This window comes from Heloderma suspectum, chromosome 1, assembly GCF_057233095.1.
Source record: "Heloderma suspectum isolate Gila_16-S chromosome 1, 16-S_ref, whole genome shotgun sequence".
NCBI lineage: Eukaryota > Metazoa > Chordata > Lepidosauria > Squamata > Helodermatidae > Heloderma > Heloderma suspectum.
Window position 1 is genome coordinate 50905165 of NC_139458.1, and position 246399 is coordinate 51151563.

The 246399-nt window shown below is 43.3% G+C and overlaps 8 protein-coding genes across 47 annotated transcripts; 4 read left to right on the forward strand and 4 right to left on the reverse strand.

Moving 5' to 3' along the window:
• Positions 1–5483: 5483 nt before the first annotated feature.
• LIN52 (lin-52 DREAM MuvB core complex component) lies at positions 5484–97218 on the reverse strand. Of its 26 annotated transcripts, XR_014788973.1 has the most exons (11): positions 97182–97218; positions 92430–92504; positions 90252–90289; positions 89075–89141; positions 81908–81991; positions 59452–59566; positions 58113–58189; positions 53323–53413; positions 47776–47885; positions 16760–16864; positions 14157–14269 (listed from the first exon to the last, which is right to left on the reverse strand). XR_014788973.1 is itself a non-coding variant. In XM_084842601.1 (8 exons), exons 1-7 carry the CDS (start codon positions 97198–97200, stop codon positions 10331–10333), a joined length of 474 nt encoding a protein of 157 aa, XP_084698727.1. In that variant the 5' UTR covers positions 97201–97218; the 3' UTR covers positions 6902–9256; positions 10301–10330. The 26 variants fall into 26 exon arrangements, 16 of the variants coding, with proteins under 16 accessions (XP_084698793.1, XP_084698706.1, XP_084698662.1 ...); XR_014788972.1 differs by lacking the exons at positions 14157–14269; positions 47776–47885; positions 53323–53413; positions 58113–58189 and adding exons at positions 6902–9256; positions 10301–10374; XR_014788975.1 differs by lacking the exons at positions 14157–14269; positions 53323–53413 and having other exon boundaries at positions 47776–47831.
• A 311-nt stretch (positions 97219–97529) lies between these two features.
• Positions 97530–124248, forward strand: ALDH6A1 (aldehyde dehydrogenase 6 family member A1). The gene is made up of 12 exons (XM_084842741.1): positions 97530–97647; positions 103735–103794; positions 106501–106575; positions 109431–109592; positions 112464–112542; positions 114001–114303; positions 114871–114992; positions 116154–116343; positions 118967–119148; positions 120924–121103; positions 122560–122658; positions 122930–124248. Exons 1-12 carry the CDS (start codon positions 97591–97593, stop codon positions 123032–123034), a joined length of 1614 nt encoding a protein of 537 aa, XP_084698867.1. The 5' UTR covers positions 97530–97590; the 3' UTR covers positions 123035–124248.
• A 501-nt stretch (positions 124249–124749) lies between these two features.
• Positions 124750–136303, reverse strand: BBOF1 (basal body orientation factor 1). The gene is made up of 11 exons (XM_084842727.1): positions 135854–136303; positions 135455–135719; positions 134525–134590; positions 133608–133751; positions 132890–132970; positions 132221–132291; positions 131823–131967; positions 130630–131123; positions 128925–129029; positions 128120–128188; positions 124750–125208 (listed from the first exon to the last, which is right to left on the reverse strand). The coding sequence occupies exons 1-11, from the start codon at positions 136228–136230 to the stop codon at positions 125085–125087; spliced, it is 1941 nt and encodes a 646-aa protein (XP_084698853.1). The 5' UTR covers positions 136231–136303; the 3' UTR covers positions 124750–125084.
• ENTPD5 (ectonucleoside triphosphate diphosphohydrolase 5 (inactive)) lies at positions 136031–163589 on the forward strand. Of its 6 annotated transcripts, XR_014788993.1 has the most exons (15): positions 136031–136079; positions 139739–140016; positions 143263–143342; positions 144142–144285; positions 144668–144743; positions 148722–148757; positions 148976–149064; positions 150605–150684; positions 151067–151128; positions 155474–155572; positions 156279–156419; positions 159267–159323; positions 160099–160214; positions 160861–162605; positions 162995–163372. XR_014788993.1 is itself a non-coding variant. In XM_084842804.1 (14 exons), exons 2-14 carry the CDS (start codon positions 139800–139802, stop codon positions 160945–160947), a joined length of 1284 nt encoding a protein of 427 aa, XP_084698930.1. In that variant the 5' UTR covers positions 136031–136373; positions 139739–139799; the 3' UTR covers positions 160948–163372. The 6 variants fall into 6 exon arrangements, 4 of the variants coding, with proteins under 4 accessions (XP_084698930.1, XP_084698920.1, XP_084698946.1 ...); XR_014788994.1 differs by lacking the exon at positions 148722–148757; XM_084842804.1 differs by having other exon boundaries at positions 136031–136373; positions 160861–163372.
• COQ6 (coenzyme Q6, monooxygenase) lies at positions 151535–176737 on the reverse strand. Of its 4 annotated transcripts, XM_084842750.1 has the most exons (13): positions 176516–176737; positions 174815–174949; positions 171761–171819; positions 169989–170112; positions 169635–169765; positions 168951–169058; positions 168781–168843; positions 168458–168565; positions 167177–167379; positions 166776–166891; positions 164791–164957; positions 163848–163869; positions 151535–151781 (listed from the first exon to the last, which is right to left on the reverse strand). In XM_084842750.1, exons 1-13 carry the CDS (start codon positions 176706–176708, stop codon positions 151630–151632), a joined length of 1581 nt encoding a protein of 526 aa, XP_084698876.1. In that variant the 5' UTR covers positions 176709–176737; the 3' UTR covers positions 151535–151629. The 4 variants fall into 4 exon arrangements, with proteins under 4 accessions (XP_084698876.1, XP_084698905.1, XP_084698886.1 ...); XM_084842760.1 differs by lacking the exon at positions 151535–151781 and having other exon boundaries at positions 163616–163869; XM_084842769.1 differs by lacking the exons at positions 151535–151781; positions 163848–163869; positions 164791–164957 and adding an exon at positions 165950–166619.
• Positions 176738–176963: 226 nt separating this feature from the next.
• Positions 176964–188698, forward strand: FAM161B (FAM161 centrosomal protein B). 3 transcript variants are annotated; one of them, XR_014789002.1, is made up of 9 exons: positions 176964–177055; positions 178030–178352; positions 178742–179277; positions 180638–180972; positions 182840–182967; positions 183468–183635; positions 184251–184346; positions 185126–185262; positions 186006–186234. XR_014789002.1 is itself a non-coding variant. In XM_084842854.1 (9 exons), the coding sequence occupies exons 1-9, from the start codon at positions 176984–176986 to the stop codon at positions 186088–186090; spliced, it is 1884 nt and encodes a 627-aa protein (XP_084698980.1). In that variant the 5' UTR covers positions 176964–176983; the 3' UTR covers positions 186091–188698. The 3 variants fall into 3 exon arrangements, 2 of the variants coding, with proteins under 2 accessions (XP_084698980.1, XP_084698970.1); XM_084842854.1 differs by having other exon boundaries at positions 184247–184346; positions 186006–188698; XM_084842844.1 differs by lacking the exon at positions 186006–186234 and having other exon boundaries at positions 184247–184346; positions 185126–185455.
• On the reverse strand, positions 188281–213605 carry ZNF410 (zinc finger protein 410). Of its 5 annotated transcripts, none has more exons than XM_084842903.1 (13): positions 213565–213605; positions 212807–213041; positions 211187–211376; positions 210831–210966; positions 210206–210424; positions 209768–209959; positions 207434–207593; positions 206650–206831; positions 204549–204638; positions 203497–203622; positions 202787–202924; positions 191677–191806; positions 188281–189387 (listed from the first exon to the last, which is right to left on the reverse strand). In XM_084842903.1, exons 3-12 carry the CDS (start codon positions 211217–211219, stop codon positions 191685–191687), a joined length of 1398 nt encoding a protein of 465 aa, XP_084699029.1. In that variant the 5' UTR covers positions 211220–211376; positions 212807–213041; positions 213565–213605; the 3' UTR covers positions 188281–189387; positions 191677–191684. The 5 variants fall into 5 exon arrangements, with proteins under 5 accessions (XP_084699029.1, XP_084699022.1, XP_084699005.1 ...); XM_084842896.1 differs by having other exon boundaries at positions 213481–213589; XM_084842879.1 differs by lacking the exon at positions 212807–213041.
• A 4598-nt stretch (positions 213606–218203) lies between these two features.
• Positions 218204–237835, forward strand: FBXO33 (F-box protein 33). Its single transcript, XM_084842916.1, has 4 exons — positions 218204–218971; positions 232145–232255; positions 234463–235148; positions 235872–237835. The coding sequence occupies exons 1-4, from the start codon at positions 218337–218339 to the stop codon at positions 236141–236143; spliced, it is 1704 nt and encodes a 567-aa protein (XP_084699042.1). The 5' UTR covers positions 218204–218336; the 3' UTR covers positions 236144–237835.
• The last annotated feature ends 8564 nt before the right edge of the window (positions 237836–246399 follow it).

Below are 246399 nucleotides of genomic sequence, written 5' to 3' on the forward strand. Positions count from 1 at the left end.
ATATGCCAGGAAGTGATGGGGCCAGATGACATGATCCTAGTTTTTTTAATGTTGAGTTTCAAACCAGCTTTTGCACTCTCCTTTCACCCTCAACAAGAGGCTCTTGAGATCCTCTTCGCTTTCTGCCATTAGGGTGGTATCGTCTGCGTATCTGAGGTTGTTGATAATTCTCCCAGCAATCTTAATTCCGACCTGTGATTCATCCAACCCAGCGTTTCTCGTGATGTACTCTGCATATAAATTAAATAAGCAGGGCAACAATATGCAGCCTTGTCGTACTCCTTTCCCAATTTTGAACCAATCGGTTGTTCCATGTCTGGTTCTTACTGTTGCTTCTTGACCCTCATACAGGTTTCTCAGGAGACAGGTAAGGTGGTCTGGACTCCATCTCTTTAAGAATTTGCCAGAGTTTGTTGTGATCCACACAATCAAAGGCTTTAGCGTAGTCAATGAAGCAGAAATAGACGTTTTTCTGGAATTCTCTTGCTTTCTCCATGATCCAGCGAATGTAGGCAATTTGATCTCTAGTTCCTCTGCCTCTTCGAAAACCAGCTTGTACTTCCGGTAGTTCTCGGTTCACATACTGCTGAAGCCTAGCTTGTAGGATTTTGAGCATCACCTTGCTGGCATGTGAAATGAGCGCAGTTGTGCGGTAGTTTGAACACTCTTTGGCATTGCCCTTCTTTGGAATTGGAATGTAAACTGACCTTTTCCAGTCTTGTGGCCACTGTTGAGTGTTCCAAATGTGTTGGCATATTGAGTGCAGCACTTTAACAGCATCATCTTTTAGGATTTTAAATAGCTCAGCTGGAATACTGTCATCTCCGCTAGCTTTGTTGTTACTAATGCTTCCTAAGGCCCACTTGACTTCACTCTTGAGGATGTCCGGCTCAAGTTCAGTGACCGCACTATCATGGCTATCAGGGACATTCAGATCTTTCCTGTATAGTTCTTCTGTGTATTCTTTCCACCTCTTCTAAATCTCATCTGCTTCTGTTAGGTCCCTGCCTTCTTTGTCCTTTATCATGCCCGTCTTTGCACAAAACGTTCCCTTGAGATCTCCGATTTTCTTGAAGAGATCTCTAGTCTTTCCCATTCTATTGTTTTCCTTGATTTCTTTGCATTGTTCATTTAAGAAGGCCTTCTTGTCTCTCCTTGCTATTTTCTGGAACTCTGCATTCAGTTGGATATATCTTCCCCTTTCTCCCTTGCTTTTCGCTTCCCTTCTTTCCTCAGCTATTTGTAAATCTATTCCTCACCTCCACTGTATATTCCACTGTATATACGCAAGCCCATTTGCCACAACAAGGCATGAAGTCTTCCCCATGAAGGGGAAGTCGAAAGTAGTGGGATACAAATTCCAAAATAAAGTAAGTCTCAAGTTCAATATTTTGATCACTAGCAAAGTTAAATTCCTTTCTGCTGAGAAACAGGTGAACTAGTTACATTTGACATACGACTTTTCATTTTCTCTGGCACTTCACAAGCTTCCACTTTTCTCCACAGCCTAAATGGATCACCACTGATTTTCAGATGACAAATATTCTGAAAATTGCTGAAAACATAGAAGTTTTACAATAGTGGAGGATCTGAATGGATAGAACTGTCTGTGGTCCCAGCCTACAAACATTTCAGTATTATATATGGTTAAATATAACCTATTTTAAACAGTGGCCCAGTTCATAGCTTCATTTGCTTGTCTCTGGATGCTCACTTTACTTCCACCCTCATGGTCTGGCCACAGGAACAGCATCAAGAATGGGCATGGTTGGGCACTTGTTCACCTGCCTCTCACTCTGGCCTGGTCAATAGTGGTGGTGAGTGTTGGATAGTAGGAACAACTCCACATGCTTCCAGACATATCCTGTGTAATTCTAGCTGGTTTGCATCTGTGCTGGCTGCACATAGTTGTAAAGACAATTGTTTGATGCCCACCAAATGTATGTCTGTGCAGTGATGGTTCCACATGTTGTATATCATTTTGGGCTGACAGAAATACAGTAAGTTTATCAAAAGGATTTCTTAGAAGTCCAAGCACAAGTTTTCTCTTTGTTCATATTTACTTCAGTTTATAGACCCAGTCTGTTGTGGAGCTTTAGGGCCTGCATCAAGTGGTAATCCAAATAAAAAGGTATTGCGCTGTTTCCAGGGAACGAGCAGGCTTTGTGAACCTCCACAGAAAGGATTTTCCCTAACAGAGAAGGTAATACTTCTCTAAACTGTAATTCCAATTTGATCAACAGAAATAGTTTTCTACATTCCCTTGAAATTTCAGTTTGACACACAGTAGTTCTCTACATTCCCTTGTAATTCTAATTTGATGCACACACAATGTTACAAGGGCCTTCTAATAAGAACATAAAAAGATACATGCTGGATCCTATCGAAGGTGGATCTAGCCCAGGATTCTGTTCCCACAGTGGCCAACCAGATGCCTACAGGAAGCCTACAAGGAGGACATGAGAAGAATAGCTTGTGTTTCCCAGCAACCTCAGATACTGGAGGTAATACAGACCCATCATGTCTAGTACCCATTGATATCCCCCCATAAGAAAGCTTGAATTAAAAAATAATTCTCTCAACTTTCTCTTGAGGAACAGGGCACAGTTCCACAAATCTTATTAGACCTGTGCAAAGGGTTTGTGCTAGCCCAGCAATTCATTTTCTTTGAAGAGCAGTCTAGGGCTGTTCCAGTCTTGTTTCAAATCTGGATTTGGGATGGAATCAGCCTTGGTCACCCTGGTGGATGACATATGCCAGAAAATGGATTTGGGGACAGGGAGAGCAACCCTGTTGGTTGTTCTAGACCTCTGGGTAGATTTTGATACCATTGACCATGGGATCCTTCTGGACCATCTGTATGGGCTACACAGTGTTATGATGGTTTCAGTACTTTCTGGATTGGTCCCAGAAGGTGCTGCTGCAGGACTATTGCTCTACTCCATGACCATTGGTTTATTAGTTGTCGCAGGGTTCTATCTTGTCCCCTCTACTTTTTCATATCTACATGAAACTGCTATGGAAAGTCATCAGGAAGTTGGGCTGAGGTGTCATCAATAAGTGGATAACGCTCAACTCTTTCATTTCCATATGTTCATCTCAGGAAGGCTATGGAACTCTGAACCATTGTCTAGAGATGATTTTGGGATGGATGAGGGCAAACAACCTGAAATGTGAGCCAGACAAGACGGAGTAGGAAAACTAACTACTTCGGTTGGATACTTGCAACTGGTCCTAGATGGGATTGGACTCCCCTGAATGACCAAGTACATAGTCCTCCTGAACTCAGCACTAACTGGAAAAGCTCAGGTTGTGGCAGAAACCAGGAGTGCTTAGCTAGTACGCCAACTGCAACCCTATCTGGAGAGGATGGACCTTGCTTTGGTTATCCATGCTCTAGTGATATTCAGGATGGAGTATTGTAATATGATCTACTTAGGCTGCCTTTAAAGACTGTTCAGAAAATTCAACTGGTACAAAATGCAGCTGCTCAAGTACTGGTAGGCAATAGGGAGTTGGATCATATGACAACTATACTGTATCAGCTGCCAGTGTGTTTCTGTGCCCAATTCAAAGTGCTGATATTAACCTGTAAAGCCTTGCATGGTTTGGATCCAGGTTACACAAAGGGCTGCCTTCCCCCATATGAGCCTGCCCACACTCTGAGATCAACATCCTTGTGTCTCCACCTATCAAAAGAATTAGGCTGGCGGGTATGATGGATAGGTCCTTCTTGATTGCGGACCCTGCTTGTGAAACTCTGTTCCATTTGATGCCTGCTACATCCCACCATCAGAAGCCTTCAAGAGGGCCCTAAAGACTTCCCCGTTTGCCTTATCCTATAATTGAGTCAGTACTTTACTGGGTGCCATTGGGAATACAGTGTTATCTGCTTTAAATTATTAATTTTGATTTTATTGGTTTTTTATCAGTGTTTCATTGTGCTTTGTAGCTTTAAATGTTGTACACCACCTTGGGAGGGTTTTCTCTAAAAGGCAGCTGATAAGTATTTTAAATAAACAAACAAATGCTCATCAGCTCCAGCCAGCCTAGCCAGTGGGCAGGGTGATGGGAGTTGGAGTCCAAAGAGCATCTGGAGGGTCATGAGCTCCCCACTCCACAGAATGCCCTCCCCTGTCCATTTGCTCAGCATCTTTAATGGATTTTAATATCTATTGAAAATATTTGCTATTGCTTAGGAACTTTTAAATGTATTTTACTGGTTTCTGACACGTTTTCAATTTTGCCCATTGTATTTCTTTGCTGTCTACTGCTTTTATTGCATTTACTGTCTTTATGGCATTTACTGTTACTACTGGTGGTGATGTGTTTTAGTTTTAAATTTTGGCAATAATTTTACATACTAAAAAAAAGATTGAGAGGTAGATGAAAAACTTTTGAATAAATATTCAAAAGAATGGTTGCTAGATGACTTGAACCTGAAAGAAGTGGTCAAAGAGCCTTCCCCCTAGAAAAGTCATGCAAATTGACCCCTAAATGCCGTTATAAGCTAGTGGTCCAGTATTGTTTCACACATTCCTTTTCATCGCTAGATGACTCCTATATCATGTGATTACTTAAACATGACTAAGATCTAGCACCATAGGTAGAACTTTCATATAGTTCAATGTAATCTTAATATTTTTCATGATGAGAGTTCACAAATTGAGTTGCAAGTCCTTAAATGTCCACTAATCAAATCATACACATGTAATGAGAAACTGGCCTCAGTTTCCATGGAGTGGTGAGGCCTAATCCCAGCAACAAAAGGAATCACTGAGTTGCCAGCTCTCATTACCCTTAAGTCTTGTTTGGGTTCAAAGTCGTTTTGATCACTTATATCCAGTCCCCTCCATAACTAGACACTTCAGGTCCACGTCAAGATCAGATGAGGACAGAATTGGTTGTCATCAATTTACAAATAGCTTAAGAACATCAAAGCAGGCCTGCTGGATCACACCAAAAGCCTATGTAGTCTAACATTCTTTCTTCCACAGTGGCCAACCAGATACTTATGGGAAGCCCTCAAGTAATACACGAGAGAAATAGCCCTTTCCCACTGTTCCCCAGCAAATGGTAAGAACATAAGAGCCATGTTGGATCAGACCAAGGCCCATCTAGTCCAGCTTTCTGTTCACACAGCAGCTAACCAGCTGCCTGTGGGAAACCCACAAGCAGGACATGAGTGCAGTGGCACCCTCCAGGATATATCCTGGATGTAGCATATAGCCATGGTGACTAACAGCCATTAGTAAAAGTGGAGGGATGAAGCCTCATTTAGCATCTCTGCATGAACTTGCAAGAGGAGCTTATATGCATGTCAGTTTAGGGACAACATATAATGGTATGGAACAGGGCACAAAGAAATTACTAGCATTCAGTTGTCACCCTGCTGGGAAGAAGAGACCCACTGAAAAAACAGTCATGCAAATGCCTGTCATGTTCTGCATTTGCAACACCAACACCTAGTGGTTATCAATATTGTATCACCAATATAAAAGGTTTAATAGGATCAACCGGGTACACCTGAGTGTAATACATTTCTCTTGTTGAATGTCTGTTCTCCAAGCTTGTTCAGGTATGGAAATGCATGGCTAAAGCTTTCAATTACCTCTGTCCTTTAGTGATACCATACTGCTATGATTACTGAATATTTAATATTATATTTGACTAAATTAATTGTTAAATTAATTAATTGCTAAATTAATTAATTAATACGTTTCTTCCTTAATGTGTTATTACAAAGCTATACTTTCATTGTGGACCATAGCAGAGAGATGTCCCCTGAAGGAGGAGGATTCTCTGTGTAACTATCTAATGAAACTGAACAACTGCCAGCCAGGCTTTGAAAAAAATATTTGTATGAATAACATTGGCAAAGGTGGCAATTAATACAAAATAAATATTCTCTAGATATATGAAAACCAGTGAATCATGTGTACTGAAAGATGGAAACCACCTTATTCTCTTGTTTATCATTTGAGTGATACAAAAGAGGCTTGAGATTGCATGCTAAATTTCACAGGGCGATTGCAGAGGATATTAAATGGTGTAGTTTTAAAGACAACAGATGTTGTTCTTTATACATTAACTAAACTCTGATTTCAAGTCTCAAACTCAGTTGAGCCTTAAATATGGTATTTTAAATCAGACTCCTTCCTTAGAATATTGTGGAGATACTTCCAAAGATTAAGCTTTGGGGCAAAATACATAGGATATGAACTGGGCCACACCTAAACTAAAGTAATTATTTTAACTGTTTGAAACACGGATTTCTACACAGGATTTCTGGGCTACTGAACTAATACAATCCTAGTAAACTGTTTTCTTGGAAGAAATTGTCTGTGTGGCCTGACCCTATATATGTTTACTTGGAACTATGATTTACTGAGTTCAGTGGAGCTTCCTCCCAAGTAAGTGCGCACAGGATGGTAGCCTAGAAGTATAAATACACATGAAGTTCTGTGAACAACCATCCCAAGAGCAACAGAACTGAGCTTTGCCCTTTTGTTTCACTTCCATGTTTTACACGTTCCATATTTTTAAAAAAAGAATATTGAATCATAAAAAATATACTTAATACAGGCTTTGCTACTGTTCCATTTGCACCTCAAGGCAGATAAAGACATCAGTGAACCATTTTCTTTTGAGACATCAAACACAATTTTAAAATTTTCCAGTTAAGAGGATGAAGACAGTAACAGACCAATGCCATGCAACTTTACTCAAAAGCAAGTCTCACTGAATCCAATGGGACTTACTCCTATTGTGGTTTATGCAAACTTACTTGGGAGCAAGTCCAAAACTCAATGGGACATGTCCAAATAAACATGCATGATGAAGCTTGACAGTTAGTTAAAAGCCTTTGATAAAATATACTATATTTTAAAGGATCGCTTTTGAAAATGTACATTGTTTTACCTTTATTTAGGAGACCACAGAACCATAATACAGACTACTTGTTCAGGGCAATACAACAAGTAATAATACTACCTATAAAAATAAATCCCCAACATATCTATGGATGTAAATATAAATATATAAATATCCTAACTCTGAAGCATATACAGCTAACTCCTCTGTCTATGGCAGATGAGTTTCCAGAATAAAAAAACGCTTTAAAATTTAGAAGAATTAGCAACTAACCAAATGTGTGTGATTCATGACTGGGTTGGCAACATGGACCTCCCCCATGTGATGGTTAAACTTTTCAGTTTGTCAAACTCCAAACATGTTTCAAGGACTTCAAAAATACAAACCAAACATACAGAGCATGATGCAGCTGAAGCCAAACACTTTCATGTCTCATTGTTTTCAATGTGAGTGTTGGCAACACACCAAAATCTGTTCCACTGAAATCAAGGAGATGTAAAAATGTTCAGTTTGGGCTGATGTAGGTACCCATACAATTCCGGGTTGGTGAGTTGCTACATACATTTGCTCCCTCATCAGCCTAGATGTGGCTTTCTCATATCTGAACCACAATCCTGCAAATAAGCAATGAAGTAGATGAGGGATTTTTTCACATCATCAGGGCAAAGACTTCATTGTTCGACCATCTGAACGATGTATGCATAAAAATGAGAGAAGCCCCCACTGTGCTCAGATAAATACACAAAGCTTTAAAGTTGAAACTAATAATTTGGCTGGCCTGCCCTGCAATAGAGATCGTTCACTGATGTACTGTATAAAGTGCTTCAACACAGAATTGCTTACAGAATACATGTGAAGTGCAAGGATAATCTGTTGATTATGTTTTACTCTTACATCCCCAAACCTATGTCATGGATCCTGTAAACTGAACAAGACTATGTAAGGTCTAACTGCTGGTCATTCAAGAGCTGTTACTAAAACAGAGGTCACAACCCAACCAAAGTTAGTCTCTTTTGAATCCCACAGGTTTCATAATAAGAGAGATGTAAGCAGGTGCTGTACTGTTCCACTGAGATCAATGGGACATAAAAGTGCTGAACTTTGGCTGGATTGTCCTCAAAGGTGTTACTAGTATCTTATTCTAGAGAAACAATCTTGAATGCAAAGCCCAGACTATGCTCCTTGTGAATAATTTTAAATAATTCCTGAAAAAAAAGGTAACTTAAACTACAAAATCAAAGTTTCTCTCTAACATTATTTTTGTTAGAGAAACCGACTTTGGAGAACTATCTTCTAGAGTGGTAAATACAAATACAATGCAGAGGCAGTCTACGAAGACAAGACAAATTCCATTTTGGGTAGCTCTGTCATGAAAAAGATGTTATTGTGCCTTTAAACATTTATTTTTCAATTGATAAGACTCTCTAGCTGAGTCAAACTGCATATAAAGCAGGACAAATGGATACAAGTGTATGGCACAGGTTTCTTTCTTATAGGAGTGTTTTCTATCATAATTTAGTGACACCCCCTTCACATTCCACACCTCACTCTATCCATACAATGGCAGTCTAAAACTAACCAGGAAAAAAAATCTTCCTTGGTATGTAGCTCCCCATCACATCTAGCACCTGAGGCTATGTGAGCCATGAGAGAAAAAAGAATGACAACCTACACCTTATTTTCTGTAATATATATGGCTAATAAGAATCTATACATAATCCTAACCTGTAAGAAAATAAAAAATAATACCCAGTCCAAGGATTAGCCAAGATTAAAAAACAAACACCACTGGTCAATTTTTATCCAGGACAATACTTGTGCCCAGCAGTAGTAGTGCCTTTCACCATGGTAGCTATAAATATAAAGTTCTTGTCCCAAAGGCGAGAGGGGGTCTCTCTCTCTCTCTCTCTCTCACACACACACACACATGCGCGCGTGCATCATGTGACACATTGTTCTGGGACACAGGCCTATATAATAATGATCACCATTACAGAAAAACCTGCTTTTAATTTTAAATCTATGCTTCTACCAACTGCAGAGGAGATCATTACTTTTGACTAGATCATGGCATAAAATTCTGTTGCATCAAATTCTTCTGGCAAAATGTGCAGGAGCAACTAAAGGCAGGAGAGTCAAACTGCTGAGGGAACAAATGGTAGTCCTTGCCAAAATCATCTGGAATGCTTCTCTTCAGATGAGAGATGAGACATGGGAGCATTTCTGTAAGCTTAAGGCAGGGCACTGGTCTTTCCATTTCAGTATATGTGGAAATTCAGGTAGTTTTCTAGTAGCAAGGTGAATTTCTTTCCAAACTCCATAACCAGCTACTTTCTGGGTTTTTCCAGGATGTTCAGGAATTTCCCTCGAGTCATTTCTCTTGCTGAAATTACAAGAAAAAACAAAAAGAAAAAAGAAGAAGCTTAACATAAAACCAAACAGAGCTAGATAATTTACAATATTTAACCCCACTTGTGAAATTAATTTAAAATGGCTTTCTGGTGCCAAGAGGTAACAAAAAAAAAGAGATATAAAGTGAAGAAATAAATTTGTGCTGCAGTTTAGAGCTCCTAGCAGCCTGGAATAGCAGCCAAGCACTGAAAACATCGACACTCAGTGTAATACCCACAAGCTGTCTCATTTCATACCATGCTCACTTCTTTAATTCCCACTGTAGTTAGCTTCAAGATCTCCCTTTCAGTTTTTCTACTATATCCATCTATGAATAGTATAATCTAGAGTGCCATTGCTCCTCCTCAGGGCATTTCTTCTTAGATGCTATAACGCTTCAGAGATTATGGACCTCTGTCTCTCTCCATTTCAAGATTACTTGTCCCTGGATGCTTATGATCTTAAACATAAATGAGACAGCATTTCCACTCTCCCTTGGCAGTGATAGTCCCTGGATGCTATAACATAATGGGGTTTATATTCCCTAAAAGTAGTTCATCTATGGATGGTGTGTTAAAGTAGAGTTTATAGAGAGAGCTCTGCTTGGCACCTTCACACAGTATTGTCATTCCCTGAATGCTTAATACAGCAAGGCAAAGTTTATATGTTTCCCTCTGCATCATCAATCTCTGGGAAGAGGACTGCAGAGTTTTTATGCAGCTACTTTCCTACAGAAACGTTTCCAAGATTTTAGTGCAGGCACCCTAAAGATGTACATTTCTACTTAAGACTAAAATTTGAAAGAAAACACTTGAGCACTTTCCCTTTAGTGCAGTCTCCTCTTCCTTACATTCTTAACATCCATAATTATGGTGGATGGGCTATAAGCAGAAGGAGTCCTAATATGTTGCAAAGACCCTTGGGTAAGCAATTCCCTGTGGGCTCCCTATCATGGACGGCCATACCACCCACTGTAAAGGGTAGGTTTTGCTGTAAATGGGCCCAGGCATGGTATGAAGGCACATGAGACAGCTACCTTGCTGAAGCTAAGCAGGTCTGGGTCTGGTCAGTGCTTGGAGGGGAGACCACCTGGGAACCACATGTAGCCACCTTGAGTTCCATGATGGAAGAAAGATGGGATATAAATGAATGAATGAATAAATAAATGTAAGTACTGTAATGCCTTTACACAAATCTATGGTGCAACCACTGTTGGAATACTACGTATAGTTCTGGTTACCACATCTTAAAAAGAATATTGTAGAGCTAGAGAAAAGACAACCAAAATTATGAGACTGCTGGGGCAAGTTCCCTATAAGAAAATATTACAATGTTTGGGGCTTTTCAGTTTTGAAAAAACACAAATTAAGAGATGGGGCACCAGTCCTGGCTCCAAATTTTTGAGAACCCGTAGGCAAGGTACCTTCAGTGGGCCCCCTCACTCAGTTATCACCACCACTGTCACCAGCTGCTGTTGTTGTTGTTCATCTTCTGACTCATCATTGCTACTACTTGCTTGCTTGACAGGCAGACAGCCAATAAGCAAGTAGGCAGTGGCATCTGCTCCTCCACCTTCTCATTGCTACCATTGTCTGGGCCAGAGTGAGAGGCAGGCGAACAAGCAGGTTGCAATAGTGAAGAGGAGGAGCAAGTCCAGGGGGAGTCTTGATAGTGGGCCCCTGATGGGGTATGGCCCCTTGGCAGGTGCCCCATGATGCCTACCTTTGACGCAGGCCCCGGGGGGCATGACAGAGGTGTATAAAATTATGCATTGCGTGAAGGAAGTGAATAGAGAGAACATATTCTCCCTCTCTCTGAATACTAGAATGCAGGATCATGCAATGAAGTCGAATGGTGGGAGACTCAGGACAGACAAAAGGAAGTACTTCTTCACACAGTAAACAGTTAAAACTGCTAACACAAAATGTAATGATGGCCACCAACTTAGATGGCTTTAAAGGGGGATTAGGAAGCTTCATGGAAGATAAAGCTATCAAAGGCAACTAGTCATAATGGCTATATGCTGCCTCTAGGGTGGGAGGCAGTAGCCTGCTCCATACCAGTTGCTGGGAAACAACAGGGGGATGCTGTTGCACTCAGGTCCTGCTTGTGGGCTTCTCATGGGCATCTGGTTAGCTACTTGGGAAACTGGGTGAGAGTTCTAGTTATATCTGATAATGTCAATGGTTATAGTAGTTGGGATGGGAGTTAAATCTGTGTTGTATCCCTGATGACCCATGCCATTCTTCATCAATGAAGAATTACGTTTAAGTCTGAAAAACACATGACATTTCATGGGCCTCAAAATGAAAGGCTTGAACTCCTTGTCTCATCCTTTTCCATTGCACCTCTTCACCTTACCCCAATGTATTCCAGCTTTCCTATCCCCTCTCCCTGGAAATATGCCTGGGGCTGTCTCTTGCCATCAGGTTCTGCTCTCTTTCCCCCACAACTACTGGCTCTCCCCCCCCTCCCCCCGACTCTCCCCCTCCATGTATTCCTCTGGGACTCCACTCACTCCTGCAAGTACAGTGCTTTCTTCCTCCCCGGAGGAATGAACAACAGCAATTCACTTACATAGAAGAAAGTGAGTGAGCAAGGCGATGCATTTGAAGTCATCTTTAGGGAGGAGCTAAAATGTATACCCTGATCCAGGGAATTCTTCCCTGTTAACAATCAAGCCTGCTATCTCCATAGCCCCAACCGGGCTGTTCCTTGGAAACATTGCACTGCAATGTTGGGAACTCGCTGTTCTAGACAGAAAAAAGGTGCAGTTCCACCTCCAGGTTCAGAGGCAATATGCCTCTGAATACCAGCTGCTGGGTATGCAGCAAACTTGCAAGCATTTCCAAGACAGCAAATTATAACTGAAGACTTGTTTAGTCCTAAGAGCATGCCATACGTTGTACCAACAATGGAAGCAGTGCAATCCATATAACAAAGGGCACATATTCTGCAAAAAAAAAAAAAAAAGGACAAATAGAAAAGGATGGTATTTCTAATGAACAGAAATGGATTTAAAATGGTTAAAAGCTGTCAAATATTCATTATAACACAGAGCGGTTTGGTGCTAACAAACTCCTTACTCCCACCAAGATTGCATATTCCTAGTTCCTTAGAATACCCCATCATCTCCTCTAGAGTAAATAGGATTTAATATAAACATCACCTGAACATTTTTTTCTGTAATAGTCAGCAATGAATTGCTAATGACAATATTTAGTTTAAATTACTTTTTTTATCACTAGAGTTCAGAATTAGCATATTCTTGGTGACCACTTCAAAAAGCATGGCATGGGGGAGGCAAAATGGGGGAGGCAGGCAGGGTTTGCTCTCATTCCTCCATGCTACATTTATACAAAAAAACATGCAAACATATAGTTTGGCCCTAAGTTTAGAAATATTTGTGAGAAAAGCAGGACCTGCAACAGCTGCTGTGTAGAGTATTCCTGTTCAGAGTCTTCCTCCTGGATACTCAATTGCGCTCCCGCTCCCTCTGATTTTCAACCCCCTCCCAATTATGCCACATTCTGTGGCTATCAAGCATGCTCAGTCCTCAGTCAGCTGTTTTTGAGATTTCCTCCCACACCTAGGTTTATTCCCCTAAACATTTTTTGAACTCTGTCATTCCTTGGGCTTCCCCAGAGCCTGATATCTCCCCCTGGGGAGGCATACTCCTGGCAGGCAATATACAGTCCATTGGACTATAAGGAAGGCTGAGCGCCGAAGAATTGATACTTTCAAACTGTGGTGCTGGAGAAGACTCTTACGAGTCCCCTGGACTGCAAAGAGGTCAAATCAGTCAATCCTAAAGGAAATCAACCCTGACTGCTCTTTGGAAGGACAGATACTGAAGCTGAAGCTCAAATATTTTGGCCACCTAATGCCAAAAGAAAACTCTCTGGAAAAGACCCTGATGCTGGGAAAGACTAAAGGCAAAAGGAGAAGGGGACGGCAGAGGATGAGATGGCTAGATCTGATGCAATGAATATGGACTTGAGCACGCTCCGGGAGAGAGCGCAGGACAGGAAGGCCTGGCGTGCTATGGTCCATGGGGTCATGAAGAGTCAGACACGACTGAGCGACTGAACAACAACAGAAACTGGACAGTGGTTCACCAATGGACCACAATATGCCTTCTGCCACCCCTGGTTTACAGGACTACATTTGGTAAAACTAATGAGCTGGGACAAAACCTGCTGTATGGTCTTGACACTTGATGAGGTTACTAGTGTCAAGGTGGTATCATCACCTTGACGCTAGTAACCTCATCAAGTGTCAAGACCATACAGCAGATTTTGTCCCAACCTCAACTGCATTCATAGCCATTTCCTTTGTTTCTCTCCAGGGGATCAATAGGAGCCATTCACTTTCTTATGGGAGAAAATAAGCAGCCTGTCATACCATTATAAGATTCTGGAGCACAAGTGATGAATTCCATGACAAGTTCTGTGAGTGAACAGACATGCAACCAAGCTTTACAAGAAAAATAACTGCATGTGCAAGAGTCCAAGACTAGGACTTGTGAGATCTAGAAGCTTGCCTTGTGTACTTCATAGGACTATTGTTCAGTAGGCAAGAGATACAGACTGAGGGAATGCAGCTCAAAGTGATTGTGTGATTGTTTCCCTGCATTCTGATTCCAACTTACTAAAGTTTCAAGGTAGTACAGTGAACAGGTTAAGCAGGGAGAGACATGGAAAAATGTAGTCAAATGGGGGGAGGGAGGGAAGAGAAAGGATCTGAAGCAGTGATATAACCACGGCACCCAGAAACTGAAAACGTCAAACTATATTCACTCAATCTACATTTCGCTGAATTAAAACAGTTGCATAAATTGGCCCTTGCTTTGTGAGTTGAAATGAAGCATTTACTAGTCGTGTACTGCAAACCTTCCTGTGATGGGCCGCATCTATTTGTGAAGTTGAGGCTATGAAGTGATTTGAAACTCTCCAGCAAAAAATGTAGGAGACACTCATGTTCTTACAATCATTTCTTTTTTTCTCTGTATAAAGGAAAAAAGGTAAACTTAATCACTGGAAGTCTGAGGTTCAAGAAATTTCACTTTAAATTAGATCCCACACCCTGTTCGTGCTCAAGTAATGTCAAACAGCAGCATTATCAGCTGATGGAGTGGAAGTTTTCCAGAGCACCAGTCCCATATAGGAGATATACGAATATGTGACAACTACGCGCCCCTGAAGAGGGCTGCACCCTATAAATCAGACTGCAAGCATTGACTAGTTCTGCGCTCCAAGTGAAATTACTGTGAGTTGGGGGCTGCTCCAGAGCACGTGCCCTCCTGTTCGCTTGTCATCAGAGATGTTAACATTTCTGATTAATTCACAGACCTCTCATTTTATTCTTCATTCCTTTATCCTTGCTATCCTGCTCTGCTGCAGCTTAAAGATTCTTACCAACCTGCTACAATAATCACCACCCGCTCGTCCCCCCCCCCCCACCTGGTGAAATTGTTTAGTGATGCCAACCGCGCTTTTAATTTGCAAGACATCAGACACAGAGGTAATTTATACCAACATCTGTTCATTTCTGACTTCTGAAACAAACTCGCACATGCTGCTACAAAATCCCATTAGGAGCAGGAGACAGCCTTCTGCTATTCTGTATTCCTCTTCTCAATACAGTCTAAGGAGGCAACTAGGCTTTAAATTTTGAAACATATGATACAAAACTGAGAGAAGGCCCTGAAAGCTACCAACCAAATAAACCTCCCATATTCATCAAGTGCCACCCAAATTGTGTATAGAACTTTCTGAATTTTTCTACCTACCTGTGTGTGTCTCTAGGCAGTTGCTGTCTTGCTGATCCACCCCTTTCCCCTATACGGTATACCATTGGTAACATGAGGCAAATTCAGATTGCATAGTCCCAATACCCCAGGCACTCAATTTTATTTAGTTCTTTCTCTCTGTAGTCCTGTTCCCCATCTCCCACCCCCCTCCCTCTGAATATGGGAGGAATACCAAAACTATCTCTAGTGGAACAGTTCTTCTTGTCTCCAGTTCTTTATACTCCATTAGAAATTTTAATTCCAGGCATCCCACAGTTGTTTTGATGGAAAACAAGCAAGGCAATAAGGAAATCCCTACGCAGTACATCCTAGATGCAATTACTATCAGGAAAACTTACTGGCTGCTCTCACTGACTTCTGGAAGCCAGTTACTTAGTACACAGAGGTGGGCCTTTAAATGAATGGCTAACGAAATTGTACTAGAAACCATAAGAATATTTTAAAATGTGCTTAATCCAAAGAATTTGCCTATTGGAGGTGAGGCCTCCTACAGATCTCATTGTACTAGGAAGCAACCACAGAATCAGTGTAACACAAAACTGAAACATGTATCACCATGCCAGGGCACAATTTACTATCTATCCTATGCAGTACATCTATCACTACAATAGAAAATCAACAATGGATACGACTGCAATAGCTCGGTTACAAATTAATCTCCTTGGTTAGATGGAGAAGTGGGGGCACTGAAGACCACAGAAAACACCAATTTAGGATGTAATCGGCCTAGCTTACAATAAAGCTGAGTATTTGAACAAATCCGCCCTTTCCTGGGACTACCTAGGAAACAGCCACTGGGATGCTATAAATAATAAGAGGAATTAAATTTCCAGCCTTAGAATAGATGGATCTCAAACCAGGTAGTGGACAGAAGAGGCAGAAGCCAAAAACGGAAGCTTAATTTTCCAGTTGCTAGGAGGGTGGAGCACAGTTTAATATAATCTCCTCTTTGGAACTTCAATCCCTCAATCCTGTGTTTAGCCTTGTTGCCTTGGTCTCCCTTCCCACAACAACTGTCCCCAAACTGCCTCCTGCAGTAAATTTTGTGGCTCCTGGTTGAAGAGATTCAGTAGTACAGATTGATTTCTTGCAAGTGAGGAGATGAGGGATTACCAAAAGCAGCCCTGGTTAACAAGATTGGGTGCAGAATCTCTTGCGAGAGCAGCCCACTCTGCCAGAGCTTTGCATCCTTTCACTATGACATATGGGTTTCATTACACAAAGATTTTCCTGATTTTAACTTTGAGGAGATTACATTAGAAACTCAGGGCTATCTTTACAGCTGTAGCAATTTAAAGGTTAAGTAACCCTTTTTAATCAAATGACAAAGACTCATAATGCTTGGCCTTCAGTCCAAAGTGGAAAATGCAGCTCCGGATGTTCCTTCCAATGGCAATTTAATTAGAAAAGAACATTCGACTAGAGATTGGGGGCTCCACTCTCATTGGTCCCCAACATCTCGTAAAGAGCCTTCTCACGCATATGGTAACACTGCGCCACACTGTGTCATAAGCTCTGGATGGTCAGGAAATAATGGAGGATTTACTGTGATAAAACCAGTAATGAAAGTAGTGACTTACACCCTGAAGGATTCCAAAAGGGGGCAGAGGGAGTTATTTATGCACAAAGATGCCCATCATATTAAGAAAATACAATTACATTTCCTTTAAGGGAAGCACCTACCTCGGTGTTAGAGTACATGCTTTGCAGGCAGAAGATCCCAGGTTCAATACATGGTATCTCCAGGTACAGCTGGGAAAAATCTCTGTCTGAAACCTTGAAGAGAAGCTGCCAGAATAGACAGTACTAAGCTAGATGGACCAATCGTCTGTCCCTGAATAAGGTGCTTCCTATGTTCTCTAAAGCACAATATAAACATACGCACTGTATACACGTGACTCATCCAATTCTAGATTTCCATGGAGTAGAACAAATGTCAGAGTATATTTCTGTGTCCATTATAACAACCTCCACATCTTCAAATGAGACTTGGAACACATCTAGGTTCAGTTAAATCTTCCAACTTTCAACATGATATCCTGTATTTCTAAACATTCATTATAGATGCTTCACCCAACTTTTCTTGTAGATCGAAAGATCACAAAAGGAAGTTTACACATTGTTAATGAGCCTTTCTATGCACCTTACACTGTCGCTGAGTTCTACTTAGTCTCAGGAAGTATTTACAAATGGCTAATCTAACTCTGCCTTCATGTAGTTTAGAATTACACATCCTATCCACAGACATGGCGAACACTTTCGTTTGCTTTACCTTGTGACATCCTTTTAAATATCTGAACGTTGTCAACATATCCCCCCCCCCCCCCCGGTTTATATTTTTTCTAAGCTAAACAGTTCCTTCACACCCATTTCTCACATGATTTGCCTTCTAGGTAATATAATTGCCATAGTTCTAACTCTGATTCTTCACAACTTGTCAACATCCTTCTAGAATTGTGGTGCCCAGATCAAATGCAGTATTCTTAAATAGTATTAGTGGTGAAGATTATTATTACTTACTGAATCTTAGAATCCATGCTTCTGTTAATTCAGTCTAAAGTGTCCCTTGCTTATCAACCACTGCACCATTGTGCTTCTTTATCCATTACACACCACAACCCTTAACTCTTTCTCTGAAGCTATGTTGTCATTTAACCATTTACCCCATTCCTATCTTAGGCATGCATATATTGTTCTTCCATATAGTGTTCTACATTTGTCCTTGCTGAATTTCATTTTGTTGCTATCTAGTCAGCTCTTTAGAATATGGAGACATGCGGAATTTGCAACCCCACCCATTTCTGTACAATATACAGTTGGCTAAGTATGCTGTCAACTCCTTCATCCAAGTCACAGATGAAGGTATTAAAAACCACCCAGTGTAGCATTGATCACTGGGGAAATCTTCTGGCTCTCTTTCCAATGTGAGGTTGACCCATTTGTTCTATATGCATTTTATTAAAAAAAAATCAAACAAACATAACTATCTTATGTTATTTACAATTCTAACCTGTAGTTCTCAAAATTTTGTTATAAGAATGCCATGAGAGGCTGGGCTCAAAAACATTTTTTTTACTGAAGTTCAGACAGAAAGGAAGTTGGTATAATCTCCTAAACCCTACCTTGTCAGGTAGGAAAATCTGAATATACCCTTCAATATTTCACAGATGAAACTAGGGCAGCATCCTGTGCATGAGTGGGTGGGCTATGCTCTAGCAGTGTAGTCCAGAGGACAATGGCAGGGTCAATAAAATCCAAACTCAAATATGCCACAAATCAAAGAGTAGGGACCTAGAGTGCATACAAGCAGTTTGCTCCAGATGACAAAAGTTGTGGGAGAAGTCAAAGAAACCTAAGACACATATATGTATCATCATGCATTTATCCCATTTAGATTACATTGGTCCTATTGAGCAGGTGAAGAAGAACATGGCAGAGCAAAAATTAATTAGCCCATGATCAGTAAGTGGATCCATGGCAGACAAATCTTAAGAAAAATAACATTGCCTCTGAGCATATGCAGGGGGCCTTTTAATTACCACTGAGCAACTGTAGCCTTTCCCCTCTGAACATGTTTAGAAGAAACAGGGTTTACACAGCAATAGCATATCACTGTATATTCATACAGATGAAAGTCCTAGCACCTTTCTGTTAGAAGCTAAGTACTAACTCTTACCTATGTTCCCAGAAGACTATAACCAGAGAGCACACACATTCTGAATCCACAAAATAATCCACTCTTAGTTTTCCACCTCAGTTTTCCTCCAGCAACTGTTTTTTTATGTGTGTGTTTTTTTGAGAAAAGCTCTTTTTCCTACAACCCCACTCCCTTCTCATTACGGGTTAGGTCTCCATCTTTCTCTTCCACCTACCTGGACTTAACTTGTACTACAACTCACTAGGCCTCAGTTCAGGAGTCTGTTTTCAATAGTAGCACTAAGTCCTTGAATATGGGAAGAAAAGTACTTTTCAGCATATGCAAAGTACTCCCCCTTCTCTGACTGTAGTTTCCCTCCTCCCCACACACCTAGAATTCAGAAAGTTGCTTCCCAGCACACACTTAGGTTGTTCTTTTCAGCCGCTACAAAAGAAATCAACTCCTGCCCCCTCCACAACTTCTGTCATTCACAAAAGACAAAACAAAACCCCCAACAACAATGACCAGCACAGTGGAAGAAAGCACTTTCATTTCTAATGTTCTCTGATGACAAAGTTTATCAATTAATTTAGGAGGTGGATGGAGGGCTAAATTTACCCAAACTCCTCTTGCCCTCCACCCCTACTCCCTGGGTGCTTCAGCTGCAGCTCTAGGTGGCTCCCCCCCCCCATTTCAATTGGCTGGGAGAAGCACACATAACTATAGTCAGTAGTAAAAACATCCAATTTGCATTCAGCACTAAGGCTTTGGAGAAGAAAGGTTTTTTTGAGGCGGGGGGGGGAATTGTGGCAGGGAATCATCAATTGCATTTAAATAAATACATTTTATGCATAGGGGGGCTTGTCTCAGTAAGAACTTTTAATTATGGGGTCAACAATTACTTTTTTTGGCATCATCATAGTAAAGTGTATAAAAATACAGGAGGTTTCTATACAACTTTGGTAGGCAGTCACTTCACAATGCTTCTTCCTTGGGCTTCAGTTACTAACAGCATATATAGTGCAAAATAAATAAAATCTTTCTTGGAGGCAACTGGAAGGTGAGCTTTTCCCTGGGACAGGGATTTGAAAATCATGGCTGTCCTGGGTGAATCAGGATAGTTGATTGATGAGCTAGACACCTTTTCCATACTATCATTTATTTGTTTTTTTGCAAAGTGGTTTTATTTCCCATTTGGTGCAGAGAACTCAGAAGTCTTCTGAACACTCAGAAGTACCATGTTTTATATCTGGAAAAACATTCCTCCTTCATCTCCAATAGTATACCCATTGTAATTTATTGCTATATAGAATATGGCTACATGAGTATCATGGGCAACCAATGGATATTTCCAGAGATGTAAATTAGTGCCAATCAATTCAAATATTGCCTATGCCATTTTATGAACCTTTTTATAGTAAAAGAAGTACTTTGAAGGCTAAGCGCCCTCCAGCTGCAAAAGGCTATCATGTAACACATAACTTATTTTATTTTAAAGTTGGTCTAATCCAACAAAATAATTCTTCAACTTGATTGTGGAACTATTTTTTAATCATCAGAGAGAAACAGATTTGTCTCTTTCTGAGTGTGATGCACAAACATACATGGCTGGTTTGCATGATCAAATCAAGCTTATTTAAATCACGGCACGTTCTAACACCCCATGTGCTGTTGTAGGATTATTGGAGGGTTGTTTCTCCTCCAACAAGCCATGCTGCCGGGCTTCAGACGACACAAGCCATGCCCAGGTTGGAAATTGTGCCCTGCATGTGCCGAGCATGAACCGTGATTTAAATAAGTCACGGTGGCTCATTTTGATTGGGCAAACCAGGTCACAGAGTCTGAAGCTGTAGGCAAGGGTAGTTCTATGAGTACTTACACTCCCACAGTTCAAATTATTAAAAACAAGACTCTGCATGTGCATTTGTGTGATGAGTACCATGCATATCTAAAGCCACAGACCACTGGTGTGGAAAATCCATATATAAAGACACCTAAAATGAAGGGTCTAAACTAAAGAACAGTGTTCATAGAATGTTTGCTTCATACATTTGCCAAGTCATACTGGTAACGTTTGTTCTGTTTCCATTTTTGATGATGAAGTACTTCGACTTGTGTCCAGTTGTAATGCCTAAGGCTGCAATCCTATATCCACTTATCCAAAAGAAAGCCCCATTGAACTCAGTGGAACTTACTTCTGAGTAGACATCTATAGGGTTGCACAATACATTTTCAATTGTTATCCTCACTGATCATGACAAAATTTCAGACTGTGGTATTTGATGATTACTACAGCTGAATATTTCAGGTAATTACTAAGCAAACATAACCTTTCCTACATATAGATGGATTAGGACTACTTGAAAAATATTCAAAATTTGAACTCAAAATTATCTATTTTTTGTAACTGAGCATCCTCTAGTTTTCCCTTTCTGTCCTCGTCACAAGAAACAATAGTAAATCCCATATGGTTACACCAAGATACAGAGTACAAAACAGACCAGTCTACCATGGGCTGCAGTGGATTGTGTAAAGATAGGCAGTGCCTCTTTTTTCTAACACACGCAACTCAGGTGAAGGCCAGGGACGAGGATCAAATTTACTAAGATCACAAGAATATGGCTATTTTGTTTCAACCGACATAAGTATTGAGATGAATGTGCTGGGGGCACCTCCCACTTCCAGAAACTGACAGCAGCCAGCTTGACCCCCTTGACCCATGATCTCTATGACACTTGGTGTGGGGAAAGAGTTACATCTCCTCTCCTTGAAGCCAATAAAACCCCTCTTGATTATAATTTAGATAAGAGCCCCTGGATTGAATAATAATGACTGAAACTCCCTTGGCCGTTTCACCTTGAGACGTCCATCACTGGGTTAAACATGATGCTAATTGCATTTGGATTGATTAATTTCTCTCACTCCTGTCTATTCGAATAATGCTTAACAAAATAATCACAGTACCCAGAGCCAAATCTTCTCCGTCAAAGGAATGAAGCCATCAGAACCAGCAGAGATGAAAGAAATGAAGATGACCCGTAATTACTGCTACGGTGATATCATTACCATATTATAGAAAATGAATGTGGTGAAGGGGGAGAGTGGGGGGCTGTGATTATTATTTATTTTTTAATGGAACCTTACATCCCAAGAATGCAGATCTGACACACTGGAGCATGTAGATATACAGGACTGGGGGGTGGGGGTGGTAATCTTATCTATTAAATTGCAAAATGCGGTGATCATTAAACCTTTAGATACATTACGTGCTATGAGGTGGCATTAGTCACTCCACCCTTTCCTTGCAGTAGCTCTTTGTATTTGAATGGCATAGAGATTTGAGATGCTCGGTTCCCTAGTGGAGTCTTAACACATCCACAATGCGGTGATCATTAAACCTTTAGATACATTACATGCTATGAGGTGGCATTAGTCACTCCACCCTTTCCTTGCAGTAGCTCTTTGTATTTGAATGGCATAGAGATTTGAGATGCTCGGTTCCCTAGTGGAGTCTTAACACATCCACGGCAGAAACTGTAGTTAACCCTGATGCTAAAAACTCCTTTATTATTTTAAAATTTGCTGATCATTAGTGGCCTTGTTCTGAAGCTCTGAGTGTTAAATCCAGCTGTGATCAAAGGAAAGCTCCTGTTCAGGGCACAATGGTCCCCAATACGCTAATCTAAATCAATAAATGAACTGCTAACTGAATCAGGTTACATATTCATTTCCCAGCAACAATGTAGGATTGCTTTAAATGGTTTATTGCTGTGGCTCCAAATGGGCATCAATATACATCATATTTGAAAGAATTTGGATTAGGATGAAAAGCAACATTTTCAGCTTAGTTCTTCCTTGAATACCCGCTCATTTGAGACAACAAAATAGCTCGGAAATTGTATTGAATCTTCAACCACCTGTGCTCTGCAATTCTAATTGTAGTTTATACAGTTCACTTCTCTCAGTGCTGGTTATGTCTGCCCCCTAGTTTCAGATTGAGGAGAAAAAGTAAGAAACAAATAGCTAAAATATTTATTCTGGCATAAAGTCAAGTGTGTGTGCCCCCCCATGCCAAACCACTGACTATCAAAGACCATGAGTTAAATTATGAGGGTAATTAACTATACAAATATTATTTACAGCTAGAAAAAAGAGCCTGCATCATATCAAAAAGTTGTGGTACCAAATCAGCAGCCATGACTGTAATGTTAGCATGCTGTCAACATTTCAATATGTAAGGAGATTGCTATAACAGATATATCACATGATGTCCCGTATTACCAATATCCATCCTTTCCATATAATTTTCAACATAAAGCAGCAAACCCTCAACTACCACATTTACTAATATAGATTTTTAAACATTTTTTTAATTAAAAAAATCATCTGTGAGGCTGGCATGCTGCAAAGTAAAGTGCCGGCCTCCAGCATAATCTTTATTTCCAAGAATGCCTCTGTGCCCCACTCAGGCCCCAGAGGCATTCTTAGAAAATAAAAATGTGGGTGGACGCAGTCCAGTGTGCCCTGATACCCAGACAAAAAAGACAAAATGTCAGTTGACTTTGCCCTGGGGTGCTAGAGAGGGTAAAGGGAGGGTATTTTGCCTATTCTCTGTGTTTTGCCTGTGTTCTGTGTGTGCGTTAGCTGGTTTATTCATTTTGGTATGGTGTGTTTTCTGCCTGGGTTTTTGTGTTTCTCCAGGTATCACCAGTTCTGTGAAATGGGTGTTGGAACCAAAAACTGTGGTTTCAAAGGAGTGGCTGTGTGGTTTGGAACTCAAACTCCACCTCTGCCTCGTACTTAAGATTCTTGGGCAAGTAACTTTTCTTTTAGTCTCATGGGTTTGCTTTCTGGGGAATGGTTGCCTACCATGGCAACCATCTTGTGAGTGGGCATGCCTGCTTCAGGGCCACTATTCTGTGAAAGCACCCACATCACAAAGTTCCAAACATGCCCACTGACCCAAAAAGGCTGGGGACCCTCTAGCTTCTCAAAGTAGTGACTACTGCAGCTACCACCTTACAAAACATTAAGAAGATAAAGCAGATAATCAGAGTGCTAACATCTAGGCATGGTAGGTTAGAGAGAAGAGAAAGTAGTATGAGTTCCCACTGGGGATTGAAATATGCTGAGCAAGTGGAGACAACTTCATCTTTGAGACAGGTATGTATTCACTAGAACAGTGGTCCCCAAAGTGGGATGCGTGCACCCCAGGGTGTGTGTGACATGATCCATGGGGGGGTGAGCTGCCTGATCACTGAGCAGCCTCCCGCTGCTCCTATGAGGTGGGCGGCGGTGGGCAGCAGGATGGGACAGGAGCCGAGAGCCAAGAGCTCTCAGCTCCTGTCCTATTGAGAGCAACTGCTCTGGGTCATGGTGCCTTCCTGCTGAAGGAAAGCGGGAAGGAGATTAACCCTGTCCACTCTCCTTTCGCAGAATGAAGCCAAGAAGGAAGTGGGCACTTTCCTCTCAGCTTCTATCCTGCCAAAGGACAGTGGGAAGGGTTAACAGCCCAGGAGGAGGTTAACACTTTCCACTCTCCTTTGGCAGACTAAAGCCAAGGCAAGGCCCAAGAAGAAAAGAAGAAAGTGTGTGCTTTCCTCTCAACTGCCATCCTACCTAAGGAGAGCGGGAAGGAGATGAACCCTTCCCACTCTCCCTTTGAAGCTGAGAAGGAAGCAGGCACTTCCTCTCAGCTTCCATCCTGCCAAAGGAGAGCGGGTAGGGTTAACAGCCCAGGCCAAGCCACCAGTCAGCCAAGGAGTGGGGACTCTGTGCAGGGTGCGTGTGGGGCTGGTGACCAGGATTCTCAGCTCCGGTGCAGCCGGCCAAGCACTCCTTTCCCCTCCTTGAAAGGAGACCTTTCCCCTCCTTGCAAGTTGACAGTGGTGCCCTCGTGGATTTACAGATGATCTAGTTTTAACTAAACTAACCCTCACAAAATGGACAGGTGGCTTAAAAGGAACTGAACTTAGAACCAGATTTTTGAATTGCTGTATCAGACAGTGTTAAACCAAGATTTTCAAAAATAATGCAGCATATTTGATTACACTGCTCTCACTAAAAATATTAATATTTTTTAAAGTGAGAGCAAAAAGGGGTTTTGTACCGTTAATAAATAAACAATATTTTTAAATAGTTTTTATTTTATTTTATTTCATCTTTATCTCATTCTGTTTAATTTTTATTTTTTGTGTATGTTTTATAATGTACATAATGTACTAGTACAGTATTACATGTATATAATTTATAAATTAAATATACACAGCGGTGTGGTGGTGGCAGGTTGGGGCGGGGCTTCACTCCAGCACGTTTTTTGAAGCCAGCCCCCAGCTGGGTCACAGTCTGCTAGGGAAGGCGGAGGGAGCGTGGGCAGCTGCCTCTTATCTACTACACAGAGCCGGCCAGACAAAGGGAGCAAGCGAGAGAGGGAGCCTCAGGGAGCTCTGCAGCCTCCTCTCACGCCCCCCCCTTCTCCTCCTTAGCTCTTGTCTTCTCCGCCTGTCCCTGCGAGCCTGGTACTGCCCTCTGCCCTCGTCTCCTGTAACTTCTGAGTAAACATGCATAGGATTGTGTGATAAATCCTAACCAGCCACCTGCCCTTCCCCATAAGTAAATAATGGTGGCAGCGCCACCGCCCACACTCTCCTGCTGCTGCTATGGCCAGCAGCAGCAGCCACCCGTTCAGGGCTGCTGCTGCTGGCCATGGCAGCAGCAGGAGAGTGGGGGCAGTGGCGCTGCCACCATTATTTACTTATGGGGAAGGGCAGGTGGCTGGTTAGGGTTTATCACACAATCCTATGCATGTTTACTCAGAAGTCAGTCCCACTATGTTCAATTGCCAATTGGGCTTTCTCCCAAGTAAGTGTACATAGGACTGCAGCCTTAGGGCCGATCTACATTGCACCCGCCATCGCAATGAATTCGGTGTCCTGTCGGGTTAAACGCTCTCGCATTAAATCGTGATTATTCATATTCACCCATTTTCCCCATTGCGGTGCTTCATCGAATGCGTGAGCTCGGTTCACACTCGAGCGCTGTGCTGTTTTCCTGCGCGCGCTTGTCTGATCTCGGATACTAAGTGGGGTCGGCCCCAGTCAGTAGTTGGATGGGCAACCACCTGGGAATCAGGCTTCCTGCACTGAGCAAGGGGTTGTTCTATCCCTTCAAATGAGACTAAGTTTTACCCCCTCCTATCCCCCACTCCGAATGTCTTTTTTTAAATTAAGGCATTATCCTTGCAGAATCGGGGCTTCTCCGCAATGTTTTTTTCCCTAATTCAGGCATGATCTTCGAAGCTTCGAAGATCATGCCTGAATTAGGAAAAAAAACATCACGGAGAAGCCCCGATTCTGCGAGGATAACGCTTTAATTAAAAAAAAAGACATCCGGAGCGGGGCATAGGAGGGGGTAAAACTTAGTCTCATTTTAAGGGAGAGAACAACCCCCTGCTCACTGCAGGAAGCCTGATTCTCAGGCGGTCGCCCAACTAACTACTGACAGGGGCCGACTCCACTTAGCTTCCGAGATCAGACAAGTGCGCGCACATCCAGCCCTTTGCTTGTTGCTGAGGAAACGGGGGCTGCTGAGGAAGCTATGTGATCAGTAGCTGAAAGAAGACATGGGGCTATCAAGAGCTGTGATTGGACAGGAGGGAAATACAAACACCGCTGTATATGGACAGGTGGGGCAGGGACTATGACCGGATGCGGTAGCGAAGGCGGAAAATCAGAGCACATTAAGGGGAAATACCAGGATATTAGGGTGTTGAAAGCGGGAGCACGGAAGTGGGAAATTCCGGTTCCAATTCGAGGCGGGTACTGTGTAGTGTGAAAAGCGGGTGGTGAAACCTCATTGGAAGTGAAAAAAGGCGGTAAGTGTAGATCCAGCCTTAGTTGCCTTCCCAAGATCTCTGTAAATTTAATTCAAAATAAAACACCCATTGCATTGCACTGTTAATTCTTGAACATTAATTTCTACAGTAAGCAGAATTGTCAAATGCAACCTGCTCTGTCAGCTACACTTCTTGGTACAAGGTTGGCATGTATCTGGGCAAACAAACCCTGGTGGAGGAAAGGGAAACAGAAAAAAATCAGTTGGGGGGAGAGGAGAAAGAAGGTGTGTGCATGTGTGTTTTTCAGTCCAGCTGGGTGTGTGGACATTTCTGTTGAGGGATGGGAGAAATATAATGAAGGAGCTTAGGAAAGGCTAATGGGTAATGTTGGGGCGCTAAGGGAGTGTGCAAGGGGGCTGTTTAAATGAGAAGGGATCTGTCCATGAGGGCTGAGTTGAGAGGGTGAAGCTTCCACAGAGTATCATATTTTGAAAATCTAAAATGTTTGTTTGAGTGAGTGAGTGAAAAAGATTAACACCCCTGCATTTTTTCTCAGACTTCCAACTGAAATACCCCTGCCTTACTCTAAGCTGCACTGTTTTTGGATCCCAGTTGAAGGCTGTATATCTTACAAGGTTGTACAATCTTAGAAGGGGCGAGGCTGTGACTGTCACGAAGGGACCCTGCACTTCTGAATTTGCCACTACACTACTGAATATACATATATTGGGGTGCGTGCTCAGAATTTTTTCACTGATAGCGGTGCATGATCAAAAAAGTTCAGAGATCACTGCACTAGAAGAATATGCATATATAAGCTAGGTGGAGTAATATTTCATGCAGGCAAAGAACAAGGGACATCTCTTCTCCTAGAATAAGAATTCTTTTAAGTGAGGGTCTCAAACCTTTTTCAGCCCAAAAGCCAAATCCCATTTCGGAGAAGCTCTTGGGGGGCACATTACAGTGGTGCGTGAGACCAAAAAATCCTCCCCAGAACCCAAAAGATCCCACTGCTACCAATTTATACCAAAAGCCACAATCAGGGGCACAATACTATGCATGTCTACTCAGAAGCAACACAGATAGGGAAGCACAGTACAATGTATGTCTACTCAGAAGCAAGCTACATTGAGAGATATAATACTATGCATACCTAATCAGAAGTAAGGCATTCCTACTCAGAACTCAGTCACATTCAGAACTACAAAGCTTAGGGACACAGCTTTTCCTCTTCAGGTCAGAAGGAAGCCTCTGCAACAGTTTAAAAATCTAAGACTTAAGTCTTAGAGAGCATTCCAACCCCACCCCGCTTTCCAGTTCTACCTACAAGTAGCACTTGAGAAAACAGCGCTGTCAAGGACCAAAGCAGCAAGCAAGCCTATGCATGTCTATTCATAAGAAAACCCAAAATACTCATAAGTAAGCCTTGGCAACAGCTTGAAAATCCAAACTGGCCATGAATGTTCCAGAAAGGGCAGATAGTGTGAAAAACGTGTTTGGCAGTCAAGGAAAAAAAAGGGGGGCTGGAAAGGGACAAAGCACTCCAGAGATTGCCAATCATGGCAGGAGTGTTCTGGAAGCAAGGAAAGGTCAGGGAAAGTGTAGAGGTCACCAAAATGCATGGGGAAAACTTTCTGGCAGCCCTGAAGAACTGTGACAACACCAGCACTGGAGAAAATAGATCAAAGGCAGGAGGGGGCATGTTGACCAGGAAAGGCTTTACAGACTGGATTACAGATCTCATTGGGCTGGGTTAAGTCTACAGGCCAGAGGTTTGATTCCCCTGCTTTTAGGAGTAGGCCTCAGTACATTTTATCAGAAAATTTTAAATGCAGAAAAATTAGACTAAAGAATGTAGAGACACACTGTTCCCCTTCGATCCCCTTCCTCTACCTCTCATGTGCCTGATAGCTCATTCACTGAGCCCTCCTGTCTTGTGGTGCTGCTATTTAATGCCAAGTCGGTCCGTAATAAGACCGCACTCATTCATGATTTAATCGTGGATGAGAAGGCTGACCTGGCGTGTATTACTGAGACTTGGGTGGGTGAGCTGGGTGGGGTTGACCTGACTCAGCTCTTCCCACCTGGGTACTCAGTGCAGTACCAATACGGGTTGGAGGGCCGGGGTGGGGGGAGAGTTGCTGTGGTTCATAAAACCTCCATATCCATCATCAGGAAACAACTCCATCTTGGAGCAGGCCTTGAGGGGTTGCTGAGCCATAGAGATAGATTGGGGATGCTGCTGGTGTACCACCTACCCTGCTGCCCAACATCCTCCCTGACTGAGCTGGCAGAAGCAGTCTCGAGTGTGGTGTTGGAGGAACCCAGAACAGTGGTTCTGGGGGACTTCAACTTCCATGCTGAGGCTGTTTCTGGAGTTCCAGCTCAGGACTTCATGGCCTCCATGACAACCATGGGGCTGTCTCAATTTGTCATTGGCTCAACACATGAAGCCAAGTAACCCCATTGTCATGGTCAGACCATTTCCAGGTGAGATTTAAACTCACGGTGCTACTTCCATCCTGCAGGGGTGGGGGATCCATTCGGATGGTCTGCCCCAGGAGACTGATGGAATCCAATGGATTTCTGAAAGCTCTTGGGGATTTTCCAGTGGAGAGAGCTGGTGATCCAGCCGAGGCGCTAGCCTCACTGTGGAACAGTGAGATGCGGAGGGCCATCGACTTGATTGCACCCGAGTGTCCTCTCCAGCGCTGTAGAGCCACTTCGCTCCTATATATATTGGGGGGCTGAGGTAAGTGAAACAGGCTGGACATCGGCTAGAGCGCAAATGGTGTAAGACTTGAAGTGAAGATGACCAAGCACGCTCTAGAACATATAAATGTACCTACTGTGTGGTGGTGTGGGCAGCAAAGAAGGCTTATTTTCCTGCCTCCATTGCGTTGAGTAGCCATCCAGTGGAACTCTTCTGGGTGGTCCGGGGGTTGTTAACATGCTCCCCAGCAAATAGGGCCCTGTCCCTGTCGAGGACCTGTTGTGACCTTTTTGCATTGCACTTTGAGGACAAAATCACTTGTCTCCACAGTGAACTTGATGCTGTTGTTATCACAGTTCCAGTTGAGGTGTTTGATGCCACCATGTGCCCAATTTTGTGGGGTCAGTTCCAGTTGCTGCAGCCTGATCATGTGGACAAGGTGCTTGTAGTAATGTGACGAACCACGTGCCTTCTCGATCCCTGCCCCTCTTGGCTAATAAAAGCTAGTTGAGGAAGTATGACTGGGTGAGTTCAGGGAGTGATAAATACTTATCTGAGGGAAGGGGTGGTCCGTCCTGTCCTTAAGGAGGTAGTAGTGCAGCCACCCCCTTCATGGATCACTGCCTTGTTGTGGCGAAGGGGCTTGCGTAACTCCGTGAAGCCATAAGCTCTGCCGTGCAGGGCCACCCAAGACGGACAGGTCATGGTGGAGAGTTCTGACAAAATGTGGTCCACTGCAGAAGGAAATGGCAACCCACTCCAGTATTCTTGCCAAGAAAACCCCATGGAACGTATCATAAGGCTAAAAGAGATGACGCCAGAAGATGAGCCCCTCAGGTCGGAAGGTGTCCAATATACTACTGGGGAAGAGCAGAGGGTATTTCCAAGTAGCGCCAGAAAGAGTGAAGCGGCTGGGCCAAAGCCAAAAGGACACTCAGCTGTGGATGTGTCTGGTGGTGAAAAGAAAATCCGATGCTGTAAAGAATATTGTTTAGGAACCTGGAATGTAAGATCAATGAATCAAGGTAAGCTGGAGGTGGTCAAACATGAGGTGGCAAGATTGAACATCGACATCTTGGGAATCAGCGAACTAAAATGGACAGGCAAGGGCGAATTTAATTCAGGTGACCATCATATCTACTACTGTGGGCAAGAATCCCTTAGAAGAAATGGAGTAGCACTCATAGTCAACAAAAGGGTGGGAAAAGCAGTACTGGGGTACGATCTTAAAAACGATAGAATGATCTCAGTACGAATCCAAGGCAAACCATTCAACATCACAGTAATTCAAGTCTATGCCCCAACCACTGAGGCCGAAGAAGCTGAGGTTGATCGGTTCTATGAAGACCTACAACACCTTCTAGAACTAACACCAAAAAAAGATGTCCTCTTCATCATAGGGGATTGGAATGCTAAAGCAGGAAGTCAAGAAATCACCGGGATAACAGGGAGGCATGGCCTTGGTGTACAAAATGAAGCAGGACAAAAGCTAATAGAGTTTTGCCAAGAGAACATGCTGATCATAGCAAACACTCTTTTCCAACAGCACAAGAGACGACTCTACACATGGACATCACCAGATGGTCAATATCGAAATCAGATTATGTCCTTTGCAGCCAAAGATGGAGAAGCTCTATACAGTCAGTAAAAACAAGACCTGGAGCTGTCTGTGGCTCAGATCATGAGCTGCTTCTTGCAAAATTTCAGCTTAAATTGAAGCACGTAGGGAAAACCACTAAACCGTTCAGGTATGACCTAAATCATATCCCTGATGAATATACAGTGGAGGTGACAAATAGATTTAAGGGATTAGACCTGATAGACAGAGTGCCTGAGGAACTATGGATGGAGGTCCGTAACATTGTTCAGGAGGCAGCAACTAAATCCATCCCAAAGAAAAAGAAATGCAAGAAAGCAAACTGGCTGTCTGATGAGGCTTTACAAGTAGCTGAGGAAAGAAGGGAAGCGAAAAGCAAGGGAGAAAGGGGAAGATATACCCAACTGAATGCAGAGTTCCAGAGAATAGCAAGGAGAGACAAGAAGGCCTTCTTAAACGAACAATGCAAAGAAATCTTCAAGAAAACTGGAGATCTCAAGGGAATGTTTTGTGCAAAGACGGGCATGATAAAGGACAAAGAAGGCAGGGACCTAACAGAAGTAGAGGAGATTAAGAAGAGGTGGCAAGAATACACAGAAGAACTATACAGGAAAGATCTTAATGTCCCTGATAGCCATGATAGTGCAGTCACTATCATGGTGACTTGAGCCGGACATCCTCGACAGTGAAGTCAAGTGGGCCTTAGGAAGCATTAGTAACAACAAAGCTAGCGGAGATGACAGTATTCCAGCTGAGCTATTTAAAATCCTAAAAGATGATGCTGTTAAAGTGCTGCATTCAATATGCCAACAAATTTGGAACACTCAACAATGGCCGCAAGACTGGAAAAGGTCAGTTTACATTCCAATTCCAAAGAAGGGCAATGCCAAAGAGTGTTCAAACTACCGCACAATTGCGCTCATTTCACATGCCAGCAAGGTGATGCTCAAAATCCTACAAGCTAGGCTTCAGCAGTATGTGAACCGAGAACTCCCGGAAGTACAAGCTGGTTTTCGAAGAGGCAGAGGAACTAGAGATCAAATTGCCAACATTCGCTGCATCATGGAGAAAGCAAGAGAATTCCAGAAAAACGTCTATTTCTGCTTCATTGACTACACTAAAGCCTTTGATTGTGTGGATCACAACAAACTGTGGCAAATTCTTAAAGTGATGGGAGTACCAGACCACCTTACCTGTCTCCTGAGAAATCTGTACGAGGGTCAAGAAGCAACAGTAAGAACCAGACATGGAACAACCAATTGGTTCAAAACTGGGAAAGGAGTACGACAAGGCTGCATATTGTCACCCTGCTTATTTAACTTATATACAGAGTACATCATGAGAAACGCCGGGTTGGATGAATCACAGGTCAGAATTAAGATTGCCGGGAGAATTATCAACAACCTCCGATATGCAGACGATACCACCCTAATGGCAGAAAGCGAAGAGGATCTAAAGAGCCTCTTGTTGAGGGTGAAAGAGGAGAGTGCAAAAGCTGGTTTGAAACTCAACATTAAAAAAACGAAGATCATGGCATCCGGCCCCATCACTTCCTGGCATATAGAAGGGGAAGAAATGGAAGCAGTGACAGATTTTACTTTCTTGGGCTCCAAGATCACCGCAGATGGTGACTGTAGCCATGAAATTAAAAGACGCTTGCTCCTTGGGAGGAAAGCTATGGCACACCTAGACAGCATAGTAAGAAGCAGAGACATCACCTTGCCGACAAAGGTCCGTCTAATCAAAGGTATGGTTTTCCCAGTAGAAATGTATGGCTGTGAGAGCTGGACTATAAGGAAGACTGAGCGCCGAAGAATTGATGCTTTCGAACTGTGGTGCTGGAGAAGACTCTTACGAGTCCCCTGGACTGCAAGGAGGTCAAATCAGTCCATCCTAAAGGAAATCAACCCTGAGTGCTCATTGGAAGGGCAGATACTGAAGCTGAAGCTCAAATATTTTGGCCACCTAATGCGAAGAGAAAACTCTCTGGAAAAGACCCTGATGCTGGGAAAGACTGAAGGCAAAAGGAGAAGGGGACGGCAGAGGATGAGATGGCTAGATAGCATCACCGATACAATGAATATGAACTGGAGCACACTCCGGGAGAGAGCGCAGGACAGGAAGGCCTGGCGTGTTATGGTCCATGGGGTCACGAAGAGTCGGACACGACTGAACGACTGAACAACAAAGTGCGGCCACTCCTGAAGAAGTCCACTCTGGACCCAACAGTATTAGACAACTACTGCCCAGTCACAAATATCCCTTCTTAGGGAAGGTACTTGAGAGGGTTGTGGCAGAGCAACTGCAGGCACTCTTGGAGGATACTGACTAACTAGACCCATTCCAGTCTGAGTTTCGATCTGGTTATGGGACAGAATCGGCCATGGTCACCCTGATGGATGACCTTTATTGAGAGAGGGACAGGGGGAGCGCAACCCTGTTAATTCTGCTTGACCTCTCATCGGCTTTTGATACCATCGACCATGGTATTCTCCTGGATTGACTCCGTAGGATGGGTATTAGAGGCACTGTGTTGCAGTGGTTCCGGTCCTACCTCAGGGCCAATTTCAGAGAGTAACATTGGGTAACTATTCCTCGGCCCCTCGGCAATTGAGCTATGGGGTGCCGCAGGGTACCATCTTGTCCTCAATGTTGTTTAACATCTATATGAAGCTGCTGGGAACAATCATTAGGAGATTTGGAGCCAAGAGCCATCAGTATGCTGATGACACACAGCTCTATCTCCCTGTGACATCTGGATCAAGAGAGGCTGTGCAAGTACTGGACCAGTGCTTGAACTCAGTAATGGGCTGGATGAGGGCCAATAAACAGAAACTGAATCCTGGCAAGACAGAAGCCCTGTGGGTGAGTGGCTCCTGATTCTGGGAGATAGGCTCATTGCCTGTTCTGCATGGGGTTGCGCTCCCTCTGAAAGATCAGGTATGTATTTTGGGGGTACTCCTAGATCCATCACTGTCGCTGGAAGTCCAAGTGGCCGTTGCGGCTCGGAGTGCTTTTTACCAGCTTCAGCTCGTTTGCCAACTACAGCCTCTCCTGGACAGGGATAGCTTGGCCACAGTGGTACAGGCATTAGTAACCTCCAGACTTGATTACTGCAATGCGCTCTATGTGGGGCTGCCCTTGAGGCTGGTCCGGAAGCTGGAGTTAGTGTAGAATGCAACAGGTTGTCTGTTGTTGGGAGCTGCCCCTTTTCAGCATGTAAATCCTTTGCTGAGGGAGCTGCACTGGCTGCCTATTCGCTACCGGGCCAGCTTTAAGGTATTAGTACTAGTGTACAAAGTCCTAAACAACTTGGGACCAGGATACCTGAGAGAGCGCCTTCTTCTTTACCAACCTGCCCGGTCACTGAGGTCATCGGAGGGCTTGCTCCTGGTGGTTCCATACGAACCTATGGCCCAGTTGGAGTCTACCAGGAAAACAGCCTTCAGTGTGGTGGCTCCCTTCCTGTGGAATTCCCTGCCTTTGGATGTCAGGCAGGTGCCAATGTTGTGTTGTTTTCGGCACCTCCTGAAGACATTGCTATTTCAAGAAGCCTTCCCTGAGTGATCAGCTGCAGTTTATTAAGTTCAGAATCTGTTCTTTTAAAATGTTTTAGCTGTTTTAATTATGGGGTTTTATTCTTTTATCTTGTTCTTCACTGCTCTGAAATCTTTGATGTGACGCAGTATATAAATATTGTAAATCAATAAAATAAATATGGAAGAACAGAGCAGTATGATTATAACTTGGAATACTAGAGAAACTTGGAACAGTGGCTGCACAATGCCTTTTTATTGGTAGCTCTAGAAGTCCTCCATCTGGAAGCACCCTATGTTACTGTAGTTATCTGCTGCTTGCACATTTTTTGCAAATCGAATTATATCCCTGTTGGTCCTGGTCTGTATCACAGTTGCAACTGGTTTACAAATTAGCACATGTGATACTCTTAATTTTTTGTGGCAATAGGAGTATCATTAATCCCAGCTGAAAATTAACAAACTTAAAGACATTTATTTTGTGAATGAAACTGATTTACTACCAGTACATTTTGCATTAAACTGGAGAGAAAAGTACCTTACCCCCAAGGGAATGCTTGCACTATAAGACAACTACTGTAACCATATTTTATAATACTTCCCTTCAACAATAGTTTGCATCAGGAATTGCCAACTGAAGGCTCACAGGACAACTTTATCTACAGGTAGCACTAGACTTTAATTCAGGTGCAAGGAATTCTTTTTTTGTGCAACGCATGTAACAAAATGGTTTTCAAAAAGCATATGTTCTGCGAAGTTTATTATACAGCATCTGTGCAGCAAAACAGTTTTTGGAGAACAGTGTTCCTTGGGAACACAGGAGGGGCTGTTCGTTCCATCCCCAACTTCCCTGTCCACTCTATCACTAACCTCCCTCTGTTGAGTGGGAAGGTTTGAGGTGGGCTTCTATGTGCCGTTAGTTGAACATCAGCAGAAATCTCTCCTCAACATCAAAAGTTCAGGGGTGGAGCAACTGGAGCTGGGAATGTTGAGGGTGGAGCCAGTGTGCATGGCACTATGCCCCCCTATATGCATTGTGGAGCCCTGTTCAGGCATGATGCCAGAACAGGGCTATAGATTTGGTTGCTCAGGATTTCAATTTCAATTTTCTGTAACCAAGGAGTTTCCACAAATAAGAAACAAGGGCTAATACCCTGTCCTTGCTTTAATACCCTTGACTGAGAATTCCCTCATCAAAAGCCAAGAGAAGAACAGCATTTTCTAATTATCTGACATTTTTCACTAACCAGACACCAATAATCAAGGCCAGAAAAATATTTCAAATAGCCATCAGCATCAACATATTGAAGCATATTAGAAATCTTTTCAAATTTTGTCAACTTCCTTTGCCAACTAAAAGTTTGCTTTTCTTCAGTCTCTCTTCCACCAGCAATCTTGCTATGTCTGTGCATCAGCCACTTCTCTCTTCTGTTCTGGACTGTGGGATATGCACCCAGAAGATGTCAGAGAAGATATCAGTTGTGCAATAAAGCTGCTAGAAGCTGTTTAGATATTTAAAACAGAGCAACCAAAAGGGTTCCTGTTTGTATAACCTGATCATAGAATACTTCAGGTCATCATTACAAATTTGTGTCGGAAGAAGAGTAGATTGAACCACAATCCAATTGCTGCCCAAAAGGCACCAACTATCCCACCACATGACAAGCTACATAACCCATGCTGTAGTAAAGTGATTACATATGAACTGTCACAAAATGATGTATGGGTGGGGTTGTATTTGGAGACAGAGGTGGGTGTGGATCTCACATTGAAATGCAACTGCACTACCAGTTTCGAGGGTCAATACTGGGTATCCTATCATTTCCCCCCCCCCGCCCCTTTCCTGCTGTTGTCATGATCTTGCTCACATTCCAGCCAGGAGAAAAAGGGAAAAAGGGGGGGGGAGAGAGAGAGAGAGAGAGGAATGCATAAGCAGAATCACTAGTACTCAACCATATTTTCCCACTAACTGCTCTGTGTGCACACTCTCTCCCTCTCCTGATGTAGGGCTCCAAGACTCTAAGCCATCATAGTACTGTTGTGTTTACTTAGAGAACACCACTGAGAACACTGATGAGCGCCAGCCTTGGTACACTCTGAGACCCTGTCCCCCTTTAAACACATATTTCTTAGGAGTGGTTTCGTGACCTCAGTCCTAAATATCTAGTTATCCCTACACATATGGTTTGGCTTCAACCACCTTATAAGCCACACACACAACCTCCCCAAGGGTCTGGATGTTGTTTGCATAATTTGTAAACTTACTCGGAAGTGAACCACATGGGCATAAGCAATGTGCAGAGTCCACAACTTCTTTTTCTTATCCAAGGAAGCATAGCACAGTGCTATGGCAGCTTCTAGTCTTGGGCTGAGTATGGCACAAATGGAAAGGTGGTGGTAGGAAGTATGGGCAGGCAAGCTTCTCTGACACCCAGTTGTCATCATCCTCAGAAAGGTAAGAGGCAAACTATGTGGTGTTATTTGAAGTGGTACAAAATTTGGGTTTTAATTTTATTTTTACTGTTTTGCACAGAAAATTGTAGCAGCAAAGGAAAGATAAAGGTCAAAACTACTAGAGATCACAAGGGAGAAAAAGGTAATTATGTAAGATGCAAAGTCTTGTGTACTGATTAACAGAGCCTTTTATAGTCATTGCCTGCAAGTTTTCAAATATCCCTACAGAACCATAAGGGATACAAACTTGCTTCTAAGTAAATGTGAAAATGGACAGAACCCAAATTCTGTTTCTGGTACCACAGGACCATTTGCCACGCTATGACTGAGCAAAGAAACCAATGGCCCATTCAGACCTACACATATTTTTATGTTGCAAGCATGTTGTTGTAAATGGTTATTAGAAAATTAGAAGGCTCAGTTTATTTTGTTAAATCCAAAAAGATAAGCTTCAAATTCTGTGGGACAACCAACAGACTATGTATTAAAAAGCCATATGACAGCTTGGCCTGCTACCCAGAAACATCCGTCACCCAGGCACTTTCAGCTGGGATTTGTGCTGAATGACGTTTACTGTAGGTTAATAATTAGTTTTTAGCATAGGAGTCCAGTGTGGTCGTTCTCTCCCCAGGAGAGGAAAACAGGCTGAGCGATTTTTAGATTATATGTTCTGATAAGACACAGGCTCCTGACTCCCCATATGCAATGCAGGCCACCTGCTCTATGGAGCTGCCACAAGGGACCGCCTTGAAAAGGTTTTATAATAGTACTCAAAGCCTGAACTGAATTTACATCGCATATCGCGAAGTAAAATCTTGTAGACAAAATCCCATCAAAAGATACAAACCAGAGCCAATCTCTATGAACAATTATGTATATGAATTGTCTTGTTACTAAAATACAATAAACTTCATATTAAGAGGAGTTCCAAATGTTAATAGCCAACTAAACACACACAAAAATGATTGGATTTATAGATTGTCAATAAAAACACACAAATACTTAAGAACTGGGGATTAGAAAAGGTCTACTGTCTACCACATTCACATGGCCCATCTGCAAGAAGAGGCCCAGTGCATGCCTTTTGCTATAGATATGGGCACTGAAAAAGAAAGCTGTGTTGGGAATACCTTTCCTGCTGCAACGCTGGCATCTTGCCTGGTGCTGCTTCCTTCACTCCCCTGCCTTGCTGAAGTTGTAGGGTTTCACAGCCAGTGGAATAGAGATGAAAAACTGGCATGAGGTAGGACCAGCTGAAGATACCATTCAGGATGTAGGGCTTAACAGTTAATTGAGGGGAGGGGGTGTTATGAGGGAGATGGGAAAATACTTATTCATGAGGGGTGTCAAAAGTAGTGACAAACTTTCTCATAATAGCTAAAATGCCACCTATTAGAAATTATTCTAAAATCCTGACAGGTGTTTATGCTCATAAGCACAAGAGAATATAGCAAGTTAGCCTGCTTGTTCGTATTCTACGACCCAAACTATTTAATTTTACCTTTTCAAACGTGCTTTTTTGAGATTTCAGCAAATGCTTTAAGTTTGTTCTAATTCAGGAAGAGCTAAATTCATTTCTCTAATTCATACGAAATGTACCATACGCATGGAATATTTTGGCCCAAAGATTTATAACGTTCTTGGTTCTAAAGCAGCTACACAATGTAATTCAAGTGGCAATTGCCCAGATGGTTTTAACTCTAGCACATTTCATCATGGATGTTATGGCTAAACCTTTTCCCAAAATCAGTTTATACCTAGGTATAAATCCCTTTGGTTAGCACACCTAGCATTAGAATTAGTTTCAGAGATGGATATACTCAGAAAATAATCCAAATTCTATGCTGGCGTAGTAAACAAATTCAACTGATTTCAGTATAGCTTAGCACAGCATGGACTCTTCCCTGGTTTTAAGATGATGACGATGATGATAATGATGATAATAAAAATAATATAATAATTTGACACATGTTTTTAAGCTTGCTTCTACAACCAAGGAAGTTAAGAAGATTGTAGATGGTCTAGAATCTGGGACCTTCAAAATTCTGAGACTTATGCAGAATTAAACAAGACTTATACATACAAGATTCACAGAGATCTGAATAATCCTTTTTTGTTGCTCTTCTAAGTTACCACTGAGTTTAAATGTTTGGACTATGATGACCAGAAATCTTAGAAATGCAACCACCAACTCACACAGAAGCAAACACTGTATGCATAGCTTTACATTCCTTTTACATTTCCAGTTCTTGAACATTTAAAAATTATTGTATTATTCATATAATATCTACACTCTACCCCCTGCATTCCAAATCAAGAAAAGTAGGAAGACCCTGCCCACAGGTTTAGAGTCTAAAAAGCTACCAAGGAGGGAGAGGAAAGCTCCATAAGAAAGGGCATCAGTTAAGAGAGAAAAAAAGAGGCAAAATACACATTTTTAGACACTTGACTTCACAGAGAAGCAGCACACAAACAGCAAGCAAAACAGAATTCCATAGAAGAAGGAGTACAAGAGGAAAAAAGGAGATGACGAGTAACAGAAGATGGGGTCTTTAGTTTAGAGAGATAGAACATAAGCACTGGAGCTGAGAAACTGAGTAGGAATGTAGAGGGCTGAACAGGACCAAAAGAGTGTAAACACATGTAAACAAAAGTTTAGATGGAGTGTTCTGGGGTCCGGGAAGAGAAACCAGAAGATGCAAGACGTGGTCAAAACAAAATGCAGAATAAACCAGGTGAAAAACAGCAGCAGAAATGAAAAACACAAATAAGAGGCTGGAGAAGGGAAATGGAGAGAGAGAACTGTACTGCAGTAAGTCAAGGTGGAAAAGAATCAAAGGACACAATTCAACATACAGTTAAGCACTGTTACGCTCATTTATTTCAGTGGGTTTAAACATGCTGGATTATGGACAAAGGTTTTAGAAGTAGAGGCCGAGAAAAGAGTGTGAAATTTGGAACTGTTTAGAAGATGTTACCTAGAGAGGCATCTCCAAATACAAGGTGTTTAGTAATATAATCTGGGAGGTTTCCAGAGTATGGATAACTGTGGCCAGGCTCTCTTTGTTCAGGAGGGGCTGCTGGTGAAAGGTGCTATGTGCCACTGACACCATGTGGGTCTCCAGGGATAAAGCTGGATTTTTATTTTTTAACAGCCCTGTCTTCAAATTTGATCTTTTCGGCTAGGGGGAGTGCAACCCAATCCAACAAACCCCATATGAGAAAACAAAGCCCAAGACAAAAATTGGTGTCCCCTCTTCTCTTGCCTACAACAACCTTTATACCTACACATAGGCAAGGATACTCTCAAACTTCAGTAGGGAGAGGAAGACCTACAACACCTTCTAGAACTAACACCAAAAAAAAGATGTCCTCTTCATCATAGGGGATTGGAATGCTAAAGTAGGAAGTCAAGAAATCACCGGGATAACAGGCAAGCATGGCCTTGGTGTACAAAATGAAGCAGGACAAAGGCTAATAGAGTTTTACCAAGAGAATATAGCAAACACTCTTTTCCAACTGCACAAGAGGTGACATCACCAGATGGTCAATATCGAAATCAGATTGATTATGTACTTTGCAGCCAAAGATGGAGAAGCTCTATTTGTTGTTTATTCGGTCAGTCGCTTCCGACTCTTCGTGACTTCATGGACCAGCCCACGCCAGAGCTTCCTGTCGGCCGTCGCCACCCCCAGCTCCCCCAAGGTTGAGTCTGTCACCTCCAGAATATCATCCATCCATCTTGCCCTTGGTCGGCCCCTCTTCCTTCTGCCTTCCACTTTCCCTAGCATCAGCATCTTCTCCAGGGTATCCTATCTTCTCATTATGTGGCCAAAGTACTTCGGTTTTGCCTTTAATATCCTTCCCTCAAGTGAGCAGTCTGGCTTTATTTCCTGGAGTATGGACTGGTTTGATCTTTTTGCAGTCTAAGGCGCTCTCAGAATTTTCCTCCAGCATCACAGTTCAAAAGCATCTATCTTCCTTCGCTCAGCCTTCCTTATGGTCCAGCTCTCGCAGCCATAGGTTACTACGGGGAAGACCATTGCTTGAACTATGCGGACCTTTGTTGTCAGTGTGATGTCTCTGCTCTTCACTATTTTATCAAGATTTGTCATTGCTGTCCTCCCAAGAAGTAAACGTCTTCTGATTTCCTGGCTGCAGTCAGCGTCTGCAGTAATCTTTGCGCCTAGAAAGACAAAGTCTGTCACTGCCTCCATGTTTTCTCTCTCTATTTGCTAGTTATCAATCAAGCTGGTTGCCATAATCTTGGTTTTTTGAGGTTTAACTGCAACCCAGCTTTTGCACTTTCTTCTTTCACCTTCGTCATGAGGTTCCTCAGCTCCTCCTCGCTTTCAGCCATCAAAGTGTTATCATCTGCATATCTGAGATTGTTAATGTTTCTTCCAGCGATTTTAACTCCAGCCTTGGCTTCATCAAGCCCAGCACGTCGCATGATGTATTGTGTGTACAGGTTGAATAGGTAGGGTGAGAGTATACATCCCTGCTACTCCTATCTCAATCTTAAACCAGTCCGTTGTTCCATGGTCTGTTCATACCGTTGCTACTTGGTCATTATACAGATTCCTCAGGAGGCAGACAAGATGACTTGGTATCCCCATCCCACCAAGAACTTGCCACAATTTGTGATGATCCACACAGTCAAAGGCTTTAGAATAGTCAATAAAACAGAAAGAGATGTTTTTCTGAAACTCCCTGGCTTTCTCCATTATCCAGAGGACATTGGCAATTTGGTCTCGAGTTCCTCTGTCTTTTCTAAACCCAGCTTGTACATCTGGCAATTCTCGTTCCATGAATTGCTGGAGTCTACCTTGCAAGATCTTGAGCATTACTTTACTGTCATGTGAAATAAGTGCCACTGTACGATAGTTTGAATATTCTTTGGTGCTTCTCTTTTTTGGTATGGGGATATAAGTTGATTTTTTCCAATCTGTTGGCCATTCTTGTGTTTTCCAAATTTGCTGGCATATGGCATGCATCACCTTGACAGCATCATCTTGCAAGATATTAAACAGTTCAGCTGGGATACCGTCATCTCCTGCTGCCTTGTTATTAGCAATGCTTCTTAAGGCCCATTCAACCTCACTCTTCAGGATGTCTATACAGTTCTATACAGTCAGTAAAAACAAGACCTGGAGCTGTCTGTGGCTCAGATCAGCTGCTTCTTGCAAAATTTCGGCTTAAATTGAAGCACGTAGGGAAAACCACTAAACCATTCAGATATGACCTAAATCATATCCCTTATGAATATACAGTGGAGATGACAAATAGATTTAAGGGATTAGACCTGATAGACAGAGTGCCTGAGGAACTATGGATGGAGGTCCGTAACATTGTTCAGGAGGCAGCAACTAAATCCATCCCAAAGAAAAAGAAATGCAAGAAAGCAAACTGGCTGTTGGATGAGGCTTTACAAGTAGCTGAGGAAAGAAGGGAAGCGAAAAGCAAGGGAGAAAGGGGAAGATATACCCAACTGAATGCAGAGTTCCAGAGAACAGCAAGGAGAGACCAGAAGGCCTTCTTAAACGAACAATGCAAAGAAATCGAGGAAAACAACAGAAAGGGAAAGACTAGAGATCTCTTCAAGAAAACTGGAGATCTCAAGGGAACGTTTTGTGCAAAGACGGGCATGATAAAGGACAAAGAAGGCAGGGACCTAACAGAAGCAGAGGAGATTAAGAAGAGGTGGCAAGAATACACAGAAGAACTATACAGGAAAGATCTTAATGTCCCTGATAGCCATGACAGTGCGGTAAATGAACTTGAGCTGGACATCCTAGAGAGTGAAGTCAAGTGGGCCTTATGAAGCATTACTAACAACAAAGCTAGCGGAGATTACAGTATTCCAGCTGAGCTATTTAAGATCCTAAAAGATGATGCTGTTAAAGTGCTGCACTCAATATGCCAACGAATTTGGAACATTCAACAATGGCCACAAGACTGGAAAAGGTCAGTTGACATTCCAATTCCAAAGAAGGGCAATGCCAAAGAGTGTTCAAACTACCGTACAATTGCGCTCATTTCACATGCCAGCAAGGTTATGCTCAAAATCCTACAAGCTAGGCTTCAGCAGTATGTGAACCGAGAACTACCGGAAGTACAAGCTGGTTTTCGAAGAGGCAGAGGAACTAGAGATCAAATTGCCTACATTCGCTGGATCATGGAGAAAGCAAGAGAATTCCAGACAAACGTCTATTTCTGCTTCATTGACTACGCTAAAGCCTTTTGTTTGTGTGGATCACAACAAACTGTGGCAAATTCTTAAAGAGTTGGGAGTACCAGACCACCTTACCTGTCTCCTGAGAAACCTGTACCAGGGTCAAGAAGCAACAGTAAGAACCGGACATGGAACAACCGAGTGGTTCAAAATTGGGAAAGGAGTATGACAAGGCCGTATCTTGTTGCCCTGCTTATTTAATTTATATGCAGAGTACATCATGAGAAACGTCAGGTTGGATGAATCACAGGTCGGAATTAAGGTTGCTGGGAGAATTATCCACAACCTCAGATACGCAGACGATACCACCCTAATGGCAGAAAGCGAAGTGGATCTAAAGAGCCTCTCGCTGAGGGTGAAAGAGGAGAGTGCAAAAGCTGTTTTGAAACTCAACATTACAAAAACTAAAATCATGGCATCTGGCCCCATTACTTCCTGGCATATAGAAGGGGAAGAAATGGAAGCAGTGACAGATTTTATTTTCTTGGGCTCCAAGATCACCGCAGGCGGTGACTGTAGCCATGAAATTAAAAGACGCTTGCTCCTTGGGAGGAAAGCTATGGCACACCTAGACAGCATAGTAAGAAGCAGAGACATCACCTTGCCAACAAAGGTTCGTATAATCAAAGCTATGGTTTTCCCAGTAGCAACGTATGGCTGTGAGAGCTGGACTATAAGGAAGGCTGAGCGCCGAGGAATTGATGCTTTCGAACTGTGGTGCTGGAGAAGACTCTTATGAGTCCCTTGGACTGCAAGGAGGTCAAATCAGTCCATCCTAAAGGAAATCAACCCTGAGTGCTCATTGGAAGGACAGATACTGAAGCTGAAGCTCAAATATTTTGGCCACCTAATGCGAAGAGAAAACTCCCTGGAAAAGACCCTGATGCTGGGAAAGATTGAAGGCAAAAGGAGAAGGGGACAGCAGAGGATGAGATGGCTAGATAGCATCACCGATGCAATGAATATGGACTTGAGCATACTCCGGGAGAGAGTGGAGGACAGGAAGGCCTGGCGTGCTATGGTCCATGGGGTCACGAAGAGTCGGACACAACTGAACGACTGAACAACAACAACAATGCACTTACTGAGGCTACAATCCTAAACATACTTACAAAGGAGTAAGCCCTATTTAACACAATGGGACTAACTGCTGGGTAAGCTGGCAACACATTGCACTGGTAGTGTGTTTAAATCTACGAATGATAGACCAGAGCTATTCTAGTTAAAAGAACATGAAGAAGGCCAACAAAGTCTGAAGTAGTTACCCCACTCCTGTTCCAGATGATACTTTCATACATTATGTAGTTCTCATGTAGATTGTTACAAAGTGTTAACTGGCTGTGGGTATAATTTGTGATTATGTTTATGATGGAGAAATACACAATTGCTTCCCCCCACCTCGAATATACTCCATTACTTTTTCAAATGTTCTCTCAGACACACCATGCCATTTGGGGGCATGTCATTTTAAGAAGTTGTTTAGAGGTTGTGAATTTCCTTGTTGCCCCATCCAAACATTCTAATGAAATCTCAATATTTTATGCAAGGTCGTGTACTCAAGTGCTCAATCACCTGAACTGCTCCACTTTCCAGGCATCTCGTCGACATGTTTCATAGTCTCCTCATATAAAGCTGTTTCTTTGGGTTTGGAAATCCACCCCACCAATTCTGTATTTCATCCTGAAGTCTGTGCTACAGAGTTCATACAAGGATTCTCATTTTGCAGGATTTAAAAACAAAAGGGGTGGGGCAGAGATAAATAGCCACTGTTTCTATACCAAATCCACAATTCACTTGATTTGGCTACATTAAATGATGCAAACAAGATAATATGCTGTTGTAAGAAAAAGGTCATTACTTTTGGACACAGGAGTGTGAGAACTGCGGAATAGACACAGTGTGACTGGGCAATGTTTTCAAAGATTGTGCGCATAAAGCACTTAGAAAAATGACATTCTACCACTAGGGGACAGTATGCCAGTATTAGAATCTATTGATGTGTTATTCTCTACCAGCCTTAGGAAGTAGGTGCAGTTTCAAAATCTCTATCCTTCCACATGCGATTTGCAATGAAAGGGGATAGGACATATAGGATACAAGATTGGAGAATATATAGTTGGCTTTAAGCAGAAAGGCGCAGATATAATTTGGAAGCCACATTTGATAAGTATAATACACAAGCCACTATGCTTTTGAGAAATCACCTTGCTGTACTACACAACATGCACTGGCAAAAATGCCAAAGATTTTAGATGATTACTTGTTAATCAAGCAGCCCTGAGAACTGTAATAGCCATAAAAGCCAAATCCCAGTGTAATTATTAAACACAGTACACATTTGTTGAATTAAATGCTAGTAACACAACAACAGTAACAGCTAGATTATAGCCATCATAAACAGTGTGGGCAGAATGGCCCTCCCCTCAGAGTTCTAGCTACACAGTGGGACCACCTACTGAGTAACGGGAGCAATTCAGGTTGATTAAGCAACCATTTCATTGAATTAAGGAGCAAACCTGCCTCACCATAAAAGGTTCTTCTGGAAAGTCAGATGCAGGGGTGCAGAAGTGGGACAGGGGGAGGGAATAGTTTCTGAACTGTCTGTGCTAAGCTGTGCTAACTGCTTTCCTACACTTAACAGCAGTGTGGAGGGGGGATCTTCATCAGGATCATGGGAGAAGGGAAGGGTTAAATCTCCCCTCTCCCACCCCCTCCACCGGTCAGCAGTCTTCTCTCCATGGTTGGTAGGGGCCCACGTCCTTCCCACCAGGAATACTCTGTGAAAGCATGGATCTGGCAAATCCTTTCAAAGTGCTCTTCCCTCCCAGCTAAGGTGGAGAAGAGGTGACTGGGTGGGGAAGGCTTGGGCGGAGCCTGCCAGAGGTGCATAGGGTGCATGAAATGCAGCAGAGGGCTGCATGCAGCCCCTAGGCTGCCTACCTCTGCTCTATTATTTCAATGAATGGATTCCAAAATTAAAGTTTAGTGCTAAAGCTAATCTGCCTGTAAACTGTGCTGGCAAAAAGGCTTTTGTGGGAGGGTGTGTGGGAGGGAGGGTGTGTGTGTGTGTGTGTGTAGTGTGGAAAAGCTTAAAAGGGAGAGATAATTTAGTCCGCTTCTTAGCTCACAAAGTGGCTAATCCAGTAGCCACTATGGTGCAAGCAGTAGTTTGCACCACAACAGCTGAAGAAGAGGACATGACCATTTGTCATTTTTTGTCTCACAGAACAATTCAGTAAGTGGTGTCAGAACTGCCTTCTTAAGAGTCAGATTTAACTTCTTACAACCCTGCAAAAACCAAAATCTAGGATTCAATATTTGTTTTTATTGATTTTTATTATAGTATCCAGCTTTTCTCTTAAAGGCAGCCTAAAAATAATTTTAAATAAAATAAGAGCCTTTGTATGCTTAAAACTGTCACTTTTGGACCTTTAACTGTTTAAGTACTTATGATGGATCCCAGGAACTGCAGAACCTCTCTCTAATATTTTAGATCCTTCTCCAAACTAAAGACAATGACAGATCTTGGGGAAACTACCGGGTTAGCCTGAACAAGTTACAGTTTCACTGCTTTAAGGAACCAAGTAAATAAATAAATAATCCAGTACAGAAAACAAGGGAAGCAATATAGGCAAACAAAAGCAAACCTGAAAGGTGAGCAAACCCCACAAGCCAGGCAACTATTATTAGCGTGTCGATAGCACACTTGTTAAAAATGTATATTTTAATTTTCTGTATTGCTAAAGGTCCCAATTTGCCCAGGGATCTAGCTAAGCTACCATTTTCTACCACGACAGAGTCTAATCTTTATTTAATGGATTTAGCATCTATCTTTACTAGAGTGGTCTCCAAGGGAAAGGGGAGGGAAGAATGAAGGGGCCTAGAAGAGACGATCCAAGCCCCCCTCCACTTCTCTTCATCCATCCGGCGCTCATGTTTGTGTTCAAAATTCAATTACCTCCTTATTGATACTTCACAGAGATATTTAAGCTGCAAACATGAAGCCCTGATTTCCCAGGAGGCCATGCCCCTCTCTATTTCACTGCTCTGCTTCCCCCTGGGTGAATTCCTGAGGCGTCCATATTAATAGGTAATCAGTCACAATTCATTTATTAAACAGCTAGCAAGGTTTATCAGCCTGTCCTGATTAGCCGAAAGAAGCCACTGAATTCCTAATTTATTTATGGAAATCTAAGTGTCTTTTTGAATTCCATTCAGGAGACAGGGTGCTAAGGGTATGGCATGCTGAATTCTAACAGGGAAGCAGCAGGCAGCCCATGGAGCATGTGGTTCATCCTGAGAAATGCACTGTAACAGTGACCCTCAGCAGCGTCAATGGATTAAGGGCTAAGGAACCTGTTTTCAATGGATTCATTAGATTGCTCATCACTAACAGGCATTATTACACTTATTAGAATTATAGGCCCAAGCACCTTGTACATGGATTGGCTGGCAACTGCTCCCTATATTGCATTAAGAAACTCAGCTCAATTCTAAGAATAAAGAATATATTTTAAAGGAAAAACATTAAAGCACACTTTAAAAAGGGAGCACAGAAGTACTTTGAAGGTTTTTTTTTAAATGCAGTTTGAGAATGTACAAGTGTTTTAAAAATGTTATATAAGACTCATTTATTTCTTAAAAAATACACACACAATCATGTTGCATTTTTTATCTGGTGCCATATACTTACTGGTACTTAAAAGGTTGCAGGAGACTGCCACCAACTCTGAATTGCTTGAACTTCAACTTGAGAGAAATAGTTCAGAAAACAAAGCCCCGATTTAGCCTGCTGAAGTCAACCTGTTTGCACATGGTAGGGTTTTAAGAATCGTTTGCGTTTATGAATTACCTGAAAAGGTATAGCTTCAGAAATGTTTACCCATGTCTGGTAACGCCCCCCCTCCGGTGGAATCCCCCCCCCCTTTATAAACAGAAAGCAATTCCTCTCTTTCATGGTGGTTGGGGGGAACAAACTTTCCTTCTAGCAGTAGCCCATTGTGCTTCATGGGGTGCCACACCAGAAAGCCCCTTGATCTTGGTGCAGAAAGGACCTTTTGTGAGATTGTCATTACATGTGGAGGAAGCATAAAAGCCCCCATGCAAAAGTAGAGCGCTTGCATACACTACTTTGTATCCCAGCCTACAAATGTAGGATTTGTTGACATATGTATAAATATTGAACTTGGGACCTGTGTAGAGTTGGTGAACAGATCCTTACTGTTATCATATAGATACGGTAGAGGGCTCTAAGGAAATAACTTAATAGATGTAATTTTGCCAAAATTAGTGCTTAAGCGTCCAATAAGAAGGGGGTTGCTGTGCACCCTAGCAGCTGTTTTGAAATATTTGTAAAACTTTTTTTGTGTGAGCAAATTTGAGTCACTTTTATAGTCCATGTACTCCTCAACAATTATGGGGTCAGTTTTTTCTTAATAATTCTTATTTTTTAGTTTCATAACACAAAAGAAATACATATCAAGAAATCAACCGTGTCTGCTAGTTGTACTGATTAAACATGAATAAATGTTCTCAAATCCTGGACATCGTTGCATGAAATGTTGTTTCTTTTTCTTACAGTCCTTTTTTCCTTACCAACACTCCCTCCCCCCATCCTCCAATAACACCTACCACCTGAGTGATTCCACCTCAGGACCAACTCAAGAAAAACAACAACCCCAAACCAACCAACCCCCCGACAGATAAATAATATTCAAAGGAAAGCAAAAGGGGAAAATAACTTAATAAAAGTGGTTAATCAAACAGTTCCACATATGGCCACCAAATCAGGAGGCCTCTGTCCTCTTTCATCAAAATTAATTCATGGGAGGCCAGAGATGACATGGCCTCACACCATGCTTCAATCCTGGGTGGGTGTTTTGCCTTCCATGCCTAGTGCACCAATATTTTAGCCACCAGAGTCGCCCTTAACAACCAGTCCATTAGTGGTGTGTCGCTCTTCCATATTGATGGCCTGAGTCCTAACACCACTGTATGGCCTAGTATGTCAAAATCTAATTGAAGAGTGGATTTGAACCTTTCAATCACATTCCCCCCAAAACGGTTTGAGCACTGGACAACTCCAGAGCATGGGCATTAGAGTCCCTTTCCCTTTTTGACGTCTCCAACAAAGGGGAGAGTCACTTAAATTCTTCTGGTACAGTCATTCAGGTGTCCAATAGGCTCTTATAATAAGTATTTGTTGGATTAATCTTAATTTCAGATCTAGGGTGTGTGTGTTTTTAAATTGTTCTCTTAGGGCCTGCCAAACCTATTCTGAAAGTTGGCACTTTTCAATAAATTTAGTGTTCCACACTTCCCTGATATGAGAAAGATTAAACCTCTGGAGTTTTTTTAATTGGGTAAATACCACTAGTGTTTGCTTAGGGAGAGAGGACGTTGACTGGAGGGCTGTACATAGTGAAGGGAATTCCGACGCCGAGAAGGCAACAGGCCCAAATTTAGCTCTGAGAGCATGTTGCAATTGTAGTAGCTGCCACCTAGCTATGGGGAGGGGAGCCATCATCGGTAGATGCTCAAAATTTACACAGTTTTGGTGCTCATCTATCAACTGGTTTAACAAAAAAATTCCCGCTCTAAGCCAATGTCTCTAACATATTTGTCTACCCCCCCACAGCTATGTTGGGATTGTTCCAAAACATGAGGCCCGCATGAGAGTGTGGGTCACATTTCAGTGTCAGTCTCAGTTGTGCCCAGACCTTCCTTGCCTCTGTGATGGTGCAGAATTGGCGATGACCAGGGCGCACACAGAAGGAGCCCAATGCCTGTAACGCAGTCATGGGTTCCAAAGCTTGCCCCTCCACCACCAAACAATTATGGGGTCAGTTGTCCTGTGACATTTCATCTCTCCCACCACTAGACATGTGAAGGCCTGGAAAAAAAACAGAAAACTCAGGACCCACCCCCCTTTTCCAAGGGCCAGGGTTTTTTTCCTGAAAAGTTGGAAAAATTGACTATTGGATTATGAAATATTTTCTTTTAGAATTTAAAGCGTTCTTTAAAACTTTAAAGTGTTTATATATTGTTACCAAGCCTTTTATTCCCCTGCCCCAAATGATTTCTAAAAGCTATGTAATAAGAAGACCTTTACAGAAAAGACTACAGATGTAAAATGTCTGGCAATAATGAAGCCATAGGAGAAAATATGCATAAATCCTGTCTCAGGATAATATGTATAAATCCTGTCAAGATTCTCAGCATAGTTAGTTCTTTTATTCCTTCTTAAAATTATTGATCCAATATATTTTTTACTGATAGACATTTTGGGATGCTCCAAGTCATGCTCAGTTTCCCAACGTGCAAATGGAGTCACCGTATTATAATATGGAAGAAAATACGCATGCTTGACAGTTTGGATTTTGTTCTACAGAGTCCTGTGTTTCTGGACTTGTCTTCCGCTGCGTTCAGTTCTTCCTGCTTCTTTTGGCTTCTAGGATGATTCAGATGTTTCAGGACTACTTGCTGAAGTTCTCTCTGGTCAGACATAAACTAGGAACCTAAAAGATGTTACATATAACTTGGTTTGCTCATAAAATTAATCATGTTTGGTATATTAAATTTTAAAAATATAGTTTATTCAAACAGTAATTACAAATTTACTGAATTCACTTTTTAAAGTTTTCAAATAAAATGATAATTTTATGAGCAAACCAAGTTATACATAATATAACTTTAGGAACATAAAGGCTGCTTTACATTCCTAAAGCAACCTTCCTCAGCCTGGTGCCCTACAGATTTGCTGATTTTGGCTGTCTAGCTTGGAAGAGTCAGAGTGGCGGGGGGAGGACAGACAGTGCATAGGAAGCATCATAACTGTGCTTCCGTGGTCTCCTTCCCTCCCCATCCCCAGAAACACCCCCCTTTTGCTGGCTCTGCACTGCTCTGTGAGTGTGGAGCCAGGGATGAACCACACTGCCTACGAACTGGGCCTTTTTCCGTGGCTTCAAAATTCCCGGAAATTTTACATCTCTACCCATCACCACCTTCAATCTTCAAAAAAGTTATGTATAACTTATGCTAAAGCTCTCTAGGATACGATTTATTTGCCCCGATTGAAATGAATGGGATAATGAAACTACCAGAGTTCTAAGCTAACTAGAGTCCATTCTATCCCACCAACTGCCTTTATCATAACTTCAATTTTACATGTGGTTAAACCACTTTAGGAGCACTGAACTCATTTTTTTCTGTTTCTGTAAAAAAAACCCCACTCTCCTACATGTACAGGAATAAGGGCTCCTTCACACGGAGCTTTTATCCTGCGATTGAGATTGCTTTCATGGAAGTTTGTGGGCTGTTTCCTTCACAGAAGTTTGCGGGCTCTTTACATGACAGTGTGACCCTGCCGTGACCCTCCTGCACTAAATGCCCTTTGTTCTGTTTTTAAATAGATCGCAGATAACATGCTATCAAATTACCCTGTTGTGTTCCGCTTCAGTTTCCTCTGTGAAAAGAGTTAAAGCGGCAAGAAGAGGAGTGAGATCAGTGAAAGATAATGGAAGATTCAGATACAGGAAGAAGTAGGGGGGAAGGGGAGGGGGGAAAGGAAGCGCATCTAAAGCGTGTCAGTTCTTATCCTGCATTTAAAATGGAAGCAGAAAGCCCCATTTTAAATGAAGGATTTTAGGCTGGTGTAAAAGTGCCCTAAATAAAGTCTACCCAGACATTACAAAGGATGGCAGGGATTCCTTGGATCCCAGCAGTAAACTTTACCCTATGGGATTAATTGTGTCCAAGTAGGCTCTCTCCTGACACAGGAGTTAACACATCCATAATGCAAAATAGCAATACTGACTTGTTTTTTGTTTTTTTGACAAAAGAGACACCCTATTCAGCTATTGGGGTACACTGGACCCCTTCCATTACTTACTATGGCCCAAAGCATTTTGGGTTTCTGTTTTGCTTTATCTTCTGTTACCATTGTGGGTTACAATGCACACCAATAGTTTTTGGGTTACACTAATATTTTTGGAATGCAATACCAATACACAAATCTATTTTTTCTGTTAAACAGCAGTCATTTTGAAATCAAATCATATATTTATTTCCAGCTATGACTCTAAAGGGGTCCATTGGACCCAATTAGCAGATTAGTACTATCAAAAAATAGTGACGGAGAATTAAGAAAGGAAAAATGAAACATTTTTGAAGTGGGAAAATAAAACGGTACATGTATAGAATCATAGAATAGTAGGGTTGGAAGGGGCCTATAAGACCATCGAGTCCAACCCCCTGCTCAGTGCAGGAATCCAAGTCAAAGCATCCCTGACAAGTGGCTGTTCAGCTTCATCTTGAATGCCTCCAGTGTGGGAGAGGCCACTACCTCCCTAGGTAATTGGTTCCACTGTCATATGGCTCTAATAGTCAGGAAGTTTTTCCTGATGTTTATTTATTTATTAAATTTATTAATCGCCCATCTGGCTGGTCACCCAGCCACTCTGGGTGATGTACAAAAATAGAAACAGTTTAAAACAATAAAATTCTACATTAAAAACATCATATTTCTAAAAATACCCTAACCCAAATGCCTGCCTGAACAACCATATTTTTAATTCGTGGTGGAAGCTCATTGAAGAGGGGGCATGGCAGAGTTCCCTAGGGAGGGAGTTCCACAGAGTGGGGGCCACCACAGAGAAGGCCCTCTCCCTCGTCCTCACCAGTCTAGCTGTCCTGGCTGATGGGACACAGAGAAGGCCATCCAAGGCTGATCTTGTTAAGCAGCCTGTCTGGTGTTGCTGGAGGCGCTTGTTAAGTAGGCTGGGCTGGAACTATATAGGGTTTTAAAGGTCAAAACCAACACCGTGAATTTGGCCTGGAAAACAACTGGTAACCAGTGCAACTCCTTCAGCACTGGAGTGATGTGATCTCGCCGGCAGCTGCCTGTAATCAGGCGAGCCGCCGCATTCTGCACCAGCTGCAGCTTCCGAACCGTCTTCAAGGGTAACCCCACGTACAGCGCATTACAGTAGTCTAGACGAGAGGAGACCAGGACATGTATTACTGACGGGAGCAGATGGTCGGGAAGGTAGGGGTGCAGCCGCCGTATCAGATGGAGTTGGTACAGCGCTGTCCGGCTCACAGCTGACATCTGAGCCTCCATGGACAGCTGGGAGTCTAAAATGACCCCCAAGCTGCAGACCTGGTCTTTCAAGGGTAGCTGTACCCCATTCAACACCAGGTCAACATCTCCCAACCTCCTCTTGTCTCCCACCAAAAGTACCTCGGTCTTGTCAGGGTTGAGCTTCAGCTTATTCCTCCCCATCCAGCCACTCACCGTCTCCAGACATTTGGACAGGGATTCTACGGCCAACCTTGGTGAAGATTTGAATGAGAGGTAGAGCTGCATGACATCTGCATATTGATACCGCACCCCAAACCTCCTGATGATAGCCCCTAGCAGCTTCACATAGATGTTAAATAGCATCGAGGAGAGGATGGAACCCTGTGGCACCCCACAAGTGAGCGGCCACGGGTCTGAAACCTCCTCTCCCAGTGCTACCCTCTGGTACCTGCCGGAGAGGAAAGACCAGAACCACCATAATACAGTGTCTCCAATGCCCAACCCCTATAGGCGGTCGAGTAGGATACCGTGGTCAACGGTATCAAAAGCCACTGAGAGGTCAAGGAGAACAAGGAAGGAGCATTCACCCCTATCCAGAGCCCTCCTCATATCATCCACCAAGGCAACCAAGGCCATTTCTGTCCCATGCCCAGGCCTGAAGCCCGACTGAAATGGATCTAGATAACTGGCTTCGTCCAAGTGTGCCTTTAACTGCATCGCCACCACCCGCTCAATCACCTTGTTCAGCCGGAATCTGACTTCCTGTAATCTGAGCCCATTATTCTGTGTCCTGCACTCTGGGATGGTCAAGAAAAGATGCTGGCCTTCCTCTCTGTGACAACCTTTCAAGTACTTGAAGAGTGCTATCATATCTCACCTCAGTCTTCTCTTCTCAAGGCTAAACATGCCCAGTTCTTTCAGTCTCTCCTCATAGGGCTTTGTTTCCAGTCCCCTGATCATCTTTGTTGCCCTCCTCTGAACCCTCTCCAGTTTGTCTGCATCCTTCTTAAAGTGTGGTGCCCAGAACTGGACACAGTATGTAAGATGAGCCTAACCAGTGCTGAGTAGAGGGGGATTAGGACTTCCCGGGATTTGGAAGCTATGCTTCTAGTAATGCAGCCCAAAATAGCATTTGCCTTTTTTGCAGCCACATCACATTGTTGGCTCATATTCACCTTGTGATCAACAACAATTCCAAGATCCTTCTCGCTTGTTGTATTGTTGAGCCAAGTATCCCCCATCTTGTAGCTGTGCATTTGGTTTCTTTTTCCTAGGTGCAGAACTTGGCATTTATCCATATTAAATTTCATTCTGTTGTTTTCTGCCCAGCACTACAGTCTATCAAGTTCACTTTGAATTCTGTTTCTGTCTTCCAGGGTATTAGCTATCCCCCCAATTTTGTGTCATCTGCAAATTTGATCAGCATTCCCTGCCCCTCCTCATCCAAGTCATTAATAAAAACGTTGAAGAGCACTGGGCCCAGGACTGAGCCCTGCGGTATCCCGCTTGTTACCTCTCCCCAGTTTGAGAAGATCCCATTGATAAGCACTCTTTGAGTCCATTTCTGTAGTCAACTGGGGATCCACCTGATGGTTGTTTCATCTAGCCCACTATGAGCTAGTTTGCTCATCAGGATATCATGGGGCACTTTGCCGAAAGCTTTGCTGAAGTCGAGGTATACGATGTCCACAGCATTCTCACAGTCTACAACAGAGGTTACCTGATCAAAAAATGAGAGCAGTCTGGCAGAATATGTTCTTGACAAATACATGTTGGCTTTGAGTCATCACTGCATTGTTTTCAAGGTGCTTCCAGATGGATTGCTTTATAATCTGCTCCAGAATTTTCCCAGGGATTGATGTCAGACTGACTGGTCTGTAGTTCCCAGGTTCCTCCTTTTTGAAGATAGGGACAACATTAGCTCTCCTCCAGTAATCTGGCACTTCACCCGTCCTCCATGATTTCTCAAAGATAACAGACAGTGGCTCTGAGAGTTCTTCTGCCAGTTCCTTTATTACTCTAGGATGCAGTTCATCTGGCCCTGGAGATTTGAACTCATTCAAAGTAATGAGGTGTTCCTTGACCATATGCCTATTGATCTCAAGCTGCAATCCTGCCCCTTCAGCCTGTACTTTGCTGGGGCGGGGGGATCATAGACCCTCTTTAGGGAGAAGACTGAGCCAAAGTAGGAATTGAGCACTTTTGCTGTTTCTTTGTCATCTGTTATCATTTTGCCATTCTTATTTAATAGTTGAACCACCATTTCTTTCCTCTGTCTTTTACTATGCACATATCTGAATAATGCCTTTTTGTTGCTTTTAGCCTGCCTCGCTAACCTCAGCTCATTCTCAGACTTGGCCTTCCTGATGCCATCCCTGCAATTCTGTTCTACCTGCCTGCACTCTTCCTTTGTTCCTTGGCCTTCCTTCCACTTCCTATGTGTGTGCTTCTTTGTTTTCAGGTCATCTCTAAGCTTTTTGTGAAGCCACATTGGCTTCTTCTGTTGTCTTCCACCTTTTCTTCTTGTTGGAATTGTTTGTGATTGTGCCTTTAGAATTTCCTTTTTCAAAAACTCCCTTCCATCTTGGACTCCTTTTCTCGTTAGAGTCGCTTGCCATGGGACCTTACTGATCATTGTTCTTTCTTTATTAAAATTGGCTTTCCTAAAATTGTTTATTAAAATTGGCTTTCCTAAAATTGTTTATTAAAATTGGTTTTCCTAAAATCCAGGGTACGTGTTTGGCTACACTCGGCTTTTGCTTCCTTTAGAACCAAGAACTCAAGTATAACATGGTCACTTTCCCCCAGAGTTCCTGTAACTGCTACTTTATCCACTAAGTCATCTCTGTTGGTTAGAATCCAGTCAAGGATAGCCGATCCTCTAGTTCCTTCCTCTACTTTCTGTAGGAGGAAGTTATCAGCAACACAAGCAACACAAGGAATCTCTTGGAGGGGCCATGTTTTGCAGAATTTGTCTCCCAACAAATATCAGGGAAATTGAAGGCCCCCATTATTACATCATGCTTCCTTGAAACATTGGCTATTGGCTTTTCAAAAGTTTCATCCTCGTCATCTCCTTGATTGGGTGGCCGGTAGTAGACTCCGACCACCAGGTTCCTTTTATTCTTTGCTCCATTTATTTTAACGCAGATGCTCTCCACGGGGCTACCAAGCTCAAGCTCCTGTATTTCTGTGCAGAGATATGTATTTAACATATAGTGCAACTCCACCTCCCTTTCTGTTCCTTCTGTTCTTTTTGAACAAGTTATATCCTTCAGTTGCTGTATTCCAGTCATGGGAGTCATCCCACCAAGTCTCAGTTACACCTATCAAGTCATATTTCCCTCCTGTATTAAGAGCTCAAGTTCGTTCTGTTTCCCATACTCTGGGCATGAGTATATAGACAGTGAAGACCATGTGCTTTATAGTCTGGCTTTCTTCCTACATGTTTCTGAAGGCTATTATTGGGTGCTATTAGAGCTGCTTCTCTCTGTTATGGTGCATGAGCCTTTGTCCATTGTTATCCCCAACTTTACGTCTCCCTTCCCTGTAGGATTCAGTTTAAAGCCCTCCTGATAAAGTTCTTCATGCCGTGGCCAAACACATTCTTCCCAGCCTTTGTGAGGTGCGACCCATCCCTTGCCAACAGTCCATCTTCCAGGAAGTATAGCCCATGGTCCCAGAATTACAGAAATTTAAATAACTTTGAGAATGTGTCTGCAATAGTTGCAGGATGCATCTTGTTTTGTGAAACGCTCCTCATTTTCAAAAGATTGTTATTTATGCCTGAATAATGTGGTCCTATAAAGTTCAACAGCTGTCTGTATTTTTACACATTACTCTTCAACAGACTATAATAAACACACAATATTTCAGATCCCTATTTTCCAAGTTTGCTGTGGCAACCCTAGTAAGTTAAGTGAAAGTTAAGTGGAACCAATCCAAAGCACTTTATCTTTAGATGTGCTTTAAGTGAAAACAGCATCAAAAGTCATTCAAGACAGGCACTCTGCTTAGAACAACCAAGCCTGAGGCTACCACATTAAGGTCTTATTTGTATAAGCAGTGCACTGGTTTAACAAAAATTGATTTAAAAATTAATTTAGTTAAACTAGAGCAAAATACTGAGAAAACATGTGCATATAAAACGAATTATAATGGTTGCATTTGATCTGAATATTTACTGAGGAGATATGACCATGCACATTTAAAATGGTTTAAAGGATACTCACAGAGATGTTTTCAGTTGTTTTTCAGTAACAAGGGCAGGAGTGTGTGTGTGCGTGTGCATGCACGCGTGCGTGCGTGAAAGAGAATATGCACTTGTAAGTAAAAGAGGAACAGTACAAGCCCAGATGAGACCTAGCTAAAGAAAACGTAGCTACCTAGGAAATATGGCAGCTATAGAAAACAACCTTGTATAGTGTACAGGTCACATAACGGAGGAAGGAAACATTTCCCCAATGCTACATTTGGATATATGTATTCTTGTTAACGTACTGGACCAACAGATTAAGCATCCCTTATCACCATCACTACCCATACAAGTAAACCTTGAATAAATGTACTCACACATCTGCTGATACAATACACTGGGGGGAACAAAATGCCATGAGCTTCCGGAGTAATGCAAGTAAATAACTGAGCATGCTCATTAATTTTATATTGCAATTAACAAAAATCCAAGTATTTCTATAATGCATTTACAATGAAAGATTATAACTACGAACAGTATGAAGAAAATTAGCAGAAAAGATTGAAAATGTCTTCTCCGTAATGTTTCTTAGTAATAATCTGGGGGGTAGATTGCTGTGATGTCAGGAAGGCCTTCACATACACACCTAATTAATAAGAAGCTCTGGACAAAATCAGTGTTCCTAGCAACTTGCTTAACTACAAATGTTATTCAGTTATGCTACCTCTTTCTAGACTCATGCTCTATACCTTACTTCAGCTAAGAATTCACTCTTGGTAGTGATAACATTCAGTATTCATCCTTGTACAAAAAGTCTCAGGCAGCCCAGAACTGTATTAAAAAAGAAAAAAAGAGCAAATCTGCTGAAATAGGCTGTTTCAGCAATATTTAAGCACAAAACATTTGTATCTTTGAAGTTGACTATATTCAGTGGTGAATACCAATAGGAACCAACATATGAAATGCACCATGGTATGTAGCAAGTTTCTCCACAGCCACAAAAATTCAATTAAAAACAGTATATCAAGTCAGATAATCCTTGTTGTTGTTGTTCAGTCATTCAGTCGTGTCCGACTCTTCGTGACCCCATGGACGATAGCACGCCAGGCCTTCCTGTCCTGCGCTCTCTCCCGGAGCATGCTCAAGTCCATATTCATTGCATCAGTGATGCTATCTAGCCATCTCATCCTCTGCCTAGATAATCCTACATCCCGTCAATAATAAAAGACACATCCAGATGCTTGTTGAGGTACTTAGGTACATTATTCAGGATAATGGCAGGAATTTTGACCTGCCAGTGGTGTAGAAGGGGCAAGACACGGAAGCTTCATTCACAAGCACCGTGGGAGGGAAGGGCCATAGCTCAATGGGAAAGCACCTGCTTTGTAGGCACAAGGTCTCAGGTTCACTCCCCCGCTTCTCCAGGTAAGGCTAAGAATGCCTGAAACCCTGGAGAGCCACTGCGGTGTAGACAATACTAGGCTAGATGGACCAATGGTCTGACTCAGTATAAGGCAGTTTCCTATCTTCCTATGTCGTAGCTGGGCCTGTACATCTGCTGGTCCAATCCCTTGACTATCACCCAGTTCTCAGTAGCAGCACAGATGCAGTGCTCCCACATCCCCATCATGTTGCCTCTAGAATTAGTGCTGGGGACAGATTTGGCCTAAGGTTTCAATAAGCTTGTTGGAAGAAAACATGACCCTGTGAAGATCCAGATCATTTTCCTCTCTCCCTGTGGGGAGCGGGGAGAAAACAGGACTTGAACCCATCTGTCTGTGTGTGAATGGCTTCTGAGAGTCACATTAAACAATGACTTAGACCCAATTCAGATGTAATACTAAAGCATGGTTTAGGCTTACTTGTATGAGACATGGAGATCCTCAGGCTTTTGTTCTCCCTCCCTCCCACATGAGATGAGATTTAATGCTTCCAATCGTAGTTCAGAACAAACAGCAGTTTCCTATTTTTCTCCAAATAAGGCGAAGTGTAGCTCGTACAAACCACAGTTAGTTAACACATCAGGTTTCTACAAACCACCATTTCCCATATTCAGTTTCAAATTTGCGATTAGAAGATTTAAATCTCCTTACCTTTTGAATGGAGGAAAGGGAGTGAGAGAGCCCAAAGCTTGCTGTGAGTCATGCATGTAATGACCATACCATGATTTGTCATTACATCGGAATTAGGCCAAAGTACACAGAATTCCTGGGGAAGCAAATAAAAGGGAGCCAGTGTGAAATAGCGGCTAGCATACTGGATTAGGAATAAGACGACTCAGGTTCAAATCCCCACTCAGCCATGAAGCTTCTTGGATGACCTTGGGCCAGTCACTACCTGTCAGGCAAACCTACCTAACAGAATTCTAGTGAGGATAGAATAGTGGGGCAGGGAGTGGGTGGTGGGACACTGTATGCTACCTTGAGCTCCTTGGAGAAAATGGTGGGATATAAAATGTCATTAAAAAATACACTGTTTTTTTTATTGACATTTTATATCCCACCATTTAAAGTTAAACCAATTTCACTGAATATCCTCCGTGCTGCATCTCAACAGAGAAAATGTTTACCAAGGAGTGAATAATCCATTCCGTTGAATAAGGTTGATATCTTAAGAGTATTTATCCTCAGAGGTATTTTGGAGAGAACTAAAGACCCTTTTGTCTCCTGGCTTTCTGCCACATAATAGTGTTTAAACCAAAGTATACATTTTATATACAGCATCAAGAGAACATTAGCTCTTTAAAAGTGTTTTGTAAGTGCAACGTTATTTATTTAAAATATTTATAGGCTGACTTTAAGGGCAGACACCCTCCCAAGGCGGTGTAGAACAATGAAATAATATAGTAAAATTAATTTAAAAACCCATGTGGTAATACAAACAGCAGAAGTTCCACAAAATAACAAACACAAGCTAAGACAGAACCCACAACACAATTGCAGCTATTACCCAGTCTGATAAAACATAATCAGGGGAAGGCTGGAATAAACAAGTCAGTCTTCTTAAAAGCCTGCAATGATGGGGCCTGGTGAACCCCTAATGGCAACTTATTCCAGAGGTGTGGGGCCACTGCAGAAAAGGCCCTATCTCATGTACTCGCCCACCTAACTGTCCTCACTGGTGGGCAAGTGAGAAGGGCCACCCTTGCTAATCTTAAAAGTGCAGGCAGTCTGATAGTGGTCCTTCAAGTAATTTGTTCCCAGACTGTTTAAGGCTTTAAAGGTCAAAACTAGCACTTAACATTGGGCTTGGAAACACCGGTAAACGGTGCAGCTGGTGCAGTATAGGCGTTATATGATCTAACTGCCTCACCCTCACCAACACTCAGGTAACTGCATTCTGCACCAGCTGAAGTTTCTGGACAGTTCAAAGGCAGCTCCACGTATACCCATTTCACTAGTTAGCCTAGATGACACTAGTAAATGGATAACTGAGGCAAGGCCCATCCTCTCCAGATAGGGCCATAGATGGCATATCAGCCTAAGCTGGTTAAACGTACTCCTGGACACTGGAGCCACCTGGGCTTCCTCATTTAGCGCAGAAACTCCCTCCCCTTAGAGGAATGTCAGACCAGTTTTCTCCATGTCTTGAGATGCCTGCTAAAGACTTTGCTGTTCAAAAAAGTATTTGCTGGTTTGTGGGAGGATTGACACTTTTACTGCCCCATCCTTTGTTACTTAGAACCAAGTCCTTGTGATTGGACTGCTTCTCAAGTAACTATGCACAATCTATTGCTGTACTGTTAACTTGGTGGAGAGGGGCAGGGGTTTCAAATAGATTGTTGTATTGTATTTCATTGGGTGTTTTTAAATGTTAACTCTGTATGCCGCTTTAAGGACTCTGACTATAAAATTTTAAAGTGTTCCACAGCCTCCCTGGGATGTGTAGATGGAAATGAGAGGTAGAGCTGAATATCATCTGCATATTGATGACACTTCAGCCAAAACCTCCAGATGACTCCCCCTAGCGGTTTCATGTCGACAAGCATAGGGGATAAGATGGAACCCTGCGGCACCCCATAGGCTAATGGCCATGGGGTGGAGCAGAAGTCCCCAAGCACCACCTTTGGAGAATGCTCCTCCAGGAATGAATGGAATCACTTTAATGCTGCCTCCTAAGCCCAACCCAGACAAACAATCCAGGAGGATATCATGGTCGATGGTCTCAAAAGCCCCTGAGAGGTCCTGAAGAACTGACATGGTTGTACCCTTCCCATCCATTCCCTGGCATAAGTCATCAACCATGAGACCAAGGCTGTTTCAACCCAATAACCACATCAGAAACCTGATTGGAATGAATCTAAATAATCAGTATCATCTAACATTGATTGGAGTTGTAAGGCTACCACCCAGTCCATCACCTTGTCCAAGAATGGCAAACTTGACAGGGTGGTAGTTATCCCAAACCACAGGATCTAAATTTGGTTTCTTCAACAAGGGCCTCACTGCTGGTTCTTTCAAAGCTATGGGAACCTCACTGTCCCTCAAGTAGGCATTGACCACCTTGGAGGTCCAGGTACCCAGCCCAGTTCTGGCAGATTTCACAAGCCAGGATGGACAAAAATCTAAAAAGCAAGTAGCAGTCCTCAGTCCTCCAAGCAGTTTGTCCACATCCTCAGTTTGCATAAGCCAAAAGGTATTCATAACATGATGCTGCGCTAGCCTTGACCATCTCAGACTCTGTCAAAACAATGGCATCCAAGTCTATCAGAATACGGGTGACTTTATCTGCAAAAAGTCTAGCGAACTGCTCACAGAGGGCCTTTATTAAAGTATAAAAAGTATAGGAACTGTCCAGTAACAGAATTTTCAGTAACACAGGCATTCGGAAATTGTACATAATGGGATTCTTTGCATCTTTGGAGATCCAGTATAACAATTAGTTGATTAGCTGAATTGCTGATTTGAGCTAGCTTGGTAATTCATGTATGTCAGTCTTTTGGGCAGTTAACAAAGCTTTAAAATAAAAAAATACAATAAAATAAAACCATGTACGTCCATAATCCTGCTATGTATTTCATTGCTTCTTACCTCAGGGTACTGTGAGGAACAGAGAAGAATATGGAAGCCAAAGATTTAAACAAAGAATATTATACCCTATTCCACCATCTCATATTTCCAAAGTCGTAAAAGGAGCTTGACAATTCTAAATTAGAAAGGTAACATGAAAAGTCATTTGACTCTGCAAAGAGAATCTAATCACCACTTTGGAACCAATCCATGGAAGCTACTCTTTCCCAAATCCAATCTGGCTTGGATTAAACATTTTCTTTTTAATATTCAGGTTTAAATAGTCCACTTCCTATCCCCAAATGCCTATGCCAATGAACAAGCTGACTGCATCCTTAAGCATGGGCTTCCTTCTTCGCACTAGAGATCCAATGAATTTAAAAAGGGCGGGGGGAACTGTATGCTACTATATACAGCTATGTACACTCAGGCAGTGGAAGACAAAAACATGTAGCAGAGATGCAAGGACATCAGAGTCTCACACTCCTTTCAGGGTAGAAACTCCAAGATAGTTTGGATGCAAGATAAATGCAAGGAAGTTTAGACCCCATGGACTCTAAGCGACAAAAATCCACTGGACCACTTCCAAAAACATACATACATATCCGTACGGGGAAAAATACTGAAAGTATAGTTATGGAAGTAGAGCAATTAAAAATCACTCCTGAGCCATATACAGGCTTGAACCAGCCACAAGTGCCTGATAGCATCAAGCATGGTGCGAGTCCCCAGAGAGCCATCACACTTCAATTACTATCACTAACATTAGTCATTATTGAGGCTGGCGAGAGTCCCCAGGGAAGGCAAGCTATGATGACAATACCCAGTTTCTCCCTGTAAAGCAATTCATTAGGCAAAGCAGAACAGCTGGGACAGGCACGTGCAGGTTTGAAGAGGGCCCGCCCCACTGGGACCTCTGGCTCAAGACTCTCTGGATGGTAAGGGAGGGGACCCACCCCAACCCCCATGACAGCTGTAGAGCCCTCAGGGGACCCTCCATGTTTAATCACTGCTCCTTAAGCTCAAGGAAGGCATTTGATTGAGAATTTAAACTAATGGCACTCCAGCTTGCAGCAGGTTATATCAGGCATCTGATAGGGGCTTGATGACATTTTTATCTTGTTCTAGCGTACAGGAGTTAATGAGGCACTTAGATACTGTCAAAGAGCTCTGGCCCAGCTATATTACATTCTCTATACAGGCCCTTCAAGGCTACGCTGACTGGGAATGCAAAAAAGGAAGCTGCAATTGATCTCTGCAAGGCCTCATATTCAGAAGATGTGGAATGGCTCAGTAAACTGAGAAAATAGTGAGAGGTTTTGTTCTAACAAGCCATAGGAATCTTGGCTTATGGAGATCTCTTTATTTGATAAAGAGAAAAGAAGTTTGTACAAGATGAACGTGCTTCAAGATCTCAAGGCAAACTCCTAGTTCAGACTCTCTTAAGGCTGCAATCCTATGTACATTTACACAGAAGTAAGCAGACTGAACACAGTGACCTGCTTCACACAACATGATAGCCCACCATGGGTTAATTTACCTGCAGGGGCTGTTGTGTTCTGCCAGGTGCCTGCAGGCACTATTTTTGCATGGTGCCTGCAGGCACCCGGCCTGTCCTGCGAACCCAGGCAGCAGGGATTTTCTGTGAGTTAAACAACCCTCAGATGCCCCTAAAATAAGTGGTCCTATATCTGTACTAACATCAATTTGTGAGATCATTAAATTTTAGTCATTGCCTCTGTCTGTCTGTCTCTCACACAGAGTTCTAATTTTGATGTCAGGTGTTTAGATGCAGAGTTCTAAGAAGATGTTAGATTGCCAGTAACTTTGAAGGTTATCAAGAGTACAAATCTCATGGTCCCCATTTTGATTTCCACTCAGACTAAGTCTTGTGATATATCTGCTGTTGAAAATACCGTCCACTCAACGATGAAATGATTTTTTAAAACTTCATTTCAGTCATACAGAATCTTCCTGGGGCAAACGGACAAATGGCTTTTTAATATGCTCATATTGGTCTTGGTAAACTACTTACCAAATCAGTTTTGAATTGGAACCTACTAGAAATGCAAAATTTCTGGAAATTTTGAAGCCATGGGAAAAATGTTTTTGCTGTTTTCGGGGGGGGGGGGATGGAAATTTTGAGAAAAATTTAAACATAAGCAATACTTTTTTTAGCACTCTTTACAGATCTAAAGCTTAGGACAGCTTTCCTCAACCTGGTGCCCTCTAGGTATTTTGGACTTCAGCTCCCATCAGCCTCAGGCAGCATGGCCAATAGTCAAGAATCCTGGGCACCGTAGTCCAAAACACCTGGAGGATACCTGGTTGGGGAGGGCTGCTTTAGGAACATAAAGCAGCCTTTATGTTCCTAAAGTTGTATTATGTACAGCTTGGTTTGCTCATAAAATCATCATTATGTCTTAAAACTTTTAAAATAAACTCAGTAATAATAAGGTTGTCAATCCCATGCCTACACCATAGGAACCAGGCTACTGAGTTTCTTTTAGGTAGAGAGGGTTTATTCTAATGGCAGCAGTTAAAAGGTTTTTTAGCTGAGGCAGCATTTCCAAGTAGTGAGTTCTAATCGAAAACATGAATAAAAGCTGTGGCAGTGAGTTCTATAGACCCAAGACTCAAAGTTAATTAAAAAGAGAAAAGAAACATAGTTGGGATAACCCACATTTGGTTACAGTGGCGGAATAACCTACAGTGTTTTTTTCCTTAGATTAGAACTACATTAACTGACTGCTACAGTATCTAACCAGAAAAAGCCCAGAAACACAGGATTCTGTAGAACAAAACCCAAACTGTCAAGCATGCTCATTTTCTTCCATATTATGATATGGTGACTCTACTCACGTGTTGAGACACTGAGCATAACTTGGAGCATCTCTAAACATCTAAAAGAACACTAATTTTAATAAGGAATGGAAGAAATAACTATGCTGGGAATCTTACAGAGAGGATTAAAAAACATTTTTCTCCATGGCTTCATTATTTAGAGACATTTTCCACCGTGTGTGAGTGGAAAGTGTATCAGTGCAGAGACTGTAGGGGATATTCTCTTCTGTTGGCTGCCGGTCATACCTCACAGGGCACCATTCTGAAGATCCCTGGCACTTTAAGGGTCTTTTGGAGGAGGGAGTTGAAAAGCCCCCATGTGCAAGTAGGATACTGCCCATGGCACTTTGAATCTTGGTCCAATGACACTATTTCAGTGTGCGCAAACACTACACAAATATCCCATCAGTTTATCAAACTGGGTTTGCAAAAGCCAAGCAATCTTAAATGTGCTCATCTCTAGTCTCTATTTAAGGTCAAGTAGGTGCATGTGTATATCAGTCTGATAGCTATTTAAATGTAACATGTGGGACTGCACTCACTATAAATTGAGAACCATGTCCCTGTTATTCCAGAAGATGCCATGCAAGTATCAATGCTAGGCTTCAAAGTTAGCATCCAAGTTCACATCCACGGACACAAACAAAAGGAAGTGAGCTGTCAAACAGTCCATAATACCCAAATGGGTATACAGCCAGATGGGGCTTTATTTTAAGTTTTCATTCTCCACACTCTGAATCTGTTTGGCAGGCAAATATATCAGAAGTGCTGGACCTGGCTCACATTCTGGGTATCTGACAATTGAAGTAGACGTTCTACAGAAACATCATGAATAATCTTCAAGTGTCAGAAATCCATTTTGCTACATCAAACACCTAATCGTCTGTATACTAGAGGACAAGCCACAAAGTCTCAGAAATGTCTTTGTCAAAAAAAATCAACTATTGCTATCAAGTAACATCACTTGAAGTAATAATAGTAAATACCGATCGCTTAGCTCATTTAAGGGACTTTTAAAGAATTCCCTGTTCTTTCCACTTTTCCAACAGGCAACAACAACAAATCATCAATGGTTGGAGTTTAAGATGCATTAACAGTCTCAACAAGAAACAGTCTAGAAATTCTGGTAAAGCAAGGCACTGTTTATTATAGTAAATGCAAGCAATTTGTACATATGCACAGCACCAAACTGTCAGTCAACCACACTGCATTTTAGCATGAAGCAGCTTTGTGTCTGCTTCCCTTTCCTTTGAAGCACATAATGTATAATTCAGTCACTCATTCATTAGCTAGAGGTAGGAAAAAGAAGAAAGAGCTAAGAGTGACCAATATCTAGGCTGAATTGCCATCCCAATCATTGCAACCTACTCTTAGCATGTTAATGTAAACCAAAGGGTGAACCCTACACTGCCACTAGTAGCAAAGTGTGTTCTTCCTCAAGAGAGGCCTGTAAAACAGGACAGTCACTGACAGCAGTACAATTACTGACACAGATACAGACTTTATGGACATGTTTATCTCTGCTGTAAATCCACACTCTCTCTCCACTCCGATTCACAAGTCATAAAGAAATTGCAGATAATGAAAAAGTTGGTGAAATTTACAGCATGTCGGAAACCTCAGACAGCCAGAAGAAATTAAAGAGCTGACTGGGAATAAATCACACAGGTACAATTAAAACTTCCCATACCTCCTTCACTTCTAAAACTGGCATACAATCCAATAGAGATGATAAAAAGTTGAGGTCATGATCCTCGGGCTGCAGATAGATAAGAACATTACTTGCCAAAATTAGCCAATTCAAGGGTGCATCTTAATTTCAAGCTGGTATTTGGATGGCTCACTCTTGCAGCAAAAATACTCAAAGAAATCCCGTGTGAGCAGCAAAAAGAAAGTTGAATGTCTTGTTCTTCTACAGTGAATAGTATCCACCACCATAACTAGTGTGCATTGAATTGAGATTTGGAGTGATCAAAACCAGATTGAGAAGGACAAAGTATGGAACAAGAAGGCTTAAAGTAGATATTACAGATGCTACTGTCATAGTGATGACAGTTATTTTAACTCAAGGGGCAGAAACTAACTAGTTTCCCATCACTGATTAAAGGGTTTTGTCAGCAGAACAGGGAGTGGCATGATTTTCAGCTATTCCCCTCCTTGCAGCCCCCTATATTCCCACAAATCTGCTTCAGAGTGTTGGTGGGGGGTGCAAGGAGGAGGAGGAATTTTAAACTCCTGCACTGCTGCTAGGTTTTATTGTGGTTGTATTGTTATATTGTGGTTTTAATGTTCTATATATTTTAAATTGTTTTATTGTGTGTTTGGTTTTAATTTTTGTGAACCGCCCAGAGAGCTTCGGCTATTGGGCGGTATAGAAATGAAATAAATAAATAAATAAATAAATAAATAAAATTGCCAGAAATCATGCCCCTGATGAAAGCCCTTTCTTAGTGGAAGGAATCTAGCTGGGTTTTAGTTTGGAAAAACTAGTTATATTTTTTACTATTGTGAGGTCTTTTAAATCTTTGTTGTATTTATCATGGGTGTTTTTAACCTGTTTTATTGTGTGAGCTGCCCAGAGAATGTTTTGTTACAGGGTGACATATAAACATAAAATAAACAAATAAGATTTTTCCCTGGGTTCCTTCCTCCTTGCTATAGCTGCACAATGTGGGTTCTTACACATTTCATAAGACTTCACAACTATCTAGCCTGAAAACTGCATTGGGATATCGCTGCCAACATCAGAAAAAGAACATACCCTAGGCAAAACACTGGGCTAGATGCCTGTGAGGTCTTGTAACATACATACATATTACCAGGAATACTAGAAACCTAAGTAATCTCTGTAGTTGACTTGCTTCTTAGGGGCCTATAGTGCTCTGTTTCCTTGTAGAGGCTCCTTCCATCTAGTAAGCTGTACTACATGGAAGGAGAAGCATGTTAACTTTGCTAAATCAGTCATGAGTGCTGAGAAGCACCAGAAGTACAAACAACCTTCTCTTTGTTAAATAAGAGGGCATTATTATTATTACTGAAAATACACAGAAGCAAATAGCGCATTAGAACATACATGGTAAGCGCATTAGAACATACATGGTATCAGTATTTAACACTATGTGAGCTCTGGACTCGGCAGCCAGAAGAATAAATCCAGTGCAGGGAAAGTTTAAAAACTCATTTAAATTTAGCCAATTTAATTTTTAGTACATTCCTCTCCACATTAACTGATGAGGATTCTCACTGTTATGGATACATGAGTACAAAGCTTCTCATCACAGGTAAGGGTACTCAGGTGTAAACACCACCATGTGACATACTTAGAAGCAGAGGCTTGATCATTTTCCAATAGTGGATTCCAATATTTAAAAATCACACACATATGACCTTCACACTTGATGAGAAGCTCATATGTTTTGTACTAGGAATGTGCATATTGGGGAATGTAAGAGGAGAATTGGTCCCGAATGGGTGATTTTCCACTCAAAGCAAGCCAGTAATGGTGACCACCAGCTGGATTAGAAACAACAATCCCTACATTCTGTATAGATAAAAGTGCTGAAGGGTTTCCTCTTAGAAGATCCCAAAGTATGCATGGACTGTAGCCTGCCCAGAAACTAGACTCATGCCTATTAGCTATTTATCTCATCATTAGATTCTGATAGCTATCAGCCCAGCATACATTTATATACACAAGAATAGGATTGAACAGTACATAATGGATTTCTCAAGACAATTTATGTTGGTTCTAGGAAACCAAGTCAACAGACCTTTAATTTTTACTCCATTTTATAATCAAAGTTCTTAAAGCAGCATAGAGTTAACATTTAGAAATACCCGATGAAATACAATACAACAATCTAATTGAACTCCCCCCACTCTGCCAAGTTAACAGTACAGCAATAGATTGTGCACAGTTACTTGAGAAGCAGTCCAATCACAAGGACTTGGTTCCAAATAAATAAACAAAGGATGGGTCAGTAAAAGTGTCAACCACATCCCTCCCACAAACCAGCAAATACTTTTCTGAACAGCAAAGTCTTTAGCAGGCATCTCAAGACATGGAGAAAACTGGTCTGACATTCCTCTATGGAGAGGGAGTTTCACAGGACAGGTGCCACCATTGAGAAGGCCCTGAAGCTTGTGTTCATCTGCCATACTTCAGATGACAGTGTGAAAACAATAGAGCAGCTAGTATTTGCCAAGAAAAATATATGTGTATTTGGTTATGTCTGGTACACCATCCAGTTACAGGAAGTTTCTTTTACTGAAATACACACTCCTTTCTGGGTCTTAAAGAGAGGAATAATCACATGCCAAAACAGTATATTCTCTCTTTTATCCTCGTCAAGGTTCTCACTGCCAAATTATTTTTGGATTTCCAGAGCTATAAATCAAGTCTAAGTCTGCATAGCCTGAATATCCTTCTAGCATCCCTCTGCTCTTATCTTCTCATCCCAAAAGCAACCCAGTGCACTGATCTTAAGCATACTTATTTGGAAATTTCTCCAAAATAAGTATGTGAGCCCAATGCATGGGTTTTAATGCTTCCAAGCCCCTGCCTGTTCTCATGTATTTTAAAGGGGGAAGCTGCAATGTCTACACTTGCACACTTACAAATGTTTACACTTTGAAACTGACAAATTACTCAAGCATTTTGTACTCAGATTCTGAATACCAGACATAAAATAGGAAGCAGTCTCTCCAAGCTGTAGATAATTTCACGCATATTTATTCCAACAGAAACGAGCATCTAGGCAGTAACACAATACAGAATCAAGTCCCTGTGTGTTTCTGGTGTTCTCTAACTTGGTATATTGGCAGACCAAAAGTTATAGCTTTGCATACATAACAAAAGGCCTACATAAATGCAATTATCAAGCCACAAGGAGAACTTCCAAGCATTCTATTTATAATGCAGCCCAGTCACCCTGAACCTAACAATGACTGAATACCGTATTGTTATTTTTCTTTGAGCTAAATATCAAGAAGCAGCAAGTTCCACAGGTTATGTAGTAGACGAATCCAGGTAATTTACACTGCAGCATTAGATAACAAGACCTTGAATTCTGATGCAATTTGAGATACTTTATTAAAGGTGCAATCCTATGCATATTTAGACAGAAAAAAGTCCTACATGGCTGGCTGGGGAATGCTAGGAGTTGTAGGACTTTTTCCTGTCTAAACATGCATAGGATTGCACCCTAAATTACTATTTTGTTCATGTGAGGAAATAGAAAATTACAGAGTATATTAAATTAATTTATGAAAATTAATTCATAAGTGAAAGAACATGGAAGAATAAAAAGAGAAACCTTACATGAATGTTCTCTACTAACGACTGTAAATATTTTTGGCTAAAGCAATTCTGACTATATTTAAGAACAGATCGCATCTTTGTATTTAATAAGCCAATTCTCTGAGGTGAAACTGGCTCTTTCTGAACTGTCGCTCTGCAAATCACAACTGTTATATTATTTAAAGTCCAGGTTTGGTTGCACTTTATGCTGTACTATAAAAGAAGCAATTATCATAGAAGGATATTTCTGATCAATACTGAAGCGCATCTTCCACGTGCAACACAATCAAACTCTTTCAAATAAATGTCAAATTGAACCACTTTATTTGCCATTAAATCCTCAATCGGGATGAAATAGGTGAAACAGAACATTGGGCTTGCTCTGGTCCTAAAGCACTTACTTTAGCTTGAGAGAACTACAACTCATCTCCCTTCAGTCTGAGCACTGGCTTCTGAACACAAATACTGATACATGGAAAATAAGTGGAAGTGTGAATAATGTCTTTCATAGGATGAGTGGCCTATACACTAAAAGTGAAACTAAATTACACCCAGCATCATACTGCATATTACAAGTATCCTCCTTAGATATCACCACATTTCACCAAGTGGTGGCGGTGAGGGTGGTACAGAATCACAACGTCCACCTGTAAGATTAACCACAAATAGAATAAATAGAAGGTGTTTGACCCAAGCTTTCTCCAGTAGCTGTAAAACTATAAGTTAAACAATGGCCTGGTTCGCATGACATGACAGCCCACTATGGCTCAACTATCCTGCAGCGGCTGCCATACTGTGCCAGGCACCATTTTTGCATGGTGCCCAGCTTCCCATGGCTCGTTGTGTCATGTAAACCCAGGAAGCAAGGGTTGTGTGAGGGTTAGACATTCCTCAAATAAACTGTCTAACCTTCAAACAACCCCTGCTGCCTTGGTTCGCATGACAAAAGGCACAGCATTCATTCATTCATTCATTTCATTTCTATACCACCCAATAGCCGAAGCTCTCTGGGCGGTTCACAAAATTAAAACCAAACAACACACAGTAAAACAATTTAAAATATATAGAACATTAAAACCACAATATAACAATACAACCACAATAAAACCTAGCAGCAGTGCAGGAGTTTAAAATACAGACTTAAAACAGCAAAGCTAAAAATTTAGAAAGCTAAAATGCTAAAATGCCTGGGAAAATAAAAAGGTCTTCACCTGGCGCCAGAAGGAATACAATGTAGGTGCCAGGCGAACCCCACTAGGGAGCTCATTCCAGAGCCAGGGTGCCACAGCAGAAAAAGCCCTCCTCCTAGTAGCCACCCGCCTCACTTCCTTTAGCAGGGGCTCATGGAGAAGGGCTGCTGACGATGATCTTAAGGTCCGGGCAGAAACATATGGGAGGAGGCGATCCTTCAGGTAACCTGGCCCCAAGCCGTTAAGAGCTTTGAATGTTAACACCAGCACTTTGAATCGGGCCCGGAAATGGACTGGCAGCCAGTGCAGCTGGAAAAGTACTGGCGTAATATGAGCTCGCAGGCCAGTCCCTGTTAACAGTCTTGCTGCCCTATTTTGGACCAGCTGAAGTTTCCGGACCGTTTTCAAAGGCAGCCCCACGTATAACGCATTGCAGTAATCCAGACGAGAAGTTATCAGAGCATGGATAACTGTAGCTAGGCTATCTCTGTCCAGATAAGGGCGTAGTTGTTATACCAGCCTAAGCTGATAAAAAGTGCTCTGTGCCACTGAGTTCACCTGTGCCTCAAGTGACAGTTCTGGATCCAAGAGCACCCCCAAACTACGAACCTGATCTTTTAGGGGGAGTGCAACCCCCTCCAGAACAGGTTGAATATCACCTAGCCGGGCAGACGAACCACCCACTAACAGTACCTCCATCTTGTCTGGTTTGAGTTTCAGTTTATTGGCCCTCATCCAGTCCATTACCATGCCCAGGCACTGATTCAGAACAGCCACTGCCTCACCTGGTTTTGATGAGAAAGAGAGGTAGAGCTGGGTGTCATCTGCATATTGATGGCACCTCAGCCCACACCTCCGGATAACCTCCCCCAGCGGTTTCATGTAGATGTTAAACAGCATGGGGGATAAAATAGAGCCCTGTGGAACCCCATGGCACAATTGCCATGGCACAGAGCAATAATCCCCCAGCACCACCTTCTGGAATCAGCCATCCAAGTAGGAGCGGAACCACTGTAGTGCAGTGCCTCCAACTCCTAACCCAGACAACCTATCCAGAAGGAGACCATGGTCGATGGTATCGAAAGCCGCTGAGAGGTCCAAGAGAATCAACAGGGTCGCACTCCCCCTGTCCCTCTCCCGGCAGAGGTCATCCCACAGGGCGACCAAGGCAGTTTCTGTTCCAAAACCAGGCCTGAAGCCCGAATGAAATGGATCTAGATAATCCGTTTCATTCGACAGTGCCTGGAGTTGTCCTACAACCACCCGCTCAAGCACCTTGCCCAGGAAGGGGATGTTGGCCACTGGCCTATAATTGTTAACATCCTCTAGGTCCAGGTTAGGCTTTTTCAGGAGTGGCCTAATTACCGCCTCTTTTGAAGCGGCAGGCACCACTCCCTCTCTCAAGGAGGAATTTACAACCTCCTGGACCCAGCCAGACATCCCCTCCTTGTTTGATTTAATAAGCCATGAAGAGCAAGGGTCAAGCACACAAGTGGTCGATCGGACTTGGCCAAGCACCTTGTCCGCATCCTCAGGCCTCAGTAACTGAAACTCATCCAATAAAACTGGACCAGACAGTGCTCTGAACGCCTCTACCAATGGAACTGCATTAATGGTGGTGTCCAATTCATGACGAATCTGAGCGACTTTATCCTCAAAGTGCCATGCAAACTTGTCACAGCGTGCTACCGAGGGTTCCAACGTTTCTCTCCCTGGCCCAGAATGTAACAGGCCGCGAACCACTCGGAAAAACTCCGCTGGACGACACTGAGAAGATGCAATGCTGGTGGAAAAGAACTGTCTCTTTGCCACCCTCACCGCCACAGAGTAGGCTTGATAGTGGGCTCTTACCTGTGTTCGGTCAGACTCAGCAAGAGTTTTCCTCCACCTGTGTTCTAGCCGTCTCCCCTCTTGCTTCATTGCCCTCAGCTCAGGTGTATACCAAGGAGCTGGCCGGGCTCTGCTCAGAGGGAGAAGGCGCTTGGGCGCGATCGTGTCAACCGCCTGCGTCATCTCTGCATTCCACAGAGCGACCTGGGCTTCGACAGGAGCACCAGCCATACCAGCAGGAAAATCCCCCAGAGCCCTCTGGAATCCATCGGAATCCATTAATCTCCGGGGGCGGACCATTTTAATAGGTCCCCCACCCTTGCAGAAGGGGAAGGCTGCCAGGAGTCTAAACCTCAGCAGGAAGTGATCTGTCCATGACAAAGGGACATGACAAAGCAAGCTGGGTGCCTGTGGACACCATGCAAAAATGGCACCCAGCATGACACACAACCCCACGGGTAAATTTAGCCATGGTGGGTTGTTATATTGTGCAAACCAGATCAATGAGAAAGGACAAAGGAACCTAGTCCCAGAAGACAATCACCATTAAATTTGTCATTATTATTTATTTAAAACATTTATATCCTGCCCTACACCATTAGGATCTCAGGGCGGCATACCTATAAAATCAATTTAGACAGTATAAAATAAATAATTTAGACTGTATAAAACAATAAATAATTTAAACAGCTAAAACATATTAAACCATTAAGCAAGCTAATACCAATTTAAAATCTAAAACAATAAAATAGCTAAAACAGCGTGCTACTTTAGGGAATGCATTTAGCCCTCAACGCTTAGATAAAAACTCATGTTTTAACTTGGCGCCAAAATGAAACCAACGTCTCCATCAATTGGGCCTCCAAGGGGAGGGCATTCCACAACCGGGGTGCCACAGCAGAAACTTGAAGCTACTGAAATCCATGGAAATTAGTCCAAGGGGAAAACAACTTCAGTCTCTTGACCTGGAATTTCTGCCAGCAATGAGCCCCTCAGAAGAAGCACAAAACACTACCTTTAGACAGATGATCATGGCTTGGATCCAAAGATCTTTCCACACATGCAGTGTGTGCATGCATGCATGCTGCAAATCCATCCATGCCCCCCCAAGGGCCACTCTGGAAGACTTCTTGGAGCCAGGTTTTTGGAGATAGGCAGGAGGCTGCAGAATTGGGGAGGGGGCAGAATCAGCAACTCCTGCTTAAATGGAAGTGCCTTCCTCTTGTGTGGTGGGATCTTTGCATGCATCCAACCCCCATTTATATTGGAGTAGAGAATAAAAAGCCATAGTGGAAATTTCTTTTTTTATTATCAACAGTTCAAACAATATAGAATATAATCAAATTAATCAACAAAACCAGCAAATATCACAAAGTTCCCAATAACACAAAAGGCTGTACATTCTCTTGATTTTTATTACACCAATTCATTACAAATAATGACCACTTTTCTATAAATCTATTATTTTGCTGTCTTCCCTCTCTAACCCTTACTATATTAGTTAACTTAACCATATATATTATTTCGCATACTTTAATAATCCAGTCATCAACTGTAGGGGCTTTCGTTTTTTTCCAGTTTGCCGATATCCGCATTCTCGCAGCTGTTAATAAATGCATTATCATCTCTATGTCATCAGATAGAACAAGTTCCTTGACATAACCAAAAAGAATAATTATTGGATCCAAAGGTAGTCTATATCCTGATATAATCTCAATTTCATCCATTATCTTTAGCCAATAGTCCTTAATGATTGGGCAAAACCAAAAAACATGGGCCATATCTGCATTAGGCATTTTACATCTCCAGCACCTGTTATCACCCTTATGATAAATGCGGTTAAGCCTTACAGATGTTAAATACCAGTGGAATATAAATTAAAAAAAAAAATTATTTCAGGTTTGTGCTAATAGTCTGCTGTGATATATTATTCGAGATCCATAGTGGAAATTTCTGCCATATTTCTTCAAGCTCGCATTTTTAAAAATGTGAAATCTGAAATTCATGGAGGCTGCATTAGAGGGCCTCAGAACCTATATGCATCCTATACTTATTCATGCACTAGGCTGTAGGTTATCAAGAAGTAGTCTTGATAAGGGTGAAGAACTGTCGAGGGCCACATTCCCTTGCAGGTTATCTGTCAGGGGCTACATGCTGGTAGCGGGTGGGGCCAAAGCCAGCAGTGGTTAGGGGCAAAGCCAAAAGAGGCCAAAGCGACCCTGTTCTTTTTCTCTCTGTTTTTGGCCCTCTTCCTCCCTGCCCTGTGGGCTGCCAGGAGAGGGACAGATCAATCTTGCCAGAGGTCTGAACTGTTTGCCAAGGGCCAAAGGTTGCCCAGTCTTGCCCAGGCTATACTTTGTCACCAGTTTTTGAGTGAGGAGGCTTTTCTAGTGTCTTAGAGACATCTAGCCTAGTCATTCATCCTTCTTCTAAATAGGAGTGGGAATGTGTCTCAGCTTCCTCTTCTGCCCTCAGATCCTCCTCCTCATACACCAAGCTTGGCAGGGCACTAGTAACAATAGCACTAGACAACTTATTGCTGTCCTGATGCTGCCTGTGGATTGCAACTGGCCACCCCAATGTAAAACAAGGCTCTGAGAAGTGTACAGTTGTATGCATATTACCAAGTGACTGAAAGCTGTCTCAATAGAGCATAACATACCTCCCAATAAGACATGGCAGAATTTTACCATACTTTCTCCATAAAGTCACAAACACTACAAGCAATCTCAAGGAGACTGGGACCTAAACCAGAAACGCTCCTAATTTTGTATTTACTTTTTCAGATAGTGGTCTGGGGGCCAGAACCATATTTCACTACACATGTCAACCACTCATGACTGGTTAGGTTTGACAGTAAAGTTGGCACTAGCAAGCAGTAAAAGTTCCCTAGTTATAGGACAGGTGCACTCAGGCACAATTCAAAGCATTACACATAAAACGCCAAGAGATATATGTACTGTTGAAGCTGGCAAGCAGGGTGTGCGGAAGGAGGCAGGATGTTGGTCACAGTCCACTGATGAACTACAGACTGCTTTTTGGCAGTCTGCTCTCGCACCATCAGAAAATCCCCTCCCCCTCACATGACAGTGATGTGCTTGCAATGTGATTGCTATCACTGCAGAACATTGATGCATACTGTATTTGGCGCTTTTTTAATATAGCTCTGTCCCATGCCTGTACAAGAATTATGCCAACACTGTATTTGCACCATGACTAAACAGATACCACTGGCACTGCATGTGCATTGCTACCATTTTTGTTGAGCAGTTTTCCAGCAGATGGACTGGTAGCAGTACAGATGGATTGCAAGGCTCTGCCATCCATCCTTGAGTATGGAACTTCTCTAATTCTTGAAACATTTTCTTTTTCTTACAAGTGAAACTTACTACCATACCTAAGTTAAAACATGATAGGTTACCAGAAGTTCAGCAGAATTGCTTCGGGGGCTGGATCGTGCCTGTGAGCAGCCAGCTGGCCAAAAAACATCATGGGTGTCTGGTTGCCACCTACAAGAAGCAAGGCCCTTAGTGTGGTGGCCTCAGTAAGGTCAATGCTCTCCCTCAGGAGGTTCATTTATCCCCTTATCTTGTTTCCTTTCTGCCAAGCTTTGGAAACTTTGCTGAAAGGCAGTAAGTAAATGATATAAAGTAATTAATGGTGCAATCCTATAAATGTTTGCTCAGAAGCAAGAACCACTGGGTACTGGATTTCAACCTAAGTTGTGTGGAAGATCATGAACAGGACAGTACTTTATTAAGGTATGAACTGTAGTACCAACAGGCAGAACACTCCAAAGAGAGTGGAGGTGGTAGAAACTATGGTGGAAGAACATCAGCTTAACCTAAAAGTGTGATAGCCTCACACTGGCAGGGTAGAAGGGGGGGGCAGCTAGAGGAGAAATAAGTATGTCAGCTCCAGGGCTGGTGTGCTTCTTTCATTGTTCTGGGTAGAGTTACAGGAACAGGAGAGCTTTGGATCCAGTGGATCTAAAACCTCCCTAGATCCACCCTGCAGTCCCTTTTTGCTGGCACCACTACACCACTATTGGAGCACTGATGGTGGAGTAGCAAGGGTGGTGATGGGTTTTATGCCTGCAAGGAGGCTTGCAAGGGCAGATTCCCCTCTTGGTAGGCAGAGAGGAAAATCTGATTCATCCTATGGCAACCCCATTAAACTCAGAATGACTTGCTTCTGAACAGACATGTATAAGGCTGCAATGTAATGTTATTTTCTTCGGCTTGCTATTAACAATCATATACAATGGGCAGAAACATTTTAAATGTCACAGCGCAGTGAAGAAAACACACTGACCTGGTCTGCACAAATGCCACAGCCACTGTGGCTTATTTAAGCCATGGTGGGTTGTGGTGTATGCCGACAGCCATTATGAATATTCAAACTGCTGCGGTGGTCGCCGTGGCTTATCATTAGGTCCAAAGCCGATGAGGGTGGGTTGTTGCCATGGTTAACAAACCACCCGCACCCAAGGAATATTTTTGGGTTGTGGGGGGTTTGTTAACTATGGCAACAACCCACCCTCGCCAGGTTTGGATGTCTTGATAAGCTACGGCGACCACCCACAGCAGCTTGAATATTAATACCACAGCAACTTGTGACCATTGTTTGAATCGGCATACTGACAGCTTTATAAAGGCAAGTATTAATAAGTGGAACTATAAATCCACAGGATAAAACTCGAGTGAAACCTAGAACTACTTGAAAAACTAGCCCCTCACCAACACTTCAAATCTAATTTCAGGAGAGAACAAAGAATCATCATAAGGAAGAAGTGCAATACCAAAATCTGCAAATTCCTAACAAAGGATCAAATATTAATTTAATAATTCTCAACAGGGATTCTACAAAAGAATTCATCGGAAGTGCACCATTTATAGGAAAACAAAAAACATTTATGGACCAATTTACCTAACGTATTTTACCTTACAACATGGAGCAATATACCTTGTATCATTTTGCAGAAACTTACATAGCAGAAAAAAACTATGAGAACTGCCTAACAAGAGAGTTGAATGGATTTGAACAAGAGAGTTCAAATCTAAAAATCTACAAATACACTACAAAAGCCCACATATCTATAAATACACTAGTGTCTACATAGTTCTAAGCAGCCTTCTGGTGCCATCTAGAGGCTCCTGAAAACTAGATCTTGCAATGATTCTATCAAGTCCTTTGAATAATTATTTCATTATCTTGCACACAGTAAGATAGTACTTAATACTGAATAAGCAACTTCATTTTCAAGTAATGTGCCCTAAGCTACTCTTGATCCATATTTCAGTTTCCTTATGCCGTCATAGTTGTAACATATTAGTGAGTTTCATGGCAGAGATGGGAGACACACACTTCCCACCCAAATGGATGAGACACACAACAGCTGTATACAGAAACTTACTTCTGCTGCTGCAGTCACTCCACTCTGCATTTTTTTCAAAAGACTAACACTAAGCACCATTGAATTCATTGGGACTCCCATGTGCATGTGTATAGTACTGCAGCCTAAGACAGTTTACAAGAAAGCACAGTGATGTAAAATCAGATACCTTTATGGAAAAACACTTCATAGCAACATAGAATCATAGAATAGTAGGGTTGGAAGGGGCCTATAAGACCATCAAGTCCAACCCCCTACTCAATGCAGGAACCTAGTTATGCCATCACTGCTAACTGTGTCCATGTACACTTGCCTTATTTTCTTCCAAAAATATATATGGTATTGAACTGCTAGAAATGAAGATCACACTGGCAGACAGAGATTGTTATAGTAGTTCTTCCCCATCCCAGACACCTTCCCAGTGCCAGAAAAGCAAAGACAGAGGGCTCAAACAGAGGGAAATTCCAGGAGATGCAGTGCAAGCCTGACCCTCTTAGAAAGATTTTTAAGGAGTAGAAACCAAATACAAAGAGGACTAAGAATCTACAGCAGAGCTCCCACAGAGTATTTCAGGAAGAAAAAATGGCACAGAAGTCTAGCATGCCGGTGTAAAGTTCTTGCTACCCATGTATGCATCCTACATAAGAATAGCAAAGTCATTCTTTGAGCGTAGACCAAGATGGCACCATCTTTGTACAAGAGAGATGTATCAGCAAACTTGGGAGAAGCCAACGGTCTGCTAAAGTACCAAAAAAAACCCGTTAGGGAAAGAGATCCCAAGCAGCTCAATGAGGACTGAGCATGCTCAGTGGGCACAGTATGCTGACTGACTGTGGAGGGTGGGAACATGGAAACCGGGGTGGGTGTGGGAGATGGAGTATCCTGAACGAGGGCATGGCTGGCTGGAACCCTGAGCAGGAGGACTTCTCAATACAACACCATATTGTTGCAAGTCCCGCTTGTAGAAGCCTGTACCTCAGCACAGGTCTTCTCAGCCTAGAAGAGGACAGCTCCATGGCTCTGCCTAGATAGTTCAGGGCCCAGCCCTTAACCTTCATGCCAGTTCCCAATGCCTGGCAAGCTCTTCCTGGCTCAATTATAGCTCCTGCAGCTTCTACTTCCAGCAAATGAGCCCACACTTGCCTGCATTTCCTGGCTGGTATCATCTCCTTTTCCGCAAACACATCCCCGAACCAATCGCCCCAGATGTCACCCTACCTTTTTGTGAACTTTTAGTTTTACTTAAAAAAAAAAAAACATTGAAGGCTGTCTCCCCAATCCATTTTGCTAGGATTTACTACTGAACTAATGTCACTAGATGAGGGTTTGCAAAAGTATTCTGCAAAGGATGAAATGTTGTTGGGCACTCTTTACCTAATCATATATAAATTTAGTTACTAGTTGTCAATGAGCAACATTTTCCCTCAGCCCATTTCTTTAAGGTGTTAGGTGGCTTGCGTTTGTGCTTTGATATGTGAGCTATCCCTATATTTTTTTTAAAAATGGTTGGTATGGAAGTTACTCATGCCAGAGGTTATCTTTTTTTCTACATTCCTGTCCACTGGCTCACTGCTTTTCTTTAGGGAAAGTCAAGCAATGGGGCATAAGGTTCATAAGCACCAAAACCTATACAGCTCAGTGAGAACCAAAAACTGAATTTAAGTAAGAGCATCAATGAGTAAAGGAAAGTGGCAGACTAGAAAGGCCTGTAGTCTTATCTATGTTTCCCCTCCTCAGTGTGCTATACTCCCTCTCCCCAATTTCTGTCTTTTATTTGATCAGTGGTCTTCAAATTTTTCTACCTTGTGGAAATCATTTCCATGTTGATTTGTCTGCCACAAAACCACTATACATTGCAGAAGACTGTGAGGAATACTCTAGGTTGCATGCTCAATTCAAACGAGCCTTCATCCAAGCCTGTTGGCCTCACTATTGCCCTGAATGTACTGAGATGTGCTCTTGAACGCACCCCAAATTCCCCTGAAACAGCATATTGCAGGGGAAGATCAGAAATGGATACATTTTAGAAGAATTTGATCATCATCATTGATCCTTACATTCAGGAAACCCTGATAACCTTCTTAATCCCCAGAACACAATTTCAAAACCACTGATCTTGCATGTGGGCTGTAGGGAGGGGCCTATCCTTTTTTGTCTTATGTAACGTATCTGTTGTGTGTTTTTTAAGAACTTTACAAATAATCATACGCAGATAGTGGTTTTGGAGAATTACTGTGAGCAGCTGAAATTATTAAGCCCACTAACAATCCTAGCCTAAGCGTTTTAGTTGAAATATTCGAGCACTCATCTGAGGATTCAAACCATATTTCTTAACTGCAGCACCCTGTAAAACCTTCCCACAGCAGCATGAAAATGCAAAAATAAGACATTCAAAGAGAAATTTTTAAAGCAATCACATTTGCAGAAGTTATCACTAACAAAATCTTAAATAGTGGCCAGAATGATCCCTGGAGTTGTGAGAGTTTTACTGACAGGTGAAGCAATGACTCCTTCTAGCATCAGATGCAGTGAGAGGTTATTATCCTCCATGAGTTATCACTTATTTTATGATTTATAGCTACAACTCCAAACGTGTAAGGGGTTAAAGTTCCACCATCTACAAATTGGCCTAAACTACTGGGGGACCATCAGGTCAAAATTCCTTGATCATTTTTTTCATCAGGAGTAAAACATGGAGGGGTAGGGATTTGATTCATTGAAGGGGAAGGCTCACTCCCTTTGGGGGGTGGGGGTATGTGGTTCCATTGGTAGAGCACAAGAAAGATGTTACAAACTAGGAGTACAACATAGAATGTGTTGCCATTATTACCGCCTTTATGGTACCATCCATATACACATCTGTGTGTCAAATGTTAAACATATTATTAAACACGTAAAGCCTTCCTGAAAAGGCCCTACTGTAACATTTAGCAATATTACAGCTTTTAAACAGAATAGGTTTTAGACCTATACAGTACTTACATTCATCTAGTCCCAACTGATATGCCAGATTCTGTAGACCTCTCACCTTTTCCATGAGATTAGCTGTGGTGAGACTGCCCAGCTCTAAAACGAATAGAGAGTGGTTTAAAAGTACTTGCCTTTAAATTCTTATCAGCAATCCTTCATGCTGTATCTATAATTCCATCACTAGTCTACTATGTGAACTGTTATTTCTTGTCATGTATTTTGTACACAATTACCCAAACATATCTTCTAAGATCAGAGCTCTTTGTTTTATATAAAATTGCTCAGATCCAGTTGAATGGGTGTGAATTTATGCACATGCACATCTTTAACTTAATTTGTATCATTAAACAATGTGAATTAAAGATTATATAGACAAAATTTGTCATAGACCAATCATTGGCATTTAATACAGATATTGAGTCCAATCATACATACATATAAATCATACTCTGATTTGAAGCAGTAGAGAGGTGTAAAAAGTTCATTGAAGAAAAATCCCAAGTTTAACCATGACATTTAAAATGTTAACATCTAGGAATACAAATGAAATTTGTACTTCCCAGTAGTATTTGGCCACTCCCAGAATAGTTCTTTATAAGCAGACATTTAGGAAGCCAATGCTACATACAGAAATTCACAAGCACTTTACAAGGTTATAGGTTAGACATTCCTGTTTCAAGGATGCTTCCTAGCTGTCTTTGCCCAAAACTTTGCACAATATATATTCTACCCCTACCCCCATGGACTGAAAGCAGTGAACTACTCAACATTACAGATACAATCTGTACCCTAAAATAGAAGTTTATTTAGTGGAAAATAATTGGAAGGACAAAACAACAAATCACAGCCAGGATCAAAGAAAGTGTGCAGTTTCATAATTTGCTTTTCTTGAACAACTGCCTCCCACGCAGCATGGCAAGACACTGTTCATAGCCCACCTCTTTAAAGACAGAAGTGATGCCCGTATGTGTGCCAATATTTTCACTTATTATGACTGTCCCTCAACTTCCCAGATGCTGGCTACTGCAATCCACAATGCTCAAACCTCAGAAGCTGTACAGCCAGGTTCAGCTAATGTGACTTCCCAGGAATACAGTCACTCTCTCATCAGGAAGGGTCAAATAGCACAGGACATGGGAAGGCTAGATACTGGGACTGTAAGGTGATATGCAGTCCATGATCTCAAAAAATAGTAGTGCCAGAGTATAACATGTCCAAACAAGCCACTCTCCTTAGATTGCTCTAGTCTCTGGAGAATTTTGGTCCATGACTGAGTAATGCTGGACTGAGCAGGAATATCAGCCACATTCTTGGCCAAGGATTTCTGTCTCTGTTTGCTTTGCAGTTCCTGGTGGAACCCTTCTTCAGAGATGGGCAAAAGATAAGAATTCCTGATAGGTCCAACTATCACCCAGCACAGATCCAATATTTTATGGATACAGATAGACCTATCGAGAGAACGAACACTTATGTCCATACCCGGCATCAATGGGAAACTAGAACATCAAGTTCACAGACTTTAATTAAAAATGAGGTAAGCCAAAAAGGTGAAGAGATTGGGTTTGTAGCAATTGATGTGTGTCAGGGTGGAAACTGAGCCCATAGAGCCCCAGAGCAGTTCTGATTCTGAGGAAGAGCAACAACCCGTGGGAGAGGAGCTCGCTCATCTCTCACAGGCACAGTGGCAGGGAGAGATTCCTTCTGCCTGCATTCCTGAGAGAGATAGTGACCCTGGCAGTGAGAGAGCAGGGGAGGAGGTTTTGTTGGACGCTCGGCGCAGACACAGGGAGTGGAACCAGATGGAGGGAGCCGAGAGGAGGCGCTCTGCCCACTTGGTGCTAAAACAATGGTTGCATCCCGAGGACCCAAGGGTAAGAGGGAGGACCTCTCCATAGCCCATAAGTTCAGAGTCTTCCTGCTCTTCTCCTTCAAACAGGGACCAACTGCCTTACCTGGAGCTTAGGCTAATCTGCTAACTACCCCAGTGAAGTTGTTTGCTTAGTTGCTGGTGATTAGCATCTGAAAGAGTCATTAAGTTGTAAAAGGAATAAAGCCTTGGAAAGAATCCTTTTCATCTCTGTCTTGAGCTGGCTATTGGAGGGGACTGTAAGAAGCCCTGCGGTGGGGGCGGAGGAAACCCCAAGGCAGCTGGGAGCTACCCGAGCCCCGCTGCCACCAGAGGAACTAAAGCAGCGGCGTGTGGAGCGCCAATGTTTTTGGTGCGGAAAGCTGGGACATTTCACCAAAACCTACCGTGCCAGACCCGCAGTCCCACTGCCTCCTCCTCCTGTCCTTCCTCCTCGTCCCCAGGCCTGACTAGGCTGCCCCCCAAGCCTGTTGGGGGTCTCCAGTGTGGGGTCAGCTCCCCACCAGGTGGGTGCCTTACACAACCCCCCCACCTTCCCATCTGCTATTGCATGTTCACCTCTGCTCCTCCCAGTGGGGTGGGGTGGTGGCCCTGGCTTTAGTGGACTCTGGGGCTACGACCAGTTTCATGGATGAAACGTTTGCTCACCTCCACAAGAGTCCTACCCTGCCTCTTCCTGCCCCCTTGGCAGTGGAGACCATCGATGGGCATCCTCCTTCTTTGGGCGCGGTGACCCGGATTACAGCTCCGCTCACTCTGCGCGCCCAGTCTCACATTGAGCAGATTCAGTTTCACTTGGCCAAGGTTCCCCAATACCCAATCGTGCTGGGTGTTTCCTGGCTCTCTAAGCACAATCCTCAGATTTCTTGTGGGCTTCAGCAAGTGGAGTTCTCGTCTCCCTACTGCCGGCAGCACTGCCTCCCAACCGAGGCGCCAGTCCCAGCCCAGGCCTTAACCCTTTCCTCCCCCTCCTCATCTGCTTCTGACAGTTCTTCAGCTACCATGATCCTCCCAGAGAAGTATGCGGCTTTAAGGGATGTTTTCGACAAAAAGGGCCGACCAGCTCCCCCCTCACCGCCCTTTTGACTGTGCCATTAACCTCATTCCCAGGGCTACCATCCCCGCCAACCGGCTGTATTCGATATCTGAGCTGGAACTTCAAGCTCTGCAGGAGTTTCTGGACACAAACCTCAGCCGCGTCTTCATTCGCCCCTCCTCCTCCCCTACCTGCGCCCCTACCACGTTTGTTCACAAGAAGACGTGAGAACTCGGCCCAGTGCACGACTTCAGAGCGCTGAATTCGGTCTGGGTCCCTGACAAGTACCCCCTCATACCGGAGATGCTGGCGCGCCTGGGGCAAGCCAAGATTTTCACCAAGTTGGACCTGCATGGCGCCTACAATCCGATTCGCATCCGGGAGGGAGATGAGTGGAAGACCTGTTTCGGCACCCGGTACAGAGCGTATGAATATGTAGTGATGCCGTTTGGGCTCAACTGCGCCCCCCCCCCCCATGTTTTCGCATTTTATGAATGCCATCTTCCGGGACTATTTGGACACTTTCCTCATTGTTTATCTCAATGATTTACTTATATTTTCTGAGGACCCCCATGACCATCAGCACCATGTCTCCACCGTCCTCCAGCGCCTCCGCAAGCACCATCTTTATGCCAAGCTGGAGAAATGTGTGTTTGACCTAACATCTTTGGACTATCTCAGCTGACGGTATCAGGATGGATCCTGCAAAGGTCCAGGCTGTCCTCTCCAGGCAGCTCCACCCACCAAGAAGGACTTGCGACATTTTCTGGGCTTTGCAAATTTCTACAGAAATTTCGTGCCCAGCTTTGCTCGGCTGACATCTCCTCTCACGGACCTCCTTAAGGGCAGGAAATCTCCTTTTCATTGGATGGCATCTGCCCAACAGGCTTTCGAGGAACTTAAGAAGCTTTTTAGTTCTGAGCTGATCCTGTTACAGCCCGATCCAAGGAAGCCTTTTGTAGTGCAAACTGATGCGTCTGACTTTGCGGTGGGGGCAGTGCTTTTTCAGCCAGATCGGGCAGGCGGTGGGTTGCAACCCTGCGCCTACCACTCCAGGAAGCTGAACATGTCTGAGAGGAATTATACCATCTGGGAGAAGGAACTGTTGACCATCAAGTTCACTTTGGAGCCCTGGTGTCATCTTCTGGAGTGGGCACAGAACCCAGTCGAAGTCAGAACCATCGCAACCTGGAACATTTTCAGACAGCCCATGCCTTAAACCAGCGGCAGATTAGGCGGTCGCTTTTTTCCCCCCAGTTCCATCTTAAGATTTGCCATGTGAAAGCCTCCGACAACCTACACGCAGATGCTCTTTCTCGTAAGGAGAGTCCCTCCCCCTCTCTGATTCCCCCCCCCCCCAAGAGTCTGGCGGCAGCTATGGTGCTTAGCTCTTGGGAGGAGCTCCTTCGCTCTGAACAGGCTCAGGATGCTTTTGTCCGCACAAAGGTGGAGGAATTGGGGCTAGCCTCTGCCCCCCCCCTCAGTCTACCCCCTTCTCTCTGCAAGATGGCCTGCTTTACCATTCCAGCCAGGTCTATGTGCCTTCTAGACCCCTCTGCAAGGAAGTCCTCCATCAGTGCCACAACTCCCCCACCGCTGGGCATTTTGGCTTTGCCAAGACCCTGCACAGAGTGAGGCGGGATTTTTGGTGGCCTCGTGTGTGTCGGTATGTCAAGGCCTATGTCGCCTCTTGCCCAACCTGCCAGCGGGCGAAAGCCCCCTCAGGCAAGCCCACAGGCTTGCTTCACTCCCTGCCTATCCCCTCAGGTCCTTGGAAACTGCTCTCCCTTGACTTCATCACTGACGTGCCTCGCTCACACGGTAAGACCACTATTCTGGTGGTGGTGGATTTGTTTTCTAAGATGGCCCATTTCATCCCCTGCTCTGGGTTGCCCACAGCCAGGGAGACAGTGAAGCTTTTTTTGGCGCATGTTTTCCGGCTCCATGGATGGCCCGAGGGTCTCATTTCGGATGGGGGGCCCAATTCACTGCCCATTTCTGGAGGGAGCTACTTGGGCTTCTCCATGTGACACTTCGTCTTTCCTGAACCCACCATCCCCAGACAGACGGTCAGACTGAGTGCACCAATGCGACTCTGGAGCAATATTTGTGCTGTTATGTCAATTACCAACAAGATGACTGGTTTTCCTCGCTGCCTCTAGCAAAATTTGCTTATAATAATGCCTGCCATGCTTCCACCTGCCAAATTCCATTTTTTGCCAATTTTGGTTACCACCCCAGGGCTTTCCCGTCCACCCTAGCTCCCTCTTCGGTGCCTGCAGCCCATGAGTTTTTAGAGCAGTTGCAAATGGTAGACCACCTCTTACGGGACTCCCTCGAGCAAGCCAAGACAGCCTACAAGGCCTCTGCAGACCGGCGGCGCCAGCCGGGTCCATCTCTAGAACTGGTGGACTGGGTTTGGTTGCCCACCCGATACCTCCCCTCTCACTCGCCCGCAAAAAAGCTCGCGCCTCGCTGCATGGGGCTTTTCCAGATTACAGCCCAAATTAACCCTGTTGCTTTTCGCCTGGCTCTCCCCCCCTCCATGAAGATCCATCCTGTTTTTCATTGGTCCTTGCTGTCCCCCCTGGTTTCTGGCAACCCTCATCGCTCAGCCAGCTCCCCCCCGCCGCCAGTGCTGGTGGAGGAGGAGTTTGAAGTCGCGGAGATCCTGGACTCACGCCTTTCTTGCGGCCGCCTGCAATATCTGGTGGACTGGAAGGGGTACAGGCCAGATGAGCGCTCCTGGGAACCCACTGAAAATGTGCATGCTCTGTGGCTGCTGGGGCGTTTTCACCAGCTGTACCCCCACAAACCCAGGGCCCCGGGGGGGGAGCACGAGGGGGGGCCTCATGGGAGTGGGGATGTCAGTGTGGAAACTGAGCCCATAGAGCCCCAGAGCAGTTCTGATTCTGAGGAAGAGCAACGACCCGTGGGAGAGGAGCTCGCTCATCTCTCACAGGCACAGTGGCAGGGAGAGATTCCTCCTGCCTGCATTCCTGAGAGAGATAGTGACCCTGGCAGTGAGAGAGCGGGGGAGGGGGTTTTACTGGACGCTCGGCACAGATGCAGGGAGTGGTGCCAGATGGAGCGAGCTGAGAGGAGGTGCTCTGCCCGCTTGGCGCTAAAACAACGGTTGCGTCCCGAGGACCCAAGGGTAAGAGGGAGGACCTCTCCATAGCCCATAAGTTCAGAGTCTTCCTGTTCTTCTCCTTCAAATGGGGAGCAACTGCCTTACCTGGAGCTTAGGCTACTCTGCTAACTACCCCAGTGCAGTTGTTTGCTTAGTCGCTGGTGATTAGCATCTGAAAGAGTCATTAAGTTGTAAAAGGAATAAAGCCTTGGAAAGAATCCTTTTCATCTCTGTCTTGAGCTGGCTATTGGAGGGGACTGTAAGAGGCAGCTAGGGCGCTCCTGACATGATGTAACACTTCCAGTAACACACAGACAAAACCCCTCCACCACGAAAACCACAATAGCACCACAGCAGGCACAACTGTCAAATTCTGTACATTTTCCCCTGTTACCTCTTTAGGCTAAAAAGTGACATGATCAGAGCATCTGTGTAAAATTCTAAAACAGTCTTCCCCAACATGGGCCCCTCCAGAAGCTTTGGATTACAACTCTCATCATTCATGATCATTGGCCATGCTGATTGGGCCTGGAAGGAATTGTAGCAAAAAACATCTGGAGGGCACCAGGTTGGAGAAGGCTGCTCTAAAAAGAAAAGCAGATGAACTGTGCAGAGGCAGGTTCATGAGTTGGCCCCTTAGAAGATCTACTTTTATGTTAGTACGCTTCCCAGTGACAGACAGATTCTAATTTCCCAACAGCTTCAAGGACGTTACATTAGAAGTTCACTTTCTGTATTTAACGTAATTTCCCCAGCGTTTGCTGGAAGCCTTGTGGTTCCATGCAAGTTGCTCTCATTAACACCAATATTTGTGTGTGTGTGTGTGTGTGTGTGTGTGTGAGAGAGAGAGAGAGAGAGACATCTGCATTTCAAATTAAACCCATTCATCTCCAAGAGACTCTGCTCAAAGAGATTTACACTTAGAACAGTATCACAGATCATCGTAACTGTTATGTCAGACTCCTCACTAGAGTGGAGAATATACCTGGTGTGAACATTTCCCAAAGGCAAGAAAACTTAGTAATCTTTTATATGAAGATAAGATCAAACATTTAATCATTTGTGTAGCTTTTAGACAAACAACACAGGTCTTGTTAATTCCATTTCAGTGGAACTCTTACTAAGTACTGCCAAGTAACTCACCTTTTAACATATCAATATCATCATTTTCTAATTCAGCCATCCATTTGGGAGGAGAACTGGTGATGGGCTATTAAAAACAAATACACACAAAGAAAAATGGTGATTACCTATGTCTCCTTCAACAAACAGAAACCAGAAAAGAGTTATAATAACTGAAACTAATTAACAGAAAATGAGGAACTGCCATAAGAACATAAGAAGAGCCATGCTGGATCAGACCAAGGGTCCATCTAGTCCTGATGGCTATAATTTACAAAATTCTACTCCAATTAGATACAGGACAGCTACATTTTATCTGTGTCCACGACTGACAGAGCTGAATGACTGGATTGCTTATTTTTTAAAACCAAGATGGTTTTGCTAGGGTAATTTGTTTTCACATGCTAAGGGTGCAATTCTATGCATAGCTGGCTGGGGAATGCTGGAGGTATCAACCATTTTTCTGTCTAAACATGCATAGGACTGTACCTTTAGAAAACTAATCAGTCCCGGTTCTGGATATTCATATTTTTTTCAACGATTTCTTATTTTAACAGCCGTTTTGGTACACTGAAGACTGCAAAGGATTCCACACAGTGTAGTTGTAATTTCACTTTAAAACTGTGCAGAAAACTCTTTGTGCAATGTCAGTAACACATACATATAGACACAAAGAGGATCAGATCCAGACTAACAATTGGCAACGTTCCACTTGCACTGGAAGAAGGGTGGGAATAAATTTTTGTAGATTCCAACTTCCACCAGCAGCCCCCTGAAAAGTTGTTCTGGAAGACTGGGGACCCTCCAAGCAGCATGAGAGACAGTGGGGGAAGGAGGAATCAGCAAAAAATCACCTCTCTCCACTCAGCCTCCAGTGCAGAGCTTGTGCCAGTTCTTGGGGTTTGGGGGGAATGAAAGGACCCCTTTCCATTCATGGAAAGGGCAGTCTGGATGCAATCCGCACTGATTATCCTGAGACAATTATTATATTAACACATGTATGTAAAACTACACTTAAATGCCTTGCTCTATGGGATTGCAAAAAAATAGCAAAAGCAAGCAAAGCATGATTAAAGAAACTAAGGCTGCAATGCTATACACACTTACCTGACAGTAAGCCCCACTGAATTTCATGGGGTTTACCTGTGAGTAGATATGCATAGGATTGCACTGTAAACCCAAGTTAGAAATTACTTACACTTTTAAAAGAAGCTGCAAACTCAGCAACACCTGGTACTGGAGACAAGGCAGACACAGTTACTGCAGTACTATCTTCTTACATTATTCAACAATTTCAAAGGCAATTGCAATTTCTTTCACTAAGGGTGCAATCCTGTGCATGTTTAGATGGAAAAAGTCTTACAATTCTGAGTATCCCCCAGCCAGCATGGCTGGTCGGGGAATGCTGGGAGTCATAGGACTTTTTTTGTCTAAACATAAGAACATAAGAAGAGCCATGCTGTATCAGACGAAGGGTCGATCTAGTCCAGCATTTTGTTCACACAGTGGCCAACCAGCTGTTGATCAGAAACCTACAAGCAGGACACAAGTGCAACAGCACCCTCCCACCCATGTTCCCTAGCAACTGGTGTACATAAGCTCAGGCTTGTGCCCCAATTCAATTAGCTAAACTGCTAAAGGTATGCAGCGTAAAGGATTATTCATTTGTACCATGACTTACTTTACGCTCAGTTCTGCTACTGTTCCAACTCCAATATTAATTATTTTGGTTGTATAACATTTGTGTGTGCTGCTCAGCAGCTATTTGTCTCACTATTTCTCTCTAGTTTGTCACCAGAATGCATTGTTGTATCCTCACTATTGTGCTGTTTTCAGCTGGTACACTTACAGTGCAATCCTAGGCATCTCTACTCAGAGTTAAGCCCCACAATGTTAAATAAGGCTTACTCCCAGGTAAATGTGCATAGGATTGCAGCCTTTGGAGAAAGCCCCACTCAACTCAGTGGGACTAACTTCTGAGCTGGTATGTATAGGATTGCGTGTTTAATCTCTATAAATTGTGTGCCTTACCAAGAATCAACATGTCCAAATCCTAGCATGGCAGGGGCAGCTTCTGTGTTAAGAGTCATGGTACAGCCCATTATAAAAATGTCAATGTGAACAAATTCAATTACAAAGCTACATCTGTCTATCCTAACAGTTGTCACAGTGATCATTTTACACACAGTGTAAACCCAGCCTTGTAATTCGGGTTATAGACATATATACTACTGAGTTACTTCCCATGCCAAAAAGTGCATCAGCTCTTGGCCTATACATGGTGCATCTGGAGGGCTGACAGCATTTCTTTAAAGTGGCACATATATTTATGCATAGATACAGTCATCTTTCAACTTACCCCCGAACTTCCAGTCAGAAATATTTTAAGATAGGTGCAAAACTCCACAAAAAAATCAGAAGTGGGAAGAAAGTATATTGATGATGAAAGGTTCCTACTACAGCCAACGTTTCTCTGGTTCAGTCTTAACTATGCTGAACATCTGCCTAATTTCTTTTTTTTCAGAGCTTGCCCCAGTACAGGAAAATGTAAGTGCTTTTGGAGAGCAGGGATTGACCTACCAGACTACCTCAGCTACATCACCTTTGCAGGAAGGCAATGAGAGCCTAACCAGTTACCTCCTCCAATATGTCTAAGGAGTGAAAAATATATATCAAGATCTCAGAGAACAAATCTCAGGACTAGACCAAGTCAAGGCTCTTCTTCCCCTCCATACAGTTTCAATGTAGGTTTCTCATGTCACATCTTCATATTGGGTCCATATGGTGATAAAACATTTAGGTATCAGTGGAAAGGAGAGAAACACATAGTACAAGGAACATCTTCTATCCATTCCCTTCCATTTTCAGTTGCCCAAAGCAACGCTAAGGAGCATGCACATGAAACCAACCCTTAATCTTAAATCATTAACTTGGAATAGCTACAATAACCTTTTACACTCACAGTTTGCTAATATGTATTAAAAAACCCACTGTACACACACACACACACACACACACACACACTGAAAGGATAGAAAACAGCACAGCAGTCAAAGCATGTTAGAATAACCAAATAATGTTATACAATACTGACGATGCTTACTAAACAAAAGGGTTTGAGCATGCTTGTCTCAGGGTATATACACATATGTCTTTGTGCACTGTCCTGGGACCAGTTTACAAAGAGAAATGGGGTCTCAGACACTCACATCTATCGCAATAAAGGCTCCTTCCACACATCATATAGAACAAGTGTGTGAGGACCCTACTTATTAATCCTTTACAATAACATTCAGCATCACCCTGGGTTGCAGAGTTAGAGCACACCATGGTCACCTATGGAGCGTCTCATATTTCCCACTTGAGTACAACTTACACTGCTCCGGCCAGAGGTCTGGTGATGCCCGGTCCAACTTCTCAAAGCTCAGCAATGAGGCCTCCAGGTCAGTGCCTAGAACAACATTATACATCCAATCAACGCATATAGAGGCGACAACTCTAGGGCAATAAGTCTGAAATAACCATTTCAGATGGGCATACAACATTGAGATATAGGAATCTCTGGAACCTCATCAGATGTGGTCTGAAACACAAGAAAGGAGCAATTTGCTCCCATACCTAAATGACACCCCTGCCAATAAGGCAGCACCCCTGTGCATACTTGTTTGGAGCAAGCCTCACGGAACTTGGTTGAATTACTTCCAAGTAAACATGCGCTGTCTATCATAAGGAACAGATGACGCTGGTCTATTGGTCCATCTAGTTCACAGCTGTCTACTTTCACTAACTTCAGTTCACCAAGGTCTCAGGCAACAAGGGTTTTTTTCCAGCCCTGCTTCCTGAGTGATCTTTTTAAACATAGGAAGCTGCTTTAAGACAGCTTGGAAACGGTAGCTTGTGCAAAATGGACCAGAAAGTCTGAGCATATAATTCAGATTCTGGCCTGCCGGCACTGGTTGCCTATACATTTCCAAGTCCAATTCATGGTGCTGATTTTAATCTATAAAGCCTCATGCAGCTCAAGACCACAATACCTGAAAAAGCACCTGCCCTGGTATGAACCTACATTTACCCTACAATCAACATCTGAGGCCATCCTTCGAGTGAAGTTCAGAGGATGGCAACAAGGGAAAAGGCTCACAATTATGGAATGCTCCCCCTAGTGAGGTCCAGCCAGTGCCAACATTGTCATCTTTCTGGTGCCAGGTTAAGACTTTCCTCTATTCCCAGGCATTTGATGGGCTGTTTAATGCATCAGTCAAATTGTTTATGGCTGCCACTGATGCTTTAGTTTTTTATAGGATGTTTGTACCTTAATAATTGCTGTAGCTGTTTTAAATTTTGTATGTTTTAATTCTGTTGTAAGACACCTTTTTGTTAAGAATAGCATCTAATTTAAAATAAATAACAACAACAACAAGCCAAGGATTATCAGATAATCCTACACTGATTGGCAGTAGCTCTCCAGGGCATTCCCAGCATTGCTACCCAAGATTCCAGCTAGAGATGCCGGTGGGACTTTGTGTATGCAAAGCACGCATGCTCTGCCGCCGATCTGTGACCTCTCCATAGCCTGCCCAGAACAGAACCCGAACAACCTGGGATCTTTCTTCAAATCCTAACAATCGTTTCTGGATCTGGGCAACATGCAGAAACTGCTCAATGAGTTTCCTTCGAACAAGCAGCCTTTCATCCCGATCTTATGCTAGTTTACACAGAAGCAAGTCCCACTGTCCTTCCCAGCAGGAGTTGTTCCAACGTAAGCGGGCACCCCCTTCATGGATCACTGCCTTGTTGCAGCGAAGGGGCTTGTGTAACTCAGTGAAGCCATAAGCTATGCCGTGCAGGGCCACCCAAGACGGACAGGTCATGGCAGAGAGTTCTGACAAAATGTGGTCCACTGCAGAAGGAAATGGCAACCCACTCCTGTATTCTTGCCAAGAAAACCCCATGGAACGTATCACAAGGCTAAAAGAGATGACGCCAGAAGATGAGCACCTCAGGTCGGAAGGTGTCCAATATACTACTGGGGAAGAACAGAGGGTATTTCCAAGTAGCGCCAGAAAGAGTGAAGCGGCTGGGCCAAAGCCGAAAGGACACTCAGCTGTGGATGTGTCTGGTGGTGAAAAGGAAGTCCGATGCTGTAAAGAACAATATTGTTTAGGAACCTGGAATGTCAGATCAATGAATCAAGGTAAGCTGGAGGTGGTCAAACATGAGATGGCAAGATTGAACATTGACATCTTGGGAATCAGCAAACTCAAATGGACAAGCATGGGCGAATTTAATTCAGGTGACCATTATAAATACTACTGTGGGCAAGAATCCCTTAGAAGAAATGGAGTAGCACTCATAGTCAACAAAAGGGTGGGAAAAGCAGTACTGGGGTACAATCTCAGAAACGACAGAATGATCTCAGTACGAATCCAAGGCAAACCATTCAACATCACAGTAATTCAAGTCTATGCCCCAACCACTGAGGCCGAAGAAGCTAAGGTTGATCAGTTCTATGAAGACCTACAACACCTTCTAGAACTAACACCAAAAAAAGATGTCCTCTTCATCATAGGGGATTGGAATGCTAAAGTAGGAAGTCAAGAAATCACCAGGATAACAGGCAAGCATGGCCTTGGTGTACAAAATGAAGCAGGATAAAGGCTAATAGAGCTTTGCCAAGAGAACATGCTGATCATAGCAAACACACTTCTCCAACAGCACAAGAGGCGACTCTACACATGGACATCACCAGATGGTCAATATCGAAATCAGATTGATTATGTACTTTGCAGCCAAAGATGGAGAAGCTCCATACAGTCAGTAAAAACAAGACCTGGAGTTGACTGTGGCTCAGATCATGAGCTGCTTGTTGCAAAATTTCGGCTTAAATTGAAGAATGTAGGGAAAACCACTAAACCACTCAGGTATGACCTAAATCATATCCCTGATGAATATACAGTGGAGGTGACAAATAGATTTAAGGGATTAGACCTGATAGACAGAGTGCCTGAGGAACTATGGACAGAGGTCCGTAACATTGTTCAGGAGGCAGCAACTAAATCCATCTCAAAGAAAAAGAAATGCAAGAAAGCCAAGTGGCTGTCTGATGAGGCTTTACAAGTAGCTGAGGAAAGAAGGGAAGCGAAAAGCAAGGGAGAAAGGGGAAGATATATCCAACTGAATGCAGAGTTCCAGAGAATAGCAAGGAGAGACAAGAAGGCCTTCTTAAATGAACAATGCAAAGAAATCGAGGAAAACAATAGAATGGGAAAGACTAGAGATCTTTTCAAGAAAATCAGAGATCTCAAGGGAACGTTTTGTGCAAAGACAGGCATGATAAAGGACAAAGAAGGCAGGGACCTAACAGAAGCAGATGAGATTAAGAAGAGGTGGCAAGAATACACAGAAGAACTATACAGGAAAGATCTGAATGTCCCTGATAGCCACGATAGTACGGTCACTGAACTTGAGCCTGACATCCTCGAGAGTGAAGTCAAGTGGGCCTTAGGAAGCATGAGTAACAACAAAGCTGAAGGAGATGACAGTATTCCAGCTGAGCTATTTAAAATCCTAAAAGATGATGCTGTTGAAGTGCTGCACTCAATATGTCAACACATTTGGAACACTCAACAATGGCCACAAGACTGGAAAAGGTCAGTTTACATTCCAATTCCAAAGAAGGGCAATGCCAAAGAGTGTTCAAACTACTGCACAATTGTGCTCATTTCAAATGCCAGCAAGGTGATGCTCAAAATCCTACAAGCTAGGCTTCGTCAGTATGTGAACTGAGAACTACCAGAAGTACAAGCTGGGTTTCAAAGAGGCAGAGGAACTAGAGATCAAATCGCCAACATTCGCTGGATCATGGCAAAAGCAAGAGAACTCCAGAAGAATGTCTATTTCTGCTTCATTGACCACGCTAAAGCCTTTGATTTTGTGGATCACAACAAACTGTGGCAAATTCTGGAAGTGATGGGAGTACCAGACCACCTTATCTGTCTCCTGAGAAACCTGTATGAGGGTCAAGAAGCAACAGTAAGAACCAGACATGGAACAACTGATTGGTTCAAAATTGGGAAAGGAGTACGACAAGGCTGCATATTGTCGCCCTGCTTATTTAACTTATATACAGAGTACATCATGAGAAACGCTGGGTTGGATGAATCACAGGTCGGAATTAAGATTGCTGGGAGAATTATCAATAACCCCAGATACGCAGACGATACCACCCTAATGGCAGAAAACGAAGAGGATCTAAAGAGCCTCTTGTTGAGGGTGAAAGAGGAGAGTGCAAAAGCTGGTTTGAAACTCAACATTACAAAAACTAAAATCATGGCATCTGGCCCCATCATTTCCTGGCATATCGAAGGGGAAGAAATGGAAGCAGTGACAGATTCTATTTTCTTGGGCTCCAAGATCACCGCAGACGGTGTCTGTAGCCATGAAATTAAAAGACGCTTGCTCCTTAGGAGGAAAGCTATGGCAAAGCTAGACAGCATAGTAAGAAGCAGAGACATCACCTTGCTGACAAAGGTTTGTATCATCAAAGCTATGGTTTTCCCAGTAGTAACGTATGGCTGTGAGAGCTGGACTGTAAGGAAGGCTGAGCGCAGGATAATTGATGCCTTCAAACTGTGGTGCTGGAGAAGACTCCTACGAGTCCCCTGGACTGCAAGGAGGTCAAATCAGTCCATCCTAAAGGAAATCAACCCTGAGTGCTCATTGGAAGGACAGATACTGAAGCTGAAGCTCCAATATTTTGGCCACCTAATGCGAAGAGAAAAGTCGCTGGAAAAGACCCTGATGCTGGGAAAGATTGAAGGCAAAAGGAGAAGGGGACGGCAGAGGATGAGATGGCTAGATAGCATCACGGATGCAATGAATATGAACTTGAGCACACTCTGGGAGAGAGCGGAGACAGGAAGGCCTGGCGTGCTGTGGTCCATGGGGTCATAAAGACACGACTTAACGACTGAACAACAAGCAACAAAGCGGGCACAGGACTGTCACTATACACCGCCCCATCCCATACACGCTTGCTCAGAGGTAGGCAGAGGAGCGCAGCCTGGTAATACGCCAACTCGAGAGATACGAACGCCACAACCACCTCCTCCCCCTCAGCATCTCTTACCTTCCGTAGAAACCGCCATCTTACCCCATCACGTGACAAAGAACCCCGCCCCCTTCACGCGGAAGCCTAAACATATGACGGTTCCTTTTGGAACCGGCTCACCAGGCTCCGCCCCCTCCCTCACGCTCGCCTCCTTCTCATCTCCAGAGGTCGCAACTAGAAAACGAGCCATCCACTCAGACCCCGTCTAGGGGAGGCGTTTACGGCCAAGTAGCCAATTGAAACCTGGAATCGACGGGGTGGTGGCTAGCCGGGCGCGTTCCATATCCCATTGGACGTTGCGGAGCCGCCATGGGCGGAGAGCGCGATTGGGCTCGCGATGCTATTGGCCGCCCGCAATGCCTGGGCGGAGTCGGACTGTCGAGCTGGAAGAGGGCGGGGTGCCTTTTGGCAGGTGGTCGCTGGCGGAATGGCGGTTGTGGCTGCAGTTCGGGGGTCCCAGGGAGGGCGGCGCCTCTGGCTCGGGGTGAGATTGCACGGCGGAGACGGGGCGCCTCGGAGTCGCGTCTCGGGTTTGTCAGACGAGCGGGAGGGGAAGTCCGACCCTTTCCTCCATTTCAGCCCTCCTTCCTTCACAGCCCTCCGCACGGTCGGGCTGCTCTCTGCTCCGCGCGCGGGCGGGCGGGAGGCGTTTGGGGAAACAGCGGACCTTAACTGCCCTGGAACGGGCGTGACCCTGAGCCTCTGTCACGCTGGTCACACCCCCTTCCTAGCAAGGAGGGGTAGAGTGCGCCTCAGCCCTCGTCCCCCCCGACGGGATCACTTGGCAGCTGTCCGGGCTAGTCTGCGGATTCGCGAGCTTTAGAGCAGCGGCGTACTGAGTGATCTGCTTGTTTTCAACAGTCCAGGGCTGTGTTTCACACTGACTACGCGAGTGTGTTCTCAGGATCTCTGAAAAACTAAGCCATAACTATTCTGTATTCAGCGATGCCGGGTATGCATAATTGGCGTAAGAAAATGAGAAGTGCCTTATCACGATCAGAACGAAGTCCGTGTCGTCCAGATTTTTGTTTTTTATGCACGAATCACAGCAACCTGTAGGTGCTTAGGGCAGCTTTCCCCAGTGTGTGGGAATGCAACTCCCATCATTCCCAGACAGTATGGCCAGTGGCTGGGATTCCAGTGGGGATTATGCAAGTTGAAGCCGAACACATCTGGAGGGCACCAGGCCCGGGAAGGTTGACTTAGGGGATCCACTGGGAATTGGCCAGTGGTTCACCTTCTGCCCGCTTTTCCTTTAGATTGCACCAGGGGCGTTGCTAGGGTCTTAAAAGATCCAGGGCACCAGCCCATAACACAAATTTGCATATACACACACACACACACACACACACGTCTAAGCGCACATCTAATATATGTGTGTGTGTGGTATGTGCATGCAATGTGCTTGTGTGTATACATACATACATAAGAAGTGTGCACTGACCCCCCACCCCACTTCAACTCAGACCCTGATTCAGCGTTTTGGAAAACATCCCATGTCTGCTCAGGCCAATTTGTAGTTGGACCACTTCAGCTCAGCACCAAACCTGAGTCAAGGTTTAGAAAAATGAGTCTTTATGCTTCCTGTTGACTACCATGGGAAATTCGGGGGGAAAACCCCTGTAACTTTTCTCTCTTGGTCAGAACTGGATAATTTCAGGCATAGTAGCCCCCTAGAAGGGGATTTGTTGTTGTTTATTCAGTCAGTCGCTTCTGACTCTTCGTGACTTCATGGACCAGCCCACGCCAGAGCTTCCTGTCAGCCGTCGCCACCCCCAGCTCCCCCAAGGTCGAATCCGTCACCTCCAGAATATCATCCATCCATCTTGCCCTTGGTCGGCCCCTCTTCCTTTTGCCTTCCACTTTCCCTAGCATCAGCATCTTCTCTAGGGTATCCTGTCTTCTCATGATGTGGCCAAAGTACTTCAGTTTTGCCTTTAATATCCCTCCCTCAAGTGAGCAGTCTGGCTTTATTTCCTGGAGGATGGACTGGTTTGATCTTTTTGCAGTCCAAGGCACTCTCAGAATTTTCCTCCAGCACCACAATTCAAATGCATCTATCTTCCTTCGCTCCACCTTCCTTATGGTTCAGCTCTTGCAGCCATAGGTTACTACGGGGAATACCATTGCTTTAACTATGCGGACCTTTACAACTGGAAAATAGGTGCAGGGTTTATATTTTGATTTTCTTTTAAAGGGAACTGCCAATAATGTTTTAATTCCTCGGAACAATTGGATAAAAATTTCAGGATTCATTTCCCAGATCCTGCCTGCCAAATTTCAGAATGATAGCTGCAAGGCTGGGCTTGACATTTTGAGGTCTCCAAAAGAGGACATACTTCTCTCCCTATGTTCCTTATGGACCATTGTTCTGAAAGTTACAGACAGCCTACAGTTGTCCCTAACTAAGAAACCAGCAAAGTTTGAGAAGGATAGGTTCAGCAGTTCATGTGGAAGGGGAGTTCTCCAGTTTGGAGGAGGGAGTGATTTGCTTTCCCTTCTATTCACCCCTTCCCTAATAGTTTTTGGGTAAATTTGTATGAAAATGCACAGGTCATTAGAAGTGTCCCCCAGGCAAGAAACCTGCAAAGTTTCTGAAGGATATACATGCATTCTAATTTAGAATTACTAGAATTTATTTACATTTCACCAATGTTAGCAGCAGGGGAACATGGGTGGGAAGGTGCTATTGCACTCATGTCCTGCTTGTGGGTTTCCTGTGGGCATGTGATTGGCCACTGCATGAACAGAATGCTGGACTAGATGGAGCTTGGTCTGATGCAGCATGGCTCTTCTTGTGTTCTTAAATAGAGTTTGCCTCTGAGCATGTGCAGAATGCACATTTCATTCTTTCACTACTGAGCACTTGCATTCTCCCCCTACCAATTCTATTCCCCTCCATGCTACCATCCTCCTCATCCTACCATCCTCCAGCAACTTTTCATAAAAACAGATGTCTTGTTTTGTGCAACTCCTCTCTATGCACAAGGTCTCATTGTATCTTCCTCCCCATAACTTCATTTGTGCCAAGACTTCACCAGGATTCAACCAATGAGTCTGTTTTCAAAACTAGGGCTCAGTTATGGAGAAACTCTGAGCATGCACTAAGTGCCTTTCCCTCACCACTGTAGCTAGAGTTCATGCAAAAAAAACCCCAAACCCACAAATGATAAAACATGCATAGGACTGAGCTGAAAGGGTAATCAGTTCATTAGACAGAATTGGGTAGTCACTGTATTACGCCTGCAGTACCATGTTCACAACTCAGGACTTATTTCTGAGTAAACATGCAAAACATCAAGGTGCAAACCTCCCTGCAAAAGTACCTCATGCTGGAATCCTATGCACACTTTCCTGAGAGTAAGCCTCATTAAACATAATGGGGCTTCTCATAAATTAGCAATATTTATCTCCCCTCCACTTAAAAAACAAACCAAAAACTCCTATTTTTATTAAAGCTTACTGTTCAGAGGAAGCTGCCTTGTACTGAGTCAGACCCTGGGTCCATCTAGCACAGTATTATTGACACTGACTGGCAGCAGTGGCTCTCCGGGGTTTCAGGCAGGATTCTTTCCTAGCCTTACCTGGAGATGCTGGGGACTGAACCTTCTGCATGCCAAGCATGTGCTCTACCACTGAGCCACAGCTCTTCCTATTGCTGGATAATGGCAACTGACAAACAAAACAGCCCTAGTTTTGTTTCTCTGCAACCATGTGAACCCACTTTTATCAAAGGCTTGAGTGAGAAGGAGAAAAACCATCCCGCTTGTCTGTTTGTATAAAGTCAAATACAGTTCAGAACTTCTCTTGCCCACTGAAGTGAATTCTCTTTAAGAATTCCCCAAGATATGCTCTGGGTGGAATAAAGAAGAGAAAGAAAGAACAGGATAGGGGAGGGAAGAAGAAAAGAAGAATGGCGATTGGAAATGTGTGTGGGGGTGGGGGGTAGAGAGAATTCTCTAAGCCAAGTGGCTCTTTTCAGAGAGATAGTACTTCAGAGGAATTTAGGAGGCTGTGGAGGGTTTGTAAGGATTGCATGTACTTAAATGAACTTTATGAGGTGAGGTGGCTGAAGGCTTTTTCTAGCTTTTTTAAAACTGTAGAACCTATTTAAAAGCCCCAGCAGTTTCTCGATCATGATGCCCCATAGTCCTAACCCTCCCTTTGGGATTATTTGTGTCCTACAGCTGTTTAGGAGAAATTAAAGTGGAGGGGGAGAAGTTTGTGGAGGCTGATTGGATCCTTTGCTGTACTGAAGCTACTAAACTTCTGCAGAATCCAGAGGTTCCAGTTGGGGGCAGTAAAATGTGGTGCTGTGTGAAATACCAGTATTTCACATGGAGCTGTTTCCTCCCTTCCTTCTTCCTCTTCAAAATTTCATTGCAGGCGAGCTCCCAACAGTGGGCATGTAAGAGCAGAAAAGAAAAGTAGGGGGAGAGAAGTTTTTTGTGCCTAAAAAAAACCCTATACCAGAGGTTAGGGATAGTGACCTCCTAATGGTCACCTTAAAGACCTTCTGATTAGGCTCTCTAATCCCCTGGGTGACTTGACAGTTTTTACTTTTTGTTTTAGACTCTGAGAAAAAGAAACTTTACGCATGGCTAGCGCAAAAGCCACTGGACCTAACTGTCTGAACTTTGGCAGATTCAGTCAGCTCCATAGGGCCTGCTAGGTCCCCAAATTCCATGAATTTATGTGGAAGTATAAAAAAATTATAGCTCTTTACTTTGACACATTTTCTTGAAAATAGCAAACTTTACCTGTGACTAGCACAAAAGTCACTGGACATAACTGCCTGAAATTTGGCAGGTTCCATCAGCTCCATGAGGGCTGCCAGCTTTCCAAATTCCATACACTTATGTGGAAGAACAAAGAAATTATAGCTCTTTGCTTTGACACATTTTCTTGGAAAAAGGTAAATTTTACCTGTGGCTAGCACAAAGGCCACTAGGCCTAACTGTCTGAAATTTGGCATGCTCAGTCATCTCTATGGGGGCTGGCCAGTCCCAGAAGTCCATGCATGTATGTGGAAGCACACACACAAAAAATATAGCCCTTTGCTTCGACAGATTTTCTTGAAAATCGCAAATTTTACCTCTGACTAGCACAAAAACCAGGGGACCTAACTGCCTGAAATGTGGCAGATTCAATCAGTTCCATGGGGGCTACCAAGCCTCCAAATTTCATGTATTTATCATACAAACTAAAAAAGATATGGCTGTTTTTGTTTTCCCATGCAAGTCAATGGAAAAATGTAAAAAAAAAAAAAAGGCAATTAGGACAGCTCAAAAGATCCGGGGCATAGCTCAAAAAAAGATCCGGGGCCCATGCCCAGGTGGGCTCTACCTAACATTGCCCTTGGATTGCGCTACACCAACCCTCTTTGGTTGAAGCTCTTAACTGATGATGTGTAGTACAAGGCTATGCAAGTCTTGGAAGTACATCCTATTACGTTCCTCCCTAGTAAGTGTCATAGGAGACTAGATGCTCTGAACATAAATTGACTGTGAATGCGAAGCCAAAGGTGTGCTGATCAGTTCAATGTCCTCCTTTTCTTCATACAGGACAGTTCAGCTCTATAAAGTCATAATGAGTGTCTTTGCTAGGTAACCTGTATCCATACAGAATTAACATATGGACCATAGGTCTTAACCGCAAGGCGTGTTTTGAAGTGACAAGGTACCATTAGTTTGATGCACTTTAGGGTTCATATATAATACATTGCAGTTTGAAGTAAAATTACTGCTGAGTATACTACTGTCTCCTCTGCAAAAGTTGAAAGAGACATTACAGAAGTTTCTGAGGAGAGCAGAACTCTTTTTGGCCACCTTTGGCATAGATAGATAGCTGGGTTCCCTTTTCAAAAAATATCTTGCATATGGTACAAGAGAGCATGTGGTAAAGTAAAGAGAAATGGCAATAGCTTAATACCGAAGTGGCAGTGGAGTAACATACTTGATGTCTGAAGTTGCTTGAATTTCCACTTGCCTTTCCCTAATCTAAATTAAGACTAAGTTCCTCAGGCTAGGAGCTTAAGACTTTACATAGGGCCATGTTAACTGAAGATACTATTATTATTAAGTGTTAATACAAGAGTTTGGGAAAGTGTGAATATACAGACTTCTTTCTTCACAGCCCTGGATATATTTAGGGTAGCTGAGTATCCTCATAGAGGCCCTAGATTAGAGGTCAGCAACCTGGTGCCCGTGGGTGGCCTGGCACCTGCCAGGACCCCGAAGTGTATCCTCCAGACCACCCCTTCTGTCCCCCAGTCATCCCCATTGTCAAGAAAAGTGGGGATCCTAGAAGGTGAGGTGTGGGTCAGGAAAAGTGGGAATCCTGGAAGAGTGGGTGGGGGTCAAGAAAAGTGGAGATCTTACAAAGGAGGATCAAGAAAAGGGAATCCTGAAAATAATTGTGTGCTTTGTCCCAGATGACTGAGAGACAAATGCACCCTCATGCCTGGAATAAAATGACAAGTGTGCCCATAGGTCCAGAAAAGTTGCCTACCCCTGCCCTAGATAGATATTGTAGTTTTGCTGAGTTGACTTCCCGCTTTTCTGTCTTGTAGATCCCTAGGAAGGCAAATCTTGGCTGGCATTCCTCATCCTTCTTTTCATCCTCTTCAGTGGTGAGTTGTTTTCTGCCATTAAAATAAATTACCCCAAGAGAAGGCAAATGACCTTTTAGGAATCCCACTTTGCGTATTATGCGTTATTTGGTTAAGATTGTGGATGGGAGTGAATGGCATTCTGGTCAGCTCCAGAAAGAGTGCTACATTCAAACCCGGGCCCGCCTACACCATCCAAGAACTGAGGCCAGAGAAACACCAATGTACTTTCTGCTCTGGAGAAGAAAGCGAGTTCCCGATCCCTACTCTGGTCAGCAGGTGCAAGAGGAGTTCCTGAAGCCAGTTTCTTTTTAAGCAAGGGGCATATCTGCTTATGTGCCTGTGACAGAATGTCCTCTCTGGACACGTCTACAAGTGTATAAACATTCAGAGATACACCTATCTGAGGGACGTTTGAACTGTGGGTGTGGCACGTCTTGGCAGAGGTGATCCAATGAGGCATGTGCGTGCACACGCTCTCTCTCTTTGAAAACAGAAATGTTATTGAATGCATAAGAATAAAAAACATACATAGCAATTACTCTTGGGAATTAGCCAGTTTATAGGTGCTATATGAACTTTAGAATGGACTCAGTTAGCTCACATATTACAAACAAAACTATGCATGCCAAGCAAATGAAACAAAAGGGGAAATGAATCGCATAGACATCCATACACCACATTTAAGTGGTGAGGAAATTAGCTCAAAGACCTGCCCAGTGGCTACAGTGAGGGCTGTGGTGCACAGACAACTAGGCTATCATGTGTGGAGTGTCTGGGTCAGACTGGGTTGGACTATGGTTGTGATGGAGTTGCAGAGGTTGGGGCTAAGTAAACTGGGGGTCTTAATGCTACTGGGAGATAGAGAAAGAGAGAGAGAGAAAGGTTCAGGGAGGTGCAACTGCAAGAGTGAGGAAGGGAAAAGAGCTCATAGAGGCTTGTCTTTAGCAGCGGCTGGTGCACCAAGGCTAGTCCTTCTACACAGTCACCATGACAGAAGAGGAGGGCAGGACTCAGGTTACCTACATTCAACATACACAGTCCAATTTCCAGCACCTCGTGTGCTATCTGCTCCTTTCTGTTCCCCTTTTCAGATGCTTATTGTGCAAATAGGGCTCCGGAACACCTTGTGCGTCAAGCCAACTTCTGCAGAGAATTTAGGTTGATCACAATGGAGATGAAGAGAAAACAACAGAGATCCTACCAAAGAAGCCTGGCCCACGATCCTTCCCACTGGACAGCCAGGGCAAGGCTGTACTAAGGTGCCTGGGCTTTTGACCAAAAGCTCATTTAAAAATAGGCAAAATCACTAAGCACATTCACACAAACACATAATAAGAAAGAGGATACAGGTGTGGAGGCTACAGTTTGAAGGGAAAGGATCAGTAGGGGCTGAAAGATACCTTTCCTGTAAACCTGATGGGTTGTTCCTGACGAGGGTGCTAAGGTATGGAGAAACTCCTGAGGTTGCAGGCAAAAAGAAGCCTTGACAAAGGCAGTGGTCAGGACATCACTTCAGCTACAGCGGGGACCTTGACAGCCAGAGTAAGCGCTCTGGGAAAAGGGGTCTGATGAGGCTTGGACAGAAAGCCATGTTCCATGACTTAGAGTGATTTCAGCAGAGGAGCAGGCGCCAAAGGTTTCAGCTTCGGCAAAATGGCACCTTGCCTTCTGATGGCTAAGGATCGAGTGTTTTCCACAGCAAAATGATGCTTTGTCCTTGAGTGGCCAGGACTGCCGTGGACCTGAAGTCTCAGGCTCTTACAGGGCTTAAATGAAGACTACAAAAGGCTCTGGGTCCAATGAAGACAATCAAATGAAAGAGGGGAGAAGACCCTTGGGTAGAGTCAATATTGGTTTTGGACAGCCAGACAAAAGATCGAGGTGACGTTGCTAGAGCCATCGGGGGTCTCAAAAGGGCTAGCTCAGGATGGACAAAATCTACTCAAAACAGTGCTGTGTTGAAATTGTGGGGCTTAAGGCTAGGGAAATCCCCATCCAGCTACTGTACTCGTTGATAATTTTGCCACACCTGAATAGAAGTCACTCTGTGCCTGGGGTGTATGCATTTCTAAGTTAATGATTGCTGTATCTGAACTAATCATGGGGCGCTTAATCTAGTGCCACTTGATTAGGTGATGTTGCTGTATCTGGACCTAGGTACGTGACCAAGTGTTGATGCCCTTCTGGCAAGATCACTTGCTAACACCTTGCTATTCAGCCTATTCTGTAAGTTCTTTGCACCTTGCCTTACTCTGTGTTAGGCTGAATTTCTTAGTGACCACACCATATTCTGCTAAATACTGGGTGGGATGTCTGTACAATGAACTTGAGCACACTCTGGGAGAGAGTGGAGGACAGGAAGGCCTGGCGTGCTATGGACCATGGGGTCACGAAGAGTCAGACACGACTTAACGACTGAACAACAACAAATGTCTGTACATGCTCTGTGCCAAGCAGCTTGCCAACAAGCAAGTACCCTGGTTTTAAATGTCTTGTGGATTGCGCTGTTCGTAATACTCAACCCACTTACTTTGGAGTATTCATTAACTTTAGTCTGCATAAATTGATAAATGACTGCTGCCTCTGTGAAGAGAAGTGTGGAGAAGTGAAAAATAGAATTAATACAGTTGAGTCTTTCTATTAAATATGTGGAAGAGTCTGACCTAGTTGGTAATGAGGCACTCAAATAAGCTATGGCATTGACCAGCACTTTGTATTCTACAGCCAACAACCAAACTGTTCACGGATGGCAAGTTTATTGAGTCCAAAAGTAATGAATGGATTGATATCCACAACCCAGTAAGTAAAGTTGTTTTTCATTTTTGTGCTCATCTTGTGTGAGGCAGAAAAAGGTTAGATTGTGCAGACCAATGTAGGAAGAAACAAGGTGTGTTTATGTATATGTGTGTATATAATGTGTGTGTGTTGTATATAGTGTGTGTGTGTGTGTAATATATAATCCCCTTTTAAAGCTGTCCAACTTGGTGGCCAGAACTACATTTTGTGGTACACAAAAACTACATTTTGTGGTAGCTAATTCTATTGTTTAACTATGTGCTGAATGAAGAGGTACTTCCTTTTTCTGTCTTGAATCACCCACCATTCAGCTTCATTGCATGACTCTAGATTCTAGTAGTTCCTCACAAGGAAAGAAATAAAGTTTTTGGCTGGAACTCCAAATAATTTCCCTATGTTTAGAGCTACTCCAGACATTATCTACAAGACATATGCTGGTTGCATTCAGTATTTGTATGTATTCCTGAAGCTACTCTGCTTAGTGTAGTCACTCCTAGCAGGAGGTCCCAAGAGTACAACTGATTTTATTGTAGAGGCTTATTTAGGCAACTTTAGAGCGATGAGTCACTATAAGAGAGACCTTGGGGCTGAGGCATGTTCATAGGCTGCTAGCAAAGCATGCTGTGTTTCCTTCTCCTCCTCTGCAGAGCTAGCCAAAACCTTAGCAATGAATGATTTCTGCAATTGAGACTCAGAGTTTATTATTCAGTCCCGCCCTGCATTTTCATGAAATCTCTAAGACACCCCTCCCTTTCTTGAGCAGAAGCAGCCAGGCACCCTACAGTTTTCACAGAACAAGGAAATACATGAGTGTAGAAGTGGAGCCATTTTGCCTTCTATTTCTGGCTTCTGGCTGCCTCAGTTGAGCTCAAAATCAAAGACTCATCCCATCTGTCAGCAAGTGTACAGAACTTATGGCAGTTCACTGAAATGTTCATTATGGTTCTGAAGTTGCACCCTTTTAAGAGCAACTTCTTAAGACACTCTTAAACATAATGTGTTCTTATCTAGCTGAGTGTCGAGCAACACAGTTGAGCAAAGGAACCATACACGTCATGTGAAGCAAACATAAACATACCTTGAACGTTTGCTTGAAGAACTACTAGATTGGCTTAGTGTCCACATAAAAGAGAAAGGGGAGCCATCTCTTCAGCTGCTAGGTTATTTAAAGAAGCAGTATATATTTATTGTGCTGAAATACAACTAGCAATTTTCAGGCCCTAAGATCAAGCACACGTACTTGGAATTATGCCCCACTGAAATGATGGTAGCATTGGACTTTGCAACTGGTAACTAGAAAATAAAGGTTGGCTACTTCCAAAGCCCTTCTTGGTTGTACTGACCAGGGGGCTATCGTCATGAGCGATTTAGTGCGAAGTTAGAGCAGTTTGAATTCCTTTGTGACAGATGACGTTGTCACCAATCTGCTGCCAACCAGCCGCTTCCCTCTTGAAAAGCCACGTTTTCTGAAACTCCTTTTACTCCACCTTTTTACTGAAAGCGGCTCCCTGGCGGTTTTACCATAGTGTGCCATGTCCCCCTCTGCATTAAATCCTGGGCATGCATCTGTGATCTGGCAGTGACGTGGTCAACGGGGTGGGATGCCCCATTCCCTCTTGTTTCCCCAAGAGAAGTAGTTTTCCCATTGAGAAAATCCCCAGGAGCGCAGCAGCGCCCCCTCACATTACCTTAGTGGTGAGGGCATTCATTCACCTTGGCTAGCCTTCTTTTAATCTTTAACATATCCCCCGTACCCACTTCTTTGTATATTTAAGTAAGAAATAAATCTTGATCCCCTGCAGTGAAAAGGTTAAAGGCTAACTTTAGTAACTTGCCCCAAAATGCGCTTTCACTTCTCGGTTGCTCTCTTTGCCATGTTGCGCTTCTTTGATGTTCTCTAGTTTTTCTGTTGTTATAAAGTCCCTTCTCAGCTTTATCACAGTAACAATCTGGATCGAGAAAGCGGGGGTTGGAAGCAATAGGCAAAAGTGCACACGTGGGGGAAAATGGGGTGGGAGCAATTACTGGAGCACATTGCTGGGATGCAGCAAAATTGGGGTGGGGGGAGCTCTCAGGAGCCTTCAGATGCTGTACTGGAGAACTAGGGATTTTGGTTTCTTCAGGGGAAAATTAGTTGCTCTCCATTCGTAATGCAGTAGCAGCAGGGAGCCTGGATAGGGGCAGGAAACAAGTCTCTCCCATTGGCTGAGCAGTCCCTGACAATTTGCTGTCATTCACTTCTACGCCTCCCACCCCACTGGGAAGTATGTTCCTTTCAAGCACTGAAAACCAGATTTTAAAGGTGCGCTACACTTGGCCTATCTTGATTTCTGTGTCCCTGACAGACCAAAGCCGATTCCATGAAAATCTGGGTAATACTCCAGCACACTTCTCATTCCGTTGTCGTGAAGATCCCCCCCCCCCGCCCCCTCAGGCAGGTAGTGGGGGGATTCACCTTACTTTTTTTTCCTTTGCTGGTGCATTTTCCCCATTTTCCCTTCTATTGGTTCCAATGGGGGGGGGATGCCTATACCAACCTGAGGCTGGTGTAGGCACAGGCCCCAATTCTGGGGCCTCATGGAGGAATGGAGTGGCCTTGGATTCAGTGGATCCAAAGCTGCCTCTGCCCCATCGCTCCCCTATCTCTGGAACACCCAGTTTTGGGGTCGGCTAGTGGTAGATTTAAGCCTTTAACTTGTCTTGTGGGTGTATTGGGGGCCTCTAGTACACAGCTGCTCTGGTGGCAAAGGCTGCTCTCCCCACCTGTTCAAACTGCTTTTGGATGACTGTCCAAGGAGGTTGGAATTGCTCTTTGTATATAATGAGAATTTATTATGTTGGATTTGCTATTTTAACAGGCTACCAATGAAGTGGTTGGCCGTGTCCCAAAAGCCACACAGGATGAGATGGAAGCAGCGGTTGCTTCGTGCAAAAAATCTTTACCGAACTGGTCTCAGACATCTATTCTGAGTCGACAGCAAGTCTTCCTGCGATACCAACAGCTCATCAAAGACAATCTGGTGAGGAGCTGCTACCTATTCTTGACTTGTTTGCCCTAAAATGGGTATTACAATAGCCTTCCCCACAAAATCATTGTAAAGATGAGCAAAATCTTCACACATTAAGGGTACAATCACACTTCACACATTAAGGGTGCAGTCCTATGAGTTGCACCCTTGAAGCTCCTGAACTCGGAGGCTTCTGATCATCCAATGCAGTGTGGGAGAAGCAGCAGAGGTGATCCTTGCCTCCTCTTCATCCCACCCTGCATTTTTCACTAAACAGGCTTTTTTTGCCCATCTAGTGAAGGCATTTTGGAGGGGCAGGGAAGGAGGCTGGCATAGGTTCAGGACAGCTTGTATCCTGGCCTCTCCAATATCCTCCCCTCCCCACCCACTGAAATACCCCCTTTCCCCCTTCTCTGAGGTCATTTCTCCAGCCTCGGAGGCTAGCCAACATGGTTCTTTCTGCACCAGCTGCAAGGGGGAGGGGGGTTGGATCTCAAATTCCCACCTCCAGCCTCGGAGCGGGGAATCCAAACTATCTTATGACTCCTCAGACACTGGCTAGGGGCCATAGGATTGTTCCCTAATTCATGTTCACAAATTCAGGAAGCATGTTATATTGTTCCATGTGGACATCATAGCCTGCCTAGAAATGTGAAGGAGGATGTTCATTGTACTTGTTCTTTTGTCAGCTAACATTGTTTCAAGAGGTTTTGGTCTCGGATAAAAATATTCTGTTCATAGAATCATAGAATAGGAGGGTTGGAAGAGGCCTACAAGGCCATCGAGTCCAACCCCCTGCTCAATGCAGGAATCCAAGTCAGAGCATCCCTGACAGATGGCTGTCCAGCCTCGTCTTGAATGCCTCCAGTGTGGGAGAGCCCGCCACCTCCCTAGGTAATTGGTTCCATTGTCATATTGCTCTAACAGTCAGGAAGCTTTTCCTGATGTTCAGCCGGAATCTGGCTTCCTGTCACTTGAGCCCATTATTCCGTGTCCTGCACTCTGGGATGATCAAGAAGAGATCCTGGCCTTCTTCTCTGTGACAACCTTTCAAGTACTTGAAGAGTGCTATCATATCTCCCCTCAGTCTTCTCTTCTCAAGGCTAAACATGCCCAGTTCTTTCAGTCTCTCTTCATAGGGCTTTGTTTCCAGTCCTCTGATCATCTTCGTTGCCCTCCTCTGAACCCTCTCCAGTTTGTCTGCATCCTTCTTCAAGTGTGGTGCCCAGAACTGGACACAGTACTCCAGATGAGGCCTAACCAGTGCTGAGTAGAGGGGAACTAGTACTTCCTGGGATTTGGAAGCTATGCTTCTATTAATGCAGCCCAAAAGAGCATTTGCCTTTTATGCAGCCACATCACATTGTTGGCTCATACTCAGCTTGTGATCGACAACGATTCCAAGATCTTTCTCGCTTGTAGTGTTGTTGAGCCACGTATCCCCCATCTTGTAACTGTGCATTTGGTTTCTTTTTCCTAGGTGCAGAACTTGGCATTTATCCCTATTAAATGTCATTCTGTTGTTTTCTGCCCAGTGCTCCAGTCTATCCAGATCACTTTGAATTTTGTTTCCGTCTTCCAAAGTTTTAGCTATCCTGCCCAATTTTGTGTCATCTGCAAATTTGATCAGCATTCCCTGCACCTCCTCCTCCAAATCATTAATCAAAATGTGGAAGAGCACTGGGCCCAGGACAGAGCTTTGCAGTACCCCACTCGTTACCTCTCCCCAGTTTGAGAAGGCCCCATTGATAAGCACTCTTTGAGTCCGATTCTGTATCCAACTGTGGATCCACTGGATCGTTGTTTCATCTAGGCCACTTTGAGCTAGTTTGCTCATCAGGATATCATGGGGCACTTTGTCGAAAGCTTTGCTGAAGTCGAGGTATATGATGTGTACAGCATTCCCACGGTCCACAAGGGAGGTTACTTGATCAAAAAATGAGATCAGATTTGTCTGGCAGGACTTGTTCTTGGCAAATCCATGTTGGCTTCGAGTAATCACGGCATTATTTTCAAGGTGCTTCCAGATGGATTGCTTTATCATCTGCTCCAGAATTTTCCCAGGGATTGATGTCAGACTGACTGGTCTGTAGTTCCCAGGTTCCTCCTTTTTACTCTTTTTGAAGATAGGGACATTAGCCCTCCTCCAGTCATCTGGCACTTCCCCCGTCCTCCATGATTTCTCAAACAGAATAGACAGCAGTTCATTATCTGTTATGAAGATAATGGCGAATAGTTGCCTAAGCAACCATGTAGCTTCTATAGTTTGCCCCTTCCCTTGTCTGGATTACCCCTCATGTTGACATGGGGTGTTAGACTTAGCTGGCAATGGTGCTGGGGAAAAAGGAGGCACCCACTCTTTAATAATGTGTAGCTGGGAGGAAGAGGGAATTCTGGCCAATTGCTAATGCAGTCAGAGACCGGTTTGTTCCAGTTTGGCTTAGTCCACTTGTGCGGAACATGTGGCCCTCTAGATGTTGTGGAACCACAGTTCCCATCAGCTCCAGCCAGCATAGCTAATTGTGAGGGATGATGGGAGTTGCAGTTCAAAAACATCTGGAGGGTCATACATTCCCTGTCCCTGGCTTAGCCGCAAACATGTTTTTCTAATAATGCGGTTTAAACACTGGCTAATGAAATTACAGTTTATCCTCATGAAATTACAGTCCAACTCACCAGCTGTACTATACAGGCAGGACTGGGACAGGGAGAAGTGACCTCCCATGCGCAGAATGCTGTGTGAATGAGCTCTTTCTTATTGTTATGCTTATTCTTCTGCAGAACAGTGATTCCTGCCTTCTAGTTCCATAGATGAGGTTTCTCTCCACCTTTGCTGAGTTGCCCTTTTCTTTTCTTTATGGGTTCTCTTTACTTTTTCTCCAGAAAGAAATTTCAAAACTGATCACCTTGGAGCAAGGGAAGACCCTGGCTGACGCTGAGGGAGATGTGTTCCGAGGCCTTCGTAAGCTGCTGGTGGACACCGCTTGCTGTACATGGAAAATGGCTTTCATGGGTTGAGGACAGAGTGCAATGTTTCTGAGGAACATGGACCTCAGGAATATTGCCCCCTCATAGCTTTCCTATGAGGAATTCACTATACCCTTCAAATTATAAACAGAACCTGTCTTTTCTTTCACTTAAGTCACTTTTTCTAAATTGTGCATATTTTGCTGGTATTTGAACAGTTGAGTGGTACATTGGAGGTCATGTAGCTTAACCTCCTCCTCAATGCAGGAATCAACTACAGCATCCTTACCAGATTGCTGTCAAGCCTTCTTCTTAAATACCTTCAGTGAAGGAGAATCGGCACCTCCCAAGGCAATCTCTTTAGGCTTGGATAACTGAGAGTTTGTTTTCCTTCCCCTGCCCCCATCATAGACTTCCACAGGATTTTTTCTGGGTGGGGCAAAGTGTATGCTTACAAATATATAATTATCTATCTATCTATCTATCTATCTATCTATCTATCTATCTATCAGTGGAGGCTAGTGGCTCCAGGTTTCAGTGGGGCAGTGAATCTGCTCCATGTTTCAGTCAGAACTCTAAAGGAGCTATCCAAGGTGCTGAACCCATTTGGGGATTGGGTCCAGCACCTTGGATAGCTCCAGAGTTCTGACTAGTTCTTATAGAAATTGCCACATTTCTAATCTGCAAATCTCTGTTCCCATCTCCCTTCCTGCTGCAACCATTACTGTTCTTTATCCAGAAAGTTGGGCCTGGGGGAGAGGGAGAGAGAAAAAGAAGAGTGCACTAAATGCCCCTGGAATCATGGCTGGTGGGAGGAGGTAAAAAGGGGACAATGTTCCCTTTATTTATTTATTTTATTTATTGCATTTATAAATCCACCTGCCCTGCTGTGCTTCCCCATAGCACCAGCAATAACAGTTCTCTTGGCTCCTGTGATTGGTGAGAAAGTCTCAAGCTAGCCCCTCAACCCCAATTTGCAGCTTGGAACTCAGACACCGAGCCAAGGGGAGCACACATGCTAGGTCGTGTGAGTGTATACGTGTGTCTGCTGCAGCAGCACAAGTAGCTGCAGCAAGACAACAAAAAGAAAAAAAGGAGTTGTCCAGGCTATCCCTATGCAGAGCTCTTTGCTTGCTGCTATTGCTGCTTTTTGCAACGAGGAACAAGTGTGTGTGACCTAGAGAAGAAAAAACCATGTTCAGTCCAGAGAGGGGCAACTGCCCCCTCCTGCCTTCTTTATGGACACCCATGTTTTCTACTCTAATAACACTGACAACATTCCTTAGAGTAGAATACCACTAGTATTGTGTATGCTTGCATTGGGGCAGCTTATAGCAGAATGGGAAATGCTTATGGATGATGGAAAGGATAACCAGATTGTAACGCTGTTGAAAAGGAGGAGTTTGGAAGCTCCTGAGAAGCAATTCAGAGTCGCACATTTTCTTCGTTGCAGAGGTTGTGGAACATGCTTGTAGTGTGACATCGCTTATGTTGGGCGAGACTCTTCCTTCTATCACTAAAGACATGGACACTTACACCTATCGTTTGCCCCTGGGAGTGTGTGCAGGCATTGCACCCTTCAATTTCCCTGCCATGATTCCTCTTTGGATGTTCCCCATGGCCATGGTGTGTGGAAACACTTTTTTGATGAAGCCTTCAGAGCGTGTGCCAGGAGCCCTCATGTTTCTTGCCAAGCTGCTACAGGATGCTGGTGCCCCTGATGGAACACTGAACATCATCCATGGGCAACATGAAGGTAACTGCAAGGCAGGCATCAAACATCTTCAAGCTGCAGTGTGTATAGGTGGGATGGGATTGATGATGTAGCTGTCATGTAGGGAAATATATGCTATATAGCTGAGATCAGGTGCTTGTAGTCATTGTTAACTGATTCAAAATAAGTATCTCCATCTTTCCCATTTTGGTACTTGCAATCACAGATGCAGAGTTGAGTCTCCGCTTTATCAGTAAGCATGCATTGAAAGGCTGGAAAAAGTCTAACATTTTTTAACATCCCTATTTGCAAATGTGACGGGTGGTTTATTCATCTAGATCAATTATCCTTCATCATGCATTTGTGCTGTGATCTGGGAACAGGGAATTCATGGCTGTGGGAACCTGAGTAAATAACCCAAAGGGGAAAGGGTTTTTAGTTGTAAGGAAGTTCAATGAGATCAGGATTTGTATGGTGAGGACAAATTGGGGAGAAAGAATTTGGATTTTTTTCTTATCAAGAATTTGGCTGCTGTAGAATGAGGACCAAGGACTTTGTTATGATAAGATGTAATTAACGGTGTTTATTTTTTTCTTTTCTTTTTTAAAGCTGTGACTTTTATTTGTGACCATCCTGATATTAAAGCCATCAGCTTTGTAGGATCTAATCAGGCTGGAGAATATATCTATGAAAGGGGTTCCAAGCACGGCAAGAGAGTGCAGGCCAATATGGTAAAACCCAGTGCATAAAGCACCAGTTGACGTCTCTGTTTACAGGAAACCTGTTGATTGTCCTGCAGAAGCTTTTGAAATCTAGATAGTGTGTCCTGAATTGTAATCCTGATGTTTTGCTGTTTTATTGAAATGACAAACTTTGAAATGATTATTTTACATGTCAATTTAAGCATGGTTAACCAATTCACATTTCTCTAGCAGAAAATGCCTAAGTTAAATGCTTTTTCTGACTACCTTTAGTTCAGGCTTTGTACTGGCAACACAGCCACTTTTCTTTCAAGGTCTGAAATTCTTAAAATTGCTTTTTGTAAAAGTTGAGTTTCTTCCATGCTAGAATATTGACAGCTCCTTAGTTGTTGTCACATGGTTGTTATCTATGCTGGACAAGTTTTCAAATTCCTAGTACCAGCATTCATTTTTTGGAGCTAAGGAAGAACAAACTTTGACCGTTCACTTAAAATATTTATATTCTGCCTTTCCACCTCGGTCCTGAAAGCGAACCCCTTGACATAAAGCTGGATCCTCCACACTGATTATAATGTGTCACAAGCAGGTTTCCAGAGTCAACAAGAAGCATGATTACAAAGGCGCCTACAGAACAGAGACCTCTAGACTGAAGTAAGGCCATACTGGTGGCCCGTGCTCATCATGTCAATTAAAACAATTAATATCAATTATCTTATAGACTATGACTGAGATCCAAAGCACTATGCATGATGTTAACAGTACATGGGGGCTTTTCAACTCTCCTGCAGTGCCAGAATTCCATAAGACACGAGGAGGGGGGTGTCTACATGCTTTGTGTGCCCATAGGCCTCTCTGGATCTTAGCTCATATATTCCAGGGGAAGGCAGAACACTTCCAGGTCCAATAGCCAATCTAAACTGCAGGAAAACTCCATCCTTGCCTTACTTCAAAAATGGTGATCAGTGAAATCCTAAAGTGTATTGCATTTGCTGAGTGTTGCCTCGAAAAATTATATTGATGCATGTCTTCACTCCATCACTATCCTGTCTATAGACTAGCATAATCCATGATGCCCTCAGATGACTAGCAGGAGAAAAATCTTAGGTAGAGTAAAGAGGTTTTTGTTCCTGAAGAGCTTGGAACAGTTAGGCCCACTAAGGTTTGAGGAACTGTATGGCTCTTTTTTCTTAGGGAGCTAAGAACCATGGAGTGGTAATGCCTGATGCAAACAAGGAGAACACGCTGAATCAACTGGTTGGAGCAGCTTTTGGAGCAGCTGGGCAGCGCTGCATGGCATTATCTACAGCAGTCCTGGTGGGGGAGGCTCAGAAATGGTTGCCAGAACTGGTGGAAAGAGCAAAGAACCTGCGAGTTAATGCAGGTACTGATGTGTTTGAAATAATCCAGTCTGTTCGTATACAGTTCTGCAGATGTAGATCATCATAAAGTGTTGCAATGGGCTTTAGTTACTTACCATATTTACTGTATATTCATCTTGACAATTATTGTCTTCAAAGTGAACATAAGAGATCCATGCAGGATCAGATCAAGGGTCCATCTAGTCCAGTATTCTGTTCACACAGTGGCCAACCAACAGCTCGCAGGAACCTGACAAGCAGGACATGAGTGCAACAGCACCCTCCCATTCACATTCCCCAGCAACTGATGTACATAGGCATACTGTCTCTAATACTGGAGGTAGCACATAGCCATCACAACTAATAGCCATTGATAGCCCTATCCTCCAATAATTTGTCCAATCCTCTTTTAAAGCTATCCGAAGTGTGGCCGTCACTACACCTTGTAGAAATGAATTCCATAGTTTGTGTTGTGTGAAGAAGGACTTCCTTTTATCTGTCCTAAATCTCCCACCAATCAGCTTCATAGGATGACCCCGGGTTCTAGTATTATGAGAGAGGGAGCAACATGTCTCCCTGTCTGTTTTCTCAATACCATGCATAATTTTGTAGACCTCTATCACATCTGTGTGCTGTGTGAAGCACGCCTCTTCCCCGGTGGTGGTGGCTTCTCCTGCAGGCCCTTGCTCTCCCAGGCCACCTCAGCCAGCCAGCTTATGTAGCCCCTCCAGGGAGGGGCAGGTGGAGCAGCACAGCTGGCTCGGTACCTGGGGGCCTGGTCCTGCAGGGACTGGCGGTCTGCCAGGCAGAAGTCCACAGGGAAGGCCTGGTGGTGGTGGCAGAGGCGGCAGCAGCAGGCCCAGCGGTGGCAGCAGCAGGCCCAGCAGCAGCAAGCACGCCTCTTCCCCGGTGGTGGTGGCTTCTCCTGCAGGCCCTGGCTATAGAGCTGTATCTTCAGCCTATCAGGCAGGTACCAGAGGGTAGCACTGGGAGAGGAGGTTTCGGACCCGTGGCCACTTACTTGTGGGGTGCCACAGGGTTCCATCCTCTCCCCAATGCTATTTAACATCTATGTGAAGCCGCTGGGGGCTATCATCAGGAGGTTTGGGGTGCAGTGTCATCAATATGCACGCATATTGCATATTGACCCCGTGTCATCCGCAGCTCTACCTCATTCAAATGAGGTTTGCATATTCAAACCTCATTTGAATGAGGTAGAGCTGCGGATGACACGCAGCTCTACCTCATTCAAATCTTCACCAAGGTTGGCCGTAGAATCCCTGTCCAAATGTCTGGAGACGGTGAGTGGCTGGATTGGGAGGAAGAAGCTGAAGCTGAACCCTGACAAGACCGAGGTACTTTTGGTGGGAGACAAGAGGAGGCTGGGGGATGTTGACCTGGTGTTGAATGGGGTACGGCTACCCTTGAAAGACCAGGTCCGCAGCCTGGGGGTCATTTTGGACTCCCAGCTGTCCATGGAGGCTCAGGTGTCAGCTGTGAGCCGGACAGCGCTGTATCAACTCCATCTGATACGGCGGCTGCACCCCTTCCTTCCCGACCATCTGCTCCCATCGGTAGTACATGCCCTGGTCTCCTCTCATTTAGACTACTGTAATGCGCTCTACGTGGGGTTACCCTTGAAGACGGTTCGGAAGCTGCAGCTGGTACAGAACGCGGCGGCTCGCCTGATTAAAGGCAGCCGCCGGCGAGATCACATCACTCCAGTGCTGAAGGAGTTGCACTGGTTACCAGTTGTTTTCCGGGCCAAATTCAAGGTGTTGGTTTTGACCTTTAAAACCCTATATGGTTCCGGCCCAGCCTATCTTAAGGAGCGCCTCCAGCAGCACCAGACAGGCTGCTTAACAAGATCAGCCTCGGATGGCCTTCTCTCTGTCCCATCAGCCAGGACAGCTAGACTGGTGGGGACGAGGGAGAGGGCCTTTTCTGTGGTGGCCCCCACTCTGTGGAACTCCCTCCCTAGGGAACTCCGTCATGCCCCCTCTTTAATGAGCTTCCGTCGTGCATTAAAAACGTGGTTGTTCAGGCAGGCATTTGGGGTGGGTTAGGGTATTAAAAAAAAAAATTAGGGTAGAATTTTATTGTTTTAAATTGTTTTATGTTATGTTGTATATCACCCAGAGTGGCTGGGTGACCAGCCAGATGGGCGATTAATAAATTTAATAATAAATAAATAAATAAATAAAATCTCCCCTTACTTGCCTTTTTTCTGAGTGGAACAATTCCAGCTGTTGTAAGTAGCTTACAGCAATAAAAATACAGGCCCTGCCATCAAGTTTGCAAACAAAAAAGATAATACACACAAGGGAAGGAGGAGGGGAGGGGAAGCCTAAAGGAGAGAGATCAGTTCTTCAAAGCTAGAATGAAGTGGTGAGCTAAAAGTGGGTATTTATAGCCAGTACAGGCCAGGCTGATCTTCCTTTGCTGATCTTCTTGCTTGGATAGCAGTTGGTGGCTCTTGTTCCTTTGGCTGATGGATAGGGCCAGTGTCCTTTCCCCCTTGCTTCTGCAGTCCCAGAGCAATTGTCAGAGCTGAATGTTCTTTCTGGCAGGGAGCTTGTTTGCTTCTTGTTATGTGTTAACAAGAAATAAGAGTTCAGGCTTTAAGCATTTTGTATATTGTCACAGGAGATCAACCTGGAGCAGATCTGGGGCCCCTGATCAGCACCCAGGCCAAGGAGCGTGTCTGTCAACTGATTGACAGTGGAGTAAAGGAAGGGGCCAGCATTCTCCTTGATGGACGAAAGATCAGAGTGAAAGGTTTTGAAAGTGGCAATTTTGTTGGACCAACTATCCTGGCAAAGGTCAAGGTGAGCTGAAGTGCTGATTGTTGGGTGCTAAGAAATTAAACACTCTTAAGATAAGGAAGGGAAATGCAAGTAGTTTTAATCCAGGATAGTCCAAGAGGAAGTCCTGCTTGTGGTCATGCACATTATTTTGGTGCATATTGAAATGTTGGAAATGTTTGATGCCTGGCTATTATATGACAGAAGTTGTGGGTTACAGGAAGGACTCCCATGTATTGGGAGTTCTTCCTGTAAATAAAAAATGGTAAGTGTGCATGTTGAGTAAAGAAGATTGAAATGCTGGATTTTGGAATGTTTTGGACATGCCTGGCATGCAAACAATTACAAAATACAGCTGCTGATTAGACTCTGAGGTGATCTGTATTTTGGGGGCTACTGTAAAGATCACCCATTTTTCAATCTCTCACTCCATTCCTTCCTGCCAGCCTTCTGTAAAGCTGAGGGAAGTAGAAGTTGCATTGGTCTTTGCCTGCTTCCCGTTACACTTAAGGCCATGAGGCCTTAGCAACTTGGCATTTGTTTTTTGTTCTTAGCCTAGTCACCTAAGCTAAGATATGGGGAGGGCAGGGTGAAGAGGAAAGAAGGAAAAGGCTTACGCACAATAAATTTATGAGAGCTCTACATGGAAAAAAGTTGGAGAGCTCACTTCTTGCCTTGTTATCTTGCCAGGACTGCAGTGGGGGAGGGTGGGGGATGACACCTTCACCAGGAGGGGCAAAGATTATTTCCATAGGCTTGCCTTTAGAATTAACAGGAGAAGTTACCTGCTCCAAGATGCCCTCCTCCACTGCAGAAAAAAGGCAGGGGGAAGAAAAGAATGAATGAAAACTGCAGGCAATGAAACCACCACTTTGTCTTCCTAATCAAGCTGAGACTATTGGTGATATTATACTACCGAGGCTGGAGTAGCAGTGGATGGAAGAAAAAGATCCAGTTTTATTTTTGTTTCATTTCTATTGGGCCATTGCTCCAAGGACACAGAATGGTATATGAAGCTTTGTTCCTGTACACACACACATGGAAGTAAGCCCCACTAACTTAGTGGGACTTACTTGTAAATAAACATGCATAGAAACAGGCTGCATACCACCTACAGCAGTCAGGCCAAGAGATGAGGATTTGCCCAAAGCCAGCAGGTGAACTTTATACCTGAATTGGGATCTGGATCAGGGGTTTTCACATCTAAATCAATGTCCTAGCATCACACTGGCTCTGGTTAATGCACCTGAATATTACAAACATTTACAAATAAGTGGGACTTGCAACAAAATTTGACAAAGTATTCTCGCCTCCTGGTAGAAGAATTCCTGTTCTAGGCAGTCATTCCCCCAACCAAGCCATTTCATTCCCATCCCATTCTGTTCTTTTTTTACAACTGTCACTGCACATTCCATGGCAACTAAACATGCTAAGTGTTCATTGGGCTGTTGTGGGTTATTTTTGCCCCTTCGTTTATTGTTTTAAACTTCTTCTTTTTTTTTACATCGGCAAACTTCCAGGTTCTCCCGGGCAGGCTGGTACCTCCAGTACCTCTTGTTTTTCACTGGTTCCATTTTGGCTACAATCCTGGTGGCACTCACAATGTCAGTTCACTTTTGGAAGGAGTAACGCCAATAGCCTAGAGTGGTAGCCATTGTATCAAAAGGAACAGAGGGGCACGCAAAGCAGTGTCTTGTGGAGGAACGTTCCTGTGTTAATAGTGTCAGAAATAAGATTTCAGGATTTCTGCAGTATCTCACTGATGCGCACAGCAATTCACGCTGTTACTATCTTGATAGCCTAATATGACCTGCTATAAAGAGGAAATCTTTGGACCAGTTCTAGTGGTTATGGAAGCTGACAGTCTGGATGAAGCAATTGAAATAGTAAATAAGAACCCGTATGGGAATGGAACAGCAATCTTCACCACTAATGGTGCCACTGCTCGAAAATACTCCCATTTAGTGGATGTTGGGCAGGTATGTAAATATAATGATCATGCTGAACAGCTCAAGAGTACCATTTTAGCCCTCAAGGGGCCCTGGCTTAATGTCAAAGCACTTGCTCTGCATGCAGAAGGTTCCAGATTCAATCTCTGACATGTCCAGTTCAAGGGATCTCGGGTAGCCAGGTTGGGAATGACCTCTATCTAGTGCCTTAGAGAGCTGCTGCCAGGTTAGAGTGAACACTACTGGGCCAGATTACAAATATTCTGACCCAGCATAAGGTAGTTTCATGTTTTGTTATCCTCACAACCTGTGAAATAGGTTAGGCCTGCTTCACAAGCTTCATAGTGTTAACATTTGTGCTGAGCAGATTTTCCCCATTCAGACACAGTCAACTACTTTTTGCACCATGCTGCCTCTCTAACTTTGGGAAGCCATTCACAGTTTTACTGATGAGGAACCCAAGGCCAAAGTGAATGTGATGTTAGATGCAATTTTGCATATAATGTGCATGTTTTTTAAAATGAAAATTGTACTGGGGGGGCAGGGGACAATTATCACAATCACAGCAGGAGGAGAGGCTGTAATCTATGGTTCCTGTAGTCTATGGTTCTAGGGATCATAGGACCTTTTTTGGATCTCCCTTTTTGAGGCGAAACAGAGAAGTCTTCCCTCAGAGGGAGATCCAGTCTCGTAAGCCTTCTCTGTGAGGCTGAAGAAAGGTCTGCAGCTGATGCTGTTCCAATGTTGGAGGGCAAAAAGGAGACATGCCAGGAGGGGCTGTGCCCTCCCATTCTCCTGACATGCCCCTGGAATGGGGGCTGGGGGTAACTACACAAGCCCTGGAGCTAGCATAGTTTATTTCCCTCCCATTGGAATCAGTGGGAGGGATTTTTTTTTTCTTAACGCTCTCAAGACAGGAACAAAAATGGGAAAAAATGCCCCCACACACACCTTTTGCCTTGCCAGTGCAAGAACGGCAAGGCAAAGGAAAATGTGGTCCCTCCCACTTAGATTCTTCCTCTCCAGCCCATAGGATTGCTCTGCTGAACCCTTTCCTTCCAGTACAAATAGGAACTTGGGAAGGTTTTCATCAGGACTGCAGCAAAGGTGGTGGGGAGGGAAGGGTTAAACTACCCCACCTACCTGCTGTGATCCCAATAATTATCAGCTCTTCCCCTGCAGCTGCTAATTGCATTTTAAAAAACCTGTGCATTAGATGCACATACACATTTTAACATCATGTCTTACTTTGCCCTGAGGCTACAAAATCACAAATTGCTCAAAGACTACCAAGGAGCATGTATTTATTTGCTGTACTTTTAAATCACCCAATAACCAAAGTTCACCTAGATCTTAAGTATTTGAATCCAGGTCACCTAGATCCCAGCTCAGCTCTTTTCAGTGCTCCCCCGCCAGTTTGACTGTATTATCTGTTTGTGCATATGCCCGGATATATAATGCTGTTTGTGACTTGGTTTTGGTTTAGATTGGTGTGAACGTTCCAATTCCAGTGCCTTTGCCAATGTTCTCCTTCACTGGCTCTCGCGGGTCCTTCAGGGGAGACACCAATTTCTATGGCAAACAGGTAATTACGTTTTCTTAAAAATGTGTTTACAGTATTGTGAACACTGCTATAGGAAATGTGGAAGGAAAGAAATGTATATGAGATGGGCTCTGGAAAGGGTGGGCTTAACACCATGTGTATTTCTCACAGGAAGAAAAAAATAGGAGTGTATTCACAAGAAACTTGCAAGGGTAAACCTGCCTTGCATTATGTTTTTTTAAAAATGCAGTGATTTTGCAGCACATATCAGCATGAACCTCCAAGGCTTAGTATCCAACTCTGTTTCTTTCAGGGGGTGCAGTTCTACACACAGCTGAAGACAATTACTTCTCAGTGGAAAGAGGAAGATGCTACCGTTGCCAAGCCTGCTGTAGTTATGCCAACCATGGGGAACTAAAGCAGCTTCTTATACTTGCTGTTGAAAGTATTCACCTACTGGTGCACACTACTTTTGGATGTTCCCTGTTGGCATTGTTGCCCTAGAAATACAAGACCTTCATTTCAAATCAAACTGGCCAGGGTCCTTTAAAACAAAATTGAGATTTGCCATCTATGTATCAGATAACTATGCTAATTTTTTCTTGTAGAGGAAATACTCTGCCAGTAACCAGGCAAAAGTAGGATTGGCTTCTGTCCTATCTACATGACATTGTTGAGAGTCCAAGCTCTGTTTTTCATGGAATGTTAGTTTTTAAGAACCAATTACTGCTGTCGCTGCTATTGCTCTATTCACAGCTGGTGTGTCCTCTTGCTGTAAGGATTTCCTGCCCCAAAATACTCTGGATATCTCAGAGAAGTAGGTTTCCACTAACAGGACTGGGCAGTACGTTTTAGGAGAGGCAAATCTGCTTGGCCCTTAACTCTAATCAGTAGTTTTCAAGAATCTCACACATAGGAAATAACTGTTTCAGGCTCATGTCAGTGAAATCTCACCTTCATTGGGAATATTAATTCCATCGTGTATGCAAGCATTATGATATCTCCATTTCAAAATGAACAGATTTTCCATCTTACACAGCAGTGTACTTACATACTATTCATGTACTGAATATTTTAGGAACCAGAATGCATATGACCTTTTTTCTGGGAATACCAAGACTACTGTGGCACTGGAAAGCCGAAATAATATTTTTAAAGAGCCAATTGTTTCTATTAATATCGCTTAACAACTGGGATACTACTTTCCATTGTACATGTAAGTGGAGAATTGTAGACTCTAGAACTACTTGCAAGGAAGTTTGTCATCCTATATACAACCCTTGACGTGGAGGTATTGGATTACACAGCAGAGGGTGGTGTGCACAGGTTAGCTATGGGTGATGGAGGCATGGCAAGGGATGAAGGATACAGTGATAGTACTTTTGGACTTCATACTTTTTTTTAACCTCGCAAAGTGTTTCCTTGCACTTGGAAATTATGCAGTTGCTTTTTGTTGTCTAATCAAATTGGACTCATTTGATATTCTGCCTTTTGTAACTAGCAAGTGCTTAAACTAAACATGATCATTGTTAGCTGAATTGGTTATTCATCTGTATGCTAGAAGGTTTCACATCGGTGTTAATCATGAATAAATAGCTATTAAATGCAGAATGTTCTGGTTTTCTTTAGGATAACAATCCAATAGAATTAATTCCCCTAAGCCCATTATTTCAACAGGTTAAACTCTGGCCATGTTTGGATATAGTGAGCCTAGACTCTTCCTGGGCTTGTGTGCTTTTCCTCTCTCCTCTCCCACAGCTAGGAGTAGTAGTTCAGCAACTTTCCTTTGAACACAGCTTGGCCTTTTATCTGAACTAGAGATTGTAATTTAACATTAACTCTTGTTAGGATTAAAACAAGCAAACTACCTACCATGGGTTTTGGTCAAACCGTGATCTCTGGTTTGGATGAAATGACAAGCCACATTTAAAGGAAAGCAAAAGCTTCCAGACTCCCCCCGGTGATTGCACACAATGAGGGGGAGTATACAAGCCAGGGAGAAGGCTAGACACCATCACATAACACTAAACCATGGTTTAGCATTGCATCTGAATATGGCCTGTGTGATGAGATTACACCATCATTTCCCACTCCACTGCTTCTTTCATAAAATGTAGTACTTTCAAAATACTTCTACAAGCTTTGAATGTATTTTACTCAGATGTTTTTAATGCAAGATCACACAGTCCTCTGATACAAACTCTTTAAAGTGAAAAATTAAGGTGACTGTAGCCAAAGAATAATTTTCCATTTTTTTTTAAGAAAGCTGACAGTGAATTTTCTTTCTTAAAAAAGAATTCAGTTATCTTCCAAGCAGACTTGAAAGAAGAATTGAAGTCATAAGTTGTGATGCGTACAAAACAGGGATGTGATTTCATAGCTGCAGCATTATAGACTTGAGGCCCAGGAAGAAGTGTAAAAAAAAGAAGCCTTCATGACTTCAGTTGTTTCATGATTTAACAGCCATTTTACTCTGGCTGTGGTGGTATAACCTGAATATCAGGAAGGACTGATGACCTTCTATGAGATGATGACTCTGACAGTGGTGCCTGCTGCGTGATGAAAGCATAGATGGGAATAGTACCATCAGTGCTGTAAGGGGGAAACAGTAAGAAAAGGTCAGCACTGACATGCACATTCATCAAGATAAGGTAAACTATTGACCTCTGTATCTTACACCTACTATCCCAATCCTTTATTATATTTAGGTTGTAGCTCCTGTCCTGACACACACTTGTGGAGGTTCCCTTTTATGAGCTGCCCGTAAAGAATGTCTCCTGAAAACTTCTGTTGTGTTCAGTTCTTTATGGATGTGGTCTTAGAGAGTGAATCGTAGCTTTATTGATAAAACTGCTATGGCTGAAGATTAGCTAACTGTTGAAGAAGTAATTATTGTAACTTAAGTATTACAAAGGATATAAATACTACAGAGATTATGGATAGTTCCAATGATCACAGCTCCTTAACTGCACCACTGTTTAAGTGCAGATGTATTCATACTGATACAAATAATTCCAAGTACTATTACTCAGAAGTTTGCTCTCAGTAGGCAATGAATGAATTAACTTCAGTTCCCCTCCCTCACATGATGGGAGACTGTCTTATTTATGTAAGCAAGATCCTTAAAAAGATTACATGCCATGAGTGTAAGAGAATTTTTACAAGCACCGAGCCCGTACCTAAACACTATGTATTCCCCTGATTTCTTTCTCCCCCTTTCTCTTGTGTGAGAAAAGTGCATGGTCTTTAAGAGACCTTGTACAAGCACCAAATGATCTGGGCACTCGATATCCTAGAAGAAAGAGGAACAAGCTGTGTTTTGTTCTATAGAAAGCTGTGCGCATGTCTTTCTTGTTTGATGGAATCCTGAAGCCAAACACTTTAGAGATGTGTTAGTACAGATAAGAGGCCCTTTGTTAAGTTAAGGGCTTGAAGGATATAACTCCAGTACTTACAGCTTGGTGCTAAAAAATTCACTGTAGATGCCACAGTAGGAGACACTAGTTTGTGCTACTAAAGCTGTATCATATCTAGCAAGTGAGGCAGATCATTAGCTTGCCATATGATGCCCCATTATACAAACAATAAGAACAGGGTTGTACTGATGTTTTCTGGGCAGCTAAATAGCTCTTAGGATAGATACCACCATATGCAATAGCAGAAGCAGGGACTAAATGCAACATCACTGGCTGGCAGCAAAGTAGAATATCTAGACAGATAAACTGTGATCCAGTTCCAAGTCACAACAATGCAGGTCTTTTTTAAACCCTGGGTTGTTGTGAACAAAGCAGGAGCGAGTGAGTGTGCTAGCTCTTACTGCCTGATAGCTCCCACTACAGTCAGGCGGAGCTGAAGAATGCAGGGACTCCCCAGCCCCGGCTTGTTGACTGTGATGCACAAACCTGGTATACTGGATTGTTGGAGAGGCAACCCCGTGTTGTAACCCTGGTTTGTTTAGCTCCACCCAGCTGCAGCAGGAGCGACTGGATGGTGAGAACCAACATGTGCTCACTCCCGCTTCATTCAGAACAACCCAGGGTTTTAAAAGACCTGCGTTATTGGGAACTGGGCTTATAATTTCTATTGAGCACCTGTTCCTTCACCATTATTATGATATTATTATTTTATTACATTTCTATACCGCCCAATAGCCAAAACTCTCTGGGCAGTTTACAAAGATTAAAAACATTAAAAATACAATATACAGAGATTAAAATCCATTTACATAAAAAACACATGAACGGACAATATACACAAACAAAACATATCTAGAAGTGCAGATGTAGTGGCACTAGGCCTGATCTAGTAATGATACCTGATAACTGTACAAACTTAGCGGTAGAGGGAAGCCTAGGCTTGCCCAAGCTCCATAAACATCAATGAAGAGGTGAAAATGACTATACTAGATTGCAAACAGCTCAAGATCTAACCAAATTTTCTCTGATGGGAAAAAGGACTTTTCAGTTTGTTGGAGGAGGAGGACCATACAATGGTTTTTAAAAAGACCATGTTCTTGAAATAGTGGAACATAGGTGCATGGGAGAGAGTAGCCTTTCATTGTTTTTATTTTCTAAAGGCCCACATCAGGTCTGCATTACTCATCACTGTGAAGACACATCCACATTTTTATTAACAGGCCCCATGTTATGTTAATTGTGGAAAAGCATTTTGCTACAGTTCTAACAATATAGTGTTCTCTTTTTATGCTGTCCTGCTAGCCCCCTTTTCTCTCTCCACTTCATAGTGTTCTCTCATCTCTCTGCACAATTATAGGTCTCTCCCCTTTTTCCTCTACCTTCACTTTTGGTGGATTTGCGACAGAACCTAGGCCTCCTTCGGTTGCCCCCTTCCAACTGCCAACACATCACCGTTGGATAACACTTTTGCAGAAAGGAACTGCTGCAGTGGCTCTCACATTGCCAATTTAATGTATAGGGGAGGGGGTAGAGATGCCCATCAAGAGAGGAAAAGGGTACATTATGGGTACTTGGAATTTCCAGGGGGTAGGGGCACAATCAGGCCATTTTCAGCCCTGTTCTACATAAGTAGTAGGGGAAAAACACACAATCTCCACCATACTAAAAATAGGAAAGCTTTAGAAAACTACTCTGGCTTGTGTGTGTGTTATTTAGTTACCAGGGATGTTAAGGTCTATTCAGTATGCGTCTGCAACAGCCATACATGCAGTTATTACGGGACTGCTAGTTATACTGCCAAGAGCTACATTTGTCTTTTCACTGCTATAGAAATGTGTAAAATTGGTCAGACTAAAGATACTGGAGTGGAAAAACTGAGCATGTTTACTATAGGCAACCACAGTTAAACATGCTGCTTCTTTCAATACTGTCTGTACACAGCCAACCATGCAAATAAATACCTTTCTTAATCCAGACTCAGAAGAAAATTTAAAAAAATCATCCCATGGAAGGGGTGTTCAGCTTGCAAAGTGCTCAAATATTGCTAGAAAAAGAATAACAGTTACATTTATCTAGTTATTTCTTACCCAGATGTCTTTGTTTCTTCAAAATTAAAATTGGATGGTGTTATAGGAACCAAAGCTTTACTATACCTCCTACGAAACAAATTACAGGAGAAATCCTCAGTTAGTGGCACCTGTACTATGATTTTCCCCATTCCTATAATGTTTCCTTGTTATGAGAGTTGAGTGAAATGAAAGAAACCCTGTCCTTCGCTTAAATTTAGGCTCCCTGTTCTGGACCAGCCCTCCTAAATATAAAAGCACATTCAATCCACAAGTATCTACATCATTTTCACATGCTGATTTTCTGCCTGTTCACACTGTAGGTGGCAGTGACTAGTGTGGGCCAAATTGTCTATATTGCAGGAGTCACACCCAACTCACAAAAACAAGTACCATATTTTTTCAAGGTATCTGATTTGCACATAGCCTGGTTTGCGCATAACGACAACCCATCTTTATCACACAACCCACAATCAGACCCTTTATTTGTTGTTGGGTTAACCGCCGAGTTTTTTAGTCCCTAAACAACCCAGCAGTCCAGGTTCGCTCATTATGGTGCACAAACTACAAAGGAACTGATTGTGGGTTGGGTGCTAAAGCAGAAGAGGTGAGCGTACTGAAGGCAGCATGCCTACTCGTGCACAACGACCCATCAGTTTTTAAACTGATGGGTTGTCGTTATGTCCAAACAGGGTGATTTGTTCTGTCCTGTTTGTCACACTTCTGGTTTAGCACTCAAGCACTGAGCTGAGAAATGGGAAGCTACCAACTGGATGGACCCTAAGAGTTCTACAACTTTTGCTCACTGTAACAAACAGGACTTTACCGGTATCTCAGGCCATTCATTTTTGCAAAGAGTAAGCGCAGTACACTCTCCTTCTGCTCCCAGGTCAGTTCAGAAATATCCACCTTCCCCTTCTGAATATTTGTCCTACAGAAAAAGAAAGAATAAGGTAATCCACAGCATACCAGCATAAATCTGCAGTTATCTGGGCACAGAAAAATAGTCCTTAGTATATTCAGAGACAATTGGCTTTACAGATTTCACTTGCTTATATGACCTTGGATGAAAAGATTACCCTACAATGACGTATTATTTAATGAACAAATGATTAAGTTATTCTAAATTTCAACAGTCTCTAACTTATGTGGTAGAAAAATATAATAATGTATTTTATGTATGTAAGATTTCACATGGAATACTTGTATTCAGTTTTGGCTATCCCATTATATTAAGGGACTCAAGGTATTTCCAGATGAGGCTTTTATTGAGCCATTAAATAATTGAGCCTGCGTCATTCATGGCATTTGACAAAGGGTCCAAACAATGTTGCCTCCTACTTGTAAACCTCCCGTGTTTTCCCAGCACTTCTTCCATCTTTTTTCTTACCACCAATAATCCTTTAAGGAGCAAGACATGGAATAGCTGCACAATGCCTTCTAATCGGTAGCACTTAAAGCCCTCCATTGGGAAGCACGCTCAGAGTCCAAATATGAAAGCACTTAAGATACCTTGAAAAACATCCATGTAGAGAGAGACTAAGTGGGCTATCAATATATGAGAAAATAAAGTACACATTGAAAACTGTGAACTTTGAACTGGGAGATATTGGGTACAATCAACACCTCGGATTAGAAAAAAAGATAGCCTTCACTATAATCATGGCCTTACCACTGCTAGTACAAGACACTTCAGTAATATACATGAAACTTTAGATACGAATACTTCATCCATAGGGAAAGTCTCTTCCTAATATGCAGTAAGACCATTCTTGGTTTAGATCCTGAAGCATGTATATTTATGCATTAGGACTGGATAGACAAGTGGAGGCTCAGAGGCAAAATCCAACCCCCAAATATTTTTCATCAGGCTCCCAGCATAGTCCCTGTTCCTTAGAACAAACACTCACGACTACAAATCTCAACCATTTTCTCCTAAGGTAAGTCTCAAGCAAAGTAAGCCACCCCTATTGCAGCATGACCAGCTAGAGAGGCTTTGGCAGAGCCCTCCCTTTATTATGCACCTCAACTGCTCACTCTCTTATACAAACCAAGACAGGGAAATTGTAGTGAAGAGCAGAAGGAAAGATGTTGCCTAACAGCCTCTGCTGCTGTGCACTCCAGAGGAGAAGGGGGTTAAACACCCCTTTGCCTGTATCTCAGCTTGTGTGGCAACATTTAAGTGGACAGAGCAAATATGACTCTTTAGCCCTTGTTCAGTTGAAAATAGGCCACTGTTAAAGAATAGTTGCTGACTGGGGCCTTAAAGTTTCCAGATGTAATCTGGAATATTCCTGTTCACCCATAAAACATTTTATTTAAGAATTTCATTATTGCTCTCAGTTGTATTTTGCCCTTTTTTAAGCAGCAGACAATGCTGCATCTCCTTAATCTTGTGCTGCTAGTACATGAATGATTTCTTTCCCCCATCCCAAGACATTCCATGCTGAAATTTGTTATTTCACACAGCTTCCATTCTTGGCAGTCAAGGTGATCAGAAACAAAGAATTCTGCAATTCCATCACATGTACCATTTCTCTGCTTCCAGAAGGTCCATTTGCACACTGTTTGTGCTGTGCACATTGTCACTGAATGTTCTGATTTTGGGGTATTCCTCTTTGCCTGCAAATGCCGCCATCATTTTCCTCTGATATGCAGCTTGGGCCACCTGCTTGTAGCACTTCCTGCTGGTTACAATCTCCTGTTTCACCTGTTCCAGAGCATCTAAGAAGAACTTCTCCACTTCAGTCCTTTCATCCAAGATGTTCCTGGCCAATTTCTTCACTCTGCTCATCTCTCTCTCTTTCATCTCCAGCAGCTGCTGCAACTTTTCAATTTCTGTTTGACTTGCCTGGTTCTGCACCAAAGCCTTCTGCTGTATATTTTCGACTTCTGTTTTAAATTCTCTGGCCATGTGATTAACAGCAGCTTCCAGTTTTTTCACCATGTTTTGAAGCTCCTGGATTAGTGCTTTCTGCTGAGTAACTTGCAGGACCTTTTCCTGAACTAAGAGGTCACTGGTTTCCTTAAAAAAAAGCAAGCAAGAAGTAATATTCTTGAGATACATTCTGTTTATCCCACCACAAAACTTTCAGACAATTATAACTATTTAATTGTCTACATATTAATAAAACTGCAAGCTTTAACAGCTTTCTTTGGCAGATTAACTAAAATGTAAATTAAAATTTGTCCTGATTACATTTGCCAACCTCAAATAGACAGATTGCACAGACATGCCTTTTCTATTCATGCTGAATCTGGTAAAAAGAAACATAATGTTGGCTTTTCATTCCAGTTAATATGTCAGACTAGTGAATATTTGTATTTTGGAGTGAAACTATAATAGCTTTCCTTCTAGTCAATAGGTAACTGAAATAGAGAGTGCTCAATTGAAATCAATGTCAATTTATCTTTTAAATCTAGGTCTTCCACAATACTGATGGGATTGAACTAATTCTTAAGCCATATGTTTCAGAATCTACAAATAATAAAAACAAAAATATAGAACATTGTAATCAGTAGGTTTTTGAGATACTCTTCTATAAAAAAAGCCTTTCCACTTACAGAACAGAGTAAGAGCCTCAGCTTTCCAAGACACCTCCAAATGTCAGCATTTTTGACATCTCTCTCTCTGTGGAGAGGTACTAGTTCTAATGAACCTGCCCAAATATGATTTCAAGATCTTTATGCAAGAATGAAAAAGGGAAGAAATCATAACAAGAACCTTCTCCTGCAAGAGAAAGGCATTGTCCTCTTCCAATTTTTGCTTGATTTTTTGTAACTCTTCTGTTTCCTTCATATGATATCCAAGAGCCTCATGAAGACGAATATTCTCTGTAAAAACCGCTTTTCCAGCATTGTCCAACTGCCTGAATAAGGGCAAAGACAATTCAGCAGTTGACATCACAAACATCCTGTATTAATTGCAACATTTTATAGTGCACAAACAGTGGATCCAAAATGAGCTGATGGAGATAGCATTCATGGACGTGGTAAGACTACTTTCGGTCCAGCATCTTATTTACTTATCAGAAATGAAGAACCCATGTGGATTTCCTAGAATTAACTGTATTTTAGCATCTTCTTCATGAAGAAGGAACAGAGAAATCAGGTAAGTCTTACACAATAGCTTCATGGTGGGCCCTTTCTGCCAGCATTATAATCTTTTTCTCTGCTTCTCTTTCTAGGCGTTGCTGAAAGAAAAAGAGATAGTAGTATAAGAAAAGAGAGATCTTGGAATTAAGGTCAGGCACAAAATAGTGTTCAGATTTCAAAAGGATGTGGAGAAACTGTTGCTACTTCTCTGCCTTCTAGAAAATTACAAAAGGAATAAAGCATGAATGTTGAGGTTCAAAGCTGATATAGATAGCAAAGATTCCTAGATCCAGTACTTCCCCTCAAAAGCTGTTACCTATCTGTTTAATTATTGCTGGGGGGCGGGGGCAGGGGGAATAGAGGTAACGGGCAAAGCATCACAAATATGGATCAGTACAATACCTCTTATTTCTTTATTCAATACATATCCAGGTGGTTCTGAGTTGTGTATAACCAGGAGCAACAGAAGTGTTCCTAGAAGAGGTAGTACCTTCTTCACTCAAAACTAGTTACTACAGAAAGCCACCTGCGCACAGACTGCAAGGCCAAAGTTACTTCCCAAAACTATATGGACTGGTGGGAAACCAGTGCAGGCTGAAGCAAACAGCCTGGACTGGTGGGAAACTAGTATAGACTGAAACAAACCGGGATCAAGCATGCTGAAGAAGCATATCTACTATTTCCAAAGCACTGTACCTTTTCTTCAAGGAACTTTCTCTCCAACATGCAGATTGTTTCCTGATGTTCTTTTTTTGTGATATCCAGTGTATCTTTTAGCTAGGATTTTAAGAAGTACTTAATGATTATTTTAGCAATCTAGAGGACTGCCTGAAATGAAACTTCCTAGAAAGGTACCACACAGGTCCCCAACTCACTGCAGCACTTCCCACACCTATAAATTATTCTCTCATTTGTCAGTTTTGCATTCACTGTGGCTCACCATCTTTTATATAGTCTAGCTGTTCCCATTTTATCACATATTTTCAAGTTTGCTAATGTGCACTCTGTGAGCACTGTTTAAAACACAGTACAGACCCTTACATACAATGTCCCATTTGACATAGCTTTTCCTCTTCCTCAGATAGGTGTACCGTCCAAAATCTACTGTACCCAGTTCTTGAAGAGATCAATGTTGAAATCCACATTATATCTTATATGATGCAACATATACCTTATTTTTATACGTATCTGAAAATCAGTGTTATCCAGCTATAAATGCAAACAATTATCGTGCTAAAATCTAAGAAAAATAGTAACTTCCTGTCCTATTCTAGTTCGAAATTAATTCTGATCCCATGTCTCAAAACTCCATTTCAGTTTTGCAAGTCACACCTTGGCAGCCTTACATAGGGATTGGCTACACGAAGTGAACAGGTCCCTTCTAATAGTTAATAGATGTTAATAATAAACTCACATCCTCAAGTTCTTTTTCCAAAAGTGCTTTCTTTTTGCGAAATTCCTTTATCATTTTCAGCTCAATTTGAATTAGGCCAATTTCTTTGGCCTTTTTGTGGAATTTCTCCTCCATTTCCTCCAGCTGTTTTGCAAATTGTTCTGCCTGTAAATCAGAAATTTTTAGCAAGAGGAAAAGAACTAAGAGGCATTGGTAGGGAAAAAATCGTTACAAAAAACTCTGGCAAATGAACACATTGCTTTAGTATCAGCTTGACATGCAGCATGCCTAAAAGCAATTAACATAAAAGGCCATCACGAGAGAAAAGCTATTACTAAAAGGCTAAAATAAGTATTAACAAAATGAAGCTTCAAAATAAGGGCTTTTTTGAACCAAATAATACTATATCAGTTCCTAGACAGTTCTACCTCTGATTGTATGAACCAACTAGTGGTGAGAACGCCATCTCTTTTACTGCCTGATTCTAGGTGTTTATTCAGAAGTAAATCTCACTGAGTTGAATGGAACTTAGTCCCAAGTAAGTGTGCAGCTTTGGTTTATTGCCTCACTTTCCCATTTTTCCTAGTAAAACAAAAAACACAAGAGAATAGTTATGGATCTAGTCACAACGAAAGGCATGGGTGAACAAATACTTGGCCTCCAGATGTTTTGGTCTACAACTCTCAACAGCCTTAGCCAGCATAGACAATGGTGAGGGATGATGGCAGTTGTAAACTAAAACATCTGGATGGCCACAAGTTGCCCACAGTTGCCATAAGGGGCTAGAGTAGGATCATTAGAAAAGATAAGGTCTAATATCTTTACTGTGAAATAGTCTTGTCTAGCATGTTTATTTGTGAGGCCCAACACCCAAGATGTGTTTAGCCTATCTTCAACGCCCCATGTTACCAAAACTGTCAGAAGAAATGTCCATTCACCACTTGTTCACTCTCCTCTTTGGCCTTTTCCTTCAACTCGATAACCCGCTGCTTCAGCTTCTCAATCTACATATTAAAAAACAAAATAAAGAGAGAACCCAATCATTCCCGTCTGTCAGCAGCTCGAAAACTTCAGTAATTGCATCTTAGACTCTGTCCAAACCAACTCACTGCTGAGGGAAGGGCACTCCACATAGGGTTAATTTCTCCACAAGCTCAGTTGAAAGACCTGCCTTCTGACTTGAAAATACTTTCACTTAATTCCAGGAGCTAGAGGAGGGGTTCCTGATGTTATTAGTTTTGAGAAAGACATACTTTGCACAGATGCCCCAAGTTTGCAAGCACCACTATGTGAGCCCTTTCAGATACCACCATGCTACAGGGTGGGTGGTGGTATCTGAAAGACTGCAGTCTAATTCTGCCATGGGTGGACTGGAAGTCTAGACTGTTAAATGGCGAAGAAAATGTAAGTTTAATAGTGAACAGATACAACAGCATTCCATATCAATACTTTTTGGGAAGCTTGGTGGAAAACGAGGGGATAATAATTTTGGCAAAGGTGGTGTTCAACAGCAAGGAAAGTGTGGCTAAAAGGTATTGGGGAGAAACTCTTCCCTACTGAGATGAGGTTATTTTTCCCCTTGAAAATGGTGACAAAGGAGTCTAGTAGTGGCCAATGCCCTGAAATTCCTTCTAGATCATTTCTTCATTGTGAGGTGCAGTACATCTCCATTAGGCAACAGTGATCAGTTTCTCCATTTTGTAGCTAATAATTGAAACCATGTAACCAGACAACCATGATTAAGCTTTAAATACACAAACTAATCTTTGATGTCCGATTAGTTTTGTCGGACAGATCTTAGTTTGCTACCTTAAAAGGTGGCAACTCTACAAAGGCTGGCTAACCAAGCGACAGTGTTCCGTACCTACCAACTCTTCCTTCTCCGCGTCCTGCTTCTTGAGGAAGCTGATCACGTCGACTGTGTCTTTTTCCAGCCGCCGCTGCTGCCGCTCCATCTCTTCGTTGTTCCGGGCGAGGCGGCGGGCGGCCTCGCGGTATTCTTTGCGGGAGATCTCCGTTACCTCTAGCCTGGCCTCCCATAGCGCCGCCGCGGCTTTAGCCCTGTCCGCCTCCGCCTCCTCTTTCAAGGTCTTCGACTCCCCCTTCCCGGCCCCGCCGCCGCCTTTCTTCCCCCTGCGGGAGGGGAACAATACCGCACGAGTGAAGGGTCAAAGGTTGGGGTGATGGTGTCCGGGGGTGGGGTGGGCTTGGCAGCTTGCCCGCGCCCCATGCCCGCTTCCCTGCCCACCCACATCCCGGTTACCTACTTCCCTCCCTTCGCGCCTTTCCCCTTCCCCTTCCCCTTCCCCTTCATGTTGAAAGGCCCCTCGCCTCCGCTGTTTGTTTTTATTTCGCGAGGCGACGCGTTACTATGGAAACCAAGCGTCGCGGAAAAGTGAGGAAGAAAGGGTGCGCCCGTGACGTAACGCGCAATGTGTTGACGTGACACGCGGCACCGGCGAGATGTGGAAACGGGAGGGCTTTGCGAAGGCGGTGAGTGGGGGACTGACTGGTCGTGGGAGGGCGTTGAAGTGGCCTTCCCTCCCTCGGGGCCGGGGGTCGAGTTCCCTCGTGCCTGCCTTTCTGTGCAATCTTGGCTCGGTGTTTGGCCTCTCAAGCGTTCCTGGCATAGCTTTGATTCCATTTGCTGGGTCGCTGCTCCATAGAGCTCAATTATATGCAACCTTGACACGCATGTCCCCGCCCCCCCGAGACTTTTCTTCTTCAGGCTATTGCATAGAAGCAAGCGGAAATCGTTGCCGCCATTTCACCGGGTTTTTTAACCAGGTAGCTGACCAGCGTCAGTAAAAAACCACATGTCATTTCGCTACCTACGAATTGGTTTGGTTATATGCGTTAGTCCTGAAAAGAATATAGAATATTGCCTTTAATCTCACATTCTAGTTATGCCAGTGCCTCTGGGAATTGTGGCGCAGTGTGTGAGGGATGCTTTGGTGTAACACTTTTCAGGTAGCAACGTCTATTGGTTAACTAGTGCAGTGCCAACTGGACCTGAGGATGAACCAAACGTGCTTCTCTATTTTCCCTTAGTCGTCATGAGTTGACTTTGTGCCCTTTGTCACAATGAATGTTCAACTTGGTAAATCATTTTCTGATTCAGTAGTATGCTCGGTGGAGCCTTTTCCTGCCTGAAATGTGCCCCTTGAACTTCCCTGGTGCAAAACAAACCCAAGCTGGACAGATTTTCTTGTTTGCATTAGATAAATGATAAACCCAGGTTCGTGGCCAGTGGCCAGCTTGGAATGTAACATGATGCTTTCTTGCTTGCATGATTAATAGATTAATCTTTTTAGTTGCAAATGAAACCAAGAAAGAGGTAAGTGCAGACATAGTGACTTTTTTCACAGCTGCTTCGCTAGTTAAATTGCTTTGAAGTAACCTTGGAATAGAATGAAGCTGCCTAAATTTTAACTTTTTGGATAAAGTTATGGGGAGCAAGGCTACAATCAAATTTATTTATTTCAGTGATGCATACTTATACTTCATTTATTATAGGGTATGGGGATTAGAAGGTTGTGTGAAAGAGCATAGAATGGCATAAATGATTCTGGGTCTACTTCCCCATCAACTCCCATTTTATTCTTCAAACATTTGTGTAATGTGTTAGGCTGAGAAAGAGAAACTAACTGGGACATACTTCTGAGTAAACATTCTTAGGATTGTGCTGTTTAGTTGTTTTTCTATTCATGCCAAATTCCATGCTTGATAGCAGGCTCTGTACTTGGCAAGGAAATCTGAACTGTGAAATCTGTACATGGTCTTAGTTACTATATTATTTGAATGAGGCCAGAACTTCTGTGAAGGCTTGGTTAAAGTAAAACTGTAGTGCACATCAGGCTACTTTAGTTCTTATTGTGCCTTTAAAAAGGAGGAAAATTTTAAAATGGTGCAGGACAATGTTTGTTTTTTAAAAATTCCAGCTTTTCTAGGAAATACTGATCTACACTGTTTTGTATTTTTCCTTCCATTTTTAGCTTGTTCTGTTGATACTACTGTCCTACACTGGTTTATTCCTTGTTATGGCTCCAGTTCCATGAATCTGCGCCTTTATTTCACTCAAAGTTTGACTATTTTCATATCCTGCTGGGGAAACTACAGTTGGTTGCAAAACACAGCAGCACATTTACAGAGATGTTGATATGCATATTCTCTCAGAATTGTGCTGTCTATTGATAAAGTTGAGTAATGGATTTCAACTGCTGCTGCTTTTTAAACTTAGTTATAATTTGGTTTAGATTATCAAGCCATTGTGTTTTTATTGCTGTAAACCATCTTTATTTTTAATAGGTTGAATAGAAATTAAATAAAATTCAGGATTCAGTTAAAAATGCTTTCTGTAAGCGTCATGTGGCTTGGAATGTGCATTAAAAATCTAAGGTTTAGGTTTAAGGCTGTCAGACCATAATTTTACCTTTTTATTTTGGCGAAATATAGCACAGATGCTGTTATGCCCCCCTGCCCCCCATGTATATAGATGATAAATTTCAGCAGACTGGTTCTTGGCCCAATTTTTCATTAAGTGGACAAGTTGATAGCCATATTACTCTTCAGGAGTATGTCTTCCTGCTCTAGGGACAAAACTGATTTGTTTGAATTGAAGTGGGAAAGGACATTGCTTCTGAGGGAGACTTAAAGGTTCCCTTTAGGTTGTCTGTAGCTAGGTGTGAACGTTCAGCATTAGAGTCTGGAGCTATGGAAGGGGAGGGAAATGGAACAAAAGGCAAAGGACAGATGAGGTCTCTGTGTGAGAGGGGCAGCAAATTGAAATAGGAGTAGGAGAGTGGACGCAGAAGCAGGTGAAGTGTCTAGTGATTATGGACTCAGATGCCAAGTACTGATTACTTGTCAGTGGATAAAGATAATCAGTAGGCTGGTGTGCAGGTGGTGAGGATAAAATATAGTGCTGAAAGACTGGTGTATAAAGCAGACTTTGAGGATTATGATAAATTAGACTGATCATGCCAGAGCTAAGAACAGACAAGAATCTGAGCTAGGAACAAGCAAGGAAGACACATCCCTATGAATATGGAAGGTTATCAACAGGGTAGAACAAATTGATGCAGCAGGAAGAACTAGGATATTGAGTGGGGGAAGAGATGGAATTTATTGTCAAATGTTTTGTGTTTTGGTTATGAACAGAAACCTGTACAGTGATGGGAGGTCCTGACTTCACATTATTTAGGCACCTTGGAAATAAACAACAGGAATATTAATTTCCCCCATTATCATGGGGGAGAAATTTAATGCAGTTGCTCCTGCCACAATGGTCTAATGCAAACATAGTCAGAGAACTGTCATCTGTTCTTTAAGTCATTTGATTGAGTTTGATATTTCAGCATAATTTCTCTCTTGTGAATTCACTGAGCTGGGCAGAAGGGGCGCTAGATTTTTCTTTGAGGCAATAATTTAATATGGGAATGAGTATGACCTTTTGTACATTTCATTATCTTTCCTTCTTTGAATGTTATCTACTTTCTGGGATCTTGCGGGATGCTGATGGTGCGATAACCAGACACAGTATTGACGGGGAAGTTCAGTCTAAAAATTATTTGCATCTGATTTGGAAGTAAAATCCACAAAGCAAGAATAATCCTCAGAGATAAATTGGATACAAGGGGAGGACACTGAAACTAAACACATCTGTTGGTAGCTGTGGTCTCTTTGCCTGTATAATCATCTCTCTAAGCAGTGCCATCACAGCAGATGAGATTCTCATTGTCTATTGCTTTGAATAACATTTGTGTTCTGTGCCTGCCCAGTGTGACAGTCATGACACAGAAGTCTTGGCCTGATCACAGTTTAGCTGAATTAATATATTCGTTATAACTTAATTTATTAACAATGCTGAATTCCAAATTATTTTGAAGTTGTAGAGCTAGATCCTTTGTAAGGGTGAGAGAGCAAATTTATTGACATGTGTATGGCATTTTTAATTGTTCTATAGAAATCAAAAGGAGCAGCCTTAAACTGTGACCATCAAATTCCTGGAGCATTTGTAGCATGAAGTGTGGTGGTTGTTCCTATCTCTGTAGCCAGTCTGGCTTTTTATGATACGGGAGGGTTCTGTGTTGCAAAGCTCCTTTAAGTAAGATTTGACTAATGATTCCCTTGGTTCATAATTCTTTCTCCAGGAACTTCTGCAATTCTGGAAGTCCTGATTTGAACAGCAGCAACCTAAGGCTCCCAAGTATCATGGCACTTTCCTGCGTCACAGCCATTGCCATATTTGCGCTTTCCTCCATTTACTGCATAGTTTCTCATCCGAACCCAGAGATTTGGTTTCAAGACCTCTTCCCACCTAAGAAGTGTCCTGCCAATGCCACTGTGGAAGTTTTTTATGGCATCATGTTTGATGCAGGAAGTACAGGGACACGAATTCACATTTACACCTTCATACAGAGAAGCTCAGGTAAGATTATATGGGAAGGTTCTGATCAGATGTGATTCTTACGAACATGCCATGGGGACACTCAGATTATTTATTGTAAGCCTTGGCTAATTCTGACATCAGTCCCCTTGTTCATCATCCAAAAGCAAGAAAACTAACGTCAGCATTAAAAATTAATTCTGAAAGCTGGAGTGTTTTAATGATAGGCATTCATAAGCCTTTATTTCTCGTAGCTTCTATCTGGTTTGATTCCTGTTTTCATTCACTTTTCATCAGTTTGTTCAAGCTTACTTCTCTTTCTAAATAAAGTTTTTTGTGGTTCAGTTGGGCTGCCTAATCATCGTGCTTCTTTAAGGGTTCTGATTTAAAGGATAAGGCAAATTGGTGATTTTCTCATGAAAAATACCGGGGGGTGTGTGTGTGAAAAACTCAGAAGCAGACGAAGATGGAAACCTGGTAGCAGAGTGAGACATAGCTCTGCCCCATCTATTATATTCAACTTCTGAAGTGTATTGTTAGGAAAACAATTGCTAGGAAAAACACAACAAATACATTTTCTTAAAACTGGTCTTGGCAGAAAAGGAAAGGATGTTTTCTAACTTAGAAGGTGCCCTTGTTTCATAAGATGGATGACTGGAAAAAGAGGGAAGGATAATTTTCCAGGGAATAATTTTCCGGAAACTTCAGCTGGTCCAAAATAGGGCAGCAAGATTGTTAACAGGGAGTGGCCAGCGAGCTGATATTACACCAGTACTTTTTCAGCTGCACGGGCTGCCATTCCATTTCCAGGCCCGCTTCAAAGTGCCGGTATTAACATTTAAAGCCCTTAATGGCTTGGGGCCAGGTTATCTGAAGGATCGCCTCCTCCCATATGTGCCTGCCCAGACCTTAAGATCATCCTCAGCGGCCCTTCTCCATGAGCCCCTGCCAAAGGAAGTGAGGCGGGTGGCTACTAGGAGGGCTTTTTCTGCTGTGGCACCCTGGCTGTGGAATGAGCTCCCTAGTGAGGTTCACCTGGCTACCTACATTGTATTCCTTTTGGCACCAGGTGAAGACCTTTTTATTTTCCCAGGCATTTTAGCATTTTAGCTTTCTAGACTTTTAGCTTTGCTGTTTTAAATCTGTATTTTAAATTCCTGCACTGCTGCTAGGTTTTATTGTGGTTGTATTGTTATATTAGGGCCACAGTGGCTTAGTGGTTAAGACGCTGAACTGCAGACTGGAAGGTCGGCAGGTCAGCAGTTCAAGACCCGCGTGCCACGTGACGGAGTGAGCTCCCGTCTTCAGTCCCAGCTCCTGCCAACCTAGCAGTTTGAAAGCAAGAAATTGCAAGTAGATAAATAGGTACCGCCTCGGCGGGAAAGGTAACAGCGTTCCGTGCACCTCGGTGTTCAGTCATGCCGGCCACATGACCACGGAAGCGTCTTCGGACAGCACTGGCTCTTCGGCTTAGAAACGGGGATGAGCACCGCACCCTAGAGTCGGACACGACTGGTTGGGGACACCTTTACCTTTACCTTATTGTTATATTGTGGTTTTAATGTTCTATATATTTTATATTGTTTTATTGTGTGCCGTTTGGTTTTAATTTTTATGAACCGCCCAGAGAGCTTCAGCTATTGGGCAGTATAGAAATGAAATAAATAAATAAATAAAATGTTACATAATGTTTTCAGCTCCTTCCTTTGGTTTTTTGGCGGTGCCCATATCAGCTTGCTTTATTGCATTTCATTAAATTATGGCCTGTATTATCCCAGTACTTGTCACTTCTGGATATGCAGAGTGCACAATTTCCTTTCCTAAAATAATAATGAAATTGCACAATTGCATCCATGCACTACCACCATCTGGAGAAAGCGAATGCAATGTGCTGAAAAATATCCCCCAGAAAGAAGTGAAGGAAGGATTTTGGTATCATGAAATTACAGTATTTTGCTTCTGCATAAAAGGGAATTAGCAGATGAATCTAACATCGTGTCTTGATGAATGAACACAGTGGTACAAATTCATGGGAGCAGGTGGGGGTGTAATAAAGGCTCCAGTAATAAAGGAGAGGCAGCATAATGCCCAGAAAGAGGGATAGCATGAGGCTTTTAACCAGATAAGCAGGAAGGCTTGTTCTTACTTAAATGTGAACACTATATTTTGTCACTTACCAAAAAACACAACAAAAGGAACAAAGGAACAATTCGTTAATCAGGAACAAAGGCTGATGGACCATAGGATGCTGCATGGCACTGAACCTCCTCCTTGCATTACCATCAGTAACAGATAATGCAGCAAAATGTCAGTCTGGCTGCACATTCAAAAACCAAAATCACAATGGCCCATTCTAAACATTTACTGAGTGGGAGAAATAATGATGTTTTAAATGGCTGTCCTGTGAAATTGGTGAATTTCACTGACTACCAATAAAAAAGTGTGCTAAACTCCCATTCCTGAAGCTATTCAATGCTAAAAAGCAAGTAAAATTATAAGAAAATGTATAATCAGACATGTTTGCCGTGTTTATTGTTCTTCTGCTGTTTTTAAATATCCTACTTTGCTTTCCCTTTTCAGAATCTGTATAGGTGTGTATGTTGGTGGCTAACATCCTTCAGGGTGGAGGATCCAGACATTTCTCTTAGGGGTCAACCTTCAGGAAACAGATGTACAGAGACATACAGGAAAACAGACAACTGCCCACAAGCTTGAGTTCATTGTTAATAAAAGAGAGAAATGACTCTCTTGATGGATGAACTAAGGGATACAGTCTATAGTTCCAAACTTACCATACTTGCATCCTGCAGAAAGCCACTGATATCATGTACAGAACATGTAAGTGGCATATATTAGCAAAGGCATGTCCTCATAAGCATCTCTTTCTCCTCAGAGATAACTTTGCATCCTCCTAGGAAAACAGTGTGTGTGATAGGGAACCACCTACCCAGAAGACCTGTGTTACAAAGAATTGTGTGCACACCCCATAATAAATGGTATTTTTGCATGTTCCTTTTAAAAAGCTTCATCTCTGAAAGAGAGAGCTGTTGGTTGAATCACTGGAGGAGTCCGCTAAGAACATAACTTTTAGTTACATTAAGACTTTTTTATTACATCATCTTTGGTATTTATTAGGGCTAAATATTAATCCTGATCCACATCTTGTACATATGTTACAAAAATATCAGTTTATAGGTTCTAGAGATATCCTTTGCAATTATCTGTTTTAATATATATTGTCTGAAAAGGCTAGCCATTATAAAAGCTTTTTAAATTAAACTTTTGCAGAAAAGTCTGCAGAATTAGAAGGGGAAATCTTTGAATCAGTGAAACCAGGTCTCTCAGCATATGCTGATCAGCCTGAGAAGGTAAGACATTCTGATTGATTTTTGTGACAATTAGGCCCCCTTTCTCCTTGCCCATTCTAAATAAAGTTTGTTTAATGTGAAGGAGGAGGAAGAGGAGGAAGAGGGCAATAAAAAGGGGTGGGGGAATAGAGGCAGGTAAGGAATAGATGAAAAGAAGAGAGGGAAAACAAATAGTTATGACTATCAGGAAAAGACAGAAGAACATCCACTCACCATTGGCATTTGAAGGGGATTTTATTCTCACACACACACACCTCTCTCTCTCTCTCTCTCAAGCTGCCTTATAACAGGTCAGGCTAGTTGTCTATCTGGCTTATTACTGCCCACTCTGACTGGAAGACAATGGTTCTCCAAGCTCTTCCCCATCAACTGCTACCTGGTCCCTTTAACTGGAAACACCGGAGGTTGAGCCTGGGACCTGCTGCATGCAAAGCATGTGCTCTGCCACTGAGCTAACTGCCTCCCCGCCCCGCATACAGCACCGTCAGCGTACATGGCGCTTTTCAGAGATCTATAAGGGAAAAGAAATAGACAGGTCCCTGCCCTCAAGGACATTACAATCTAAGATAAACAATAGGAAAGATAAGAGGCATTGGGGTAAGAGAGACGTGGATAGCAAGGGGTGAATGTCAGCAAATGTAATTTCATGTACTTTAAACTAGGATTGGAAGCAATGATTAAGGGACTGAGCCCTTTTAAATCCTTACAAGAAAAGGTCTGGTTTTAAGGAAGTGATTGAAGGAAGAGTACTTTGCCCAACCCTACCAATGTTTATGTTTTGTTTTCTGTTAATCTCTAGGGAGCTGAAACTGTCAGAAAATTGTTAGACATGGCCAAAGAAGCTGTGCCACCCAGCCACTGGGAAAAGACCCCAGTAGTATTGAAAGCCACAGCTGGTCTGAGGCTGTTAGCAGAGCACAAAGCCCAAGCTCTACTCTCAGAGGTAATACTGGGTTGTATTGCAAGGGGAGGGGGTGTCATTATGCAAAATTGGGAGTCTTCCTTAATGGTATCTCTCAGTGCCTGCCTATGTGTACTTTTTGCCATAGTTGTGTATTTTTATTGCCCTATCAGGGTTGGGTGATGCACTTCTAAATCCTGTAGCTGCTCTTATTCTTAATAAGGGTGAGGTGTTAATAAGGCAGGAGATAGTCCTGTTTTTATTTATGATATCTGGAGGCTAGATGAAAAGAATTAAACCTATACTCAACTTGCTTTTCGTTCCACTGCTTTTTGTAGGAGAGGAATGTTGTGACATCCACACACTCCATTCTGTGAATGGCTCCAAGTTCTAAGAATATCACCCATTTTTTTCCTTTCCATAGGTCAAGGTGGTCTTTGAAGAATCTCCTTTTCTAGTTCCTGATAATTCTGTTAGCATCATGGATGGATCTTATGAAGGTGGGTCCTGGGAGGGATCTTAGAAAGGTTAGTCCTTGGAGAACGAAAAGGGATAAGACCAAGTGGGGAGAAATAATTATGGAAGCAAGCAGAATGGGAAGAGCCCCTCTGGGTTGAATGAAAAGTAAAATATTTCTAGTGTTTTTATTTGTTATTAAATTTTGTTATTAAATTTATTAATCGCCCATCTGGCTGGTCACCCAGCCGCTCTGGGCGATGTACAGCATACGATAAAACAGTTTAAAACAATAAAATTCTACAATAAAAACATTTTCTAAAATACCCTAACCCACCCCAAATGCCTGCCTGAACAACCACGTTTTTAATGCACGACGGAAGCTCATTAAAGAGGGGGCATGACGGAGTTCCCTAGGGAGGGAGTTCTACAGAGTGGGGGCCACCACAGAAAAGGCCCTCTCCCTCGTCCCCACCAGTCTAGCTGTCCTGGCTGATGGGACAGAGAGAAGGCCATCCGAGGCTGATCTTGTTAAGCGGCCTGTCTGGTGCTGCTGGAGGCGCTCCTTAAGATAGGCTGGGCTGGAACCATATAGGGTTTTAAAGGTCAAAACCAACACCTTGAATATGGCCCGGAAAACAACTGGTAACCAGTGCAACTCCTTCAGCACTGGAGTGATGTGATCTCGCCGGCGGCTGCCTTTAATCAGGCGAGCCGCTGCGTTCTGTACCAGCTGCAGCTTCCGAACCATCTTCAAGGGTAACCCCACGTAGAGCGCATTACAGTAGTCTAAACGAGAGGAGACCAGGGCATGTACTACCGATGGGAGCAGATGGTCAGGAAGGAAGGGGCACAGCCGCCGTATCAGATGGAGTTGATACAGTGCTGTCCGGCTCACAGCTGACACTTGAGCCTCCATGGACAGCTGGGAGTCCAAAATGACCCCCAGGCTGCGGACCTGGTCTTTCAAGGGTAGCCGTACCCCATTCAACACCAGGTCAACATCCCCCAGCCTCCTCTTGTCTCCCACCAAAAGTACCTCGGTCTTGTCAGGGTTCAGCTTCAGCTTCTTCCTCCCCATCCAGCCACTCACGGTCTCCAGACATTTGGACAGGGATTCTATGGCCAACCTTGGTGAAGATTTGAATGAGAGGTAGAGCTGCGTGTCATCCGCATATTGATGACACCGCACCCCAAACCTCCTGATAATAGCCCCCAGCGGCTTCACATAGATATTAAATAGCATCGGGGAGAGGATGGAACCCTGTGGCACCCCACAAGTGAGTGGCCACGGGTCCGAAACCTCCTCTCCCAGTGCTACCCTCTGGTACCTGCCGGAGAGGAAGGACCGGAATCACCGCAATACGGTGTCTCCAATGCCCAACCCCTCCAGGCGGTCCAGGAGGATACTGTGGTCAACGGTATCAAAAGCCGCTGAGAGGTCGAGGAGAACAAGGAAGGAGCATTCACCCCTATCCAGAGCCCTCCTCATATCATCTACCAAGGTGACCAAGGCCGTTTCTGTCCCATGCCCAAGCCTGAAGCCCGACTGAAATGGGTCTAGATAATCAGTTTCTTCCAAGTGTTGCTCTCAAGGTAGGAAAAACTACAGTATCTTATTTATAGTCTTGTGCTATATTCACTGAAATGGTCTAGAAAATTATGAGACACATTTCTAAATTTTGGGGAACCCACTTTTCTAGATTAATTTGACCAAGCTGAAAATTACTGTTCCCAACCATGTTTATCAACTAGAAGCCCAGAATTCAAGATGGTATCCAACCTGGTGTTGAACTAATGCTTCCTGTTTCTATGGCTGAATAGGAGATTGTTTCTCTCAGTCAGTAACTGAATTGGGGGATTCAGGTACCTACAAAATCAATACACAAAAGATGACTCCTGAATTTGAATAGTAAAGAAAAATGGCGGCGGGGCGGGAGGAGAATTGGAGTGCAAGAAGATCCACCTTCTGGGTGTATAAATCTGAGGCAGCTGCTGAGGGAGACATAGAGAAAGGCTGCTTGGTTATACTGGTAAATCTCATAAAGAAAATACTACTAGATGAAAAGCAGTCTGCATGAGGCATGTAAACTCTTCCTGGAGTTTACAGTTAGCACAAACTCAAGGAAATTGGCATGGTGAGTAAATTCTGTGTATCTAGGCTGAATCTGACATCTGAAGGGAAGTGGTTGCTTATTTCATCACATATATTGTTTGTAACGCAGCCCACATTTACCACATGATCTTCAACTCACTTCCCATAGTGAATTTTTTTTAAGATGATGTTAACGATGGTGATGCAATTTTAGGCAATAGCAGAGGCCCTACCTGCAAGTTTACAGTCTAAATATGGGCTGAGATAGTTTTGCACTGCTCTCAGTTTGCCATCACATCATGGTTATGGTTGTTTGTTTTTGAGATTTTTTGTTTGAAGTTGTTTTAGATATATGTTTCTTTTGTGTATATTGTCTGTTCATGTGTTTTTTATGTTGTTGTTGTTCAGTCGTGTCCAGCTCTTCGTGATCCCATGGACCATAGCACGCCGGGCCTTCCTGTCCTCCGCTCTCTCCCGGAGCGTGCTCAAGTTCATATTCATTGCATCAGTGATGCTATCTAGCCATCTCATCCTCTGCCGTCCCCTTCTCCTTTTGCCTTCAATCTTTCCCAGCATCAGGGTCTTTTCCAGCGACTTTTCTCTTCGCATTAGGTGGCCAAAATATTTGAGCTTCAGCTTCAGTATCTGTCCTTCCAATGAGCAGTCAGGGTTGATTTCCTTTAGGATGGACTGATTTGACCTCCTTGCAGTCCAAGGGACTCGTAAGAGTCTTCTCCAGCACCACAGTTCGAAGGCATCAATTTTCCTGCACTCAGCCTTCCTTATAGTCCAGCTCTCACAGCCATACGTTACTACTGGGAAAACCATAGCTTTGATGATACAAACGTTTGTCGGCAAGGTGATGTCTCTGCTTCTTACTATGCTGTCTAGGTTTGCCATAGCTTTTCTCCCAAGGAGCAAGCGTCTTTTAATTTCATGGCTACAGTCACTGTCTGCGGTGATCTTGGAGCCCAAGAAAATATAATCTGTCACTGCTTCCATTTCTTCCCCTTCTGTATGCCAGGAAGTGATGGGGCCAGATGCCATGATCTTAGTTTTTGTAACGTTGAGTTTCAAACCAGCTTTTGCACTCTCCACTTTCACCCTCAACAAGAGGCTCTTTAGATCCTCTTCGCTGCCATTAGAGTGGTATCGTCTGCGTATCTGAGGTTGTTGATAATTCTCCCGGCAATCTTAATTCTGAGCTGTGATTCATCCATCCTGGCGTTTCTCATGATGTACTCTGCATATAAGTTAAATAAGCAGGGCGACAATATGCAGCCTTGTCATACTCCTTTCCCAATTTTTGAACCAATCAATATCCGTCCTTCCAATGAGCAGTCAGGGTTGATTTCCTTTAGGATTGACGTTTTTTATGTAAATGGCTTTTAATCTCTGTATACTGTGTTTTTAATGTTTTTAATCTTTGTAAACCACCCAGAGAGCTTTGGCTATTGAGCGGTATAGAAATGTAATAAAGAATAATCAAGAATACTTACCACATACCAAGCTCAGCCTGTATCCCTTCAACCCATTTCTTCATTATGACAATTTTCATTTGAGTGAGCTGTCCAAAAGTAGGTGTAGTTAAGAATGTCTTTTAGAGTTGGTTTGGGTAAAGCTGATGCAATAATTCTGTAAGGGTTATCTCAAAAGACTGATTTGAAGGTATGTGAAATGAAGCTGAGTATCTTTTAAAAGTGGAAATTAATTAAGGTCTTAATTAAAGTCTCAGCAGTGAAGGCTGAGAAAAAGCCTAGTGCATACTAGAAACCTAGGCAAGGAACGAAATGAGATTCTGCTTGGACAACTAGAGATAACTGATTGAAAGAAATGCACACAGTGCAGTAACAGTGGGTATCTGGTAGATTGCATTTCAGGTCTAAAAATGGAAGGACTTTCAATTGTTTTTTCTTCCTCCTTACAGGTATTCTAGCCTGGATCACTGTGAATTTTTTGACAGGTAATTGCTGCCACATGGTTCAGTTTGAAGACTTGGGTAGAGTCTGTTGCAAAAATCGGGCAAGCAGCCCATTGACAGCAGAATATTAATCTTGTGCATCCACTACATTCTTACACTTCTGTTGCTGAAATCCATCCAAGGCCCTGAAGGCCAAATAACAACATGGGATCCCTCATGGCATATGGATAATATTTGAACATTTGCAATGTTGCCTGCAGGGCAGTTGTATGGCCAGAACCAGCAGACAGTGGGGACCCTGGACCTGGGAGGAGCCTCAACGCAGATCACATTTCTGCCACAGCTGGAGGTGAGGAGTAGGTACAATTCAGTCTTGTTGGGGCTGCCATCATGTTGGATAATCTGGTGCAGGTGTCCAAATTATTTTGTTTTTCTATTTCACCTTGATCTATGCTGCTTTAATAATGTCCATTAAATTGTTAGGCTTCCTTTAAATGTTTTTTTTAAATACTAGAGGAATGTAAAATGGTATACATTTGATATTGTTGTATTTTATTATTTAAAGTAGTGCCTGTATCTTAGATATTCTGATCTTTCTAATACAGCCTCAATTTGCAGCATCTGTGAATGTGGCCACATTCGCTAGCGGCCTTGATAGAACTGGATTTTTTTTCCTTACTGGTTTTAGGGTGCAATCCTAACTAGATAGGCGGCCGCCTCCAAACTCGGAGGTGACTGCCTATCCAAAGCAGGGCAGGAGAAGAATGGAGGGGATTGTTCTCTCCACGCTTCTCCTGCCCTGCTTTTTCTGTCTAGCTGCGGGAGCACGGAGCGGGGAAGGAGACTGCTGTACGACACATTGGATGTGTCATACATGCAGCTACGCTCTCCCCACCCCGGAATGCCCCAAACCATGCCCCTTTCTGGCCGCTCCGCACTCCTCTTGTGAGCGCGGAGGACGAGGCTGTTCCGCACTGCCTCCAAGGCAGTGCGGAAGTCAGGGGAGGTCAGTTCTCCAGGAACTGACCTTGGAGCTCGGGCTCCAAGGTCGGTTCCTGGAAAACAGCATATACTATGGCCGCCTAGCCACTGTCTAGCGGTCACAGGATTGCTTCCTTAAAATCTTTATTTAATATATTTTGAAATCACCCCTCCACTTCTGAGTGCTTGAGGCAATTTATAATAAAAACATAAAATACAAAAAATCACAGAAAGCTACAACGCAAAAAATCACAAAAAGCTACAACAACGCAGATAAAAACAAACCCAACTGCTTTACAGTAGTAATTTTCTGAACATTAATAGCTTCAGATTATCAGAATTCTCTATGTATCTTACTTAGGAACATAGGAAGCTGCCTTATACTGAGTCAGACCATCGGTCCACCTAGCTCAGTATTGTCGACGCTGACTGGCAGCCATGCTCCAAGGTTTCAGACAAGAGTTCTTCCACCTCTACCTGGAGATGCTGGGGACTAAATATAGTACCTGCTGCATGCAAAACAGGTGCTCTACCATTGAACTATGGCCCTTCCCTCTGAGCAAGGTTTATGTTGAGGTGACTCTGTAAATATCAGTTCCATTTATTGCGGCGCATGGTTATCCCAGCTGTGTGCCTGTCTCTTAATAAAGGCAGGCTGCACCTGTGCCTTTTCAGGCAGGAATGTAGCCTCTCTTCCAAGTGCAGGCAAATATAACGGAATATAGGGGTGCTTTACAACTAGTTTGTCAAAAAAATTGTTGCTGTGGAAAGGCATCCCCTCTATCCAGTGGTGTGGGCTCTGTATACGCTGCACAAAACATATCTGAAAATCAGCAGTGAGTTTCCCACCTGTTTTCTCTTGGAATAGCTATCACTGAACAATCCTTTATCATTATTCTAATTTTTAGGAAACCCTGGAGCAAACACCAGTGGATTTCCTTACCTCATTTCAAATGTTCAACAGCACTTTTAAACTCTACACCCACAGGTGAGTGAGGAGGCATTATACAAAAGGTTGTTTCTTCAAAACTCAAGGGTACTGTTGAACTTCAGTCAGAAGCAATATTTACCTTAATAATTTGTGCTGCTCAGTTTTTAAGTCAGTGTCTTTTGCTGGTTATCAGAATAAGTTTTAAAAGCCTTGTGTGGAATGCTAGATATATGTGTCTTCAGTGTCATCATAATGAACAGGGTAGTTTGTGGATTGTTGTGTAACATGCTGACATTTCACATTTGGGGTTCAGCAAGCAGGAGGCTCTTAGCAGAGAATCATTTATGTCCATGTTTATAAAATAGGTTGCCACCTAGTCTCACAGGTGGGGTAGGGTGGACACACATTGTAATTACGCTCCCTTTGTCCTCCTTTACAGCTATTTGGGGTTTGGGCTGAAAGCTGCACGACTAGCAACACTGGGAGCCTTGGAAATGGAAGGTACAGCGAGAGAGAATAACTACGTAGTTATTGTATGCAATTGTATGCATAGTTATTGTATGCAATGAACCTATGCAATTCCCATATTTTCTGGCTGGTATCTCATGTCTGACTCTGTGTTTATTAGCAGTGGTTTATCTAGAAATTGTATGCATAGTTATTGTATGCAATGAACCTATGCAGTTCCCATATTTTCTGGCTGGTATCTCATGTCTGACTCTGTGTTTATTAGCAGTGGTTTATCTAGAAATTGGGGATATCACTTATTTCTGATATAACACTATTGTATGGAGGAGGATAAATAAGGAAAAATGTATCTGGATGGTAATGAGAGTGCAGCGCATTCCAAGAGGAGCACGTGGGGGAATCTCAGGCAGGCAGGCCCAAGGGCACAGAAGTTATTTGGTAGAACGTTGTTTGAAAACAGAGTTTTTCCAAACTGCAATCATATGAATTGGGTCACGGAGTCCATGTCCAATGTTTCTGTCACCAGGCAAGATTTTAAAACCCATACCTCCAAGGGGATGTTGCTCTTAGGAGTGGCAGCCAGTACTCTCTGTTTGAAAAAGTCTTTTTTGGTTCTTTCATTCTTTGCAGGTTACAACTTAGTCCCACCACCATGTTGGTGATCTTTTTGGCAATCACTTTTAGTACTGTCAACAGATGAAAGAGTTTTAGTGGATTTATCACCTGGCTTTTAATCAGTTAATGATGTTTAAATACATGTGCTTATTATCAACACCTCAGTATAGGTGTTCTCTCTAGCAAGTTAATTCCCATATGGAAACTGCTTGTGCATGCAGAACTTCCCCCACTCCATGTACAGAAGCCGACTGGACTGGCAGCTGAATCTTACTTCAGCACTGGTGATGGGACGGTGTACTCCATTGCTGCAAAAAGCGGCAGTCTAGTATCAGGGGGCACAGGGCAGGCTGTGTGGAACACCCAGCTCTGTCCTCCAGTACCTTGCCACCACTCTCTGACTGCTCTACCTGGCACTTGCTCGCTGCTCTCTTGAACAAATGCTGCAATACAGCAGTGACATCTTCAGCGTGCACTTACATGGCCTGGGCTGGCTGCTTCTTTGCCTCCTTGCCTGGATGGGGACCTTTCCCAATGGGAATATCTGTGATTCATTGGGGGGGTGAGTGAGACAGCCAGCCCAGGCCAGCACATGCAAGCATGGAGGCCGCCGAGGTGCTGGCTTCAGAAGATGGGAATGGCCAGAGGGGGCTCAGGGGGATGGACAATGAGGGCTGCCACAGTCACCCCTTGTCTCCCTGACATCTGCTCCCTGAGGTGGCCACCACGCTAATAATAGGAATAGAACACAGATCAATAAGGAATTGATGCAAGTTGAACACTGGTGTCATGTGGCTTATAGGGATCAAATAAGCTGAATGGGTACATACAATCCCCACAATTTGGCCTATTCACTTGTGTGCTGGGAAACCTCTTTAGGCTTCTGGCAAGCTTCTAACAGGCTGTCTGCATTCAGCTAAAACTCCCTTTATCCCATTTCCAGTGTCTAATTCTCCTCCAACAAAGAGGTTCTGCTGTCACTGAGACAGGTAACTTGGTACTCTATTTGAGCCAGTTTGCATAATGAAACACAATCTAGGCTGTGAAATACTAACCTGAAAAATAAACTCCATGAGCAGCATAACTTTGGAAAACCATTTAAGCTGCCCTGTGTGGTATGCAGTTGCTTATTAAAGCCAAACTCTTGGGTGGAGGTGCGTTTGGGTTGCAATTGCTTTGTTTACATTGAGCTGCCCAAGACAAGGTGCCCTCAGTGTGAATGTTAACATCCCCCAGAACCAACAGTCTGGGGGATCTCAGCAGCACACCCAAGACCACCTCCATCAGCTCATCTAGGGCATCTGTTGAACAGCAGGGTGGGTGATACACCAACAGAATCCCTACTCTGTCCAGCTAACCGAACACAAGGTGCAAACACCCCAGACGAGTAGTTACATGGACAGGAAGCCTTCAGAGGGAGATGGAATTCTTATAGACCACAGAGGGAGATGGAATTCTTATAGATTGTCCATCCCCCAGCCCTCAAGCCTGCCCTGATGCTGGACCAAGTGGGCATAAATGGGAGAGACTGACTTTTCCCTGTTCACCCACCCAGGTCTCAGTTATACATGCCAGATTGGCCACCTTATCCACTAGTAAGTCATGGGGGCCTTATTCTGAACCAATCTGGAATTTAAAAGCAGCATCCAGAGACCCGAGGGCAGGCTGATAGGGCAGCCACCAAACCTGCAAGTGCAAGGAGGACCGGAACATGGCACGACTATTAACTGTCTGGGCCGCGTTCCTCTTACTTGGCAAGTCCTCCTCATATCTCCTTCTACCTGTCATTACACTGATCCCCCCCCTTTAGGTCCCCCCAATTAGCCGAACATCCTCCTTTCCAGGCTTATACTCAGGCCACTAGAAAACCGGGCGGAGGAATGGGGTCCAGGTCCTCCAGGGCTCACAGCTAGATGGTCTCTGGCACCTCTAGCAGCAGGAGAGCCTTTATAGCTGGAGTCAGGTTGGGGCCCTGCCCTCCCAGACCAGGTGGAGAAGAGCCAGGAACAGGGCCCAGGTCCTGCAGGGCTCACAGCTAGATGGTGTTAAAATAACTATTCTTTCAGCATTCATTTCGCCCAGGGACATGTCTTTTGTTTGAACACTTTAAGAACCCTGAATGTCAGGTCTTCAGTGTTCTGGTAATCCCTGCTGGTCACATTCACTTTCAGACTCTCACTTGGCTGAAATCGCATTGGTTCCTGGCCTCCTAAAGGTCTGGTACTGCACTGTCTTGGTAGGTGACAAGCTCAGTGTCTGTGCGTGTCCATTGGCTTTCACTTTTTTGATTAAATCTCTCAAGCTACGGAACATGGGTTCTGCCACAGAGCCTCGCCAGTCCTTTTTCTCTAGAACACCCAGTTCTGGTCACTTAGGTCCCTGCTTCTGCCAAAGCAGAGACCCACATTCAGCCACACTCAAGGCTCCTTTCCTCAGCAGTTGCAGGAGTTTTCCCACAACCCATCTCCAGGATAATCGTTCAGGAAATGAATTTTTCAGGCTCTATCCTATCTTCTGGAGGTCCTTTCCATACAAATTGTAGCCTACACCCCTTTTATCTGCTTTCCTATCCTATGCTTGTGTGAGTGTTAAGAAGACTTATTATACTGGCTAGCCCCTGGGCGATGCTGCAAACCCCTTCTTGAGTCCGTAGTTCTCCCCACAATCTCTCCCTCTCCCCACCTCACAGAAAGCCTATAGAATTGAGATTTGCCTAGTCCTGACTTCTTCAGCTCCTCTGGAACTGTAATCCAGCTCAGTTGGGTCCAGACCCACTGTGCATGTCCACGACCTGGCCTTTCACGCACAGCTGCCCTCAGTTTTGACACCGAGCAGGACTTTGAGCTAATCTTTCCATCTTTTGAATCCTGTTCATGGATTTCTACAGAATTTTTTGTTTGTTTGTTTTCTGTCTTATTTGCTTAGTGACCATAGGACTGTTTATGGTATGTGAACTGATTAATTCCATCCTGGAGTTCATGTAAGCACCTTTCACCAGTGAGCTAATTCCCAGTGTGATCATTGCGTATATCTTGATTCTTGTGTTAAATAAAATAATCCCTTTTTGGAATAGACTTGTGCATATCATTGGGACAAATCTACCGAGATGCGCTATGATCAGTGTTCAAAGATACCTTAGATACGTGAATCTTGGAATGCGTGTTTCAAGATTTCACTCACACATGTGTTTGGAGAAGACATTTGGTAACATCTTGTAGTAGTAAGTTCCATAGTTTAATTATACACAGTGTGAAAAAGTCCTTCCTTTTATCTGTCCTGAATCTTCCACCACTCTGCTTCACTGGATGACCCTGAGTTCTATTATTTATGTATTTCTTTGTTTGATTTGTACCCCACCTTTCCATCAAGAAAATAGCGCTCAAGGTACCATTAGTATTATCCAATTTCTCCACACCATGCATAATTTTATACACCTCTGTCATGCCCCCCTTAGGGCGCAATCCTATGCACGTTTAGACAGAGAAAAGGCCTACAACTCCCAGCATGCCCCAGTCAGCATGGCCTTTCTCTGTCTAAACATGCATAGGATTGTGCCCTTAGTTGCTTTTTTCTCAAGGCCACTAGACTCCTAACCTATATAGAGTCTAGTGGACTGTGCCATTTGGGGAAACAAGCAGTATCTCGATTTCCCCCTGAAAATGGAGTGAGGAACTTGAACTTTTTCCAGCTTCCTTTTCCTGCAAGGGGACTATAAAACATAAGCCTCCTTGACTTTTCTCATCATCTATATTCTCTTCAACAGCAGGTGGACAGACCTTCCGAAGCTCTTGTTTGCCAAAACAGCTTGAAGCAGAGTGGCACTTTGCGGGAGTTAAATACCAGTATGGTGGCAACAAAGAAGGTAAGTTAGAAAGATACTGTTTCTCAAGACTGGTTAAATGAAGAGGGTTTCTTTTTAGACTGTCTTCTTTATCTTTGCTTGTATTTTGAAATAATGTCTTTTCAGGTTATGGTCCAAAAGTGCTGGGCCCTTGCCCCAAATTCGGAGGCTTACAAGTATCCTATGCAGAGAGTGAGGCACCTCGTGCCCCCCGCACTGCATTTTAGCTGGACAGGCGATTTCAGCAGTCTAGCGGAGGCTTTGGGGAGGGAAGGAGGCTAGGGCAGTGATAAGAAAAGGCGTAAGCCAGCCACCCCGACCTCTTCCCCTCCCTGCCCCCAGGAGCACCTCCTTTCCCCCCAACTCCATGCTCTCTTTACCCAGGGCAGAGTGGCAGCCGGCTCATCTGTGGTATGTAATTTTAGAATGTACTCCTTGTCCTTTTGTGGAGAAGCCCCTCCATAAGACCTTGTTTTTCCCCATGTAGGGCTAAAAAAACCTCTTTTCTTTTGAATGTATATTTATACAGGAAGAGCAAGGATAGAGATGGGGCTGTGCCCCCAGGCTGTGGCAATGTTGGGGTTGAGGGAAGAGATCTAAAACTCCATTGTTGTGCTTTCTCATTCATGTTTCTCCTCTTCTAAATTTAATTGTTATGGATTCTGCTCTATCTACAATGGGACTCATGGCTCATATCACATTTATATTTGTGTGCTTACCCTGGCAGGGAAAATAGGATTTGAACCTTGTTATTCTGAGGTGTTGAAGGTTGTTCAAGGAAAACTGCATCAACCAGATGAGATTCGAAGAAGCTCCTTCTATGCCTTTTCCTATTATTATGATCGGGCTGTGGAAACTGACTTGATAGGTAAACAGCAAATGTTTCAAAACTCGCTTGAGCTGTATAACCTTCAAGGGTGATTTATTTATTTCTAGCTCGCTTTTTAGGTTAAAAACTCTCACAAAGCAAACTGCAATGTACTATAAAATACAAAGTAAATAATCAAATCATTAAACTGTATTCAATACATGAATAATTGAAATAACAAATTAGCAGCAGCACATAAAACCTCAGCTAAAAGCACAGTACACTAAAACTAACCAAATGCAGTCTGGAATAAAAAATCCTTAAAATTCTCCTAAAGGCCAGCAAAGTGGGGGAGGGCATTCCAAAGGTATGGGGCTGCCCCAGAAAAGCCTTGTCCCTGATACTTACTAATCTCATGGCTCTCCCTGGTGGACCAAAGGCATCTTTCAGATGCTGATCTTAGAAGTTCAGGCAGGCTTGAATGTAGGCCTTCAGATTACCTGGTCCCAATGTGTTTAGAGCAAAACTGACTAACCTTTTTTAGCCTGAGGCCCAGATTCCATTTCAAAAGTGGGCAGGGCTGAAAAATCCTATTGTTACCAATTTAGGAAGCGTGTCTATGCAGAAGTAAGCAGGAAGGTATCACACAGCAGCACTTTCAAATAGCATACCAAGCCTCTGTATGTCTTCTCACAGGTAACCATGAGCATGTCTACTCAAAAGCAGGAATAAATCACTTAGCTGCTTCCTCCTCTGCCCCTCCCATCCCACAGGTAAAAGCTCTTCTCTCCAATCAGCAGCTGATCAGTGACAAGAGCTTTTCCATGCTGGGAGAGGGAGGTGGGGCCTGGGTTGGAAGTTGCTGGGTGATTCAGTCCTGCTTTCTTCAGAAGCTTCTGCTTATTTCTGAGTAGAAATAGTAGTTCTGCTGCTCATGCTTACATCTTAGTAGACATGTAGAGACTTGGTATTTGGAATAATATTTGAAAGTGCTGCTGAGTGATTAATTCCTTCTTGGCAGAGGCTTGTCCTGATTAGTTATGAGTAAGCTGAAAATTGGTAAGAAACACATTTTGGCCCCACTCACAGGTGGAATGTGACTCCTCCGAGACCTTTCCCAGACTGGCAGTTGGCTTTTAGACTGAAAAAGTTCCCCCACCCCTGCTCAAGGGCCATGGTTTTCAAGCTGTGCTGAGGAATCCTGGGATTTCTTATAAGCTTATTATGGGTTGGTTCTTTGATGAAGAAATATGTAATGGTGGTCACATGTCACTAAAAATAGCTCAGTTATCATTACCAAACTTCCCTGTGACTGAGCAATGCAATGGAAATGTTGGGTGTAATCTACTATGTACTTCTTCGTTTCCTATGAAGGGCCCTTCACAATGCCACAGCACTCCATGTCAACTGAATCTATATTCTATACAGTAGAACATGCCCCATAATCCTCTGCAATGCACTGGAGCTCTGTAGTGGACATGCAGAACTTCTTCCTTTACAAACAGCCCAAAATGGAAAGTATTATATAAGGGAAGAACATTTAAAAAGCACTGCTGTAAGGAACTTGTGTATCTGACTCTTCCTAGCACTTCAGTTTGCAATTGTAATTCAAACTTTCCTTTTTTTAGTGTTATCATACAATCATAGAATAGTAGGGTTGGAAGGGGCCTACAAGGCCATCGAGTCCAACCCCCTGCTCAATGCAGGAATCCAAGTCAGAGCATCCCTGACAAGTGGCTGTCCAGCCTCATCTTGAATGCCTCCAGTGTGACACAGCCCACCACCTCCCTAGGTAATTGGTTCCATTGTCATATTGCTCTAACAGTCAGGAAGTTTTTCTTGATGTTCAGCCGGAATCTGGCTTCCTGTCACTTGAGCCCATTATTCCGTGTCCTGCACTCTGGGATGATCAAGAAGAGATCCTGGCCTTCCTCTCTGTGACAACCTTTCAAGTACTTGAAGAGCACTATCATATCTCCCTTCAGTCTTCTCTTCTCAAGGCTAAACATGCCCAGTTCTTTCAGCCTCTCCTCATAGGGCTTTGTTTCCAGTCCCCTGATCATCTTTGTTGCCCTCCTCTGAACCCTCTCCAGTTTGTCTGCATCCTTCTTAAAGTGTGGTGCCCAGAACTGGACACAGTACTCCAGATGAGGCCTAACCAGTGCTGATTAGAGGGGAACTAGTACTTCCCGGGATTTGGAAGCTATGCTTCTATTAATGCAGCCCCAAACAGCATTTGCTTTTTTTTGCAGCCACATCACATTGTTGGCTCATATCCAGCTTGCGATCTACAACAATTCCAAGATCCTTCTCACTTGTAGTGTGGTTGAGCCACGTATCCCCCATCATGTAACTGTGCATATGGTTTCTTTTTCCTAGGCACAGAACTTGGCATTTATCCCTATTAAATTTCATTCTGTTTTCAGCCCAGTGCTCCAGTCTATCCAGATCACTTTGAATTTTGTTTCTGTCTTCCAAGGTATTTGCTATCCCACCCAATTTTGTGTCATCTGCAAATCTGATCAGCATTTCCTGCACCTCCTCCTCCAAGTCATTAATAAAAATGTTGAAGAGCACTGGGCCTGGGACTGAGCCCTGCAGTAGCCTGCTCATTACCTCTCCCCAGTTTGAGGACATCCCATTGATAAGCACTCTTTGAGTCCGATTCTGTAGCCAACTGTGGATCCACCTGAGAGTTGTTTCACCTAGCCCACTTTGAGCTAGTTTGCTCATCAGGATATCATGGGGCACTTTGTTGTAAGCTTTGCTGAAGCTATGTTGCCTCTTCATATCTTGATTTGGAAGTCCCATATAACTTGCACTGTTGATTTCTCTGCTTGGCTCAGAGCTGTATTTTACAATATCTTTTCTCAGGCACAGGATGACCCTTATCTTTTGACATTTCAGATTTTGAAAAAGGTGGAGTTTTAGAAGTGAGAGACTTTGAAAGAAAAGCCAAAGAAGGTAAAAATGTGTTTGGAGACTTGAGGTAGGGTCTTTCCAGTTACTTTACCACCAATTAGAAACCGTGCCCATATGTGGCTTCATACTCAGGCCCCTTACTTGTGCTTTCAGATGAGTGTTCAGATCTGTGTTTCCATATTTTAGTAACTTATTGACATGTTTTCTATAGTGAGAGTGAACTTGAAATATCAGAGAATAATTTTCTTCAGGGATAAGGTAGACTGAATAAAGGACTTCCTTGAATAATTATGCTGTGGTGAAGATTTTATAATGGGGTGTCAATTTATGAATATTGTGAAACAAGAATCCAGGCTCCATCTCAGGATCACATTTCAGCCAGTTGCATGGCTATGTTTTCCAATAAACTGTGTTTACATGTATATGTCAGTAGGAATCACTTCAAAACCAGGGTGCTGAATCTGGCCCTCCTCTCTGAGGTGGAAAATATTCTACTCAGGTTGGCTCATACAATAGTCAATCATTAATCATGCCTAAGGGACTGGGAACCAGCAGTAGCATCATGGCTCCTTCACTTCAACCCTGTTCATTATTATGTTTTCATTGACATTGGGGTGCCCCTAAATCAGCGTTTGAAACCCAATTCCTTCACAAGAGGAGCTGGGGGAAGCATGCATGTGACCCCATAGTTCATTCTAGATCCCTCAGCCATAGTTAGTAGCATTACAGCTAAGCAGTTTCTGTGGTAAGAGTGGTTATGTCAATTTTTCAGACAGCTATTCTCATATTAATGAATATTCTTAACTGTTCTTTATAGTGTGTGATAATCTGGAGAGCTATACCTCTGCTAGCCCTTTTCTTTGTATGGATCTCAGTTACATTACAGCCTTATTAAAAGAAGGCTTTGGATTTGGAGACAGCACAATTTTACAGGCAAGTAACAATGGCTGGAAATAGCCTTGGTCGAAGGGAGTGCTCTCATTTTATTGAGTAGTTGTTGGTACTTGTACTTCATCCTGCATGTTATGATGAAATTGGGCAGTGTGTGTGTGTGCGCGCGCGCAGGGACTACATTTTACTTATTTTAGCTACACATAAAATACTGCTGCTGGTGTACTAGTTAAGGTAAGCAAAGAGGCTTAGTGTATCCTTGTTTTTCTTCAAGTCAAATACAGCTTGAATTAACAGACTTGGATCTTGGGATTTAAGATATTTTTTTCCTTTTACTAAAATCTCACTGGTAGGCAGTCAGCATTAATCTTCATTAACCAGTGGTTTTAGTAATTAATGTTCTCCCAGTTTGAATTGGCTTGCATGCTGCAAAAAATATGCTTATGATGTGTCTGGTATGCGGGCTGTTTAACTTGACCTCTGACTTGTAACAACTTTTTACTTGTCCCTTGTTGCTGGGATAACTTCACCCAAAGGAAGGGGAGATTACTGCAGCTGCTGCTTTGCAAATATGGTTGCAGATGTTCCTGTCATATCCATCTGGATTTACACTGAAAAATGTACTCAACTTAAAGTGATGCACTTATCATAGCAAAGGGAGCTGATTTTTTCCTTTCCTTTTTTACAGCTGGCAAAAAAGGTGAACAACATAGAAACAAGCTGGGCGCTGGGTGCTACCTTTCACCTTCTGCAGTCCCTAGGACTTTCCCACTGAGAAGGCATCACTTGTAGGATACCTGCTTTTCTTGAAACAAGAAAAGGCAGTTCTGATGACTGTTTAGATGAACACAGACCAAAGTAGAGGAATCAATTATCTTTAAGAGTGAGCAGTTCTGAGCTGCAACAAGATTGGTCCCTCTAGGGTGATACGACATAATTGCCTAACTGATGCCAAAGGGCCTTGAAACAAATCATGCGCAAGGGGGTCAAGCACTTCTTCGGCCAAGGCACTGATGCATATTTGGTACCAATACATCCCAGTATTGGTCTTGCCCATACTTTTTTACAGACCTTCCTGTGCCTAAAACTTTGATGTTTCAAATCTTAAACAGAAGCTTAGCCTAATGCGTTGTTTGGAAACAACAAAACTATTGAACTTTCTCATAGGCTGTTTTGAGACTCAAATAGTCAAGTTTGTAGGATTAGCTGGTTCTTAAACAGAGACAAGGATGCTACTGCTTGAGCTATAGGAGAGAGCGTCAGTGGAAGGACTGACTTGTCAACCCCCACAGATAACTACCTGGCTAGAAGTAGCAGTGGAGGGAAGACTATAGAAACACTATTAGGAATAGTTCAATGAGCCGTCTCTTTATTTCTCTAAAGCTAAGAGAGAGCAAAGCCTTGTCTGTAGGCATTTCCTGCCTACCTTTGAAGGCCAAGTAGTTTGCTAAGGATTAACAGCCACAAAAAAACTTGCTGTTCAGTCTAGGCTTACAGAACCTCTTAATGCAAGGCATCCAGATGCTCTATTGTAAATACTTCCAGTTGAAAGTGAAGAACCTCTGATTTGTTCATACTACCACCTCTCCTAAAAGTTTATACTTGCTTGGAAAGTGGTGCACTTAGTCAGACTCAAGCGTGCGGCTACCGGTGCTCAAGTTGGTGCATTACTTGCGGCAACACCTCTAGTATTCTGTTTGAGCAGGACATTTCCTCAAGCTGGACAAGTGGTATTAGCTTCTGCTAAAGAGCTCTTGAACAAAAATGTTCAGACATGCTGACTACAGCAGCATATATTTATCAACATTTTTGGCCACGTGCTCTTACTGAATATGAAAAGGTATATGGTAGTGTCTATATAATACAGTGCAATTCTGTACATGTTTACTCTGAAGCAAATCCTATGAGTTCAGTGGGGCTTATTCCCAAGTAAGTGTGCATTGGCTGGCAGCTTTGCTTACTGCATATGCATTTTGCTGTGAATAAGACGTTACCTATTTCACTATGTGCTTAGAAAATTAATTATGATGGAAGTCTTATTCTATTCTAGCCCCTTCTCTTTTTAGATGTTGGTATTACAGTGATTCTTGACTCATCTTTGTACCCCTGAATCTGCAAGACAGAGCTCAGTTACTCCTATTCCTTGCTTTCTTGTCTCTTGTGAAAGATGGCAAAATAGAAATAAGATGTTTGTTTCCACATCAGAGCAACATTATTTGTTCAGAGCTCAGCATAAACTCATCTGCTGCAATCTCATTTATAAACTCAGGCATAAGTTTAAATTTTTGCGCACTTCCTGTACCAAAGTTAATCTACGTTTGGCAAATTCAGGGCCTTTTATCACTTTAGGTACCATGTATTTATAGAGGAGTAACTTCTGCTGCTAATTAAGAGCCCACTTCTGTAATCCTTATTCAAACAAATTTGACACCAGTGGAGTTTGTCAGTATAAAGAGTGCAAGACTGACATCTAGTTTTTCCTTCTGATGATCCCAGTGGTTGTATGAAATTAACTTGCTTCCTTTTAAATGTTTATTCACAAGTTTAATTATTTGCAAAGAATGACCTTGCTGAAAGGGTCTATTTATATAATTAGAGAGGAGGAGTTAATGAAGCAAACACTTTTAACTGAGCACTACATTAAATATTTTTGTTAAAAAATCTGAAGTGAAAGTAGATGTTAGGTGTTTACATGGTCTAAAGCAGCCTTCCCCAACCTGATGCCTTTCAGATGTTTTGGAGAACTCCCATCAGCCCCAGCAATCATGGCCAAAGGTCAGAAATGCTGGGAGTTGTAGTCCAAAACATCTGGAGGGCACCAGGTTGGGGAAGCCTGATCTCTAGTTCATGCTGGTGCAGTAGGTTGAAAGGACATTTATTTGGTTTAAGCTTAAATCTGTTAATACAATTAAGCTGAACTGTATGCAGACTGAGCCCCTCCTCTTAAATAAATGTCTCCATATGTAGCACTGTGAGTATAGGCTGTATACTGATAAAACTTAGAATATCTTTTCAGGCACACATTCACACTTCATTCTGAAATTAGTTAGAATAACAAATATCCTTGCTCTTAATTGTGTTCATGTTACTTGGTGCTGAAATGCAGTTAGATGATATTTCTCAGGCTCAGCTGCTTGGTATGTGAATAAAATGGCACCTTTGAATGTCATTAGTTTTAGTAATTAAAATATTTTTAACAGAATGTTTTCGAACTCCAGTCTGTAATTGATCTTCACTCTTGCTACTCTGTCCTTAAAAGAAAATTAAAATATGGAGTGGGCAAGACTGAAAATGATGAGCTGGAAATTACCAGGTTGTATTTGACTAAGCTTGCAGCTCAGAATCTATCCAGTCTAAAGCAGCAGAAAATGCTTGATGATCTATATTCTTTACTGTGGCCACCAATAAATTCATCCCAATAATACTCTTTTGATAAGCCAACGTCTTGTCCCAGAAGTCCAGTGCTGGGCAAGACTGGATAATGTTTGGCATTGTAGGAGAAAACCAGCTGCTGATCTCACTGGAGGAAAGAACTTCAGCCAGAATAAGTAAACATAAAAATCTTACTTCACTTTCATTTCTATTTTAAATAGCTTGTCAAATGTAAGACAGTCTTTACAGTCTACAGCAACCACCAGTGAACAGTAACTCTTGATTCACCAGGATGTCACTTACTGGCAAATGCCATGATCTGCTCCTAAAAGATGGGAAAAATACGCACATTACTTTGGTGCCTCGTGAAGCTGTATCTCCTCACCTTGACAGGGAATGTCGAGGCTCTAAAAAGCAAGCTCCTCTACTGAGGTACCAGCTCTCCTTCTTGACCATTATATAGGGCATGCACAAACAAGCTTTAATTTGCTTTCCACTTATTAAGTAGATGATGGAGAAAGTAACAGTGCAGTCATCCTTCTACTCAGAAGTCAGCCCCAGAGAGTTAAAAGGGACTTTGCTCAGGTATATAGGACTGCAGCTAGGCAGAACAATCCTATGGGCACAGGGGATGGGAAATCCACAACAGATAAAGCACCACTTGCTCTGCCCAGCTAGCTTATTGTACACCAGCTAGTGTAGATGTCAGCCTATTTGGGGTACATGTAGATCCTTGACTGACCCTGACCCATTTTTGGCCCCATCGCCAACAGACCAAACGTGGCAGGGGGACTCTCCATGGGCAGAGAGGAAGGTCTGGTGCATTCAACAGCTGCTCTCCCCGGGAGCTTAGGGTTGCTCCCTCAGTGTTTCAAAAGCAAGGAACTAATTCAGAACTACTGCCTAGTCCAGGAGAGAATGGTAACCTATTCATTTACTAAATGATTAGTTTTATCCAGCAGTGAGCGGTAAAGCCTAAAATTGTGCACTTTTCACACTTTACGAGTATGAAACTTGGCACATTTATACATTCCCCAATACTAAACATTTTTAATGGATCCCAGTAAACAATGCCATGCAGGGGCCAGGATACTGACAAATGTTGATGTTCTATCATGCACAGGATTGCACCCTTAGAGAAGCTATTATCTAGTAACAATCATATCTTATTACCATAATGTTATTCTGGATTAAGCAAGTTCCTTAACTCCTTGTATCAAAGACACTTAAAAGAGGGAGATCTTACTTTAACTGGAGGTACAGCATTAGTTGCTTGCAATCCCCATGTTCTTAGCAGCACAAAAGGAGCTATACTTGTAGAGTACAGTCTTTTCAGCAAGTCAGTTACAGCCATGAGAGAGAGGTTGTGTCTCTGTCGTTCTCTTTCATACTGCAGTAGATGGGTTAAAGAGCCTAGAACAGAGATTATGCCAAAGGAAGAAACATTAACAATCTCAGATATGCAGAAGATAACACTTTGATGGCTGAAAGCAAGGAGGAGCTGAGGAACCTCATGACGAAGGTGAAAGAAGAAAGTGCAAAAGATGGGTTGCAGTTAAACCTCAAAAAAACCAAGATTATGGCAACCAGCTTGATTGATAACTGGCAAATAGAGGGAGAAAACGTGGAGGCAGTGACAGACTTTGTCTTTCTAGGCGCAAAGATTACTGCAGACGCTGACTGCAGCCAGGAAATCAGAAGACATTTACTTCTTGGGAGGACAGCAATGACAAATCTTGATAAAATAGTGAAGAGCAGAGACATCACACTGACAACAAAGGTCCGCATAGTTCAAGCAATGGTCTTCCCCGTAGTAACCTATGGCTGCGAGAGCTGGACCATAAGGAAGGCTGAGTGAAGGAAGATAGATGCTTTTGAACTGTGATGCTGGAGGAAAATTCTGAGAGTGCCTTGGACTGCAAGAAGATCAAACCAGTCCATCCTCCAGGAAATAAAGCCAGACTGCTCACTTGAGGGAATGATATTAAAGGCAAAACTGAAGTACTTTGGCCACATAATGCAAAGACGGGATACCCTGGAGAAGATGCTGATGCTAGGGAAAGTGGAAGGCCAAAGGAAGAGGGGCTGACCGAGGGCAAGGTGGATGGATGATATTCTGGAGGTGACAGACTCGACCTTGGGAGAGCTGCAGGTGGCGACGGCTGACAGGAAGCTCTGGCGTGGGCTGGTCCATGAAGTCACGAAGAGTCGGAAGCGACTGACTGAATAAACAACAACAACCATTTGGTGGTTGTCAAAAAACAACCAAGGGCGTCAAAAGTAAGGCCTGTGCACTAGTTCTGGCCTATAAAATTATCCAGCCTGGTACATTAACAGGGCTGACATGGTACGTTAAGATTTTCACTCTAGGCAAGGTAATAACCTGCCACAAAATCCCATCGTTTCATTTATTACATTTCTTTACCATCCAATAGCCAAACCTCTCTGGGTGGTTTACAAAGGTTAAAAACCATTAAAAATACATTATACAAAGTGTAAAACCATTCACAAACATATAAACAGACACACAGACAACATATATATAAAACAATTGCAAACAATCAACAATAAGACCAATCCAGGGCCTGGTTAACTTCATCGTATGCTGCCAAATGCCTGAGAGAAGAGAAAGGTCTTAACCTTGCACTGAAAAGATAACAGTGTTAGTGCCAGGCAGGCCTCAGTGTGGAAATCATTTTGTCATACATTGGACAAGATAACATTGATCCATGAAATAACCAAGCCAGTCAATAAGTGGGGCAGGGGGACAACAGTGAAACTCCTTAAATGTTTGCACCCCAGATGGTGGATTATGTTGGCCTACTGCTACCTTGGGATCCTATGAAAATCACAGCAAGCAAATGGTAACATGACTGTGACTCAGACAGCAGGCAAGAATGTGTGATTAGAACACACTGGATTCTTCTAACACATCTCAAATTAGTCATCTTTTAAAACAATTTTGATGGTGTAAATAAAGACAGAGATGGGTAAGTTGCATCTTTGTCCTTTCGGGTTTCTTTATTAATCAGTCAGATTCTGACTTCTTTCTAGAGAAAGGTGCTCCTACACAGTCTGCAGAAGGGAAAAATTAATAGTAGTAGTAGTAGTATTACTCAAGCTAGAGACAAGAATTCAGACAGATCTTATATCAAGAAGCTGAATAGTAAAAAGGAGATTGGAAGGGAATTTCATATTGCTATAAACTGCTTCATAGTTTTAAATCCTTACCTAGGTCCTTCCCATTGAATGCTGCAGCACTAAGATGATGTGTCAAGCATGCAATATCACCAAAGCCCATATTTACACCTTGACCTGCTAGAGGATGTACTCTGTGAGCTGCATCCCTAAAAGGAGAGAATAATGGTGGTTTATACCTGTCACAAAGAATAACCCAGCCCGCTGGTGTTGTGTGGATCTCTAGATCCAAGCTCATCTCTCCTCCAGGCACAATTTATTAACCCCTCCTTCCCCATTTAAGAAAAAAAAACTTGTACCCTCAAGTATCTCCACCTCTGTGACACTAGAAACAGCTTGCTTCCATCATGCACCATGACTTCCCATTCAATACCAAATCAACCCATTTTCCCAAAGTTTAATCACAGCACTAAAGTTCTTCAATAGGATATTACCCAATAAGGGCCACACGGTGTTGGACATATTCTGTTGCATGCCCCAATCCAAGAGGGAACACAGCTCGGCTCCTTGGATCCACTTTTGCAACACTTGGGGGCAGCTGACGGGCTGCAGTCCCTGATGGCATCAGGAGAGAAACAACAGATCGCAACATGGATCCCGCAGTATCAATGAAGTCCGAGTGATTTGCGTTGCTCCACTGAATAATGATAGAGATGTATTTATATGACACCCCAATAGCCCCGGAGAGACTGAAAAACTAACAATTGACACTGAAAATCCAAATACTTTTAGAGCATCAAATCAGAGCACAAACCTGTCTCAAATTCCAACTGATTAGAGGTCACAGACAGGAGGGGAAAGGGTGGCCATTCCCATTTCAAAACTATTGGTAGGCGGATTAAAAAGAAGTTTCTCATTTTAGTGTTCTGCTCTCAAACTTCTGAACATACTGGAACCACAATAGACACCCTCATAAGAAACCTGACACCCTCACAAGGAACCTATAGTGGGAGTCCACAAACAGAAAGACCTATGTTTTCGCAGTTCTACTTACTATTTCATGCAGAAAATGCAGTGGCAAAATAAGGCTAGATATTGTTCCTGTTTCACATGTGAATTATGTTCCAGTATCAACTTTACCCAGCAAAAAGGGAGATGCTGCTGTGGGCTCCTCTCATATGGCCTACAGCTTCTAACATTACCCCAACAGTGGGGGAAGGAACTGTGCTGTAGCAGTTCCAATACTGGCAGTGTAATATAAGACAGCCACTGACTTCACATGGAATTATTTAAAATACAGGAAACAAAATACACAGATATAAACCACATATAAAGTGGGAAGATTGTAGTTTGTTACTGAAGTCCAAGATGCACCTTAAGAAATAAATTCAAAAACAAGTTTGGCTTTCATCTTCAGCCTCATTAGCCAGAAATATGACTGAATAAGTTAATAAATTTTCAGTGTCCTCTTACACTGTGGAAATAATCACACATGATGGTGTGCCAAAATAGTTGAACCGTTAAAATAAATGAAGAAATCAAACTTAGGCTGCACTGCACTTAAAAGATTGAGAAAGTAAGATGTAACAGAGAAAGGAGGAAAGATCTATTCTTTCTCCAACTGACTACAACATATTCCCTGTCCACAGGAATGACCACACACAATCATTTTATCTTATTTGGAAATTAAATTGTTCTGCTTGGTGTCATTGTTTCTCATGTTTCCTGTTACAGCACGTAAGTTGCACATCATAAAGCGAGGAAAAAATACTCACAAAAGCAGAGTTGATAGAGTCTACAAAACTTTCCTCATCCATGCTCTGAAGCTGGGATGCATGTTCATGTGATGTGGACCAAACCAAAGAGCTGAGAGTGTCAGACAGCTGACTCAACAGACAGGAACAACAAAACAAAACATACCCATTATGTTAATCTCTGGAGAGACTTCACCCCTCCCCACAACATAAGTAAGGCGTTTATCATGCTTTTGTTGCTTCTGGAGATGAGCACATTAGTGAGGATAAGACACACAGTAACAAATGTTTTGAGAGGGAAGACAAAGAAAACTGGATGAGTGAAGAGTTACTAAATTCTTTACCGGAAGGAGTGCAATTGGTCCAGAAGGAAGGAACCTCTGCCATGCAACATTGTTATCTGTTGCCTGCAACACATGAAAGCCAGAGGAAAGATTAAAATTGTTAATTTTCTATCATTAATTTTGTATGTTCAGAAGCTGCAGCCCAAATTACTCATTTCCTAGGGTCTGACCTCAGACAAGTGAAGAGTAGCAACTACAGCTGACTGGTCATATTGATACTGAATATTCTGAATACCAGCTGCCTTCCGGACCATAGAGTTTTGCCCATCTGCACCAATCTGTGAACATAATAAGAGATTGAAAGAGACTCTGTTAACGAATTTAACAAACACAATTCCTCCAGGTTTCATTATCCCCAATCAGCAGCTAACTAGATATAGGGTGAAATCCAACAGCGTCCATCTGCCACTGGAACAGATTCGTCCTCCTGCTTGAAACCCCTGTGTGCCCCCAAATCTGCCCTAAAGGCTTGGGGGACCCACCAGATGAGCAGGGCTGGGGGGGGGGGGAGTCCCTTTGCACTAGTGGAAGTCTACTTGCACAGTGCTGTATATCACCCATGGCAACCAAGAAATTCCCTCTGCACTTGAATATGTGGCTTATTTATATGTAAAACTGGCTTTTCCCTATATCCAGTTTGCCACCATATTTAATTACTTCCTAGTAAACATGTTTATGACCACAACTTTAAATATAACAACTCTGAAAGTTTTTTTTTACCTCTAACTGTTTCAACTCACCTCTCAACCTCTTCATGCTGGTAGATAGCACCACATGACATTAGAACCAAATCCAGTGGAAAGGACTTGGCAAGAGATGGTGCCTGATTAAACAGAAAATGAAGGCTTAGTTACCAGCAGTTTGGTCTGAAGTCTGCGTCCATCTGCTAAATCAATTTGGACCCAAGAGCTTGTGTCAGAGGTTTGATAATGAAGGGGCCACGTGTACCCAACTGCTCTGCTCCTGTAGAGAACTTCCACTCGGTCTGATGGGGACACAATGTATCAATGTCACCAAATGATAGGCAGAGATGAGGCAAAAAAGTAAAAAACTAAAATCAGAGAAAGCCCAAGCAGAACAATTCACAAAGTTCCTGAATTCCTACAGGTGTCAGTTAAGTATCTCCCAGTTTCTAAGTGTGGAAATGCATTGAACCAATACACTGAAAGTACCTCAAGTGATCCAAGATTGGGAAAAGTAGCCACTACCTGAAACTGCATCCAACTGTTTGGTGAGAGCAGACAGGATAACATCATTTTCCACTATATAACCCATGTCTTCCAAGTTATCTTTATCAAAAATTATCATGGCCTCAGAACAAGCATCCCATACCTGTAAAGAAGAGAAACACTACTAGCTACAGTGAAGAAGATACAGACATGAACACAGAAATTTCCTCCTTTATTAGGACTCCCACTTACAAAATTCAATAGTTAGTAAATGTAGTATTACGGCACGTATTTCAGTTAATATTAAAAGGAAGGAAATACAAAGCAGCAATTTCTATACCCAATGGCCAGGACAGCAGTATCACTAGTAGAGATGTGAAGGCCCAGGAAAAAAACGGAGTAATGGGGGGGGGGGGACTGTTTTTTTTTCCAAGGACCACTTTTTGTTTATTCCAGAAACTGGAAAAATTGAACAGCTTTGGATTATGAAATATTTTCTTTTAGAATTTAAGACAAAGTACTTATATATTGTTACCCAGCCTTTACTCCCCACCTCCCAAATGATTTCTAAAAACTATGTATGTAATAAGAACACTTTTGTAGAAAGACTAGAGAAGTAAAATGTCTGGAAATAATAAAGCCATGGGGAGAAAAGTTTTTTTAATCCTCTCTCGAAGATTCCCAGCATAGTTATTTCTTTCTTTCCTTATTAAAATTAGTGATCTAAAGTATACTTTACTGATAGACATTTATGCTCAGTTTCTCCCAACATGTGAATAGAGTCATCATTGTGCATTCTTGACAGTTTGGGTTTTGCTCTATAGAGTCCTGTGTTTTTGATGCTGTAGCCGTCATTTAATGTCATTCTAATCTATTCAGACAATAATTACAAATTTACTAACTGAGTTTACTTTTAAAAGTTTTTAAATATAATGATAATTTTATGAGCAAACTAAGTTATACATAAAATAACTAGGAACACAAAGGCTGCTTTATGTTTCTAAGGCAGCCCTCCCCAACCTGGTGCCCTCCAGAAGTTTTGGACAACAGTGCCCAGCATTCATGACCATTGGCCAAGCCATCAACTTCAGCTGATGGGAGCTGAAGTCCAAAATATCTGGAGAGCACCAGGTTGGGAAAGACTGTCTTAAAGCAACGAAGTGACTTTAGATCTGTAAAGAGCACTAAAAAAAAATTGCTTATTTCTCCATTTTCCCCCAAATTTCCATTTTTTCTGAAAGAACTTTTTTCCATGGCCTCAAAATTTCTGGAAATTTTACATCTCTAGCCACTACTTAAGAAAAATATTTCATAAATGCTTTTCAAATGTTCTCAAAGCACTTCATCTATATTGTTTCCATTATACTTAAAGCCACCAAATAACAGTTTGCCAGAAGACGGAGCAAGTGGCAGAGGTATAACCAACTTCCTGACAGCTGCATCTCCAGATATCCAACAGATCTAGTTAACATTAACCATCTAGTAACACAGAAGCAGCAACAAAGGATACATAAACAAGTTGTCCTCTTTCCACACTTCTGAAGCTTGTACAAAGGGGATCCCACAGGGAAATATTAATGTTCCCGATGCGAGTACAGCTTTCTCCCCACAAAGAAGATATAGATTACCCTTTTGCCCAAGACCCTAAAAAAACACGGGAGAATGTACAACTCACTTGTACATCGCATGTCAAGCACCTATAACCCTCTCTAGAGAGGAAATAAACCACAGACTGTTAAGAAGCAAAATATCCTGAGAACTGAAGACATCCAAAGTTACATTGCCATACATGCAGACTGTATTTTTGGCACCTGCATCCGCCGAAAGGGTCTGATTCTCATACTGCAAATATGTTCCCAAGCACCAAAGCCTAGAAAAGAAAGAAAAGGATCCCAGAACATCAAAGAAATAAACCTGACATTCCACAAACATTTAATGGGGGACCCTCAGGTTCAGGGACAAATTAAATTCTCAGTTTCCATCTACCATCTTGCAACTCTCCTTGTGAACATGGACCTATCTTGCTTGTGGCTTGACCCAACTCCAATTGCCATTTCTTTGTGTATGCCTGGTAAGGAGGTGGAGGGTTTTATGAAACAAGAGCAGTACTTGGATCTAGGCAAACCTTAGAGTAGCCTTCCCCAGACTGTTACCCTCCAGATGTTTTGTACCACACCTCCCATCATTCCAATCAGGGGCAATGGCCATGCTGGCTGGGAATGATGGGGGTTGCCGTCCCACACATCTGGAGTGTACCAGGTTAGGGAAGCTGCCTGAGCTTCTAGGTTGTCTCTGTTGCTAAGGCAAAGCCCAACGAGTCCCAAAGCAGTGTGTACACGATTTCCTGAGCAACTTACAGGCTTTGGAACTCACTGCAAAAGGTTCTGGTTGATCCCATTTCTTCCTACTTTTCACCAACAAGTAAAAACTTTATTTCAACATGAGTTTCTTTAGAGCATTATCTGTTTTTGGTCACCTCAAGCTTTATAATTTTTGCTATTTAATTGCTGAATTATATATTGTAATTTTTTCTTTGTGATTAAACAATAAAAGTTTTTCAAAGTCACAGGGCCACCACAATGTATTTTTATAGTTTTGCATTGTTTTATTGTGAATAATAGCTGCATTTGGGGGTGGGGAGGTCTCATCTTTGGGACCAAAAGGTGGGATGTAACATTTAAGGGTGCAATACTACAGAGACAGTCATCAGCCTCTGAACTTAGAGGCTGATGACTATCCACTGCAGACTAGCTAGAGCATGGAGGTGATCCTTGCCTCTGTGCTCTGGCCGACCTGCATTTTTCTGGAGCTTTGCAGTGGGAGGCCGCACAGCGCGTAGGAAGCTGTATAATGCAGCTTCTGCAGTCTCCTCCTCTCCCCTGGGACAGCTCTCTTTTCCCTGTCTCGGTGCTCCATTTCCAAGCACAGAGGCAGGGAAGAACTGTGCCAGCTACGAGGGGGCAGGGAGTGCAGTTTCTGGGCTCCAAGGTCAGAGCCCTGGTTCCAACCTCAGAGTCCAGAAACTGAAAATTCCTATGTCCCCCAGACTCTGTCTAGGGGACATAGGATTGCTCCCTAAATTAATAAATAATCAATTTCCACAGTCTTAACTGTCTGTAGAAACTCTCATTAGAGTGATTAATGAAGTGAAGACTTTTGTCATTTCACAGAGAGGCTAATTTGTAGTCAGGAGCAGGTAAGCTCCAGGATGTTTGTCAGACATTCTCTTTTCTGTAAAAGGTGTGTAATGAGCTGTAAACTTGATATTCCCAAATGACTTTTCTTTATTTAAGGGATTTATACTCTGCCCTTCAAAGTTCCCAGCAGCTTACAAAAAGTTAAGATTACACTTAGACAAATTAAAACAAGAATACTCCCAAGAAGCAAGTAGCCCTTTCTAGTTGACAAGACTGAATTATTCAAGTTCATTAACCAAATAAGAGGTTAATGCAGGCTTAGTGAAGAAACAATGAACTGATTAATCATCTACCCACTGTGCTCAAAATATATTGGCAAGTTTCTAGGAAAATGCACCCCACACACATACAATTCATACATTGAACTAAGCAACCATGAGCAGAAACAGTGACATAATTTTGAGATGTGCCAGTGGGCCCCCAATAGGCAGCTGACCACCATATCAGTAGTCCATGTTTTTGGATGCTAGCACTGAAGGCTGGTCATGATTCTTGTACTGGCAAGCATTTGTGACCCTAAAAATTAATTTTCTTAAACGGAAGTTCCAATCGCTACCTCTACAGGACTTGGGCCACTTCTACAATGCCTGGGGACCATTCTCCATGTCTCTCCCAAATCAGTATCCTACACAGGATGCAGTAATGAGGGGCGGATTTTCTTCCAAAATGTAATACTTTCTGATGCTTTATTTTTCTGTGAAAACTTTCCATTTCGTAAGTTCATTAGCAAGAATTAGTGGACGCCAATTTCAAATACGTTAGGCAAGCTTGGAAGTTTCAAAGTTGTAAATCATGTTTTTTCAGGTGATTATTGCTAGCAAGTATGAGAGAAAATACATATGTGTCACTGAAATACATAAATGTCTCAGGGTGAAACGGAACTAATAAGTAGTGACAACGAAACTGAAGGTGCCCCAGCAACCTCAGTGGAAGTGAGTTGAACTCTGTTGAATAGATGAGTGGTTGTGCATATATCTTGCACAGTTCTTTGGGTTGCTAAAATTTATTAGTGTGTCAACAGTTGTTAGTACCATTTTCCCCTTTAAATTTAAGGCCCAATTTGAATATGCCAACCCCAGTCGGGGGGTTGTTGTGTCATGCAAACCCGGCCACTCGAGGTTATGCGAAGGTTTTTGACCCTTGCATAACCTCTGACAGCCAGGTTTGGATGACACAACAACCACCCAACTGGGGGTTGCATATTCAAAATGGCGGCCAGCACCATGGCTCATTGGGACTTTAATAACCGACAGTAGGCTGTCATGTTGTGTGAACCAGCCCAATGTAAGGGAAGTATGTGCTATTGTCTTAAAATATTTTTTTTACAAGTAATCCAATAAAAATGTCTACACAACATTTAAATCACATTAAGTGTGTTTTAATTTTACCCCTCAAATATTTCAGGTTAAATACTTTAGGTAAACTGGGACAGAAAGCTAACATGGAGTATATTTTTAGCATTATTTTACTTGTATTTTGTAAGCAATAACCATGCTAAATTCGATCACTCTCAAGGGCATCAGAAAATTTTCTGGAAAACCCACCTCACTAATAGGATGCGAGGCTATGTAGACTCACATCTGTAGTTTCCTACCTAAACATCAAATATGATGCACTCTATGCACACTCATAGTTAGCATCCAGATAGTTGGTGAGTGCTGTACTTACTACTAAGAAGTGTAGCTGAACCAGGGGTGATAGCACTGACTCTGTTACTGTAATTCTCAGGTAACTGGTTAGACACTTTCTTTGGACCAGCTTCAAGAAGCAGAATTTTCTTATCACAGAGATGAACATCATGCCCTTAGAAAAATAGTCAGAGGTTTATAATTTTTACAACAATTAATCAAGAATTTTTAACATCCTGCAGCAAGAGACGACAAAGAAATAGGCCGATAACTAAGCAATTCCTCTCAACATGCAAAACTGCTTAGCACTCTAGCACTATGCAAGTGTCCCAAAACTGAATGCATGGAGGTGACACAGGGACATGCACGCCACCCCTCCACACACACCCTGACCTTCTTGTGTTAACGGGAAAGGTCTGAAGAGAGGCTGTACCTGTGCTCAGCTGAACACAGTTACAGTGCTCCATGTAATGGCGAGCTCTGTCAATCATGGCTCCCAGCTGCACAGAGGACTGGAACCACATTCAGACAAACACAGTTACAGTCCCTCTTCAGACCTTTCCAGTCAACAAAATGAAGTCAGGGTATTTTTGGAGGGAGCAGAGGCAGTCCCACGCCCCCCCCCCCCGCACTTTCAGTTTTGTAACATGTGCATAAAGCTTCTGTAGTCCCTAAAATCGAAAGACGCCACTGTTAAATACTTTCTTTAAATCGATATATGTCATGTTCAGTCTCAAAGTTTTTCTGTATAGTTAATATCTCCCTCCTTCCAGCTAAAACAAAGTTTGAAAAAAGTCATGAGTAAAAGACAAGGCAACTTGACCTTGACAGACCTATATTTAAATCACCCACTATAGCAAAACAAATCCATCATATAGGAAGGGTAGGACTTAATGCATCCTTCAACATTTGGACCTAGCCAGTCTTTCATACTTCAATAAACTTGAAACATCACAGTGTGCTCTCCTCATGGCCTTTTCTGAGGCTGCTGCCCGCAGGCACATCTTGAATTCTGGTGAAATGTGCCAAACATGAAGTTTCAGTCAATATAATTATGAACATCTGCTGAAATGCTACAGCAGCCTTTCCCAACCTGGTGCCCTTTGTTAATTCATAGTCCCAAAACATCTGGAGGGCACCAGGTTGGAGCGGGCTGTACTACAGTATTTGCAGCCAACCTGATGATAATGTAATTATCAGAACAGCAAGAACCAATGTAGTCCTAGAATACACTCCATTTGCTAGATGTAGTGGCCACTTATGAATCACCAAAAATAAAAAATGAAAATGTACCACCAAAAAAGATGACAAAAGAGGGCACCAATTTGCATAATATTTGCATATGTTAATGTATATGTATAGTCCAAATTGAAAAGTAATTACTATAATTTAACTAGAACTTGGAAGACTGTGGTCAGGTGACCCATGTGCCTTGCCCAGTCTGCTGTCCAGGTGCTGTTGATGGGCAACTTCTAGGCCAAGCTCTTCCTTCTGATGGTTCTTTTTCTTTAAACTGGACTTGGACTAGACAGCCCTTTAAATAGAGAACACCTACAAAACAGAGAACAGTCCTCTGGCAGCTCTTCAAACAGAGGCCTGTCCTCTGTAAAAGACAATACTTGGCCACCCTACGAGGCGAACAACATTTATCATCATCAAGCCTAAGAATAGGGACCTGCGGGATTTAACATCACGAAAATGCCTTTCCAAGGGCTCTGTTGCCAGTTGATAAGACTCATACCCAGCGCAGCAGCCATGGCGGTCCCGACCATGCCACCACCTGACACCACTACATCGTACACCGCCGTCGAACCATTGGATCTCACTGAGCCCCGCCACAACAGGGAGCCGGCAGAACCAATACGGAGACAAAGGCTCTTCCTACTACTAGGCCCAAGGCTCCAGCACGGTAACAGACCCACTAAAGCCGCCATTATTTCGGAAGTGACGTACACATCACTATAACGCCTGCTCACAACCGGAGATGACCTCACGAACACCTTGACAACCGACAGCGGCCAACAGAAGCAGACCAATGAGATCCACAAATTCCGTTAGGATGGGCGGAGCCAAAGACCATGCCGAGGGATCATTGGTCACCACGCAAGAGCCAACAAAAAAGGAGGGTGCTTATTGGTTGGAACTCTAGAGGCACGGCAAGCTTGTAGTTCCTGAGAGCTACGAGCAGCGCAGGCGGAGCGGAACAGAGATGACAGTGTCGGAACCTGGCGGGGCCGCAGGCGGGGCCGAAGCGGAACCCCCAGAAGGGGAGATCCGACGGGTGCGCGGGCGGGACGGGGCTAGCGGGCTGTTTCCATGGCAACGGCGTTCGCTTCTTTCCAGACTCTCCCTGGACGGCGTCACTGGCTGCATTAGCCACACCCTGGGGGGGAACCGGGGTTGCATGCGTGGCTGGGTGGGTTGGAAGCCCGCTGGCGCCACAGGGGGACGCCGATGGCTGGCAGGCGCCGGGCGCATCTGCCCGTCCCAGTCCAGACCCGCAACAATAACTGCCCAAGAAAGCTGGATTTAGTCAGTGCAAATATTAACAACGACGAAAAAGGGAGTAGCCCCTCTTTCTGGACCCTAGTGCATGATCACTTGGAAGTAAACCTCACTGAATTCAGAACATTCTTACTCCCAAGTAAGTGTGCATAGATAGGAATTGCAACAAATTGAAAACAATGACATCTGGACCCCCCCCCACACACACAATTCAGTGAATGAGGCGGGGGATGGTGCATAAAAGCTAAAATGTTTCGAGAGAAAGAAGCCCTACAAATTCCAGCATTCCCCAGCCAGCATGGCTGGCTGAGAAATGCTGAGAGTTGTAGGAGGATTTTTTTTCTGTTTAAGGATCCTTAGGATTGTGCCCTTAAGCAGCCAATTAGCTCAACCAGGCGAGGCTTTTATGCACCATCCCCCGCCTCATTCACTGAAGGCGGGGTGTGTGTGTGTGTCCAGATGTCATTGTTTTCAATTTGTAACCCTCTGGTGTTTTCCCACCACTTCTTCCAACTTTTCTCTTACCTCAGAAAATCTATTAAGACTGAGAACACACAATAGTTGCACAATGCCTTCTCATTGGTAGCACTAGGAGTCCTCAGTCTGGAAGCACTTTTTTTGAAAAAAGAAGTTGATTGGATCAATACGAAACTGAACCATTTGATGAAGCAAGCAGTATATTTGAAATGGAAACACCTTTTCAAAAGTCCTTTCTGTGTCTGATGCCTTTCACTGTTTTGATTTGCCTAGGTATTTCCAATTAAAACACAGTCAGATTCAGAATCGGAAGTGGAACTGGGTAGCAATCTCACTCTGCCCAACAGAGGTGAGCTGCTCAATTTTCTCCAGCCAGATGAAGAAATAGTAGCAGCTTCAAATTCAGATGAGGGGTTTTATGACTCACTTCAGGCCCTCAAAAGGAAAAACAGGCAATATTTGTTAGAACTAGGTCTCATGTACCAGGTAAAACTGGAGAACAACCACAAACCACCCAAGGAAGACAAGGAACTGGAAGACTTTTTCCAGGACAATGGAAGATTGATGTTGCCAACAAAAGTCTATGAAGTTTTGAGGTAAGATGCAACAGAGTTTCCATGAGATTAATACAGCCTCCCCCTGATGCCTTCCAGATGTGTTAGACTACAACTCCCACCATCCCCATCCAGCATCAGGAAGGCATCAGGTTGGAGAAAGCTGCATTAGCAGGTTGTAATATATTATCATGGAGATAAAGTTGAAATCCATATTATACTACCCTTTACAGGCATAACATTTTTGCAGTAATTATTACACGGCAAGGCTAATAAAACAATGCAAAAGGCTTGAAAGCTTGCCTTGGTGTACAAGTGTCTGCCAAAACACACTAGCTCCTCTCACTTATTCAAAGTAAAATATTCACAGATACAATCTTCCATCTTATTTCTGTGCCCTTGATAACATTTTTTTCTAACTTGGTCTTTAGATCTGGTAACATAAGAAGGTTCAACTCTTTGACTGACCTCACTGTAGATGGCTCAAAAGATGAGCAAAATCATTGTTCCTTTTCTCAGTCCTTTTCAAAACCTTGGGTGTCCTCTATCACCATTCCTCAGCCCTTCAAGATGACACTTCGAGAAGCTTGCAAAAAGTCTCAGTTGTTAAAATCACAGGCATTGCTTGAAATTGAGACAGCCACATACAAAAGGCAAAGCCAAGAAGAAGCTGAATGCAAGAAACAGTTCAGGGCCCACCCTGTACCTGCCCACATCTATTTGCCACTCTACCAGGAAATCATGGAAAAGAATGAAATTCGTAGACAAGTAGAAACACAGAAGAGAAAAGAGCTGCTCCTTTCAATGCAAAAACCCTTCAGTTTTCAGGAAAAAGAAGAAAAGAGAAAGGAGGCTCTCAAACAGAAAGTTCTGGACATACTGGCTCCAGCTAAGAAATCAGTACCAAAAGTCAGGAAGAAGCTCCCTAAGTCAACCTATGAGCCAATGCTTGGAGATAAACTCCAAGGTAAAGAGGTTAGTGTATCTTCCAGAGAAAAAAGTCATGCCTGTCTTAGCAACATATAATGGTGGGTATGAATGCATCCCCTTCATCTGCAGGAAATGAGACAGTATTATACAGATTCAGTATTGATCAGAACAATACAAGGGGAGGAAAAGAACTGGCCTTTTTATGATGCCATATCACAGTGACTTTTAAAATATAAGAGTACAATCAATCTGTGGGACTGGCAAAAACAGCTCTTTATTCAGCAGCAGATAAACTGGTCAGTAGCTGCACTTGACTATACAAATTAGGGGAAAGTTTCTCTAATGCTATATGTTTGCATTGGAAGATGAATGAGAATAGCTTCATGATGTGGGTGAGCAAATATCCTTTTGCGCCAGGGATGTGCCTCTGCGGGGCGGGGGGCTTGTGGTTGTGGGAGGTTCGATCATTAGACACACAGACAGCTGGGTTTATGATGGCATGTAGACTGCGTGGTAAATTGCTTGTCTGGTGCAAAGGTTGCAGATACCACACGCAGTCTAGATGGCTTTGTAGACAGTGCTGGGGTGGAGTCAGTGGGCATGTTCCATGTTGGTACCAATTACATGGGGAAATGTAGTCATGAGGTCCTGGAAGCCAAATTTAGGTTGCTAGGTAGAAGGTTGAAATCCAGGACCACCAAGGTGGCTTTCTCTGAAATGCTACCTATTCCATATGCAGGCTCAACTAGATAGGCAAAGCTGAGGAGTCTGAATGTGTGGATGAGACCATGGTGTAAGGAGGGGGTGTTCAGGCACTGGGGAACATTTTGGGACAAGCCGAGCCTGTACAAGAGGGACAGGCTCCACTTGAACCAAAATGGAATGAGACTACTGGTGCTAAACATAAAAAGGTGTAAGAGCAGCTTTTCAACAACCCTGGGGGAAAGCTGACAGGAGCTGGGAAGCATCTGGTTTGGGTTGAATCATCCCTAGGGAATGAAGATGAAAATGTTTCCAATTGGCCAAATGTAGAAGGGGAGGAAATAAGCCATGACCATATGGTGAAACATGATAGCCAGTCAAAGAGGCCGAAGTGCCATTGCAGATGATGCACATGCCAGGACATCTGGGGAGGAACACCATATATAGGTGTTTCTATGCTAATGCTAGGAGCCTCTGATCCAAAATGGGAGAGTTGGAGTGCCTGGTTTTAAAGGAGAACCTAGATACAATTCAAAACTGTCTTTAAAAGTTTTGTTTAAGAATTAAATATTTCCATGATGTTAATACTAAAATGCCCCCGTATACTCTCTGTCACCAATTTTCTACTGTGGTATTAGGAAGATTGATAAACTTTCCCAGCCTAGATGTTCATAACGTTCACTTTTAATCCCCAGAAACTGAACTCTTAAGAAAAATCCGTATTCAGATGAGAGCCAAAGATTTACTGGAAAGCTGCTATGCTCCTATTGAGCTTGGCAATAGACAAGGAGAGAAAGAATCCCGAATTGCCTCCAAAAACAAGGCACAAAAACTGAGCTTTCTACAGAGCAACTTCAGTTTTAAACCAAGAATTAACACATCGGTGCCTGACTTTGAAAGACTTTACTGGGCATTCCAGCAAGAAGCAAGAAGCAAACGAGAAATCAAAGAAGCAACTCATAATAAACCATTCCGATTGAGAACATCTAATCTCCGTTGCAAGCATAGAGTGCCTAAGCAGGAGATGACGGTAAAAAGGAATTGCCTTTAACTTTGCATGCTTTCCTGAGAAACTATACCATCTATTTACCAGCACTGGAATAATTTTAGACAGAGGTTACTGGGAACAAATTTATTATGGAATGGAACAAGAACAGCTGTAATGACACCAATTTATGCTTCAAGTCTGTCACTAGTGGCACTTCTATTAAAGTATGCCTTCATGTGCTTTAGCGTAAAAGTGAATAAGACAAGCTACTGCCCTGAAAGGCAGCAAATAAATATTTTAAATAAATCTGTAAATATTTCCAATGTGAGGAGAGCAATCCTAAGACTGCAGGCAGGAGATCCATGACAGAGGAACCCTCACTTTCTAAATCATGCTGGCTCCCACTGATCAGGGTAAAAGGTAGGGGGTGGCCATTTTAAACTGTCTTTCCCTTTCCATTGTAAATTGCCATTGAGAGAATTTACTATGGCAGCTGATATAGTTTCATGCCCTGTGTGGGTGCATGAAGATCCTGTGGATCTTCGGCCTGTCCAACACAGCTCAAAACTGCCCCAGTTTGGGTCCCCATCACCAGCAGAGCCGAACCAGTTGGGCAGCCACAGCAGCAAAAACCTCTGCCACCATCCAGCAAGGACCTCCTTGGGCAGACCTCCCTCTCCACCAGCAGATGTGGAAGACAACAGAATCCTGTGGGCCCTGGGACACCCTCCCAGGGGTAATTATAGGATTGCCCCATAAACAAGCTTGTCTAATTCTGTGGTGGGCAGAAGGTAGGTCATAATCTACTGGTAGATCTCTGAATGATTTGAAGATCTGCAAGGATTTCTGACTCCCAATTGTTTAACAATAGCAGTAACAAAATACTGCTGAAATGAAGACAGCTTGGTCTTCAGTTCAGAAGTTGATTTTTGTGTGGAAGGACTATGAGCTTCATTCAGTTCTGGTACTCAAAATAAATTCCTGGGCTCAGAATTGTTTAATTCTAAGTGTATGTCCTTTGTACCTGGCTCTGGTTGATCTCAAGAGTTCTAATAAAAACCAAAGTAGGTCCTGCAAGCCTGAAGGCTGCCCACCCCTGATCAAATTCATTTTTGTTGCCATGAACTGAGGTTTTGTAAGAGGTGTTCCTGAATTTTATTTTTAGTATTGGTATTTTTGGTATTTGGTATTCTTATTTTTTATTGGTATTTTAGTTTTTATGGTTTATGACTAGACAAGTAAAACATGTGTGCCTGTAATTATTTTAAATTCTTAATATTTTTATTATTCAAAGTTCAATAAAAATATTAAAGCTAGTACATCGTAGTAAAAGCTTCCAGATTGTCCCAACAGGGGAGAGGAAAGGGCCAACCAGTGTATTTCACAAAGACCAAACTTTTTTCCCTTTGAACCTCAGGTAAACACTCAAGAAATAATGCTCTTGCTATGTGGAACCCAAGGGCTGTTTCTGAATTCCTCTGTTTCTAAGGAACTGCAAGATGTGCCAGTTCACACATTAACAAGGCAATGATCCCTAAATGTAAAAATGGAGACATTCTAAGATAATCAGCTTTTGCAAATTGATACAATTATAAATAATGCATTGGATCCAGATTTAGGTGCATGCAACTGGGCTGGTGGAAGCAGATGTCCTCATCCCCACCTCCTCATGGTTACTTGAAAATATTACAAAGAGAGTTGGAGAATCCTGCTGAATTCTGCTTTCGCCAGCCCAATTGTAGACACCTAAATCTGACTCCAACTCAGTAATACCCCCTCCCCATATATATATATATATGTGTGTGTGTGTGTGTGTGTTAGACAGAGAGAGTGCACATGCACCTACAGCTAAGCACTCTTTCCCCAAAAAAGTTTTAAAATAACCAACACAAAATATTATTGCTTTCAGGATTTTCAGCAACCTTCCAAGGCATCAGTACAAAGAAGTCGGTCTTTGACTTGTCTTTCATCCCTCTCCTCCAATACACTTCCAGTGTATATCACAGATGCGGTGAGAAAGAGGGAGTCTGCTATTAAGTGCGTAATAATATCTGTTATTACATCCGTGAATAATACTGAGAAATAAATGTCTTTGAGTGTAACTTCTTCACTTTTTCTTGTAAAATGGCATTAAGCTTTCATTGGTGACAACCTGCATCAGTAGATATTGAGATGGAACTGGGGAAAGTAAGGTGGAGAAGTAAGAAGAAAGCTGGCCAAGAGTCAATGTTGTGATAAGCTGTCAACTGACTTCTCTGCCTTTCTTTTCCCAGTCCCAGTTCAGCATCTGAAGTAGGTTATTACATACAAAAGTTTATACCATGTTAAAATAAAAAGCTTATAAAACCTTGGTCTCAAGGTGCCATTGAACATATTTCTTTCTCGTTACTATAGAAGACTAACACAGGTTCACATTATATCATGTTGTTTAACTTGGAAACATGAACTGGCTTCTCTTCAATCTTTGTTTTTTAGAAAGCATAATGATTTCATTTTGAAATAAACTTGTGTGCTGTTATCCGCCTTCATCTTCATAGACTCCTCCAAGAAGATAAAAAATACAAGGAGAATGAAGGAGTTCGTTGGGCAGAGCTGCAGAGAAATAAATGTCAAGCTATGCAACAGTCTCTGAATTGCCGAGCAAAAGCTATGGATCCCCATAAAAGCTTGGAAGAGACACACAAAGAAAAGCTGAAACAGAACTGGTCAGTATTCTAAGTGACATAGGTAACAAGTTATTGGAGCAGAGATTTAATTAAATAAGAGTTACTACATAGTGTATATGTGGAATGGAAGTGGGTTTTAAATGCTCTTGGCTCAGGAATTTCCCTGCGTGTGGGTGAAGAATAGGGCAGAATGTCGAAAGGTAAAAGGAAATATGCTCATTGAAGAAGATTCCTCCTCCCCAAAACCAGTATATAAGTACCTCAGTGAGGCAGAAGAGGGAATCAAGGCCACCACAGAAGGGTTACTTAAGCAGTAGGCAGGACATGTTGTCCATCTGCAACTCCTCCATTGTTGAAGAGTGACCATGTGACCTTCCAACTGATCACCTATTAGGCAGAATATTGGAGAAAAGGGGTAACCAGATTCCAGCCAGGCACTGCTCTCTTCCCTGCCTAATTGGGGACCACCACTATAAGACTCTGTCTACAGCTAACTCGCACAGCATCAGGTCTGCATGCAGAAAGCTATTTCTGTGAGTAGAATGCTATCCTTGAATGTGGCCTATTACCTGAAATTAATGCAGTATGGAATTAGTGAAGATTATGCAAAGTCAGGATAATTTCTGATAGTAAGGAAACTTTTGTTTCAGGCAGAAAGATCGCAAAAGAACAAAGGAGTATAAAAAAGAACTAGAAGAGATGAAGATGCGAGTGAAAAACAGACCATACCTGTTTGAACAGGTCACAAAGGTAACAATTTTGGGAATGGGTGAACTGGCAGAGTTTAGAGAATCAAACAGGAAGTACTAGCAAAAACTTGATGGGGGATCAGGATTTAACAGAGTAGAGGATTGGATTTTTGTTACCGACCAGTTATGGTACAGGCGGTAATGGTAGGAAGACAGCACATTAAGGGATCAATCCTATGGCCGCTAGACAGCAGCTATATGGCCATAGGATATGCTGTTTTCTGGTAACTGACCTCCCCCCACTTCTGCACTGCCTCGGAGGCAGCGTGGAACAGCCACGTCCTCCGTGCTTGCAAGAGGAGTGCGGAGCAGCCGGAAAGGGGTGTGGCTTGGGGGTGTTCCGGGGTGAGGACAGCGTAGCTGTGTCCTTCCCTGCTCCATGCTCCTGCGGCTAGACAGCTGCAATCAGCTGTCTAGCAGAAAAAGGGCAGGAGCGCGGAGGGAACAATCCCTTCCGTGCTTCTCTTGCCTTGCTTTGGATAGGAGGTCACCTCCAAGTTCGGAGGCGGCCGCCTATCTAGATAGCATTGCGCCCTTAGGTAGAGAAAGATGGCTTTCAATTTAGACAGAGGTTTAGCTTTGATTATAATAGTCTTTGAAAAGTTCCCTCAAACATACAGTTTAAAACACAAGTTTCTTCCGGTACTAAGAGAAATATTCACCTGCCTTCCTAGAGTTTAGGCCCAATAATTGTAAGAATTCATGAAGGGGACAGGGGCTACTAAAATGTTTCATGAAGGGGAGAGGGGCTACTAAAATGTCTCACCTTTGATTCCATAGCATGGTGCCCGTGAAGGAGTAGAGAGGCTCTTTCGAGACACCTTGCAGCAGTTTGGGCTGAACGAAGAATTCGTAAGAAACAAAGGGAGAGAAGCTACAGCCTTAGTAGGGAAGGAGGAGCAGTCAGAATCGCAAAGGTATTTGAAGGACATTACATACATCTCTGCTGAAAATAAATATACTTACAGAACAAATCTTAAAGCCAGCCAAAGGCCAGCTGAGGAACCATTGTAGGTGGCAGAAGTACTGCTTTGACAGCAGAACGGTACTTCCATCCTAGAGCTTTCCTGGTATGTGCGCAGAAAGCTCCTTGGGTGTAGATGTACTACCAGTTGTAATCCCACCTGTGGTAGGACCTCAATTGGGGTGTTCCTTGGATGTGTCAGGGGTGGCCTTGGAATCACAGGATCCAAAACTCCCTTGTTCCCCTCACATACTCACAGATCAGGCCCATAAACTATGCCGGCATAGAGCCGGCATAGTTATTTTCTCTCCCATTGGTGTAAATGAGAGATCAAATAGAAAAAAAACAGCATGGACGACAAGACAGTAAATGCTTCGTCTCCCATCCTGGCTGCAGTAAACTAGACAGGCTTAGGATACAGCAGTTTCTTCATCACAAAATCTCTCCCTAGTATGATTGTAGGATTACTCTTCAAGCCATGAAATCAAATTCCCTACTCAGCCATGAAGCTCACTGGTTGACCTTAGGCAAGTCATACTGTCTCCAAACCTACCTCACAGGGTTGTTGGGATGACAGGTTGGACAGAACTATGCACAGTCTGCCTTGAATCTCTTCTTTCAAAGGAGTTAAGATGTGATAAATAACTGCAACTATGACTCCTTCAATACTCTTACTAACATGTTTTTAATCAACAGGATTTGTAAGTCTCAGAGTGATACTGCTGCAGGCATCTTAAAGGAACTATCTCAAGAAGGGAAAAGACGACTGGAATTAAAGTAGGGATACACTGAGAAGTCTCTATGTGCCTACAGCTCATTTTTTCCTTTAATCAAATGTAATTAGTGCAGATTTAGGCAATTTCTGCAGCGTAAAGAACAAGCTTTTATATTTTATTTACATTAAAGTTGAGATCATGGCATATGCTAGCTAACTGAATGTATTTCATTTCTTTATATAATTTCAAAAGTGAAATCTCAAAGGTTTGGCTTTAGCCCATTACTCAAACAGGACTCTTTAGGGGAGTGAATGTAGAGGTATGCTTACATGCACCCATACTGTGCTGACACCGACCCTGGAATCCTCAGTCTGTTTAGCTGTAGCAGGCCCTGCTTCCTGCACTAACTTAAATGGTTATAGCTCTTTGCTTTGGAGAGGTTTAGAGAGCAGTTATTACAATAGTAGATGTTCTAGCCAGGTTCTCCCCACCCACCCCACTACAAATGAATGCAGGCAACCATAAGGATTTTTATATCTGTCTTCCCTCAGTAACCCACTTGCACTTTTTAGAGAGAATGTGGTCGTCCTCCTTCCTTCCTCAGCCTCATGCAAGGCAAATATTTGCAGCTTAGGAGGTTGTATTGTTACAAGTGAACTGAGATTTGCAATCCAAGATGCCATTCTGATTCTATGCAAGCTTACTTGGAGTAAGTCCCATTGCATTCAGTGGACTTACTCCCAGATAAGTGTGTGTAGGATGGCAGGTTTAAGTTACAAAGGTGCCTATACTCCAAGAGATTGTATGATTTCAGACCATGAAGCAACTCTCAGACTATGGAATGCATGCCAAGTCCTATCTTTAGTAAATGGGCCCTGATGTTCATGAGTCAGTGCAATGAACTTCCGAGATTCTTACAGAGACAACACATTTGAAGTGCTTTATTCACCTAATGATTCTCATCTAGGAGATTCTACTATTAAAGGTTTGTCAGGGCCATATCAACAGCTCATTTAACTTGAAATTGTTGATTCTGAGCTCAGAGGTTGGTACAAAAACAGATTTGTGAAACTGCCTATTTCATACTGATTATTTTTCCAAATATAAAGGTAACAAATTTGAAATTCTAAGTTATTCTTTCTCCTTTCAGCTTAGAGACACTTCACAGTAAATGCATGTTTGCTACCACATATACACTCCATCAGAAACTATACATTTTTATATGTTCAAACATGTTATGATACAACTTAAAATGTAATATGTAAAGATCTTAAATACAGCTTCAAATTCTTCCTCAAAATTATATTTAAATACTGAGAAATTTGAGTAGTTACCCCCACCACTGAGCGATATTTCTATAGACACCAAAAGTAGAGGAAGCAATGTTGGTCTGTTAGAAAAATTCTAAAATGTACTGCCAGGTAATACCTTTATTAGGACCAACCAAAATATCACAAAACAACAAGAATGATTGAGTTCTCCAAAATTGCTTGGAGATCAGCCATTATTTGTTTCTTTGTCCCAGCAGCCCTAGGTGAAACCTGAAATCTGCATAGCGTCTAGTAGAGCCTAATTCAATTAAGTCTGTAATCTCTTCCTACACTGTTTTAGAAAGTCCTTTGACAATGCAGATTTTGTTGTTCCCACATCAAGCCAGCTCTCCCCCTCTCAGCCAGTTAGCAAGGTTGATGAAGAATTCTGGAGAACTCAAAACTTGTGGCCGAACTGGGAGACTATAGTTACCAGCTTCCAAATAAACCAGAATATGAATCTATAGTTTAAAGTTGGCTTCTGTATTCTGGCTTGTTTGGAAGCCATTAACCCTAGTTCTGGTTTGGACACTACAGGAAGCAATGCTTAACTGCAGCTTCATGGCTTGTTGCAAGCTAGCATGAAGTAAGAACAAAGCAGCTGTGTTTATGAAGCTTGTGCCTATCTTAGCTTCTTAAATCAAGATTTAATCCTGTGTACAGAGCTTGTGTGTTTAAGGGCCATACTGAAAGCAATAAATTAACATATCCTTCAGCAAGCAACATTTTATCCTCAATACATTATATTCCACATTCTGGCAAAAAGTAGGTTAAATTCCAACTAACTGTAGTGTGCACCTTTATGTCTAAGATTTGGCAGCTGAAGCTACCAAAAGTCTGAACTATCCTCATATTGACTCAATCAACTTCACCCCATGGTAGTGAGAAATGTGATTGTTTTCCTAGAATAGGTGTTTCTGGGAATGATTTAACGCAGAAGTCTTAAAATACAAAGTTTATTACAAAATTAACTGATTAGTGTCCCACCATGATTTTAGAGGTCAACCAGAAGCGCCCTCTTAAAACAATTAAAACGCCACTTTAAAACAGCAAAGACATGTAACTGACTGCTCCCACGCTCTCTTCCTGCTGCTGCCTATGTGTGAAGGCATTGTAAATCCTTTGCTAGGACAAGAATTTGTTAACCAGTGAGCACGCACCTCCTTCCATTTATGTTTGAATTTGTCTACACAACTAAGCATTAATTTGAAATATTGCATTGTACTAGTGTTTTATAGTATGTTTTAACTTCATTAAGATATTACTTAGCATTTAGTTTTCATAAGGTGGCTACCCACCTTGAACCTCTGCACAGGGTATGGTTGTGAATTTTAAAAACAAAATAAATACACGCTCAACCACACCAGGAGTTGAAGTATATACTTTATTTACAACAGAACACTGAATAGTTTCTACCTCTGATTTTTTTTTAAATTAAAGCCCTAATAAACCTAATAATTAGAAATTAAAATATCACAATGGGAAGCAAAGGTGTCTGAGGCAATCCTCCGAATAACATCAGGTCTTCTATTTGGAGCAAAAGCAGCATTAGTGAATGTATCCACACAAAGCAAGGGGATGTGGAAGCTCCAACTCAAGGGGTCTCACACAACCACCCCTATAATTCAGAAGCAAGAAAAGGACCGCAGCGCCTTGTTGCAGAATTCACTACCATCTAAAGATACTTCTCCAAGAAGAAGCCAATATAATGCTGACCTTATGATCAGCTTCAGGAGGAAAAAAAGTGGCTTGGGGGTAGTACAAGAGCATTAGCTCCTGGCCTTGGGACACCAGGTGCAACAGGAACACACCACACTGTTCAGACTTTAGTAGCAGCTCCTGAATCCATTCTTCAGATCAGAGAGTTTCCAGTGACTGAAGCAAAATCATATTCCAGGCCTCTGGTCCGACAGGTCATGAGAAGTACACTAGAGGCACTGCACAAACTCTGGGAATTCAAGTATCAAATGGCTTCTTGAACACACTTCACAAGCCTGTTCTTTAGTTTCATATCTTGGGTCACAGCTTCATCATCTGCTCTTCCTTTTGCAACTGTGAAGCCAAAACATTTTATTTTTATTAATACTAGTTCAGATTTGTGTAAAAAGGAAGAAGTAATGGAAAAGTTCAAGCAACAAAGTAATCCAGTAAATTTCACATCCTTTTATTTTTCTTTTAGACCCTCATTATAGCAATACTGTATGGCAAGTGGGCTAGCAACAATTATGGATATATCAATGAGAAAGTAATCATTGATAGCAAAAGAACAGTGAATAGTTCCTATCCCACATTAAGGAAATTAAAGGCTTTAATAACGCAAATAATCAGGAAGTATGAGAAGTAACAGGATGGGTTAGTCCACACTGTTTCTAAAGCTCCAAAGCTATGGTTTGGCACAGGGGTGGGGAAACTTTTTCAGCCCAATGGCCAAATTCCAATCTGGCAAAGGTCTCAGGGGCTGCATTCTGTTTGTGGATGTGGGTGGAGCCAAAATGTGATTCTTATCCTTTTAAGACTACTCAGAAGTAAGCAGGGCTGCATTACACAGCAGCACTTTCAAACAGCATCCCAAATACCAAGCATGTCTACTTGGAAGCAAGCAGGGCAAGCCTCAGAAGTAACCCGTGATCAGCAATCGATCGAAGAGCTTTCCCCTGTTGGGAGAGCGGGTAAAACTGAGGAAGAAGCTGGCGGACTGGATGGAGAACCCCTGTGGGCTGTATCCAGCCTGGCATGGGCTGGAGGTTCCCCATGCCTAGTTTCAAGCCTTGGAAATAAACCTTGTGCTTGCACACCCCTCCTCCCCTCTCCCTTTGAGTTACTTCCCGGTTCGGCCAAATCATAGCTTGTGCGTGCCCTCCAAGCCAGTACTGAAGACCACATTTCCAATCCTAGTTTGTACAGTAAGTAAAAACTATAGTTTTTCAGTTTGGATGTAACAGTAACCAGAAACATTGCATGAACCTACTGACAGGCTGAGGTGAATATCTGAACCTAATGTTTTCAATTTGGAGCACAAGTAGCTGAAAGTTTTTCTGTGTGTGAATTGTTGGAACCACCCAGAGATCTTCAGCTTCTGCTGGTACAGAAATGAAATAAGTAAATCAATTCAAATAAAGAAAGTGAATATAGGTAAGATGTATTCTTCACACTATGCGCTGTGTGAAGAAGCACGTCCTTTTATCTGTCCTGAATCTCCCAACAATCAGCTTCATGGGATGACCCCAGGTTCTAGTATTTTGAAAGAGGGAGAAAAATGTCTCCCTGTCCACATTCTCCACACTAGGCATAATTTTGTAAGCCTCTATCATGTCACCCTTTACCCTCCTTTTTTCCTAGTTAAACAATCCCAGCTGTTGTACCTTTCCCTCATAGGAGGAATGCTCTAGCCCCTTGATCATTTTAATTGCCCTTTTCTGCACTTTTTCCAGCTCTACAATATTTTTTTTAGGTGTGGTGACCAGAACTGTACACAGGATTCCAAGTGTGGCCACACCATACCTTTGTATAAGGGCAGTATGATATTGGCAGTTTTATTCTCAATTCCTTTTCTAATTATGCCTAACATGGAGTTTGCCTTTTTTACACTGGTCATACACTGGGTTGACATTTTCATCAAGCTGTCCACCACAACCCCAAGATCTCTTTCTTGGTTGGTCACTGCTAGCTCAGATCCCATCAGGTTATATTTGAAGTTGGAAATTTTTTGCCCCAACGTGCATCACTTTACACTGAACCACATTTGCCATTTAGATGCCCATTCTCCCAGTTTGGAGAGATCCTTTTGGAGCTCCTCACAATCCTTTTGTGTTTTAACCACCCTAAATAATTATTGTCATTGGCAAATATGGCCACTTCACTGCTCACTCCTAATTCCAGATCATTTATGAACAGGTTGAAAAGCATTGGTCCTAATACAAATCCCTGTGGGACCCCACTATTTCCTTCCCTCTGTTGGGAGAATTTACCGTTTATTCCCACTCTCTGCTTTCTGTTCTTTAACCAGTTACCGATCCATAACATCAGCCTGTGCGTTGAGAACAGCATAGCAATCAAGGACAATCCTACCTTGCCAACTACCATGTGCATTTTGATGCCACACTCAAATCATTGTGCAGCTAATAAGTGCATGCAGTGAGGATGTAACAGAAAGGCTCACCTATCACCACCACAGCTTCTAAACTGTAGTAACCTTTAAGAGAAGTGGAAATGTACAGGCAGCAAAGTAGGCTGCAATGCCAATGTAACTGTCAGACCAAGCTGCATGCTACTATAGTTATGTCAGATCAAATCTTCACCATCTGTGCTGTTCAAAAAGGAGTATAAGCCTTCTAGACTGACCTCTGGATTTATTGTAGTAACGATGACACCCCATAGGAGTGCCTTGATGTTGACATGGGCATTAGATGAGATGGCAAAACCACGTCAGATGCAGCATGGAGTGAGTTTGTTGTTGCTTCAGCAAGAACCTCTGCAAATCAAACAGAAAAAAATTACACTTTGCAAAACATTCATTGGGAAGTATTTTCTCAAGCAATTCAAAGGACTTTAGATCTTTAGATAAAGCCTGAAGCATTTGCTGTGTTGATGGTTTAGAGCACATATAGGAAAGTGTGGCAGAGACATTGCTCAGGAAACAAAAACATTAACATCTACAGCAGGGGTTGGCAACTTTTCTGGGCATGTGGGCACATTTGGCAATTTGAGAAAATGTCCTGGGCATCATCACAAAATGGGCATGCTGCAGATGAATGCATACCTGCCAACTTAATTTCCTAAGAATGCCTTTGAGCCCTCCCTCCAAATGTGGGTAATGTATGTGCTTAGATACTCATAATGCAGATGTTCTGGTCTACTCTTCATATATCCCAGCCCTAGGCTAAATACAGTTAACACAACATCCTACAAGCAATTATGCCTTCTGCAAAGTACATTCATTTTAATAAATATTGGACAATGGGCAGCCTGCACTTCAGACCAGTCCACTATTTTCATTTTATAACCAACTCAGAGGCCCCTTGAGCCAATCTATAATGTACACTCATACACAGCTGACCTAAGCTAGATACCAAGCTAGCTTTTACATTTCTAGGTCCAGGCAGAAAATTGATTGCAGAAGAAGCCGCCCTTTCAAATATCAGCACTACAGACCATAAGAAACTGTGATAAGAATGGAAAGGCCATCTCCAATGAAAAAGCAACCAACCTTCAGAAAGAAGATTAGGAACATCTGGTTTGGAGAGACAGAATATATCAGGGGGTAGGCAATGTGGAGCTTGTGGGCAATATCTCCCCCCCCCCCAAATATCATTCTTGACACCCACCAAGGTACCCTACCCCTCCCACTTTTTTTTCATTAGCACATTCTCTTACCAGTAGCTGGGATCGCTGTGAAATAGGTGCTGAAAACTGTGACTTCAAAGGCATTGTTTAGTGTTTTGAGGCTCAGACCCCACCTCTGCCTTGTATTAAGTCTTTTGGGCAGGTGACTTGCCTTTGCCATGCCTCCCACAGGAGCCATTTTGTAGGGGTGCCCAGCAGTGTTTCTCAAACTGCCAAATGTGCCACCATCCCCCAAGAGTACTGACCACATGTCCAGGGTTCTAGAGACTGATGCAGTTTTCTTTTTCACCTTCCCATGCCTAATTCCATGGTAACAGAAGCTTCACAAGGAAAACCCCTAAAAGTGCACTCTTTCCCACTGGACAAGGAGGGTAAGAGACTTGATCTGCTTGGCCAACGCATTTATTCTTCCACAGCTCTTGGACTGTACGTTACTAATTACTAGGTGACAATGTCTGGGTATCAGCTCTCCTTATAAAAAAAAAAAAAGGCAGGGACTTTATTTGAACACGTGCCAGAGGAGAAGCATGAATTGGCACAGGTCTTTCAAACTGAAACTATGAACTTCTCCCACCAGCAGATGAATACATCCTGACACTTAAGAGGATTGTGATTCTAAGGCAATGGTTGGCTCCATAGCATTTAGAAGGCATGCATAGCTTCAATCTTCCAATTCCAAAGAAGGGCAACGCCAAAGAGTGTTCAAACTACCGCAGCACAATTGCGCTCATTTCACATGCCAGCAAGGTGATGCTCAAAATCCTACAAGCTAGGCTTCAGCAGTATGCGAACCGAGAACTACCGGAAGTACAAGCTGGGTTTAGAAGAGGCAGAGGAACTAGAGATCAAATCGCCAACATTCGCTGCATCATGGAGAAAGCAAGAGAATTCCAGAAAAATGTCTATTTCTGTTTCATTGACTATGCTAAAGCCTTTGATTGTGTGGATCACAACAAACTCTGGCAAATTCTTAAAGTGATGGGAGTACCAGACCACCTTACCTGTCTCCTGAGAAACCTGTACGAGGGTCAAGAAGCAACAATAAGAACCAGACATGGAACAACTGAGTGGTTCAAAATTGGGAAAGGAGTACGACAAGGCTGCATATTGTCACCCTGCTTATTTAACTTATATGCAGAGTACATCATGAGAAATGCCAGGTTGGATGAATCAGAGGTCGGAATTAAGATTGCTGGGAGAATTATCAACAATCTCCGATATGCAGACGGTACCACCCTAATGGCAGAAAGCAAAGAGGATCTCAAGAGCCTCTTGTTGAGGGTGAAAGTGGAGAGTGCAAAAGCTGGTTTGAAACTCAACATTAAGAAAACTAAGATCATGGCATCTGGCCCCATCACTTCCTGGCATATAGAAGGGGAAGAAATGGAAGCAGTGACAGATTTTACTTTCTTGGGCTCTAAGATTACCGCAGACGGTGACTGTAGCCATGAAATTAAAAGACGCTTGCTCCTTGGGAGGAAAGCTATGGCAAACCTAGACAGCATAGTAAGAAGCAGAGACATCACCTTGCCGACAAAAGTCCATCTAATCAAAGCTATGGTTTTCCAGTAGTAATGTATGGCTGTGACAGCTGGACTATAAGGAAGGCTGAGCGCTGAAGAATCAATGCTTTCGAACTGTAGTGCTGGAGAAGACTCTTACAAGTCCCCTGGACAGCAAGGAGGTCAAATCAGTCAATCCTAAAGGAAATCAGCCCTGAGTGCTCCTTGGAAGGACAGATACTGAAGCTGAAGCTCAAATATTTTGGCCACCTAATGCGAAGAGAAAACTCTTTGGAAAAGACCCTGATGCTGGGAAAGACTGAAGGCAAAAGGAGAAGGGGACGGCAGAGGATGAGATGGCTAGATAGCATCACCGATGCAATGAATATGAACTTGAGCACGCTCCAGGAGAGAGCGCAGGACAGGAAGGCCTGGCATGCTATGGTCCATGGGGTCATGAAGAGTCGGACACGACTGAACAACAACAACAAATAGCTTCAATCCATAGGGTTTTCCCAGGAAGCACGCTCTCCCACTGAAGACCTCTTGTTAGATGGTGACAGTTTGTTCAACATGAAGACTGATGAGGTGATGGACACCATACAGAAGGCCAAAAATGCTGTTAAACGAATTAAATTGGTCTGGGCCAACAGCCCTCTTTGTATTGACCAAGGCAATGGTACTGACAATCTGCATATCAACTATCTTCCTGCTCTCCAGCAGGCCAACAATTTTACCAGTCCCCTGGTGAAAATGTCACCAGAAATGTCAGCTTCCATTGGCAAAGTTCTACAACACATGCTGCAAGCAAGACCAAGGAGGTCAGTGACACTTTTGACTCCCCCTGCACCATTTCTCCTCCTTCTGTCACCCTCTCTTCAGCTCTCATCTATCCCTTTACCTCCAGGCTTGGGGGAGAACAACACTGGATTCATGGGTTTTCTCACTAGTTCAGAGGGGATACAGGATAGAGTTCAAAGCTCTTCCCCACCAGGACCAGTCAGGATCACAGCTCCCTTTCTTACACTTCCTGCTGGTCACCACCCTTCTGTCAAAAGGGGTGGCAGAATCAATCCCAGACTGGGATACAAGAAACAGTTTCTACTCCTGTTATTTTACCTTCCCCCCAAAAGATAGAGGGCTATGGCCCATCTTGGATCTCAGCGATGTGAACCTTTTTATCACACACAAACACTTGAGGATAGTCTCTTTACCATTCTTCCTCTTCTTGGCAAGGCAATGGTTTACGTTCCTAGACCTAAAGGACACCTATTTTCACATTGCTATAGAGACCAGTTACTGTTGTTTTCTGTGTTTTGGCATTGGTAAGAGATAACAGTTCTGTGTTCAATGCTTCGGGCTGGCAACAGCACCCAGTGTATTCACCAAATGTATGGCTGTCATCACAGCTGACCTCTATCAACAAGGAGTATTGGTCTATCTCTATGTAGACAACTGGCTATTAGTGGCACCAAAAGGACAGGCATACCACATGCTGTTTACACCACTTGCAACCTCCTTCACAAGCTTGGCTTCTCCATCAACATCAAGGAATCCCATATGCACCTGACGTAGCACAATCAATTCATCAGAATTTCAGACTCGATTCCAGGTCATACCTTCCTCCCTCAGGACAGGCTATTGACCCTGACCCATCTTGCCCAGGAGGCACCCACTGAAAGGCACCCTACTGCAACAAAGATATAGAGGGTCTTGGAATGCATGGCAGGCACTACATCAGTTAATGGCTTTGTACAGCTTCGAATGAGAACTGACCAGAACTGATTCATTCACATTTTCAACCTGCTAGCCAATGCCCACTGGATACAACTGCAACTTCCACAAGAAGTGACCAAGTCTCTACTCTGGTGGATGGATGCCTGCAATTTATGAGATGGTGTGCCTTTTAGTTCCCCTTCCCCATCCAGAGTAGTAATGACAAACATTTCTCTGTCATGCAAGCAGCCACACATTGTGGGACTCTCAGGATGCAGGGGAAGTAGTCTGCAGAGGAGTCGCAGCACCATATCAACCTGCTGGAACTCATCATGGTGCTGAAGGACCTCAAGGCTTTCAATACTGAGGTACAAGACCATTCATTTCAAATAGTGTCAGACAACACCATTACCATCTACTATCTGAATAAGCAAGGTGGAACTTGCTCCCTGACCCTTCTCGACCTCACCTTTCAGATCTCTCAACGGTGCATTTCCAAACGTATCAAGCTCGTGGAAGTTCATACAGCAAGAGAGGATAATCTCCTAGCTGACGATCTGAGTCAGAACCAGTCACTGTCTCATGAATGGATTATAGCTCCTTCAGTCCCGAAAAGCCTTTCTCGATGTTGGGGCATGCCTCAAGTGGATCAACGCACGAGAGCAGTGAACAGCCAATGCAGGTTCTTCTGCAGCAGAGCAGGGACAGACTTGGGATCTCTAGGGGATGCATCCTTTATCAGCGAATGGGACTATACCTGTATGCTTTACTCCCATTCCGCCTTCTGACCAAGGTCCTGTCAAAGATCGGGGCAGACAGGGCCACTGCCTGCTTGTCACCCTGTGGTGCCCAAGACAGCCTTCATTTGCACTACTCCATCTATCCTATATTGAGTACGTGCAACTTCCCTCGATACCAAACCTGCTGACCAGAGACAGGGGCAAAATTCATCACCTGGATCTAGGGATGCTACGCATGACAGTGAGGAGAATCTAGTGAATGCCTCTACTTATGTCAATGCCATAGGAGGTGCAGAAGGTTCTTGATGCAGCTTGTAAAATGCTCACCCATAGACAGCAAAATGGACTTCCTTTCCCACCTTTGCAGGTTTACATGGATTTGATCCAGTTATGTGCCCACTGCATCATGTTCCCACAATTCTCCTTTCTCTACAGGAGAAGGGTTTATCTGTTTCCTCACTGACAGTTTACTTACCTGCAATTTCAGTGTCCCATGTCACTGTGGATGGAATTCCAGTGTTTTCAACCCCCTTGGTTAACCAGTTACTTTGAGGTATGAAGAACTTTGCCCCTCCAGTTTGGAAACCAGCAGAGGCATGGAGCCTCTGTAGCTCTACAGGCCTCAACTGCTAAGCCATTCAAACTGCTCACCACTATTAAGCTTCACTTGCTGTCCTGGAAGATGTCCTTCCTTGTGGTGGTGATCTCTGCCCGTAGGTCTAGTGACCTTTGCACATTGCTCATAGATCCTCCTCATATGATTTTCCATCACAACAAAGAAGTACTCTGACCCGATCTGGCTTTCTGGCAAGGTCATCTCTGATTTTCACTTGAATCAGGACATTGTTCTGCCAGCTGTCTTCCCTTCAACATCTGTCAAATCTGTTCTTCACTGTTTGAACATCCGTCATGCTTTAAACTTTCTACAAGTCTGAAATGGAACCGTTTTGTCAGACACCTCGCCTATTTCTCTGTTATGAGGGTCTGTGCAAAGGCTTCCCAGTATCACCCCAAAGATTTTCTTCTTGGCTTGTGCATACCATCAAACCAGCCTATGAGCTCACAGGACTCCCAACACTCAAATCCAATCCAAACTCATTTCACTCAAGCGCTGGCTACATCAGTGGCTTTTGCTAAGGGCATCCCTCTACTGGAACTGTGATGCTTCTACCTGGTCAAAGCAATCAACTTTCATAATTCTCTACAGACTCAATGTCAGGGCTGGAGCTGAGTGCTCCTTTGGATGCGCAGTCCTTTCAGCTGTTCCGCAATGGCACACCGAATCCACCTCCGATAACTCAACTTGCTACTTACCCATATGTGTGATGCACGCAGACCACAAAGAAGAAAGACAGGTTGCTTACTTGTAACTAGAGTTCTTCAAGTGGTCATCTGTCCATTCACACAGCTCATCCACTGTCCCTGCTTTGGTGTTTATCTTGGTATCAAGCAGGGGCGTTGCTAGGTTCTTAAACGAGCACAGGCCCGTACCAAAAATTTGCACATGCGCGCGCACACACACACACATCTCCAAGTCTAAGTGCATGTCCAATGTGTGTGTGTGTGGTGTGTGCCTGCGGTGTCCGTGTGTGTGCGTGCGTGTGTGTGTGTATAGATTACACACATACATAAGAAGTGTGCACTGCCCCCCTCCCTTCAACTCAGACCCCGATTCAGCGTTTTGGAAAACATCCCACTTCTGCTTGGGCCAATTTGTAGTAAGACCACTTCAGCTCAGCACCAAACCTGAGTCAATGTTTGGAAAAAATGAGTCTTTATGCTTCCTGTTGACTACCATGGGAAATTAGAAAAAAAATGTAACTTTTTTCTCTTGGTCAGAACTGGATGATAATTTCAGTAGGGATGTACGAAAGTCACTTACCTTTTCGCAGCTTGGATTTGTGGGGGGGGAGGCGCTCTGTCCCCTCCCCCGGAATCCTCCCTGGGCTGGCTCCGCTCTGCGGCGGCTCTGCAAAGCCACCGGCCAGGGCCGGCTGCAGCCGGAGTTCCAGCCGCAGACGGGCTGCTGCGGATGCAAATGGCGGCCGCCATAGCAGCCACCATTTGCGTCCAGTGAAGCTGCCGTGATAGGCTACATAAGTATTTACGTAGCCTATCATGGCAAGCAACGACAAAAAAAACAGCGTACGCAAATGGCAGCGGCTACGGCAGCCGCCATTTGCGTTCCCTATTTTTAGCCGTTTTAGCCTACGTAAATATTTATGTAGGCTATTACGGTGAAAAAAAGGAGAATGCAAATGGCGCCCACTACGCTATTTGCGTTCCCCTTTTTTTTGCCGTAATAGCCTACGTAAATATTTACGTAGGCTAAAACGGCTAAAAATAGGGAACGCAAATGGTGGCCGCCATAGCCGCCACCATTTGCATATGCTGTTTTTCTTTTTTTTTGGCTTGCCGTGATAGGCTCCGTAAATACTTACGTAGCCTATCACAGCTATGATGAAGTGAATGGCGGCCGCAGGGTGGCCGCCATTCACAAGTCAGCACGGACGGCAGCAGGTAAGTGCTTTGTTTCGCGCGCCTTTCGTGGGTTGGGGGGGTGGGGGCTTCATTCCGCCACAGATTTCGGGGGGCCAAATGCACTGGCATTCGGCCTCACTGAGATCCATGGCGGAATTCTCTGACATCCCTAAATTTCAGGCATAGTAGCCACCTAGAAGGAGATTACACTTGCCCAATGTCTGAAAAAAATAGGTGCAGGGTTTATATTTTGATTTTCTTTTAAAGGGAAGTGACAATAGCATTTTTATTACTTGGAAGAAGTGGATAAAAATTTCAGGATCCATTGCCCCATCAGAGGAGATCCTGTCTGCCAAAGTTCAGAATGCTAGCCACAAGGGGTTTTGTGCAAGAGTGGCCTTGGCATTTTGAGGTCTCCAAAAGAGGACATACCTATCCCCCTATGTTCCTTGTGGACCATTGTTCTGAAAATTACAGACAGCCTAGAGTTGTCTCTAAATAAGAAACCAGCAAAGTTTCAGAAGGATAGGAGCAGCAGTTCATGTGGAAGGGGAGTTCTCCAGTTTGGAGGAGTGAGCGATTTGCTTTCCCTTCCCTTAACCACCCACAATAATTTTTGGGTAAATTTGTATGAAAATGTACAGGTCATTAGAGGTGTCCCCCAGGCAAGAAACGTGCAAAGTTTCTGAAGGATATACATGCATGCAAATTTAGAATTACTAGAATTTATTTACATTTCACCAATGTTAGCAGCAGGAGAACATGGGTGGGAAGGTGCTATTGCACTCATGTCCTGCTTGTGGGTTTCCTATGGGCATCTGGTTGGCCACTGTGTAAACAGATGCTGGACTAAATGGACCTCGGTCTGATGCAGCACGGCTCTTATGTTCTTAAATATAGAGTGCCTCTGACCATGTGCAGAATGTTTTTCTTTCACCACTGAGTGCTTACATTCTCCCCCCACCAATTCTATTCCCCTCCATGCAACCATCCCTCCTCATCATACCATCCTCTAGCAACTCTTCATCAAAAGAGATGTCTTGTTTTGTGCAACTCCTCTCTACCCCCTCATTATGCACAAGTTCTCATTGTATCTTCCTCCCCATAACTTCATTTGTGCCAAGACTTCACCAGGATTCAGCCAATGAATCTGTTTTCAAAACTAGGGCTAAGTTATGGAGAAACTCTGAGTATGTACTAAGTGCCTTTCACTCACCACTGAAGCTAATTCATGCAAAAAAAAAACCCAAACCCACAAATGACAAAACATGCATATGACTGAGCTGAAAGGGTAATCAGTTCATTAGACAGAATTGGGTAGGCACTGTATTAAGCTTGCAGTACCATGCTCACAACTCAGGACTTATTTCTGAGTAAACATGCAGAACATCAAGGTGCAAACCTTCCTGCAAAAGTAACTTGTGCTGGAATCCTATGCACACTTTCCTGAGGGTAAGCCTCATTAAACATAATGGGACTTCTCAGTAGGCATACATAGGATTGCATAAGTTAGCAATATTTATCTCCCCTCCACTTAAGAAACAAACCAAAAACTCCTATTTTTTTAAATTAAAGCTTTCTGTTCATAGGAAGCTGCCTTATACTGAGTCAGACCCTGGGTCGATCTAGCACAGAATTGTTGACACTGACTGGCAGCAGCAGCTGCTCTCCAAAATTTCAGGCAGGATTCTTTCCCAGCCCTCCCTGGTGATGCTGGGGATTGGACCTGGGACCTTCTGCATGCAAAGCATGTGCTCTACCACTGAGCCACAGCCCTTCCTATTGCTGGATTATGGCAACTGACAAACAAAACAGCCCCAGATTTGTTTCTCTGCAATCATGTGAACCCACTCTTCTCAAAGACTTGAGTGAGGAGGAGGAGAAAACCAACCCTCTTGTCTGTTCATATAAAGTCAAATACAGTTTAGAACTTCTCTTGCCCACCAAAGAGAATTCTCTTTAAGAATTCCCCAAGATGTGCTCTAGAATAAAGAACCGAAAGAAAAAAAGAAAGAAAGGACTGGATTGGGGAGGGAAGACGAAAAGAATGGTGAATGGAAATGTGTGCTGAGGTGGGGGGGTAGAGAGAAATCCCTAAGGCAAGTGGCTCCTTTCAGAGAGATAGTACTTCAGAGGAATTTAGGAGGCTGTGGAGGGTTTGTAAGGATTGCATGTACTGAAATGAACTTTATGAGGTGAGGTGGCTGAGGGCTTTTTCTAGCTTTTTTAAAACTGTAGAACCTATTTAAAAGCCCCAGCAGTTTCTCGATCATGACGCCACATAGTCCTAACCCTCCCTTTAGGATTATTTCAGTCCTACAGCTATGTAGGAGAAATTAAAGTGGAGGGGGAGAAGGAAGTTTGTGGAGGCTGACTGGATCCTTTGCTGTACTGAAGCTACTAAACTTCTGCAGAAGCGAAAGGTTCCAGTTTGGGGCAGTAAAATCAGATGCTGTGTGAAATACCAGTATTTCACATGGAGCTCTTTCTTCCCTTCCTTCTCCCTCTTCAAAATTTCATTACAGGCAAGCTCCCAACAGTGGGCATGTAAGAGCAGAAAAGTAGGGGGAAGAGAGGTTTTTTGCACCTCAAAAAAACAAAAACAAAAACCTATACCAGAGATTAGGGACAGTGACCTCCTAAAGGTCACGTTAAACACCTTCTGATTAGGATCTCTAATCCCTGGGTGGCTTGACAGTTTTTACTTTTTGACTTTGAGAAAAGGAAATTTTACACATGGCTAGCACAAAAGCCACTGGACCTAACTGTCTGAACTTTGGCAGGCTCAGTCATCTCTATAGGGCCTGCCAGGTCTCCAAATTCCATGAATTTATGTGGAAGCACAAAAAAATTATAGTTCTTTACTTTGATAGATTTTCTTGGAAAAAGCAAATTTTACCTGTGGCTAGGACAAAAGCCACTAGACCTGTCAGAACTTGGGCAGGCTCAGTCATCTCTATAGGGGCTGCCAGGTCCCCAAATTCCATGCATATATGTGGAAGCATATATACAAAAAAAATATAGCTCTTTGCCTTGACGCATTTTCTTGAAAGCAGCACATTTGACCTGTGATTAGCACAAAACCCACTGGACCTAACTGCCTGAAATTTGGCATATTCATTCAGCTGCATGGGGGCAACCAAGCCTCCATATTTCATGTAGTTATCATACAAACTCAGAAAGTTGTGGCTGTTTTTGTTTTCCCATGCAAGTCAATGGGAAAATGTAAAAAAAAAATGGGAGTTAGGACAGCTCAAAAGATCTGGGGTACAGCTCAAAAAGATCTGGGGCCCATGTCCAGGTGGGCCCTGTCCTAACAACACCCCTGGTACCAAGGTTTCCTTTGGTTCCGAGGCTGCATCGGGCAATCTCAGGGAGCTGAGGGAATAGGCGGGAACCCATTAGGGACATATGTCCTGGGGCAGTGGCAGCAGGTTCCTGCCAAAAATTCCTAAGCTATAGAAGGTATGAGTGCATAGATGATCACTTGAAGAACGAGTTACAGGTAAACAACCTGTCTGTGTCTGACTTCATCCTCCATCTGTTTCCAACTTTTACTGTACTGCATTTGTTTACATACCATGGCACTCAATTAGAATTATTCCATCCCCACACACCCCATCCCCCAATACAAAGTCTTCTTTTGATTAGACAGGAACATTTTCTCACCTTCCTTCACACCAATAATTGATTCGGTGTCTGGTAGGTGCAAAGATTCCACACCAAGGCTGGGCGGAGAGCTCATCGACACCAGGTTCTTACTGTGAACTTCAGATTCTTCCAACAAACTACTGCCCATTAGCGATTCTGTTGCAAAAACAATGTGCTATGAGTTGAGCAGTTACTGCAATCTACAACACTGTTTTGATGGCCACTGTCAAAAAAGGGATCTTCTCCATACCTATCAAATCTGAAGAATGTCAAGAAATGTTTTCTCATTCATCATTACTTACAATTCCCTCTTCAGGGCCTGTATATTCACCATAAAAGGGGGGTATTTTGAAATGTGGACAGTTCGAACAGTCTCAGCTTTATGAGGGGATTGTGATAAATAGGATGGGTGTCCTTAAAAGATACATACAGCTGAGAAGCAGAGACTTCACCTACACAGATCAAGCTTATGATTGTTTTTCAAAGCCAGGATATCCTCAGTGCATTGTGGTCAAACACTCTTGTCACCATTTAAAAGGTTTTTTATCCGCTTGGCCCCTGCAGCCCCCTCATGGAATACATCCTCCTAGCAAGAGCCCCATTTCTGTCTCCAACCCATCTCACCCTAACACTTCTGTGGAATAACAGATTATGTTTCTAAACTGACTCATCCCCTCATCACTACTTGGAGGACCCGTTCATACCTTTTCATTCTAGTCAGTCCCTACCTGTTTGTTCATGCTGTCTATTGCTAGCCATTCCAACTCTGGAATGATGTTTCTTCATATGCACATTCCTACTACCACTCTGAGAAAATGTCTTCCCACAGATTTGGCATTGGTGTGGCTTTACTCCTGAAAGAAGACACAAGGGCTGTTAAAGCAGGACATGCAATATTCATTTTATGTGCTTAAGGATGCAATCCTTAGACAGATATATAGACTTATTTCTATCTATATTTAGACAAAAATAAGTACTACAATTCCCAGTATTCCCCAGCCACCCATGCTGCCTGGAGAATGCTGGGAGTTGCAGGATTTTGTTCTGTCTAAACATACATAGGATTGTGTCTCAAGTAATTTGATGTTTATCTACTTCAGAGGCTTCACTCTAGAAAGTTATCAAGTTCATAGCCAAGTTTTGTCATTTTTTTTTTAGCAATTTGGAGCCTCAGGTCTATATGTCCATGAAGTCTTAAAGCCTTTGATCTACAGTGTGTGGGTCAGGCAAGGCGAGACCTTACATCCCAATCTACAAGAGTGTTGTTTGAACAGGGTTAAGGAGGAAATAAGGCAGGTTAGCTCAAGCAACAACAACAAAAAAAGCAATTACCAATAATTGATCCACAGAGCCTAGAGCAGGGGTCCCCCATGCAGTGCCCACAGGGACCTCTAATGATGCCCATGAAGCTCTCCCCTCCCTGCCCCCTAAAAAGTCTTGGAAAATGTTAAGGCAGTCTTCTTTCTCTCCCTTTCTAGTCTCTAGCCTCACTGTTTCTCCCTCTCTCCCAGTACTTAACCTCACTATTTATCTCCCCATCCCACAACACCTCTTTAGCTCACTTTTGACTAACCAGGCCCCCACAGCAGCCATTATGTGACTAGCAACATCCACTGTGGGTGCCATTTTGTGGTGGCGCCCACAGCAGTTTATTAAATTCCCAAATGTGCCCACAGGTCCAAAAGGGTTGGGGACCCCTGGCCTAGGGAATCGATAGCTGTCTCCAAGAATGACACTCTCTATTTTATCAGTCTTATCTGAAGAGGTGAAGTTCCCTTACCTGAATGGACAACCAGGTGTTTCCGAAGGCTGGAGTATTCAGCAAAGGAACGACCACAGCCCTGAGCCTCACATAAGAAAGGCTTTTCCCCTGTGTTGCAACAAGTTATGATTAGGGAATTTGCTTTGCTTGATTGAAAAGGCCACTTAAAAGGCCTATGCCCTCAAGGTTCCACTTCTGTTCTAGCTATTGACCTTACATTGCAGCTTCCCAAATCCAGTTTTATAAGCTTGTTTATACCACTTCTTCACTGGATATCAAGGTTAGGACTGAAACTTCCTATTCAGAGACTGAATATCATAGTAGTCCCAGCCTATGACTCATTAGAAGGAGAATCCAGATCAGGGTTCAGTTTGTTTAGATTTAGAACATTTTTCCAACTCTGAAAACCCCAGAAACATAATCACCAGCATGGTTTGCTACTATATTATCTTTTATCACCCGAGGCTCTCACGGCCTTTTTTATCTCCCAGATTTCAGCCATTTTTCTCTCCCTCCTACACAATATCCAGCTATTAATCCCAGGGTATATTTGAAAATAGAATCCCATTCTTTATGTTCAGGTAGCTAATTCAGAATGTCTCTATGAAAAGAACATTTTGCCATGGTGGCTATGACCATATTATCCCCAACTATAACTGCTGCAGTTTCTTCCCATATCAATTTTCTAGTTCTTTCATTTTTAGAAACATCATCTTCACCGCTGACTGATCTTCCTTTCCCCATTAATTCACACACAGATTTGCATGTCACAATAGCTTCTCCACCACCACCATCTTGGGTCTCCTACTTCTACTCCCACATGAACATATGCCTTATACCGAATCAGCCTATTGGTCTATCTACCTCAGTACTGTCTACTCAGACTGGCAGCAGCTCTCCAAGGACTCAGGCAAAGGTCTTTCTCAGTCCTGCTATTTGAGATCTGTTTAACTAGAGATGCCAAGAACTGAATCTGGGAACTTCTTCATAGAAAGCACGTGCTCTTTCCAATGAGCTGTAGCCCTCTCCTGTGAACAGCATGTGGAACACATTTTTATGCCTGCAACCTTGTAACTTCTCCCTAAGCCAGTAACAAACTACCCTTTCATTTGCAGGGGTGCCACTTGGGGGCAACCCCTCCCCCACCTATGTTTTCAGTTCATGTGATCATTCTTCAGGAATAACTCCCCCTCTCACTAGTTATTAGGAGGCAACCCCCCACCACACACTCAATGAATGCTCTTAGAAATACACTAGGGTGTTTTGTTTTAGAATGCAGTCTTCTATATATCCAAAAACTTTGCCCATCCCAGAACCCAAAACTGTCCCTTAATTTATTAATTAAGCTGCTTTCCTCTCCTCCAGCAAAGGTTTGCCTGAGTCACAAGAGCCTTACCCTGCCTGGTCCTCCACTGTTGCCTATTTCTCTTCCATCTGATCCAAGGAGACTGTCTCCTGTTAAGCAAATCTTCACTGCAATCAACCTATGATTTTATTGCTAGCTTTTAAGGCAAGTCTTATTTTAAACTGCCTTGAACTTCCTTTGGGGATGGAAAGTCCAGTTAGACATTTTTAAGTCAAAATCAAATAAATCCCTGAAGGATAGTACTGGGAACATCAAGGTCTCTCTCTAATGGATTCTCCTACCCAACTAGGTGAGGTCTACTGTGACTGCTAAAGGTCACCAAACCATTTGTTTGGACAGTCTCATTAGAAATGCCTTTCTGATATAGCACATGGCTACATATTGATACAATTACAGGCTTTCAACAAGGTATCCACTCACTTTGCTATATGCTGTGACCAATTTGTTGTGTAGCCAAGGACAATTGTGATTAACAGAGGAGGACTGAGAATGGACTATGCAGTTTGGTGATTTCACTGTTACTTATCAAATTAAGCACAGATTAAGCAGAAGCCTAATCAGCTATTCACCTTCCATCTCACCCAAAATGACTATTTTAAAACAGGCAGAGAGGAAGAGACAGCAGTGTCCAGTCAGTTCCATGTTCATAGTTTGACTGATAGAAATGGATAGTGAAACTTCTTTGAATACTGGACTAGAGTACTAGAATACTGGAATAAGACAAACTTCTGGAAAAGGGGGAAAGGAACACACCGGTATGAATCCGCAGATGATTCTTCAGATTCCCAGCTGTCGTGAACTGTTTCCCACACCCTAGCTCAGTGCAGATGAAAGGTTTCTCGCCATTGTGTGTTCTCATGTGCACCTTCAGCCTCTGTAGGACATAGAAGCTTTTCCCACAATCTTTTGCTGGACAAATGAAGGAACGGTCATTCCTGGAAAACAACATCACTTTCATGACACTGTTATTTTATTTATTTATATATATATATGTGTGTGTGTGTATGTTGTCAGCTAATATTCTGCCTTTCCATAATAATACAACGTCACATGTGATTGTCTATTTATTTAAATTCAAATTAAGGGAAGCACAGAGCTGAAAAGTAACATGGCTAGAGTTGCTGGCTTCACCTTAAAGAGTCATTAATGTGAGAAGATGGGAGGCTTTACTTTAAAGTCAGATGCTTTTTTTTGCCTTACCGTTTACATTTCTTTCATATTCTTATTAAACAGCTTAGGCTACATATAAATAACGTACACAAAACAAAGCAGTACATTTTTCTCATCAGTGGCTTACAAACCACCTTGACAGCTAATCCATGCAGTTCAAAAAACACAAACACTATTAAAATATGCTTTTACTGGGCTTGCAAGAGAGATCAGATCTTTGTCTAGAATTCACTTATTTTGGTGTTTCTCCCTCAATCTCTCTCTCTGAATTTAAACTCTGGATTGTTCCACAGCAGTCACTTACTGCATAAATACCTATACAGCCTGCAGAGCTCTGCAAAATCACAGCTATAGCAAGTCTATACACCTGTGCGTTTTTAGGTGATATTTGAAGTGGGCTGGCCACACAAACGTCCTATCACAACCTTCAACCGTACACTTCAATTTTTTCTCCACACGCGGCAGATGAGGGATGGGGCTGGATTCTTTCGGCTGTGGGTCTCCTGAGCAAACATGAACATTTTCACCTGGAAGAGAGGGGGAAAGTATCATGGTAAAGCAACAATGCACAGGAGCAGAAAACACAGTATGAAATAAGCTTATAAGGGAGCAATCCTATTGGGACAGGCGTCCGCTTCTGATTTTGGAGGCGACCACCTATCCAACGCAGGGTAGGCAGAGCATGGAGGGGATCTTCTCCTCCACACTCCAGCCACCCTGCATTCATAGCTAGATGGTCGATTTAGACTGTCTAGCTGCAGGACTTCGGAACAGGGGCAGGGGGAGGCTGGACGACGCATAGGAAGCATGGTACCAGCACTTCCACATTCCCCACCCCCTTTTGCCCCACTCTGCACTGCTCATCTGAGTGCGGAGCCCAGGGACAATCCGCATCACCGACGACATGGTGGGGGAGGGGCCAGGGAGATAGTTTTCTTGGAATCGACCTTAGAGCATGGGCTCCAAGGTCAGTTCCCAGTAACCGAACAATCCATTGGCCATCTAGCCACTGTCTAGCGGTCACAGGATTGCACCCTAAAGCAGATATATTTCTGAGTAGTGTGGTCAACCAGTTGTATGAAGCCCATGCTGATTTTCTCTGTTCTTCAGGTCAATACTGTCTCAACTTTTTATGAAGTTCTACTTTCATTGCAGAAGTTGCCATTTCCAGAGGTGGTGGAGAAGAGGATCATTACTGGGGGTGGGGGGAGCTGTAACTTCCAAATTTTGTCACACCTCTTCACATCCATTGTGCCCCTGATCTGCTGCTGCCTGGGTGCCTTTTAAAAAGAATAGAAGCAGAACCTGAAAGCGTTTCTTCTCTGTGTAATCCCAGCCAAAATCAGGTATCACATAGTAAACCTGGCATCATTGCATCACAGTGCCCAATTTAGGTACATGAGAACATGACAGGGGGCAAATAAAGCCTTTACATTGCCCTCACTCTGCAGGGGGAGGATGGGGAAAGGAAAAAAGCAAGTGAGCTGGCAATCCTTAACTTGTCATACTGTGCTGGCAGTTTCACTGCCCACCATCACTCTGCAACAAGGCGTTTGCCCTGATCCAGCTCCAGTTCCGTTTAACTGGGACAGAATAAGGATGGGGTGCACATCCCATTGAAAGCAATGCAATCTGGATGGATGACAACTACATCTGGATGCACTTGTTGCCTATCTGCATACATTACTTTCAATAGAATGTGCATCCTCATCCTCCCCCAACTATGCACAACTGGATTGAGGAAAGGGAACATTAGCCCAGTTAACTCAGCAATGGATTCCCGTATGCCTCCTGACACCCAGCCCTTTGTGACCAGTTCTGTATCCTTCCTCAAAGGACTGCAAAAAAAAAAAAAAAATCACACCCATTTTGACTCAGTATTTCAGATCCATAAACATGGATGCTGCATAATCTGCAATCCCACTGTTGTTCCTGTTATGCAACTTTCCCCTGTGCCTGCCAAGGCACCTGAGCACCAGACTGCATAGCCCAACAGTCATGCAGCAACAACTGGTCAAAACAGCTCCCAGCTAGAAGCTGCAAACCAATGGAATTCCTTTCCCCCCGCACAACCATGCACAAGGTGACTGTTTTGACTATATACAGCATCCTTGTTAATTGCTGCTAAGCCTTTGGGCCATATTGTGCCCTGAGCCCAGCTGTGCCTGAGATTTGCTAGGGCTCCACTGCCTGCACTAGAGGCAGATCGCCCAGAGTACTCTCTGGTCCCATTTTGAAGATAAATGGAAGAATGTAAGACCTGTTGGGGAAAGTTCAAGAACAGGAGTTTTTAAAAGGACATTTAGATTTGCAACAAAATTTAATAGGAATTTTGTCAGATATTTGGGCTACAATCCTACAACCATATACCTAGGAGTATGCCTCCATGGGGCTTCCTTTTGAGTAGACATGTATAAAAATATACTGTCAATCCAACTACTAATAAATAAGTAGTAGAAAGAAAGTACAGAAGATATGGGAGAATGGGTAAAGGGATGGTAGCTCCTTGAAAATAAAACCAGACATTTAAAAAATAAAGTTATCTGCAGAGTAAGATAAAGCACCCACTCTGGCTACACCTTACACGGAAATCCTCAACCGTAGCTGTTCCATAAACATACAAGAGGTTTATAAGATATCCTAAACTAATTTAACATACCTTTAAAAAGGAGAAAATTGATAGAAACAGAAGCCCTCTTACCATTATTGCTTGCTTTGGCATTCTTGGCGAGCTGTGCTCGAGTGGCTGCAATCAAACTGTCATGGGCCAATTCCTGCACTCGTAAAAACCATGGGGTACTGCTGTCTGTACTGTCATTGGAAAAGAAATCATTCCCAGAATCCTCCACTTCATCCTGGACAAACACCAGGTGCTCTGAGGGAGAACCTAGGCCTGGAGAAGAAGCAGTTTCATCAGGCACCAAAAAGATCAGGAAAATCTCTTGCTTTCCACAATATTGTAAGAAACCTCCACAGCTACTTCACTAGAAGTACCTGCTGATGGTTATATCATCCTTGTTTAAATTTAGCACTGTCCAAAATACTTACCATGCTTTTCAAAGCAATGCATAATTGAATAAGCATCTCTTGCATTTTAATACCAGAAAAATATCTAGCTACATGCTGAAATGGAAGTTACCTGTTCGTGTTAAATTGAGGAGAATAAAGGAAGTGCTATCACTAGGCTGGAGGTCTTGCAACAAGCTGGAAGTATCAGGACTTGGCAGAAGCTCAGGTGGTTTCTGAACAGTTTGTGCCCTTGTCTCCTCACCATCAGGGCCAATATTCACCTGGAGACTCCGCAGAACAGCAGAAGAGGAAACATCTTTTGAAGAGCTAGTGTGACTTGGAGAGTCATCTAATGAAGAGAATGAAATTTGAAAAAAAGCATCTGTGAGATTATACATCATATTCAGAGCAATTATTGTGCTTTCACCACAGACATTAAAGAAAACCAATAACAAAAACAGCTTTTGCAGTACACACACTACTAGGTAGAGAATTGCTAATAACTGTGCCAGGATTCTTCCCTCTTTATTATATTTGTATCTCACCATTCCTCAGAGAAGTATCCCACATCCAAACACAGCAATCTAACCAAACAGCTTATGCTTATTAGCTTGCAATCGTATGCACACTTACCTGGAAGTAAACCACATTGAACTCAGCACGACTTATTCTGAGTAGACATGCATAGGATTATGTTACTAATTTCACAAGATCATAAACAACATTTTGCAGAATAATCAGGTTTCAGACTTCACCTGGCAACATCAGCCTGTTGCATTCTGGGGATTCAGTAACAGGAAGGAGTGACAAACAGGTAATATCTTTAGCTTCTGATTCCACAAGCCCCTGTCCTATTGGAATAGATGTGTTCTGAACAAACTGAACCAGCAGCTGAAAAAAAGCAAAGTTATGAAGGCAGGAGCAAGTGATTAGATCTGCAGCTTGATACCTTTTGTTTATCTCCCCCATCCCACCCCGCAGGCCAATCTACACCTTTTGATGCAAAATGTAATAAAATTGAGAGATGGTTTATCAACTATCATTTGCCAAAATGCAATATCCAGAATACGATCACTGAGCCATAAAGCAAATCTATCTAGGTGTTGCTGACCTCTGGTTTGGACTCTAACTCATCCGATAACATCGATTCAAGTTTCAGATTCCCAAAGTAGATCTGAGTAAGGCACAAAGCTTAAGAGTTCAAAGTGATCAATGTTCTGTGTTTATACACATATTCCAGCCTCACAACTTTGTGAGGATCTTCTTAAGAGAAGCCGTAACAGAGAGCTATTCAGTTTAACCTGGAAAAGAACAGAAATGAAAATTAACCAAATATTAAATTGTATGAACATATTGCCAGTCATGCTTTTGTGCATAATTTATAAGACAATTCACACACATATACTATGTACAACAGTATTATAGCCAGACTTCTCTTAGCAATAAAGATCCTTCCTACTTTCACTCTATTGTCTACTAAACTGCAGTCAGAACTATGCTGTTAAGCTCCCTTGGCAGAGGCCAGACCTTGAAAGGGGTCAGCCCCAGAAAATATTTTCAGTGTTATGCTTAACTGCAGGGATATGTAAAGTAATAATAAAGAAAATTGTTTTCGAGCATGCACAGAGTATCTTTCACTCCCTCCTGCATGATTCACAACATCGCTACCTTGCGGGTCCCTTTTGGGACCAAAGAACAGCTCTATTCTCCCTTTTTAGATTTATGCCTAGAATGTTCTCCCACAACACCGGTATAGTGCCACCTGCCCCTCTCCCTTCAAATCCATATGAGTTTCCTTCAAGGCTGGTGCCAGGCTTGAATAGGCCCTCAGAAGAGTGCTGCTGATGCTCCCCACCACCGATGGTACTCTTGCTGCTATCAATCACCCCCACCTTACCTGGCAGTAGACCCCACTGATGCCCCCCCCCCACTATGGCTTTTCCTAGCAGCAGCACACGCTCCTACAAGAGCTGAGCAGTCACCGTTTCTAATGTCCTATAATTCAATCCTGCAGAGCACCCAACATACTATCACTACATTATATAGTCTGCAGCTTCTGTAGATTGAATGTTCAGAACGCGGGGGTGGGTGGGGGTGTGCTGCCAACTGAATCTGATAGGAACTACACCAATACCACTGGGTAAGGCCTCTAGGTGGAAGCTGATTAGCAGAGGTGGCATCGCGCCTGCTGATTCGCAATGTTGGGGGCCCAACTGGCTACAGTGCCTCCAGAGGGGTCCTGCTCAATAGTGCCCATGGATGGGGTGCACTCGGGCAGAGTAGGTGTCACCGACGGTCAGCCCCGTTTGTACGCACAGGGCCTGGCAGTTGCCCAAGAATGCCAAGCATTGACACCAGGCCTGGATCCATTAAAACTGGGCAGACTTTGGACATATCAGATATTTTTTCCTTTCCTTTATTCTTTTACTAGAACCCCAAGATCCAAGTAGGTGCAAAAGACGTACACTTAGAATTAAAGAACGCTGAGCCCAGGCATTTGTTTCAAGTACCAGAACTGAACTCACAATTCTTCCACCTCTAGTTATCCCAAGCTTTCTTCATCTCAGCAGTGTAATATCGGGGGGGGGGGGGGAGTCATTTTATTGCTGCTATTGTTAAGCAGTTGCAAGCCAAATATTCTTGCCAATCTACTACAAATCATCCAGAGATCTACTAGTAAAGCCAGTTCTAACTGCCCACCCTTCATCCTCAACCCCAAAGTGAAACCAACCTCCTCTCTGTATGACTTGTTAACCACACTTGCTGATGGCCGCCCTTTGTTTTCAGTGCCTCATCCATCTCTCCCTCTGCTGCCTGTTTAACTATCAACATCTCTAGACTGTAACCTCTTTGGGGGCAAGGGCCTGACTTTTTGCTTCTGTAAAACGCCATAAACGCGGACGAAACCAATATAAATCATCACCACCGAAGACTTCCACACAGGCTTAAGCCCCAGCTCTTCTTATCTGTAAACATTAAGCGCACCATTAAGTCTTCAACAGCCAAAGCAACTGCTGCAAAGGCGCAGGCGGTAGTAAAGGTCGGGGAGGATCTGAGGTAAGGGCGCTCGGCCAGCCCGCTAGCCGTCCGATCCCGCATCCCGCACAAAACAGTGGCGTCGTTTCAGCTAAGGACACACACAGCGGCGTCGCCCACGGGCCCCAGCTAGCGGACGAACCACGCCGTTATTCGGACAAGACGAGCTTGGCCGAGCGCTGGGAGGGAGAGAGCGACCCCCCGCCCGTATCGCTGCCCTACGACAAGGCCAAGGCCAGCCAAGGCCACTCCCATGGCAAGAGCGAAGAAGGCGCGGAAAGGGCTCCTCCTAAGGACCGGACACAAGAACTAAGAGGGGGACGGGGGCGCCGCGGGGCGGGCGCCGCGGGGCCATTCGCCCCGCTTTACCTCCGTGGTCTGAGGGAAGGAAGCACCGGGGGGGCATAAACTCTCTCTCTCCCCCCCCCCCCCCCGGGGACAAGCGCTTCTTACCGGCATCTCAGAGCCGTCCGGATATGACGCACACAACCATCGGAAATTCCGTGCTCCCTTCTAGGACATACCATGGAGATAGGGAAAAGAAGACAACACGTCGAGAAACTGAGAACTTCTTGAGCTCAGAGGCCCAAACTTAAAGGACATAGAGGTGGAAAAGTTAGATCAGGGTAGCAAGTACTATCCAGTTCCGGTTCCTATTCGGGTGCCGTCATGTCCTACTGTCAGGCATTTGACAGCATATGATAGGATAAAGAGGTCCTGGGATTTCTCATTGTTAACTTTTAGGCGTGAATGTGTGTATGTATGTATGTATGTATGATTGATAGGCTTATGTGTGTGTATGTATATATATATATATATATATATATACACACACACACACACACACACATATCTGTTTATATGTTGTCTGTAAATGGTTTTTGTATTATGTTACAGTATTGTATTCTTAAGCTTTTTAATCTTTGCAAACCGCCCAGACAGCCTTGGTCGTTAGGCGGTATAGATATGTAATAAATGAAATGAAAATGAAATATGAAGGGCTGGAGCGGAAGGCAGAAAGGAAAGCAACAGTTCCTGCGGCACCTTAAAGACTAGGGAATTTATTGTAGCACGAGCCTAAGGACTCTTTTTTTGTTCTTGCTTCAACAGACCTACACTGTTACTCCTCTATAACGCAAAATAGGAGAGCCGCTGTATCTATATGGTGCCCTATCTTATTTCATTGCTTTGGTTGCCTCGCACGTGCAGTTCAGAACCGGAAATGTATAGTTCCTCTGAGCTTGTTACTCTGCTACAACAGCCGCTAGACTCGCTTGTAACTTCCGGCTTTAACGTCAAACTCTGCCTAGTACTACTTCTAACGGCGGATTCTGTAACGCAGCAAGTATCCTCCAGTGTGTTACTGATGTAGAATCCATTTATTTGAGAAGTGTCATTGCACTCTTAAGGGATATCTTGGAATTAGTAGTTTGCCCGAAGCTGTCTGCTCATTTGCCAGAGAATCAATGAACACAAATCAGACATTTAAGATGATAACGCTCCTATATCAGAAGGGGACCATTTCAGTCTCCCTGGCCATTCAATAGCCAACTTCAAGGTTGCAATGCTTCAGTAAAAAGGTAGCTGGAAGCTGAGTTGGAGTTCATCTAGATTTAACACTACAAGACTTGAGATGAATACAGACTAGGGATATTTAATTCAGTATAGTAATTGCCAGTCTTAAGTTATTTGTACACTTTACATCTTGCTTTGTAGATTCCTTACCAGCTGGGAGTGGGTTGAGCCCATTTGGATTAGAACGATTACCCTTTTGACTGGATCAGGTTTGCATCTGTTCTCTGCATACCAGCAGGACATACCTATTTTACTGCTGGACCTTCTGGCCTCATATTTTTCCCCTCTCCATCTTCTTCTGCCTGTGCCCATGTATATGCTATATTCATATCTGCAAGTTGAGCATAAGACTTGTAGACTAATATGGCTCCTGTTCTTGACTTTGTCAAAACTGAACACAAAAACAAAGTGTATTCATGACAGTGACCACAAGAATTATGAAAAAGCAAATCTCACTTGAAATAAGCAAGTCCTAGCTATATTGAGTATGGCTGTTATATAGCACAGCTACAAAGCACAAAATGTTTTATTCAACATATATATTTTAATTTATTCCATTTCTTAGTTGCCTTTCAAAATCATCATCCCAAGACAGCTTACAGTACAGGAACAATATAATTCAACAACCATATTAATAAAATCACATTAATAAATCTTAAATAAACAATTTTAAATAAAACCAGCTGCAACAAAATACAGGTTCAAAATACCCATCAGCAGTAAATACCATTAAAAGTTTATTTAAAAGCTAGGGAGAACATTAGTTTTTAAAACCTTAAAAGCAGCTACAATCCCTTATGTGTCCTTAAATCAGAGAGATAAAAATCATGTGGTTATGTTTCACGCTTGTTTGCATGCAGAGCAATTCTATACATGTTTACCCAGAAGCCAAGTCCGTAGTAAGCAGATTTAGGATTGCAGGTTAAAGTTTAACAGCCCTACACACTCTTCAGCCTGATCCTATGCAGAGTTAAGCATGCCTAAACTTAAATTTAGGATTAGGCTGTTACTTGGGAGCAAGTCCCACCCAGCTCAGTTGGATTTAATTCCAAATTGGTTTTGGCTGCAGCTGGTATGAAGGCGAGAAGCTTGTAAGTGTTCTTACATGGGCTATGGTCAGCACTGCCTTCTGAGTCTCTGTCTTTAGTATTGTATATTATTTTCACTGAAACGGATATGTGGCCCTTGCCATAATGTAAGGGTCAACAACTGCGAAGGATGTCATCCAGCTGTCTAGTTGCCAACCTAGAGGTAAAAACATGAATGTCAGTAGCTGGTTTGTGGCAGGCCACCATGGGGAAGGGGGCTGCCTTCTCAAATTGATTCTCTAGTAAAAACTAGTTGCTGGCCAAGGCCTAATCACGAAAAGGAGTTTGGACAATCTATTATTTTCTAATGGGAAGAGCTGTTCTTGGTATTTCTGGTGAAGAGCTTATAGGCTTCCGCACACCCTGGAGAAAAAAAGAAGAACTGGGGTTAAGTCCAACATCCTGCCAGTGGAGGTTTGCTAGTGCAATAGGACTTTCGCCCTCTCTCCTCCCCCTGAAGCCCTCTATACTGCCTAAAAATCTGCTCTGGAGGGCTTCCCAGCCCTCCAGAGCAGATTTTGAGGATATGCAGGAGGGCTGCAAGGAAGGGGGAATTTGTACCCTCCAGGTTCCATTGATGGAACTGCTTCCATCAGCTGGATGACTTCATTGGATACAACCCTTGGAAACTACCAGGTTGCACTCAGATTTATGTCAGGTGAGCTCTGCCAGCCAGAGAATACATTGTCCTTCCAGGCAGATGCTGTTTCATCCTGCATGATTCTGACACATGTCCAACATGGCTGTTAAAGGGGATAGCATTACACACTTGCAGAATTACAGATTGCACAAACTCCTGTGTCAAAAGCATCATATCTGCTAGCCCTACTACCAGAGACCTTAGAAAGGTGTCTGTGCTTTTGCATATCATGGAGACATGCAAGTATCATGACAACATCTCAGCAAATTGTGACTGGGTGTGAACACATCAATTGTGAACTCAGACTTCAGCACCACCGGCACTGAGCAGACAACAGCCTTTTGAAGTAGTGTTGTATTTAAAGTTGAAAAGCTTTGCACAGATATAATGCAGCATGTTTACTCAGAAATGTCCCAGTGAGTGAAATGGGGCTTACTGCTAGACAAGTACGTTTAGGAATGCAGCCTTAAAAAGGATATAGATTCTATCCCTAAGAACTTACTTAAGAATATTTATTTAGATTGTATGCCTTCACAAGCACAGAAAGCAATCATCATCACCATCATAAATGCTTATTGTTATGACATGTGCAGAATGAGTGTGTGTATGTATATGTGTGATGGGTAGGCTTCCATATGCTATGAGCTACACTACACACTTCTGCAGAATCCTTGTCACAGATGTCAGTGGGGGCAGCTGATTGTACCCTCACTGCAGTGGTGTTCTCAAATTCAACACTTTATTTTTGAATGGGAACTATTCATTTAGAAAAAGTAAAGGAGTCACTTCAGAATACTATTGGAGTTGGGGTTATGTTCCCTGACCCTGGTGACCACTGCATAGCCCTGCCTTTTCAATTGTATAGCTACTTCCTGTGTTTTTTTGTTAGTGTGCTTCCAGATGGAGGTTCTAGCACTAACAATCAGAAAGCATTGTGCAGCTATCCTGGCTTTCTTCCTTAATGCATTTTCCATGGTAAGAAAAAAGATGGAAGAATTGGTAGGAAAGCATGTGAGGGTTACCAGTAGAAGACAGTGTCATCTGGACCCCCCAGAAAATCCTGTAAACGAGGCCTTCACTGGAAGTACCCTTGGTCACACTAAACGTGTGACAGAATGTTGGGAACTTGTAGATATATATCAATGACACATCTAATGTAGTGCTACAGTCTTCTGTCCAGGATTCTGGTGTTATGTTGTGTGAAAGAACACATGATTCTGTGGGAAGCTGGCAAATAAATGGTGCTGCTCTTCAGCAGGGACTGGAGGACTAAGTCGGGTTTGGCCCCTTCAATGTCTAAGTAGGAATACACTATCCACTGTTCCGCTCAAAAGTGGGAGAATCAGTTTTGGAAGCAGCAAAGTAAATTACTTCCCCTCCCCCAACCCTGATTCACTCGTAATAAATCATTTTTTTCCTCATTAATCTTGTCTGTAAAACAACTGGAAGATGACAGAGCAGGTTCCCTGCCTTTCAAAGCCGAAGGACGAATTAACTCCATGTATGTGTGAATAATCATGGCTCCGCTCATCAGGCGCTTGTGCCTGTTGCGATCCTCACATCGCTACTGGAAAGGTGCTGTATCATCTCCCGTTTGTGGCTTATGTGGGCGCGACTAGGCGGCAAAGGCATTCGTCTTCCACTCATCCACCCATCGCTGGCGTTGCAAGGCAATTGTGTTCCTCTGTTAGGAAGGCTGGGGCAGTCCTAAACAAGAAAGGTTCATTAGGAGGCGTCAGCCTCATCATCGCTCGTTCCCCCACCCTCCTCCTGCATGCTGAGTCATAAAAGCAACTGTCTCCTCCACCCCGTCGGCAGAGTGCACGTTGGTATGCTCTGCCCGCACAGCTCTCCCTATTCCCTTCCAACTCGGTGCGTTGGTGCGCTCCACCGAGCCCTCCCGTCACCTACCCCGGAGCCCAATGGTACGTCTCGCTCTCCCCCTGCGGCTGGGAGCGGTGGTTGGCTCCGGCAGTAGCAGAGTCCCGTCCGGTCCCGCCCCGCCTCCCTCTGCCTTGTCATTGATGTTGTTGTTTTTGTCGCAGGAGCCGGAGGGGAGGCCGGGGCCGGGGCCGGGGCCGGGCGCGGGGCTGCGGCCGCCGGCGGCTGGGCCGGCGATGTCGTCGGTCTGCGGGGGGTCGGTGGGCGCCGGCTCCCTGCCCAGCGAGCTGGTGGTCCACATCTTCTCGTTCCTGGCGGCCCCGGACCGGCTTCGGGCCTCGGCCGCCTGCTCGCACTGGCGCGAGTGCCTCTTCTACCCGGCCCTGTGGCCCCGGCTGCGCCTCAGCTTGCGCGTCTGCCCGGCCGAGCGCCCGCGCCTCGACTTCCTCATGCGCAAGTGCGGCTGGTTCGTGCGCGAGCTCCGCGTCCAGTTCGCCGCCGACAACTACCCCAGCGGCGGCGGCGGAGGAGGCGCCAGCGGGGTCTGCGAAGAAGCGGCGGCCGCGGCGGCCGCGGCGGCGGAAGGAGAAGCGCCGCTCTGCCCGCGCTGGCTGGAGCTGCTGAGGACGTACCTGGAGCTCGTGCTCTGCGTGTTAAGCAGCGTCCGCAACAACAGGTACGGAGGACGCCGTGGAAACGAGCAAAACCCATCGCTGCCCCTTTCCGAGGCGAAACAAAGGACAGGGTTGCTAATCCCCTCCCCCTCCCCCAAACTCTCTCTCTCTCTCTCTCTCTCTCTCTCTCGCAAGGTGCTTTTAACAGCTGTATGACTGAGAGAACCTCAACTGGTGGAGTTCTGTATACTGGGAAGCTCCACCTGTTGAATTACTTGGTGTCACCCAGCAGTTACGCATCGGTCCTTCTGGGGTCTGAGAATGTGCTGCTGACTACTCTAGGGGAACAGGACATAGAGGAACACACGTACATAGCCTCTCCAACTGCAGTGGCAAAGATCCCTCCTGAGATGAGAGTGTTGCTCTTACTTGGGCACTTCTAGTACTGTAGGGAAGGGGTCTCATGGGCACAGGAGAGTTATATTTGCCAGGTGCCTCCTACTTTGATTCATTCATAAGACACTTGCTAGATGATGCAACAAAAGCTTGCCTTGACTCCTAGATCGACAGCTGATGAAAAGACTAATGTTTCTAACATATCCATTCCGAAGTGTCTATATCAGCCTTTTCCTCCAAATGTTTTGGAATACAGTTCCCAGCATCCTTGACCATTAGCTGGTGGTAGTTGAAGTCCAAAACATCTGGAGGGCACCAGGTTGGGGAAGGCTGGTGTATGTTATAAGAGACTTGCAAAATGAGACCATCCAAAATGGGAGACACAGGCTTTGTGGCATCCATCCTAATAATGGACACTGCAGTAATATGTGGTGCTAGTGTACTATAAAATTCTGGTGGCTGAGGGATGCTAAGAGTTGTAGTAGACCTAGCAGGAGGGCACTAGGTTGGGGAAGGCTGCACTAGGGACATGCGTTAAGTTTTTCACTCTGGCCTGTTACATATTTGAATAACATAAGGAATATTTTTCTTTTTTACAAGTGATACCAGCCTATCAAAAGTATGAGAACTTTTCCTCAGTGAAACTAGGATTGGTTGTCATATGATAAAGGCATCTCATATTTAAGCGCACATGCTATGTTTGTTACACTATGTAACACCATGTAACACTACAGTCCTAATCAACATTTCCAAGATCCCTACTCTTTCAAGGTCATGTAATGAAGAAAACTAATTCGAGTAGTAATGCTGCTGGACTGTGTATGTATCTTTTTGTTTGTTTCTGTGTTAATCCTGTTTCTTTCTGCGTCACTGCAGATTGAAATGTCCTTTTCAATAAGAGATTGTGTACTACTCCCCCATGCTGTGCTTTCTCTCTTTCCTAGAGCCAGTTCTACATATAGTTTGTGTCTTAAGTAATTTCCAGCTTAAAGAGTAAGAAAATCTTGTTACTATAATCTATTTAAATCACAGTTCAGAATATGAAACTACCACAATTAGAACAGCAAGTAGGAGATGCGGTGAGTCTGAACTAGAGATTTCCAGACTCGCATCTCAGTCTCTCAGGTACTATGATGTACTAGTTTTGTCACACGAGGTCATGTGGATATGTCTGTAGTAAAACAAATGTGGGAGCTGTGAGTCAGGAAATCACAGTTCATATCTTGCCACATTTATGAATTCATTTGGTGAACTACTGTTAGAGTCTTTTTCATGTTTTTGCTTATCTTACACTCATGGAAAAGCTGCTTACTGTAAGGAGGGGAAATAGTCTTTCCAATATGGAAGAAAGCCATTAAAGGAGCAAGCCAAGAAGCAGAAAAACAGAGAAAAGAGGCAGCAGAGAACAAATAACAATAAGCCATTAGGCTGAGGAAGAAGCTGCTAGGTCTGCAACAGGCTAGGTGGGTTCCCCTCAACTAGCAACCTCCCAAACCATTGGGAAGTTGGACCTCAGCAGTGACTTCTAGGTCTTACCCCTGTACTCAGCTGGCTAATCAGGACCCTACAGCTGGACTAAATCGAACTAAATCAGTGGGCAGAGATAACAGTACCTCCAGCTCTTCACTGCCTATAATATAACTGCCTACATATGGGTAAATAGAGGAATTAATGGAGTGTAGGGCTTTCTCCCACAGCTCTGAAGCACCTGGGGAGTGGGAACACTATGATCTTACAAGGGCCATTTGTATCTTGTTGCTGGTACTGGATACTGTCTGTAGCTTGCCTGCCATTTGACCAACCCTGCTATTGACCATTTTAGGCCCTGTCTGCATAAAATACATTTCCAGTGTCATTTATGTAGCCTTATTTTTGCCATACTTAAAGTAATTATTCTGTAAAGTTCACACCAGTCATTCTGCTGCAGCTGGTTGAGATTGCAGAGGCAATCCTGTTTCTTCAGAGAGTGTGTATGTGAACAGCACCATTGAAAGTACTGTCAAATGCACACGGAAACAATCTAAGAAGGTAAGTAACCAGGTAACTTGAGGAACAAACTGCGTGTTACACACAAATGCCCATAGAGTGTTGGACTGGGAGCCAGGAGATCTGGGTTCTAGTCCCCACTTGGCCATGGAAGCTCACTGGGTGACTTTGGGCCAGTCGCAGACTCTCAGCCCAACCCACCTCACAGGGTTGTTGTTGTGAGGCTAAAATGGAGAGAAGGAGGATTATGTACGCCACCTTGGGTTCCTCAAAGAGGAAAAAAGGCGGGATATAAATGTAATAAATAATAATAAATAATGATGGCTGCATCTTGTAAGGAAATGCAGCTACAGCAGGGGGCAATTGGGAGTTGAGAAGCAAGGGAGTGCTTATCCCTTTCCCTACTGACCATTGTCCTGTTCCATATTGCCTTTCCTAAGCTTCCTCCAATCCTGCAGGGTTCCAGAGAGATCTTTATGCGCACAAATTTCTTTCTGGAGCCCTGTATTTTGGAACTGCTTATTTCTAGTAAACGGCTCAGGGGTGATTGCAAAACAAAAAATAGTTGGTGAGGGAAAGGGTCAGCTTCATGCTGCATTCTTGTTTGAAACTGTCTCCTTCTGAAGCTCCTTTTCCTTACTGAAAGGGAGAATTGGGTTTTCATTAGATGCATTTGCATATAATGTGTACTTAAGCCTTGAGGTAATTAACCAGAGCACAGATCTCTAAGGAGGATTGCTAGGCTAGGGTGTGAGCAAAAGCTAATTGCCCATTGACTAGTGTTTGATCATGTCCCTGGTGTATGTTTTGTCAACTACTGCTGAACATATATACATGTCTCATTTATTGTCATAATAGATGCACACAGAACTGACAAGTAGGTAATATTTTTCATTTGATAAAACTGTTCAGAGAAACCTTAATTAAATCATATAAATATACTTGACTCTTTCCTTTTCCTAGTGAAACGTGTGAAGTTTTCTTCCCCCAATTACGAATTTTAAGTGATTTTTATCTTTCCCCACTCATTCACCTATTCAGTTGACTAAGGGAAAACATTGTTATATTCTGCACCGGCAATTTCTGAAGAAACTTTAAACTTACTTCTTAGTAAAAATATGTAGTGCTGTAGGAAAGGTGTTGCGCTCAAGAAGTTCTATTTATTATTCTGGTTAAGCTTTGCAGAGGATACTCATCCTCTGAAGGGTGATGTACCTGTGGTTCCTGGGCAGCCTCCCATCCACTGCCAACCTGGTTGGCTTCAGCTGCATCACTTGCCTTCAGACCATTCTGCAGGCAATGTGAGTGATAACTGTATGCTGTGGCCCCAGCTAGTGGAGGGAGATGTGCGGTTTCATTGTATCACTGGACAAATGGAAAGTGTCATCCACACTGTACAGCGCTGATAGGAATTGCATGTGTTGGGTATGCACCTGCATCACCTCTGTGCTGCTCATGTGTTGGGCAGTATGCAAACACTTCCCATCCCAATAGTAGCCTTGATTAGTGGAGGTGGATATTTTTTAAAAATCTGAACATGCAATACGTTGTTGCACGAACAAATCCTCATCTAGCAAAGAAGTCTGCTCAGGAAAGCCTGCTTCCATGTGTGGATTTTTTTAGTAGATTGGGGTGACAATGCAATTCTAAGTAGTCTTACTGAGAAGTAATTCCTATTCAAACAGTTCACGTGTAAAGCCAAACCATAGTTTAGAGCAGAAGTGGGCAACTTGTGGCCCTCCAGTCGTTGAACTGCAGCCTTCGTCCCTCACCATTGGCTATGATGGCTAGTTACAGTTCAACAGTTCAACAACATCTGGAGGGCCACAAGTTGCCCACCCCACCCCTGTGTTAGAAGATGGAGCCTCAGGCTTTTATATTTCCTACTCTACATGCAGTCCTCTTAGGGTGCAATCTTATGCATGTTTAGACAGAAGAAAGTCCTACAACTCCCAGCATTCCCCAGCCAGCCACGCTCGCTGGGGAATGTTGGAAGTTGTAGGACTTTCTTCTGTCTAAACATGCATAGGATTGCGCCCTAAGTTACTTCCAGTGGTTTGCCACAGTCCAGGAAGTAACTAATTAACTTTATGCATTTGAGGGTGCGGGGATCTGCATAGGCCTTGTTCCTGTACATGTAAGCCAAACTGGAGTCAAACTATTTTCATGTAAATATGTTTTAAGACTGAATGCTTGGAAATCAAAGGGTGAAAGAACTGTATCCTTTGGGACCTTTAAAAAGTTATATTTCTATCTTCTCTTCCTTTTCCTCAGTTATAGGTGGGAAGGTATTCAGTTGGTTCTGCCAACAGTTGCATTCTTCACAGTTGAAAATGTGCGGCTTTCATTTGTTTGTGAAAGGTAACTCTGGGCTACTTTCCTGACACTCTGAACTTAAAACATGAGCAGTGTCTAAAGTAAAGATGCTAAACTAGCTCTTCCTGTCTCTTCACTTTCTCTTTCTCCATCTGCAGCTTCCCAACAGTTATCTGTGTTTGTCATACTTGGTTTTTGGGGAAATATGCCTGGTCTTGACCTGTACAAGATAAGTGATCTTAACCTGTTAGAGGATCTATTTAATAAAACTGAGAAAGCTAGGAAAGAAGATTGAAAAGGCATATTAGCATCAGTAAGATAAAACATTTATTTCTGTCATTGAACTCATGGAACATAAAGGGCACAATAGAAGCACATTGACTGATAAACTTAGCAACAATTGCTTCTTGTGGAGGGTTTCCAGTGTGTTTCAGAACAGTGGACAATTCCCATATCACGATATTAGATTAGAATGCTAGTAGCTTTTGTTGTTGTTGTTCAGTCGTTCAGTCGTGTCCGACTCTTCGTGACCCCATGGACCATAGCACGCCAGGCCTTCCTGTCCTGCGCTCTCTCCCGGAGCGTGCTCAAGTTCATATTCATTGCATCCGTGATGCTATCTGCTTTATTTCTCCCCTAAAATGATTTCAAGTAAAACGGTATATTTTACTGCACAAACGATTAATTAAAAATAGCTAACAAACTAAACATTCTTCAGCCATGGTGTGGAAAGGAAAAATGGGTAATATGCTCAGGTTTGTGGTAACATGGCTGAGTTTGTTGTGCTTTATAAAACTGAGCAGCTTCCTCCTCTGTCCCATTTTATCCTTCAGTTACGTAAGAGGCAGGGATAAAACTTGGTAAAACTGTCTCTTGACATTTCAAATGTACATTTCAAATATTCATTCTGAAATCTTTGTTTTGCCAGTTAGGCTGTCTTTGTTTAAGACAAGTGGCCTGAAATGCAAGGCTCAAAAATTCAAGTGTTCACTTATAACTAATTAAGTACTTATAATAGCATAGAGTCCAAAGAAATAGATTCCCATGTTTTACAACTGAATATCCAAAAAAACCTTTGAATTCAGAATAGAATTCTGGATTGACATGGGTAGGAGGTTAATTTCTTCTGCTCAAATGAATAACTTACATTCTCTGCAGAAAGGCAGAGCCCTTTAGAGAACAATGTAGTTAAAGGTTTGGGAATAGAAACTATTGAGGTACATTCACTAATGATTCTGGTTGACTATGTTTTTTATAATTATCTTGTTGAACAGCCCTTGAGAGAACGTCTCTGTCTGCATTTTGCACCATAATAGCCTTTATAGTCCCACCACATAATGCCGTGGCGTCATGACCTAGTGTGAGCAAGGCTCACTACTAAAAGTGAATAGAGCTACATCAAAAGGCATAGCATGACCTGGGTGGAAGTTCATATTGTGCAATACAGTTCACCATAGCATGCAAACAGAAAGGTGGAGCTATCCTGTCTGTTATAAATTCATTCATTCATTCATTTATTGATTCATTCATTTATTGCATTTATATCCTGCCATTAATTTGGTGAAGTAACTCCCTCTCCCCTGCTTCAATGTTTGAGCGTGCTCTATTATTTTTTGGGGTGCTCTGTTCTTTTTAATGGTAGTTTAAAATATAGAAATGAGAGCAGAATGTGCTCTGCCGCTGGAAAAGATTGCCGTCTGCTTCTTGACTATAGAGCAAAAGGCCAGTCCTGGCATTTTAATTAAACTGCAACAAGGTCCCTAGAGTTTCCCAGAAATATTGGTTATAAAATTTGTTCCTGACTTTAGTGTGCAGCCTCAAGAGTGCAGACTGTTTTGAATCGGGTTGATACTCAAGAGCTCACACAACACCCTCTGTCAGAGCAGCTACTGTTAGTGCTTTGCCCATCTTAGTTCTCTCTCTACTCGGAATGCAGGGGAGGAGAAGCAGGTGGTCGGTGAAGCATGCGGAGGGGGGAAAGGGGTGATTATGGCAGATGAAGCGGAGGATGATACACCCTGAATTTTCAATTACAAAGCTGAGGTATTACCAAAGCCCTTAAATGCTATTTAGTAGGAGGTTGCTAACATTCCGTTTTATTATATTCCCAGGAAAAACTTAATTAAAAAACAGTTTTCACCATATTTTAAAATATATATATATATAAAAAAATTATAATAAACTGCTGACACTTTACTGTCCTGGATGATGCCAGTGAAATTTGATCGATTCTCATCTAAGAGCTTGAGAGAGCTGAAACATGGTTACTAATATTTTTAGGCAATTTGTCAGATATGTGCATACCCCTCAACTTAGTAGATATTTTCGGTGTCAGTAAAAAGTTAGTTTCATGCTTTATGCATGCTGCCACCACCACCACCAGGCCTTCCTTGTGGACTTCTGCCTGGCAGACCGCCAGTCCCTGCAGGACCAGGCCCCCAGGTACCGAGCCAGCTGTGCTGCTCCACCTGCCCCTCCCTGGAGGGGCTACATAAGCTGGCTGGCTGAGGTGGCCTGGGAGAGCCAGGGCCTGCAGGAGAAGCCACCACCACCACCACCGGGGAAGAGGCGTGCTTGCTGCTGCTGGGCCTGCTGCCGCCATCGCCGCTACCACCGCCACCAGGCTTTCCCTGTGGACTCCTGCCTGGCATTTTTAAGGGGATTTTAATTGTTTTGTTTGTTTGTTTTATTTTGTTGGGGGGGATTTTGTTGTATTTTTAGGGGTGGGTAGCCTGCCTGATAGGCGGAAGCGAGGGGGCATGTGTCCACCTGATGGAGGCAGTGGGGGGAGTGTTGGGGGCCAGAACATACCGAGGCTGGGCGGCAGGCGCTGGCGGAGTGCTAGGGGCAGGCCATGCCAGGTAAGGGGAACAAGGGAGAGATGCGTAGTATCTGTCCCCTGCTCCGGGCCTGTCCAGAGCCAAAGGATGGCTGGGGGAGGCGTGACCCCATCTTCTGGCCTTCGTTTGCTGCTCTGCAATGCCAGGTCTGTTACTCAGAAAACCTCCCTCATCCATGACATGATCCTGGATGAGGGTGCAGACCTGGCATGTATTACGGAGACCTGGCTGGCTAGGCTGCTGCTCCAACTCTTGCAGCCATGTGTCCAGCTGGATTTTCGTATGCACAGCAGCCAAGGGCTGGGGATCGGGGAGGGGGAGTGGCTGTTATCTACCGAGAGTCCTTGGTCTTCACCAGACCCCCTCTCCGGGAGACCAAGGTTGCCGAGTGCATGTACTGGAGGTTGGGCCCGAAGGGCAGTCTGGGGATTCTGCTCGTGTACTGTCCACCCCGCTGCACGACTGACTCCCTGGCCGAGGTGCTTGAGGTGGTCTCTGATGTGCGTGTACAGTCCCCTAACTTACTGGTGTTCGGGGACTTCAACGTACATTCGGAGGCCATCCTCACAGGAGCACCTCGGGACTTCATGGAGACCATGGCCTCCTGGGAGCTGCACCATATTCTAACTGGGCCCACCCATGTAGCCGGTCATGCACTATACCTTGTGTTTGTTTCTGGAGAAGCGGGGAGTGATCTGGAAGTCGGGGGTATATCCACCACCCCCTTGTCATGGTCTGGTGATGTTGGACTTCTCGGTTCCACAACCCCTCCGCAGGGGTGGAGGACCCATTAAAATGGTCTGCCCCAGGCGTCTTATGGATCCAAATGGATTCCTGAACGCGCTTGGGGATTCTCTGGGGCATGCCAATGGCCACTCGGTCGAGACCCTGGTGGGTGGCTGGAATGCCGCAATTACTGGGGCATTAGATCGGGTGGCTCCGAAACGCCCTCTCCCCCTGAACAGGGCTCGGACTGCACCATGGTTCAATCCGCAGTTACGAGCTCTGAAACAGGAGGTGAGACGGCTAGAGCGCCGGTGGCGGAAGTCTCACTCCAAAGATGATCAGACACGGGCTAGAGCTATATCTTCAGCCTATCACGTGGCGGTGAAGGCAGCAAAAAAGGAATATTATGCTGCCTCCATCGCGTCTGCAGAGTGCTGCCCCAGGAGGCTGTTCCAAGTGGTCCGGAGCCTGGTCGGTCCTGTGGCTCCGGAACCACTGGAGCATTCTAAGGCCTCCTGTGAGGCTTTGGCAAGGCACTTTGCAGATAAAATTGATCAGATTAGGTGTGTTACTCTGCACACTGTGGATACAGTTAGTGAGCAAGAGGCGGCCTGTGGCAAACCGGTTTTGTGGGATCGGTTCCAGCTTCTTCCTCCTGATGAAGTGGACAAGGTGCTTTTATCTGTAAGGCCGACCACCTGCTTACTTGATCTTTGCCCATCTTGGCTCATTATGAGCTGCAGAGAGAGACTGGGTGAGGGGATCAAGGCGGTGGTGAACGCCTCCCTTGAGGAGGGAGTGATGCCATCAGCCCTCAAGGAGGCAGTGATAAGACCGCTCTTAAAGAAGCCCTCCTTGGATCCTCAAGTTCTGAACAACTTTCGCCCAGTCTCAAATCTGCCATTTTTGGGCAAGGTGATTGAGCGGGTGGTGGCGGTGCAGTTGAAGGCACACTTGGAAGAAACTGATTATCTAGACCCATTTCAGTCGGGCTTCAGGCCTGGGCATGGGACAGAAACGGCCTTGGTCGCCTTGGTGGATGATATGAGGAGGGCTCTGGATAGGGGTGAATGCTCCTTCCTTGTTCTTCTCGACCTCTCAGCGGTTTTTGATACCGTTGACCACGGTATCCTCCTGGACCGCCTGGAGGGGTTGGGCATTGGAGACACTGTATTGCGGTGGTTCTGGTCCTTCCTCTCCGGCAGGTACTAGAGGGTAGCACTGGGAGAGGAGGTTTCGGACCCGTGGCCACTTACTTGTGGGGTGCCACAGGGTTCCATCCTCTCCCCGATGCTATTTAATATCTATGTGAAGCCACTGGGGGCTATCATCAGGAGGTTTGGGGTGCAGTGTCATCAATATGCGGATGACACGCAGCTCTACCTCTCATTCAAATCTTCACCAAGGTTGGCCGTAGAATCCCTGTCCAAATGTCTGGAGACCGTGAGTGGCTGGATGGGGAGGAAGAAGCTGAAGCTGAACCCTGACAAGACCGAGGTACTTTTGGTGGGAGACAAGAGGAGGCTGGGGGATGTTGACCTGGTGTTGAATGGGGTACGGCTACCCTTGAAAGACCAGGTCCGCAGCCTGGGGGTCATTTTGGACTCCCAGCTGTCCATGGAGGCTCAGGTGTCAGCTGTGAGCCGGACAGCACTGTATCAACTCCATCTGATACGGCGGCTGCGCCCCTTCCTTCCCGACCATCTGCTCCCATCGGTAGTACATGCCCTGGTCTCCTCTCGTTTAGACTACTGTAATGCGCTCTACGTGGGGTTACCCTTGAAGACGGTTCGGAAGCTGCAGCTGGTACAGAACGCGGCGGCTCGCCTGATTAAAGGCAGCCGCCGGCGAGATCACATCACTCCAGTGCTGAAGGAGTTGCACTGGTTACCAGTTGTTTTCTGGGCCAAATTCAAGGTGTTGGTTTTGACCTTTAAAACCCTATATAGTTCCGGCCCAGCCTATCTTAAGGAGCGCCTCCAGCAACACCAGACAGGCCGCTTAACAAGATCAGCCTCAGATGGCCTTCTCTCTGTTCCATCAGCCAGGACAGCTAGACTGGTGGGGACGAGGGAGAGGGCCTTTTCTGTGGTGGCCCCCACTCTGTGGAACTCCCTCCCTAGGGAACTCCGTCATTCCCCCTCTTTAATGAGCTTCCGTCGTGCATTAAAAACATGGTTGTTCAGGCAGGCATTTGGGGTGGGTTAGGGTATTTAAAAAAAAAAAAAAATGGTAAAATTTTATTGTTTTAAATTGTTTTATGGTGGGTTGTACATCGCCCAGAGTGGCTGGGTGACCAGTCAGATGGGCGATTAATAAATTTAATAAATAAATAAATAAAATAAAATTATGCTAATAAACATTTTAGGCATTTTTCTGTCCTTCCTTTTTGGATTGTCTTGCCACAGTGGTGGTTTTTTGTTACTGCTATATTTTTAGGGTTGTTTAAATTATATAGTCTCCTGTGTTTACTCTCTTCCTGAGGAGTTCAGTAGCTTTCTCTCTGGTGCATAGCTTTGTATGGGATTCAGAAACTATATTGTACAAACCACAGTGCACATAGATATGTAGTTGAAATAGTTGCGTCTAGTAGTTTTAGACACAATCATATCTATATGTTCATATCTATATGTTAACGGATAGATACGTAATGTTAAAAATAGCCAAAGTTCTTGTCTAGACTGTAGCCGTGAAATATAATAGACCACAGTGCAGAATATCAGCATCTGAATGTAATTAATCACTTAAGAACATTAACTATAGCTGTATATGTGAACTGGTGGCAATAAGATTAATCCAGCAAATGTTGTTCTGTTTGACTGGTTATATTAACACAGGGAATAGGCAGCTAGAGGCCTAGGGATGAAATCCAGTTCCTAAAGCAGGGTTGGGCAACTTGTGGCCCTCCAGATGCTTTGCCCTACAACTCCCATCATCCCTCACCATTGGCTTTGTTGGCTAGGGCTGATGGGAGTTTTAGGCCAAAACATCTGGGGGGCCAGAAGTTGCCCACTGCTGTTACAAATACTTGCTATCTGGCTCTGCCTCCTCATATAGCCCCTGATCACCCACACAAACCCATGTGCTTTTACAAGCCATTCAGCCACTTTCTCCTAAGCTAAGGTGCAGGCAAATGGCTCTTTAAGCCCATCCTCTCTACAGCATGATCAGTAAAAGCCCTCCTTGTATTATGCGCCTAAGCTGTTCACTCCTCTGTACAAGCCAAGGCACAGGAAAATAGTAGGGAGCAGCTGAGGTGCCTAGAGGAAGAAGGATGCTGCCAAAGCGTCTGTTGATGATTGTGCTGGAGGAGAGTGTGTTGAAGAGCCCCTTGTATCTATCTTAGCTCATGTGGGAATAAGTCAGGGAGCCATTGGTCAGCTGAAAATATGGCCCCTGTTGAAAATTAGTTGCTGACCAGGGAATTAATGGCTTTACTTGAGTTCTGTGCTTAAAATATGGCTGGGCAGCATTAATAGTGTTTGAAATATCTAGGACATAATATGGAACACAGAGTTCTCCAGGCAGTTCCATAAATTGCTCTAAAGTTCAAATACAAGCCTAATGCAGCCTGGAAACTATTATTCATAAACTATAGACTTAATGTCCTACATTATAATATTGTTACCCTTGACTCATCGTGAGTGCACTGTGCACTTTCATGGGTGCACTTAATTGCTGCCTTCTGAATTTTTAGGACTTCATTGTTCATGGTATCATAAAGCTGAAAGAAATCCAGAGTTCACCAAGTCTAGCTCCTGCCTCAAGGACCCCGCGTGACAGCAACTTTGGGAACTGGTGGGATCTGGCTCCTGATAGAAAGAAGTCTTCTGTGTGATCTGAATGGAGGGCATTGCCATGCTAGCTGGGGATGGTGGGAGTTGTAGTCCAACACATTTGGACAGCACTAGGTTGGGGGAGGTTGCTGTCCTGGAATGTTTGTGTTGCAAACATTCCACTACAAACTAACTCTGCACTCTAGCAAATGAACTACTTTGTGGTCAGCACTGAGCTAAACGGATCCATGGTCTGACTCTGTATAAGGCAGTTTCTTGTCTCCTGCCTGCAGCTACCAGTGCTCTGTGTTTTTTCTTTGTAACGTCCAATACAACATGTGACATTGCATCTCCCCATCTTCTTCTCCCAACTGTGGTAGAGGCTGACTAGGCAGGTAGAGCACAGCACAATGACTTCAGGTGATGCACTGTTTGTGCTGGATGTTAAAAGGGAGAACGACAGAACAGAGTTAGCTCTGGATATCTTAGGGCAGGATGCTATGCATGTTTAGACAGAAAAAAGTCCTACAGCTTCCAGCATTCCCCAGCCAGCCATGCTGGCTGGGGAATGCTAGGAATTATAGCATTGTGCCCTTGTCTAGTTAGGCTCTCCACTGTACAGCATTTATAGATTATGCAACTGCACAAACCTTTCAAATGACAGTGTTGTTCTTCTAGCATCTACATTACCTGGGGCAAGAAATGCCAGGCTGCAGAGCTAAAAATAGCGTTAGTGCTTGATGTTCTTGGGTGGCAACTGCTGCTTCTAATTAAAATGTTCACATTATTGTGGCCTGATTTTTCTAAGTGGAGCATATAGATCAGATATGAAAGCTGACCCCCTAGAAAATCTTTGGAAGGCAACCTATGTGTTTTGCATATTGGCAGTAGATGATTCACTGAAACCCAGTTGGGATATGAAATTAGCTGCAGCACGTCCATAGTCTCTGGATCTGTGTTCATCGCATATGGCAATTCTTGAGTAGCTACCACTGAAGTCAATGGCAGCCTTAAGGTTTGCACTGACATAAAAGTACTTCCTTTTGTCTGTCCTGAATGCATTTTGGTTAGATGGGACAACTCCTTCCTAGATAAATTTAAATCTCATGTATATGGTGGTGGTATTGTGACAAAAAACCTGAGATATTTTCTAATGCATTGCTTCTGACTTAGGAAATCTTGTTCTTCCAAATAGGAATCTCCAGAAATTAAGTCTCTTTGGTGATATAAGCATTCTACAACAGCATGGAAGTATATCAAATACATACCTCAGCAAAGTGGATCCAGATGGGAAAAAGATTAAGCAGTGAGTTGTCCAACCGATATCATATTACTGTAAACTGAAGTAAATTGAATGTGTGTGTTGTTAGTGTGCTGCCTTCGTAGAAATAAAATCCTGACTATTTAGTGGCTTGTATTATACCAAGTTGCTCATGATTTCAGAGTATCTGTATCACTTACATTCTTAGTTGTCAGTTTCCTTTGCAAATAGCACAGCCCTTTTCAGAGTGTAGGCACTCTTAAAAACAAGCCATTTACAATGGATGGAAGATGAATTCTTATAGGATGGTAAAATTTATGTTCAAGAAGAAATGATAAAAGCAGAGCAGGAAGGGGCTCAAAGGCCGTCTAATCCAACCTTCCCCAACCTGGTATCCTCCAGATGTGTTAGAGTACAACTCCCATTGGCCATACTGGCTGAGGATGATGGGAATTGTAGTCTAACACATCTGGAGGGCGCTGGACTGGGGAAAGTTGATCTAATTCAATCCCCTGCAGCAACAAAATCTTCATCCAACAATCCTTAGTGGTATACCTTATGCTGTCCAGGCCATAGTGCAAAAGGCAGAGAGAAGGTGCCCCTCAAACAGGTGCTTGGAGCTTGTAACCCTGATCTAGCAAGATTAAGAGAGAGCTGGGTGATTAAATGGTGTTCATGTGCTCCTGCATGACAATACTTGTCCGGGCTCTAATGAACTGGCTGGATGTAATTTTTAATGTGACTGGAGATGCACATCCACATCAAAGGTCACCAGTTAGTACACATGACTAGTTCCTTTGACTAGATCAGGATCAGAGATTTTAAAAATCCAAGCAGTCACCTAACCAATAACTAGAAATTTGTGTTTTTTCCTCCTTCTTCCCAATTCCTTTGCCTTTTTTGTATCATGTCTTTTAGAATGAAGGCTGGAGGGCAGGGGCTGTTTTATTACTGATATTTGCAAGCCACTCTGGGAGCCTTTTTTGGCTGAAGAGCGGGGAAAATGCTTTTCATAAGTAAATGAAGTAATTATTTAAATAATAGAGAACCATATATCCAACTACTTGGCTGCTAGATATTTAAAGTGACTAGTGTATTTCATAGTTGGCTGTGACTGTCTAGTTGTTATTTATTACATTTCTATACCACCCCATAGCCGAAGCTGTCTGGGCATTAAAATTGCTAGTAAGCAACAACTATCGATTGTAGCTTCTAAGATCTCACCATTCCTATTGTACAGATTCAAAACATGTAGCAAGCTGTTTTAAAAAAACTTGTATGAATACAAGTTTATTTATTTATTTATTTATTGCATTTATACCCCGCCTTTTTTCCTCTTGCAAGGAACCCAAGGCGGCTTACATTATCCTCCTCCTCTCCGTTTTATCCTCACAACAACAACCCTTCACGTACATGTTCATCACTTTGAATGAATGCAATGTCAGGTCATGACTTGCATGTGAAAAATGGTTATCACAGAACAAACACCACAGATAGGGCTTTCATATTTCCAAGTATCACTTCACCCATTGAACTTCAAATAGGAACATAAGAAGCTGCCTTATACTGAGTCAGGCCATTGGTTCATCTAGCCCAGTGTTATCGACACTGACAGGCAGCTGCTCTCCAGGTTTCTAGGCAGGATTCATTCCTAGTCCTACCTGGAGGTGCCGGGGATTGAACTTCGTGCCTTTTGTATGTGAAGCAGGTGCCCTTCCACTGAGCCACAGCCCCTCCTAAATCAAGTGGCAAGTTCAATTTTGTACTAACAGATATGAATCAATTCTAACTTTCACTTTAGAGTATCATTTAAATGAGATGCACAAGGTGCTGATACATGGAATAGATACAAACGCTATGCTACACTCTGTAGGCTTCTAGGAACTGATAACTTCCTTGAGCATATTCTAGTTACAAACTAATGGGCGGCAGGGGGGGACAAATTAGCATGCACAGCTCCATGGGGAAAATTGATTTTCTATCATACTTGTTTAAAACAAAACAAAAAATTAAAGAAGGTAATAGAACTCCAAAGCCAAGAGCAGTTCTCCTGCCAGAGCTTCAGATACCTTTGTTTCCTCATAGTATGTGACTTGGGGCACACAGTTTGTTTCAGAGGCATAAAACTAGTACTTCTGTAGGAAGTGCATTTGGGGGCAGTAGTATAAGTTGTTTGCTTGTCTACTGAGCTAGGCTCTGAATTAAACATTTCTACAGAAAGTTAAAACTATTGCTTTTGTTTCTTCTTGCAGTATACAGCAGCTGTTTGAAGAAATATTGGGTAACAGCAGGCAACTGAAATGGCTGTCATGTGGGTTTATGCTACAAATCGTAACACCTACATCATTGTCCTCTCTCTCAAACCCTATTGCCAACACAATGGAACACCTGAGTTTACTGGACAACCACATCCCTGGTAATACCACTCTTATCACTGCAGTTGAATTGGAGCGCTTTGTCAGTCTTCGCTCCCTCGCCTTGGATTTCTGTGATTTTACAGCAGAAATGGCAAGAGTCTTGGCTGATAGTAACCATGTGCCTTTGCATCGACTGTCTCTTCTGGTCCACAATATTTCTGTAATGCACAAGTCCTTGGAAAACATGCCAGAAGATGAGGATTGGAAGGCACTGACACGCAACAGCACTAATCTTCGGGTCTATATAATGGCTTTTGATATCAAGAGCGATGACATGTTAAGGATTCTTAAGCCCAGTATCCCACTGGAGAGGATTCACTTTGATAGCTACATCACTTGCGTTTCAGGAGCTGTTGTTGATCTCATATCTAGGCAGTATGATAAGTTTCTCACTCACTTCATACTAATGAATGATGTGATAGATATGTCTGGCTTCCCAGATCTCAGCGACAACCGGACCGAAGACCCATTGGTTTTACTGGCCTGGAGGTGCACAAGGCTTTCCCTTCTGGCAGTGCATGGTATGCAGTTCCGTAGGTGCAAAATACTATTAATTTATAAACGTACACATGATTATGTGTATGGATATACACTTGATATCTCACCCTTAGTATTTTTCCCGAGGGAAAAATGCAGTGTACGTGGGCAGTGAGTACATTTCATTCTGGTCTCAGGGATATTATGGGACATGCTGTGCATATGAATTTGTGCTTATGTTGGGAAAACTATTATTACAATCAGTACACAAGACAGTGACAATTAGAAAAAATAGGTCTAATTGAAAGAAAGGAACTTTGGATCCAGTACTGTTTGTCCTCCTTTAGCCATTCATTTCTGATTTATTCATAAGTGTATTCCCCTGACATGTTTTAGGATCACTGCCTACTTTAATCTAAAACCTTTATGCTTCATACTTAAGCATAGGAAATACCATGAAACATATACTTACCCAACCAACCAGATATGATGGGGAAAGAAAGCTGTCGTCCCACAAAAATTAAATAGCAAAAACCTGTTTGTAACACATTCACAATTTTTTGAGCTGAGTAAGTAGATTGACCAATTATAGGAGTGGTTTCTTACAAGAAACGCTTCAAGAAAATTGCTAAATAGAAAGAGAAGATAAATAGGCATTAGCTGGGAGCTGTCAGATATTAAATATTAAATTATAATTAAATGAGGGGAGGAGAGGAGGAAGAAATGTGAAGTCCAATAAAATAGTAATGGCTGGTTCTATGTTTCAGGTTATACTGTTTGGGCTCACAACCTGATTGCAATTGCTCGTCTTCGTGGCTCTGATTTGAAAGTGCTTGAAGTCACAGAAGAAAGCATTGATTTTGACCAAGGTGAACTGGCTGATCAGGATGTGGATCCAGTACACAATCTCATTGAGCAGGTATCCCTTGGATTGGGTCGACCTTGGCATGCAGTCATGGACATAGAATTACTCAGTGTCTTTACTGAGCCAACTCGTCATTTTTACAGAGAAATGCAAAGCTTCAGTGAAGGCATTTAGCTCTCTTTATTTACAGTTCCTGTGGTTACATATGCAAGTAGGGTCCTATTATGTTTTTCAGTAGTGTGAATTAACCCCTCTTGTGCTGTGTTTAATCAGTATTAGCTATATAGAATTATATATGTATATTCTACTTCTTGATCAAAGAACGTAGTCGGGTATTGGTTTAGAAGCTGAAAGTGGCAACGTTTAGGGCTTTCACGGTTAATGGACTTGTCTATAAAAACAAAACATAACTCAGATGTGGCCGAAGGTTGTCTGAGGTTGCCGGCTAACTTTCTTTTTGTACTGAGTAACTCTGCAACTTCACTGATTTTACTATTGTCGGAGTTTTTGTGCTCAGGAGCCAAAAATCCTTCTCCTATCCATAGCTCAGTGGTTTTGAATGCAGTCATTGTCATGTAAACTGGTAGCATGCTTATGCTTTTTAAAAAAAAATCAGGACTATCAATACCATTTACTGTAAACCTTTGCTTTGATTTCATGTACATTATCTGGAGCATGAAATATTGCCACTCTGCAATCTCCTTAAATATGAAGCAGTAGTCTCTTGCACTGTGTAGCTCCTTCAGATGTTTACTTGATTCTGAAAGCTATAAGTTGTAGTTTCATTGTAAATGAATTATAGCTTCTTTTTCTCGTGGTCTGTCAGCTTCTCCATACAAGTTAGCTTTGGGCCCAGATTTAAAAAGAAATGTTAAGTCTATACACTCCGATGGGGTAAAACCATAATTTAGATATAAATTTATAAGTCTACTTTGCTTGCAAACATTAGTCGTGAAATCCCTAGCAACTAAGTCACTGGATTTTCTCTGTCAGCGCCTGTGTCAGCTGCCAAAGAATAGATTAAAATGAAGAAGTGCCCACATGCTGGCAGGGGCAGGCCAAATTTTGGCCAGCCAGATACTGCTAGATTGTAATATATAAGGTCGAATTTCGACCTGTGGTACACAGCTGTGCTGTGGCTCAGTCAGCAACCTCAGAACTCTTAAACATGCACCTGTTTCACTGTGAATAGTGAATGTAAAGGAAGGAAAGGAAAAGATACAAACCTTGTTCTATCACAGGTATGAGCTGCTATGATGCATGAAGAACATTCCATGAAGTATGTTTTAAAATCTTGTTATATCTGAGAGGCTTTAAAAGCCGATTTAAACTGTTTCAGGGCAACCGCGGTACAGACGTGGTCTCTGTGAGACTTCCACCTGACCCAAGTTTTAAGTGGTACGAATGTTGTGCATTTAATGTTAAAGGACAGTCTGCAATAATAAAGTAAGTGGCCAACGTGGGTGCCCAGCAGTGCTGAGACCTGGCTGCCATATTGTAAGCTTTGGAAAACACAATTTATGCAACAGATGTCCAGATATGATTCTATTTATGGAAAAGTTTATATGTGTTTTACAAATGGTTTTACCATCTTATATTAAAATGACCTTTTGACAGGTGTGCGCTGTTTTGTCTCCAGTGAGCACATACCATGCGGATTTTATATGTACATCAGTAGAGTGAATCCACTGGCACAGTGTGTGTATATGCCAGATGTGGTGAGATTTTATCTTATGTGATCAGACTAAAGTAACTCCTGACAGAAAATGTAAGGAAACCAGCTGAGTGTTTGACTTGATGACTGATGTTGTATGGTTTATGTTAAATGTATATTCTTTTAATCAATGAATAAAGCATTAAAATTAAGTATTGTAATTTTTTTATTATATCAGCAAGATAGTTTTAGTATCAGACAAATCACACTGTTTGTTGTTAACTAACTGCTTAAGTCCAGAAAGCCTTGAATTCTGAAATAAGTCAGACAGGAAATGTCTTTGGCTTATAGTTTCAGCATTTTAGGAAAATAAGCTGAGCAAATGACCAGCTAACATAATTTGATATTGCTTACTTAGACTGGCAAAATAAATCTTGAAGTGCAGAATACAGAAAGCCTGAATCCCTCCCACAGGAATTGCTTATATCAAAATCAAATGTGTTCTTATAGCCATGTCCCCTTATTAAATAGACTGTGAACGCCTATCATGCTTTTGACTTTATATTTTACCTACTGATGAATTTTATATTGCACTTTCTGGGTGACTATATGGGAGTTTCAAAATGGGCAAATAGCAGCTGGTCTTCTATGTGAAGAATTGCATTTTCTCCTTGCAAGTGGTTGCTTCTTTTTCTTCCACTTCATTGCCACTCACCAAAACATACATAAGGATGTTCTAGCCAAATGTATATGCTTGTATGTATTGCTGATGTCAGGAAATGTTAAGCATGTACTTCACTTCCCCAATGAGATCAATTGGACTAAGGAGCTAAGTGCACATTACATGCAAATGTGTGTAACTGAGTCATGGCACCATTCTTGGAACATGACTTTGAGTGTAGATTTGGTGGAAAGCATCCACAACTACATAACTTGTAGAAAGGTGTGGAAATCTGTAGGCTGAACTTCAGACTGCCTATGTTTGGTGCAACACAAGGCAAAACCATTAAACCTGGTGGAAAGCAGAGATTACAGAAGGCATAGATCTTGGTAATCACATGACCAGTGTTTTATACTGATGTATTTGGGATAACAGCTGTGATATACAGCTTCAGTACTAATTTGCATAATTACCTTTTCACCATTCTACTTGCACTGGTGCATGCAATGTAAGCAAATAATGGAATGCACAGACATTCAAGGCAGCAGGAAAGTTCCACCCATTTCTCATTGCTATTTTACCACCTTGACTGAATCTACAGGACTATTTAATGCAGCTATCTGTGAATCTGTCTTTATCTGTCAGAGGCTAAGAGGTAAGTGGGTTGCAGGAAGCCCAGGGCGCTGCCCTTTATCCTTCTGACTGGCTGTGAGCTCACCAGGAGCTTCTGAGAGCTCCAACTGAATTGGAGGGGTGTGGCCTGAGTACTCCCAGCAGCTGACTGGGCGGGAAGCTTCAGTCTGTTTCCCGCCTCCCAGCTGAGCAGAGCAGAGCAGAGCAAGCTGCTCCAGCTGGTCCAGGGACTACAGAAGCAGGCAAGCTCCCAGAGAGCGAGCGAACAGAGCGAGCGAACAGGGGGAGCAAACAGGGGGAGCAAACAGGGGGAGCAAACAGGGGGAGCAAACAGGGGGAGCAAACAGGAGTTGGTCAGGGGAGTTGCAGTGGTTGAAGAGACAAAGGAGACAAAGGAGACAGAGGCTAAGAGGTAAGTGGGTTGCAGGAAGCCCAGGGCGCTGCCCTTTATCCTTCTGACTGGCTGTGAGCTCACCAGGAGCTTCTGAGAGCTCCAACTGAATTGGAGGGGTGTGGCCTGAGTACTCCCAGCAGCTGACTGGGCGGGAAGCTTCAGTCTGTTTCCCGCCTCCCAGCTGAGCAGAGCAGAGCAGAGCAAGCTGCTCCAGCTGGTCCAGGGACTACAGAAGCAGGCAAGCTCCCAGAGAGCGAGCGAACAGAGCGAGCAAACAGGGGGAGCAAACAGGAGTTGGCCAGGGGAGTTTGGCAGGGAAGGTCAAGGGGGAGGCCCCTAACATTTTTTTTTATTTTTTTTTACTAACTTTTTTTCATTTATTTGTCTTGTAACACACACTTCCACACCAGTGGGACTCTGCTTTTAACCTCTACTGAGTAGAGGAGCAGGCACAGGCTAGTCTAGAACAATCACAAAGCTAGACACAAAAAGGGAAAAGAGGCTATGGAAGGACAAGACTCTCCAGTGGTGGTGACCTGCAAGGTGTGTGCAATGTTTGTTTTCTTGCCTGAGAACAACATGGCCTACACCTGCAACAAGTGCAAGTTGATCACGCTGCTGGAGGAAAAAGTAAGTGGACTGGAGCGGCGACTGTCAACCCTCCGGGGAATAAGAGAACACGAAGAGTTCTTGGACAGAATGGGGGAACTACAGCAGCAAAGGGCAGACCAGAAGCTTGAAGAGCAACAGCAAGATGAGGCAGTGGGAAATGCTGAGGTGAAGAAAAATGGAGTAGAGGATACTCCTTGGAAAACGGTGACAGTTAGGAGAAGAAGAACTAGACGCCACTCTGCACCAGTGGAAGCGGTGGAGCTGTGGAACCGATTCCAGGTACTTGCAGATGAGACTGGAGGACAGCCTGCAGAGGAAGAATCACAGGGGAACCTGCATGAGAGTGAGCAAGAGGCTGAAGGTCAGTCAAACAGAGGCGATGAAACCCAGGCCTACAAGAAGAAGAAGAGAAGAGTGGTAGTAGTGGGAGACTCCTTGCTGCGTGGGATCGAGACCCAAGTATGTCGCGAAGACCCGTGGACTCGCCAGGTATGTTGTCTCCCGGGAGGACAGATTAGAGACGTGACTGAAAGGTTGCCTGCACTCATAAAGCCCACTGACAGGTATCCCTTTCTTCTCATCCATGTGGGAACAAATGATACCGCCAAGCGGAGCTACGAAGAGATCACGTCAGACTTTGAAGCTTTGGGAAGGAAACTCAAGAACTTTGGGGCCCAGATAGTTTTCTCATCCATCCTTCCAGTAGTTAGAAGAGGGATAGAAAGGGAACGAAAAATACTCCGGGTGAATGACTGGCTACGAAGGTGGTGCCGACGAGAGAGATTTGGATTCTGGGACCACGGGCTATACTTCCTGGAAGATGGGCTGTTGGCTAGGGATGGGTTGCACCTCACAAAGGCTGGGAAGAATGTGTTTGGCCACAGCATGAAGAACTTCATCAGGAGGGCTTTAAACTGAATCCTACGGGGAAGGGAGATGTAATGTTGGGGGTAACAATGGACGTAGGCGCATGCACTGCAATGGAGAGAACAGCGCTGATAGCGCCCAATAATAGTCTTCAGACACATGTAGGAAGAAAGCCAGACTATGAAGCACATGGTCTTCGATGTCTATATACTAATGCCCAGAGTATGGGAAACAAACAGAACGAACTTGAACTCTTAATACAGGAGGGAAATTATGACTTGATAGGTATAACTGAGACTTGGTGGGATGACTCTCATGACTGGAATACAGCAGTTGAAGGATATAACTTGTTCAAAAAGAACAGGAGGAACAGAAAGGGAGGCGGGGTTGCACTGTATGTGAAAAATACATATCTCTGCACAGAAATACAGGAGGAGGAGCTTGGTAGCCCCATCGAGAGCATCTGGGTTGAAATAAATGGAGCAAAGAATAAAAGGAACCTGGTGGTCGGAGTCTACTACCGGCCACCCAATCAAGGAGAAGCCAAGGATGAAACTTTTGAAAAGCAAATAGCCAATGTTTTAAGGAAGCATGATGTAGTAGTAATGGGGGACTTCAATTTCCCCGATATTTGTTGGGAGACAAATTCTGCAAAACATGGCCCCTCCAGGAAATTCCTGACTTGTGTGGCGGATAACTTCCTCCTACAGAAAGTAGAGGAAGGAACTAGAGGATCGGCTATCCTTGACTTGATCCTAACCAACAGAGATGACTTAGTGGATAAAGTAGCAGTTACAGGAACTCTGGGGGAAAGCGACCATGTTGTACTTGAGTTCTTGGTTCTAAGGGAAGCAAAAGCCGAGTGTACTCAAACGCGTACCCTGGATTTTAGGAAAGCTGATTTTAATAAACTCAGAACAATGATCAGTAAGGTCCCATGGCAAGCAATGCTAGCGAGAAAAGGAGTCCAAGATGGGTGGGAACTTTTAAAAAAGGAAATTCTCAAGGCACAATCACAAACAATTCCAACAAGAAGAAAAGGTGGAAGACAACAGAAGAAGCCAATGTGGCTTCACAAAAAGCTTAGGGATGACCTGAAAACAAAAAAGGACACATATAGGAAGTGGAAAGAAGGCCAAGTAACAAAGGAAGAGTACAGGCAGGTAGCACAGAATTGCAGGGATGGCGTCAGGAAGGCTAAAGCGGAGAACGAGGTGAGGTTAGCGAGGGATGCTAAAAACAACAAAAAGGCTTTCTTCAGCTACGTGCATAGTAAAAGGCAGAGGAAAGAAATGGTTGTTCAGCTATTAAATAAGGATGGCAAAATGATAACAGATGACAAAGAAAAGGCAGAGGTGCTCAATTCCTACTTTGGCTCAGTCTTCTCCCAAAAGAGGGTCTATGACCCCCCTGGCAAAGGCGAAGTACAGGCTGAAGGGGCAGGATTGCAGCTTGAGATCGACAGGCATATGGTCAAGGAACACCTCATTACTTTGAATGAGTTCAAATCTCCAGGGCCAGATGAACTGCATCCTAGAGTCATAAAGGAACTGGCAGAAGAGCTCTCAGAACCGCTGTCTATTCTCTTTGAGAAATCATGGAGGACCGGGGAAGTGCCAGATGACTGGAGGAGGGCTAACGTTGTCCCTATCTTCAAAAAGGGTAAAAAGGAGGAACCTGGGAACTACAGACCAGTCAGTCTGACATCAATCCCTGGGAAAATTCTGGAGCAGATCATAAAGCAATCCATCTGGAAGCACCTTGACAACAATGCAGTGATTACTCGAAGCCAACATGGATTTGTCAAAAACAAGTCCTGCCAGACAAATCTGATCTCATTTTTTGATCAAGTCACCTCCCTTGTAGACCGTGGGAATGCTGTAGACATCATATACCTCGACTTCAGCAAAGCTTTCGACAAAGTGCCCCATGATATCCTGATGAGCAAACTAGCTCGAAGTGGGCTAGATGAAACAACGATCATGTGGATCCACAGTTGGCTACAGAATCGGACTCAAAGAGTGCTTATCAATGGGACCTTCTCAAGCTGGGGAGAGGTAACGAGTGGGGTACCGCAGGGCTCAGTCCTGGGCCCAGTGCTCTTCAATATTTTTATTAATGACTTGGAGGAGGAGGTGCAGGGAATGCTGATCAAATTTGCAGATGACACAAAATTGGGAGGGATAGCTAATACTTTGGAAGACAGAAACAAAATTCAAAGTGATCTGGATAGACTGGAGTGCTGGGCAGAAAACAACAGAATGGCATTTAATAGGGACAAATGCCAAGTTCTGCACCTAGGAAAAAGAAACCAAATGCACAGTTACAAGATGGGGGATACGTGGCTCAACCACACTACGAGCGAGAAGGATCTTGGAATTGTCGTCGATCACAAGCTGAATATGAGCCAACAATGTGATGTGGCTGCAAAAAAGGCAAATGCTATTTTGGGCTGCATTCATAGAAGCATCGCTTCCAAATCCCGGGAAGTACTAGTTCCCCTCTACTCAGCACTGGTTAGGCCTCATCTGGAGTACTGTGTCCAGTTCTGGGCACCACACTTTAAGAAGGATGCAGACAAGCTGGAGAGGGTTCAAAGGAGGGCAACAAAGATGATCAGGGGACTGGAAACAAAGCCCTATGAAGAGAGACTGAAAGAACTGGGCATGTTTAGCCTTGAGAAGAGAAGACTGAGGGGAGATATGATAGCGCTCTTCAAGTACTTGAAAGGTTGTCACAGAGAAGAAGGCCAGGATCTCTTCTTGATTATCCCAGAGTGCAGGACACGGAATAATGGGCTCAAGTTACAGGAAGCCAGATTCCGACTGAACATCAGGAAAAACTTCCTGAGTGTCAGAGCAATACGGCAATGGAACCAATTACCTGGGGAGGTGGTGGGCTCTCCCACACTGGAGGCCTTCAAGACGAGGCTGGACAGCCATTTGTCAGGGATGCTCTGACTTGGATTCCTGCATTGAGCAGGGGGTTGGACTCGATGGCCTTGTAGGCCCCTTCCAACCCTACTATTCTATGATTCTATGATTCTATATTGTCGGATATGCTGAAAGATGACTTGGTGAACAGTGGGACATCTCTAACACTCGATGTATTCTTCAGGCAAAGTGATCAAAGGCAGGCAGTGGCAATGTTCAACATAGTATTTGTTTAATAGAAACTTCCGTCCTCAAATTGTGTCAAAGAAACCTTCAGATTATTTTATTGTACTACCAATATCATATAAGAACACTGGGTTAGATCCAGACATAGTTATACTTGGAGTAGCTGCATTAAAATCAATGGGATTTAAGTTCATCATGACTAACCTAAGTTCCATTGATTTCAGTGGGTCTACTCGAAGTATGACTAAGTCTGGATCCAACTCAATAAAAAGGAGAAGAATGAAATAATGAAGTAAAATTAACGATCGATCACCTAAAATATGTGGCGAATACAAAGGTTGTTTAAAGGTAAAGCAAGACTAACGCAACTAGCTATCTGGTGGAAGGAGATTGTACCCTGAGACATCTTTAGCAAAGATGAGGATTGTTCACTCATGAAGGCCTCAATCCAGCCCAGAGTTCAGAGTTCATTAAGCCAATTGAAAGCCTGTGTGAGTGGTTATGGCTACTGGGCACAATCCAGCCAAAGAGTTATAACTGCATTCCTTATGTGACTAACTTACTGGATTGTGCCTAGCATATTACAATCCCAGTGCAGTGCCATCTGTTAATGGAATGTTCAACCTGCGTTTCAGGACACGGCCCTCCCACATAAATATATAATAAACAACTTCCAGACTAAAAGCAGTAGTAATGTAAACACCACACAGCACTGTAACAAAGCACAGCCCTAAAGAGGGCTTTCCCCACCTTCAGCAAAGTGCCACAGTCAACTCTTATCATTCTGCTGCATGTGTAGACTAGACCTTACACAAGGCCTTAGGGAGGTCGTCATCACACGCTAATATTCCTCAAATTACTACCAGAAAGTCAAGAAATCTACATAGCCAGATTGTAATGTAATTTGTGGAATCAGTTAAAATTAGAGTGGGCGGGGGGGGGTCCACATTTAGTTGTGTGGGCTAGCAAAAACAGATTTCCCCACAGCAACCCCGCAAAATGCTACAGAAGGTATTGGAACTTTGCTGAATAGGGCAGGCTGTGGTGCTGAGGGTGAAAGGGGGTTGCACAAAAACTCAGTAAAGTCACTGCAGAGCTCCACTCATGGAAGGTGCCTCTGCCTGATTTTGGGAGATCACCCCTGTGCTTCAGCCTATCCCATCCAGCAACCCCTTGTATAACATTTTCAGGGGCTGCCATGGGAAGGAGGGGGCAGTGAAGTTTGCTTCCACCAGCCCAGTTGCACTCACCTAAATCTAGATCAAGCTTCCAACTCAGAATGTTGACAATTCTGCTGTGTTTGTTTTTAAAAGAAGATTTTAAGTATAACTGCTTTAGAGAATACACAAAGTTCTGAACAAAATTTGTCAATTGTCTCAAACACCAAAGAGTGAAGGAAGGGAAGGCAGTGCTTTCAAGGACAATGCCCACATCAGCAACTCTTGCCATTACTATACATATTCTCTGTATTAGGTCTCTGAAGTACTTTGTGATTTCTTTTGCAATTCCTCATTTTTTAATTCAAAGTGCTTCACATATTTGTGTATACCCCCATCCCGCAAGCCCTCAGTCAGTGAAAGCACATATAATTAGGCAACCACAGAAGTAGGAACTGAACAACAGCAAGTCTCCCAGATACAGACAGATTATGGTCTGTTAAAGGTCACCTGTTAAACTGAGAAGATGGCTCTGTCTCGAAGTTTAGTGACAACCAACTGGTACAGTAAATGGCCTTCTAAAAGTGAGGCACTTATATTCTAATGCCCCACTTTTCCTTCCGTTCAAACGAATTCCAGATTTGCAATAGTAGCATTAAGTGGAAAAACACAAATATGCAGGTGAAAAGTATGGAATTCTAGACATGTTTATGAATTTCTTTTGCAAGAGATTGTACCTACTGGTTTTGAGACTTTATAGAGGGGGTAGGCATCCTAGTGCCCTCCAGATGTTTTGGGTGACAATTCCCACAATCCCTGACCATTGGCAATACTGGCTGGGGTTTATGGGAGCTATAGTCCAAAACATCTGGAGAGCACCAAGTTGTACTTTATTGTATCTCCCACCCTCTCTCATACAACTGAGGTGGGAAAGGGTTATTAAAGATAACATTAGCAAGCATATAGAAAGACAAAGCCATCAGTGGCTATTAGTCATGATGGCTACATATCCCCCAGTATCAGAGGCAGTATACCCCTCAGTACCAGTTGCTAGGTAACATGAGCAGGAGGGTGCTGTTGCACTCATGTCCTGTTTGTGGACTTCCCATAGGCATCTGCCTGGCCACTGTGGGAACAGAATGCTGGAACAGATAGGCCTTTAGTGTGATCCAGCACAGCTCTTCTTATGCCTTCCAGTGCGGAAGAATAGCGGGCACAAATTTTAAAGAACAGCTCACAAGTGGCAAGGAATTGCTACAGAAGGATGAAATGGTAAAGATGACAGTCATCTTTCCAATTATTAAAAGAATATACATAAGCTGTCTTTTGTTTG

Coding starts and splice junctions, on each gene's coding strand:
- ZNF410 (XM_084842869.1), bottom strand. CDS start 211,044: ATGGGGGAGATAAACAAAAGGTATCAAGCTGCAGATCTAATCACTTGC. Junction 209,960..210,205: donor CCTCAATTTAACACGAACAG/GTAACTTCCATT, acceptor CTTCTTCTCCAG/GCCTAGGTTCTCCCTCAGAG. Junction 204,639..206,649: donor TCATCTGCGGATTCATACCG/GTGTGTTCCTTT, acceptor GTTGCAACACAG/GGGAAAAGCCTTTCTTATGT.
- FBXO33 (XM_084842916.1), top strand. CDS start 218,337: ATGGTACGTCTCGCTCTCCCCCTGCGGCTGGGAGCGGTGGTTGGCTCC. Junction 232,256..234,462: donor GATGGGAAAAAGATTAAGCA/GTGAGTTGTCCA, acceptor TTCTTCTTGCAG/TATACAGCAGCTGTTTGAAG. Junction 235,149..235,871: donor TTCCCTTCTGGCAGTGCATG/GTATGCAGTTCC, acceptor TCTATGTTTCAG/GTTATACTGTTTGGGCTCAC.
- FAM161B (XM_084842844.1), top strand. CDS start 176,984: ATGACAGTGTCGGAACCTGGCGGGGCCGCAGGCGGGGCCGAAGCGGAA. Junction 182,968..183,467: donor AAGAGGGAGTCTGCTATTAA/GTGCGTAATAAT, acceptor TCATCTTCATAG/ACTCCTCCAAGAAGATAAAA. Junction 183,636..184,246: donor GAAAAGCTGAAACAGAACTG/GTCAGTATTCTA, acceptor CTTTTGTTTCAG/GCAGAAAGATCGCAAAAGAA.
- ALDH6A1 (XM_084842741.1), top strand. CDS start 97,591: ATGGCGGTTGTGGCTGCAGTTCGGGGGTCCCAGGGAGGGCGGCGCCTC. Junction 97,648..103,734: donor GGCGGCGCCTCTGGCTCGGG/GTGAGATTGCAC, acceptor TCTGTCTTGTAG/ATCCCTAGGAAGGCAAATCT. Junction 112,543..114,000: donor AGATGTGTTCCGAGGCCTTC/GTAAGCTGCTGG, acceptor TCTTCGTTGCAG/AGGTTGTGGAACATGCTTGT.
- LIN52 (XM_084842536.1), bottom strand. Junction 90,290..92,429: donor AGACCTCTGGCCGGAGCAGT/GTAAGTTGTACT, acceptor CCTTGTCTCCAG/TACCAGGTGTTGCTGAGTTT. Junction 77,040..81,907: donor TCAGTTGGGACTAGATGAAT/GTAAGTACTGTA, acceptor TGCTTCTTGTAG/GTGGCAACCAGACACCCATG.
- COQ6 (XM_084842750.1), bottom strand. CDS start 176,708: ATGGCGGCTTTAGTGGGTCTGTTACCGTGCTGGAGCCTTGGGCCTAGT. Junction 171,820..174,814: donor TTCAGCTACACTTCTTAGTA/GTAAGTACAGCA, acceptor TTTCTTTTCTAG/GCTTTGGTGCTTGGGAACAT. Junction 169,059..169,634: donor GACTTCAGACCAAACTGCTG/GTAACTAAGCCT, acceptor TTATGTTCACAG/ATTGGTGCAGATGGGCAAAA.
- BBOF1 (XM_084842727.1), bottom strand. CDS start 136,230: ATGGAATCAAAGCTATGCCAGGAACGCTTGAGAGGCCAAACACCGAGC. Junction 134,591..135,454: donor ACGCGGAGAAGGAAGAGTTG/GTAGGTACGGAA, acceptor TTTAATATGTAG/ATTGAGAAGCTGAAGCAGCG. Junction 128,189..128,924: donor ATGAATGGCCTGAGATACCG/GTAAAGTCCTGT, acceptor TTTGTTTCGTAG/GAGGTATAGTAAAGCTTTGG.
- ENTPD5 (XM_084842804.1), top strand. CDS start 139,800: ATGGCACTTTCCTGCGTCACAGCCATTGCCATATTTGCGCTTTCCTCC. Junction 140,017..143,262: donor CTTCATACAGAGAAGCTCAG/GTAAGATTATAT, acceptor AAACTTTTGCAG/AAAAGTCTGCAGAATTAGAA. Junction 144,286..144,667: donor CCCAAGCTCTACTCTCAGAG/GTAATACTGGGT, acceptor TCCTTTCCATAG/GTCAAGGTGGTCTTTGAAGA.